The 229,997-nt window shown below is 39.8% G+C and overlaps 2 protein-coding genes across 2 annotated transcripts; one reads left to right on the top strand and one right to left on the bottom strand.

The window, feature by feature from the left end:
* Nucleotides 1-2,105: 2,105 nt before the first annotated feature.
* NDE1 (nudE neurodevelopment protein 1) lies at nt 2,106-40,252 on the bottom strand. Its single transcript, XM_053695080.1, has 9 exons — nt 40,115-40,252; nt 34,399-34,520; nt 33,129-33,282; nt 26,313-26,461; nt 25,437-25,573; nt 18,085-18,264; nt 9,187-9,278; nt 5,796-5,947; nt 2,106-4,533 (listed from the first exon to the last, which is right to left on the bottom strand). Exons 2-9 carry the CDS (start codon nt 34,482-34,484, stop codon nt 4,440-4,442), a joined length of 1,044 nt encoding a protein of 347 aa, XP_053551055.1. The 5' UTR covers nt 34,485-34,520; nt 40,115-40,252; the 3' UTR covers nt 2,106-4,439.
* Nucleotides 40,253-40,629: 377 nt separating this feature from the next.
* On the top strand, nt 40,630-213,902 carry MARF1 (meiosis regulator and mRNA stability factor 1). The gene is made up of 26 exons (XM_053694533.1): nt 40,630-40,747; nt 44,029-44,236; nt 46,076-46,729; nt 47,801-47,963; nt 81,995-82,221; nt 85,408-85,525; nt 86,768-86,940; nt 94,089-94,544; nt 101,507-101,694; nt 103,736-103,897; nt 103,991-104,177; nt 108,409-108,587; nt 114,138-114,218; nt 115,843-116,079; nt 135,666-135,785; nt 155,093-155,268; nt 155,445-155,665; nt 161,207-161,349; nt 175,218-175,351; nt 180,382-180,584; nt 181,516-181,743; nt 195,013-195,243; nt 196,525-196,737; nt 197,119-197,179; nt 200,932-201,093; nt 211,558-213,902. Exons 2-26 carry the CDS (start codon nt 44,090-44,092, stop codon nt 211,776-211,778), a joined length of 5,085 nt encoding a protein of 1,694 aa, XP_053550508.1. The 5' UTR covers nt 40,630-40,747; nt 44,029-44,089; the 3' UTR covers nt 211,779-213,902.
* The last annotated feature ends 16,095 nt before the right edge of the window (nt 213,903-229,997 follow it).

Raw genomic sequence — 229,997 nt, forward strand, 5'->3', positions numbered from 1 at the left:
TAATGGTTGTGACACTTGGGGAGAATTAGATGGTATAAACCGATTCCCTTCTGACTGAGAATCATCCTGCGACATAATTTTAGTAGCTAAAATATGTTCTTTGCAATTTATTGACCTTTCAGTGTATGAGGGACGCATTCTAAGTGGGGGTTCCACAATGGCTTCTAAACATATTGAGCGTTGACTTTCCTCAATGTCAGACATGTTGAACAGGCTAGTAATGACCACAAACAAGCATGAAAACACTTTATTTAGTGAAAAAATAATCTTAAAAAACGGTACTGCATCTTTAAGAGAAAAAAAGCATACACGTTCTGCAAAACTGCTTTAAAATACACCAAATTTTTGAAAGCAGACTCAATATGTGTAGTTAAGTTTGCCCCCACAAGAAAATTTAACATTTAACCCTTTATTGTGCAAACCGGATTGAAAATAAGGCCTAAATCCGGAAAAAAACACCCCCAGCACCTTGCCACAGCCCTGCTGTGGCGCCTACCTGCCCTTAGAGATTGTAAATACTTTACTCTTCTGCTTGGTGTCATCTGTTCTTACCTCAGCTTCCAGTTTTGTCACATGACCCTGCTCACTGCATCCTCCTTTTGATTAATCTATATATCCTTCACTTGCTAGGAGGCATATTAGCATCTGCTGCTAATATATTGACAGAACACAGGTGGCGCTGCAGCACAGCTTTTCCTTTGACCTATGTACTGCAATGGAGAGAAGCGTTCCTGTACCTGCCTCTCCATAGCATTACATGGGGGGGGGGAAATATTTTTTTTTGGGACTTTTTTTGTTTTAATTAAAATTTAATTAAGCTTTGGCCACATATGGCAGGGTAGGCACTGCCTCCTATGAGTGCACGCCCCTGATATATAAATATATATACACACACACATACTGTGTGTGTGTGTATATATATATACATACACATATACATACATATATATATATATATATATATATATATATACACACATACATACATATACACAAACACATACATACTTAGGTAAAGCAATCATTTATAAAAGACTAATCTTTCCTGCCAGTGAGAGAGGGGCTGATTTCTATTTCTCAAGATGTTCACAGAAGTCATTAACCCCCACATCTATACTGTATTTGATTTAAACCAATACCCATGATTATTTGATATTGTTATTCCTAGATAGGTTATGCAGTCCTTGACCTCTCTAAATGCTCCGGATATTGATTTTTTTATTTTTATAAACCCATAAAATATCGGATTTAGTAGTATTAATTTCATACCCCGAAAAAGTACTGAACATGTCAATATTATTGATTTTATGGAGATTAACTAGGTGCTGTCGCATAAAAATGAATATGTCATCAGTATATTATGCTGTTGTGATTTCTTTATCTGCAATTGGTATACCCTGAATCTCTTTCCCTGTCATAAATGCCAGAGGCTCTAGCGCAATATTAAAAATTAGTGTAGATAGTGGGCATCCTTGTCTTGTCCCTCTTAACAGTTTAAATGATGACGTTCTGTTATTATTAATCTTCATATATGCAGATGACTCTGTCTCATCTTCTTCTATTGGTTCTGCAGCATCAAAATTCTTAACTTTGCACAAATTGTCTTATGTTCCCTCCTCCTCTAGGTAGTTTCACCTAAAATCAAAATGGTGGTTCCTTTGTACTATATCAAAAGCAAGAATTGCAATGCAGGTAACGGACTACTGTAATAAGTAGCTTATTAGTGAGAAAGAGAAAAACAGGCAACAGCAGCACCACACCAGGCACAACTGTAATCGGATGCGTTTCCTGCCGCCTTTTATAATCGTCATGTATTTTTTACCCCAATACAATACTGCTACATAGATGCTGCAGTCACCACTGATTTGCAGTTCTTTGTATTCAAAATATAAGAACTGCAATAATGCCTCTGAGTACATTCTAGTCGGCCATTGTGAATACTTTTTTCAGTCCAAACTCAAGTAAGGATCAAGAACTTATACTCCATAAGCTGGATTTTGTCAGAACCATTGATTAGTTATTGGAAGCCACTTGGCAAATTTGAATAATAGTGAAAAGGAACATTGGTACACAAGAAAAAAAAAAAAAGACAAAAGCCACATACGTTTGTTTTAGTTGAAATTTTATTTAAAAATCTCAGACGAAACATCTAATAAATGTATTAAGTTAACTAAAAAAAAATATAGATAAAACATGGGTCTTGTGAAGGCACATAAAGGTGTAATCGATCCACTTCAGATGTTTTTATATTAGTACATGTAAAAGCTTGTGGTCTACATATTTACATTAAAGACAAATGAAAAATACAGTAACACAAGGCAAAAAAACTAAAATGAGAGGTAGAGGTATGGATGACATACTTGTGTTCTGTATAGTTTTATCAGTGTCTATAGTGTACCAATTTTAATATTGTCCCAATTTTCTTTTTAAACTTAGTTAAAAAAAAAAAAACACACCACCCCCCTAAAAAACAAAACAAAAACGTGAAACGCAAAACATTTAAAAAAAATACAATGTATTTATTTAGCTTGGGATACAGAAGTGCTTCAAAAAGTGTTTTTGTAAACTAGAAAACTAGGTTATTTTTTTAGTCTCCTATAAAAACTTAATGGGAAGAAAAATAATTAATTATTAATTTGTGAGCAGACAGTGAACAAAATGTTTGCTAGAATATTACATGTAGCTTAGACACAGAACTTCGAGACATTTGAGCCTTCGTTAGAATGTTGGGTATCGGAGTAAAAAACTCACAAAATATTTTGTGTACAAAAAAAGACTGCCATCTAAAATATAGACACAGAAATGCCATTATTAGACCACACAGTGTCATTAATATCATGAAGCTTGTATTCCCTGAAATTAGCTTCTTGTGCTTATAAAATTGTTAAAATAACAAAATAAAAAATATTGTGCTTTTCTAATCTCCAGTTTGATAACACAAACTGTTCTTAAAGGGATATGAAACCCACATTTTTTATTCCATGATTCGGATAGAGCAGGCAATTTTAATCAACTTTCTAATTTACTCCTATTATCAATTTTCTTTGTTCTCTTGATATCTTTATTTGAAAAAGCAGTAATGTAGGCTTAGGAGGCAGCTACATTTAACCACCAATCAGCAATCGCTACCCAGGTGCTGAAACAAAAATGGTCCGGCTTCTACGCTTACATTCCTGCTTTTACAAATAAAGATACCAAGAGAATGAAGACAAATTAATAATATAAGTAAATTAGAAAGGTGCTTAAAATTACTGCTCTATCAGAATCATGAAAGAAAAAATTGGGGTTTTAAATCCCTTTAAGTAGAAGACCTATGTTAGATTTATTTTAGATTAAAAACATTAAAACCAGTACCACTTGGTTCAGAGAGATATTATATAAGTCTATGTGACTCATGCCAGTGCATATAACCTTTTATAAACAGATTTGCGCCGGGGACAAATGCTGCAATCTCGCAGACAAGAAAGCACGGTTATATCAACATATTTTAGTTATATGGTTTTACTAGGTCATAAAATCATCTCTCTTCAGTAAAAACGTTACTCTTGGTTCCGTTTCATATTCTCTAAAATACATGTGTGGCAGATAGAATGCGTTTTATTTTTTTTTTATTTTGCAAAGATTCCAAAAGTTTTTGAAATACAATGGAATTCATACAGCAGTTTATGATGCACAATTAATTACTGACAAGAAATTGTACAGTATACAACTGCCGCGGTTAAAGGGCAGCTCTAAATGAACATGTGTAAAATACGTATACACAGAATTTTCAGCTACAGACCACCACGTCATTCACAGATGTCATTCAGTATTGTTTTCACAGATCGCTAGCAGAACTGCCGTGCGAGAAGAAATGTAAGTTTGTAAAAAAAAAAAAATGGTACCAAGAAATCCTTAATAGGATATAAAACCTCAAAAATGATTTTGTAAATCAGACAGAGGATACAATTTTTAAAAAAGGTTTCCAGTTTACTTCTATTATCAAATTTGCTTTGTTCCGATGGTATTCTTTGTTGAAGAGATACCTAGGTAGCCATCTGAAGCACTACATGGCAGGAAATAGTGCTGCCATCTAGGGCTTTATCAAATGGATAACAGGTTTGCTAAACTGCTACCATATAGTTCTTGTGACATGTGCACGCTCCTGAGCTTACGGCCATGCTTTTCAACAAAGGATACCAAGAGAACGAAGACAATTTGAAAATAAAAGTAAATTAGAAAGATCTTTAAAATCACATGCTCTATCTGAATAATAAAATAAAAAAATTGAGTTTCATGTCCCTTTAAGAAAACCCCCCAAAAGCCATAGCTAAACATTTAGTACAATGTGGTCCGTTTACAGTATGTCCAGTGTTTGTCTTTTGTAATATTTATTAGAAATATTAAAATGTAGAGAAAAAAAACTCTCAATAAGTTAGAGATTTGAAAGTCCATTTTTACTAAAGAATCATTTTGACTACACCTTGAGGCGACGGCATTCCCTGAACAGGTATATTAGGAGGTATCGCTCCAAACTCCAGACGTTTATTAAACCTGAAATAGAAAATAAATCAGTCAGCTGCAGGGAACCTTTTCAACAAGTAAAGAATTAATTATCTTTTTTACCATTTTTATTGTAACATTTTGAATCATCATGCTCTGTCAATGACAATTCAATAAGCTATTGCAGCAGCAATGTCTGCCCCTGGATGATAATTCGAGCCCTGTTAATTGTGACATCAACAATATAAACAATTCTTTAGAAAAAATATTTTTTTTTAGCTTAAAGGATTACTTTCCTTTTTTTTTTTAAGTCTAAAACGGAACATAGATTTTGCATATAAAATATGATATAAATGTAAAGTACCTTCTTATTGTTTGTAACGAAGCTCCCTTTTGCCGTAAAAGTATATTTTATTTTATGGTCATGACATCACGTCATCCAGCCCACAAATGTGGGCCGTCTAAGGGCTAACAAACTCGCCAATCATATCTCTTGATTTTGCATATAAGTTACATATATTATTGGCATTCAACGCATGCGCAATAACATTTCCTTTCTCTCGCATGCGCGCATTGGGGCACTCAAGCCAAGATGATAGCTGACAGGACGATGACATTGACTGCGCAGGGAAGTCTATGATGTTGCGCTAACTCGCGCATGCGCAATGCGTCTCAGAGTCGCCATGTTCCAACTGCAGTTGTCAGCCCGGATTGGGAATCCGTAACGGCAGACAACTAAGTGGGTTTGGAAAAATTAATTATTTCAAAATGATATATTGTTTAAACGGTGCATATTTAATATAGCATCCCAATTACAAAAATGTTTATTTACATGTATACTTGTGTGACATACCCATTACAAATCTGACTACAGTGTCCCTTTAAACAAATCAGAAGTTGTGCTATGTTTTGCCAAAGTCAGCTGCTGCTTGTGGTTTCCATATGATAGTGCAAACTGTCACAGCTCTTAGTGCATCCCGTATATGATTTTATATATATTAGTGTTTAGTTTGGAAAAAATAATAATAACAACACTTTTTATTAGTACTCTGGGACTGGTCTCAACAACAAATAAGGTAAATGAGTTTTCCAACATATTAATGTATAAATATTATATCATAATCCTGTTCTCCAATGCCCACACTTCGCAGGATCCAGAATAAACGTCACTCTATAAACCATACTGATATAGAAGAATTGCTGTTGGTGTGTCAGGTATTAGACACTTACGGTCTTGTGTGTGTATCAGTGTTGACACTAGCGTTATCTGCATAATTGCTGCAGTAAAAAAAAAAAAAATTAGATTAGCTTACCCCTTTTCAGCTGAAGATCCATTTGCCCTAATCAGTCTGTTCTCATTGCCGTCTCTTAATTGGTTTACGCGAGAAGAAAAGGCCTTTAGTGGTCTGTTGGGTGACGGCTCATACATAAAATTTCTGCAAGATGCTAGTTGGGATTCCAAAGCCTATAAAGAAAAATGGTGAATGATCAGGAGAATAAATTAATGTTCAGATTAATAATAATAATAATAATAGAAAATGTAACTATTGGTGTGAAAATCCTGTGAGTGCCAGTGGGTTTATTAAGAACACATTTTGTCTGAGCTCCCAGATGGATGAAAAAGGGCAAATTCAGATAAAATTAGACAAAAACTGTCAAAGCATAATCAGAATCTGTAAAATCACAATCCAAAAAGTATACATTATCTAAATGCATCGAAGTACAAAACAGAAAGTGCAAAGCTTAAATGTAATAAAACTTAATGGGATAGAATAGTTGAATTCCTGAGAGGAAACTTTAGCTCATCAAACATGAATGAGTTGTTAGAATATGAGACATAAAGAGACATCACAAACCCAAATTCAAGGCAGTTTTATTAGCAATTGATATTGCACAAATAAAATCTTACTTACTAGAAATAAGTTCTTTAAAACCTGTCCAAAGCAAATTAATCCCTATGTATATCAATCCGCTCTCTGCAATACAGCTGATCTGTTGTGTCCGCCGCAAACGTCTGATCATTCACCTGTTGCAGCAGTCATCTACACATACTCATGCTGGTCAAAAAAAACCCAAAACAGCTCAACACGTTTCTCCCGGAGTACGCTCGTGCTTTTTCAAGAGCTGTTTTTTGTCCAGCACGAGTACCCGTAGATGACTGCTGCAACAGGTGAATGATTAGATGTTTGCGGTGGACGCGACCGATCAGCTGTATTGCGGAGAGCGGATTGATCTGAATCGGGATTAATTTGCTTGGGACAGGTTTTAAAGAACTTATTTCTAGTAAGATTTTATTTGTGCAATATCAATTGTTAATAAAACTGCCTTGAATTTGGGTTTGCAATGTCTCATTCTATCCGATCTGCATTTCTACTTGTGGAGGAGGAACTTTCAGGAGTAGAGATGGCAGCAACCGTTTGGAGGACTGGTGTATGTAAAACATTTTTATGTCAATTTGGATAAAAAGCTTCCAAGATTCTGGTCTGAACATACATTATTTACTTCTAGCACCAGTAAGACTACTTTATGTAGGAGATTTGATCTACTTGTGTTCTTTTTTTATGAGAGCACTGCTAAACTTCTTAAGTTGTTTCTTAAAGTTTGCTACACGAATGAGTTGTGCAACCAGATCTGCTTATTGGATCAGCAGCGGCTTCCGCTCAGTACTGGCAGTGCTCTGCCGATACCGAGAGGTAGGAGTCGACCGATAATCGTTGCAGACAATATTTTTGTCCGATATCCCTAATTTCTAACATTATCAGTATCGGCCCCAAACTCCCCGATATGTCCCTGCGTAGCACGCTCACTGAATTTACTCCTGTGGATAGCATTTGAGGAGCTGCAAAGCTGCACCACGTCACCCCTACGAACCCCGCAGGTGGAGCTCACAGCGCAGTAGTAGAGGACTAGAGGAAAGACGTGTACAGTAATATCTCTGCATGCCCGGCCACGCAGTATATGATAGGGGAAAAGCTTTTTTTATGCTCATGTCTAAGAAAATGAGTGAGTTAATCTCTGCTAGCAGAGCAGTTCAGCGGATGTGTTGTACAAGCCGGGTTAGTTATTTTCTAAGCCTGTGCCAGTCAAGAGCTGATGTAGCCAAGGCTTATACATTTATTCAATGTTCTCTGCAGTAGTGCATTAACACATTTAGACAAATAATGACATCACTAACTCCCTGTGGACCGGAGTGTATTACTGCCCACACCACTAAGTGCCACTGAAGGAAGTCTCTGGGGTTATCTAGATAAGATATATTTCATTTTTCTTCACAATTCACAGGGTTAGAAATGTATCACAAAATAGCCTTTAGGGTGCCAACATGAAAATGATGTATAAAATAGGATTCACAATAGGATATATTCCTCTATAAAAAGTCCTCTTGTAAGACCAAATTGTTAGTCATCTTGCTTCATACATTGCACAAAATGGAGGGCTATAACACATTTAAAAAAAAAAAGAAAACATAAAAAAAAGGGACACCACGTAGCATAATCTTGCATAAGGGAGTTGAAATAAAAACAACAATAGTAACTCTCGCTTTCAGATGGCGCTGTATTATGCTAAGTTTGCAGACTTGCAGGACGGTCTTCACAGCAAGCAGCTGCGTTCCAGCTAAACAGCACCTCTATAACTGCAGTGAGCGCGCACCAAAGGAACGAGGGCGGTCACCGAACTTGTTTAAAAATTTTGAAAATTAGAAAATATCTGTTCATTTAGTAAATGCTATGGTGTTGTCTTTTTGTGATGCACTTTTTAGTCATGCAATCATTCTACTGTATGATGTAATGGTCTTTTAATGTTGCCACTAAATAGAACTGTTGAACCACTTAACCAACTGTTAAATCTACAATATAAATAGGAAAAAAACATACATTAGGGTATCTGTATCTCTTTAGACTATCACCTTCTGGCTGTGTGGCTAGTGGTATATATGATATATAATAAATAAAATATACCACTAGCCACACAGCCAGAAGGTGATAGTCTAACGAGATACAGATACCCTAATGTATCATTTTAAATGTACAGAATATCGGCCCCTGTTATTGGTTATTGGCTTGAAAGGTGGACGATAATCGTATTGGTCTATCCCTACCGAGAGGCATTTCTACTGTGTGTTTAACTCGTTTGCACATAGTAGCGTAGGGTCAATAGTTGTAAAATATATTCTCTGACAAATTAGAGCATGTCATTTTAAAACTATTATGGTCCTTTAAAAGGACATAATCTGAAGTGAACAGCAATATAAAGTACAAAGTATAAATGTAACAGAACTGTCATATCATGCAGTGCTATATTGCACTGGGCTTGTCTCTACTTCACATACAGAAATGCAGTAACATCCCTTAGAGAAATAAAGCAAAATCTGTCTCTCTCGCAGGGCTGGAGGATCATTTTAGTGGAGAGCTTTGGATCATCAGACCCTTTAACAGCTATTTGCCGTCCCACCCTACCCTGGTGAGAATTCTAGATACTAATTGAGTCTGTTGTGTTTTAAGTTTGTGTCATGTGCATTACAGTGCATTTAATAAGCTTTTACAATTTCTAATAACCTTCTCCATCATTTAAAAAGTGAATTTAAACGTACTGTGCATTTAAAGGGTATCAGCTACTCCTAACTGGTTATTCGTGAAAAGGGGCTAAAGTTAATTTGTCCCTTCATGGACTGGGTGAAAGTTATTTGAATACATTAACTCTTACCCCAACTTTCCGTAGAAGATCCCCTACGATATTAAGAGCTGATACCCTTGCAGATGGGGATAGAGGAGTGCCGCTGTAACCATCATCCAAACCTAAAACATAAAAAATAGAAGATATAATATTTAAAAAGAACCTTTTCAATTAAGATTTTTTAGAAAAACAACTATATGATGGAAAGTAAAATTATGGACAGTGACATGCTGATAAGTAGACATACATAGAACAAAAATGTTATTGTTTAAAAAGATAGATAATTCCTTTATTACCCATTCCCAAGTTTTGCATAACCAACACAGTTATATGAATACACTTTTTACCTCTGTGATTACCTTGTAGCTAAGCCTCTTCTGACAGCCCCTTGATCACATGAATTTTTATTTATTATCTACTGACTTGCATTTTAGCCAAATTAGTGCTGTGTTGTGCACAACTCCGGGAGTGAGCATAATGTTATCTATATGGCTCAGATGAACTAACAGCCTCCTGATGTGAAAAGCTAATAAAAAAAAGAATGTGATAAGAGGCTGTATGTAGTGGCTTAGAAACAGGCAGAAATGTAGAGGTTTAAATGTCAAAGTATATAAATATAACAATGTTAAAATACTAAGAAAGCAGTTGTGGTACGAGATACCCTGCAGTACTCTTTCGGGAGGACTTCCGTTCTTGAGAAAGCTGGTAACGTACCAATCTACACTGTGTTGGCAGATATGACAAATCACTCAGGACTGCGACATCCTCCTGAAGGGACGACGAGTCCTATGTTGCTGAGAGTGTGCCTGCTGGTGGGAAATGACTGATATTGCTTAAACAAAAGGGACAGTAGAGTGTTAAAGGGACCACGGACTGATGGATGTCTGGCACTAATGACTGCCCCTTTATGAAGCACTGTGGTTTGGCTCTTGTTCCATAATTGATTTATTTGTGCTCTCAGTGCATTATCCTGAATCTATCATACACTGCTACGCTTTAAACTTACACTGCAGTGCTTTGGATTACAATCATTGCTATGCTACCTACTGCTTCACTAACATGCCCGATTTATGCTGCTGCATTATTCTAACCAATTACGGAGACTTCCGGTGTTGACCTTTACATTCTTGTATGCAGTGTACATAGATCCCAAATATAACCTGCCCACACGGGTCCTGTACTACAGGGTCTGGTGCAGCAGGGTGTTGTACATTGCCTGTTGGACTAAACACTATCAGGGTATTGCCTGCCTTTGTTCTTTAAAGTGTCTTTTATTTGTGCGTTTCTTATTAACACTTATATGTACTGTACTTTGTCTTGCACTAATAACACTAATGTTTTCTAGGACTATAGGGGTTCACGTGTCTGATCTGTGGGGGGTAACCCAATAACTACCCAGCATATTATATCCTATTTGTTTGATATGTAATAAATTGATATTTATAAAGAGTGCAGCGTTCCCTTTCTTTATTTGACTGAGCTTATTATAGCAGAGTCTGTTAAGTTAAATAAATATAACAATGTTAGTTGTGCAAAGCTGGGGAATGGGTTATAAAGATGATAACCATCTTTTTAAACAATCATTTGGGTGTTGACTGTCCCTTTAATAGAGTTTAAAGGCACATGAAACAAAACATTTCTTTTGTGATTCAGACAGAGCGTACTATTAAAAATAAAAAAGTTATCCATCTTACTTCTATTATCAAATTTGTTTTGTTCCCTTTGTACGATTTGTATAAGAGCACTACACAGCAGGACAAATTGCTCTTGAATATGTAAAATAACATCCTTGCAAAACTGCTGCCATATAGTTCTCCAGACACGTGCACGCTCCTAAGCTTACATCCCTGCTTTTCAACAAGAGATACAGAGAAAAAAAAATCGCATCCTCTGGGGCCAATTTATCATGGCCCGAATGAGGCCAAATACCCGTTTCCGCGCGAGCCTTTAGGCTTGCCGGAAACGGGAGTTAAGAAGCAACGTCTTAAGACTGATGCCTCTGAGGCTGCGGATATCAATCTGCCGTTGATTGATATCCCCTGCTAGCGGCCGATTGGCCGCGAATCTGCAGGGGGGCGGCTTTGCACAAGCAGTTCACCAGAACTGCTTGTGCAATGTTAAATGCCAACAGCGTATGCTGTCAGCATTCAGCGATGCCCGTCAGACATTGATAAATTGGCCCCTCTGAATCATTAAAGAAAAAAAATAAATTGTTTTTATGTCCTGTCCCCAAAGTTCACTTGGGGTGGATGCCAGAGGATAGGTGGGGCGCCTTCCTTGCACCCCCCCAGGCGTAGGCAAAATAAATAGTGTAGATGGGGAAATTACAGGACATCGGGCTTTACCCACAACTTGGGTAATGTCCGTTTTACCCGGATTTCTTACTTTCCCAGTCACATTATATGGGAAGTTGTTGGGTGGGGCAGTATAATACTTTGTAATATAAGAAAATTGTATTATCTGACACCTCAACCTGGTGCAGAACTACAGCTTAGGCCACAGGTTTCCAACCCTGTCCTTGTGCCTCCCTAACAGGCCAGATTTTCAGGATTACCTGGGTGAGAGCAGGTAAAAACATAATTTATGCTTACCTGATAAATTCCTTTCTTCTGTAGTGTGATCAGTCCACGGGTCATCATTACTTCTGGGATATTACTCCTCCCCAACAGGAAGTGCAAGAGGATTCACCCAGCAGAGCTGCATATAGCTCCTCCCCTCTACGTCACTCCCAGTCATTCGACCAAGGACCAACGAGAAAGGAAAAGCCAAGGGTGAAGTGGTGACTGGAGTATAAATTAAAAAATATTTACCTGCCTTAAAAACAGGGCGGGCCGTGGACTGATCACACTACAGAAGAAAGGAATTTATCAGGTAAGCATAAATTATGTTTTCTTCTGTTAAGTGTGATCAGTCCACGGGTCATCATTACTTCTGGGATACCAATACCAAAGCAAAAGTACACGGATGACGGGAGGGATAGGCAGGCTCTTTATACAGAAGGAACCACTGCCTGAAGAACCTTTCTCCCAAAAATAGCCTCCGATGAAGCAAAAGTGTCAAATTTGTAAAATTTGGAAAAAGTATGAAGCGAAGACCAAGTTGCAGCCTTGCAAATCTGTTCAACAGAGGCCTCATTCTTGAAGGCCCAAGTGGAAGCCACAGCTCTAGTAGAATGAGCTGTAATTCTTTCAGGAGGCTGCTGTCCAGCAGTCTCATAAGCTAAACGAATTATGCTACGAAGCCAAAAAGAAAGAGAGGTAGCGGAAGCTTTTTGACCTCTCCTCTGCCCAGAGTAAATGACAAACAGAGAAGACGTTTGTCGAAATTCCTTAGTTGCCTGTAAGTAAAATTTTAGAGCACGGACTACATCCAGGTTGTGCAGTAGACGTTCCTTCTTTGAAGAAGGATTTGGGCATAAAGAAGGAACAACAATCTCTTGATTGATATTCCTGTTAGTAACTACCTTAGGTAAGAACCCAGGTTTAGTACGCAGGACTACCTTATCCGAATGAAAAATCAAATAAGGAGAATCACAATGTAAGGCTGATAATTCAGAGACTCTTCGAGCCGAGGAAATAGCCATTAAAAATAGAACTTTCCAAGATAACAACTTTATATCAATGGAATGAAGGGGTTCAAACGGAACGCCCTGTAAAACATTAAGAACAAGGTTTAAACTCCATGGTGGAGCAACAGTTTTAAACACAGGCTTAATCCTGGCCAAAGCCTGACAAAAAGCCTGGACGTCAGGAACTTCTGACAAACGTTTGTGTAACAGAATGGACAGAGCTGAGATCTGTCCCTTTAATGAACTAGCAGATAAACCCTTTTCTAAACCTTCTTGTAGAAAAGACAATATCCTAGGAATCCTAACCTTACTCCAAGAGTAACCTTTGGATTCACACCAATATAGGTATTTACGCCATATCTTATGGTAAATCTTTCTGGTAACAGGTTTCCTAGCCTGTATTAAGGTATCAATAACTGACTCAGAAAACCCACGTCTTGATAAAATCAAGCGTTCAATTTCCAAGCAGTCAGCTTCAGAGAAGTTAGATTTTGATGTTTGAAGGGACCCTGTATCAGAAGGTCCTGTTTCAGAGGTAGAGACCAAGGTGGACAGGATGACAAGTCCACCAGGTCTGCATACCAAGTCCTGCGTGGCCACGCAGGTGCTATTAGAATCACTGATGCTCTCTCTTGTTTGATTCTGGCAATCAATCGAGGAAGTAACGGGAAGGGTGGAAACACGTAAGCCATCCTGAAGTCCCAAGGTGCTGTCAGAGCATCTATCAGGACTGCTCCTGGATCCCTGGATCTGGACCCGTAACGAGGAAGCTTGGCGTTCTGTCGAGACGCCATGAGATCTATCTCTGGTTTGCCCCAACGTCGAAGTATTTGGGCAAAGACCTCCGGATGAAGTTCCCACTCCCCCGGATGAAAAGTCTGACGACTTAAGAAATCCGCCTCCCAGTTCTCCACTCCCGGGATGTGGATTGCTGACAGGTGGCAAGAGTGAGACTCTGCCCAGCGAATTATCTTTGATACTTCCATCATAGCTAGGGAGCTTCTTGTCCCTCCCTGATGGTTGATGTAAGCTACAGTCGTGATGTTGTCCGACTGAAACCTGATGAACCCCCGAGTTGTCAACTGGGGCCAAGCCAGGAGGGCATTGAGAACTGCTCTCAATTCCAGAATGTTATTGGCAGGAGACTCTCCTCCTGACTCCATTGTCCCTGAGCCTTCAGAGAATTCCAGACGGCACCCCAACCTAGAAGGCTGGCGTCTGTTGTTACAATTGTCCAGTCTGGTCTGCTGAATGGCATCCCCCTGGACAGATGTGGCCGAGAAAGCCACCATAGAAGAGAATTTCTGGTCTCTTGATCCAGATTCAGAGAAGGGGATAAGTCTGAGTAATCCCCATTCCACTGACTTAGCATGCACAGTTGCAGTGGTCTGAGGTGTAAGCGTGCAAAGGGTACTATGTCCATTGCCGCTACCATTAAGCCGATTACCTCCATGCATTGAGCCACTGACGGGTGTTGAATGGAATGAAGGGTGCGGCAAGCACTTTGAAGTCTTGTTAGCCTGTCCTCTGTCAGGTAAATCTTCATTTCTACAGAATCTATAAGAGTCCCCAGGAAGGGAACTCTTGTGAGTGGAACGAGTGAACTTTTCTTTTCGTTCACCTTCCATCCATGTGACCTTAGAAATGCCAGCACTAACTCTGTATGAAACTTGGCAGTTTGAAAGCTTGAAGCTTGTATCAGAATGTCGTCTAGGTATGGAGCTACCGAGATTCCCCGCGGTCTTAGTACCGCCAGAAGAGCACCCAGAACCTTTGTGAAGATTCTTGGAGCTGTAGCCAATCCGAATGGAAGAGCCACAAACTGGTAATGCCTGTCTAGGAAGGCAAACCTTAGGTACCGATAATGATCTTTGTGAATCGGTATGTGAAGGTAAGCATCTTTTAAATCTACAGTGGTCATGTACTGACCCTCTTGGATCATAGGTAAAATTGTCCGAATAGTCTCCATCTTGAACGATGGAACTCTTAGGAATTTGTTTAGGATCTTTAAGTCCAGGATTGGTCTGAAAGTTCCCTCTTTTTTGGGAACCACAAACAGGATTTGAGTAAAACCCCTGTCCCTGTTCCGATCGTGGAACTGGATGGATTACTCCCATTAACAAGAGCTCTTGTATGCAGCGTAGAAACGCCTCTTTCTTTGTCTGGATTGTTGACAATCTTGACAGATGAAATCTCTCTCTTGGAGGAGAGTATTTGAAGTCCAGAAGGTATCCCTGAGATATTATCTCTAGCGCCCAGGGATCCTGAACATCTCTTGCCCAAGCCTGGGCGAAGAGAGAAAGTCTGCCCCCCACTAGATCCGATCCCGGATCGGGGGCCCTCAATTCATGCTGTTTTAGGGGCAGCAGCAGGTTTCCTAGTCTGCTTGCCCTTGTTCCAGGACTGGTTAGGTTTCCAGCCTTGTCTGTAGCGAGCAACAGCTCCTTCCTGTTTTGGTGCAGAGGAAGTTGATGCTGCTCCTGCTTTGAAATTACGAAAGGAACGAAAATTAGACTGTCTAGTCTTGGCTTTGGCTTTGTCCTGAGGCAGGGCATGGCCTTTACCTCCTGTAATGTCAGCGATAATCTCTTTCAACCCGGGCCCGAATAAGGTCTGCCCTTTGAAAGGTATATTAAGCAATTTAGACTTAGAAGTAACATCAGCTGACCAGGATTTTAGCCACAGCGCCCTGCGTGCCTGAATGGCGAATCCTGAATTCTTCGCCGTAAGTTTAGTAAGATGTACTACGGCCTCCGAAATGAATGAATTAGCTAGTTTAAGGACTCTAAGCCTGTCCGTAATGTCGTCCAGAGTAGCTGAACCAATGTTCTCTTCCAGAGACTCAATCCAGAATGCCGCTGCAGCCGTGATCGGCGCAATGCATGCAAGGGGTTGCAATATAAAACCTTGTTGAACAAACATTTTCTTAAGGTAACCCTCTAATTTTTTATCCATTGGATCTGAAAAAGCACAGCTATCCTCCACCGGGATAGTGGTACGCTTAGCTAAGGTAGAAACTGCTCCCTCCACCTTAGGGACCGTTTGCCATAAGTCCCTTGTGGTGGCGTCTATTGGAAACATTTTTCTAAATATCGGAGGGGGTGAGAACGGCACACCGGGTCTATCCCACTCCTTAGTAACAATTTCAGTAAGTCTCTTAGGTATAGGAAAAACCTCAGTACTCGTCGGTACCGCAAAATATTTATCCAACCTACACATTTTCTCTGGTATTGCAACTGTGTTACAATCATTCAGAGCCGCTAACACCTCCCCTAGTAATACACGGAGGTTTTCCAGTTTAAATTTAAAATTTGAAATATCTGAATCCAGTCTGTTTGGATCAGAATCGTCACCCACAGAATGAAGCTCTCCGTCCTCATGTTCTGCCACCTGTGACGCAGTGTCTGACATGGCCCTAATATTATCAGCGCACTCTGTTCTCACCCCAGAGTGATCACGCTTACCTCTTAGCTCTGGTAATTTAGCCAAAACCTCAGTCATAACAGTAGCCATATCCTGTAATGTGATTTGTAATGGCCGCCCAGATGTACTCGGCGCTACAATATCACGCACCTCCCTCTGAGCGGGAGATGTAGGTACTGACACGTGAGGCGAGTTAGTCGGCATAACTCTCCCCTCGTTGTTTGGTGAAATTTGTTCAATTTGTACAGATTGACTTTTATTTAAAGTAGCATCAATACAGTTAGTACATAAATTTCTATTGGGCTCCACTTTGGCATTGCAACAAATGACACAGGTATCATCCTCTGAATCAGACATGTTTAACACACTAGCAAATAAACTTGTAACTTGGAAATACAATTCAATTAGAATAATATTAAAACGTACTGTGCCTTTAAGAAGCACAGAAGATCTATGACAGTTGAAAATTAATAAATTGAAACAGTTATAGCCTCAATCCTTGTAAATAACACAACTTTAGCAAAGGTTTAATCCCATTAGCAAAGATAACAAATTCTGAAAGCAGGAAACAAATTACAGAATAAACGTTTTTTATCTCAGTCAAACTATAATTCTCACAGCTCTGCTGAGAGAAATTACCTCCCTCAAAATAAGTTTTGAAGACCCCTGAGCTCTGTAGAGATGAACCGGATCATGCAGGGAATACAATGAGTTGCTGACTGAAATATTTGATGTGTAGTAAAAGCGCCAAAAAACGGCCCCTCCCCCTCACACACAGCAGTGAGGGAGAACAGAAACTGTCAGAAAACAGATTAAGCAACTGCCAAGTGGAAAAATAGTGCCCAAACATTTATTCACTCAGTACCTCAGTAAATGAAAACGATTTTACATTCCAGCAAAAACGTTAAACATAATCTCTAGTTATTAAACAGCTTTATGTATTTCTTACAGTGTAATTCTAGTGAAGTACCATTCCCCAGAATACTGAAGTGTAAAGTATACATACATGACATTATATCGGTATGGCAGGATTTTCTCATCAATTCCATTGTCAGAAAATAAAAACTGCTACATACCTCTATGCAGATTCATCTGCCCGCTGTCCCCTGATCTGAAGTTTACCTCTCCTCAGATGGCTGAGAAACAGCAATATGATCTTAACTACTCCGGCTAAAATCATAACAAAAACTCTGGTAGATTCTTCTTCAAACTCTGCCAGAGAGATAACACACTCCGGTGCTATTTTAAAATAACAAACTTTTGATTGAAGATATAAAACTAAGTATAATCACCATAGTCCTCTCACACATCCTATCTAGTCGTTGGGTGCAAGAGAATGACTGGGAGTGACGTAGAGGGGAGGAGCTATATGCAGCTCTGCTGGGTGAATCCTCTTGCACTTCCTGTTGGGGAGGAGTAATATCCCAGAAGTAATGATGACCCGTGGACTGATCACACTTAACAGAAGAAATAACCATGTTTACTAATTAGCTTATTATTTCACCTGTGCTCTAGGTCAGATATCCTCAAAACCTGGCCTGTTAGGGAGGTCTGAAAACCTGTGGCTTAGTCCAACATACCCAAAAGATGTGAAACTACACTACCTCAAGCAGGAAAAAAAGAAGACTTATATGGGTTAGGGGAAAGAATTCCTTTAGGGGTTCCTACCTACTCCAGCAACCACGCAATTATATACCCAGTAATCCTGATAAATAATTCTACAAGAGTAACTCATACAAATAACTAAATATTTTATCAGTATTTTCAGTTTGAAGGCCTTTAAATCTTTATATTTTAACTGCTCTATCACAATGTCAGAAACCAATGAACACAATAATTTATAGTACCGACTAGAGCAGAATACTTAAATTTATCGTTTTTTTTTTTTTTTAAGTCTCTTTAAAAGGCGGAGACTATTAATGTTTTGTTTTCCTTACTTTTTCTCAACGATCGTGGTGTGCTCAACCCAGAGACACGGCCTCTATGAGCCAAGGGTGTTGATGGGACAGTTACGGACGCTTGTACAGCGGTGTCCATTCTCTCATCTTCTGATATGTCAGGAACATTGGATTTTGGCTTCTCTTGTTTATGCTGCACAGCCAGTTCCTGTCTTAAATCTACAGAGGAGGAAAATGCAATTTATGTTAAAAAGTATACAAATTCTGTTTTAAATACAAAATATTACAACTGACCAATCAGAAGAAAGAACAAATCAAGTAGTCCAGTGGCAGAAAAGCTTTGAGGGTCTTGTGTATAAAATATTAAGGTTACAACTCATCTTAGTAAATCCACTTGCTCCCTTTTCTATATATATTTCTCTTGCTCCTTTTCCATTTTGATACTTCGTTATAATGGTCTTGTGAGTTAATTGTTAAAGGGATACTAACCCCACATTTTTTCCTTTCATGGTTCAGATAGAGCATGCAATTTTAAGCAACTTTCTAATTTACTCCTATTATAAATGTTTCTTTGTTCTCATGTTATCTTGATTTGATGAAAAAGCAGTAATAAAAGGTTAGGAGCCGGCCCATTTTTAGTTCAGCACCTTGGTAGAGCTTGCTGATTGGTTTGCTACATTTAGCCACAAATCAGCAAGTGCTACCCAGGTGCTGAACAAAAAATGGTCCGGCTCTAAAGCTTACAGTACTGCTTTTTCAAATCAAGATAACATGAGAACAAAGAAAAATTGATAATAGGAGTAAATTAGAAAATCTCATGCTCTATCTGAATCATGAAAGAAAAAAATTGGGTTTAGTGTCCCTTTAAGGCACAAAATGTTTATAACAAACAGAAGCAAGCACACACCATGAGATAATACTTGTGCTGATTACCAAGAAAAGTTAGACAGAGATTTAATAATTTCTAACAATATACCTTTTTTTTTTTCTCCATGGCTCAAGTGGAACTTAAAGGGACAGGAAACCCCAACATTTTCTTTCATGATTCAGATTGAACATACAATTTTAAACAACTTTCCAATTTACTTCTATTATCAAATTTGCTTCATTCTCTTGTTATCCTTTGCTGAAGGAGCAGCCTTGCACTAATGGCAGCTATTTGAACACATCTAGTTAGCCAATCACAAGTGACAAGTGTGTGCAGGCACCAATTAGCAGCAGCTCCCACTAGTGTTGGATAGGTGCATATTGATTTTTCAACAAGGTTGACCCCTTGTGACATACATACTACTGCAAAACAGTTTAAAATCTTTACTTATCACAGGAAACCATCAAAGGTGAACATTACAAAAATATTAGAAGATACAGTATGAAACATTACGCAGGTAAATACATATATCTTTAACAGTTATTACGGTATATGGAAAATAAATGCTCAATGCAGTGTAAAAAAAAAGTATAAGTGAGGTGGAACAAGTAAATATGTTGCAATTAAATAATAAGGTTAGATAATATCTATCAATAAAATAACTACTATACCACTTCAAACAGTGATTTTTTTTAACTTTGCAAGTTACATTGTACATTCAATACAACTTTGGCTGCACAAAAAAAAAATAAAAAAAAATGTCTGAGTACTTAAAGGGCCATGATACCCAAATGTTGAAACACTTGAAAGTGCTGCAGCATAGCTGTAAAAAGCCGACTACAAAATATCACCTGAACATCTCTATGTAAAAAAGATATTTTACCTCAAAATGTCCTAAGTATTCAAACCCCATTGGAAAGGAATTCTAAGCAGCAAATCAGTATGTCTGTCCCGAGACAGGCAAGGGAGTGAGCTTCGTGCACACTCATTTTATTTCCCTATTCAGTGTAAGGAAGGTTACTATGAAATCTCACGAGAGTTTAGTCAAATCTCATGAGATCACAGTAAGAGTTCATGACCTCAGCAATGCTGATGCTGATTGGCTGCTGTTCATTTCTTCATTTATTTATTTTACATGCAGCTGAAGTATATATTTTTTTTACACAGCACTTACTCTGCTGAGCTGAGGAGATTGTGAGGTAAAATATCTTCCTTTTTTACATAGAGATGCTCAGGTGATATTTTCCTATCAGCTTTTTACAGTTATACTGCATCAGTTTCAAGTGATTTAGCATATGAGTATTATGCCCCTTTATATGCAGAATTTACATTAAATAATTTGAATGCTTACAAATGTGTTTCTTTCATGATTCAGATACAGCAGCAATTTAAGCAACATTCTAATTTACTCCTATTATCATTTTTCTTCATTCTCTTGGTATCTTTATTTGAAAAAGCAGGCCAAGTTTTGGTTCAGCACCCGGGGGAGCAATTGCCGAATTGGTGTCCAAATGTAGCTACCAATCAGCAAGCGCTACCCAAGTGATAAACCAAATATGGTCCAGATACTAAGTTTACATTCCTGCTTTTTCAAATAAAGATACCAAGAGAACGGAGAAAAATTATGATAAGAGTAAATTAGTAAATTAGAAAGTTGCTTAAAATTGCTGATCTATCGGAATCATGAAATAAAAAAAAATGTGGGCTTCATATGCCTTTAATATGATTTTGAATGCCTACTTTAATTACAATTTTTAAACTGCTTATTGTATTAAACCACTATACTGTATAATGTATACAGGAGTGTAGTAGGGTGCTATACAAACTGTCTTTATAGAACCTTATGGTAGACCTTATAGAAACGGTGTATCTTTTTAGGTAATCTCACATGAAAATACAGGGTTAGAGAATTGAGCCCTGAATGCGGATCGTTTGAGAGTAACATGAAAGTGTAAATATTTTATTACTAATGTAGAAAATGGGAAAGGCTAGAACGCCAAGCTGCAGCAATATCTGAACAATGATCTCCAGATTCTGTCATGTTACTTCAGAAATAAAAGAGTATACAGTACAGCCACACAGATAAAAAGTATCTTTATCTGCTCAAACCCGAGACAACTATGAAACCTTTTAGTCATGTCTGGACAGTTACAAACATGATCTGTGTTTAAATACCCGTATGGTGCCAAAACATAAGCATTATAAAATAGCACCACCTAATGGATGTTACTTACATTACATGTAAACTTAAAAAATAAATATCCAGATGACTTTTGGCGACATCTGTGCAAAACAGAGCGAAAATTAAAAAAAAACTCTGCACATAAGAAAAAGGGGATTCAAATGCAGCCAGATTAAAGTGCAGGCTGCATTTTATAACCCTTAAAGGGACAGTCTAGTCAAACTTTCATGGTTCAGATAGGGCATGTAGTTTTAAAGAACTTTCCAATTTATTTTTATCATCAAATCTGCTTTGTCCTCTTGGCATTCTTTGTTGAAAGCTAAACCTAGGAAGGCTCATGCTAATTTCTAAGCCCTTGAAGGCCGCCTCATATCAATGCATTTTGACGGTTTTTCACAGCTAGACAGCTCTAGTTCATGTGTGCCACGTAGATAACATTGTGCTCATGCCTGTGGAGTTACCTATGAGTCAACACTGATTGGCTAAAATACAAGTCTGTCAAAAGAAAAGAAATAAGGGGGCAGTCTGCAGAGGCTTAGATACAAGGTAATCACAGAGGTAAAAAGTGTATTAATATAACAGTGTTGGTTATGCAAAACTGGGGAATGAGTAATAAAGGGATTATCTATATTGTTAAACAATAAAAATTCTGGAGTAGACTGTTTTTAATTGTTATGAACCTGAATGGCAAGACTGTGGCGTTTAGCGATCCAGATATGGAAAGTTACCCCATATTTACCTCCGGTCCCAATAATGCAGGAGAGTTGTTCACTCTCTATTTAGTACTGAAAAAATTAGAAGACGGTGCACTCTGTAGGAAGGGCAGAGCTTAATATGCATGAGAAGAGTATGTGCAAAAGTGCTACGTATGGCAGGACCCTTGCAGCTCACATGAATGAAAAATATTCCAGCTGTGTATCTGAGCTTAAAAAGGGACATGAAACTCACATTTTCCTTTTATGATTTACAAACATTCAATTTCAAACAACTTTCCAATTTACTTCTATTATCTAATTGTCTTCATTTTCTGTATATCCTTTGTTGAAAAGCATATAAATAGGCTCAGTGGCTGCTGATTGGTGGCTGCACATAAGGTGCCTCGTGTGATTGGTGCACCCATATGCTTTGCTATTTCTTCAACAAAGGATATCTAAAGAATGAAGCAAAATTAGATAATAGAAGTGAATTGGAATGTTGTTTAAAAGGGTATTCTCTCTCTCTGAATCATGAAAGAAAAATTTTGGGTTTCATGTCAATTAAGGGAAAATGTCCAGAATTCAGGAACATAAGAGATGAAAAACTCTAATGAAAGGATAAACCTTCTAAAAAACAAAATTATGCTTACCTGATAATTTCCTTTTCTTCTGAAGGGAAGAGTCCACAGCTGCATTCATTACTTTTGGGAATTTAGAACTTAGCCACCAGGAGGAGGCAAAGACACCCAAGGCTTAAAATACCTCCCCCACTTCCCTCATCCCCCAGTTATTCTGCCAAGGGAACAAGGAACAGTAGGAGAAATATCAGGGTGAAAAAAGGTGCCAGAAAAACAAAAAATTATAGCCGCCTCATAGATAAAAACACGGGCGGGAGCTGTGGACTCTTCCCTTCAGAAGAAAATTAAATTATCAGGTAAGCATAATTTATGTTTTTCTTCTTAAGAGGGAAGAGTCCACAGCTGAATTCATTACTTTTGGGAAAACAATACCCAAGCTAGAAGACACTGAATGCAAATAACGGGTGGGTACAAAAGGCGGCCCCTTCGAACGGCACCACAGCCTGAATTACTCAACACCCAAAATAATTTAAGTACAAACGACACAGGAGAAGAACCCGAGCCCAGGTAACTGCACATCAGTTACACCACCGGCAAAGCCGAACTAGAGACCACTCAGACCTAGAGTCCGTCAGTTCCAAACAACCTCCGAGGCGTCTGCCCTACGGGTCATGACTCCCAAGAAGGTACCCGTCCAAAGATAAGGACAGAATGTGTCCCCCCAAAAGGGAACCAGAGACCAGGAAAATCCGAAGGAACGTTTTCAACCCCTAGAAAACAACCATGGTTGTCTTTACAAAGGCAACGCCCAGGGAGACAAACTCCCTAGAACACAAGGACCCAAAAAAGAAGGATCCATACACAGGGAACATGTCCCCAAAAGAACTTGAGGAAGCCCTAATGTCCCTAATCCAATACCATACCCTAAAGGTACTACAGGAAATACATGAGTCCCCCGATGCCCCATAACATATATGGATCTGGAGGCAGCAGAAACAGGATAAATATCCCAGCAGCTAGAACGGAGCTCTCCCAGAGAAACTCAAACTGCCTAAACAGGAACTCTCAAAGACCAGCCTCCAAAAGGAAGGCTGACCCTAATGCTAACACAAACCTCCTAAAGGCGCGTCAAAGCTAGTTAGCATCCAGACAAAAGCAATAAGCTGTAACTGGATACACCATCACTGAGCAAATCGCTTTAGATGGTTCCAACTGCAAACCTCCAAGGGCTTACAGCCCACCGAATAGCGGCTCTAAGGAGCGCCCCCTCCCGGCACCAGTAGAAAGGAGGACATCCAAAGTCCTTCCTCAAAGGAGAGGACCAACGGCAGAAAACGGCCAACACTGCATAGAGTAACCGATCCCCGACCTTCCCTCCAGGATACGGTCCCAGCCCAATGCTAATCAAAAGACCGAAGACAAGAGTCCCAGACTACAGGAAAAGAAAGAGGATCAACAAGGAACAAAGTCCCCTGTTAGACCGCTGCTACCGTGAGTCAGGAGAAATAATGTGCTAGGGTAACAAGACCCCCTACACACAGTCAGCGCCTCGAGACCCACACGGGTGATTAGCCGCACTTTATAAAAACTGAATAGATTGTCATGGGCAAAGAGGGCACACTTCCCAAGAGAAGAAGTCCCCCCAAAACCTCAGCATCCATATATTGGATACACGTAATAGAAAGCCCTCATGGGAGCAAAACCTCAGCATCTTGCTGCAGAACTGAGGAACCAGACAACATCACAGCTCCCCTACCAGGAACCTGAAACGCAGGAAGGGAAAAAAAAACAAAACCCTGCAAGGCAGGACCAAGGACCCCCAGGACTCCACAAATACTAAGGTAATTCCGAATCCGGAGAACCCAAACCCTACTCTGGAAGAGAAGGTAATGAAAACAACAGAAAAAAAACCCTACCATAGAGGCAAGACCCCTCAGCCACATTGCCGCCAACCCAGTTGAAAAACAGCTGGAGTCATCAGGTACAGGACCGTCATAAATGCACCAGAAGACCGGTAGGGGCCCCGTCAGAAAGACCTAAAGCCTAAGCCACAGTCAGATAGGCATCTCTCACAGAGCCCCAGCCCCTACGAAAGGGGCCTGCGGGACCACAAACATCAAGCGTGAACCGAACCGCCCACACCCATCCATGGACCAAGGCCAGGGTCCTCGACAATGGTCGATCAAAAGATCCTATCTCCGAAAGAACCTTAAACTGCCTCCTTCAAGGAGGAGCGCACGTCTAAAGTCCGTAGACTTGGCGATCTAGAAATAGCCTCAAACCCAAGAGGCACGAAGGACTCCTGAACAGTCTGAGAATCAGCACCCAGTGCAAATGGATCTCAACAAATCTCGTAGGCAAGCAGCAACACGTGATACACACACAGGCAGGGTAACACCAATACCCAAATGCAAATGATAACACAGGGCCCTGCTCACCATCTCAGAGAATTAACGTAAGGCACCGCCCACGAAACCCCAAATGGAGTATCGAGGAAAAAAAGGACAACTGCCTGACCCTCGCAGGGGGGCCCTCCGTAGCCAACCTCGACACTTCTACTGACAAGCCCCAAGGCTAGCGTAACACCGATGATGCAATACACCCGAACGTCAAAGACCGTAGTCCGACCAAGGGTATTAGGGAGCTTGAAGAAGCTATTATTCAAGGAAACTACCTTGAGCAGGCAAACACTGGAGTCGTAGCTCCCACAGAAGGCAGGGAACCCTCTCAGAGTAATATAACTCGGAACAGAGAAAGACAAACATGCCTGCGCATCAGACGATCCCCTGAGTACATCGCTAAGCCAATGACAAGAGGCATATATGTGCCGCCACCAATCAGCAGCTAGCTCCCACTTTTTGAGCCTACCTAGATATGCTTGTCAACAAAGGATACCAAAAAGAACAAAGCAAAAAAACAAAGGGTTTAAAATTGTTTTCTCTATCTGAATCATGAAGGAAAATGTTTGCGTTTCATGTCCCTTTAAACTAGTGGTACTCTGCCTATTACACATATTAGTAATGTATATTTTAATAAATCGGTAGTTAAAAGCAGAAGTGACACCTTACCTCGAGCCTCATCTTTTAGTCTCTGAACAGATTCTTGCAGATTTTCTTTTTCATCAAGTTCACTTTCCAGAAACGCATTTCTCTCAATGGCCTGATTAAGGCTCTGCTCGAATTCCTCAAGTGACATTATGGTTGCTCTGTGTAAAAAGGAGGCTAAGGATTAAAAATATTCAGCTAAAAACATGATTTTACCTCAGACCACCAGGCAAAGCAAAATGTGCTTCCTTTTCAGCAGTTAACAATTTACAATAAAAACCATCATAAAATAACAACAGAGCATTCCAGTATCCTATCATTTTAATCAGGTGGTTAGGTTTTTCAGGGACATTCTTTTATGGCACATAAAAGTGCAAAAAAACCCCTAAAAACACTTAAGTATTAGACCATTTTATTATTGTACTATTGCTTGCATATAGCCACAAATGTTATATATACATATGTATACACACACACACACACACACAGAGAAGCACACTCACGGGAACGAACAACTGGCTCAATACCATCTTGAGGCGGTTGTTCGTTCCTATGAGTGTGCTTGTGTGTGTGTGTGTGTGTGTGTATATATATACACACACATATACATACATACACAAACACTGTTTGTGGATATATCAGTTGCTCATGTATAAGGAAAACCAAAACACTGTTTTTACTAAGATAATATTCATTAAAATAAGAGGAGTTTTCAAAGCTAACTTTTCCCTTGGTGCATTTTCAGAAGCTCAGTACCATCAGTTTAATAAGCTTAATGCTTGAGTATCCGCAGCATAGTATTAGTTAAGATTAAAAAAACGTCCACTCACAAACAACAAAACAGTCATGTATGGAATAATAATCTGATATAAAACAAAAATCCTTTAATCGGCCACCGACCTCTTTGCCCTTTCTAGATCATCATTCGCCTGTTCAAGCTCTCGAATGTACTTCTGCAGCTGATCACGGACAGCCTTGGTTTGGGAAAGTTCTCCTTCCAACGCACAAATTTGTGTGATGCTATCAGAATGCTGCTGTTCATACTTCTCCTGTAGAAGAAATCAATACAACATGTTCATTGTGTTAATGTAATAACTCAGAAGGATTGGAACACAGCTGTAGATCTAAAGATGGTTTGTATCACTATGCCCACTGAATTCCCTTAGAATGTTGGAAGTTCAGATAAGAGCAGAGAGTGAAATTATTGAGGATGATTGATTAGCAATACTTCAGTATTACTGACACTTAATGAAGGATGAGGTGGTTGTAAGGTACTGGCCCTTTAAGGAATAGCTTGAGAGCGTATGTTAAAGGACCAGTCAACACAGTAGATTTACATTATCAACAAATGCAAGATAACAAGACAATGCAATAGCACTTAGTCTGAACTTCAAATGAGTAGCAGGTTTTTTTTCTGACAATTTTAAAAGTTATGTCTTTTTCCACTCCCCCTGTACCATGTGACAGCCATCAGCCAATCACAAAAGCATACATGTACCATGTGACAGCCTTCAGCCATTCACAAATGCATACACACTTATTCTTGCACATGCTCAGTAGGAACTGGTAACTCAAAAAGTTTAAATATAAAAAGGACTGAACATTTTGATAACGGAAGTAAATTGGAAAGTTGTTTAAAATAGCATGTTCTATCTGAATAATGAAAGTTAAATTTTGATTGAGTGTCCCTTTAAGGTGACTACCAAAATATGGTAAGTGTGCTAAAATGTTATTTGTGAGTGTTCTCCTGAGACGTTAGAGCTGAGTGAACTAATCTGTAGGTTTCCAGCCTGTCGCTTGTGAGACTAAGTACAATCTCAGGATATGCTCCGTTACAGCCGGGGTCTACTCAGCTGGTAAGTGCAGAGTACTGTGTCAAGCTCACGCTGCAAACAATACAGTGCGCAGTCCGTCCGTGCAGGGAACAGCTGATCCGCTCAGTACCTGCTGAGAGTGGCGGTCATGTGACCCGTGTGTCTCCGTTTGCAGATCTCCGGTTAAGACAAACTGAGAGGATCAGGAGGAAGTTCCACAGAAATGTACGTTAGGTATGAGCAAGTCTGTGCTTAGGAGGGATAAAGGAGTTTGAGCTTGATGAAATCTAAACCGGCAAAATGAAAGTGGGATTCTCAAGGAACACTTGCTGAAACTTTGCACTCAACAGAAAAACAGAATTTATGCTTACCTGATGAATTACTTTCTCCAACGGTGTGTCCGGTCCACGGCGTCATCCATTACTTGTGGGAAATGTTCTCCCCCACAGGGAAAGGCAAGGAGAGCACACAGCAAGAGCTGTCCATATAGCTCCCCCTCTGGCTCCGCCCCCCAGTCATTTGACCGACGGTTAGGAGAAAAAGGAGAAACTATAGGGTGCCGTGGTGACTGTAGTGTATAAAGAAAATTTTTTTCAACCTGATTAAAAAAACCAGGGCGGGCCGTGGACCGGACACACCGTTGGAGAAAGTAATTTATCAGGTAAGCATAAATTCTGTTTTCTCCAACATTGGTGTGTCCGGTCCACGGCGTCATCCATAACTTGTGGGAACCAATACCAAAGCTTTAGGACACGGATGAAGGGAGGGAGCAAATCAGGTTACCTAAACAGAAGGCACCACGGCTTGCAAAACCTTTCTCCCAAAAACAGCCTCCGAAGAAGCAAAAATATCAAATTTGTAGAATTTGGCAAAAGTGTGCAGAGAAGACCAAGTCGCTGCCTTACATATCTGGTCAACAGAAGCCTCGTTCTTATAGGCCCATGTGGAAGCCACAGCCCTAGTATTGTTCAGAGCGGCAAGGAGAATGACTGGGGGGCGGAGCCAGAGGGGGAGCTATATGGACAGCTCTTGCTGTGTGCTCTCCTTGCCTTTTCCTGTGGGGGAGAACATTTCCCACAAGTAATGGATGACGCCGTGGACCAGACACACCAATGTTGGAGAAAGAGATTTACAGCCCCAAGTGTATAAGATCCTTGTTTCTGACTTTGAGTGAATTGTAAATCCAGATAGTGACAACACGCTTCTTGGTAGTTATATGCAGTTGAGATCCAAGTGCTAGAAAGCATCAAGATTCTAACCTGCTCTGGCTCAGCTCACAGTTAAGTCTGTCTAACAAATTACTAAGCACTTGTTTGCAGCTGAGTAAAAGCTTTTAAAGGAGAAGGGGGAAGGGCCAAAGGAATCCAAACAGTTAAGCACTGGGAGCTAGCTGAAAGCCAATGACAAGAGGCTTATATGTGCAGCCACCAATCAGCAGCTTCTAAGCCTACCTAGGTATACTTTTAAACAAAGGATACAAAAAGAGAAAAAAAATAAATTAGATAATAGAAATAAATAGGAAAGTTATTTAACTGGTTGCTTCGAGTCACAAAAGAAAGAAATTTTGTTAAAGCATTTTATTTTTAATAAATTTCAGTTTCGTACTACTGGGTCTATTCCAGTCTGTTAGAAGAGATTATTTTCTGCACATGTTTAAACCCCTAAAAGACCAATGTTTTTCCCCAGTTTCTGTGCTTAAATGACACAAGCAATTTTGTTCACTATTGGTTTCACCTTAATCGTCAGCTCTCTTGTTAAAGGGAATAGTCAAATGAAACGCTCATGATTCAGATAGAGCATGCAATTTTAATCAACTTTCTAATTTACTAGTCCTATTATCAATTTTTTCTTCGTTCTCTTGCTATCTTTATTTGAAAAGGATGGAATGTAAGCTTAGGAGCCGGACCATTTTTGTTTCAGAACCCTGGGTAGCGCTTGCTGATTGGAGGCTACAAAATATTAAAAGGGATACTCAAGTTAAAATAAAAAAAATAAAAACTCATGATTCAGATAGAGCAGCAATTTTAAAACAACTTTCCAATTTACTTCCATTAAAGGGACAGTCTACACCAGCATTGTTATTATTTTAAAAGATAGATAATCCCTTTATTTACCATTCCCCAGTTTTGCATAACCAACACAGTTATATTTATATATTTTTTACCTCTGTGATTATCTTGTATCTAAGCCTCTGTAGACTGCCCCTTTATTTCAGTTCTTTTGACAGACTTGCAGTTTAGCCAATCAGTGATGGCTCCCAGGTAACTTCACGTGCATGAGCACAGTGTTATCTATATGAAAAACATGAACTAACACCATCTAGTGGTGAAAAACCTGTTAAAATGCATTCTTAAGAGGCGGCCTTCAAGGTCTAAGAAATTAGCATATGAACCTCCCAGGTTAAGCTTTCAACTAAAAATACCAAGAGAACAAAGAAAAATTGGTGATAAAAGTAAATTGGAAAATTGTTTAAAATTACATGCCCTATCTGAATCATGAAAGTTTTTTTTGGACTAGACTGTCCCTTTAACAAATCGTGCACAGTCTTTTTATATTTACACTTTTTGAGTCACCGGCTCCTACTGAGTCTTTTTAACATGCATTTGTTAATCATGCAAATCTACTGTATTTATTGGTCCTTTTCAGAAGCAGCGTCTTGTTCAATGAAACACTGGGTAACAATGTGCAATGTGGGAAAGTGCTAAAAAATTAAATGGTAATTAGTCAATCAGTCCCTTACAAGGTTCTGAAATCCGCAACAGTAATCATTAACAATTAAAGGGACAGTATACTGTAAAATAGTTTTTCCCTTAATGTGTTTACAATTGCTTTTTTTACCAACTGCAGAGTAAAAAATGTATGAAAATGAGCTTTTTAAGGTTTATTTCTGTATATTAAAGCTCTGATTTTGTGTTTTGAAGCCACAGCCTAATAAAATGGGTTGAGCTTGTAGGTATAATCAGATATCATTACTGTATCACATTGTGTACATATACCTGCTTCTTTATCTTATATCTGTAGGTATAATCAGATCTCATTACTGTATCACATTGTGTACATATACATGTGTCTGTATCTTATATCTGTAGGTATAATCAGATCTCATTACTGTATCACATTGTGTACATATACATGTGCCTGTATCTTATATCTGTAGGTATAATCAGATCTCATTACTTTATCACATTGTGTACATATACATGTGTCTTTATCTTATATCTGTAGGTATAATCAGATCTCATTACTGTATCACATTGTGTACATATACATGTGCCTGTATCTTATATCTGTAGGTATAATCAGATCTCATTACTTTATCACATTGTGTACATATACATGTGTCTTTATCTTATATCTGTAGGTATAATCAGATCTCATTACTGTATCACATTGTGCACATATACATGTGTCTGTATCTTATATCTGTAGGTATAATCAGATCTCATTACTTTATCACACTGTGTACATATACATGTGTCTTTATCTTATATCTGTAGGTATAATCAGATCTCATTACTTTATCACACTGTGTACATATACATGTGTCTTTATCTTATATCTGTAGGTATAATCAGATCTCATTACATTATCACATTGTGTGCATATACATGTGCCTATCTTATATCTGTAGGTATAATCAGATCTCATTACATTATCACATTGTGTGCATATACATGTGCCTATCTTATATCTGTAGGTATAATCAGATCTCATTACTTTATCACACTGTGTACATATACATGTGTCTTTATCTTATATCTGTAGGTATAATCAGATCTCATTACTGTATCACATTGTGTACATATGCATGTGTCTTTATCTTATATCTGTAGGTATAATCAGATCTCATTACTGTATCACATTGTGTACATATACATGTGTCTTTATCTTATATCTGTAGGTATAATCAGATCTCACTACTTTATCACATTGTGTACATATACATGTGTCTTTATCTTATATCTGTAGGTATAATCAGATCTCATTACTGTATCACATTGTGTACATATACATGTGTCTGTATCTTATATCTGTAGGTATAATCAGATCTCATTACTTTATCACATTGTGTACATATACATGTCTGTATCTTATATCTGTAGGTATAATCAGATCTCATTACTGTATCACATTGTGCACATATACCTGCTTCTTTATCTTATATCTGTCCTTAAAACAATCACCAATACTTTGAGAGAACAATGGAAAATCAACATTTTATTACCTTATCTCTGCTTTATCACACTGGGAGTGTAATTTCTTCTGCTGGCTGTGTTTACAAAGCTTATCTATAGCTGGTACGCGCGGCCACAAACTTTCAGAATAGGTGGGGATACCACATGCTAAATTAACAATTTCAAATGCCAATATAAGGGTAAAGGAGCTACTTGTAAACAATTTAATACACTCCAGCAGGTAAAGTGGATCATTGGGAACAAATTAAAGGGGAGAAAATTTTTGAGTAAACTGTCCCTTTAACAGGGCTTTATGTAAGAACAGTTAACAGGCTCATTGTTTTAAGCTGCCTTCTCAAATAAGGATTATCAATAAGGCAGAAACTGTGCAGTACATCCACGGCACACTAGCACCAAGCTGGTACGGGATCAATGGCCTCACTGTTTAGATTCTCACACTCTATTTACCAAGCTTCTATTATTTTTTTTATTAAAAGTCACTGCAGCACATTGCATATTACCCATTCCTACATGTTCTACAAAAGATTAGTGCTATTTTTAGAATACAAAAGTATATATATATATTTACATTCAAGACCATAATAAAAACAGAAGTGATAAAGAAAAAAAAGGAGTTATAATCTAGTGTGTATATTTAATAACTTCCTTAAAACAAAAGTATAATAATAAAAAAAAAATTTGCAACCAAACTTTTGTTCAAATATTACAGATAATATGAGAAAATCCCTCCACGTTCAATCTTTTGAGGACAGGAAACAGAGTGCACGGCTGGAGATGACATTTTGGAGTTGTTAAAAATTGTATACTCTGAATCATGAACATTTCATTTTGACTTTAGTGCCCCTTTGAACTTCTAGCACCACAGACAGATCCCAAGAACAGACTTAATTCCTACATCTCATTGACTATAAACGCCAAGTAAAAAAAAAAAATGAAATAAGAGGCTTCCATGATTGATCCTTGTTATAGCATAAAGTCAAAACATTATCTTTCAGGGCACTAGCATTATGACCCTTAAAAGTTGTTTAAAAGAAAAAAAAAAAAAAGCCTGTCACATGAAAACTCCAGGAAATGTTGCATAATTATGGCCTCTGAACATTAGTGTAAAAAAAAACCTATGCATTATTTAATTTAAAATATATAAAAAATGCCCTATCGGGAGTACAAAACATGAGGGCAATGATATTCCGCTCAGTCTATAGTTTCTTAAAAGGAACATCAAACACTAGATACAGTAGTATAGTACTGAGATTATTCCCCGCCTCCCTCTAGTCATGGGTGTACATCCCATTGCCGACTTGTGTGCACACGTGTAGCAACTCTCCTTCAGATACCTGCAGTGTAAGCTAGGGTTCCAAAACTGTGGCACCCATCATTATAGGGGGTGCATGAATGGTGTCTAAAGTGATTATAAATTTTAATGAATTACGGCTTCCTCCAATCATTTTGTGCTCAACAAGCTGGATGCCAGATGGGGCAGGCAATGATTGGAGGAAGCCGGATTGGTCATCTATCTGCTAAAGAAAGTAGGAGAGACGGGTGGAGGATCGGTGCTATGTTTACCAGCACTCAATGGTAAATATTTTAAAAATGAAGCGTCTTTCAAAATTGTAATGAATTAAAAGTGCCCCTGTTTAAGATTACTTTTAGATACTGTGCGGTAATGCATTAAAGTTTACAATCTCCTTAAATGTCCTTTCAATTACCTTCAGAGACTCCAGTTCCATTCTTAAGCGATTGTTTTCAGAGAGGACGTCCCTGTTTTGGTTTTCTATTTGCTGCAGCTGTAGTTCTAGTTCCGCTTCATACTCTCGGCTGCCTTCTTGAAATTCCTGCAGTTCCTCCTGAGCATTCTGCACCCTACATGTGAAAAAAGCAAGAACAACATGCAGCGGCATACCGCTTCAGCGTGAACAAACAAAACAGCGAATAACCAGAACAAAACAGCGAATGTTTACAAAAATAACCAGAACGATGTAACTAACAAACACTGCGCACCAAATAGTAAGGACATAACGAACTGATGGGAAAAGTTCACTTCATAAACCTTTTGACATAAATTCCAAAGTTGGTGACCTCGGGTGAAAGGAATAAAAATACCAGTCGTGAAGTTCTGCCAGAAATATAAACTGCGTATAATCAAAATGATATCACATTGTTGAGATCTATAATTCATCTCTCAGTATATTTGCATATATAATCCAGCTCTATTACTTGTTTACTACACAGGGTACAGAAACCGAAGGATCCAGTATAAAATATTTATTAAAACAGTAATAAAGACAAGGACAATAACAATCACTGGGGAATCAGGAGACATTGGGGCCAATTTAAGAAGTAGTCAATGCTGCTTATTCTGCCAAGCCATGAGGCTCGCTGGAAATATAAATTAAGAAGCAGCGGTCTTAAGACCACTGCTCCTTATATTATCGGCCACCTCTGAGGCGGTGGATAGCAATCATCCCGATCAGATATGATCGGGATGATTCACGACCGATCGGCCGCTAGCAGGGGGTGTCAATCTGCAGGGGCGGCATTGCACAAGCATTTCACTAGAAATGCTTGTGCAATGTTAAATGCTGACAGTTACTAAATTGGCCCCTTAGAGTACAAATAGCATTGGTTAAATAGCTAAAGGAACCACCAACATAATACTGGGTGTTCTATCCCTTCCTCATCAAGCGTTCCAGTAACACAAAAGTCCTACCCACTCCTAATATCAGAGGTCTATAAATTATCAGACGTACGATTCACCAAAACTTTAATTTATTTTTAAGGATTGGGTTATTAAAAATAAATGGAAAGGGCCCTGCATTCATTCAGAAAAATACAACTAACATCTCACAGGTTTATAGCGATTATACAAAGGTAAAGTAATTGCCTGTGAATATGCGAGGCTGAGTGTACAGCGCTGTAAATTAATACTGTCAATACACAAATGAAAAATAAAAATAAACACAGTCTAAGCTTACATACAATTTTTTATACTGCATTGCCAGATCTTTCCAATATAATCGTTCTTCTTCCACTGAACTAAAACTGGTTCTTCCTACATCATCCATAGCGACAATTCCATTAGACTTCCCAAATTAAAGGATCTGCAAGAGATACAAATCAGGATTTAGAAACCAGCAACACTGCTGTAATGTTTAACCTTTTGGGGCATCTCATCTGCCAGCCAGGGGATTAAAGGACAAAAATAATACTCTTATGAGTAACCAGAGATGCCAATAAATGTCTCAATTACATCACCTGCAAACCAAACACACTGTATTGTATGTTTGTACTTCTACTCCAGTGCAAATAAATATCTTTAGCTTAAACCATTGGTTATCACTTACACACCAATAGGGATACTAGTATTGCTGTGCGGCTATAGTTGAAGCTTGCTCAACCATTCTGTGTCACTGACTTCCACCATAAGCAGAGCTTTACATTCCTGCTTTTTTTTTTTTTTTACATAAAAATAGCAAGAACGAAGAAAAAAAAATAATAGGAATAAATAAGAAAGTTGCTTAAAATGGTATATTCTAAAAATCTGGGTTTAGAATCCCTTTAAGAACAGGAGAAGTGGACCGAGCGCTACACCCAGGGCCTTAAGCTTACTAACTATATAGCCTCCTAGTAGGCTAACAATACAAAAGTTAAAATGGGGAGAGAGTAAGCGCTAAAAAGCTTAAAAGGCTAGTAAAAGGTACATTTTAATACATATAAAAATTTACAAATGGCAATCAGACGCATGGATCCATGTCTGACTTAACAAAAAAAAATATATATATAATAAACAAATCTAAAAATATCTAAAAATATCCAATGGAGTATAGCATGTGACGCTGACTTAGTGAGCCAGTGATGAGGAGTTAGAAGGACATGTACATTCAATAATATAAACAACCTAAGTGAGTGATTGAGTGCACACAATAGCTTTCAACAAAGAAAAATATCATTCACAAAAAATTGTGTTCACAAAAATTGGCGTACATAAAAAATGTTCAAATGTTCAACCGGTTATATGTAAGTGAATCCAGTAGTGTTTCCTCCAAAGTGACGTGTAGAAATATAACGTGAAGTCAATAATAGTAGAATGTAAACGTTGAGTGGGTCAAATTATTGTGGTTCAGCTCCTAAATTAAAAAATTGTAAATCCGTGAGGTGTATAAAAATAAAAATAACTTGTGAAAAAATCCACGTGGAAAACTTGAATTCAAATGATAAACAAAGGTCAAAAATCAAAAGACAAAAATATCAAAAGACAAAAATATGGGTGAAACAGGAAAGGGAGGTGCCTCTAAAAATGGCGCCAAAACAGCACCAATCATTTCAACACTGACCCTACTTAAAGCTCCCAGATTTTCTGATACAGTATAGTCTTGAGAAAGGCCTAGTCTAGGCCGAAACGCGTTGGCATACTGGTGAGCTTGGTTTTAATTACCTATATTATATATTATATACAGTGTTGCACTATTTGTTTCTCTTTTGTTCCCTTTTAGGTATTTTATCGATGTATTTGTTATGGATCTTACCAAGGATTTTTAACGTCTGAATTAAGGATTTGTTTTCAGTAGATCTTTAGTGCTTTTTAATATTATCACTGATTTTCTATTTCTATTTTTGTCTTTTGATTTTTGACCTTTGTTTATCATTTGAATTCAAGTTTTCCACATGGATTTTTTCACAAGTTATTTTTATTTTTTATTTTTATACACCTCACGGATTTACAATTTTTTAATTTAGCAGCTGAACCACAATAATTTGACCCACTCAACGTTTACATTCTACTATTATTGACTTCACGTTATATTTCTACACGTCACTTTGGAGGAAACACTACTGGATTCACTTACATATAACCGGTTGAACATTTGAACATTTTTTATGTACGCCAATTTTTGTGAACACTATTTTTTGTGAATGATATTTTTCTTTGTTGAAAGCTATTGTGTGCACTCAATCACTCACTTAGGTTGTTTATATTATTGAATGTACATGTCCTTCTAACTCCTCATCACTGGCTCACTAAGTCAGCGTCACATGCTATACTCCATTGGATATTTTTAGATTTGTTTATTATATATATATTTTTTTTTGTTAAGTCAGACATGGATCCATGCGTCTGATTGCCATTTGTAAATTTTTATATGTATTAAAATGTACCTTTTACTAGCCTTTTAAGCTTTTTAGCGCTTACTCTCTCCCCATTTTAGAATCCCTTTAAGCCAGGGCCCGACAAACCGAGGAGCCAGGGAGCCACTGGCTACTAGAATTTTACTTCTGGCTCCTAAATTTGTGGGCTTTTCTCCACATATCTTCATACAAATACCACTCTCTGGCTCCTAAATTTTAAACAGATTTGTCGCCTTAACCCAGCAAGCTCCCTGCCTCGGCTGGCTGTGTGTGGATTCATAGTGGTTTGTGATACCTCCAATCTGGAACCATGCAAGCTCTATGTTATACGCCATAAATAGGAGGGGCTTGTCTGATTGTCTCATCTGACTGGTTAGTATAAAATCTCTCTTATTGACTGGCTGTTACTGTCCTCTGGTTCTTTGTGTCCTGGCTCCTGACTAGTCCACTCTAGGAAAGAGGAGATTTTTTTTTTTTTATTTGGTTTAGCAGTCCGTGTTGGAAATATAGGGTACAAATTGCACTTATTTTACATTAAAGGGACACTGAACACAAATTTTTTCTTTCACGATTCAGATACAGCAGCAATTTTAATCAACTTTCTAATTTACTCCTATTAACACATTTTCTTCATTCTCTTGGTATCTTTATTTGAAAAGCAAGAATGTAAGTTTACATGCCGGCCCATTTTTTGTGAACAACCTGTGTTGTTCTTGCCGATTGGTGGATTAATTTAACCGACCAATAAAAACAAGTGCTGTCCAGTGTCTGAACCAAAAAATAGCTTAGATGCCTTTTTCAATAAAGATAGCAAGAGAACAAAGAAAAATTGATAATAGGAGTAAATTAGAAAGTTGCATGCTCTTTCTGAATCACGAAAGAAAAAATTTGGGTTCAGTGTCCCTTTAATAAAACACCCACCCCCCTCCCAAGATACAGCTTTCCGTTGTGCAACTAATCTGAATGAGCTATTTTCTCAGTATATCAGAACCATATTCACTGAAGGTTGCTAGTACACCAATCAGACTGTGACCCAGAGTCCAATGGACTGGTGTGAAAGAACTGCCAAGAGTTTCCCTGTTGGATCCATTGTCATTTTGAGGACCACAATTTTATTTAGGAATATATATAGAAGAATTTAAAATGTTTGGAGTAAGAACAAGACTGTTTTGGCTAACATAATTCTTTTATAATGTTTGAAAAAATTGCCCTCATCTTATATCTCTATACAAATGAATCCTTCTCCCTCTATACACGCAGACCAATAATTAGAGAGGGAAGGGAAAATGAACATTTTAGTACCACCCTCTCACTTGCATTACATACAGTAAAACAACTTTGCAATATACTTTGAGTTTTTATTTTATTCTCTTTTCCTGTAATTTGATTCTGAATAGTGTAGGCTTTCCAATTCACATGGAAGTGCAGACACAGCTATATTCCATACAGTCATTGGTTGAACACTCTAGTAAGCCATTTATAACCATTCCTAATTGGCCTCAGCAGAAAATGTAACCTAAGTTACAATATGGTGTCGCCCACCACTTTATAAACATTTTTTCAATATTTAAAAAACAAATTTAATTTTTTTAAATAGATGTACTAATTATTATCTGTCTAGTCTTTGCTCTGAATACATCAACCAAGCAATGATTTATTTAGTGTTTAATGTCCTTTTAAGTACTGAGATTTCCAGTATAGGTTTGGATATAAACAATCAAAAGCGGTTATTTCAAATGACAAAATAAATGTAAATTACCTATTTATAAACAATATAATATATTCCAGCAGCAATGGATCATTAGGATTGGAACACATTAAAAAATAAAAACATGAATTTTCATTAATACATGCATGATCCGATGGGTTTTTCAATATCAGATCTTTGCATCATATCAGTTCAACTTCTTGTAGATAACAGTCAAGCAGCAGCGCTAGCAGCCAAGTGTGCTATATTCAGGAAGCACTAAGTACTGTATATAATAAATATGAAATAAATGGCTGAGCATCTCAGAATGATTATGTATTCATGTAGAGAGTAACCTAGGGAACTGCAATATTGTATAGATACACACACAACAGTGTCCTCCACAGGACCTGTTTAATGGGCACACCACCAGGGCTGATTTTACTGAACACCCAGTATAAACGTATGGCAATATTAAAATAAAATTAGATAATATTAAATTTGTTCAATCCTTTAACACAAATCATGAAATCAATTTATTTTAAATTGTGCAACCATTTTCTATTTCCGATAATTTATAGGGACACTAAAAACAAAAAAAATTTTATTTCATGATTCAGATAGAGCATGCAATTTTTTTTTATTTTTTTTTTGGAGATGAAACCCGGGAACGAAGAGCATGCAATTTTAAGCAACTTTCTAATTTACTCCTATTATTAATGTTTCTTCCTTTTCTTGCTATCTTTATTTAAAAAGCAGGAATGTGATGCATAGGAGCCGGACCATTTTTGGTTTAGAACCTGGGTTGTGCTTGTTTATTGGTGGCTAAACGTAAGCCTCCAATAAGCAAGCGCTATCCATGGTGCTGAACCTAAAATGGGCTGGCTGCTAAGATTTACATTCCTGCTTTTAAAATAAAGATAGCCAAGAGAACGAAGAAAAATTGATAATAGGCGTAAATTAGAATGTTGCTTAAAATTTCATGCTCTATCTGAATCATGAACAAAATGTTTTTAGGTTCAGTGTCCCTTTAAAAGCGATGGTAAACCCAAGCGTATAAAACACTAGGATTTACCATCACTAAAAATAAACATTAGTTTCTGTCATTGTTTCCTAAAAAAAATGCGTTGTGGGGCAAGTATATAGCTAACTCAGCGCCTACGGCCACCCACGGCGCTCTGCTCCAATGAGGTGACGTTTTCACCTCTAGTTGTGCTAGGATGTCAGTTGACAAGCACAGCTATTGGTTTAGAGATGGAAACGTCACCTCATTGAAGAAGAGCGCTGTGCTGTGGGCGGCCGGAGGCGCTGAGTTAGTGATATACGTGCCGCACAGATAGGGTGAGTTTAACGATAACAGAAACTAATGTTTATTTTTAGTGATGGTAAATCCTAGTGTTTGTTATACGCTTGGGTTTACCATCACTTTAAAGGGACATGAAACCCACTTTTTATTTTGTGGTTTAGATATAAATTATAAACAACTTTCCAAATTACTTCTATTATCAAATTTGTTTCAATGCTTCATGTTGACTCTGTGGGGGGTCAGTGACAAGTTTTACAAATACAGTTGCTGGTTAGGATGGGGCAATCTTGTCCCGAGTCTAGTGATAATGACAGCTGTGTTATATAGGGACAAAGAACATCCAGCCCCTGGCACATGATAATGGGGTAACACTGGGTATAATATGATACGACATATGTAGGTAGCTATATTGTGTCACCCTGTACCGCCGTATCACAAAAAGTGTTGTACAGACAAAAGTAAATCACTTAGGCAAGAGCTGTGCTCGTGCCCGTACATGAGATGCGCATACGTTCACATAATTAATAACGAGAGGCCATAAACCACCATCCCGCGGTACTTCTCAAGGAACTCACCTCGCGGATAAGCTGTATCTTCCGGTAGAGCCGTGACCACTAAACACCGAGTAGTTTACAGGGTAACTAACCGCCGCTATTGCTAGCAAGAGTCAAACTCAAACTTCACTGTATTTCCATTGGCTAATCTGAATGTGACATCAGACGCCAGTACCAATCCTGTGTCTGCGGAGGTGGGATTATGGAAATAGACTGGTAAACATAGAAAAAAAAAATCACGCTTTCAACTAGCTTTATTAGTAACGAAAACAGATGACAATATCACGTACAGTAACATTTTTACAGCGCCTTATGAAATGCTTATTTTAAAGGGCATTATTGTCATGTGACCCTGTTCAATTAAAATGCAATTACAATCGTATATAAATATTATAATGTTCATAAGTAAAGACAGGTTGGCCAATAATAAATATGGCCGACAAACGCGTCGGGGTGATCATTAATTGGCTGTTGTTAGCCACACCCCATTACGTTACCCAAACGCTAACGGAGGAGAGAGAAGTCACGACGTGCTACGTAAAGCAAAACAGATAGCGTTCGACGGCTACTTACAAAAACCGGAAGTGCGCTGAGAGTGGAGCCTGGACACAAAGGAGGAGGATGTGAGAGAAGGCAGCGAGAGCGGGGGGCCAGGTGAGGGACACGGGGGAATTGGGGGCCCGGTATGGATACCACAGAGTAAAAGCCCATTAGTTCAATGCAGGTGTATCCGGAAATCACGTATGTGACAGTCGGTGAACACCTGAGCTGAATGTAAAGGGCGCCTTGGTGTTGAATATATGTCCCAGCTACTATGTATCTGGCAAGTGCAAAACATAGGTAGCCGACCTAATGACAATAAAAGCTTGTTGAAAATACGTAAATATTAAAACAATGCATTTTTTCTTATTTCAAGGTTATTAATTAATAATGCAATGTGTATAATTTTGAAGTAAAAGGGTTCTATAAACGCCAGTGTTAGATTTGGGGGTCTTTACTATCCATTTAAACTGATCTGAAACCCCCACATTTTTCTTTCATGTTTCAGAGAGAACATACAATTTTTAACAGCTTTCCAATTTACATATATCTTATTTGTTTCATTCCCATGGTATCATTTGTTGATGAAGCAGCTATTCACTAGTGGGTGAGCCAATAGTATGAGGCATATATGTGCAGCCACCAATCAGCAGCTCCTAAATCTACCTAGGTATTTTCAATTAAGGATATCAAGAAAACAAAACAAATTGGATACTGGAAGTAAATGGCAAAGTTGTTTAAAATCACTGCTCTATATGAATTGTGAAATAAAAAAATTGTCCCATCGGTCTATAAACAGGAATCTGCAAGTCTTTCTAATGCAAGTCTTTTTATTCAAATACAATAAAAGAAAATAAATACAAACTTTATGCAATTCCTCTGTGGGTAACAGAGTGAGCTATGGTGTATTGTATAGGGTTATGTTGGTATCTTCTTTGACATTTCAAAATGGCTCAGTTGTTGTAGTCTGATGAAATCGCACTCCCTGATTGCCAACGTGGGTAGTAGTGTAGCCGTACGACTTGGTATTTCCAATGTAAATTGTTACACGCGTTCATATTGGTAGTTTCATGTAGCGCATCTGGTAAAACGCGTGTGTGGGACTGATCTACACGTAGTAAGTGACATGTGGAGCTGCTGAACACAGCCGTTGTGGGGGTGGAGGGAATGGTCATGATTGACAAATAATTAAATATAAAATATTTTTTAAAAAGTAGGTACTGTACATTTTTTTATTTTTTTTTCAAATGTGGTTTAGGTTATGACATTATTTAAAGCAATGGTAAATCTAAGTGTTTAACCTTTTCCCGTCGTTATGACTTTCCATGCCGTCCTAACTGCGCTGGGCTTTAGCACCGTTAGGACGGCATCGATTTTTCTAGCCTTTTGGCTGTACTGAAGCCAACGGCACTTGCAGATTGGGATCGCGGCATGGAGGACATGCCTAGCATCATAGGGACCCTTAGCACCCTTGACCCGATCCCACCATTGAAATCTCGCGGTCGTATGCATAATTGCATGATTTAAATTTTTGTACATTGGAGCGTTGTTCTGATGTAGACAATTTGGACTAGACACAAAAGTGGTTAATCTCTAGGATTTACCATCGCAAAAATTTTTTAGTTTCTGTTATCAATTATTAAAAAAAACAGGTGCTAAACTCACCCTTTCTGTGCTGAAGCATTACTAAAATCAGTGCCTTCGGTTGCCCACGGCACATCACTCTTTATCAATAAGGTGACGTTTCCACCTCTAGCCTTGCTAGGAATTCAATTGACACGCGCAGCTATAGGTTTAGAGGTGGAAACATCACCTCATTGAAGAAGAGCACTGTGCCATGGGTGGCCTACAGCGTTGATTTTAGCAATATACTTCAGCACAGAACGGGTGAGGTTAGACGTTTTTTAATAATTGATGACAAACTAGTTTTTTAGTGATGGTAAATCTTAGCGTTAGTTAAACTCTTGGATTTACTATCCCTTTTTAACGTTGGCCATTTTGAAGTATTTATAGAGTTAACTATCACTTTAAAGGGATGTAAAACCCAAAACTTTTCTTTTGTGATTCAGATAGAGCTTTGTATTTTAAAGGAATATTCTAGTCAAAATTAAACTTTCGTGGTTCAGGCAGAGCATGCAATTTTAAGCAGCTTTCTAATATACTCCTATTAATTTTTTCTTATTTCTCTTGCTATCTTTTATTTGAAAACAGGAATGTAAGCTTAGGAGCCAGCCCATTTTTTGGTTCAGTGCCTGGACAGCACTTTCTGATTGGTGTCTAAATGTAGCCAGCAAGCGCTACCCAGGTGCTAAACAAAATGGGCTGGCTCCTAAGCTTACATTCAAATAAAGATGCCAAGAGAACGCTTAACAGTTCATCAAGTTAGCCAATCACATCACTTCCAGTGACGTAAAATTAACTGTCTGACCACAAATTCACTCACTGCTCATGTTCTCCACCGCAGGTAGCAAATCTCGACAACGGAACTTAGTTGCTGCTTCCATTTTATTCAGTGTTAACCAGATAAATAAACACTGCACTGCACTTCCCCTATCTTCACTATTTATTTTTGCCTCTGCCTTAGGGGCACTGCCCCCCTTGAACTCCCAGGCGGAGGAAAAAAGATAGCGAAGAGGGGGGAGTTAAAGTGCAGCATATGTCTTAGCAACGCAGTGACGTGGTGGAGCTCATGCGTAGTGAGTGAATTTGTGGTCAGACAGCTGATTCCATGTCACCGGAAGTGACGTAATTGGCTGATCTGACAGAAAACCAGATTTCTTAATGAGAAATTGCACATGTATACAGCTCAGTAGCTTGTTCTCTGGTGGGTCACCACAATTGGGCTAAAAGAGACCACTCCTAGATGGTGACCAGCCAGAGAACACGCTATTGTTCCTGGTTGAGTGCTTCTCTTTCTGTGTATTATGACCATGGGGTTAAGTTTCCCGAAGGGTGATGGAGGAAACCATATGTGGACTTCCTGCTCAATCTGTCTAGGGTTATGGCTACACCTCACTAGTGGAGCCCACAGAAGGCAGAAATTATAATCTGCGGTTGCCATTCTGCGCATTCAGGGAAGTATTGCCTGGTATCTTTTGGGCTGGACTGTTTTTTAATGTGGCATCAGACCGAAAGTTATTCTCTGAAAAGGACAATTGGGCTAAAAGAGGCTTCGTCCAGGTGGTGACCCGCTAGAGAACAAGCTACTGGGCCGTTGTTTCCTGGTTAAGCGCTTCTTCTTGTGTAAATATTTGAAACGTTAACAGAACCTTTCTAACCTGTTACCTGCATAAAGTGATCACCATGCTCTTGAAGGTGCCAAAGCATCATAGAAAGAGGATTATATTTATGTTGATGGATAAGAAAAACCGTTAACAACATTTTTCTTTCAATAGGAAGGAATAATGAAAGAAGGAAGGCCCTGTAGGATGTTGAACAGCTGTTTGTGGCTATACGATGGAAGGAAACGAAGCAACAAACGTGTGCAGTAAATCAATTGGATGGTTTCAGCAGCAAGACAAAAATGCTAAGCCTTGGCTGTGGAAACTCTCAGACTGCTTCTCAACTGTTGGCCAGGCTGAACCTGCTACTGGAGGGAAACCGGTAAAACCGTATTATGTCTAGCTTCTTTTTTTTTTTAAATATATGCACTACATACAGTAGTTATTATGGAGAGATGTGTACATATGACCTATGGCTTGTAAACAAATACAGCTGTGCTTCCATCTGGGCATTAACTGAAATAACTTTTTACACAGCACTTACTCTGGTGAGCTGAGGAAATTGTGAAGTAAAATTTCTTCCTTTTTTACATAGAGATGTTAAGTTGATATTTTCCTGTCAACATTTTAGTTATGCTGCATCCTAATCAAGTTATTTAGCATAATATGAGTATTATGTCTCTAAGTGCCAGTTACAAAAAAATTTTGTTAATGAAAGTGTAAAATCTTTAAAGGCCAAGGGTATAAAAGTAGATGTCATGGCTGCTGATGTTTGCGTTTTTCTACATAGTCATATGTAAAAGCACTCACTAGAAAGTGTAAGTGTGTAACTGACTTCTCAGTGTTCTGGGCAGCTCCTACCTTTCAAACCAATCTGTCAACCCCGGTATGAAGCATTTTTATTTTTGTTAAGACATCTGTGCTTCTAACAATGTTACATGTTAGTTATTGATGACAATATTAATGTATGCTACAACACTTTGAAGTGTGAAACTTGCTTGCAGTAAGAGACAGTGTGCCGAACCCAGCTCTCTAAATTGGCGCTATAAGCTTGTTTATGTTTTGCAACACAAACTTTTACTAATACGTCTTAAAGATATCTCATCAGAAGTGAATGAAGTTCGGACATATAATTATAATGGCTCAATAATATTCTTTCCCTTGGTGGTATGAGGTTCTTTTAACCTTTGAATATATATTTCCAATTGGTTAACGGTATATGTTATCTATTTAGCTGGCTATACTTACAAGGTTAATCCACTTGTCCAAAATGGTTCATTTGTAAGAGTTTTACTTATATGCAATGCAATTGTTTTTATACATAAACTATTCTCTGCTATATGATCACATCAATTTAGAATTCATTTTCGCTTTATCATTTTATTGTAATTTTAGACTATTTTAATATATTTTTAGGAGTGGTCTTATATGTATGGGAGAAGTCCCAAATTTTACTACTGTAAATGCGTATTAATTATTGAAGTACCTTTTGTGAATACATTTTATATATCTATATCTATCCTATTTAGTTTGGGGTCAATTTCATATTGCACCAATATATCCAGCTAATTTGAATCTATACTTACACAACTATAAAGTAATCATTAAAGATACTCGTAAATATCAATTTTGGGGTCCATGTGTGTACATATAGACATATACAGTCCCAATTAGGCTAATTTTCTTTAACACCAATTTTAGGTAATATATTAAGATATCTTTAGCACCCTCTAAATTTTCATATATTCTGTTCTTAAATCCTATCACACACTTTGGAGGAAGGCGTGTTTTTAGAAGGGTCTGATATCTTATTTTTTTGACTAGCGCAGTACTAACTTATTCAGTTATGACAGAAGACTTGTAAGAATTTTAAGGATTCTTCTTTTTAATTACAATGATCTTGAATCAAATGTACTTATATTTTTTTTTATTGTACACTCCATCTAAACAATTAATATAATTTTAATTGCTCATTAGTTAATAAGCAGAAAACCATGCACAAGCAAATTTATTGTGGTAGCATGGATTTAATGGTTTGCTTTAGTCTAAATATACATTTCCTAGTCTTTGTTTCCCAATACATCACACTATTTATTTTAATGTTCTATGAATAGTATTTAATCTTCCAACGTCTGCCGATAGTATAGCAGGTATGTTTTACACAAAGTTGTACGATTTATTGTGGTAGCATGGATCTAATTGTTTGCTTGATCTTTTTCAGAAAGAATACATGGAGAATCCAAAACCTACAGTCGAACTAAAGGATGTTCCTCCTCCTCCTCCTCCCCCACCCCAACTCAAATCTTGTACAAATATCTTCCCAACAGTACCACTTCCCCAAATTCAACCACCCTCTCTTCGAAAAGGCCACAAAGTAAGCTGCTGTGCTCTCTGCTCCAACGGCACACCTTGCACATCTGACATTCGGCACGGTGGTGGTGGTTTTATTCACCCTAAAACTATATTGGATGATAAAGTTAGTCGTACCATTACATGTCAGATCTCCTCTGGTCTTGCAATGCCACCTGGAAGTCCCTTCAAGAAAGTCCATACTGCAGGCAATTTTGGCAGCTTATGTATGGAATGCAGGCTAGCTCCCCACCAGCTTCATTCATCTCAGCCAGTTAGTTGCTGTGCTAATGCCCATCTAAGTCCCTTTCACAGTGATCTTCACAAGCTCCACATCTCTGCACTTGGCACTTCTCCCAACTATTTCCCTTTTTCTGACTTCACAAGTGGGTCGTCTCAGCATTTTAAAGAGCACCTTACTCAGTCTGAACTCCTGTCACACATTTGCACAAATTCGCTGTTTCTAAACACTGCACCTCCTGTTTTTCTTAAAGGGTCTCACTTCTGTGATGTCTGCTTGGATAAGGTTTGTTACAATTCATATTTTTATTTTTTCCTTTTCCATAGCTTTTAAGGTTTGGAGAAAGAACACTGATTAGTTTTCTAAAACAAATCTTTAAACAATTTGACTTAAAAAAATATGCAGAACTAACTTTCTTTAATTAAACATTTTGACGCTGATTTTTTTTTTGTTTTTTTTTTTGTTTTTTTATGTAACATTGCGACGGTTTTACCCGCTATATTCCAGCATACACCATTTTTGTGGTGCAAATATAAGGCATGTGCATTCGACTGTTTCTTTAGCTGCTAAAGGCACGGCCACTCACGGCATTTGGCTCTTTTCGGAGATAAATTTCTGCTAGTGAAAGCAAAACGCTTGAAGATCTGGATTTGCACAGATATTGGAGTGTTGCACTTTCACAAGCAGAAATCGGACTCTGAAAAGCGGTTTCCGCTTTCGGCAGCTAAAGAAACGGTAGGTTGCACGTGCCTAGCGAAGTAAACATTTCAATTTCTATGTTTAAAATCTTATTTAAAGCTGTTTCAGTTGTATTGAAAAGAGCACATGTAAGTTTGTGCATCACTCCAGCTGCAGTATACATTTTCATTGGATGTTGGGGAGGAGCAATTGGTAGTTGGCATGCACATACGAAAGTGTACTTTCATGAGTGTCAATTTTTATTTCTTGATTAAAAATACAATCTGCTATAAAATTTCTTTTAGATGCTACAAAGAAAACTTTTTTTTTTATATCCATTTAAAGGACCACTAAATAAAGTAGAATTAAATGGTTGAAAAATATACAATAAAAAGACAATGCAATAGCGCTTTGATTTTAAATGTGCAGCATAATATTTTCTGGCTAATTTCAAGTTAATCCATTGCTCCCTCCCCCCCTCTATGCATTTTGTGATTGGCTGATGGCTTTCACATGATATAATTTGCACATGCTCAGTAGGAGCCTTAAAAAGTGTGCACATTTTGAAACTTTAATTTTAACTTCAGTGGCCCTTTAATACTATGAGTCTCCTAAAATTTTATGAAATAATCAATAATATATCATCTTATTTACAATTTTTATCCCCCCCCCCTCTAGCCATCTAGCAATAGTGATGCAAGTAAACTCTGGCCAAATATACCTCCTCCGAATGCTCAGACAGCACCCATCCCTATTTGCAATGGTTGTGGGACTCAAGATACTGTGAAGGAGGCTGCTTTATTACTGGCGAAGAATCTCTGTAAAGCATCACAGAAATATGGTAATATATTTATTTTTATTTTTTTTTTAAATTTAAAACAAACTAATATGAACGCAAGGTTTAATGAAAAATGTAGACTTAAAGGACCATAATACCCAAATGTTTAAACACTTGAAAGTAATGCAGCATAGCTGTAAAAAGCTGATTAGAAAATATCACCTGAACATCTCTATGTAAAAAAGAAAGATATTTTACCTCAAAAGGTCCTCAGTAGCCACCTCCCATTGTAAAGGATTTCTAAGCAGCATTTTAGTGTGTTTGTCCTGGGACATCTGAAGGGACTAGCATCGTGCACTCTCATATTATTTCACCAATCAGGTAAAGGAAGTTTACAATGAAATCTCATGAGAGTCAAGTCAAATCTCATGAGATCACAGTAAAAGTTCATGACCTCAGCACTGCTGATTGGCTGTTGTTCATTTCTACATTTTTTTTTTTATTTTTTTTACCTGCAGCTGGGCAGCAGCTGAGTATAACTTTTTACACAGAACTTACTCTGCTGAGCTGAGGAAATTGTGAGGTAAAATATCTTCCTTTTTTACATAGAGATGCTCAGGTGATATTTTCCTGTCAGCTTTTTACAGTTATACTGCATCAGTTTCAAGTGATTTAGCATATGAGTATTATGTCCCTTTAACATTGGAGGGACAGTGCACATTTATGTTGCTGTAGAATAACATATCAGACAATTTTTAAACAAAATTACATGCACACTCCAGTCGTTTTTCAGTAAACTAACTCCTTATTTGGTTGAGCCTGCAGATTACAATTGTTTTGCAGTTATCTGTTAAAGCCAATTAGGGAAAAGTATGTAACAGCGTTAGCCTTGAAGACTCAACAGGGTACATTTCCAGCTCTGAAAATTAGAAAATCCACAATTTTCAGAGGTAAACTGTATGACAGGGGGGAAATTAAAGTATATAGCATTTTGATTTAAATGTCTAAACATTTTATATTAGAATCTCAATGTGTTTTCTTTTCCCTTTTAATAAGTGCAACCTTGAGTCTGTGTTCAGTTTTTTAAATGTTACTCAACCCTTTAATGCCGTTAGGACGTTTTTCGTCCAAATTTTCTGGGCTTTGGCGCCAAAGGACGAAATAAGACATCCTAACCGCTTGGCTTTCCTGAAGCCACTGACGCTTCCCTGATGGGATCGCGGTCTGGTGGGCGTGCCTAGCATCATAGGGACGCCCCCTGGGGCGATCCCATCATTGAAATCTCGTGATCACTATCGCGAGATTTCATTTTTTTTTTTTTATTTATTTTTTTTTTTTTTTTTTTTAAATTGGAACAGTTCCGATATAGACACGTTAACCCCGGCACGAAAGGGTTAAAGGGACAGTCTACTTAAAAAAAATAGCTATTGTTTAAAAAGATAGTTAATTCCTTTTTATTACCCATTACCTAGTTTTGCATAACCAACACTGTTATATTAATATACTTATTTGCCTCAGTGATTACTTGTATCTAAGCTTCTTCAGACTGCCCCCTTATTTCAGTTCCTTTGACTGACTTGCATTTCAGCCAATTAGTGCAGACTTATAAATTGCTCCATGGGAGTGAGCACAATGTTTTGTATGTATTCATGGACTAGCACTGTCTAGCTGTTGTGCAAGATTTATATTATGTATAAATAACAATGTAAAGGCAATATCTATAGTGTTCTCTCCACAACCTTTCTAGCAGGTGCACCACCCGGCTAAAAATTAACTAATAAAAATTTTCATTTTTTTTTTTTTTTATTGCACAAATTATCATTAAAGGGATACTGAACATAAATGTTTACTTAAATGGCTCAAAGCATTCAAGCAACTTAATAATTTACTCCTATTCATTTTTATTCGTTTTCTTGCTATCTTTATTTAAAAGCTTGAGAGCCAGCCCATTTTTTATTCAGAACCTGGGTTATGCTTGCTTATTGGTTTGCTAAATGTAGTCGCCAACAAGCAAGTGCTATCCAGGGTGCTGAACCTAAAATGGGCTGGCTCCTAGCCTTTTAAATAAAGATAGCAAGAGAATGAAGAAAATTAATAATAGGCGTAAATTAGAACGTTACTTAAAACTGCTGCTCTATCTGAATCATGAAAGAGAAATTTTTTGGTTTAGTGTTCATTTAAATATATTAAATTATGCAATTTATTTGTGCTTTTGTATAGCAGAAAATTATATTAGAAAATATATTACTCTGCCCACACCCGGCTACTTCATAATGCCACCATCGTTCTTTTTAAACAATGAATTAAAAATAGAGACTGTCCCAAATGATTGATTAAATAGGTAATATTTCCTCCAAGATTTATTATAATAAAAATCCCCTGTTCCTGACTTAATGCTGTGTAATATTTAAAGGTACAGTCTACTCCAGAAGTTTTATGGTTTAAAAAAATAGATAATCACTTTATTATCCATTCCTCATTTTTGCATAACCAACACTGTTCTATTATACTCTTTACCTCTGTGATTACCTTGTATCTAAGCCTCTGCTGACTGCCCCTTTATTTCAGTTCTTTTGATATAAATAACTCCACAGCCGCGGGCACTTATCTATATGGCACACATGAACTAGCACCCTTTAGTTGTGAAAAAATGTCAAACATTCAGATAAGAGGCAGCCTTCAAAGGCTTAGAAATTAGAAAATGAACCTACCTAGGTTTAGCTTTCAACAAAAAATACCAAAACAAAGTAAATTGTAATTTTGTTTAAAATAGCATGCCCTATCTGAACCTTGAAAGTTTAATTCTGTCTAAACTGTCCCTTTTTAATCAGTAAAAATGTGTCTTCCTAAAGTTAACCAACTGGTAGTTACACCTTTTTTATTCCTAGCAACTAATTATTTTTGTTTGTCAGCATATAAAATTACTTGCTTGGCTGCTAAGTATGCAATTGTGTACTTTCTCTAACGTCTGTTTGTATTTTGGAATGATAACTGTTTAATAACATAACATACTTATTTTTTAATGCTGGCTTAAATTACGTAAAGAAATTCTCTGATTTTGTTATACTGCATACAAAAGAGCATGTGGCGGGTGTGAGTATGTTTGTTTAATAAAGTTTCTACTGAGATGATACATCCAAACTTATTGTATATAAAGACTTTGTAATAACACTTCAGTTAGTAACTCTGAACGCATTTTGTGAAGTCTTCCTCACTTCATCAGTTTAAAAACTCTGAGAGAGAGGCACGCGCGCACACATGTTTGAGACACCATGACCGAATTGTATTTATTAAAAAGCAGGGTGGATAAAAATCAATGGTTTAAAAAAAAAAAAAAAAGTTTAATTTGAAACCCAACTTTTTTTTTTCATGATTCAGATTGTATTTTTTTTTTTTAATTATATGCTCTTATTTGCTTCATTCGCTTGGTATCCTTTGTTGATGAGCATATTTAGATAGCCTCAGGAGCTGGAAGCTAGCTGCTGATTGGTGGCTGCACATTTATATCTCTTATCATTGGTTTACCACTGTGCTCCCTGTAGTGCATTGTTTCACATTCAACAAAATATACTAAGAGAATGAAGCAAAATTAATAAAGTAAATTTGAAAGTTGTTTAAAATTGTATGTTCTCTTTAAATTAAATTTTGGGTTTCATGTCCCTTTTTAAAGGTGTGTTTTTTTTTTTTGTTTTTTTTTTTTTTTTAATGCTTTTTGGGGGGAAATATTTCTAAAGAGTTTCTAATAAATATACATTGTAATCTAAAGGTTATTCAGTTTAATTTATATAGCAAGCTGGTGTATATTCATGGCTGTAATGGTTAATTTGTTTTGGTAAACAAATTCCATTGGTCCATTTACAATGTCATGATATCACAATATTAGTTTGTAGTTCTCAAAACTGGGAATTTGTGCCTGCAGAGAGTTGAAAATAGACATCCTATATATATTTTTTTTTTTTTTTTTTTTTTTTTTTTTTAGGGACATAATCATGAAATAAAACTTTTGGTTTCAGATAGCGCATACCGTTTTTAAACATTTCAGATTTATTAAAAAAATGCTTTATCCTTTTGTGGACGTTGATCCGTGCTCTATTGGGGCCTAGCTGAACATATTGGGGGGTAGTTATCAACGTGTCTACTTTTCCTGCCTTCGCCGGCCCAATACGCCCGCCTAAGCTTGCCTCACATTGCCGCCGCGGACCTGCAAAAATTCGCCAAAGCTGTCAAAAAGCCGCGCACCAAGTACGGGGCGATGAGCAGCGGACTGTGAGAGTTATCACTCATCCGATCTCGCTGCTCTTCGGCTTTTCTACAGCTTTATTGCTAGCCTGTCACTAAGCACCCACACTATACTATACTGTTCTACCCCTTATACCGGAGCCTCCCGCAACTAAATAAAGTTACTAACCCCTAAACCGCCACTCCCGGACACCACTGCCACCTACATTATACCTAGTAACCCCTATCCTGCCCCCCCCATACCGTCGCCCTCAATAATAAATTTATTAACCCCTATCCTGCTGATCCCGCACCTCGCCGCAACTAAATAGTTTAACCCCTAAACCGCCGCTCCCTGACCCTGCCGCAACCTATATTAAATTTATTAACCCCTATTCTGCCCCCCCTACACAGTCTCCACCTATAATAAATTTATTAACCCCTATCTTGCCCCCCACTACACCGTTGCCACTGTAATAAAATTATTAACCCCTAAACCTAAGTCTAACACTAACCCTAACACCCCCTTAACTTAATTAATTAAATAAATCTAAATAATATTTCTATTATGAACTAAATTAATCCTATTTAAAACTACATACCTTTAAAATAAACCCTAATATAGCTACAATATAATTAATAATTATATTGTAGCTATCTTAGGATTTATTTTTATTTAACTATGTACAATAGCTATTAAAGGGACAGTCTAGTCAAAATTAAACTTTCATTATTCAGATAGGACATGTAATTTTACTCAACTTTCCAATTTACTTTTATCATCAAATTAGCTTTTTTCTCTTAGTATTCTTAGTTTAAACTAAAGCTAGGCAGACTCATATGCTAATTTCTAAACCCTTGAGGGCTGCCTCTTATCGCAGGCTTTTTAAATTCCTTTTCAACACAGAGACAAAATACACATGGGCCATATAGATAACACTGTGTACAGGCACAGGGGGTTATTTAAAGGACCAGTCAACACAGTAGATTTGCATAATCAACAAATGCAAGATAACAAGACAATGCAATAGCACTTAGTCTGAACTTCAAATAAATAGTAGATTTTTTTTCTGACAATTTTAAAGGTTATGTCTTATTTCCACTCCCCCTGTACCATGTGACAGCCATCAACCAATCACAAATGCATACACGTACCATGTGACAGCCATCAGCCATTCACAAATGCATACACACTTATTCTTGCACATGCTCAGTAGGAGCTGGTGACTCAAAAAGTTTAAATATAAAAAGACTGTGCACATTTTGTTAATGGGAGTGAATTGGAAAGTTGTTTAAAATGGCATGCTCTATCTGGATAATGAAAGTTTAATTTTGATTGAGTGTCCCTTTAAGATTTAGCCCAACACAATGCTAACTACAAGACAATAGATAATAAACAGTCAGTCATGTGATCAGGGGGCTGGAAGAAGGTTCTTAGATACAAGGTAATCAGAGGTAAAAAGTATATTAATATAACAGTGTTGGTTATGCAAAACTGGGGAATGGGTAATAAAGGGATTATCTATCTTTTAAACAATAACAATTCTATGGTAGACTGTCCCTTTAAATAGTTAACTATTTAATAGCTTACCTAGCTAAAATAAAGAGAAATTTACCTGTAAAATAAATCCTAACCTAACACTACACTATCATTAAATGAATTAAATAAATTAACTACAATTACATAAATTAACTAAAGTTAAAAAAAAAAAGCTAGATTACAAAAAATAAAAAAATAGGTTACAAACATTTTAAAAATATTACAGCAATTTTAAGCTAATTACACCTAATCTAAGCCCCCTAATAAAATAACAAAGCCCCCCAAAATAAAAAAAAATGCCCTACCCTATTCTAAATTAAAGTTCAAAGCTCTTTTACCTTACCAGCCCTTAAAAGGGCCTTTTGTGGGGGCATGCCCCAAAGTATTCAGCTCTTTTTTTTTTTTTTTTTTTTTTTTTAAAGATTTTGAGGTTGTGCGAAAACAATACAACTTATGTAAGACATGTCAATAAAACAAACATAAATGGTACATTTCAATATGACAGTTGATATATAGACAGAAGACAAACGTCTCAATAGGAATAAATTTATGGAACCTCTTTTTCTATTTTGCATGAACTAAGGTTAACATATTGAGTGGTCATTTTTAGATCTTACGGGATTAGAATAGTTCAACGAATAGTACAATAAATGGTAGCGAAAAATGAATTAGGTAGGGTTAAAGGAAAGTATGTAGGTATTTGTATCTAATGGGGTATGTGGTATCGATAGTAATTGTAATTGAGAATGTGGGTATGTTGTGTTTAAAGGAAACTAAGCAAAATTATGTGAGAAAGTAGATTAACAAGATATATTTCAAGCAAAGTCGGCAAATGCCGTTTCTGGTTAACCCATACAGGATGGTATAGAAGTGCTGTAGAATAGGTGGTTCTATAGGTGCAGTAAATTAACAGGATATATTTCAAGCCATATCGACAAGTGCCGTTACTGGTTAAATAGTGTGTTTTAATATGTAAGTATAATGAATTACTTAGTGTGGTAAAACTGGCAAAATTAGTATGGCAAAATAGGTATCTAGGATAAACAGGATACGACATAAGCAAGATAAGTCGTGTAGGCAGATCTCCCAAGTTAGGAGGTATATTTTTATGATGTGGGGGGGAGGTGGGTAATTAAGTATGGGAGAGATGATATGAGAAACCCTACATTTTTTTTTTTTTTTTAAGTAATAGATAAGGACAAGTAAAAATAAGGATGAATCACTCCAATCATAACAAAAACCTAGGGACACTAACTATGGGCTGGGACAAACTGTGTTTCAAGGATAAGTAACCTAGTAAGATAAGGGAGACAATTCGTAATATAGATATAGCACGCCCTAATCGGGGCGATGAATGGAAAACGTCAGTATTTGTTGGGATTTCCAGTATGGAAAGGATAGGTGAGTCAGTCATATGTAGCAGCTCAGGTTATGTAACGATTATCAAGTATTAATGGTAAAATGTATTTAGCACTAAAATTCCTCCATAAAGCCCCACACCTGCAATAAACAGGCTCCCACTGCTTCGGCCGCTAGCAGAGGAGTGACTATATTGAAGGCTGCACATAGCGCTAGGAGTGTATCTGTTGCAGTAGAGATCTCCCTAACATTGAAGGATACATGTAGAGCAAAGGACCAGCCTTAGCCAAAGGAGCATGGGAGTGAAGTAAACTTATCGCCATGTGGCAGTGCTATTTTTTTTTTTTTTTTTGAAATATCTTTTTATTGTTGTCCGAAAAAAAAGTAATACACACATTCTTATTGTTTACAATTTGTGCGGGTGTAGTCGCATATGATACAGTTTACAACATCCATTACAAATTATACGCTGAACCTTACAGTATACACATAATGATTCACATTAGTATCAGTTGGGTGAGAACATGATATTTTCCTTTCTCATCCGCACTTTGAAATCTAAAGCAAGTAATATTTTTCAAGCCAGTGTGATTACATTTCTCAGACGTACTCTTTTTCCAATACCTTTATCATAATTAAAACTCAATCTAAATCATATCTAACCTAACTATAAACATAACATAACTAAACCTATTCCAAAGTTGTTGCTGCTGCTTCTGGGGCCTAGCGGTGGGAAAAAAGAGAAAAAAAAAAAAAAAAAAGGGGGGGGTGATGGGAATGAAAGAGGGATGGAGAAAGGAGGGGGAAGGGAGAAGGAAGAATCATCCTACATAAGTGCTTATTGTGACTTAGAATAAATGTGTCCACTCCCCCCTCAACTCTGCCTCTGTGAAGAGAACTGAGTCTTTAAATGGCGTCAGGATTAGCCTTTGGATCTCTAGTTCAAAGGTAAGTATGAGTCTACGCCATTTACGTAAAAATAGGCCCAGCCTGTTCTGAACATCCATCCTAACATCCATTTGTTCCGTAAATATCTGTGATCTGAGTAGATTCCTAAAGCTCGCAAAAGAAGGGCTTTTCCTTACTGTCCAATTTTTTAAGATACATTTTCTAGCTAACAATATTACTAGACTCAGTACAGCATCTTGTTGTCTGTGGCGTGGGTCCCAGTGTAAGAACAGAATAGTTTCTGGGCGGAGTATGAGGTGTATCTGTAAGGACTGGTGAATCCAATATTGTATTTTACCCCAGTATTGTCTGACTGCTGGACATTCCCACATATAGTGTAAGAGAGTAGGTGCCTCTATCGCGCATCTCACGCATTTATTAGGGCGTGTGGTCACCCATTTGGCAAGTATTCTCGGAGTGAGATAGGCCTTATGAAGGAAGCGTATCTGGGATTCCCTGAACATGGCGGACAATGTGGCTGATTTAGTTTTTTCGAGACCTTCTCTCATGTCCTCCCACGTAATGTCACCAATTCCCTCTCGAGCCCATCCCACAAGCATTGAGTCCCTTGTGCTCTGCGCTCGTTGTTGTAGAAGAGTCTGATATATTTCAGATAGGGAAAACTTACCCATTTTATACAATGCTTGTGTGATGCGGAAGGGAGAGCCCTCCCAAAATTCCGGTGCGTTTCGAAGCAGTGTATTGATATAATGGCACACTTGTAGGAAGGCAAAGAAGTGTGTTCTTGGTAACCCAAACTCTCTCTGTAGGGTACCAAATTTTTTTACCTCCTTTGTGAGGGGGACTAATAATTGTTGAAGTGATCTCAGTCCCTTCCGTTCCCAGACCAAGAAAGGTTGGGTTTCCGAACCTGCCGGGAAGTCTGGGTTTTTGACTTCAGAAATTTATGAGCCTGGTGCCAGGCCTTTAATGGTTCGCTGAACAGCATATTAAGGCCCAGAGCCTTCACAGATTTCATGTTCGAAACATGAGGTAGGTACGCTAAGGAGATGTCTCCCAGAACCGCCTGCTCCAGGGAGGGCCGACAAAAGTGGTGTGTTCCCACCTGCCAGTCCAACACCAGTCGTATTAAAGCCGCCCAATTATACAGTCTGAAGTCTGGCAAAGCCAGTCCCCCATTGAGAAAACCCATGCTCAGTTTTTCCCTCGAGATTCGTGGCTTTCCTCCCTTCCAGATGAAGCGAGTCGCTGCCGAATTAAGCATTTTGACATCCGATTTGCTTAGGAGCAGGGGGAGCATAAGAAGAGGATAGAGCAGGCGAGGGAGTATCACCATTTTGAGGAGGTTGATCCTACCTGAGAGTGACAGGGGTAGCGATCTCCAGCTGTTCATCTGCGCCTGTAGTTTTGCACACATAGGTGCCAGATTATTGGCGTACAATTTATTGGTTAGCGGAGATTTTAATGCCAAGATAGGTGATATCATGTTTAGCCACTGAGAATGGGAAGTCCCCATCAGTACTAGCTTTCCTGAGAAGCCATAGGATCTCCGATTTATGCATATTAATTTTATAGCCGGATAGCAGTCCGAAATCAGTGAGAGTCTCCAGAATACGCGGTATATGTGTGCGCGGATTTTGGACAAACAGGAGCATATCATCTGCGTATAATGCCAGATGTTGTGGGTGTCCTGCCAAATCTATGCCAGGGAAAATCTGTTTTAGCTTAATAGCCAATGGTTCGAGGGCAACATTAAAGAGGAGGGGTGATAAGGGGCAGCCCTGCCGGGTTCCCCTGTGTAAGTAAATGTTCTCTGAGAATATATTATTGACTAGTATATTAGCAAAGGGGGCTCGGTACAAATTTTGAATAAAAGTCAAAAATGGGCCAGAGAAGTGAGCCTTGGCCATGGTGTAGAAGAGGTGGTCCCACTCCACTCGGTCAAAGGCCTTCTCTGCGTCGAGTGACAGCAGGAAGGCCTCCGTGTCACTTTTCCCCTCACCATCTCCCCTCGCGGTCCAAAAGTGCTGGATGACCTGCAGGACCCTGCGAACGTTGACCACTGACGATCTCGCGTACATGAATCCCGTTTGGTCCATGTGTATAATGTCAGGCAATATAAATTTTAGTCTTTCTGCCAATAATTTAGTTAATATCTTGTAGTCCGAGTTCAGTAATGAGATCGGACGGTAGGATTCTGGTAATACGGTGTCTTTCCCTGGCTTAGGTATTAGGGTGATATATGCCGCTGAGAATTCTGATACCGGGGCGCTCTCCCCCTCAAAGTAAGTGGCATACAAGTTTGCCAATGTCGTGGAAACCTTTTCCTTCAGGAGCCGATAGAATTCTATCGGTAATCCGTCCGGGCCCGAGGCTTTACCCAGTGACATGGACATTATCGTCCTCTGAATCTCCTCCTCTCCTATGTGGGCATTTAGCTTCTCAAGTTGAGGTTCTGAAATTTGTGGGATGGTGATGTTGTCCCAAAATTTGTCTCTTAGCTCAGAGCCTGGGGAACCCTCACTGGTATATAGAGAGGAGTAGTAAGAGGCAAATGCCTCTGCTATTGATTCAGCATCTTTCACAAGTTTGCCTCTACTTTTCAGGGCTGCAACATGTTTAGAAGATGTGTTCATATTCACTAAGGCAGCCATGAGCTTCCCCGACTTATCCCCAAATCTATAGTATTTACCCCTGCTTCGCAGAAGAGCTTGTGAGGCCTGGTTGGCCAGTAGGGCATCATATTCTTTTTTGTATCAGTGTAATTGTGATAATTGAGACGGGAGGGGGTCGCACAGTAGGTGCGATATGTCTCCGCCAAGCGTTCCCTCAGCTTCCCAATTTTTTCCGTGTATTGTTTTTTCCTACGCGCCAGGTAGGCAACAATGTTGCCCGACAAGACCGCCTTAGCTGTCACCCAGAATAATTCCGGTGAATCTATATGCTGAGCATTATTCACCCGGTAGTCATCCCAACAGTGAATTAGGTAGTTCTGGAATTCTTGGGAGTACAGTAGGTGTTTTGGGAATCTAAGGGTACGTCTGTTGCTGACTGATTGGTTCTTATCTATGAAGAGTGCTATGGGTGCATGATCGGAAACCGCCACTTCCCCAATTTTTGTGTCTATGATACGTGTAATGAGAGAGTTGGATATTAGAAACAGATCAATGCGGGACATAGAGGGAGACGAGCGCGCTGCACAGGTATAATCTTTCCCATCCGGGTTCAATTGCCTCCATATGTCCACCACATCCAGGGAACTTCCCAGCTGTGAAAAAATGTCTTTCAAATTTTTCTGAGGGTCTGATTGTCTTTCTGGTTTTCCCACTAAGTGTCCCCCTTAACCTATCACAGTGAGAGTTAGGAGTGAGGTTAAAGTCACCTCCCAGTATGATATGTGTACCGATGTAGGGAGAGAGGATCGCCACAATGGCATTCCAGAATCCTCTATCTTTTAAGTTCGGGGCGTAGATGTTGCACAATGTGTAAATTTGTTCTGCAACACTTATTTGCACTATTATGTATCTGCCTTCCGGATCTTTAAGTACCTCCCTGACCTCATACTCCAGTCGTTTACCTAGGAGTATTGCAACCCCTCTACTGGCTGAACTATACGAGGCGTATTCAACTCTCCCCACCCAGTCTGCCCTTAACTTCTCATGTTCTGAATCCAAGAGGTGGGTCTCTTGAAGGAATGCAATCTCTGCCTTCTTTTTCCTAAGTTGCGTGAGTATTGTTTTTCTTTTTATTGGGGAATGTATGCCCCCAATGTTCCAGGAGTAGAGATTAAATCTTATCTACTAGTTGGATCTTGTGGTGTATTTTGACAATTGAGGTGAAGGTGTGTATGTAGTGCTCCAAGAGGAAGGGTAAGGAGGGAGGAGGGCAGACGGGGTGGGAGAAGAGGAGAGAGAGAAAAAAAAAAAAATATCTCACCACAGTAGTTAGACTCCCGGTTCAGTCCTCTACCATAGTGAACCACCGCCAGGTCCCCATTAGCCGCTTGGATTAGAAGTAGCTCTAATGTGGGGAAACAAAGAGGGTGTGTTACCCCAACATACTGCAGGAGCTGCGTAACGTGCAACTGTGGAGGCATAAGTAAAACATTATTAGCAACTTGAATTAAAGGTGATTCTACAGTGGGGAGACAAAGAGGATCTATTACCTTAACATATGTCATGAGCTGGTTGATACACAAGTGTAGAAACATACAAAAAACAAGAAGAATTTTCAGATAGGATGACATAGATTCCACAGACTTGGCTGTGTCTAAGTATATTGCAACCTGCAATTGAGGCATATGGGTAAAAGTGTTATAGAACAATAAGGCTTCAAATTGACAGTTTACTACATTCCAGCAACCAAGTGAGCATATCAAATCCTTCATCCGCACAGCATACTTTGAGAAATCTAGCGTTTGGGGTACTTCAAAGAGAAGTGGTTTAGGAGAGCCTATATCCCATCTGCGCTCAGACACAAACGCTCTACATCTTCCACTCATGTATTCCAAATGCCCTGGAGCGTGGAGGCAACCCATAATAACATATAAACACACAAAACTCAAACTTAACTTTAACTCTAGAACTCTGTGTCTGCGTGTAGACGCAGACCCTTTGTCAATTGTTTCTGTAGCCATCAGGGTAGATTTTTAACTTAAAATCTAATGTTGATCCCTATTTAAGGGGGTGTCTCTCAATCAACAATTGCTTTCAACCCTCTTCCCCTCTTGGGTGATTCTGTCTTGGACTGCGTGGAGAGGCCCCCCCGCCCTCTAGGAAGTGTTGGGCCGCTGTCGGGGTATCAAAAAATTTTGGGCCTCTTAGGGTCATGATTTTAAGCCTGGCTGGGTAAAGCAAGAAGGCTTGTCTGCCCTCTCTATGAAGTTTTGAACAAATTGGTGAGAATTCCCTTCGGCGTTTCATAAGATCCACCGAGAAATCCTGAAATAGGAGCAAGCGTGCATTTTCATACATCACATTGTCCATTTTTCTGTAAGCTCTTAACACTGCTGTCTTAGTCTGGAAGTGGAGAAATTTGATCATGATTGACCGGGGCTGGGGCGAATCATCTAAGTTAACCCTCTCGGGGCCTACTCTATGAGCTCGTTCTACTCCACCTTTAAGATCCTGAATGGGAATCCCTAACAATGAGGGGATGTATTTTCAACAAAGTTGATGATATCTGCTTGTTTTACTGATTCAGGTAGACCCAAGAGGCGCACATTATTGCGTCTTGACCTATTTTCTAGGTCATCTATTTTTAACTGCAGGGCCGTAGCTTGTCTTTCTAAGGATTCAATTTTGTTGGAGTTTGACACATTAGAATCCTCCAGGTCAGAGATTCTATTCTCCGCCTCTGCTACATGTGTGGAGAACTGTTTAACATCGTCTGTGAGGGTATCAACCCCTCTTTGCAGGTTGTCAATTTTGGGCATAAACAGTAAAGATATCTGCTTAACAATAGGGTGTGTGTCAAGTGACCCATTCTCTGAGCAGGCTTCAGTGCTAGTCCCTAGGCCGGAGGGGTCAGCTCCAGATTTGTTTCTGCCAGAGCCCGTTTTGCTACGACTTGCCATGGGGGAGTTGGTTAAGAATTTATCCATATACCTCTGAAAATGACAAGACTGTTTACATATGTAGTTGGTATTCTAACAGCAGACTATTAAACCCGTGCTAACCAGTAAATGGAGCAGTGTGTGCGAATAATTTCAAAAGTGACTGTGAGGTCTTGTCAGTGAAGAAAACCATATGTTGGGGTAAACAGGCAGTGCAATGTGAATTGTACAGTTTTTCTCCTTCCAAGAAAGAAGGGTACCAAGACAGGCCTGTCAGCGCAGCGGTTTGCTAGTGCCCCTTCAAAAGGGTAGGGGGCCACAAAGGGTCTCCTAAGGGTTAACTTAGGGTGACCGTGTTAACTAATTGCACCGTCCTGGTGTAAAAATAGGAGAGAGCAAATCCGCTGACCTGAGTGGCGTGTGGGGTACTGACTACGTGTCACTCCATACGCCACAGGGAATGACAAGAATAATTGTAAATGCCAATAGTATTCTATCAGCCAACCATTAAACCCCCTACAATCAATATGTAACACAGTAACTGTGGGTTATCTAGTGAAAGATAACAGTTTCCTAACATGGGAGAAAAACATGGGTTAATGCATGTATTTAGCACAACAATGATTATAAGTAAAACAGTTCCTCTTCCCTCTAGTGCAGACGGGAGGCAGCACAAGTTCATCAGCGTAGCAACCTTTATGCATCCCCTCAAGGGGGTATAGGCCTAGTGTTCACTTATCTATATGTTGGAGATATCAGCGTCGATTGATACAGTTTTACTGCTAGATATGCAATGAGAGGGGCAAATTGGCAGGTCTGAGTGATGTACCCAAAGGTTAAAGTGTAACTTGCCCACAAACTCAGACTGTGGAAGGTCCTGCAGAGTCCAAGGTTCCTGCCCCTAGTGGTGTCCCCTGGGGGCTATTGCGTGTTTAGTACTGTTACTTTTCTCTCTTTACTTTTTTCCCCCTTTTTCAAGACAAGGATTCTTCTTCCCGCACAAGGGCAGGCCCAATGCCTGTAATTGGCAATGTAGTAAAATGGCAGGGGTTGTATAACTTCACTACAGGATATGAAAAGGGCCCACTGGCTGGGCTAAGTAATGAACCCAAAAGTTAAGCACTGTCTATAGAAGGCTTTCTAAGAACCAGATTTCTTGGCCTCAGTAGTGACCTTAGAGGTATGTTGTGCAGGCAGCCCTGTCAGACACGTTAGGTAAAGATACTTGTCTCCTTCACAGAAGTATGCCCAGTGTTCGTGGCAAGAGATGTGTTAAATGTTGTGACAAGAGTTACAATAGGGCCCGTGTCTCCATACCCTCAGATAACTTAGGGGGATATTAATATGTTCATGCGCCCCAATAAACAAGGGTGTTATTGCTGGTAAAAGTTTCTCTAGCAGTATTTGGGTGTGATACTTTACCCCCTCTGTACTCCGGAGCCTGCACTCGCCATGAGGGTTGGAGGCCTCGCTTTCAAGATGGCGCCTGTTTTCGCGCCAGCCGAGACTCCCTCTGTGTCCTCCACTCCGGTGTATTTAGCCCAAACGGGCCTGCTGATGTCGGGGTCAGTGATCGGCAAGTCTGCTTCTCAGTCTGGCAGACGCCGAACCTCCGGGGCAGTGCGGTGAACAGTCCTTGCAGCGGTGTGGCGGCAGAGGCAGGCTGTGATCCACGTGAGAACTCGATGGCGCTTTCCTCCCAGTAAGTGTCTCCTTAACGAGACCGGTCACCCTCCGGGTTCTGCCAGCTGTCTGTGTTATTAAGCGGGTCTTTTTACAGCCTCCTGTGCTGCATGTATGCGGCGCGCCACTTCAGCGTTTCTTGTTGTTGGCCCTCTGTGGGGGAGCGATGTACAGCTCCTGTAATAAGTGTGAAGGGAGTCTCTCACACTTCACCTCCACTCCGGACAGCAAACTCTGTCAAGGAATTATTAGTGGCCACAGGGGTTGTGACAGCAAGGTAAAGGGCAGCCTAGAATTGGTTTTAAAGTTAGTTTTCTATGCTGTTTTATGCAGAGCTCCCTTCACCTGCTGCTTCTCCCTTGGCCCGCCCACCGGAAGTCGTGGCAGTGCTATTTTACCCACAAAGTGTGTGACCAAAATGAAAGGAACCGGAGTGCAAATTAATAGACATATGGTGTGTGAACAATAAGACCCGACTTATCCTAACAAATAATTCTTTACACTGAGGGGAACATCCTCTACATATATAACAAGCTACAACTAGAGTTTAATGCGATCAAACATAGTAGCTGGGGCCTCTACAAATGAAAGGCACAGTAGGCAGTTGGTTAACACAGTGGAATAAGTGAAATCCTAGGTCATTATTATTTGAAGCAGAGATTTCATCCCTAGCTAGATACAACTGTGGGAGCAAAAACATAGGGAACCGCATACAGCTTGATAGAGAGGAAAGCATTGTATAAGCATCAAATAAACGCACACATAGTGACAGCCCCCAACTGCAGAGGTGAATACAACTATCATAAGCAACAATACTATTGGCAAGAAATATAATTATAGGTAACTTCTTAAAGTTAATTGAATGTTAACGAGTGTCCCTTTATAGAGAGCAAAATAGAATTGTGGTAATAGGAGATCAGCTTATACCAGTTGTTTCAATATGGAATAGGGCTGCCAGTCTGCAATTTGAGGGAGAGTTCTATCAACCGTGCTTAGCCTTTTTCATAGTGGTCTAAGGTCTCTGAGATGCGCTGTTGTGGGTCTCCGGGCAGGCCCTCCTGCGGAAACTTGCTGGGACCCTGATCTTTAATGTGCGGGTAGTGCTGCAAGGGGCTACCCGGGCGAGGGACCAATTCCGGACAAGTAGAAAGCAAGATCCTCCAGACTGCGACATCGTTGAGCGGAATTGCTTGGGACTGATCTCCAGGATCGCAACCAAGCGCAGCAGAAGGTGATTTTTGAGTTTCAGGCAATATGCGGACTACTGCATCAGATGGTGTGTATGTTAGACCGACACCGGGTGGGAGCTGTGAGCGGTCAGCTGCATAAGTTTTGTCCCCTTCTTTCTCTTCTTTCATGTGGGAAGCTGCAGCCCCCTGATTTCTTCTGTCAGAGAATGGTACCTGATGCCAGGTAAACGGTGAGCTCAACGAGCTTGTGATATCGCTATTCTGCAAGATATCAGGGGTGAATGGGTGAGTAGCGTGAAGTGTGGGCCTTGCCGCTGCCTGCTTAGACTCCGATGGCATATGAGGACCGAGCACAGCCCCACAACTGTCTAGGAAGAAATATATTTGTCCCATAACATAGTCTGCATCCTCCGTGTTTAGGTAGTGGTGCCCTAGGTCGATGATTACAGAGAACCAAACTTTAGTCAAATTTAGTGCACAGCTAGAGGTGTTGATCAGGCCGCAAGATGGCTGCTGCAGGCCCTGTATGCGATGCTAAACACATCGAGGTTTTAGGAGTCTGTTGCCGTAATGCTGTTCCCTTCTAAAAGAAAAAGGTTGGTAGGAACAACTGAGATCTCAGGTTCCCAATGATGATTAAGTAGTTGAGTATTAGGGCACAGACAGCCGCAAATGTAGTTTTTAGTGCACAGTATGGGTAGAGCTGTTAAGAAATGCGACCGTCTGGCTCCAAGGTTGGCTCCGCCCCCCAAATTCAGCTCTTTTGCCTGTAAAAGAAAAATACAACCCCCCCACATTAAAACCCACCACCCACATACCCCTAATTTAACCCAAACCCCCCTTAAAATAACCTAACACTAATCCCCTGAAGATCATCTTACCTTTAGTCATCTTCACTCAGCCGAGCATCGATGGAACATAAGAGAAGATCCAGAGCGGCAGAAGTGATCATCAAAGTGGCGCTGAAGAAATCTTCCATCCGATGAAGTGATCCTCCAGTCGGCGCTGAAGAAGTCTTCCATCCGGGCGATGTCATCTTCCAAGCGGGGTCTTCAATCTTCATCCCGCCGACGCGGAACATCCTTCTTTACCGACGAATGAAGGCTCCTTTAAGGGATATCATCCAAGATGGCGTCCCTTCAATTCCGATTGGCTGATAGGATTCTATCAGCCAATCAGAATTAAGGTAGGAAAAATCTGATTGGCTGATTGAATCAGTTAATCAGATTCAAGTTCAATTCGATTGGCTGATCCAATCAGATTGAGCTTGCATTCTATTGGCTGTTCCGATCAGCCAATAGATGACGTCCCTTAAAGGAGCCTTCATTCGTCGGTAGTCCGTCGGTAAAGAAGGATGTTCCGCGTCGGCGGGATGAAGATTGAAGACCCCGCTTGGAAGATGACATCGCCCGGATGGAAGACTTCTTCAGCGCCGACTGGAGGATCACTTCATCGGATGGAAGATTTCTTCAGCGCCCCTTAGATGATCACTTCTGCCGTTCCGGATCTCCTCTTCGGTTCCATCGCTGCTCGGCTGAGTGAAGACAACTCAAGGTAGGATGATCTTCAGGGGATTAGTGTTAGGTTATTTTAAGGGGGGGTTTGGGTTAGATTAGGGGTATGTGGGTGGTGGGTTTTAATGTTGGGGGGGGGGGGGGGTTGTATTTTTCTTTTACAGGCAAAAGAGCTGAATTCTTTGGGGCATGCCCCCACAAAAGGCCCTTTTAAGGGCTGGTAAAGTACAAGAGCTTTGAACTTTTTAAATTTAGAATAGGGTAGGGCATTTTTTTTATTTTGGGGGGCTTTGTTATTTTATTAGGGGGCTTAGATTAGGTGTAATTAGCTTAAAATTGTTGTAATATTTTTAAAATGTTTGTAACCTATTTTTTTTATTTTTTGTAACTTAGCTTTTTTTTGTACTTTAGTTAGTTTATGTAATTGTTTTTAATTGTAGTTATTTGTAGTTAATTTAATTAATTTAATGATAGTGTAGTGTTAGGTTTAATTGTAACTTAGGTTAGGATTTATTTTACAGGTAATTTTGTATTTCTTTTAGCTAGGTAGTTAGTAAATAGTTAATAACTATTTAATAACTATTCTAACTATTCTAACTAGCTAAAATAAATACAAAGTTGCCTGTAAAATAAATATAAATCCTAAGTTAGCTACAATGTAATTATTATTTATATTGTAGCTATCTTAGGGTTTATTTTACAGGTAAGTATTTAGTTTTAAATAGGAATAATTTATTAAAGTGTAGTGTTAGGTGTAATTGTAACTTAGGTTAGTTTTTATTTTACAGGTAAATTTCTCTTTATTTTAGCTAGGTAAGCTATTAAATAGTTAATAACTATTTAATAGCTATTGTACCTAGTTAAAATAAATTGAAAGTTACCTGTAAAATAAAAATAAACCCTAAGATAGCTACAATATAATTATTATTTATATTGTATCTATATTAGGGTTTATTTTAAAGGTAAGTATTTAGTTTTAAATAAGATTAATTTCGTTCATAATAGAAATTATTTAGATGTATTATAGATTGCGACGGTGTAGGGGGGGGGGCAGATTAGGGGTTAATAAATTTAATATACGTTGCGGCAGGGTCCGGGAGCGGCGGTTTAGGGGTTAAACTATTTAGTTGCGGCGAGGTGCGGGATCGGCATGATAGGGGTTAATAACTTTATTATAGAGGGCGGCGGTATAGGGGGGGCAGGATAGGGGTTACTAGGTATAATGTAGGTGGCGGTGGGCTCCGGGAGCGGCGGCTTAGGGTTTAATCAGTTTATTTAGTTGCGGCGGTGTAGGGGGGGACAGATTAGGGGTGTTTAGACTCGGGGTACATATTAGGGTGTTAGGTGTAGACAGCTCCCATAGGAATCAATGGGATATCTGGCAGCGCGAACTTGTACTTTCGCTATGGTCAGACTCCCATTGATTCCTATGGGATCCGCCGCCTCCAGGGTGGCGGTTTGAAAACCAGGTACGCTGGGCCGGAAAAGTGCCGAGCGTACCTGCTAGTTTTTTGATAACTAGCAAAAGTAGTCAGATTGTGCCGCACTTGTGTGCGGAACATCTGGAGTGACGTAAGAATCGATCTGTGTCGGACTGAGTCCGGCGGATCGAAGTTTACGTCACAAAATTCTACTTTTGCCGGTCTCTAGCCTTTGATAACTAAGGCGAATCAGCCTCGCCACAAATACGCTGCGGAATTCCAGCGTATTTGAGGTTGACGGCTTGATAACTAGGCCCCATTGGGTGAGACAGTGATTAGCAGCTAGCTCACGGTAGTGCATTGTTTCTGAGCCTACCTATTTATGCTTTTTCAACAATGGATACCAAGGGAATGAAGCAAATTAGATAAGGGAAGTCAAGGGATTCTTTTTGAATCATGAATGTTTCATTTTAACTTTACTGTCCCCTTTAATGCCATTGCTTCACAGCAAATCTATGTACACAGAATAAACCCATAGTAAGTTTCAAGAGGTTCACTGAATAGAAGATTGTTTGGAGTGGAATAGATCTGCACAAGGCCCTTAGTGTCAGGAGGGAAGGGCAAGCATTAAAAATGAAACGTTATTTGTTAAAACCATTTTAAATTGTTAAGGTAATGGTTTTTTTTTAACTAAAAATATTTTTTTTTATTAATTTTTCCTCCTTCCAATAAAGTACAGCTAAAATATGAATGCGCAACCTATTAAACTGGCGATAGTTCAACTCCCCAATAATTTCTTTAATTTCTATATATCTTATATCTAATAGACATATGATATATAAGCAAATCTGTAATGGTCTGATATAACTGGAAAAATCTTAAATTGTAATTTATAAAAATGAAAACCATTTTAAATCGGTCTTATGGATTGAAATCAAATCCATGCTGTTAAACATAAATATAAAGTTAATATTTACTAAAACAAAATTATCAGTTAATACTACTTATTGAGGAATACAATTTTTAACACCTAATCATTTTTAAGTAATATATATAATATCCTATTCACATATGCAAAACTGTTGGGACCATATTTCATTCAAAGGGTTACATAATACTTGAACGTGAGTTGTAATTGTTTTTAATAAATAGCAGCTGTTCTGTCAGTATGCTCTTTCCTGTTAGAGCCCTTGAAGGACATTGGATGAAATACCTTTTTATAAACGTGTGAAAGGAGGTGACTGAAGCAATCTGAGGACAACTTGTTCTCTAGACGAGTGCTGATAAACTTTCCCAGTTCCAAATTGCAGCTAAGCTGAATGTTTCTAAGGAAAGCATTACAATGCACAGTGAATAGATTTTTCTAAAACTAAATCACTTTAACCTAATTCAAGACTGGGCAGACCTAAAGGGACTAGTATATTAAAGTATAGAATTCTGCTACCACAATTCAACCTGTTTAATCGTGAATCCTAAACCTCTGTACTGGCAACATGTTGTCTTTAAGAAATTAATGGTTCAGAGACCACTACTTTCATTGTCAAAAAAAGTTTAGGATAGGCCAAACAATACCGGAAGTTTGCAAAAGATTGGAAGGACATCCAGCTAACTGATGAATCAAAATAAATCTCTTGTTGCTGCAGTTGTAGGGTTCATGTAAGGATATGATAGAATGAGAGGTTAACCCCACAATGCGTAAAACCTACAATTAGATATGCGGCAGTTGCTCAGATGTGAGAATGCTTTGCCTGTTCTGGAGGGGACTTGCACAAGACCAAAGAAATACCACACTTATTCTATGGAAGCCTGCTATTCCTTTTGTCTTAAAGTTGTGTGGAAGAAGATTTATTTTTCTAGAAGCACAACGATCCTAAACACACATTGAAGCTGTCCCAGGCTTATCTGAAGACAAACGTAGATCAATGTGGCTCTTCCTCCTAAATCACTGGCTGTAAACTCCACTAAACATAATTGGAAAGCTTTTTTTTTTAAAAAAAACAGACAAAACCAAAACACTGAGCTACCTAGGCACTCACTCTGCTTTAAATTTGATTAGGCATAGATTCTGGAAATCTGTCATTAGATAGATATTGAGAATTTTTGCTTTTCAGTTGTGTTGTGAAAATTTTTTTTTTTTTGAGAATTAATGTTTAATTTATCAAATCGTGGGTTCCCCCCCCCCCCCCCTGAAATGATTAAATAAAAGCAGATTGTTATAGTGGACTGACTTTTGGACCCGTGTGTGTATATACTGTTCTTCACAAAAAATAAAATAGTCAGCTGGGTGGGGGCCTTATAATACGTTAAAATATAACTTTTTTTCTGTTATTTATAAAATGTTGCTTAAACTGTCCAGATCGCAACATACAAAAAGACAACTCAACTCACACCCCAGCTCAGTGTGATAGCTTTATTTTTAATTTCTTTCATGTAATTAGCAATAGTCCATGAGCTAGTGACGTATGGGATATACATTCCTACCAGGAGGGGCAAAGTTTCCCAAACCTCAAAATGCCTACAAATACACCCCTCACCACACCCACAAATCAGTTTTACAAACTTTGCCTCCTATGGAGGTGGTGAAGTAAGTTTGTGCTAGATTCTACGTTGATATGCACTCTGCAGCAGGTTGGAGCCCGGTTTTCCTCTCAGCGTGCAGTGAATGTCAGAGGGATGTGAGGAGAGTATTGCTTATTTGAATTCAATGATCTCCTTCTACGGGGTCTATTTCATAGGTTCTCTGTTATCGGTCGTAGAGATTCATCTCTTACCTCCCTTTTCAGATTGACTATATATATATATATATATATACCCCATTACCTCTGCTGATTTTCGTTTCAGTACTGGTTTGGCTTTCTACAACATGTAGATGAGTGTCCTGGGGTAAGTAAGTCTTATTTTCTGTCTTATGGTTGGGCACTTTTTTATAAAGTTCTAAATATATGTATTCAAACATTTATTTGCCTTGACTCAGGATGTTCAACATTCCTTATTTTCAGACAGTCAGTTTCATATTTGGGATAATGCATTTGAATAAATCAATTTTTCTCCAACATAGGTGTGTCCGGTCCACGGCGTCATCCTTACTTGTGGGATATTCTCTTCCCCAACAGGAAATGGCAAAGAGCCCAGCAAAGCTGGTCACATGATCCCTCCTAGGCTCCGCCTACCCCAGTCATTCTCTTTGCCGTTGTACAGGCAACATCTCCACGGAGATGGCTTAGAGTTTTTTAGTGTTTAACTGTAGTTTTTATTATTCAATCAAGAGTTTGTTATTTTAAAATAGTGCTGGTATGTACTATTTACTCAGAAACAGAAAAGAGATGAAGATTTCTGTTTGTATGAGGAAAATGATTTTAGCAACCGTTACTAAAATCCATGGCTGTTCCACACAGGACTGTTGAGAGGAATTAACTTCAGTTGGGGGAACAGTGAGCAGTCTCTTGCTGCTTGAGGTATGACACATTCTAACAAGACGATGTAATGCTGGAAGCTGTCATTTTCCCTATGGGATCCGGTAAGCCATGTTTATTAAGATAGTAAATAAGGGCTTCACAAGGGCTTATTAAGACTGTAGACTTTTTCTGGGCTAAATCGATTCATTATTAACACATATTTAGCCTTGAGGAATCATTTAATCTGGGTATTTTGATAAGATTATATCGGCAGGCACTTTTTTAGACATCTTATTCTTTAGGGGCTTTCCCAAATCATAGGCAGAGCCTCATTTTCACGCCGGTGTTGCGCACTTGTTTTTGAGAGGCATGACATGCAGTCGCATATGTGAGGAGCTCTGATACATAGAAAAGACTTTCTGAAGGCGTCATTTGGTATCGTATTCCCCTTTGGGCTTGGTTGGGTCTCAGCAAAGCAGATACCAGGGACTGTAAAGGGGTTAAAGTTAAAAACGGCTCCGGTTCCGTTATTTTAAGGGTTAAAGCTTCCAAATTTGGTGTGCAATACTTTTAAGGCTTTAAGACACTGTGGTGAAATTTTGGTGAATTTTGAACAATTCCTTCATATTTTTTCGCAATTGCAGTAATAAAGTGTGTTCAGTTTAAAATTTAAAGTGACAGTAACGGTTTTATTTTAAAACGTTTTTTGTACTTTGTTATCAAGTTTATGCCTGTTTAACATGTCTGAACTACCAGATAGACTGTGTTCTGAATGTGGGGAAGCCAGAGTTCCTTCTCATTTAAATAAATGTGATTTTTGTGACAATGACAATGATGCCCAAGATGATTCCTCAAGTGAGGGGAGTAAGCATGGTACTGCATCATTCCCTCCTTCGTCTACACGAGTCTTGCCCACTCAGGAGGCCCCTAGTACATCTAGCGCGCCAATACTCCTTACTATGCAACAATTAACGGCTGTAATGGATAATTCTGTCAAAAACATTTTAGCCAAAATGCACACTTATCAGCGTAAGCGCGACTGCTCTGTTTTAGATACTGAAGAGCATGACGACGCTGATAATAATGGTTCTGAAGGGCCCCTAAACCAGTCTGATGGGGCCAGGGAGGTTTTGTCTGAGGGAGAAATTACAGATTCAGGGAACATTTCTCAACAAGCTGAACCTGATGTGATTACGTTTAAATTTAAGTTGGAACATCTCCGCGCTCTGCTTAAGGAGGTATTATCCACTCTGGATGATTGTGACAATTTGGTCATCCCAGAGAAGCTATGTAAAATGGACAAGTTCCTAGAGGTCCCGGGGCTCCCAGAAGCTTTTCCTATACCCAAGCGGGTGGCGGACATTGTAAATAAAGAATGGGAAAGGCCCGGTATTCCTTTCGTCCCTCCCCCCATATTTAAAAAATTGTTTCCTATGGTCGACCCCAGAAAGGACTTATGGCAGACAGTCCCCAAGGTCGAGGGAGCGGTTTCCACTTTAAACAAACGCACCACTATACCCATAGAAGATAGTTGTGCTTTCAAAGATCCTATGGATAAAAAATTAGAAGGTTTACTTAAAAAGATGTTTGTTCAGCAGGGTTACCTTCTACAACCAATTTCATGCATTGTCCCTGTCGCTACAGCCGCATGTTTCTGGTTCGATGAGCTGGTAAAGGCGGTCGATAGTGATTCTCCTCCTTATGAGGAGATTATGGACAAAATCAATGCTCTCAAATTGGCTAATTCTTTCACCCTAGACGCCACTTTGCAATTGGCTAGGTTAGCGGCTAAGAATTCTGGGTTTGCTATTGTGGCGCGCAGAGCGCTTTGGTTGAAATCTTGGTCAGCTGATGCGTCTTCCAAGAACAAGTTACTTAACATTCCTTTCAAGGGGAAAACGCTGTTTGGCCCTGACTTGAAAGAGATTATCTCTGATATCACTGGGGGTAAGGGCCATGCCCTTCCTCAGGATCGGCCTTTCAAGGCCAAAAATAAACCTAATTTTCGTCCCTTTCGTAGAAACGGACCAGCCCAAAGTGCTACGTCCTCTAAGCAAGAGGGTAATACTTCTCAAGCCAAGCAAGCTTGGAGACCAATGCAAGGCTGGAACAAGGGAAAGCAGGCCAAGAAACCTGCCACTGCTACCAAGACAGCATGAAATGTTGGCCCCCGATCCGGGACCGGATCTGGTGGGGGGTAGACTCTCTCTCTTCGCTCAGGCTTGGGCAAGAGATGTTCTGGATCCTTGGACACTAGAAATAGTCTCCCAAGGTTATCTTCTGGAATTCAAGGGGCTTCCCCCAAGGGGGAGGTTCCACAGGTCTCAGTTGTCTTCAGACCACATAAAAAGACAGGCATTCTTACATTGTGTAGAAGACCTGTTAACAATGGGAGTGATTCATCCTGTTCCATTAGGAGAACAAGGGATGGGGTTCTACTCCAATCTGTTCATAGTTCCCAAAAAAGAGGGAACGTTCAGACCAATCTTAGATCTCAAGATCTTAAACAAGTTTCTCAAGGTTCCATCGTTCAAGATGGAAACCATTCGAACAATTCTTCCTTCCATCCAGGAAGGTCAATTCATGACCACGGTGGATTTAAAGGATGCGTATCTACATATTCCTATCCACAAGGAACATCATCGGTTCCTAAGGTTCGCATTCCTGGACAAGCATTACCAGTTCGTGGCGCTTCCTTTCGGATTAGCCACTGCTCCAAGGATTTTCACAAAGGTACTAGGGTCCCTTCTAGCTGTGCTAAGACCAAGGGGCATTGCTGTAGTACCTTACTTGGACGACATTCTGATTCAAGCGTCGTCCCTTCCTTAAGCAAAGGCTCACACGGACATCGTCCTGGCCTTTCTCAGATCTCACGGATGGAAAGTGAACGTGGAAAAGAGTTCTCTATCTCCGTCGACAAGGGTTCCCTTCTTGGGAACAATAATAGACTCCTTAGAAATGAGGATTTTTCTGACAGAGGCCAGAAAAACAAGACTTCTAGACTCTTGTCGGATACTTCATTCCGTTCCTCTTCCTTCCATAGCGCAGTGCATGGAAGTGATAGGTTTGATGGTAGCGGCAATGGACATAGTTCCTTTTGCGCGCATTCATCTAAGACCATTACAACTGTGCATGCTCAGTCAGTGGAATGGGGACTATACAGACTTGTCTCCGAGGATACAAGTAAATCAGAGGACCAGAGACTCACTCCGTTGGTGGCTGTCCCTGGACAACCTGTCACAAGGGATGACCTTCCGCAGACCAGAGTGGGTCATTGTCACGACCGACGCCAGTCTGATGGGCTGGGGCGCGGTCTGGGGATCCCTGAAAGCTCAGGGTCTTTGGTCTCGGGAAGAATCTCTTCTACCGATAAATATTCTGGAACTGAGAGCGATATTCAATGCTCTCAAGGCTTGGCCTCAGCTAGCGAGGGCCAAGTTCATACGGTTTCAATCAGACAACATGACAACTGTTGCGTACATCAACCATCAGGGGGGAACAAGGAGTTCCCTGGCGATGGAAGAAGTGACCAAAATCATTCAATGGGCGGAGTCTCACTCCTGCCACCTGTCTGCAATCCACATCCCAGGAGTGGAAAATTGGGAAGCGGATTTTCTGAGTCGTCAGACATTGCATCCGGGGGAGTGGGAACTCCATCCGGAAATCTTTGCCCAAATCACTCAACTGTGGGGCATTCCAGACATGGATCTGATGGCCTCTCGTCAGAACTTCAAAGTTCCTTGCTACGGGTCCAGATCCAGGGATCCCAAGGCGGCTCTAGTGGATGCACTAGTAGCACCTTGGACCTTCAAACTAGCTTATGTATTCCCGCCGTTTCCTCTCATCCCCAGGCTGGTAGCCAGGATCAATCAGGAGAGGGCGTCGGTGATCTTGATAGCTCCTGCGTGGCCACGCAGGACTTGGTATGCAGATCTGGTGAATATGTCATCGGCTCCACCATGGAAGCTACCTTTGAGACGAGACCTTCTTGTTCAAGGTCCGTTCGAACATCCGAATCTGGTCTCACTCCAGCTGACTGCTTGGAGATTGAACACTTGATCTTATCGAAGCGAGGGTTCTCAGATTCTGTTATCGATACTCTTGTTCAGGCCAGAAAGCCTGTAACTAGAAAGATTTACCACAAAATTTGGAAAAAATATATCTGTTGGTGTGAATCTAAAGGATTCCCTTGGGACAAGGTTAAGATTCCTAAGATTCTATCCTTCCTTCAAGAAGGATTGGAAAAAGGATTATCTGCAAGTTCCCTGAAGGGACAGATTTCTGCCTTGTCTGTTACTTCACAAAAAGCTGGCAGCTGTGCCAGATGTTCAAGCCTTTGTTCAGGCTCTGGTTAGAATCAAGCCTGTTTACAAACCTTTGACTCCTCCTTGGAGTCTCAACTTAGTTCTTTCAGTTCTTCAGGGGGTTCCGTTTGAACCCTTACATTCCGTTGATATTAAGTTATTATCTTGGAAAGTTTTGTTTTTGGTTGCAATTTCTTCTGCTAGAAGAGTTTCAGAATTATCTGCTCTGCAGTGTTCTCCTCCTTATCTGGTGTTCCATGCAGATAAGGTGGTTTTACGTACTAAACCTGGTTTTCTTCCAAAAGTTGTTTCTAACAAAAACATTAACCAGGAGATTATCGTACCTTCTCTGTGCCCGAAACCAGTTTCAAAGAAGGAACGTTTGTTGCACAATCTGGATGTTGTTCGCGCTCTAAAATTCTATTTAGACGCTACAAAGGATTTTAGACAAACATCTTCCTTGTTTGTTGTTTATTCCGGTAAAAGGAGAGGTCAAAAAAGCAACTTCTACCTCTCTCTCTTTTTGGATTAAAAGCATCATCAGATTGGTTTACGAGACTGCCGGACGGCAGCCTCCCGAAAGAATCACAGCTCATTCCACTAGGGCTGTGGCTTCCACATGGGCCTTCAAGAACGAGGCTTCTGTTGATCAGATATGTAGGGCAGCGACTTGGTCTTCACTGCACACTTTTACCAAATTTTACAAGTTTGATACTTTTGCTTCTTCTGAGGCTATTTTTGGGAGAAAGGTTTTGCAAGCCGTGGTGCCTTCCATCTAGGTGACCTGATTTGCTCCCTCCCATCATCCGTGTCCTAAAGCTTTGGTATTGGTTCCCACAAGTAAGGATGACGCCGTGGACCGGACACACCTATGTTGGAGAAAACAGAATTTATGTTTACCTGATAAATTACTTTCTCCAACGGTGTGTCCGGTCCACGGCCCGCCCTGGTTTTTTAATCAGGTCTGATAATTTATTTTCTTTAACTACAGTCACCACGGTATCATATGGTTTCTCCTATGCAAATATTCCTCCTTAATGTCGGTCGAATGACTGGGGTAGGCGGAGCCTAGGAGGGATCATGTGACCAGCTTTGCTGGGCTCTTTGCCATTTCCTGTTGGGGAAGAGAATATCCCACAAGTAAGGATGACGCCGTGGACCGGACACACCGTTGGAGAAAGTAATTTATCAGGTAAACATAAATTCTGTTTTTTCTTACCTTTAAAATTTGACATTCCCTGTGGGCTGTTAGGCTCGTGGGGGCTGAAAATGCTTCATTTTATTGCGTCATTCTTGGCGCAGAGTTATTTGGCGCAAATTTTTTTTTTTCTGTTTCCGGCGTCATACGTATCGCCGGAAGTTGCGTAATTTTTGACGTTCTTTTGCGCCAAAAATGTCGGCGTTCCGGATGTGGCGTCATTTTTGGCGCCAAAAGCATTTATTTGGCGCTAAAAAAAAAAATTGGCGTCACTTTTGTCTCAACATTATTTAAGTCTCATTTTTTATTGCTTCTGGTTGCTAGAAGCTTGTTCACTGGCATTTTTTCCCATTCCTGAAACTGTCTTTTAAGGAATTTGATCAATTTTGCTTTATATGTTGTTTTTTCTATTACATATTGCAAGATGTCCCATGTTGAAGCTGAGTCAGAAGATACTTCTGAAAAATCGCTGCCTGGTGCTGGAGCTACCAAAGCTAAGTGTATCTGCTGTAAATTTTTGGTAGCTGTTCCTCCAGCTGTTTGTATTGAATGTCATGACAAACTTGTTAATGCAGATAATATTTCCTTTAGTAAAGTTACATTACCTGTTGCTGTTCCACTAACATCTAATACTCAGAGTGTTCCTGATAACATAAGAGATTTTGTTTCTAAATCCATTAAGAAGGCTATGTCTGTTATTCCTCCTTCTAGTAAACGTAAAAAGTCTTTTAAAACTTCTCATTTTTCAGATGAATTTTTAAATGAACATCATCATTCTGATTCTGATAATGGCTCTTCTGGTTCAGAGGATTCTGTCTCAGAGGTTGATGCTGATAAATCTTCATATTTATTTAAAATGGAATTTATTCGTTCTTTACTTAAAGAAGTCCTAATTGCATTAGAAATTGAGGATTCTGGTCCTCTTGATACTAAATCTAAACGTTTAGATAAGGTTTTTAAATCTCCTGTAGTTATTCCAGAAGTTTTTCCTGTTCCTGGTGCTATTTCTGAAGTAATTTCCAGGGAATGGAATAATTTGGGTAATTCATTTACTCCTTCTAAACGTTTTAAGCAATTATATCCTGTGCCATCTGACAGATTAGAATTTTGGGACAAAATCCCTAAGGTTGATGGGGCTGTCTCTACTCTTGCTAAGCGTACTACCATTCCTACGGCAGATGGTACTTCCTTTAAGGATCCTTTAGATAGGAAAATTGAATCCTTTCTAAGAAAAGCTTACTTGTGTTCAGGTAATCTTCTTAGACCTGCTATATCTTTGGCGGATATTGCTGCAGCTTAAACTTTTTGGTTGGAAGCTTTAGCGCAACAAGTAACAGATAATAATTCTCATAGCATTATTATTCTTCTTCAACATGCTAATAATTTGTGATGCCATCTTTGATATCATTAGAATTGATGTCAGGTATATGTCTCTAGCTATTTTAGCTAGAAGAGCTTTATGGCTTAAAACTTGGAATGCTGATATGTCTTCTAAGTCTACTCTGCTTTCCCTTTCTTTCCAGGGTAATAAATTATTTGGTTCTCAGTTGGATTCTATTACCTCAACTGTTACTGGAGGGAAAGGAACTTTTTTACCACAGGATAAAAAATCTAAAGGTAAATTTAGGTCTAATAATCGTTTTCGTTCATTTCGTCACAACAAGGAACAAAAGCCTGATCCTTCATCCTCAGGAGCGGTATCGGTTTGGAAACCATCTCCAGTCTGGAATAAATCCAAGCCTTTTAGAAAATCAAAGCCAGCTCCTAAGTCCACATGAAGGTGCGGCCCTCATTCCAGCTCAGCTGGTAGGGGGCAGATTACGTTTTTTTCAAAGGAATTTGTATCAATTCCGTTCACAATCTTTGGATTCAGAATATTGTTTCAGAAGGGTACAGAATTGGCTTCAAGATAAGGCCTCCTGCAAAGAGATTTTTTTCTTTCCCGTGTCCCAGTAAATCCAGCGAAGGCTCAAGCATTTCTGAATTGTGTTTCAGATCTAGAGTTGGCTGGAGTAATTATGCCAGTTCCAGTTCTGGAACAGGGGATGGGGTTTTATTCAAATCTCTTCATTGTACCAAAGAAGGAGAATTCCTTCAGACCAGTTCTGGATCTAAAAATATTGAATCCTTATGTAAGGATACCAACATTCAAAATGGTAACTGTAAGGACTATCCTGCCTTTTGTTCAGCAAGGGCATTATATGTCTACAATAGATTTACAGGATGCATATCTGCATATTCCGATTCATCCAGATCACTATCAGTTTCTGAGATTCTCGTTCCTAGACAAGCATTACCAGTTTGTGGCTCTGCCGTTTGGCCTAGCTACAGCTCCAAGAATTTTTACAAAGGTTCTCGGTGCCCTTCTGTCTGTAATCAGAGAACAGGGTTTTGTGGTATTTCCTTATTTGGACGATATCTTGGTACTTGCTCAGTCTTCACATTTAGCAGAATCTCATACGAATCGACTTGTGTTGTTTCTTCAAGATCATGGTTGGAGGATCAATTTACTAAAAAGTTCATTGATTCCTCAGACAAGGGTAACCTTTTTGGGTTTCCAGATAGATTCAGTGTCCATGACGCTATCTTTGACAGACAAGAGACGTCTAAAATTGATATCAGCTTGTCGAAACCTTCAGTCACAATCATTCCCTTCGGTAGCCTTATGCATGGAAATTCTAGGTCTTATGACTGCTGCATCGGACGCGATCCCCTTTGCTCGTTTTCACATGCGACCTCTTCAGCTCTGTATGCTGAACCAGTGGTGCAGGGATTACACAAAGATATCTCAATTAATATCTTTAAAGCCGAATGTACGACACTCTCTGACGTGGTGGACAGATCTCCATCGTTTAGTTCAGGGGGCTTCTTTTGTTCTTCCGACCTGGACTATAATCTCAACAGATGCAAGTCTTACAGGTTGGGGAGCTGTGTGGGGGTCTCTGACGGCACAAGGGGTTTGGGAATCTCAGGAGGTGAGATTACCGATCAATATTTTGGAACTCCGTGCAATTTTCAGAGCTCTTCTGAAGAGAAAATCGTTCATTTGTTTTCAGACAGACAATGTCACATCTGTGGCATACATCAATCATCAAGGAGGGACTCACAGCCCTCTGGCTATGAAAGAAGTATCTCGAATTCTGGTTTGGGCGGAATCCAGCTCCTGTCTAATTTCTGCGGTTCATATCCCAGGTATAGACAATTGGGAAGCGGATTATCTCAGTCGCCAAACGTTGCATCCGGGCGAATGGTCTCTTCACCCAGAGGTATTTCTTCAGATTGTCCAAATGTGGGGACTTCCAGAAATAGATCTGATGGCTTCTCATCTAAACAAGAAACTTCCCATGTATCTGTCCAGATCCAGGGATCCTCAAGCGGAAGCAGTGGATGCATTGTCACTTCCTTGGAAGTATCATCCTGCTTATATCTTTCCGCCTCTAGTTCTTCTTCCAAGAGTGATCTCCAAGATTCTGAAGGAATGCTCATTTGTTCTGCTGGTAGCTCCAGCATGGCCTCACAGGTTTTGGTATGCGGATCTTGTCCGGATGGCCTCTTGCCAACCGTGGACTCTTCCGTTAAGACCAGACCTTCTGTCGCAAGGTCATTTTTTCCCATCAGGATCTCAAATCCTTAAATTTAAAGGTATGGAGATTGAATGCTTGATTCTTGGTCAAAGAGGTTTCTATGACTCTGTGATTAATACTATGTTACAGGCTCGTAAATCTGTATCTAGGGAGATATATTATAGAGTCTGGAAGACTTATATTTCTTGGTGTCTTTCTCATCATTTTTCTTGGCATTCTTTTAGAATTCCGAGAATTTTACAGTTTCTTCAGGATGGTTTGGATAAAGGTTTGTCTGCAAGTTCCTTGAAAGGACAAATCTCTGCTCTTTCTGTTTTTCACAGAAAGATTGCTAATCTTCCTGATATTCATGGTTTTGTACAAGCTTTGGTTCGTATAAAACCTGTCATTAAGTCAATTTCTCCTCCTTGGAGTTTGAATTTGGATCTGGGGGCTCTTCAAGCTCCTCCGTTTGAACCTATGCATTCATTGGACATTAAATTACTTTCTTGGAAAGTTTTGTTCCTTTTGGCCATCTCTTCTGCCAGAAGAGTTTCTGAATTATCTGCTCTTTCTTGTGAGTCTCCTTTTCTGATTTTTCACCAGGATAAGGCGGTTTTGCGAACTTCTTTTGCATTTTTACCTAAGGTTGTGAATTCCAACAACATTAGTAGAGAAATTGTGGTTCCTTCATTATGTCCTAATCCTAAGAATTCTAAGGAGAAATCATTGCATTCTTTGGATGTAGTTAGAGCTTTGAAATATTATGTTGAAGCCACTAAGAATTTCCGAAAGACTTCTAGTCTATTTGTTATCTTTTCCGGTTCTAGGAAAGGTCAGAAGGCCTCTGCCATTTCTTTGGCGTCTTGGTTAAGGTCTTTGATTCATCATGCTTATGTCGAGTCGGGTAAAACTCAGCCTCAAAGGATTACAGCTCTTTCTACTAAGTCAGTTTCTACTTCCTGGGCGTTTAGGAATGAAGCTTCGGTTGATCAGATTTGCAAAGCAGCAACTTGGTCTTCTTTGCATACTTTTACTAAATTCTACCATTTTGATGTGTTTTCTTCTTCTGAAGCTGTTTTTGGTAGAAAAGTACTTCAGGCAGCTGTTTCAGTTTGAATCTTCTGCTTATGTTTTCAGTTTTTTTCATTATAAAATGTAAACTTTATTTTGGGTGTGGATTATTTTTTCAGCGGAATTGGCTGTCTTTATTTTATCTCTCCCTCTCTAGTGACTCTTGCATGGAAAGATCCACATCTTGGGTAGTCATTATCCCATACGTCACTAGCTCATGGACTCTTGCTAATTACATGAAAGAAAACATAATTTATGTAAGAACTTACCTGATAAATTCATTTCTTTCATATTAGCAAGAGTCCATGAGGCCCACCCTTTTGTGGTGGTTATGATTTTTTTGTATAAAGCACAATTATTCCAATTCCTTATTTTTTATGCTTTCGCACTTTTTTCTTATCACCCCACTTCTTGGCTATTCGTTAAACTGATTTGTGGGTGTGGTGAGGGGTGTATTTGTAGGCATTTTGAGGTTTGGGAAACTTTGCCCCTCCTGGTAGGAATGTATATCCCATACGTCACTAGCTCATGGACTCTTGCTAATATGAAAGAAATGAATTTATCAGGTAAGTTCTTACATAAATTGTTTTTTCAAATTTCATAATTTTATTTCGGTTTACTGGTCCTTTGTCATGTCATGTAACGGTCATCAGTCAATTTTACACATGCCCAGTAGTAGCTGGTGCTTCAGTGTGCATATAACTGCACATTTTGATAATGTAGCTAAATTGGAAATTCTATTTAAACTACATGCTCTATCTAAAATTTCTGAATCATGAGGTTTTTTTTTTTTTTTCCCTATGCAGAATTAATACTGCCACGCACTACAGCCTATATTCCTCATGTTTGTCTGAAAATTATAAAAGGCTTGAATCGGTTGCTTTATAGGACATGGTACTTTTTGGAATTTTGACTGTTGTATCAAACAGTAGAAGCCCAAACGTTTATATCCCTACAATAGTTTTTATATTTTGCTCCTTGGGAACTTTTTAATATTTGTGAATATGCTTCTCAAGATTTGCTTTTAGTTGCAGTACTTGTGTGCTTTGTTTAAAGCCGTGCGGTGAGGGATGTTTTATTTTGTTAATACCTCTTTGCATGGGTTGAAAAACTATCCGGTCTATAGATTTTACAATTAAATAAAAATATTTTCTTTTTAAAATTGCTTTTAGGATCTCCAGACTTGGCAACTGGTGGGCAAATACAGGAAAACCTACCCCCTATTGGTGTATTTTGGGACATTGAAAACTGTTCTGTACCCAGCGGTCGGTCTGCTGTAACCGTGGTGAAACGGATCCGGGAGCGGTTTTTCAGAGGTCATAGGGAGGCAGAATTCATCTGCGTCTGCGACATCAGTAAAGAAAACAAAGAAGTAATTGAGGAACTCAATAACTGTCAGGTATAAGCTCCCATATTAACGTTGTTGTACTAGCAGTAAGACACTTTACATTAACAGTTGTGTCTTTTTGTATGTAGAGGGGTTGGTGGCTCAATGGCTTTGCAACTAGCCCTGCTGATTGGATAAAGTGTGGGTAGTGCAGTGTAGTCTCAGGTCCTGAGCGTCACTTCTACTATGTGTTTAACCTCTTTGCAGGGGTTAAACGCACAGTACAGCGGTGTTGATAGTCTTAAAGTTACAAACTCTTAACAGATTAGCTCATGTCATTTTTTTTTTCCCATACTATAATGACCCTTTAAAGAGAAATGCACTCTGTAAGAGAGAAAATGTGATAATTCCCTTAGTCTTTTTTTCTAATGTGTATAACACTTAAAGGGACATGAAACCCACATTTTTTTCTTTCATGATTTAGAGTATGCAATTTTAAAAAACCTTTTTTTTTCAATTTACTCCTAAATATCTAATTTTCTTCTCTTGATATTCTTTGATGAAAAGCATATCTAGATAGGCTCAGTAGCTGCTGATTGGTGTCTGCACATAGATGTCTTGTGATTGGCTCACCCATGTGCATTGCTATTTCTTTAACAAAGGATATGAAAAAAAAATAAAGCAAATTAGATAATAGAAGTAAATTAGAATGTTTTAAAATTGTATCCACTATCTGAATTATGAGAGAATTTTTTTGGGTTTAGTGTCCCTTTAAGTGTATTTGGCAGTTTAGTTTGTCATTCTTTGTTTCAGATTTCGAAACCGTGCAGTAAATTAGTTCAGCATTAAAGGGACAGTATACGCCAATTTTCATATAACTGCATGTAATAGACACTAATATAAAGAAGAATATGCACAGATACTGATCTAATCCAGTGTAAAACCTTTTTAAAAACTTACTTAGAAGCTCCCAGTTTAGCTCTGTTTATGAGGTTAGGCGGAAAAAACGGGAACACTCAACACCTCCCGCATATGAAAAGACAGATTATACTAACAGGAGCTGAGTCTGTAGACATTATACATTAAAAACTTTGGGGCTTGGTTAGGAGTCTGGTTAAAAAACAAAAAACAGAACTAAACATTGTTACAAAAACTCTCCCAGATGGGCTAAATAAATGAATCATCTACAAAAAAAATTATGCAACGAAAAACATAGTGTACATTGTCCCTTTAAGTTGTCGTTTGTAAAACTTAAACGCATAGTAACATAGTCAATAGAGCAAAAATGACTTGCTCTAAAAAACAAGTGTTTTTTGCTTTGGAATACCATTAATTGTTTGGATTCGTCTGCTATACTTAAACAATTTGAATTAACCCCTGCACGCTGTTGGGGGCATTCCATGCTGTCCTAACAGTGCTGAGCTTTAAAGGGACATTAAACCCAAACATTTTCTTTAATGATTCACATGGAGAATACAATTTTTAAAAACTTTCCAATTTATTTCTATTATCAAATTTATTTCATTCTCATGTTATTCTTTGAAGAGATACCTAGGTAGGTAGCGTGCACGTGCCTGAACCACTACATGACAGGAAATAGTGCTCCTGCTAATGTATAACATTATACAACTGCTGCTAAAAAGTGCTGTAGGCACGTGCACACTCTTGAGCTTACATTTCTGCTTTTCAACAAAGTATAAGAAGAAAACTAAGAAAATACAATAGATGTAAATTAGAAAGTTTTTTTTAAAATGTTATGTTCTATCTGAATCATGAAAGAAAAAAATAGATTTTATGTCCCTTTTAATGCCGAAAACCGTCTCGGCATGGAACGTCTTAACTTATAAAGTGTCCTCCCCTTTTTGACTAACTCAAAACTGGGGGCGTACCTAGCAACATAGGCAGTCCCCATGATCAGATCCTCGCCTTGAAATCATGTGATCGCATAGATGACTGCATGATTTCATTTTTACAGCAAGTGTTGCGATACACTTGGGCCGTACATGAATGAGTTAAATAACACTAGCTGTTATAATAGTAAATTAAATCACATTAAGAGGAACAAACACATTAGAGTATTCAATTGTATGAGAATGCAGCATGTCTGCAGAAAGAATGGGTCACGTGAAGGGACTGTTTTGCTTTGCCGCCCTGCGCCGCATCAAGCTGTAATTTTCAAACAGCGCTGCACTCTAAGTTTCATTAACACAGTGCAACCATAGTGAAGCGCTGTAGAAGAGAGCAGGCAAATATTGAGCAGGACTGGTTCTCATGGATTTTTTTTTTTTCAACCCCGCCACCTAGCCTTTCCTAGTCTGCAAAGCTGTGACTCCTGAATATGACATTCTTGTGAGCAATGCACCTTTTACTGCATTTTTACCTTATAATTATGTTTAGGCCTAGAGTAAAGGAAAAATGCTTATTCAAGAGATATTTAAAAAAATGAACTCCCCCCCCCCCCCTGCTAATTTGCAATGAGATTTTCAGTTGGTGCAATATAAAACTTGACAAATTACTTTTTTCTCCAGTTAATCAACACATTGCAATTGAGATGATGCTTCATTGTAACTGCCTAATATAAATTACATTTCATTTCAAAATGACCTGCAGAAAAATTTTCACTATAAAAAATGTAATCTAAAAGTTGCTTATTTTTTTTTATTTACGTATTTGAAATAGCTGGTTTCACTCACTGAAAGCACCACCCATTGTTTAGAACAGCATGATCATTCAAATAAGCTGAGCCTGTAGAAAGAGCAGATGCTTTGTTTGCAATGACCCATTTTACTTGCTCAAGTGTATTCCTTTTACAAATTGCTACTTAACTTTTTTTGGCATTTTAAATAGCTAATTTTGCCTGTTTCTATACGTAAGTACAGGTTAAAGAAAAGTTGTGTAAACATAGCCAGCAGAAAAAATTGCACTTCCAGTAGGAGGTAGACAAGATAAGCAATACAATGTTAATGTTTCAATTGGTCTTTGTTTTACAGATTGATTTAATATAAAAAAGCAAGTGTGTGTACAGAAAGTGATAAAATAAGGAGATTGCTTTCCCTTGAAGCTCAACCCATTTTGATTGGTGGTGGTTTCAAAGTATAAAAAAGCTATTTTAAGCAGAAAAATAAACCCTAAATGAGCAATTTCTCCTACATTTTATGCTCTGCAGCTGGGAATAACAAGTCATTGGAAACACTAAGGTAAAAGCAAATTTTACATTACTGTTCCTATAAATCTTATCGATTCCCTTTTCCTCTTCAGGTGACTGTTGCTCACATAAATGCTACAGCAAAGAATGCTGCAGATGACAAACTAAGGCAGAGTTTACGAAGATTTGCTGACACGCACACTTCTCCAGCTACCGTGGTTCTGGTTTCCAGTGAGTAAACTTTATTTTAATTTTTTTTTTTTTTTTTTCTGGTGGGATTTGTTACTAAAACTCTTAATTTAACCCATAAAGAATGTATGCTTAGTGAGAGGTTTAAAGTAATTTTATGAGTGTATTTGTATGGCTGGATGTATATAAAAAAACAAAACCTTACGTTTAATGCCTAGAGTTTAAAAGGACACTGAACCCAAATTTTTTTTTTCGTGATTCAGAGCATGACCTTTTTTAAGCAACTTTCTAATTTACTTCTATTAATTTTTCTTCATTCTCTTGGTATCTTTATTTGAAATGTAAGTTTAGATGCCGGACCATTTTTGGTGAACAACCTGGGTTGTTCTTGCTGATTTGGTGGATAAATTCATCCACCAATAAAAAAGTGCTGTCCAGAGGTCTGAACCAAAAAAGCTTAGATGCCTTTCAAATAAAGATAGCAAGAGTACAAAGAAATTGATAATAGGAGTAAATTAGAAAGTTGCTTAAAATTGCATGCTCTATCTGAATCACGAGAGACAAAAATTGGGTTCAGTGTCTCTTTAAAAAAAGAAATTCCCAACTAAGACTGCCCCCTCCCTGGGTGCTTTACATGACTTTGTCAATGGAATCAGTAGTGACGGGATGTGTATTCTGATCCTTTGTGAGGATGCGGAAGTAAGCGGGTGTTCTTTCCCTTTGGATAATTTCATGGGCGGATTGATTCCTGTTAAAGATCCACACTCTAAGATCTGTATTTGCACAGATCTGTGTTTTCACAAGAGGGGGCTGTAAAATATGACACTTGTCCCTTTTTGCTTTTCTCAGTTACTGAGCACTATATATCATTCAATAATCATCAGTGAGTTCTGGCACCTTTTTTCTTCTTTTACAATAAAAGCAGTGTGTGTAATTTATTTACTTTTTTTTTCTGGATATATTTTCATTATTTTGCCTGCTTTTGCTGTAAGTGTGCTTGTTCAACTTTCTTGAGAGAAAGTATGGTGCACTTTATCTGAGCCTTCCGCATTCTACACAGTGATTGGTTAGCTCACAGCACTAAAGCTTATTTACATTTTTCTGTAACTTGGCACAGCAAAGGTTGCCAGGACTGTGGGTTCCACCAGATTTCTCTATGGATGCCTTTCTGTTTTCTAGGCTGCATTTTGTACAAACTTTTAATTTAATTATGTGTTTTCGCGCCTATATGAATAAGTCTTGTGGCTTTAGCTGTATAACTTACTGAATTTCATTTTTGCTTAGCTGATGTTAATTTTGCTCTGGAGCTTAGCGATTTGAGACATCGACATGGTTTCCAGATTATCCTGGTCCACAAGAACCAAGCTTCAGAGGCACTCCTGCAACACGCTCATGAGTTAATCCGATTTGATGAGTTTATTACTGATCTGCCTCCAAGATTACCCCTTAAAATGCAGGTAAGAGGAAAGTTAGAGTAATAGAGGGTTTCAGACTTAACTTTTTTTCTTTCATGTAATTAGCAAGAGTCCATGAGCTAGTGACGTATGGGATATACATTCCTACCAGGAGGGGCAAAGTTTCCCAAACCTCAAAATGCCTATAAATACACCCCTCACCACACCCACAATTCACTTTGCTTTCCATTTCTTTCCAGGGTAACAAATTATTTGGTTCTCAGTTGGATTCCATTATTTCAACTGTTACTGGTGGGAAAGGAACTTTTTTACCACAGGATAAAAAATCTAAAGGTAAAAACAGGGCTAATAATCGTTTTCGTTCCTTTCGTTTCAACAAAGAACAAAAACCTGATCCTTCATCCTCAGGAGCAGTTTAGGTTTGGAAACCATCTCCAGTCTGGAATAAATCCAAGCCAGCTAGAAAGGCAAAGCCTGCTTCTAAGTCCACATGAAGGTGCGGCCCTCGTTCCAGCTCAGCTGGTAGGGGGCAGGTTACGTTTTTTCAAGGAAATTTGGATCAATTCTGTTCACAATCTTTGGATTCAGAGCATTGTTTTAGAAGGGTACAGAATTGGTTTCAAGATGAGACCTCCTGCAAAGAGATTTTTTCTTTCCCGTGTCCCAGTAAATCCAGTAAAAGCTCAAGCATTTCTGAAATGTGTTTCAGATCTAGAGTTGTCTGGAGTAATTATGCCAGTTCCAGTTCCGGAACAGGGGATGGGGTTTTATTCAAATCTCTTCATTGTACCAAAGAAGGAGAATTCCTTCAGACCAGTTCTGGATCTAAAAATATTGAATCGTTATGTAAGGATACCAACGTTCAAGATGGTAACTGTAAGGACTATATTGCCTTTTGTTCAGCAGGGGAATTATATGTCCACAATAGATTTACAGGATGCATATCTGCATATTCCGATTCATCCAGATCATTATCAGTTCCTGAGATTCTCTTTTCTGGACAAGCATTACCAGTTTGTGGCTCTGCCGTTTGGCCTAGCTACAGCTCCAAGAATTTTTACAAAGGTTCTCGGTGCCCTTCTGTCTGTAATCAGAGAACAGGGTATTGTGGTATTTCCTTATTTGGACGATATCTTGGTACTTGCTCAGTCTTTACATTTAGCAGAATCTCATACGAATCGACTTGTGTTGTTTCTTCAAGATCATGGTTGGAGGATCAATTTACCAAAAAGTTCTTTGATTCCTCAGACAAGAGTAACCTTTCTGGGTTTCCAGATGGATTCAGTGTCCATGACTCTGTCTTTAACAGACAAGAGACGTCTAAAATTGATTGCAGCTTGTCGAAACCTTCAGTCACAATCATTCTCTTCGGTAGCCTTATGCATGGAAATTCTAGGTCTTATGACTGCTGCATCGGACGCGATCCCCTTTGCTCGTTTTCACATGCGACCTCTTCAGCTCTGTATGCTGAAGCAATGGTGCAAGGATTACACGAAGATTTCTCAAATAATATCTTTAAAACCGATTGTTCGACACTCTCTAACATGGTGGACAGACCACCATCGTTTAATTCAGGGGGCTTCTTTTGTGCTTCCGACCTGGACTGTAATTTCAACAGATGCAAGTCTTTCAGGTTGGGGAGCTGTGTGGGGATCTCTGACAGCACAAGGAGTTTGGGAATCTCAGGAGGTGAGATTACCGATCAATATTTTGGAACTCCGTGCAATTTTCAGAGCTCTTCAGTTTTGGCCTCTTCTGAAGAGAATCGTTCATTTGTTTTCAGACGGACAATGTCACAACTGTGGCATACATCAATCATCAAGGAGGGACTCACAGTCCTCTGGCTATGAGAGAAGTATCTCGAATTTTGGTTTGGGCGGAATCCAGCTCCTGTCTAATCTCTGCGGTTCATATCCCAGGTATAGACAATTGGGAAGCGGATTATCTCAGTCGCCAAACGTTACATCCGGGCGAATGGTCTCTTCACCCAGAGGTATTTCTTCAGATTGTTCAAATGTGGGAACTTCCAGAAATAGATCTGATGGCGTCCCATCTAAACAAGAAACTTCCCAGGTATCTGTCCAGATCCCGGGATCCTCAGGCGGAGGCAGTGGATGCATTATCACTTCCTTGGAAGTATCATCCTGCCTATATCTTTCCGCCTCTAGTTCTTCTTCCAAGAGTAATATCCAAGATTCTGAAGGAATGCTCGTTTGTTCTGCTGGTAGCTCCGGCATGGCCTCACAGATTTTGGTATGCGGATCTTGTCCGGATGGCCTCTTGCCAACCGTGGACTCTTCCGTTAAGACCAGACCTTCTGTCACAAGGTCCTTTTTTCCATCAGGATCTGAAATCCTTAAATTTAAAGGTATTGAGATTGAACGCTTGATTCTTGGTCAAAGAGGTTTCTCTGACTCTGTGATTAATACTATGTTACAGGCTCGTAAATCTGTATCTCGAGAGATATATTATAGAGTCTGGAAGACTTATATTTCTTGGTGTCTTTCTCATCATTTTTCTTGGCATTCTTTTAGAATACCGAGAATTTTACAGTTTCTTCAGGATGGTTTAGATAAGGGTTTGTCCGCAAGTTCTTTGAAAGGACAAATCTCTGCTCTTTCTGTTCTTTTTCACAGAAAGATTGCTATTCTTCCTGATATTCATTGTTTTGTACAAGCTTTGGTTCGTATAAAACCTGTCATTAAGTCAATCTCTCCTCCTTGGAGTTTGAATCTGGTTCTGGGAGCTCTTCAAGCTCCTCCGTTTGAACCTATGCATTCATTGGACATTAAATTGCTTTCTTGGAAAGTTTTGTTCCTTTTGGCCATCTCTTCTGCTAGAAGAGTTTCTGAATTATCTGCTCTTTCTTGTGAGTCTCCTTTTCTGATTTTTCACCAGGATAAGGCGGTGTTGCGAACTTCTTTTGAATTTTTACCTAAAGTTGTGAATTCCAACAACATTAGTAGAGAAATTGTGGTTCCTTCATTATGTCCTAATCCTAAGAATTCTAAGGAGAAATCGTTGATGGAGTGATTGTGTAAAACTGTGAAGTGGAGCGCTGGACTCAACCCACGTTGCCGACCTCTTATACTACCTCCTTCCTAGGTAGTTCTGGATTCAAAATGGAATTTAATATGTGGAGTGTAGGTGGCGCTAGAAGTACACTAGGTATACCAAGCAATGGGTTAATAAACTGATTTTCTAAGTCTGTATTTTACTAATGTCCTTAAATGCATTGGGTGGTGATAAAAAAGATTCTAAAACTGAGTGGATAATTAACTCAAATTTATTCAATAATGTGAACATAGAAATCAACAAGATCAATCATGCATGTGGCCCACACTAATCAATCACAACACCTTTCAAATCACAATTAAAATATCAACATTAAAAAATCACACTTTGTCATTAAAATGTAAAAATATAGCAGCAATAATCTTTAAATAAATAAATCCCAGTGAAGCAGTAGTAAGGCAATACAAATGCAATAAGAATGCAATAAAAATGCAATAAAAAAGAATGCAATAAAAAATGCCGTAAAAATTGTTGAGGCAATTATATTTTTGTTCTATATGCCTTATAAAGGTTCCTATTCGTTTTGGTCTTATGAGACGGTTTTGTCCATAGATATGTTCCTTATCATAGTCAGAGTTGGGATAAACTTTCTCTTAAGTGTATAGGGCAAAACTCTGGTAATTCAAGTCTCTTCAATAGGGCATAGTACGAAAGAGACTTGAATTACCAGAGTTTTGCCCTATACACTTAAGAGAAAGTTTATCCCAACTCTGACTATGATAAGGAACATATCTATGGACAAAACCGTCTCATAAGACCAAAACGAATAGGAACCTTTATAAGGCATATAGAACAAAAATATAATTGCCTCAACAATTTTTACGGCATTTTTTATTGCATTCTTTTTTATTGCATTTTTATTGCATTCTTATTGCATTTGTATTGCCTTACTACTGCTTCACTGGGATTTATTTATTTAAAGATTATTGCTGCTATATTTTTACATTTTAATGACAAAGTGTGATTTTTTAATGTTGATATTTTAATTGTGATTTGAAAGGTGTTGTGATTGATTAGTGTGGGCCACATGCATGATTGATCTTGTTGATTTCTATGTTCACATTATTGAATAAATTTGAGTTAATTATCCACTCAGTTTTAGAATCTTTTTTATCACCACCCAATGCATTTAAGGACATTAGTAAAATACAGACTTAGAAAATCAGTTTATTAACCCATTGCTTGGTATACCTAGTGTACTTCTAGCGCCACCTACACTCCACATATTAAATTCCATAAGGAGAAATCGTTGCATTCTTTGGATGTTGTTAGAGCTTTGAAATATTATGTTGAAGCTACGAAATCTTTCCGTAAGACTTCTAGTCTATTTGTTATCTTTTCCGGTTCTAGAAAAGGCCAGAAAGCTTCTGCCATTTCTTTGGCATCTTGGTTGAAATCTTTAATTCATCTTGCTTATGTTGAGTCGGGTAAAACTCCGCCTCAGAGAATTACAGCTCATTCTACTAGGTCAGTTTCTACTTCCTGGGCGTTTAGGAATGAAGCTTCGGTTGACCAGATTTGCAAAGCAGCAACTTGGTCCTCTTTGCATACTTTTACTAAATTCTACCATTTTGATGTATTTTCTTCTTCTGAAGCAGTTTTTGGTAGAAAAGTACTTCAGGCAGCGGTTTCAGTTTGAATCTTCTGCTTATGTTTTTCGTTAAACTTTTATTTTGGGTGTGGATTATTTTCAGCAGGAATTGGCTGTCTTTATTTTATCCCTCCCTCTCTAGTGACTCTTGCGTGGAAAGATCCACATCTTGGGTAGTCATTATCCCATACGTCACTAGCTCATGGACTCTTGCTAATTACATGAAAGAAAACATAATTTATGTAAGAACTTACCTGATAAATTCATTTCTTTCATATTAGCAAGAGTCCATGAGGCCCACCCTTTTTTGTGGTGGTTATGATTTTGTATAAAGCACAATTATTCCAATTCCTTATTTTATATGCTTTCGCACTTTTTTTCTTATCACCCCACTTCTTGGCTATTCGTTAAACTGAATTGTGGGTGTGGTGAGGGGTGTATTTATAGGCATTTTGAGGTTTGGGAAACTTTGCCCCTCCTGGTAGGAATGTATATCCCATACGTCACTAGCTCATGGACTCTTGCTAATATGAAAGAAATGAATTTATCAGGTAAGTTCTTACATAAATTATGTTTTTTTTTTTTTTTAAATAAAATCGGATTTTGACAATTAAGAGTAACAAAGAAGTTCAGAATTAAAGTGATATGAACCCCCCCATTTTTGCTTTCATGATTCTGATAGTGCATTTGATTTTTAACACCTTTTCAATTTACTTTTCTAGTTTTTTGTTGTCTTGGTATTCTCATAAGCTGCTGATTGGTGGCTGCACATATATGCCTAAAGTTATTGGCTCACTCAATGCGTTAACTAGCTCCCAGTAAAGCATTGCTGCTTTTTCAACATAGGGTACCAAGAAAATGACGACAATTAGATGATAGAAATGAATTGGAAAGTTGTTTAAAATTGTATGTTCTACCTGAATCAAGAAAAAAGATTCTGGGTTTCATGTCCCTTTTTAACTGCGCAACTTCAAAAGAATAGGAACTACTCACTATGTTTTATTTCATCCTGTTCCTGCAGCTCTTTAAGCTATTAAAACAGGAGAACTGATTTGTAAAGGTGTCGGATACTGAAGCTCCGCCTTTTTGTGCTGGGGGCTGCCATCTTGGAGCTTGGTTATACTCACAGCCTGTGACAGCAGTGCACACTCACAGATCAGTGATATTGTCCATAATGGGCTACAGTTGAGTGTGCATCATGTGAGCTGTATATTTTTGCATTTTTTTTTCCCAGTTACACAATATATTTAAAATAAAAAAATACAGCTCCAGCTTTGTATCATGCACCCTAACGTGAAGCACGTTATACATTTGTAATAACAAATATTACTGAGTGTGCACAGCTTATGTCATAGGTTGTGAGAATACCTAAAATCCAAGATGGTGGCCCCCAGCACAAAGAGGCGGAGCTTCAGTATCTGGCACCTTTAAGCTATTATAACAGGAGAACAAGTAAAGAGATATGCAGGAAGAGGATGAAATACAATAACCTAGTGAGTAGTATCATTCTAGGATAGTTGTGCGCAGCTATTTAATGTCCCTTTTAATTTTCTAATGAAGGTGTCAACAAATCTGTTTTAAATTTAGGTGCCAATAAGAATATCGAAGAGCCAGTCATATATGGAGAATAACTGTTAGGAGCCAGGGGTAAAATCCTAGGAACCAGTGGCTCCTGTGTTTGTTGAGCCCTGCTCTAATGCACTGGGCATTTTACTATTGTTTTGTATTTTAAAAAGGTGTAGCCCATCTAGGTAACAACTGCTCTAGAGTGACTGGCTCACCCGCCACATCCAGCTGGAAAATTGGGAACAGCGTGTGGGCATTAAAGCAAAGTCCCGCCTTCCTTCCCTTTTCTGTAATGCCCCTACATTAGTATTAGTAGTAGTATTAGTAGTAGTATTAGTAGTAGTATTAGTAGTAGTATTAGTATTAGTAGTATTAGTATTAGTAGTAGTAGTATTAGTAGTAGTAGTATTAGTAGTAGTAGTATTAGTAGTAGTAGTATTAGTAGTAGTAGTATTAGTAGTAGTAGTATTAGTAGTAGTAGTAGTAGTAGTAGTATTAGTAGTAGTATTAGTAGTAGTATTAGTAGTATTAGTAGTAGTAGTAGTAGTAGTATTAGTAGTAGTATTTGTAGTAGTATTTGTAGTAGTAGTATTGTATAATTTGTTTTTTAAATGATTTTTCAATAAATGCTTTTGCTATTTATCTGCACACCTTGTGATGCCTGCTTCCTTTTGTGCCCATTAAGCACAAGTCTCTGGCCTATGACCAACTCTCTGGAGCAGAAGTACCCTCCCTTCCAATGTGGACTTCCAAAGAGTTTAAAAACAGGCATGCTGTAGTGCAATAGTAAAATGTTGTTGAATATTGAAGCATTTTTAATATTGCTCCTATGTTCATTGAATGTGTTAAGAATTGCAGGATACCTGAAAATGGTTCTTTAATATACAATTATGAAAGTGTGCATTTATAGTCTATTTGAACGTTACACCACATTGATCTAATATCCTTTCCCTTGCAGCAGTGCCATACTCTTTTATATGTATATAATTTGCCAACGAACAGAGACACGAAAAGTATCAGTAACCGCCTTCGACGTTTGTCTGATAATTGTGGGGGAAAGGTAATGACCATCTCTGGCAGCAGTGCCATCCTTCGTTTTATAAACCAGGAGAGTGCGGAGCGGGCTCAAAAGCGCATGGAAAACGAAGATGTGTTTGGCAACAGGATCGCTGTGTCTTTTACCCCTAAAAACAAGGATTTAATAGAAACAAAAAACTCTAACTGCACTGGAACAAAAAACATGAACTGCACTGGAACTGAGAAAACCAAGTCTCCCAAGAAACTGAGCAAAAACACCAAACTGTGCCTCACATCTAAAGATCAAAATGAAGCGTCCCCAAACGCTAAAGCTGCTGCTAGCAAAGTGACAACACAAAGCTCTGCCGCCAAAAATGCTAACGTAAAAAGTCTGCAGGTAAAATACTAGCAAAACCTCTTTACAATTTAAAATAAAATAGTTTTGTGCTATTTTTTTTGTCATGCTCCTGTAAATCCACATTGGTCTTAGTGGGTAGATATCCTCCAGACCTCATGGTAGTGGATAGAAACAATTGCCTCACGAAAGTCTGAGGCAATCTCTATCTCTTCACTGTGTATGTCCTTTTGTGAAGATGAATGCGAAAGTTAGCAACTGCTTGTTCCCTTCGGATATTTTCGTAGCTGGATTGATTCCTGTAAAAGATCCCCCAACACTAAGATCTGAGCAAATTCAAATCTTAGATTTGGGGATCTTTTACAGGAATCAATCAGGCTACGAAAATATCCAAAGGGAACGCACTTTTGCATTTGGAACATCACATAGGAGATTCGAATGCACATCCCTAATGTGCAGGGTTGATTAAAAATCCAAAGGTTATTCATCCTGCATTTGCATAATCGCCTAATGCATAACAAGACAATGTAATTGCACTTTTGTTGAACTTCCAATGTGTAGCATTGTTGATTATGCAACATTTTTTTTCCTTTGGATTCTTTCACTAAATTCTACCAATTATGTTTCCTTCAGTGCACAAAACATTTGGCAGGGAGGTCTTCATCTTCAGGTGTAGGCAGATATTATTCCCTAGGTTAACGAACACATCCGTTGCTATGGATCCAAATGGGAGAGATCCCAATCCTAAGCTTCACTGCAGTGGGGGTACTAGCTGCAATACGTTCAAGGCACACACACAGCAGCTTTACTCCAAAAGCTCCTTAAAAATCGCAAACTTTATTCCGGCAGGTTAAAATAAAGAGGATAACAATCTTACGCATTTTGCGCCCATAGTCTGGCAACCATGGGCGTGAAAAGCATAAAATGGTTTTATATTCTTGTAACATTTTTATCCTGTTGGAATAATAAAGGAGCTTTTGGAGTGCGATTGTTGTGTGCATTAGATGTTCTTCCCTCCCTAGCCTTCATGTGACCCTGCTTTGGCACTGATCTACTATCAGAAAAGCTAATTCATGCTTAAAGGGACATTTAAACACTAAAATAAATGTCATGCACCTTCCTCTAATTATGAGTGCCACAATTTTGAACCTAGGTTACACTGCAGGTATCTGAATATTTGCTGCACATGTGCAAATGCGTCCACACTAGAATTAATCATGGCTGCACCCGTAAGTAGGTGGAGGCAAGGAATTAACCTCCATTCTATAAAAAGTAACATTAAAGCACGTTTATTTGCAAAGTGACATTACAGCCAATGTTTTTACTGTCTAATTTTCCTGTCCTGAATAATTTATTTTCTCATCATACTTCAAGGGTTGTGTCCTGATGAGCTAGCTGTCCTTATCAGTCAGTGAGAATTTGTAAGCAATAACAAAACAATACTGCAATATTTAGTTTAATCTTGCATGCTAAACTGCTTTTGTTTAATACATTTCCAGGCATAATATTGACATATTAAAATTATATAAAAATGACTAGCATTTATATATGTTGGGGTGATAAATTAATTACTTGTATGTATAAATCTGCGGTCTGTATAAAATAGTTATATAATTATTTATTAAAGGGACAGTAAATGTAGGTTTTTCAAAATGCCTCATGCAAATATGACGATTGATCTATGTATCAATCGCGCAGTTCCTTGAGTGTCAGGGATGCGTGATCATTGATTAACAGGGATTTGCTGGAGACATACTGGGCATGCGCATAATGAAGTTACACAGGAACTGTAAAAAATTAAATTTCTCCAACATAGGTGTGTCCGGTCCACGGCGTCATCCTTACTTGTGGGATATTCTCTTCCCCAACAGGAAATGGCAAAGAGCCCAGCAAAGCTGGTCACATGATCCCTCCTAGGCTCCGCCTACCCCAGTCATTCTCTTTGCCGTTGTACAGGCAACATCTCCACGGAGATGGCTTAGAGTTTTTTAGTGTTTAACTGTAGTTTTTATTATTCAATCAAGAGTTTGTCATTTTGAAATAGTGCTGGTATGTACTATTTACTCAGAAACAGAAAAGAGATGAAGATTTCTGTTTGTATGAGGAAAATGATTTTAGCAACCGTCACTAAAATCCATGGCTGTTCCACACAGGACTGTTGAGAGCAATTAACTTCAGTTGGGGGAACAGTGAGCAGTCTCTTGCTGCTTGAGGTATGACACATTCTAACAAGACGATGTAATGCTGGAAGCTGTCATTTTCCCTCTGGGATCCGGTAAGCCATGTTTATTACGATTGTAAATAAGGGCTTCAAAAAGGGCTTATTAAGACTGTAGACTTTTTTTGGGCTAAATCGCTTGATTATTAACACATATTTAGCCTTGAGGAATCATTTTATCTGGGTATTTTGATATAATAATATCGGCAGGCACTGTTTTAGACACCTTATTCTTTAGGGGCTTTCCCAAAGCATAGGCAGAGCCTCATTTTCGCGCCGGTGTTGCGCACTTGTTTTTGAGAGGCATGGCATGCAGTCGCATGTGAGAGGAGCTCTGATAGGATAGTTGTGCTTTCAAAGATCCTATGGATAAAAAATTAGAAGGTTTGCTTAAAAAGATGTTTGTTCAGCAGGGTTACCTTCTACAACCAATTTCATGCATTGTCCCTGTCGCTACAGCCGCATGTTTCTGGTTCGATGAGCTGATAAAGGCGGTCGACAGTGATTCTCCTCCTTATGAGGAGATTATGGACAGAATCAATGCTCTCAAATTGGCTAATTCTTTCACCCTAGACGCCACTTTGCAATTGGCTAGGTTAGCGGCTAAGAATTCTGGGTTTGCTATTGTGGCACGCAGAGCGCTTTGGTTGAAATCTTGGTCGGCTGATGCGTCTTCCAAGAACAAGTTACTTAACATTCCTTTCAAGGGGAAAACGCTGTTTGGCCCGGACTTGAAAGAGATTATCTCGGATATCACTGGGGGTAAGGGCCACGCCCTTCCTCAGGATCGGCCTTTCAAGGCAAAAAATAAACCTAATTTTCGTCCCTTTCGTAGAAACGGACCAGCCCAAAGTGCTACGTCCTCTAAGCAAGAGGGTAATACTTCTCAAGCCAAGCCAGCTTGGAGACCAATGCAAGGCTGGAACAAGGGAAAGCAGGCCAAGAAACCTGCCACTGCTACCAAGACAGCATGAAATGTTGGCCCCCGATCCGGGACCGGATCTGGTGGGGGGCAGACTCTCTCTCTTCGCTCAGGCTTGGGCAAGAGATGTTCTGGATCCTTGGGCGCTAGAAATAGTCTCCCAAGGTTATCTTCTGGAATTCAAGGGACTTCCCCCAAGGGGGAGGTTCCACAGGTCTCAGTTGTCTTCAGACCACATAAAAAGACAGGCATTCTTACATTGTGTAGAAGACCTGTTAAAAATGGGAGTGATTCATCCCGTTCCATTAAGAGAACAAGGGATGGGGTTCTACTCCAATCTGTTTATAGTTCCCAAAAAAGAGGGAACGTTCAGACCAATCTTAGATCTCAAGATCTTAAACAAGTTTCTCAAGGTTCCATCGTTCAAGATGGAAACCATTCGAACTATTCTTCCTTCCATCCAGGAAGGTCAATTCATGACCACGGTGGATTTAAAGGATGCGTATCTACATATTCCTATCCACAAGGAACATCATCGGTTCCTGAGGTTCGCATTCCTGGACAAACATTACCAGTTCGTGGCGCTTCCTTTCGGATTGGCCACTGCTCCAAGGATTTTCACAAAGGTACTAGGGTCCCTTCTAGCTGTGCTAAGACCAAGGGGCATTGCTGTAGTACCTTACTTGGACGACATTCTGATTCAAGCGTCGTCCCTTCCTCAAGCAAAGGCTCACACGGACATTGTCCTGGCCTTTCTCAGATCTCACGGATGGAAAGTGAACGTGGAAAAGAGTTCTCTATCTCCGTCAACAAGGGTTCCCTTCTTGGGAACAATAATAGACTCCTTAGAAATGAGGATTTTTCTGACAGAGGCCAGAAAAACAAAACTTCTAGACTCTTGTCGGATACTTCATTCCGTTCCTCTTCCTTCCATAGCTCAGTGCATGGAAGTGATCGGGTTGATGGTAGCGGCAATGGACATAGTTCCTTTTGCACGCATTCATCTAAGACCATTACAACTGTGCATGCTCAGTCAGTGGAATGGGGACTATACAGACTTGTCTCCGAAGATACAAGTAAATCAGAGGACCAGAGACTCACTCCGTTGGTGGCTGTCCCTGGACAACCTGTCACGAGGGATGACATTCCGCAGACCAGAGTGGGTCATTGTCACGACCGACGCCAGTCTGATGGGCTGGGGCGCGGTCTGGGGATCCCTGAAAGCTCAGGGTCTTTGGTCTCGGGAAGAATCTCTTCTACCGATAAATATTCTGGAACTGAGAGCGATATTCAATGCTCTCAAGGCTTGGCCTCAGCTAGCGAGGGCCAAGTTCATACGGTTTCAATCAGACAACATGACAACTGTTGCGTACATCAACCATCAGGGGGGAACAAGGAGTTCCCTGGCGATGGAAGAAGTGACCAAAATCATTCTATGGGCGGAGTCTCACTCCTGCCACCTGTCTGCTATCCACATCCCAGGAGTGGAAAATTGGGAAGCGGATTTTCTGAGTCGTCAGACATTGCATCCGGGGGAGTGGGAACTCCATCCGGAAATCTTTGCCCAAGTCACTCAGCTGTGGGGCATTCCAGACATGGATCTGATGGCCTCTCGTCAGAACTTCAAAGTTCCTTGCTACGGGTCCAGATCCAGGGATCCCAAGGCGGCTCTAGTGGATGCACTAGTAGCACCTTGGACCTTCAAACTAGCTTATGTGTTCCCGCCGTTTCCTCTCATCCCCAGGCTGGTAGCCAGGATCAATCAGGAGAGGGCGTCGGTGATCTTGATAGCTCCTGCGTGGCCACGCAGGACTTGGTTCGCAGATCTGGTGAATATGTCATCGGCTCCTCCTTGGAAGCTACCTTTGAGACGAGACCTTCTTGTTCAGGGTCCGTTCGAACATCCGAATCTGGTTTCACTCCAGCTGACTGCTTGGAGATTGAACGCTTGATCTTATCGAAGCGAGGATTCTCAGATTCTGTTATCGATACTCTTGTTCAGGCCAGAAAGCCTGTAACTAGAAAGATTTACCACAAAATTTGGAAAAAATATATCTGTTGGTGTGAATCTAAAGGATTCCCTTGGGACAAGGTTAAGATTCCTAGGATTCTATCCTTCCTTCAAGAAGGATTGGAAAAAGGATTATCTGCAAGTTCCCTGAAGGGACAGATTTCTGCCTTGTCTGTGTTACTTCACAAAAAGCTGGCCGCTGTGCCAGATGTTCAAGCCTTTGTTCAGGCTCTGGTTAGAATTAAGCCTGTTTACAAACCTTTGACTCCTCCTTGGAGTCTCAATTTAGTTCTTTCAGTTCTTCAGGGGGTTCCGTTTGAACCCTTGCATTCCGTTGATATTAAGTTATTATCTTGGAAAGTTTTGTTTTTAGTTGCAATTTCTTCTGCTAGAAGAGTTTCAGAATTATCTGCTCTGCAGTGTTCTCCTCCTTATCTGGTGTTCCATGCAGATAAGGTGGTTTTACGTACTAAACCTGGTTTTCTTCCAAAAGTTGTTTCTAACAAAAACATTAACCAGGAGATTATCGTACCTTCTCTGTGTCCGAAACCAGTTTCAAAGAAGGAACGTTTGTTGCACAATTTGGATGTTGTTCGCGCTCTAAAATTCTATTTAGATGCTACAAAGGATTTTAGACAAACATCTTCCTTGTTTGTTGTTTATTCCGGTAAAAGGAGAGGTCAAAAAGCAACTTCTACCTCTCTCTCTTTTTGGATTAAAAGCATCATCAGATTGGCTTACGAGACTGCCGGACGGCAGCCTCCCGAAAGAATCACAGCTCATTCCACTAGGGCTGTGGCTTCCACATGGGCCTTCAAGAACGAGGCTTCTGTTGATCAGATATGTAGGGCAGCGACTTGGTCTTCACTGCACACTTTTACCAAATTTTACAAGTTTGATACTTTTGCTTCTTCTGAGGCTATTTTTGGGAGAAAGGTTTTGCAAGCCGTGGTGCCTTCCATTTAGGTGACCTGATTTGCTCCCTCCCTTCATCCGTGTCCTAAAGCTTTGGTATTGGTTCCCACAAGTAAGGATGACGCCGTGGACCGGACACACCTATGTTGGAGAAAACAGAATTTATGTTTACCTGATAAATTACTTTCTCCAACGGTGTGTCCGGTCCACGGCCCGCCCTGGTTTTTTTTTTTTTTTTAATCAGGTCTGATAATTTATTTTCTTTAACTACAGTCACCACGGTACCATATGGTTTCTCCTATGCAAATATTCCTCCTTAACGTCGGTCGAATGACTGGGGTAGGCGGAGCCTAGGAGGGATCATGTGACCAGCTTTGCTGGGCTCTTTGCCATTTCCTGTTGGGGAAGAGAATATCCCACAAGTAAGGATGACGCCGTGGACCGGACACACCGTTGGAGAAAGTAATTTATCAGGTAAACATAAATTCTGTTATTTTTTCCTTTTTATTTTATGCATCCAAGGTAAACGATAAGTCCTTTCTTGCATTTTCACATACGATGCTAAACAATGAATCGCTATACCAAAATAACAGCGATCCAGTGTTTACCATTGCGCTGTGCATGCGCAGTTTGAGTAGCTGGCCAGAAGCGCTTAACAAAAAAAGCGTGTGAACGAGCAGTAATGGGAGTTACTAGGGGTGTTAGCTCTTCCCTGGGGGTGAACTGTAAGCAGAGAGAGCACTCCCACAGTAGGATCGCCTTTATGGGTGGAGAGTTAGGACTTCCATAACGTTCATTTTTGGTAATTTCTATATGCTATTACTTCGTTTTAAAATGCTGTTTTAAAAAATATAATAGCTAAGTGCTCAGAATATTAGTCTGACAATATGTGATACGTAAAGTACCAACATTTACTGACACTTTAATATATATTTTAGGAGTTGTGCCAAATGCAGTCCAAATCGAGTTCTGGAAATAATCAGAGACACCCAGACCAAGAGAAGAAAAAGAATGGCGACAGACATGACGCTGCCGGGGTTAAATCTAGCTGCCATTCTTTAGGCGAAGTGCCTGTTACAGTGAAAAGTGTTGGGACAGAGGACCACTTTTTAAAACCTTTTCAAAAGTAGGTCATATAGTACATTTGCCAATGTTTTATGCATTTTTATTTTTTTTAAATGGATTACTGTAATCCTTTTTTTTTTCTTTCTTTTTTTCTTGCATACAATTTTTCTCTGCTGCTTGTGTCAGCTGGTAATGTCAGACAATGAGTGATTGATGAAAAGTCCATAGGTTACTGATTTTTACATATACATTTTAAATCTCTTTTGTTAAAAGGGGTGTTGTCTGTAGTAAATACACTCAGCAGTTTGTGAATATGCACACATAATACTGGTAGACTTTCAAGAATATGAATGTTGCAGTTTTTTTCTTTTTTCTAATGGCAGAGCGAATCCACAAAATCCATTCATAACCTATAAGAATTACTTCACCTGGCCACCAGGTGCAGGCAAAAAAATGGCAAATCCCTCTCACTTCCCCTACCCTCTCAATAGTTATTTGCTTCGTTCTTAGAGGTAGGCAGAGAGAAGTGCTCTGCTGAAGATTCTGATTTTATTGTCCTCAATGTATTGTTTCCTGCAAGAAAGGACAGTGGAGTTGTTGAAAGCCATGTAATTCTCTTAGTAGATTTGTGGTGTATGTTAGCTACTGGATGTCTCGGAAGTTCCTATGCCTCTTCCAGTTTTCTGCTATCCTCTTTTAGGCAAACAGTGTTGGTTACACTGATTTTCCTTTGAGCTACAGGACTCCTTCAGGATGCAAGAAGCTGGGGAAGTCCTGTTAATTTCCCCTTTCTTATGGCTTGTTGCTTAAGAAGATAGTGTGAGCATTCAGACTGCATGAATACAAGGATAAAATATGACCATAGATTCCAATGACCCTCCCAGAACGGGGGAATATCTTTAATCTGAAGTACAATAAAACTACATGGGCAATCTTGAAGAGAAGGGGTACTTCTGGTTAGATGTCATAGCTTTTTTGTGGGGTCTCATTATGCTCCGAAAAGCGGCACTGTGCTCCAACTGGACTTGCCATTCGGACCTAGTGTTTTTTGCAGTAGGGTCTACGCTGGGCCTCTGTCCTACAAAAGCATGCACTACAAGTTTTAAGCTCCCGGAAGTGTTACTACACCACTTTTTTTTTTTTTTTTTTTTTTTTATTTTTTAAATTTGCGGTTTGTGGTGTCTTTGGCTCCTCCTGGTGGCCAGGTGAAGTATTTTCTATAGGTAATGAATGGATTTCGTAGACTCGCTGCCAAGAAAGCGAAAATAATTTATCAGGTATATTTCTGTTTTGTGTTTTAAAATCCTTACATTCTATCGGTATTTCATGCTATTTGCTCATTCTACCACAATGAACATTTATTTTGGTCACTGTTCCTGTGTCCCCTGCCCCCCCTCCCAAACATTCTTCTTGCATGTCACTAGAGAGCTTGTGTACACTGCATGCCCTATTCTACAGATATCTATCCCTGCTATAGGTTACTCAGTGCTTGCTTAGACCAGTGCAGGAGCTTATTTTCATCTACTAAATGCTCCCAGGTTATACACTGGTCTTTTGCAACACAAGGCTAAATTGATGACGCACAATACGTACATGAAAACATTTTAGCTAGCTAGATATTCAGTAGAATCAGCCAGGTGGTGTTGCCCATTAAATATAGTTCAGTTTGTAGTATGAGCAAGAAATTAGGTTCTGACTAAACTTTTGGACTTCCTTCAAGCTAATCTTTAGGTCGTTTTTTAGTAGAATGTAAATCATTAGTAGTGATATGTGATTGAGTTCAGGAAGTCTTGTAGTATTAAGTGCTTTTAGAGTCTCTTTGGTCTCTTGTTGCAAAATTTGTTGTAGAAAAGAAATTCAGAACAAATTCCCATCTCTGGAGGTTACTACAGGTTGATATTTCTAGTCCACCGTAACAGTTGGATCTGACCTCCCCTGTGCTAGACCACTTTTTAAAAAAATAATTTGAAAGCTTAGTAATACAGTTCTAAATATTTTCTTTTAGATGGAACAGAAAAAAATATCTGGATAGTACAAAACACTTGAATTGTATAGGCGGCTGTATCTGCTATCATTTGAGGGTTTTTTTTTGTTTTTTAAAGGAACAATGACCATATTAGCAGAAGTGTTTCAAATTCTCCTCTTGAGAAGAAAGAAGATGATGAAATTGCATTTCAAATCAGTAACCCGTCTGCTTTTAGCAAACTCAGGGGATCACGGCATCGGAGTCCTTTACGTTCATCTCCAAGTTGTTGGTCTTCAAGGTAAGACCTACTCTTGACCTACTTGGATGACTGGTCTTAATCTTGTCTTGATCTGTGTTTTTTTATTTTTTATTATTTTTTTTTCCTTCGCAGAAGTTTGTCACCGAGTCTTTCAAACCGTTCTTCTTCCCCACTTGCTGTTAACCAGACAATTGCTGGAGAGTGCACAGGAGATCCATTTGCATACGGCACTGATATTCACATTGCCAATCTGGACTACAGAATGTCTAGAAAAGAACTTCAGAAAACCCTCTTTGACCTATTTTCCAGGCATGGAAAGGTAACTTCCTCAGTCTCTTGCTTCATTAACTAAAATGATCCTATCCATTGTTCTTGGTGTAATAAGTTATCAAGGCTTGCCATTAAAGTGACATAACACATGTTCAAGCACATGAAAGTGATGCTGTAAAAAGCTGACTAGACACTATCACCTAAACATCTGTGTAAAAAGGAAGAAATCTACCTCAAAGGTCTTAAAGGGACAGTCTAGTCAAAATTAAACTGATTCAAATAGGGAATGCAATTGTAAACAACTTTCCAATTCACTTTTATCAAATTTGCTATGTTCTTTTGGTATTCTTGATTCAAATCTAAACCTAGGTAGGCTCATGCTAATTTCTAAAACCTTTAAAGGCTGCCCCTTATTTCATTGCATTTGGCAGTTTTTCACAGCTAGAGGGCGTAAGTTCATGTGCCATACAGATAACGTGACCATGCCTGTGGATTTAAAAGTGAGAGGGCACTGATTAGCTAAATGCAAGTCTGTCAAAAGAACTGAAGTAAGGGGGCATTCTGCAAAGGCTTATAGATAAATATAATCAGAGGTAAAAAGTATTTTAATATAACAGTGTTGGTTATGCAAAACGGGGTAATAAAGGTATTTATCTTTATAAACCATAACGATTCTGGAGTAGACTGTCCTTTTAAGTATTCTCTGTAAGGAGACTTTAAGCAGCTAGTCAGGATGCTTGTCCCAGGACTTGCAAGGCAGGGTGCATCTGTTGTGTGCAGGCAGTAATTTTATTTTCCTTTTCATTCTGTTCTGTGAAATATGCCATTTCAGTGAAATCTCATGAAATCTCAGCACTGCTGATTGGCTATTGTGTTTTTTAATGGTGTACACAGCACTTACTCTGGTGAGCTGGGGAAATGGAGAGTCCACAAAGTCATCAATTACTAGTGGGAATATCACTCCTGGCCAGCAGGAGGAGGCAAAGCGCACCACAGCAAAGCTGTTAAGTGTCACTCCCCTTCCGATAAATCCCCAGTCATTCTCTTTGCCTCTGTCAATGTCTGCCGGGGCCGTGACATAGCATCTGGTACCGTGTTATAGAATCCTATTTTGTATGGGGCTAACTGTTTTCCACCATTACAGATCGTGGCGGGAAGGACAGTACAATATTGCAGGCTGTGAGAAACATGCACTTGTATGAAGCGCAGTTTCTCGTTGGCGGGTCATGTGACCTGCGTCTCTGCTTAGTCTCAGATTGATCAGCTAGCGGTGTGTGCTTTCTCTGAGGCCATTATTTCAGATCACCCAGGTACACTGAAGAGGGTCAGTTCATGATGACCATAGACTTGAAGGATGCGTATATTCATGTTCCATCCACAGGGATCATCACAAGTTCCTGAGATTCTCATTTCTAGTCAAACTTTTTCAGTTTGACTTTTCCATTTGACCTTGCCACAGCTCCCAGAACTTTCTCAAAGGTTCTGGGGGCTCTCTTGATAGTGATCAGGTCTCGAGGAATTCCAGTGACGTCCTACCTAAACGATATTTTTTTTTTTTCCAACAAGCAAACTCTCATTTAGAGATCTTGTTGTGTGTGTTTTTTTTTTTTTCTGTTTTTTTTTTTTCTACGTTCCCATGGATAGAAAGTGAATCTGGAAAGAGTTCCCTTGTTCCAGCTACAAGGGTAATTTCCTTAGGGGCCATAATAGATTCCCTATCTATGAAAATATTTCTGCCAGAGGTCAGAAAATAAAGATTCTTGCCTCTCTGCAGTCTGCTGTTCAGCCATCAGTGGCTCAATGTATGGAGGTAATTGGTCTGATGGTCGCTTCCCTTTGCTCGATTTCATTTGAGAGCAGTTATGCATGCTCAGACATTGGAACAGGGATCATGCAGATCTGTCTCAGAGGATAGATTTAGATCAGTTGACAAGAGGCTCTCTCTCCTGTGGTGGCTTTCTTAGGAGCATGTGTCACAGTTCACATGCTTCCGGAGACCTTCCTGGGTGATTTTGGCCATGGGCGCCAGTCGGCGGGGCTGGGGAGCAGTCTGGGACTTGTTAAAGGTGCTGGTAGTATGGACTCGGTAGAAATCTGCTTTCCCCATGAATATATCTTTGAGTTTAGAGCAATTTACAATGCTCTGATGACTTGGCCTCAGTTGTCCTTAGCCTGGTTTATCAGGTTTCAATCTGATTGTCATCTCGTGGCTTACATCAACCACCAGGGAGGAACCCGGAGTTCCTTAGCCACGAAGGAGGTGGCTCGAATTGTTCTGTGGGCAGAAGCTCACATTTGCTTATCTGCCATCCACATTCCTGGAGTGGACAACTGGGAAGTGGACTTGCTGAGCAGACAGACTTTTTATCCCAAGGAGTGGGCTCTCTGGAGGTATTTTCCAGGTTAACCCTCAAATGGGGGATGCCGGAGTTGGATCTGATGGCTGCTTGGCAGAATGTTCCTTGATATTTCAGTATGGCATACTTGTTTCCTCTGTTTTGCTCTCCTTCCACAAGTCATTGCTCGTATCAAATGAGAGAGCATCAGTAATTCTATTAGCTTCTGCGTGGCCTTGCAGGATCTGGTATGCAGACCTAGTGAAGATGTCATCTCTTCCACCTTGGAGGTTGCCTCTGAGGAAGGACCTTCTATCTCAGGGTCCTTTCTTTCATTTAAATCTCGTTTCTCTGAAGCTGACTGCTTGGAGATTGATCGCTTAGTTCTGTCTAAGTGTGGTTTTTCTGAGTCGGTCTTTGAGACCATGATTCAGGCTCACACGCCTGTTACTAGAAAGTTTTATAAGGTATGGTAAATACCTTTATTGGTGTAAATCCAAAGGTTAGGATTTTGTATTTTCTCCAGAAATTTCTGGAGAAGGGATTGTCGGCCAGTTCTCTGAAGGGTCAGATTTCTGCATTCTCTATTTTGTTTCTCAAGCGTCTGGCAGATGTTCCAGATGTTCAATCTTTTTTTTCAGGCCCTGGTCAGAATCAGTCCTGTGTTAGTCTGTTTCTTCTCCTTGGAGCCTTAACCTTGTTAAAGTGTTTGCAGCAGGCTCCGTTTGAGCCTATGCATTCCATAGCTATTGAGTTGTTATCTTGGAAGATTTCATTTCTTATTGCTTTCGCTTCTGCTCAGAGTTTCGGAACTCTCGGCTTTGCATTGTGATTTGACTTATCTCATCTTTCATGCTAAGTAGGTTCTTCGTACTAAGTTAGGTTTTCTTCCAAAAGTGGTTTCAGATAGAAATATTAATCAGGAAATTGTTGTTCCTTCTCTGTTCTAATCAGTCTAATAAGGAACGTTTGTTGCACAGCTTGGATGTTGTGCATGCTTTAATTTTTTTTTTTTATATACAGGCGACTAAAAATTTTTGCCAGTCTTCTGTCCTGTTTGTTTCTCTGGAAAGCTTAAGGGTCAGAAAGCTACAGCTCCTTCTCTTTAGCTATGGTTGAGTAGTATTATTTGTCTTATGAGACTGCTGGTCAGCAACCTCCTGAGAGAATTACGGCTCATTCCACGAGGGTTGTCTCCTGTTCTTGGGCTTTCATAAATGAAGCTTCTGTGGAACAGATTTGTAAGGCTGCAACTTGGTCCTCTTTGCATACTTTTTCCAAATTCTACAAATTTGATACTTTTGCCTCAGCTGAGGCTTCTTTTGGAAGAAAGGTTCTTCAAGCAGTGGTGCCTTCTGTTTAGGTTCCTGTCCTGCACTCCCTCCCTAGTCATCTGTGTCCTCTAGCTTGGGTATTGGTTCCCACTAGTAATTGAATGACGACGTGGACTCTCCATATCTTAGGACGGAAAACAAGATTTATGCTTACCTGATCTTTCTTTCTGGATATGGAGAGTCCACGACCCCACCCTTACATTTTAACACAGTTATTTTTTGGCTAAACCTCAGGCACCTCTACACCTTTGTGTTATTTCTTTTTTCCATTTCCCTTCAGTCGAATGACTGGGGTTTATTGGTAGGGGAGGGACACTTAACAGCTTTGCTGTGGTGCTCTTTGCTGCCTCCTGCTGGCCAGTAGTGATATTCCCACTAGTAATTGATGACATTGTAAACTCTCCATATCAGTAAAGAAATAGATTTATCAGGTAAGCATAAATCCTTGTTTTTTACATAGAGATGTTCAGGTGATATTTTCCTATCCGCTTTTTAGTTATGCTGCATCACTTTCAAGGGGTTTAGCATATGCGTGTTATGTCCCGTTAATCGTAGTATTTTGGTGTTTGTTTTTCTATGTCTTACTGAAGTCTCAAACTTTTTTTTTCAGCTAAAACATGTTGAACTCAGCCCTCATACGGACTATCAGTTGAAAGCTACGGTGCAGATGGAAAACCTCCAGGAAGCAATTTGTGCTGTAAACAGTTTGCATCGATATAAAATTGGTAGCAAGAGGATCCAGGTTTCGCTTGCCACAGGGGCAACAAATAAATCGCTTTCTATGTTAAGGTTTGTGCTTAATGTGTTACTTGCTGGGTTTCGGGTTAAGCTTTTTGTTTAAATAAACTCTTATATAGAACCAGAAGGAACTTTTTTATTGCAATTTTATTTAAAGAGCTGTGTGGTTTGTGTGGCGCTCCCCCCCCCTTAATCTTAGTAGGTATGTTAAAGGGCCAGTATACACCAATTTCCATATAACTGCATGTAATAGACACGACTATAAAGAAGACTATAAATACAGATGCTGATATTAAAATCCAGTATAAAACCTTTTTATAAACTTATTTAGAAGCTCCCAATTTAGCACACTTGATAAGTTTAGGCTAGGACACCCATTGCAACGGGCTGATGAGAAAACAAAAAGACAGACCCTCTTTCTTCCCCCCCCCCCCCATCTTGATACTTTGGGGCTTGGTTAGAAATCTGAAAATCAGCACAATGCTCATTGGCTCATAACTTGTACATAACTTGACTTTTAAGACATAGGCTCCTGTTTATCTTTTTAAGCGCCATTGTTATGGGTATGCATAGTGTGCTCCGTGATTAATATACATTAGAGGAGCTGGACAAGGGTGCATTTTTTTTTTAGCAGTTTAGGTCTACTTATTTCCTCATATAGAGGGATTTAGTCAACGGAATAGAGCTTTTCCGTGCCTACTTTTGGCCACGCCTCTGTCTTCATGTCGGAGCGGTGCCATTTTAGAAGTTTGAGAGCTGTATTCTCTCCGTTCTGTCTTCCGACCTGAGATCGGAATGGAGTTGAAGTCTGCCTACTTAAGTGTTTGTTTCTATACAAGGGGTAGTACACTCACTCTGAGAAATATTGGGGGGGGTGTGGGAGATAGCCCTTACGATCATCCCTTTTCTTTTTTTTTTTTTTTTTTTTTTTTTTTTTTTTTTTTTTTTATACAGACTCTACTAGATGTTGCATAGTTTTTGTAATAAACAGTGAAAGGGAATGGATCAGAAGGAAATTAGGAATCTTTTCTTCCCCCTACCTTGGAAGCAACTATTTGTGTAAAAACAATGTTGACCTGTTTGTATTTGATGTGTTACATAGGTCCCACATCTTATCCAATCAATATTTTATTTGACTAAGAGTATTGAACAGAGGTCTGTTCTTAAATACATTTAGAATTTTAGGTAATCACTATAATCGTTGAGTGTCATTTTAAATTTTATATAATTTAATTTCCAAGGTTATTATTGGCCTCATGTCTCCCTAGAAGATGCTGTTTAGACTGTCACAGCTTCCTCTCCTGATGTCCCAAGCCTTTGTATGGTATCACATGCAGTGCCCTGCGGTTCCTCTATCTCCAGGAGGAGTTAATTGCTTGCATAAGGGTCTGCCCAGGTATTTTCGAATATCTGTGGCATTTTCTGTTTTTCCTATCTTAAAGGGAAGTAGCAAGAGGAAGTTTAACGAATCAGTAAGGTTTCTGCTCTGCTTGCTGCTACACATATTGCTTCTCTTTTATAATCCGATAAGGAGGATAGTCGGTAGCATCTGAGGAATAAAACTTTAAATTGGACAGTATAATTCCTTCTTCTGGTGCTGAAGTAGTTATCTTCAGAATCAAGCCTGAACTCCTTTGTGTATTATTTAAGAAGGTTGGGCTACTGGATAGACCTCGGCTCCCCTGTTGTCAATCTTCAATCTAGTAAATTTAATATACACTATATAAGATTCTTTGTGAAAAATTTTCCTGTTCCCGTGCTAGGAGAATTTTCTCAGGTATTGGAGAGGTCAAGGATTCCTTTTCCCCATCTCCTGTCAGTAATAAGCTGTCTCCTTTAAAATGTCATGGCACAGGGTGCTTGAAGCACTAGGGGCCATTGATATTCTAGTTAAGAGATCGTTAAAAAAAAAAAAAAAAGAGCATCTATCCTCTAAATGGAATAAGGATGGAAGTCTTTATGGACAAGGTCGGCATCCTTTTGGTGCGATGCCTGGTCTGCTTCGATTTGGAGTAATCCTTGAGAAGATCCAGGACAGAAGGGCTGTTTGGTCAATCTTTTATGTTGCTTCCTCCATAAAATCAGGAAGTCTTCTCCTTTGCCTTCCAAGCTGGGGCAGTTAAAGTCCTCTTGGATACCCAATCGGTCTTGGATCAGGGAATTAAGGAAACCCGCAGCTATCTTTCATTCAGCATGTAGAGTTTGCCCCGAGCCAGGTTTGGGTCCTGTAGGTGGCAGTCTATCTCATCCCTTGATACAAGATGCCCTAAATCTATAAAGGATTGTGGATATAGTATTACTGGGTTATGAATTGGAATTAAACTCTTTCCTCCCATGAGCAGGTTCCTCCTCTTAGGTTTATGGGTAGACCAGATAAGAAAAGAGACATTCTTGAAATGTGTTCAGGATCTTCATTCCTGGGAGTAATTGTTCCAGTTACATTTTTGGAACAGAGTTTGGTTTCTTTTTCATTCTATCGGAAAAAAGAGGGAACTTTTAGTCTTAATGTAGGCAGTAAATGTGTAACCCAAGGTTCTCAGAGTACCCTTTTCTTCAAGATGGAGACTATTCATTCCATTCTTCCTTGGTGCAAGATGGTCAATTTATAACGACTTTAAACTTTAAGGATACGTTCCCTTGGGTTCCCATTCAATTATCTCAGATATTCTGAGTTTTGTTCTTTCACCCAAACTCTTTCAGTTTGTGGTTTAACAATGGCTTTGCCTCAGCTCCCAGTGTTTTTCTCTTTCTGGTTTGCAACTCGGTCCCGGGATTGCAGGGGCGTCCCTCCTGGACGTCCTATTGGTTCAGGCACCATCCTTCTACAAGCAAGATCTTATTTGGAGGTCTTTGTTGGCCTTTTAGTTCCACGAATGAAAGTGGAACTGGAAATGAGCTTCCTTGTCTCTGCTACAAGGGTAGTGTGCTTAGGGACTATATTTTATTCCTCCTCGATATGTTTGATGGAGGTCAGAAGAGCCAAAATCCTTCCTCTTGCCTCTTTAGTCTACTGTTTGACAGTAACTCTGGTCCTGGGAATCAGTGGCTCTGTGTATGTAGGTGATTGGTCTGATGGTGATTTCTATGGACATCATTCCCTTGCTCGTTATCGTTTGAGAACTCTGCAGTTCTGAATGCTCAGACAGTGGAGGGTATTGTCCGGCTTGTCTCGTGAATCTAGTTCAGTCTACGGGTCTCTTCCCGTGCTGGTTTTATTTGGAGATCATCTCCCTGGAACCGCAGCCACCAGCCTTCTGGGTTGGGAAGGAGTCTTGAACTTGTTGAAGGCGCAGGGACTCTGGTCCTGGGAGATGTCTGCTCTCCCCTTTATTTGGCGTTGAGCGATTTTATAATGCTCTGTTTTTGGCCTCATTTGCCTTTAGCCCAGTTTATCGGGTTCCAGTCAGACAACTTAGCCTCTGTGGCTTACATCATCCTCCAGGGAGGAACTCTGGGTTCCTTGATCACGAAGGATGTTTCAGATTTTCTGTGGGCAGGTCCTCACATTTCTGGAGTGGACATCTGGGATGCGGATTATGAGCAGAAAGACTTTCCATTCCGGGGAGTGGTAACTCCATCCAGAAGTGTTCTCCAAGTTATCTACCAAATGGGTGTTTCCAGAATGGGTTCTGGTGGGGTCTCGTCAAAACTTAAGTTTCCAAGTTCGGTCTGAGGTTAAGAGATCCTCAAGCCTTTCTAATACATGCTTGGGCAGTTCCGTGGAACTTCAGGTTGGGGTATCCTCCTGTTTGTTACCCTTACGTGAGTCATCGTTTGGATCAAGCAGGAGAGAGCGTTGTTGTTGTTCTAGCTCCTGCGTGGCCTCGCAGGATCTGGTAGGTGGATCTGGTAGAGATGCCGTCTCTACTTCCGTGAAAGCTTATGCTGAGGAAGGATCCTCTGCTTCAGCGGTCCGTCTTTCATCCAACTGCCGTTTCTCGGAGGCTGACTGCTTGGAGATTGTACACTTTTTTTTTTTTTTTTTTTTTTTTTTTTTCTTTTTTTTTAAGCTAAACATGGGTTTTTCTAATCGGTTTTTGAGACCACGATTCAGGATTGTAAGCCTATCACTAGAAAGGTTTCTATAAGATATGGCAGGATCCCAAGGATCTTTTTCCTTTCTCCAGGTGGGCCTTGAGAAGGGGTTATCTGTTAGTACCCTTAAGAGTCTGATTTCGTCTTTTTCTGATGCATAATCATCTGGTGAACGTGCCAGAGGTACAAACCTTTTATCAAGTCCTGGTCTGAATCAGGACTGTGTTTGAGGCAGTTGCTCCCTTGGAGTCTTAACCTTTTATTTTTAAAGTGTTGTGTTTTGTTTTTTTTGTTTGTGGGTTTTTTTTTTTTTTGGTTTTTTTTTTTCAGGCTCAGTTTGAGCCTAGGCTTCCATAAATATTAAATTATCTTGGAAAGTTTTGCTTCTTCTGTTATTTCTTCTGCTCAGAGGGTTTCCGAACTCTCAGCTTGCAGTGTGGTTTTCCTTATCTCGAAATAAGGCAGTTCTTCGTCCCAAGTTTGGTGTTATTCCTAAGATTATGTCGGACAGAGATTTTAGTCAGGAACTTGTTGTTCCTTTTTGTTTTAATCTTCTCATAAAGATTGTCTGTTGTACATCTTAGATGTTGTGCGGGCCCTTAGATTTTTTTTCTACAGGCTACTAGGGACTTTGTCAGTCCTCTGTATTGTGCGTTTCTGGACAGAGAATTACAGCTCACTCCACTAGGGCGGTGTTTGTTTTTTTTTTGTTAGGGGGGGGGGGTTCAAGAAATAGGCGTCTGTAGTACAGATTTGTAAGGCGGCGACTTGGCCTTCTTTGCTCACTTATGCTAAAGTCTAAGTTTGATTCTTTTGATTTGTCTGAGTGTTTTCTTTGGGTGAAAGGGTCTTCAAGCAGCGGTGCCTTATGTTTAGGTTACCGGTCTTGTCCCTCCCGTATCATGTGTCCTCTAGCTTGGGTATTGATTCCCAACAGTAATTGATGATGATCCGTGGACTCACCGTGTCATTAGAAAGAAAAAAATTAAGCTTACCTGATTTCTTTCTTGACACGGTGAGTCTACGGCCCTCCTTGCTTTTCAGACAGGTTTTTTTTTTATATAAACCTCTGCACCTTATTTCTTTTCTCTCCTTTTCCTTCGGTCGAATGACTGGGGTTTGTGGGAAGAAAAGTGATACTCTGTGATGCTCTGCTGTGGTGCTCTTTGCCGCCTCCTGCTGGCCAGGAGTGATATTCCCAACAGTATTTGGTGATGATCCAAGGACTCACCATTTCAAGAGAGAAATAAATTTATCAGCTAAGCATAACATTTTTTTTTTTTTTCAGCTAGTAATTTATTTCTGTAAGATACCAATAAGAAAGGGCGCTTTTTTTTTTTTTTTTTTTCTCTTTCCTCCCTCTTTTCACCCCCCCCCCCCCCCTGTGAATTCTTGCACATTCAGTAGGAGCTGGTTACTCAGTGTAAATATTAAAGGACTGAGCACATTTTTTAATGTAAGTTGATTGGAAAGTTGTTTTTTAAATTGCTGCTCGATCTGAGTCACAAAAGTTTAATTTTGACTTGAGTGTCCCTTTCAACTTTTTTTTTTTTTTTTTTTTTACAGCTATGAAACCATTTCCATTCTTCAAGATGCTCCAGCCTGCTGTCTGCCTTTATTTAAGTTTACAGAAATCTATGAAAAAAAGTAGGTTTTCTTTTATTAATTGTCACGATTGTCATATATTTAACCAGTGAATTTTTATAAAAACTATAAAACATGAAGTCTTGTATGAAAGACTTGAGATTTTACATAAAGTCTCAAATCCATTGCAAATCCTGATTACAATTCAAATACTAAGCATATACTGAGAAGCAATTCTCAAATAAGAGAAATATGAATTTCTGTATCTACGGCCATTTAAAGGGATAAAGGTTTCAGTTTATTTTGCTTGTAGACTTCTTGTTGGTATAGTTGCGTTGTTTCAGTCCTCTGTTTGTCCTCAATTGAAATGTAACCATATTTTAACTGCATTAGTTTCTTTATAACCTTTATCTAAATCGGTGATTGCTAACCTTGGCGCCTCCATGTTTTGGAAATACTTTTCCCATGATGCTCAACTAGACTGCAGTGCCTAGGCATCATGGGAAATGTAGTTTGAATACATCTAGGTTGCAAAGATTCGCAATCACTGATCTAAATGGCGACTTATTTCCTGCTAATGTTCTGCTTCCCCATCACAGCATAGTGTGTACCTATAATATGGCCACTAATTGTGGAAACCTTTCCACAACATAATTTTTGTACTGAAGGAAAAAAAGGGGAAATTTGCAAATACAGGTGTACCACGCTCATACAGTGGGTTTTAGCTTTCTTTTCACTTGCCAGTGTGTTTAAAAATTTGAAAACATGTGTGAACTAACTTATATTAGGGGTGCAACAGTGCTATGTTTAGTTTAACACTAGCACAGTATTCAATAATTACTGTAGTACAATTTGCCAGACTATAGCACTGAGAAACAGATTGTACTGTAATGCTGTAAACAGAGTGAACTGCGCAATAACAAAATGGTGCCAGTTACTTTTCTCGCTATCTTACGAAGATTGGAGCACTGTTTCAAAATCCTTGGAGGTTGAACTTCAGCTCCACAAAGCTCTGGTTTAGCGAAGCACTGTAAAGTGAAGTATACCTGTACTGTAAAAAAAAAAAAAAAATTTCTTCCATATACTACCAGAATGACAAAAACACATCCCTGCATGCCGGAGGTGGGCTAAAGACATAAATACTTAATGTGTGTTAGATGAGGAGGGCCATAGCAATAGGTATGTGTATTAGACTATTTCGTTATGTCGATTGAAGAAAAAGGCTGCTTTTGGTATTTGTCTCTTTTCGGAGAATAATATCCTCTAGTGCAAGTGAAACTCACTAAGATATGTGCAAATCCAGAATTGTTTCACTTGCACAAGAGGAGGATATTTGTTTCCGAAAAGAGACAAATACTGAAAGTAGCCTCTGACTTCCGCATTCGACAGTGAATGAAATTGCTGCATGCGCATCGCTACATAACAATGATAGTCGCAAGTAGGATTTCCCTCCAATATTCATTCATTCTCTCTCCTTCCCTCTCCTCTTGTTGTATTGGACTCTGCAGGGTTTTTTTCCCAGCCAATTATATTCATGGGAAAGTCTCTTTAATAGCTTAATCCAAAATGTTTGTCACATCTTTAACAGTTTACTTAAAAGGGCATGACACTTTTTTGTTTTGTTTTTTTTTGTTTATGAATTAGATTTTAACTCTTGTCTAAACTGCAAAACCTTTCTGCTTTTCAGATTTGGACACAAGCTGATTGTGTCAGATTTGTACAAATTGACAGACACGGTTACTATCCGTGATCAGGGAAACGGGCGACTTGTTTGTCTCCTACCAAGCAGTCAAGCCAGACAGAGCCCATTAGGGTCTTCTCAGTCGCACGAAAGCTCATCAACCAACTGCAGTCCGGTGGTGTTTGAAGAGCTAGAATATCACGAGCCTGTGTGCAGACAGCACTGTAAGAATAAGAAATTCAGGTACGCCAAGCCAAATAGAACATATTGCATTTGATTTAGTAGAATGTGACCATAAACACCTTGTAATTAGAAGACATTTCTGTTGTGTTGCATAATAAAGTTTCTCTAAAGTAAGTTGCTTGAGATCAGTTTTGTTGTGAAAAGCAGTAACAACCTCTTCAAAACAATTTGTTTGGGAATTAAATAGGGGCGCTCAGTAGGTGCAACAAAAGATAACCACTGGGGAAAAAATAAAATCGTAACTTATTTTCTCTTGTTAAGTGTAGTCAGTCCACGGGTCATCCATTACTTATGGAATATATCTCTTCCTAACAGGAAGCTGCAAGAGGATCACCCAAAGCAGAGCTGCTATATAGCTCCTCCCCTCACATGTCATATCCAGTCATTCTCTTGCAGCCTAACTAAAGATAGGTCGCTGTGAGAGGTCTGTGGTGTTTTTTAACTTAGTTTATTTCTACAATCAAAAGTTTATTTTAAATGGCACCGGAGTGTGCTGTTTGTTCTCAGGCAGCATTAGAAGAAGAATCTGCCTGCGTTTTCTATGATCTTAGCAGACGTAACTAAGATCCACTGGCTGTTCTCATCTGAGGAGTGAGGTAACTTCAGAAAAGGGGAATAGCATGCAGGGCCCCCCTGCAAATGAGGTATGTGCAGTAAATTATTTTTCTGAGGAATGGAATTGACTGAGAAAATACTGCTGATACCAATGTAAAGTAAGTTCAGCCTTAAATGCAGTGATAGCGACTGGTATTAGGCTGATGAGTGTGTGTACACTGAATGTATTTTTCTAAGGAATGGTATTGACTCTGAAAATACTGTTAATACTGAAATAATGTATGAGCCTTAACTGCAGTAAAAGCGACTGGTAGCAGGCTTATTAATAACAATTCATAACTTTTCAAATGTATGTTTAAAACGTTTACTGGCATGTTAATTGTTTTTTGTGAGGTACTTGGTGATAAAACTTATTGGGGCATGATTTTTACCACATGGCCATCTTTGTTTTCTGCATAGAAACAGTTATCTGAGCTTCCCCACTGTTGGAATAAGAGTGGGAGGGGCCTATTTTAGCGCTTTTTTGCGCAGTAAAAATTCAGTCACAATCTGTCTACTTCATCCTCCATGATCCAGATCGTCTCTAGAGAGCTCAGGGGTCTTCAAAATTCATTTTGAGGGAGGTAATCAGTCACAGCAGACCTGTGACAGTGTTTTGACTGTGATAAAAACGTTAATTATTAAATTGTTATCCGTTTTTGGGTATTAAGGGGTTAATCATCCATTTGCTGGTGGGTGCAATCCTTTGCTAACTTAATACATTTACTGTGAAAAATTGGTTGCTATAACTATTTTGGTTCATTGTTATTTCAACTGTGACAGCTTTTTGTGCTTCTTAAAGGCACAGTAGCGTTTTTTATATTGCTTGTAAATTTATTTAGAAAAGTATTTCCAAGCTTGCTAGTCTCATTGCTAGTCTGTTTAAACATGTCTAACACAGATGAATCTCTTTGTTCACTATGTTTAAAGGCCAATGTGGAGCCCAATAGAAATTTGTGTACTAATTGCATTGATGCTACTTTAAATAAAAGTCAATCTTTACATGTAAAGAAATTATCACCAGACAACGAGGGGGAAGTTATGCCGACTAACTTCGCCTCCCGCTCAGGAGGTGCGTGATTTTGTGGCGCCAAGTACATCAGGGAGGCCCTTACAAATCACTTTGCAAGACATGGCTACTGTTATGACAGAAGTATTATCTAAATTGCCAGAATTAAGAGACAAGCGCGATAGCTCTGGGTTAAGGACAGAGCGCGCGGATGAGGTGAGAGCCATGTCAGATACTGCGTCACAATTTGCAGAACATGAGGACGGAGAGCTTCATTCTGTGGGAGACGGATCTGATCCAGGGAGACTGGATTCAGAGATTTCTAATTTTAAATTTAAGCTTGAGAACCTCCGCATATTGCTAGGGGAGGTATTAGCGGCTCTGAATGATTGTAACACGGTTGCAATTCCAGAAAAATTATGTAGGTTGGATAGATATTATGCGGTACCGGTGTGTACTGATGTGTTTCCTATACCTAAAAGGCTTACAGAGATTATTAGCAAGGAGTGGGATAGACCTGGTGTGCCTTTTTCCCCTCCTCCCATATTTAGGAAAATGTTTCCTATAGACGCCACCGCACAAGACTTATGGCAGACGGTCCCTAAGGTGGAGGGAGCAGTTTCTACTTTAGCTAAGCGTACCACTATCCCGGTGGAGGATAGTTGTGCCTTTTCAGATCCAATGGATAAGAAATTAGAGGGTTACCTTAAAAAAATGTTTGTTCAACAAGGTTTTATCTTACAGCCCCTTGCATGCATTGCGCCTGTCACTGCTGCGGTGGCGGCATTCTGGTTTGAGTCTCTGGAAGAGGCCATTCGCACAGCTCCATTGGATGAAATTATGAACAAGCTTAAAGCACTTAAGCTAGCTAACGCATTTGTTTCTGATGCCGTCGTACATTTAACCAAACTTACGGCTAAGAACTCCGGATTCGCCATCCAAGCGCGCAGAGCGCTATGGCTTAAATCCTGGTCAGCTGACGTGACTTCTAAATCTAAATTGCTTAATATTCTTTCAAAGGGCAGACCTTATTCGGGCCCGGCTTGAAAGAAATTATAGCTGCCATTACGGGAGGTAAGGGCCATGCTCTACCTCAGGACAGGGCCAAATCAAAGGCCAAACAGTCTAATTTTCGTGCCTTTCGTAACTTCAAGGCAGGAGCAGCATCAACTTCCTCCGCTCCAAAACAGGAAGGAGCTGTTGCTCGTTACAGGCAGGGCTGGAAAGTTAACCAGTCCTGGAACAAGGGCAAGCAGGCCAAGAAACCTGCTGCTGCCCCTAAGACAGCATGAAGAGAGGGCCCCCTATCCGGAAACGGATCTAGTGGGGGGCAGACTTTCTCTCTTCGCCCAGGCTTGGGCAAGAGATGTCCAGGATTCCTGGGCGTTGGAGATCATATCTCAGGGATATCTCCTGGACTTCAAAACTTCTCCTCCACGAGGGAGATTTCATCTTTCAAGGTTATCAGCAAACCAAATAAAGAGGCGTTTCTACGCTGTGTACAAGACCTCTTACTAATGGGGTGATCCACCCAGTTCCGCGGACGGAACACGGGCAAGGATTCTATTCAAATCTATTTGTGGTTCCCAAGAAAGAGGGAACCTTCAGACCAATCTTGGACTTAAAAATCCTAAACAAATTTCTAAGAGTTCCATCATTCAAAATGGAAACTATTCGAACCATCCTTCCCATGATCCAAGAGGGTCAGTACATGACCACAGTGGACTTAAAGGATGCCTACCTTCACATACCGATTCACAAGGATCATTATCGGTACCTAAGATTTGCTTTCCTAGACAGGCATTACCAGTTTGTAGCTCTTCCCTTCGGATTAGCTACGGCTCCAAGAATCTTTACAAAAGTTCTGGGCTCACTTCTGGCGGTACTAAGACTGCGAGGCATAGCGGTGACTCCGTACCTAGACGACATTCTGATACAAGCGTCAAGTTTTCAAACTGCCAAGTCTCATACAGAGATAGTTCTGGCATTTCTGAGGTCGCATGGGTGGAAGGTGAACGTGGAAAAGAGTTCTCTATTACCACTTACAAGGGTTCCCTTTCTAGGGACTCTTATAGATTCTGTAGAGATGAAAATTTACCTGACAGAGGCCAGGTTATTAAAACTTCTAAATGCTTGCCGTGTCCTTCATTCCATTCCACACCCGTCAGTAGCTCAGTGCATGGAAGTTATCGGCTTAATGGTAGCGGCAATGGACATAGTACCATTTGCGCGCCTGCATCTCAGACCGCTGCAATTGTGCATGCTAAGTCAGTGGAACGGGGATTACTCAGATTTGTCCCCCCTACTAAATCTGGATCAAGAGACCAGAGATTCTCTTCTATGGTGGCTTTCTCGGCCACATCTGTCCAAGGGGATGACCTTTCGCAGGCCAGATTCGACTATTGTAACAACAGACGCCAGCCTTCTAGGCTGGGGCGCAGCCTGGAACTCCCTGAAGGCTCAGGGATTATGGACTCCCAATAAATATTCTGGAATTAAGAGCAATATTCAATGCTCTCCTAGCTTGGCCTCAGTTAGCAACTCTGAGGTTCATCAGATTTCAGTCGGACAACATCACGACTGTGGCTTACATCAACCATCAAGGGGGAACCAGAAGTTCCCTAGCGATGTTGGAAGTCTCCAAGATAATTCGCTGGGCAGAGTCTCACTCTTGCCACCTGTCAGCGATTTACATCCCAGGCGTGGAGAACTGGGAGGCGGATTTTCTAAGTCGCCAGACTTTTCATCCGGGGGAGTGGGAACTTCATCCGGAGGTCTTTGCTCAACTGATTCATCGTCGGGGCAAACCAGATCTGGATCTCATGGCGTCTCGCCAGAACGCCAAGCTTCCTTGTTACGGATCCAGGTCCAGGGACCCGGGAGCGGTGCTGATAGATGCTCTGACAGCCCCTTGGGTCTTCAACATGGCTTATGTGTTTCCACCATTCCCGATGCTTCCTCGTTTGATTGCCAAGATCAAACAGGAGAGAGCTTCGGTGATTCTGATAGCGCCTGCGTGGCCACGCAGGACCTGGTATGCAGACCTAGTGGACATGTCGTCCTGTCCACCGTGGTCTCTGCCTCTGAGACAGGACCTTCTAATTCAGGGTCCTTTCAACCATCCAAATCTAATTTCTCTGAGGCTGACTGAATGGAGATTGAACGCTTCATTCTATCAAAGCGTGGCTTCTCGGAGTCGGTTATTGATACCTTAATACAGGCTAGGAAGCCTGTTACCAGAAAAATTTACCATAAGATATGGCGTAAATATTTATATTGGTGCGAATCCAAGAGTTACTCATGGAGTAAGGTTAGGATTCCTAGGATATTGTCCTTTCTACAAGAGGGTTTAGAAAAGGGCTTATCTGCTAGTTCGTTAAAGGGACAGATTTCTGCTCTGTCTATTCTTTTACACAAACGTCTGGCTGAAGTTCCAGACGTTCAGGCTTTTTGTCAGGCTTTAGCTAGGATTAAGCCTGTGTTAAAGACTGTTGCTCCGCCGTGGAGCTTAAACTTAGTTCTTAACGTTCTTCAAGGCGTTCCATTTGAACCCCTTCATTCCATTGATATCAAGCTGTTATCCTGGAAGGTTCTGTTTTTGATGGCTATTTCCTCAGCTCGAAGAGTCTCTGAGTTATCTGCCTTACATTGTGATTCTCCTTATCTGATTTTTCATTCAGACAAGGTAGTTCTGCGTACTAAACCTGGGTTCTTACCTAAGGTAGTTGCTAACAGGAATATCAATCAAGAGATTGTTGTTCCATCACTGTGTCCTAACCCTTCTTCAAAGAAGGAACGACTTTTGCATAATCTGGACGTAGTCCGTGCCCGGAAGTTCTATTTGCAGGCAACTAAAGATTTTCGTCAAACTTCTTCCCTGTTTGTCGTTTACTCTGGACAGAGAAGAGGTCAAAAGGCTTCGGCTACCTCTCTCTCTTTTTGGCTTCGTAGCATAATACGTTTAGCCTATGAGACTGCTGGACAGCAGCCTCCTGAAAGGATTACAGCTCATTCTACTAGAGCTGTGGCTTCCACCTGGGCCTTTAAAAATGAGGCCTCTGTTGAACAGATTTGCAAGGCTGCAACTTGGTCTTCACTTCACACTTTTTCAAAATTTTACAAATTTGACACTTTTGCTTCTTCGGAGGCTATTTTTGGGAGAAAGGTACTTCAGGCAGTGGTTCCTTCTGTTTAATGTTCCTGCCTTGTCCCTCCCTTCATCCGTATACTTTAGCTTTGGTATTGGTATTCCATAAGTAATGGATGACCCGTGGACTGACTATACTTAACAAGAGAAAACATAATTTATGCTTACCTGATAAATTTATTTCTCCTGTAGTGTAGTCAGTCCACGGCCCGCCCTGTCTTTAAGGCAGATCTAAATTTTAATTAAACTCCAGTCACCACTGCACGCTATGGTTTCTCCTTTCTCGTCTGCTTTGGTCGAATGACTGAATATGACATGTGAGGGGAGGAGCTATATAGCAGCTCTGCTTTGGGTGATCCTCTTGCAGCTTCCTGTTAGGAAGAGATATATTCCATAAGTAATGGATGACCCGTGGACTGACTACACTACAAGAGAAATAAATTTATCAGGTAAGCATAAATTATGTTTTCTTTCCTATGACATGGAGTCCACAACGTCATTCCAATTACTAGTGAGTTATTAAACTCCTGGCAAGCAGAAGGAGGCATAGAGCACCCCACTGTTTAGTGTAACTTCCCTTACCCAAAATCCCCAGTCATTCTCTTTGCCTTTGTCAATGGAGGATGTGCAATGTCGGTGTCTGAAGATATTTAATCCCTTTAATGGGTACTTTTTGCTTGCAAGCAAGGATTTGGGGATATGCTGTGTTCATGTCAATCTCTTTAGTAAGAGTAATGGTGGCTTTTAGCCGTTATAAAGTGGCGAGGTTGTCTATGATTTGTTTCTAACATTATTGCTACCACTGATAGAAAGCCAGGGTTAGTTACTCTGCTCTTTCTCTGTCTACAGGTCCCTGTTGGCGGTCAAGTGAGGCTATCAGACCCGCAGCTGCTGTGCCTGCTCCGCAGCAGAATTTTCCTAAGGGTAAGTCCTTTAATTTATATTTAAGAGAAGGAGGAACATTCAGGGAGGACCTGATAAGTACTACCCTCAGAAGATAATTAATCTTATTTCTATATCCACTGTGGGATATTTGTGGCTGAGCAGCTATTGGCTTTATGCCTGTAAGAAGGGAATTTGCTGCTTCCTTTGCCGGGCAGATCTAGCTAAGACCAGGCTTTATGGGTGTGGGATTAGGGTTTGTGGATAAGCTAAAATTCCCCTTCTCTTTCCCTTTTACGGGCCATTTTTCACGGATGTTTAATGTGTCTAGGGGGCACAGTATGTGCTTCCTAATTCCCTCTTGGTTAGAGGGTTTGAGTAGTTTTATGGCGCAGTAGTTAGCTCCTTTGTTTGTTGTATAGGCTATGGCCGTTGGTGCCAGTTACATGTCATCAGGCTGTTATGACTTTCAGACTTTTCTCATTATTGTGACATATTTTATTCACTTCCCATTCCGGAGGTGACCGCCATTGTGGGATGCTTCCTGCAGCTTGTCAATTGTGCTGTGGGACGCTCAGTAGCTTTTGAGCAGTTTGAGTTTTTATGTATATAACTTTTCTGCTCCTCTCAGGATCCGCTGACGGCGTATAGGATGCCATTTTGGATCTGATCGCAACGTCTAGTGCGGTCTGAGCGCGCATTTCAGCTGAGTCCTTTTCTCATTTCAGTGCTCTTCAGCAGTAATGGCATCTCCTGCTGCTAGGTGTTCTGCAGCTTACGCATCAAGTATTTCCTTGGGGGTAATCTTTAGGAGTTCAAGACGGTCCCCTTGTAATTTTTACTTGTGGGCTATGGGAGGGTTAATGTCCCTTCCGTGGCGCTTCTAACTCTTTTTTTATATTTAAATTCTTAGCGCCTATGATTTGGCCTTAATGGGCTTCAGGGAGGTGGGAATTCTGCAGCGTGAATCTGTTATTAATTTCACCATTTTGCCTATCTCTTCTCTAAATAGGAGTCCCTCCCCCTTTTAGTATTTAAGAGTATGTACTTGTATTTTCCATATTTCAAATGAATGTTGGGAGAACGATGTACTCATACTCTTTTTTTCATTGCCTGTAGTTTCTTTCTGAGGGACTTTATGTGAATAGGAATACTCTTAGTTGTTTTAGCAGCTATCCTATATATTTTTATGTTCCGTCTACTTGGAGAGTGTTCTATGTGACCATTCCTACTGGCTGTAGGGCTAATCATAATTTTATGTCTACAAATTAGTTCTTAAGTCACTTAGGTGAGCTGGTTTTGACGGCTCGGTGGACTTCAGGGTCCTCTATTTTCTCCTAGTCTTGCTTAAAAATGTAAAGCAAGGGAGTTAAAAGACCTTTTTTAAATGCGTCTTTGATGGTCAATTAATTGGACAGACGTTATTTGGAAAATGTTACATGCCACCTTGTGGTGTCTAAAAAAAAATAAAAAAAAAATTCTGCATTTTTTTTTTTTTTTTTTTAAATTTTACTGCTTCTATATTGCAGTAAGAAGGGCTCATACAAGTCTCTTCCGAGGGCTAAATGTGATATATATATATATATATATATATATATATATATATATATATATATATATATATATATATATATATATATATATATATATATATATATATATATATATATATATATATATAATTTTTTTTTCTCTTCTCTGGGAAGAATTTCTCAAATCATGTCAACAAATTATTTGGTGTTTTTTGAACACACATAAATATTTTTTTCCCTTCACAGGGAAGGAATGGTTTAATATTTGTGACCTGTATTGTTCATTTTACATTCCAGATACTTTAGTATTTTTGAACAATAATATTTTTTTCTTAGGGAAGAAATTTCTGGATTTTTGACGGGTATTTATGTACCATTCCGAATTCCTTAATGTGATTCAACACTAACTGGGAAGGAAATTTGATTTGTGACAGGTATTCATGTAACTTTCTAATTTGTTAGTGTTTTTGAACTCCTTAATATATATATTTTTTCTTTCCTTCTTAGAAAAGGAATTTCTAAATTTTGTGACATGTTGTTCATGTAACATTCCACATTCTTTAGTGTTCTTTGATCAATCTTTATTAGGGATTTCTACTTTTTGTGACAAGTATTGTTCATGAACCTTGTCATATTCTTTCTTTGAACACAAATTCCTTTTTCCTTTCTCAGATTGAAGGATATATATAAAAATTCTCCCCCCCTCTCCCCGGGATGTTCTTATGGCTCGGCCATTAAAACTGATGTGGCCTATTGGCTGCCTTTGTGGCTTTGCTATTGGATTGGATTAGTGTGCGCTACAGGAAAGGATACTACACAATGCTCTAAAAATACAATCCCTGTAATGTATCAAATGCCAGTTAAAACAAGTGAAGCACTAGGCTTCTGGATAGAGCAAATGCGCCGTTAGGCTAAAAGTATTCAAACACCAATATGAAATATAGTAGTAAATTTAATACAGACAAATAAGTACAATTTTAATATAATGGACGTCTCCCTGCAATTGCGAGCAAACTAGTAATACAATGTATAAAACAAAAGGCCCTTCTAATTCACAAGGATAACAGGTACTGCGTCCTTATATATAAACAGTAGGTTGGGGGTATCTTATAAAGGCTGACATAAAAAAATATATAAAATATATAATATAACCGCATGTGACAAAAAAATATATTGTAAAGATTCAGACTTGTAGTCAGAGGAGATCAGCCAGCCGTAGCAAGTTCAAACAGTTATGAATGATAGAAAATTCTGTTCGGCTTATTCTGATTAATTCTCACACTGCACCAGCGATATTACTTTACCGTAAGTCCGGTGATATTACCAGGGTGTGTGCCACTCGGTCAAAACTTGGACCGCAAATGCGACCGCAGTCGCTCCTGGGGATAGTGTTCACAGACCTTCGCACGTGTGAGTCGGCGTCTGACGTCACGCCCTCTCCGTGTGTCTTTCAAAATTGGATGTTCTGACAGCGTAGAGGCAGACAGCTGTTCACTATTACTATGTGTTAGCTGTATTGGTTTGTGAGTCCTGCCAGCTGCAAATGTAATTCAAGCTCAGGTGGAGAAGTGGGGTATAGATTCCTCCTCTCTCTCAAATAAAACGTTGAAATTAACCCGAGTTAAGAGTTAGCTGAGTGAAAGTTGTTCTTTATTCAACAATACAGTGTCACAAATGCAAGAGACGCGTTTCGCCCTCCCTTGGGCTTTATCAAGATGGCCATCTGACCAGACAGACCTTTCTTCCCGGGGAGTGTGGTCTTCATCCGGAAGGGTTCTCTATGATGGCCCTCAGGTGGGGGGTTCCGAAGTTGGATCTGATGGCGTCCCGCCAATACGCCAAGGTTAAAGTACGGTTCAAGGTCAAGAGATCCTCAAGATTTCTTGCTAGCATACCTGTTTCCTCAGTTTGCTCTCCTTCCACGAGTCTTTGCTCGTATCATCTGGAGAGAGCATCGGTAATTCTAATAGCTCCTGCATGACCTCGCAGGATCGGTTCGTGGATCTAGTAAGGATATCTTCTCTACCTCCTTGGATATTACCTCTGAGGAAGAACCTTCTAATCAGGGTCCTTTCCTCCATCCAAACCTGGATTCTCTGAAGTTGACTGCTTGGAGATTGAACACCTAGTTCTGTCTAGACATGGTTTTTCTGAAGCGATCATTGATACTATGCTTCAGGCTTGCAAGCCTGTTACTCGCAAGATTTACCATAAAGTATGGCGTAAATATCTTTATTGGTGCAAATCTAAGTGTTTCTCCTGGAGCCAGTTGAGGATTCCCCGTATTTTATCTTTTTTCAGGATGGTCTAGAGAAAGGTTGGTCAGTCAGTACTCTGAAGTGTCCGATTTCTGTTTTAGCTTTCCTTTTGCTCAAACATCTGGCAGATTTACCAGATGTTCAAGCTCTTGTACAGGCCCTGGTCAGAATCAGGCCTGTGTTTAAACCTGTTGCTCCTCCTTGGAGCCTAATCTAGTTCTTAAAGTTTTGCACCAGACTCTGTTTGAGCCGATGCATGTTCTTGATATCAAATTGTTATCTTGGGAAGTTTTTGTTTTTTCCTAGCTATTTCTTCCTCTCGCAGAGTTTCTGAGCTTTCAGCTCTGCAATGTGATTTCCCTGTAACTTATCTTTCATGCAGATAAGGCAGTCCTTCGTACTAAATTGTTATCTCCCTAATGTAGTGTCGATCGAAACATTTATCAGGAAATTGTAGTTCCTCCTTTTTTGTCCTAATCCTTCTCATAAGGAACGTCTTATGCTTAACATGGATGTTGTGCGTGATCTAAAGATTTTAGGCAGTCTTCTACCCTGTTTTTCTCTGGAAAGCGTAAAGGTCAGAAGGCCACTTCTACTCTTTCCCTCTGGTTAAGTATGATTCGTTTGTCCTATGAGACTTCTGGACAACAACCTCCTGAGGGACTTATGGCTCATTCCACTAGGGCTGTCTACTCTTCTTGGGCTTTCAAAAATGAAGCTTCTGTGGATCAGATTTGCAAGGCCGTTACATGGTCCTTTTTTTGCATACTTTTTCCAAATTCTACAAATTTGATACTTTTTGCCTCGGCCAAGGCTTCTTTTGGTGGAAACATTCACGCAGTGGTGCCTTCTTTTTAGGTCCTCCTGCCTTTTTTTTTTTTTTTTTCTCCCTCCCTGTTCATGCCGTGTCCTCTAGCTTGGGTATTGGTTCCCACTATTAATTGAAATGACGTTGTGGACTCTACATGTCATAGGAAAGAAAACATTCATGCTTAACTGATAAATGTCTTTCTTTCTGGACATGGAGAGTCCACGACCCCGCCCTCTTAATTTTATACCGGCAGTTTTGTTTGTTTTTTCTTAGTAAATCTCAGGCACCTTTTTCACCCTTGTGTTTCTTCTCTTTCCTTCGGCTGAATGACTGGGGATTATGGGTAAGGGAAGTTGCACTTAACAGCTTTTCTGGGGTGCTTTTTCCCTCCTCCTACTGCCCAGTATTTGAATACCCCCCTAGTAATTGGAATGGCGTTGTGGACTCTCAATGTCCGGAAAGAGAAATTTACCAGGTAAGCATAATTTTTAGTTTAAAAAAAAAAAAAAAAAAATCCTGCTCCGGCGTGTTGGCTGTGTAGTCCTGGGGAACCTTCAGAAAAGGGCTTAGCAAAGATCTAGTCCGCCTAGGAAGAATAAAAAACAGAATAGATTCAGTTTATATAATCTCTTTTTAAAGAAGGTATTTGGTTTCTAAAAATGCATAATAAACCTTTAAAGGGACACAACTTTATTTAATTTTTTTTATATTTATTTTGGAAAGCAGGGACAATTAGGTCAGCAGTTTCACAAGAATGTTACCCATTTACAAGAGCTCTAGAAGGCAGCATTATTTCCTGCCATGTAGTGCTCCAGGCGCCTATTTAGGTATCTCAACAAAGGAATTGCAATGGGAACAAAGCAAATTTGAAAATAGAAGTAAATTTGAATTTAAAAAAAAACTAAAATAAATTAAATTGTGTTCTCTGGCTGAATTGCAAAAGAAAATATTTGGGTTTTTATCTCTTAACTTGGTGCTTACGCCCCTAGTACTGATCTCAGAAACGAGACCAGTGCTGATTGACAAACCTTGTTTATGAACCAATCAAGGTTATGCAGAAGAGATTAAAGGGGCAGTAAACCTCAAAAATGTTTTATAATTCTGCACATAGTGCAGAATTATATAACATATTAGTGCAAACATTATAAAACGTAATATACCCTTTTAATTTAAAAAAAACAAAATGGCTGTTTTACAGATCCGCTCTCTGTGCTCTTCTGAGCGGGTCTGTTTATTTCACACAGCGCATCGGGCCAGCTGTATAGTCACAGCCCGGCCCGACCGCGCCATTATAAACAGTGCAGCTCACTCCTGCTCTGTCTGACAGCAGGAGCGAGCTGCACTTAGTGTTATGGCGCGTTCGGGCCGCGCTGTGACTATACAGCTGGCCCGATGCGCTGTGTGAAATAAACAGACCCGCTCAGAAGAGCACAGAGAGCGGATCTGTAAAACAGCCATTTTGTTTTTTTTAAATTAAAAGGGTATATTACGTTTTATAATGTTTGCGCTAATATAATGTTATATAATTCTGCACTATGTGCAGAATTATATAACATTATTTTTAAGGTTTACTGACACTTTAAATACCAACCCGTAGCTAATTATGCTTTAACATCAAGTTGTATAAAAGGCGTCAATACTTATCGTAAATCAACAAGCAACATAAATTAAGTCCCATGTTAATCAGAGATTTATCGCATTTTACATATATTAAAGTGAAGGTAAAATTTGGTGAATGAGAGCCCGTTTTTTTTTTAAAAAAAAAAAATACTATTAAAAACACGGGCACTTTCATTCATCAAAGTTTACAAAGCAGCCGTTTTGTTTTTAAAAATTTTTTTTTTTTTTTTTTTTTTTTTCACCAGCTAGAGCAGCTTCCCCCCCACCTAGAGCAGCTTCCCCCCACCTAGAGATCCTCTCTTCACACGTCAGCAATGACTAATCCGGCTTCCTCCAATCACAGCTTTCCCCCCAGGGTAGTCATTGCCTGAGGCCATGCTGTGATTGGAGGAAGCCGGATTAGTCATTGCTGACGTGTGAAGAGAGGATCTCTAGGTGGGGGAAGTTGCTCTAGCTGTGAAAAGAAAAAAAAAAGGTAATTTTTTTTTAACAAAACGGCTGCTTTGTAAACTTTGAAAGTGCCCCTGTTTTTAATAATATTTTTACACAGGCTTTCATTCACCAAAGTTTACCTTCACTTTAAGGTGTGCAGTGGATTCTAGAAGTGACTATTTTCTCCAACATTGGTGTGTCCGGTCCACGGCGTCATCCTTACTTGTGGGATATTCTCTTCCCCAACAGGAAATGGCAAAGAGTCCCAGCAAAGCTGGTCACATGATCCCTCCTAGGCTCCGCCCACCCCAGTCATTCTCTTTGCCGTTGCACAGGCAATATCTCCACGGAGATGGTTAAGAGTTTTTTGGTGTTTAAATGTAGTTTTATTCTTCTATCAAGTGTTTATTTTAAAATAGTGCTGGTATGTACTATTTACTCTGAAACAGAAAAGGATGAAGATTTCTGTTTGTAAGAGGATGATTTTAGCAGACAGTAACTAAAATCGATTGCTTTTTCCACACAGGACTGTTGAGATGAAGTAACTTCAGTTGGGGGAAACAGTTAGCAGTCTTTTCTGCTTAAGGTATGACTAGCCATATTTCTAACAAGACCATGTAATGCTGGAAGGCTGTCATTTCCCCTCATGGGGACCGGTAAGCCATTTTCTTAGATAAACATAAAAGAATAAAGGGCTTAAAAACTGGTAGACATTTTTCTGGGCTAAAACAATTGCTTTACTAGGCATATTATGCAGATTCTAACTAATTATTGGTATTATAATCTTGGGGAACGTTTAGAAAAACGTCAGGCACTGTGTTGGACACCTTTTTCAGATGGGGGCCTTTCTAGTTATAGACAGAGCCTCATTCTGGGACTGTATAGGGGTTAAATGTAAAAACGGCTCCGGTTCCGTTAATTTAAGGGTTAAAGCTATGAAAATTGGTGTGCAATACTTTTAATGCTTTAAGACACTGTGGTGAAATTGTGGTCAATTTTGAACAATTCCTTCATACTTTTTCACATATTCAGTAATAAAGTGTTTTCAGTTTGAAATTTAAAGTGACAGTAACGGTTTTATTTTAAAACGTTTTTTTGTGCTTTGTTGACAAGTTTAAGCCTGTTTAACATGTCTGTACCATCAGATAAGCTATGTTCTATATGTATGAAAGCCAATGTGTCTCCCTATTTAAATTTATGTGATAATTGTGCCATAGTGTCCAAACAAAGTAAGGACAGTAATGCAACAGATAATGATATTGCCCAAGATGATTCCTCAAATGAGGGGAGTAAACATGATACTACATCATCCCCTACTGTGTCTACACCAGTTATGCCCACACAGGAGGCCCCTAGTACATCTAGTGCGCCAATACTTATTACCATGCAACAATTAACGGCTGTAATGGATAACTCCATAGCAAATCTTTTATCCAAAATGCCTACTTATCAGAGAAAGCGCGATTGCTCTGTTTTAAACACTGAAGAGCAAGAGGACGCTGATGATAACTGTTCTGACATACCCTCACACCAATCTCAAGGGGCCATGAGGGAGGTTTTGTCTGATGGAGAAATTTCAGATTCAGGAAAAATTTCTCATCAAGCTGAACCTGATGTTGTGACATTTAAATTTAAATTAGAACATCTCCGCGCACTGCTTAAGGAGGTGTTATCTACTCTGGATGATTGTGACAATTTGGTCATTCCAGAGAAATTATGTAAGATGGACAAGTTCCTAGAGGTTCCGGTGCCCCCCGACGCTTTTCCTATACCCAAGCGGGTGGCGGACATAGTAAATAAAGAGTGGGAAAGGCCCGGCATACCTTTTGTCCCCCCCCCTATATTTAAGAAATTATTTCCTATAGTTGACCCCAGAAAGGACTTATGGCAGACAGTCCCCAAGGTCGAGGGGGCGGTTTCTACTCTAAACAAACGCACTACTATTCCTATCGAAGATAGTTGTGCTTTCAAAGATCCTATGGATAAGAAATTAGAGGGTTTGCTTAAAAAGATTTTTGTACAGCAAGGTTACCTTCTACAACCAATTTCATGCATTGTTCCTGTCACTACGGCAGCGTGTTTCTGGTTCGAGGAACTAGAAAAATCGCTCAGTAAAGAATCTTCGTATGAGGAGGTTATGGACAGAGTTCAAGCACTTAAATTGGCTAACTCTTTTGTTTTAGATGCCGCTTTGCAATTAGCTAGATTAGCGGCGAAAAATTCAGGGTTTGCTGTCGAGGCGCGCAGAGTGCTTTGGCTAAAGTCTTGGTCAGCGGATGTGTCTTCCAAGACAAAATTGCTTAACGTTCCAGAGATTCACTCCGTTGGTGGCTGACCCTGGACAATCTGTCACAGGGAATGAGCTTCCGCAGACCAGAGTGGGTCATTGTCACGACCGACGCCAGCCTAGTGGGCTGGGGCGCGGTCTGGGAATCCCTGAAAGCTCAGGGTCTATGGTCTCGGGAAGAGTCTCTTCTCCCGATAAACATTCTGGAACTGAGAGCGATATTCAATGCTCTCAGAGCTTGGCCTCAACTAGCAAAGGCCAAATTCATAAGGTTTCAGTCGGACAACATGACGACCGTTGCATATATCAATCATCAGGGGGGAACAAGGACTTCCCTGGCGATGAAAGAAGTGACCAAGATAATTCAATGGGCGGAGGATCACTCCTGCCACTTGTCTGCGATCCACATCCCAGGAGTGGAAAATTGGGAAGCGGATTTTCTGAGTCGTCAGACATTCCATCCGGGGGAGTGGGAACTCCATCCGGAAATCTTTGCCCAAATAACTCAATTATGGGGCATTCCAGACATGGATCTGATGGCGTCTCGTCAGAACTTCAAGGTTCCTTGCTACGGGTCCAGATCCAGGGATCCCAAGGCAACCCTAGTAGATGCACTAGTAGCACCTTGGACCTTCAACCTAGCTTATGTATTCCCACCGTTTCCTCTCATCCCCAGGCTGGTAGCCAGGATCAATCAGGAGAGGGCCTCGGTGATCTTGATAGCTCCTGCGTGGCCACGCAGGACTTGGTATGCAGACCTGGTGAATATGTCATCGGCTCCACCATGGAAGCTACCTTTGAGTCAGGACCTTCTTGTTCAGGGTCCATTCGAACATCCGAATCTGGTTTCCCTCCAACTGACGGCTTGGAGATTGAACGCTTGATTTTATCCAAGCGTGGGTTTTCAGATTCTGTAATAGATACTCTGATTCAGGCTAGAAAGCCTGTAACTAGAAAAATTTACCATAAAATATGGAAAAAATATATCTGTTGGTGTGAATCTAAAGGATTCCCATGGAACAAGATAAAAATTCCTAAGATTCTATCCTTTCTACAAGAAGGTTTGGAGAAAGGATTATCTGCAAGTTCTCTGAAGGGACAGATCTCTGCTTTATCTGTTTTACTTCACAAAAGACTGGCAGCTGTGCCAGATGTTCAAGCATTTGTTCAGGCTCTGGTTAGGATCAAGCCTGTTTACAGACCTTTGACTCCTCCCTGGAGTCTAAATCTAGTTCTTTCAGTTCTTCAAGGGGTTCAGTTTGAACCCTTACATTCCGTAGATATTAAGTTATTATCTTGGAAAGTTTTGTTTTTGGTTGCAATTTCTTCTGCTAGAAGAGTTTCAGAGTTATCTGCTCTGCAGTGTTCTCCGCCCTATCTGGTGTTCCATGCAGATAAGGTGGTTTTGCGTACTAAGCCTGGTTTTCTTCCGAAGGTTGTTTCCAACAAAAATATTAACCAGGAGATAGTTGTACCTTCTTTGTGTCCGAATCCAGTTTCAAAGAAGGAACGTTTGTTACACAATTTGGACGTAGTCCGTGCTCTAAAATTCTATTTAGAGGCTACCAAAGATTTCAGACAAACATCTTCCTTGTTTGTTGTTTATTCTGGTAAAAGGAGAGGTCAAAAAGCGACTTCTACCTCTCTTTCCTTTTGGCTTAAAAGCATTATCCGATTGGCTTATGAGACTGCCGGACGGCAGCCTCCTGAAAGAATCACAGCTCACTCCACTAGGGCTGTGGCTTCCACATGGGCCTTCAAGAACGAGGCTTCTGTTGACCAGATATGTAAGGCAGCGACTTGGTCTTCACTGCACACTTTTGCCAAATTTTAAATTTGATACTTTTGCTTCTTCGGAGGCTATTTTTGGGAGAAAGGTTTTGCAAGCTGTGGTGCCTTCCATTTAGGTGACCTGATTTGCTCCCTCCCTTCATCCGTGTCCTAAAGCTTTGGTATTGGTTCCCACAAGTAAGGATGACGCCGTGGACCGGACACACCAATGTTGGAGAAAACAGAATTTATGCTTACCTGATAAATTACTTTCTCAAACGGTGTGTCCGGTCCACGGCCCGCCCTGGTTTTTTAATCAGGTCTGATGAATTATTTTCTCTGACTACAGTCACCACGGTATCATATGGTTTCTCCTATATATATTTCCTCCTGTCCGTCGGTCGAATGACTGGGGTGGGCGGAGCCTAGGAGGGATCATGTGACCAGCTTTGCTGGGACTCTTTGCCATTTCCTGTTGGGGAAGAGAATATCCCACAAGTAAGGATGACGCCGTGGACCGGACACACCGTTGGAGGAAGTAATTTATCAGGTAAGCATAAATTCTGTTTTATGAATCAAAACTATTTAACCCCTTAAGGACCGGACATTTTGGACAAAAATGTCCCCAAAAGACCAGAGCATTTTTAGCATTTGTGCCATTTAAATAGAAATAGAGCCTTTTTTATATTTACCTATCAAAACAATATATTAAAGCGTTGGCTTTTTCACTGAAATTATTTACAAACTGCTTGTGCAATCATGGCACAAATGGTTGTAAATGCTTCTCTGGAATCCCCTTTGTTCAGAAATGGCAGATATTTCTCTCCTCATTGCTTTTTGGTAATTAGGAGGCCGCTAAATGCCGCTGCACACCACACTTGTATAATACCCAGCAGTGATGGGGTTAGTTAGGTAGCTTGTAGAGGTTAATTTTAGCTTTAGTGTATAGGTTACCCTCCCACTTGACACATCCCTCCCTCACATCACAATTGTCACTGCTATCTTAAGTACTGGCAGAAAGTCTGCCAGTATTAAAATAAGGTTGTGTTTTTTTGTTTTTAATAAATTTTCTGCAATGTTGGATTTCCCCCCCCCCCAACCTCCCTGATCCCCTCCCCCCCTACCTATTTGCAGCGATCTTAGGTGCTGGCAGCTGTCTGCCAGTACCCAGTTTGCTGCAAATTTTTTACACAAAAATTAAAAAATTGTTTTTTGTTTTTTTTTTTCCTGTAGGGTAGCTGCCCCCTCCCAGATCCCTTTATGGCAGCGGATCCCACATAGGATCCCCCACATTGCCCCTCCCTCCCTCCTTCCCCCTCAATGACGCAGGTGTTTTTTTTTTTTTTATTATTTTGGGCTTCCCTGTAGCGTGACGTAGCAGATGCTCCCGCATCCTACAGCGATGGGCTGCCCACCAACTATCAGCACCACCGCTGTCCGATGCAGAGAGGTTCTGCATCAGTAACTCTGCACATCTTTTTCTACAGTGCCCCACTCGTGGGGCATGCAGAAATAGCACAATCTCACAATTTTGAGCGAGATCACGGAAGAGAGAAGCCCAGGGGACTGCAGCGACGTCCAGGGTAAGTCGCTGGTCCTTAAGGGCATAACGACCAGCGTCGTACAGGGTATGGCGCTGGTCGTTAATGGGTTAATAATTTGCAGGGTGTAACATAACTTCTAGCAAAGTGTTTATTTGTTACTTGTTTTTGGATGTTGGAAAAATTGTTTGCTTTACCTGATGTAGCTGAAAGTGACATAGTGGAACAATTTACATGTTGGAAGATGCGATTTTAACACTAGCATCCTGTATATGGCTTAAGCACATTATTAAAGTACTGTTCAGAAATGCAAACAGAGGTCACACATCTGGGTCATGCGACTGCTGCTGATTGGGTCTGCCATGCCTGCACATGACCAAGAGTTCTCTGCAGCCCCTGAACACGCGCTAGTGTTACAGTTGCATTGTGTAACAAATTTACAGACGGTTGCTAGTATCATAGATTTTATGTATTATGAGGATGCTGTGTTTTTTTTTTTTTTTTTTCTCTACATAATTTGAAAATTGCCAACTTATTTGTTTGGTGTGAAGTTACATTTGGAGTATAATAGATTAAAGGGCCATTGTTGTGGAAGAACTACCTATAGTAGTATTTATTTTTGCAATCAATACATAGTGACCATTTAAATTCAGGTATCTACATATAGTTAAAGTATTTTTTATTTATTTTAAATCTGTTTTAGTGAGCACGATTTTGACCCAGACTCCTACATAATCCCATATGTGTTCCTGTCTTTGAAAAACTTTGCTCCTCAAGTTCATAGTCTTTTACAGACCCACGAGGGCACAGTCCCCCTAATAAGGTAAGTGCTCTAACTACATTGGATTGTGTTCAATTTCATATATAGCTTTAAATTCCCGAAAATCGCACTCTCATCTCAAGATCATGTTGCAACTGCTATGGTGCATAATACAATAAGTAAATATAAGTGATCATATCGGTACTTGCTAGTCCTTTTAAAACAAGTCTGTTCTCAAATCCTAACTTGGTCTCAAAACCACACATTAATACACTGACTTTTTTGCATTATAAAGAGCAGTGAGTGCTGTTTTTTGTCACTTTTTATTAGAATGTATTTATTAAATATACAGGTAGCCCTCAGTTTACGCCAGGGTTAGGTTCCAGGAGGAATGGTTGTAAATTGAAACCCAGTTTATAATGTAAGTCAATGGGAAGTGAGGGAGTTAGGTTCCAGGCCCCTCTCAAAACTGACATAAGTAACACCTAATACATTATTTTTAAAGCTTTGAAATGAAGACTTTAAATGCTAAACAGCATTATAAATCTAATAATATAGATTGTATCATCACCAAACTAAGTTTAATGAACAAAAACAATTGCTAACAGCACCTAATAAAATAATCACACAACAGACTGCATCATCAAACTAAGTTTAATGAACAAAAACAATTGCTAACAGCACCTAATAAAATAATCACACAACAGACTGCATCATCAAACTAAGTTTAATGAACAAAAACAATTGCTAACAGCACCTAATAAAATAATCACACAACAGACTGCATCATCAAACTAAGTTTAATGAACAAAAACAATTGCTAACAGCACCTAATAAAATAATCACACAACAGACTGCATCATCAAACTAAGTTTAATGAACAAAAACGTTTTTTTTTCTTGCATTTTTCTGCAATCAGTTCTCTGCATTGTTAGCATGTTAGATAATATTGGGTCTGCACCTATTCTATGTATTTCAATCTGCAGTGATTAATAGGCAGTTAAGCACCTTCACCTCAAGCTGCTGGACAGGAAGATAATAGGGAAGTGGCTGCTCGATAGCTAATGTCTGGCTGTGTACACAGATCCATTTCAGACCTGTTAAGTTGCATAACTTTGCTGCAAAATAAGCGGACAGCTCCGCCTACTGGCTATTTTAATTTCTGCACATGACTGAAAAAAAGTTGTTGTTCTGAAACGCGCAAATTGAACCGGCATAAACAGAGGGCCACCTGTATTGCCTTAAGGTGAAATGTGGTTTATTACTACTTTAATTTTACTGGAAAGAAAAATGTTTTAGTTTATGGATAGAAATTAATGGAAAAAAAGTAGGAATTTCAATTTCCATCATAAAATGGCTTTTTTTTTTTTTAAATGTTTTTGAACGTTTCGGATTGTTAAATTAAACTTATTACTTTCCTTGCTCTTTGAGGCAAATGAGAAATAGTTCAATTTTATATGTTCCACTCCAATATTATTGAAAAAACACTAACCTGATTGTACACTTAAAGTGATGGTCAATGTTCCACTTTGTATAAACAGATCTGGAATGTTAGCAATGTTTTAGATGGAGTTTAATTAATCAGTTGTAATAAACATGCACTTTGTTACTTTATGCAGCACTGAAATTCAAATACCTGTGCGATCCGGCTGACCACTTCTAGTCGTGTGTTTTTTGTTTTCTTTCATGTAATTGGCAAGAGTCCATGAGCTAGTGACGTATGGGATATACAATCCTACCAGGAGGGGCAAAGTTTCCCAAACCTCAAAATGCCTATAAATACACCTCCCACCACACCCACAATACAATTTTACAAACTTTGCCTCCCTGTGGAGGTGGTGAAGTAAGTTTGTGCTTAACTTTCTTCTGTGATATGCGCTTCTCAGCATTTTGAAGCCTGATTCCTCAGAGTACATTGAATGTCAGAGGGATGTGAAGGGACTATCACCTATTGAATTCTATGGATTTCCTCTCGGGAAATCTTTTTCATAGGTTCTGTTATTGGTCATTGAGATTCATCTCCTACCTCCCTTTTTCAGATTGACGATATACTCTCATATTCCATTACCTCTACTGATAACCGGTTTCAGTATTGGTTTGGCTATCTGCTATATGTGGATGGGTGTCTTTCGGCAAGTATGTTTTCATTACTTAAGACACTCTCAGCTATGGTTTGGCACTTTGTATTAATGTAATGATATATATTGCGTCATTCTTGGCACGAAGGTACGTTCGATGACGCAAATTCGTCATTTCCGGCGTTTTAGTTGAAGCCAGGTTTCCTTGCACAAGGTTGCGTCTGCCATGACGCCAGTTGCGTCATTTCCGGATGTTGGCGCCAAAAAAAATCATTTTGCGTTGTGCGTCACACTTGGCGCCAAATAATTTATTCTTTTAAGCCTCACTTCCTATATGCCCCTTGCCTTTTTCTATGCTCAGAGGACTATGCTGTTTACATTTTTTTTTTTTTCCCTTTCCTGAAACTGCCATATAAGGAAATTGATCATTTTGCTTAATATGTTTTTTTTTTTCTCTTACATTTGCAAGATGTCTCAATCTGATCCTGTCTTAGAAACCACTGTTAGATCCCTGCTGCCTGATAACAGTTCTACCAAATTCAAGTGTATCTGTTGTAAATTAGCGGAGATTATATCTCCAGCTGTGGTATATAATAGTTGTCATGATAAGCTTTTACATGCAGAGAATGTATCCATCAGTACTAGTACAATGCCTGATCTTTCAACATTTAATGTACATGGTATCCCTGTGAATATAAAAGATTTTATTGCTGATGCGATTCAGAAGGCTTTGTCTGCTATTCTGCCTTCTAATAAACGTAAAAGGTCTTTCTCTTACATGGTGTATCCAGTCCACGGATTCATCCTTACTTGTGGGATATTCTCAATCCCTACAGGAAGTGGCAGAGAGCACACAGCAAAGCTGTCCATATAGCTCCCCTCAGGCTCCGCCCCCCCCAGTCATTCTCTTTGCCGCTCTAACAAGTAGCATCTCCACGGGAGGGTAAAGAGTATGTGGTGTTGGATTTGTAGTTTTTTATTTCTTCAATCAAGAGTTTATTTTAAAATAATGCCGGTTTGTACTATTTACTCTGAGGCAGAAAGTGATGATTTCTGCTGAGAGGAAAAAGCATGTTGTAACTAAAATCCATTGCTGTTCCCACGCAGGACTGTTGAGTACCGGAGAACTTCAGTTGGGGGGAACAGTTTGCAGGCTTGAACTGCTTAAGGTATGCTCAGTAATTTTTTTTCTAACAAGACCTGGTAATGCTAGAAGACTGATAGAAATCCCCATGTGGGAAGGTAAGCCATTTTCTGAGACGCAGTATAGAAGGATGGCTTCTGTGAAGGGCTTAAATACTGGTAGACACTGTGATGGGCTAAATCGATTACTTTATTAGTGTAATCTTACATTTATCAAGTGTTTTTCGACGTTGGAACACTTTTGGTTTTTTTTTTTATTACGCCTGGCATATTGTAGGACACCTAATCTGACTCAGGAAGGCCCCATAACTCTGGAATGAAGAGGGAGGGGGCCTCATTTTCGCGCCTCAGTTGCGCAGTTGTTTTGCAAGGCAGCTTCATGCAGCTTCACGTGTAGAGTCCTGAGAGTACAGGAGGACTTCAGGGAGGCTTATTTTCTTCTGCAAATAACCCAAAAGGAAGGTAGGGCCACAGCAAAGACTGTGGCACAGTGCTGTAATGTGTTAAACCAGTAGTTTACTTAAATTTGCTCTGGCTTGGGCAATAAGGGGTTAATTGAGTTGAAAATTTGTGTGCAATCAAATGTAGCCCAAGATGATTCTTTAACAGAAGGTAATGAGGATAGTCCTTCCTCTCCCCATGTGTCGACACCAGTTACGCCCGCGCAAGCGATGCCTAGTACCTCTAGAGCATTGGCCCCTATTACTTTACAACAATTAGCAGCAGTAATGGATAATTCCCTTGCAGCATTCTTATCCAAACTGCCAGTCTTTCCAAGAAAGCGCGATAGCTCAGTTTTAAATACAGAGGATGAGCAATCAGAAGCTTTGGATGATTTATCTGTAGTACCCTCACAACACTCAGATGTAGCAGTGAGGGAGAAATTTCTGACACAGGAAAAGTTTCTCAGCGGGCAGAGTCAGATTCATTAGCGTTTAAATTTAAGCTGGAACACCTCCGCGTCCTGCTTAAGGAGGTTTTAGCTACGCTGGATGATTGTGACCCCATGGTGGTCCCAGAAAAACGGTGTAAAATGGACAGGTTTTTAGAGGTCCCTGTATACACTGAGGCATTTCCGATCCCAAAGAGGGTGGTGGATATTGTGACTAGGGAGTGGGAGAGACCAGGTGTACCCTTTGTTTCCCCCCCTGTCTTTAAGAAAATGTTCCCCATAAACGACCCCAGGCGGGACGCGTGGCAGACGGTCCCTAAGGTAGAGGGAGCTGTTTCAACACTTGCTAAGCGTACAACTATACCAATAGAGGACAGTTGTGCTTTCAAAGATCCTATGGATAAAAAATTTGAAGGATTGCTGAAGAAAATATTTGTTCAGCAAGGTTTTCTTCTCCAACCAATTGCCTGCATTATTCCGGTAACTACTGCAGCGGCATTTTGGTTTGAGGCTCTGGAGGAGTCGCTCCAGAGGGAGACTTCATACGACTAGGTCATGGATAGAATTCATGCTCTAAAGCTGGCTAATTCTTTTATCACTGATGCCGCTTTGCAATTAGCTAAGTTAGCGGCGAAAAACTCAGGATTTGCCATCATGGCGCGAAGAGCTCCTTGACTCAAATCGTGGTCGGCGGATGTGTCGTCCAAAACGAAACTGTTAAATATTCCCTTCAAGGGGAAAACCCTGTTTGGCCCAGAGCTGAAAGAAATTATTTCGGATATCACTGGGGGATAGGGCCATGCCCTTCCACAAGATAGGCCGTTTAAGGCCAAAAACAAGGCTAATTTTCGCTCCTTTCGCAACTTCAGGAGCGGACCTGCTGCAACCTCTGCTGCCGCAAAGCAGGATAGCGCTTCACAGCCCAAAGCAACCTGGAAACCCTTGCAGGGTTGGAATAAGGCTAAACAGGCCAAGAAGCCTGCTCCTGCTACCAAGACAGCATGAAGGGGTAGCCCCCGATCCGGGACCGGATCTAGTAAGGGGCAGACTTTCTCTCTTTGCTCAGGCAAGAGATGTTCCAGATCCCTGGGCATTAGAAATAGTTGCTCAGGGGTACCTGCTAGAATTCAAGGATTCTCCCCCAAGGGGAAGGTTCCACATTTCTCGTTTGTCTTCAGACCAAACAAAGAAACAGGCGTTCTTACGCTGTGTAGAAGATCTACTAAAAATGGTAGTGATACACCCAGTTCCAATTGCAGAACAAGGACTGGGCTTTTACTCAAACCTGTTCGTAGTTCCCAAAAAGGAAGGAACTTTCAGGCCAATCCTGGATCTAAAAATTCTAAACAAATTCCTCAGAGTTCCGTCTTTCATGATGGAAACCATTCGGACAATCTTGCCGATGATCCAGGATGGTCAATATATGACTACCGTGGATCTAAAGGATGCGTATCTACATATCCCTATCCACAAAGATCACCATCAGTTCCTAAGATTCGCCTTTCTGGACAAACATTACCAGTTCGTGGCTCTTCCTTTCGGGTTGGCCACCGCTCCCAGAATTCTCACAAAGGTGCTAGGGTCCCTTCTAGCGGTACTAAGACCGCGGGGCATTGCAGTGGCACCTTACCTAGACGACATCTTAATACAGGCGTCTTTTCACAGAGCCAAGGCTCATACAGACATTGTTCTGGCCTTTCTAAGGTCTCACGGGTGGAAGGTGAACGTAGAAAAAAGTTCTGTCCCCGCTCACAAGGGTTCCCTTCCTGGGAACACTAATAGACTCGGTAGAAATGAAAATCTTTCTGACAGAGGTCAGGAAGTCAAAACTTTTGAATACTTGCCGAGTTCTTCATTCCATTCTTCGGCCTTCTTGTGGCTCAGTGCATGGAGGTAACGGTCTAATGGTTGCGGCAATGGACGTAGTCCCTTTTGCCTGAATTCATCTCAGACCACTGCAACTGTGCATGCTCAAGCAGTGGAATGGGGATTATGCAGATTTGTCTCAAATACAAATGGACCAGAAAACCAGAGACCTCTCTGGTGGTTGTCTCAGGATCACCTGTCTCAGGGAATGAGTTTCCGCAGGCCGGAGTGGATCATTGTTACGACCGATGCCAGTCTGTTAGGCTGGGGTGCGGTCTGGGACTCCCTGAAAGCTCAGGGTCTATGGTCTTGGGAAGAATCTCTTCTCCCGATAAACATTTTGGAGCTGAGAGCGATATTCAATACGCTCCAGGCGTGGCCTCAACTAGCGGAGGCCAAATTCATCAGATTTCAGTCAGACAACATCACGACTGAAGCGTACATCAATCATCAGGGAGGAACAAAGAGTTCCCTAGCGATGAAGGAAGTATCCAAGATCATCGAATGGGCGGAGGATCACTCAGCCATCTATCTGCAATCCACATCCCAGGGGTAAACAACTGGGAGGCGGATTTTCTAAGTCGCCAGACTTTCCATGCGGGGGAGTGGGAACTCCACCCAGAGGTTTTTTCTCAGCTGACCCAGCTATGGGGCCCTCCAGAATTGGATTTGATGGCGTCCCGTCAGAACGCCAAACTTCCCCTTTACGGATCCAGGGATCCCAAGGCGGCATTGATAGATGCATTAATAGCGCCTTGGTCATTCAGTCTAGCTTATGTCTTTCCACCGTTTCCTCTTCTTCCTCGGCTAGTAGCCAGAATCAAACAGGAGAAGGCTTCGGTAATTTTGATAGCACCTGCGTGGCCACGCAGGACTTGGTATGCAGACCTAGTGGGCATGTCATCGGTCCCACCTTGGAAACTGCCATCGAGGCAGGATCTTCTAATTCAAGGTCTTTTCAAGCATCCAAATCTAGTTTCTTTCATGTAATTAGCAAGAGTCCATGAGCTAGTGACGTATGGGATATACATTCCTACCAGGAGGGGCAAAGTTTCCCAAACCTCAAAATGCCTATAAATACACCCCTCACCACACCCACAATTCAGTTTTACAAACTTTGCCTCCTATGGAGGTGGTGAAGTAAGTTTGTGCTAGATTCTACGTTGATATGCGCTCCGCAGCAAGTTGGAGCCCGGTTTTCCTCTCAGCGTGCAGTGAATGTCAGAGGGATGTGAGGAGAGTATTGCCTATTTGAATGCAGTGATCTCCTTCTACGGGGTCTATTTCATAGGTTCTCTGTTATCGGTCGTAGAGATTCATCTCTTACCTCCCTTTTCAGATCGACGATATACTCATATATATATATATACCATTACCTCTGCTGATTTTCGTTTCAGTACTGGTTTGGCTTTCTACAAACATGTAGATGGGTGTCCTGGGGTAAGTAAATCTTATTTTCTGTGACACTCTAAGCTATGGTTGGGCACTTTATTTATAAACATTTATTTGCCTTGACTCAGAATGTTCAACATTCCTTATTTTCAGACAGTCAGTTTCATATTTGGGATTATGCGTTTGAATCAATCATTTTTTCTTACCTTAAAAATTTGACTTTTTTTCCCTGTGGGCTGTTAGGCTCGCGGGGGCTGAAAATGCTTCATTTTATTGCGTCATTCTTGGCGCGGACTTTTTTGGCGCAAAAAATCTTTTTCTTTTTCCGGCGTCATACGTGTCGCCGGAAGTTGCGTCATTTTTTTACGTCCTTTTGCGCCAAAAATGTCGGCGTTCCGGATGTGGCGTCATTTTTGGCGCCAAAAAGCATTTAGGCGCCAAACAATGTGGGCGTATTATTTGGCGCCAAAAAATATGGGCGTCGCTTTTGTCTCCACATTATTTCTCATTTTTTCTTTGCTTCTGGTTACTAGAAGCTTGTTTATTGGCATTTTTTCCCATTCCTGAAACTGTCATTTAAGGAATTTGATCAATTTTGCTTTATATGTTGTTTTTTCTCTTACATATTGCAAGATGTCTCACGTTGCATCTGAGTCAGAAGATACTTCAGGAAAATCGCTGTCTAGTGCTGGAACTACCAAAGCTAAGTGTATCTGCTGTAAACTTTTGGTAGCTATTCCTCCGGCTGTTTGTATTAATTGTCATGACAAACTTGTTAAAGCAGATAATATTTCCTTTAGTAATGTACCATTGCCTGTTGCAGTTCCCGCAACATCTAAGGTGCAGAATGTTCCTGATAACATAAGAGATTTTGTTTCTGAATCCATCAAGAAGGCTATGTCTGTTATTTCTCCTTCTAGGAAACATAAAAAATCTTTTAAAACTTCTCTCTACAGATGAATTTTTAAATGAACATCATTCTGATTCTGATGACTCTTCTGGTTCAGAGGATTCTGTCTCAGAGATTGATGCTGATAAATCTTCATATTTATTTAAAATGGAATTTATTCGTTCTTTACTTAAAGAAGTACTAATTGCTTTAGAAATAGAGGATTCTGGTCCTCTTGATACGAATTCTAAACGTTTAGATAAGGTGTTTAAATCTCCTGTGGTTATTCCAGAAGTTTTTCCTGTTCCTAATGCTATTTCTGAAGTAATTTCCAGAGAATGGGATAAATTGGGTAATTCATTTACTCCTTCTAAACGTTTTAAGCAATTATATCCTGTGCCGTCTGACAGATTAGAATTTTGGGACAAAATCCCTAAAGTTGATGGGGCTATTTCTACCCTTGCTAAACGTACTACTATTCCTACGTCAGATGGTACTTCGTTTAAAGATCCTTTAGATAGGAAAATTGAATCCTTTCTAAGAAAAGCTTATCTGTGTTCAGGTAATCTTCTTAGACCTGCTATATCTTTGGCTGATGTTGCTGCAGCTTCAACTTTTTGGTTGGAGACTTTAGCGCAACAAGTAACAGATCATGATTCTCATAATATTATTATTCTTCTTCAGCATGCTAATAATTTTATCTGTGATGCCATTTTTGATATTATCAGAGTTTATGTCAGGTTTATGTCTCTAGCTATTTTAGCTAGAAGAGCTTTATGGCTTAAAACTTGGAATGCTGATATGGCTTCTAAATCAACTCTACTTTCCATTTCTTTCCAGGGTAACAAATTATTTGGTTCTCAGTTGGATTCCATTATCTCAACTGTTACTGGTGGGAAAGGAACTTTTTTACCACAGGATAAAAAATCTAAGGGTAAAAACAGGGCTAATAATCGTTTTCGTTCCTTTCGTTTCAACAAAGAACAAAAGCCTGATCCTTCATCCTCAGGAGCAGTTTCAGTTTGGAAACCATCTCCAGTCTGGAATAAATCCAAGCCTTCTAGAAAGGCAAAGCCTGCTTCTAAGTCCACATGAAGGTGCGGCCCTCATTCCAGCTCAGCTGGTAGGGGGCAGGTTACGTTTTTTCAAAGAAATTTGGATTAATTCTGTTCACAATCTTTGGATTCAGAACATTGTTTCAGAAGGGTACAGAATTGGTTTCAAGATGAGACCTCCTGCAAAGAGATTTTTTCTTTCCCGTGTCCCAGTAAATCCAGTGAAAGCTCAAGCATTTCTGAATTGTGTTTCAGATCTAGAGTTGGCTGGAGTAATTATGCCAGTTCCAGTTCTGGAACAGGGGATGGGGTTTTATTCAAATCTCTTCATTGTACCAAAGAAGGAGAATTCCTTCAGACCAGTTCTGGATCTAAAAATATTGAATAGTTATGTAAGGATACCAACGTTCAAAATGGTAACTGTAAGGACTATCTTGCCTTTTGTTCAGCAAGGGCATTATATGTCCACAATAGATTTACAGGATGCTTATCTGCATATTCCGATTCATCCAGATCATTATCAGTTCCTGAGATTCTCTTTTCTGGACAAGCATTACCAGTTTGTGGCTCTGCCGTTTGGCCTAGCTACAGCTCCAAGAATTTTTACAAAGGTTCTTGGTGCCCTTCTGTCTGTAATCAGAGAACAGGGTATTGTGGTATTTCCTTATTTGGACGATATCTTGGTACTTGCTCAGTCTTTACATTTAGCAGAATCTCATACGAATCGACTTGTGTTGTTTCTTCAAGATCATGGTTGGAGGATCAATTTACCAAAAAGTTCATTGATTCCTCAGACAAGGGTAACTTTTCTGGGTTTCCAGATAGATTCAGTGTCCATGACTCTGTCTTTGACAGACAAGACGTCTAAAATTGATTTCAGCTTGTCGAAACCTTCAGTCACAATCATTCCCTTCGGTAGCCTTATGCATGGAAATTCTAGGTCTTATGACTGCTGCATCGGACGCGATCCCCTTTGCTCGTTTTCACATGCGACCTCTTCAGCTCTGTATGCTGAATCAATGGTGCAGGGATTACACAAAGATATCTCAATTAATATCTTTAAAACCGATTGTACGACACTCTCTAACGTGGTGGACAGATCACCATCGTTTAATTCAGGGGGCTTCTTTTGTGCTTCCGACCTGGACTGTAATTTCAACAGATGCAAGTCTCACAGGTTGGGGAGCTGTGTGGGGATCTCTGACGGCACAAGGAGTTTGGGAATCTCAGGAGGTGAGATTACCGATCAATATTTTGGAACTCCGTGCAATTTTCAGAGCTCTTCAGTCTTGGCCTCTTCTGAAGAGAGAATCGTTCATTTGTTTTCAGACAGACAATGTCACAACTGTGGCATACATCAATCATCAAGGAGGGACTCACAGTCCTCTGGCTATGAAAGAAGTATCTCGAATTCTGGTTTGGGCGGAATCCAGCTCCTGTCTAATCTCTGCGGTTCATATCCCAGGTATAGACAATTGGGAAGCGGATTATCTCAGTCGCCAAACGTTGCATCCGGGCGAATGGTCTCTTCACCCAGAGGTATTTCTTCAGATTGTTCAAATATGGGAGCTTCCAGAAATAGATCTGATGGCGTCTCATCTAAACAAGAAACTTCCCAGGTATCTGTCCAGATCCCGGGATCCTCAGGCGGAAGCAGTGGATGCATTTTCACTTCCTTGGAAGTATCATCCTGCTTATATCTTTCCGCCTCTAGTTCTTCTTCCAAGAGTAATCTCCAAGATTCTGAAGGAATGCTCGTTTGTTCTGCTGGTAGCTCCGGCATGGCCTCACAGGTTTTGGTATGCGGATCTTGTCCAGATGGCCTCTTGCCATCCGTGGACTCTTCCGCTACGACCAGACCTTCTGTCGCAAGGTCCTTTTTTCCATCAGGATCTCAAATCCTTAAATTTAAAGGTATGGAGATTGAACGCTTGATTCTTAGTCAAAGAGGTTTCTCTGACTCTGTGATTAATACTATGTTACAGGCTCGTAAATCTGTATCCAGAGGGATATATTATAGAGTCTGGAAGACTTATATTTCTTGGTGTCTTTCTCATCATTTTTCTTGGCATTCTTTTAGAATTCCAAGAATTTTAGTTTTTTCAGGATGGTTTAGATAAAGGTTTGTCCGCAAGTTCCTTGAAAGGACAAATCTCTGCTCTTTCTGTTCTTTTTCACAGAAAGATTGCTAATCTTCCTGATATTCATTGTTTTGTACAAGCTTTGGTTCGTATAAAACCTGTCATTAAGTCAATTTCTCCTCCTTGGAGTTTGAATTTGGTTCTAGGGGCTCTTCAAGCTCCTCCGTTTGAACCTATGCATTCATTGGACATTTAAATTACTTTCTTGGAAAGTTTTGTTCCTTTTGGCAATCTCTTCTGCCAGAAGAGTTTCTGAATTATCTGCTCTTTCTTGTGAGTCTCCTTTTCTGATTTTTCATCAGGATAAGGCAGTGTTGCGAACTTCTTTTGAATTTTTACCTAAAGTTGTGAATTCCAACAACATTAGTAGAGAAATTGTGGTTCCTTCATTATGTCCTAATCCTAAGAATTCTAAGGAGAAATCGTTACATTCTTTGGATGTTTTTAGAGCTTTGTAATATTATGTTGAAGCTACTAAGTCTTTCCGAAAGACTTCTAGTTTATTTGTTATCTTTTCCGGTTCTAGAAAAGGCCAGAAAGCTTCTGCCATTTCTTTGGCATCTTGGTTGAAATCTTTAATTCATCTTGCCTATGTTGAGTCGGGTAAAACTCCGCCTCAAAGGATTACAGCTCATTCTACTAGGTCAGTTTCTACTTCCTGGGCAGCAACTTGGTCCTCTTTGCATACTTTTACTAAATTCTACCATTTTGATGTATTTTCTTCTTCTGAAGCAGTTTTTGGTAGAAAAGTACTTCAGGCAGCGGTTTCAGTTTGAATCTTCTGCTTATGTTTTTCATTAAACTTTATTTTGGGTGTGGATTATTTTCAGCAGGAATTGGCTGTCTTTATTTTATCCCTCCCTCTCTAGTGACTCTTGCGTGGAAAGATCCACATCTTGGGTAATCATTATCCCATACGTCACTAGCTCATGGACTCTTGCTAATTACATGAAAGAAAACATAATTTATGTAAGAACTTACCTGATAAATTCATTTCTTTCATATTAGCAAGAGTCCATGAGGCCCACCCTTTTTTTGTGGTGGTTATGATTTTTGTATAAAGCACAATTATTCCAATTCCTTATTTTATATGCTTTCGCACTTTTTTATCACCCCACTTCTTGGCTATTCGTTAAACTGAATTGTGGGTGTGGTGAGGGGTGTATTTATAGGCATTTTGAGGTTTGGGAAACTTTGCCCCTCCTGGTAGGAATGTATATCCCATACGTCACTAGCTCATGGACTCTTGCTAATATGAAAGAAATGAATTTATCAGGTAAGTTCTTACATAAATTATGTTTTCTCTGCAACTGACTGCTTGGAGATTGAACGCTTAATCCTAGCTAAGCGGGGTTTCTCTGAATCAGTTATAGATACTCTGATACAGGCCAGAAAGCCTGTCACCAGGAAAATTTACCATAAGATATGGCGGAAATATCTTTGTTGGTGTGAATCCAAGGGTTATTCGTGGAGTAAGGTTAGGATTCCAAGGATATTGTCTTTTCTCCAAGAAGGTTTGGAGAAAGGTCTGTCAGCTAGTTCCTTAAAGGGACAGATATCTGCTCTGTCTATCCTGTTACACAAGCGTCTGGCAGCTGTACCAGACGTTCAGGCGTTTGCACAGGCCCTAGTTGGAATCAAGCCTGTCTACAGACCTGTGGCTCCTCCATGGAGTCTAAATTTAGTTCTTTCAGTTCTTCAAGGGGTGCCGTTTGAACCTTTGCATTCCATAGATATTAAGTTATTATCTTGGAAAGTTTTGTTTTTGGTAGCTATTTCTTCTGCTCGAAGAGTTTCTGAATTGTCTGCTTTGCAGTGTAATTCACCCTATCTGGTGTTCCATGCAGATAAGGTTGTTTTGCGTACCAAACCTGGTTTCCTTCCAAAGGTGGTTTCTAATAAGAATATTAACCAGGAAATCATTGTTCCTTCTCTGTGCCCTAATCCAGTTTCTAAGACGGAACGAATGTTGCACAATCTTGATGTGGTTCATGCTTTAAAATCCTATTTAAAAGCAACTAAAGATTTCAGACAAACATCATCCTTGTTTGTTGTGTATTCTGGTAAGAGGAGAGGTCAGAAAGCGACTGCTACCTCTCTTTCCTTCTGGCTGAAAAGCATCATCCGGTTGGCTTATGAGACTGCTGGAAAGCAGCCTCCTGAACGAATTACAGCTCATTCCACCAGAGCTGTGGCTTCCACATGGGCTTTCAAGAATGAGGCTTCTGTTGAACAGATCTGTAAGGCAGCGACTTGGTCTTCACTGCATACATTTGCCAAATTTTACAAATTCGATACTTTGGCTTCTTCGGAGGCTATTTTTGGGAGAGAGTTTTTGCAAGCAGTGGTGCCTTCCGTTTAGGTTACCTGTCTTGTTCCCTCCCTTCATCCGTGTCCTAAAGCTTTGGTATTAGTATCCCAGAAGTAAGGATGAATCCGTGGACTGGATACACCATGTAAGAGAAAACAGAATTTATGCTTACCTGATAAATTACTTTCTCTTACGGTGTATCCAGTCCACGGCCCGCCCTGACAATTAAGTCAGGTTCAAATTTATTTTAGTAAACTACAGTCACCACTGCACCCTATAGATTCTCCTTTTTCTCCTAACCGTCGGTCGAAAGACTGGGGGGGGCGGAGCCTGAGGGGAGCTATATGGACAGCTTTGCTGTGTGCTCTTTGCCACTTCCTGTAGGGATTGAGAATATCCGACAAGTAAGGATGAATCCGTGGACTGGATACACCGTAAGAGAAAGTAATTTATCAGGTAAGCATAAATTCTGTTTTTTAAAACTTCTCAAAGTTGATGAAATTTCAAATGACTGACAACATACTGATTTATCCTCCTCTGAGGATCAATTCAGAATATCCTACCTCAGATATTGACACTGACAAACCTTATCTCTCTAAGATGGAGTATATTTGTTCTTTGTTAAAAGTGGTGTTGATTACTTTGGATATTGAGGAAACTAGTCCTCTTGATACTAAAACTAGTAAACGTTTAAATTCTGTTTTATAAACCTCCTGTGGTTACTCCAGAGGTTTTTCCAGTTCCTGATGCTATTTCTTATATGATTTCAAAGGAATGGAATAGGCCTGGTACTTCCTCTATCCCTTCTTCTAGGTTTAAAAATTTGTATCCTTTGCCAGCAGCTAGATTGGAGTTTTGGGAAAAGATCCCCAAAGTTGATGGGGCTATTTCTACTCTTACCAAATGTACTACTATTCCTATGGAAGATGGTACTTCCTTTAAGGACCCTTTAGATGGGAAACTTGAAGCTTATTTCTATGGCTGATATTGCAGCTGCATCAACTTTTTGGTTGGAAAGCTTAGCGCAACAGGAAACGGACCCTGATTTGTCTAGCATTGTTTGCTTACTTCAACATGCTAATCATTTTATCTGTGATGCCATTTTTAATATCAAAATTTATGATAGATCTATGTCTTTAGCTAGGAGAGCTTTGTGGCTCAAATATTGGAATGCTGATGTGGTGGGTGTCTAGATTACCTCCCCCCCCCCCCCCCAAGGTAACAATTTGGTTCTCAGTTGGATTCGATTATTTCAACTGTCACTGGGGGAAGGGAGTTTTTTTTTACCTCAGGATAAGAGATCTAAGGGTAAATCTAAAGCTTCTAATCGTTTATGTTCTTTTCGACAGAATAAGGAACAGAAAGCCAATCCTTCCCCCAAAGAATCTGGTTCCAATTGGAAACCTTCAAGTTGGAATAAATCCAAGCCTTTTAAGAAACAAAAGCCAGCCTCCAAGTCTGCATGAAGGTGCAGCCCTTATTCCAGCTCAGCTGGTGGGGGGCAGATTAAAAAATTTCCAAGCCTTTTGGGCAGATTCTGTCCAAAATCAATTGATACAGAATTTCAGAGTATTGTTTCTCAAGGGTATCAAATAGGATTCAGAGTAAGACCACCTGTGATTTTTTTTTTTTTTTTTTTTTTTTTTTTTTTTCCCTCACACGTCCCAGTTTAGGCTCAGGCTTTTCTGAAGTGTTTCAGATCTAGAGCTTTTAGGGGTAATCATACCAGTTCCGTTTCAGGAACATGGTCTGGGTTTTTATGTAAATCTGTTCATTGTCCCAAAGAGCGAATTTATTCAGGCCAGTTCTGGATCTGAAAATTTTGAATCGTTTTATAAGAGTGCCAACTTTCAAAATGGTGACTATAAGGACTATTCTGCCTTTTGTTCAGCAAGGTCATTTATATGTCCACGATAGACTTACAGGATGCATATCTTCATATTCCGATTCATCCAGACCACTATCGGTTTCTGAGATTCTCTTTTCTAGACAAGTATTACCAATTTGTTGCTTTTCCATTTGGCCTAGCGACAGCTCCAAGGATTTTTTGAAAAGTTCTCGGTGCCCTGCTCTCTGTAATTAGAGAACGGGGTATTGAGGTATTTCCTTATTTGGACAATATCTTGGTACTAGCTCAGTTTTTACATTCTGCTGAATCTCACATGAATAAACGTGTTTCTTCAAAGACATGGTTGGAGGATCAATTTACCAAAGAGTTCCTTGATTCCTCAGACAAGGGTCACCTTTTTATGTTTCCAGATAGAGATAGTCATGGACACTAAAGCTAACAGACAAGAGACAAATAAAATTGGTTGCAGCTTGTCTGAACCTTCAATCTCAATAATTCCCTTCAGTAGCTATGAGCATGGAAGTTTTAGGTCTCATGACTGCAGCATCGGACGCAATCCCCTTTGCTTGTTTTCATATGAGACCTCTCCAGCTTTGTATGCGGAATCAATGGTGCAGGGATTATACAAAGATATCACAATTAATATCCTTAAATCAGGATCTCAAATCATTAAATTTGAAGGTATGGAAATTGAACGCTAGGGGCTAGATTTATCAAGCCCTTGCGGCAGCAAGTTCTCACAAGAACTTGCTCGCCGCAATTTATCAAGCAGCGGTCACCAGACCGCTGCTTCCCTAAGATCTTCGCCACCTCTATTGTGGCGAAATGAAATCTCCTCGGTCGACTCCGACCGAGGAGATTGACAGCTCCTGCCCGCGCGTGATTGGCTGTGTGCGGGCAGGGGGCGGGATTGCACGCAAGCGCAAAATTGCGCTCGTGTGCAATGTTAATTACCTGCGGGTAATTTCGCCCCGCCACAGGCGAGTTGAGGCGTACAGGGGTGCGTATACGCGCCCCTGTACGCCTCGGCATTGATAAATCTAGCCCTTAGTCATAGAGGTTTCTCTGACTCAGTGATTGATACTATGTTACAGGCTTGTAAATCTGTTTCTAGGAAGATTTATTATAGAGTTTGGAAGGCTTATATTTCATGGTGTTCTCATAAATTCTCTTGGCATAGAATTTTACAGGTTTTTTTTTTTTTTTTTTTTTTACGGATGGTTTGGATAAAGGTTTGTCTGCAAGTTCCCTGAAGGGACACATCTCTGCTCTTTCTGTTTTATTTCACAGAAAGATTGCTAAACTTCCTGATATTCACTGTTTTGTACAGGCTTTGATCCGTATCAAGCCTGTCATTAAATCAATCTCTCCTCCTTGTAGTCTTAATTTAGTTTTGAAGACTTTACAGGCTCCTCCTTTTGATCCTATGCATTATTTGAATATTAAACTACTTTCTTGGAAAGTGTTCCTTTTCGCATCTCTTCTGCTAGAAGAGTTTCAGAATTACCTGCTCGTTTTGTGAGTCTCCTTTTCTGATTTTCCATCTGGATAAGGCAGTTTTTCGGACTTCATTTAATTTTCTACATAAGGTTGTGAATTCTAACAACATTAATAGGGAAATTGATCCCTCCGTGTCCTAATCCTAATAATTCTTTGGAGAGATCCTTAAATTCTCTGGATATTGTAAGAGCTTTGAAATACTATGTTGAAGCTACTAAAACTTTCAGGAAGACTTCTAGTCTATTTGTCTTTTCTGGTTCTAGGAAAGGTCAGAAAGCTTCTATTTCCTTTGCATCTTGGTTAAAGCTTTTGATTTGTCAGGCCCCACCTCAGAGAATCACAGCTCATTCTACTAGATCAGTCTCCACTTCGTGGGATTTTAAGAATAAAGCTTCAGTTGATCAGATTTGCAGAGCAGCAACTTGGTCGTCTTTGCATACATTTTACTAAATTCTACCGTTTTGATGTATTTTCCTCTTCGGATGCAGTTTTTGGTAGAAAAGTTCTTCAGGCAGCTGTTTGCTTCCTCTGCTTTTTAAGTTTTTTTTGTTTTGTTTTTTTCCCTTTTTTTTTTTCAATTATGAGAAACTTGTTTTTTGGGTTGTGGATTTATTTTTTTTTTAGTGGAAAATGGCTTATTTTTTATTTTTTTGTATCCCTCCTTCTCTAGTGACTCTTCTGTGGAGTTTCACATCTTGGGTATTACTATCCTATACGTCACTAGCTCATGGACTCTTGCCAATGACCTGAAAGAAAACATAATTTATGTAAGAACTTACCTGATAAATTAATTTCTTTCATATTGGTAAGAGGCCATGATTTTTTTTTTGTATAAAGCACAATTATTTCCAAATTACTTTGATGCTATTTACTCCTTTCTTTATCACCCCACTACTTGGCTATTTGTTAAACTGAATTGTGGGTGTGGTGAGGGGTGTATTTATTGGCATTTTGAGGTTTGGGAAACTTTGCCCCTCCTGGTAGGATTGTATATCCCATACGTCACTAGCTCATGGACTCTTGCCAATTACATGAAAGAAATTAATTTATCAGGTAAGTTCTTAATTTTTTTTAATTTTTTTTTTGTTCGCTAACGGTTTGAACTGTTCTCACAACGGCACTTTAGCCATACAGCGCTCACATTTTTATTTTATTTTTTTTTGTATCTAGAGTGCTGATTGGATAACAGTTCAAAGAGTTAGCTCACAAAAACAAGACTTGAAGTTGGGGGTCCCGAGCGCGGGGTATTTGAATTTCAGTGCTACATTAAAAAGTAAGTAATTCATCAGTTGTAAAGATGCTTTAAAACTCCATCTAAAATATCATTAACATTCCGGATCTGTTTATACAAAGGGGACGTTAACCATCTCCACGTCCTTTTTTTTTTTTTTTTTTTAACTATTGTATAAATTACTATTGTGATGGTCTCACTGATGGTACGGCAACATTTTGTTTTATTTCATTGTTAGATACTCCAGACCATACCTAGGTAGGGTTACCCTTAGCACCCATACGTGCTTCTGCAAAAGCAATCCTTCCTCCACCTCATGCCTTTTCACTCTGCTAGAAATTGAAATTCCAGCCAAAATTAGAAAATACTCCGTAATAATGATATGAACGCCACTGAAGCTCCAAGAATAATTATTTCTACTGCAGTTCTCCACAGTATTTAAAGAAAACTTATGTGCATGCATAAGAGAGGAGAATTTTATGTGCGTCTTGGGCAAAAAAAATGGATTGCCTTCTAGGTAATTATACAAGCCGCACAATAATTTAAACCTTTTTTGGTTCACCGAAGCAAATGAGCACAGTGCGCGTGGTAGCATTTTACAGACTAGTTTTGATAAAGATACAAAACACGGAAGGGGGCTGCACTCTGACTGCGTACACATCCTATGACCCTGCAACATGCTCAGCCCTGGGTACTCAATAGCACTCACGGGTAGCTGTAGTTTAAATATATATATAAATATATATATATATATATATATATATATATATATATATATATATATATATATATATATATATATATATATATATATATATATATATATATATATATATATATATATATATATATATATATATATATATATATATATCCCCACACACACACCCAGTTTGGCACCCAGGTGGGAAATGGGTTAGTAGCCAAAGGGTTAAAGAAAATGCCTTTACTAACCTGTTTTACAATAATCCTCTACAATAACACAGGCACATTATGACTTTTCCGCATTTATTTTTCCTTCAGTTTTTCAGATTGCTATGCTGCAGAATTTAGTCCATTAGAAGAAGTACAGGAAGGAGAGGGTGGCGTTCCTCTGGAGCATTTGATCACCTGTATTCCTGGGGTTAATATTGCAACTGCACAAAATGGCATCAAGGTTGTGAAGTGGATACACAACAAGCCACCTCCCCCAAATACAGGTTAGTTATTTTTAAAAAAAGAAATCTAATTAAGATAATATATTTTTTATTTATATTTTTTTTTTTGCTTATCCCCCCCCCCCCCCCCATATACTCCTATCAAGTATTATTGGAATGTGGTTTCCTTTGTAGAACACTTTTGTGACATTTAACAAATGTGATATTCTCTTCTGTAGATCCCTGGCTGTTACGGTCAAAGAGCCCAGTAGGTAACCCACAGCTGATTCAGTTTAGCCGAGAAGTAATCGATCTATTGAAGAATCAGCCTTTCTGCATAATGCCAGTCGGTAAATTTATCCCAACGTACCACCACCATTTTGCAAAACAATGCCGCGTCTCAGATTATGGTTACTCCAAATTGATGGAGCTGCTAGAGGCAGTACCTCACGTTCTGCAGGTATGGGGCAGTTGTTAGGCCTGGTGGATCACCACAGAGTGTATGTTGCTGCCTTTAGTTGGGGAGAAGGATATCAAAGAAGGGACTGTGAAAAGAATATTAAATGCAAACAATCATGTGAAAATGCACCTGCCAAACTTTTTATTCTCCAACATTGGTGTGTCCGGTCCACGGCGTCATCCATAACTTGTGGGAAAAAAAATATTCTCTTCCCCAACAGGAAATGGCAAATAGCACAGCAAAAGCTGTCCATATAGCCCCTCCCAGGCTCCGCCCCCCAGTCATTCTCTTTGCCGCTCTGAACAAGTAGCATCTCCACGGAGATGGTGAAGAGTATGTGGTGTTTAGTTGTAGTTTTTTATTCTTCTATCAAGTTTGTTATTTTAAAATAGTGCTGGTATGTACTATTTACTCTGAAACAGAAAGAGATGAAGAGTTCTGTTTAAAAGAGTGATTTTAGCAGCAGTAACTAAAATCAATTGCTGTTCCCACGCAGGACTGTTGAGCTGAGAGAACTTCAGTTGGGGGGAACAGTTTGCAGACTTTTCTGCTCAAGGTATGACTAGCCATTTTTCTAACGAGACTGTGTAATGCTGGAAGGCTGTCATTTTTCCCCTCATGGGGATCGGTAAGCCATTTTCTTAGACTTAGAAAGAATAAAGGGCTTTTTCTTTCATGTAATTAACAAGAGTCCATGAGCTAGTGACGTATGGGATATACATTCCTACCAGGAGGGGCAAAGTTTCCCAAACCTTAAAATGCCTATAAATACACCCCTCACCACACCCACAAATCAGTTTTACAAACTTTGCCTCCAAGGGAGGTGGTGAAGTAAGTTTGTGCTAGATTCTACGTTGATATGCGCTCCGCAGCAAGTTGGAGCCCGGTTTTCCTCTCAGCGTGCAGTGAATGTCAGAGGGATGTGAAGAGAGTATTGCCTATTGAATGCAGTGATTTCCTTCTACGGGGTCTATTTCATAAGGTTCTCTGTTATCGGTCGTAGAGATTCATCTCTTACCTCCCTTTTCAGATCGACGATATACTCTTATATTTACCATTTCCTCTACTGATTCTCGTTTCAGTACTGGTTTGGCTTTCTACAAACATGTAGATGAGTGTCCTGGGGTAAGTAAATCTTATTTTCTGTGACACTCTAAGCTATGGTTGGGCACTTTATTTATAAAGTTCTAAATATATGTATTCAAACATTTATTTGCCTTGACTCAGAATGTTCAACTTTCCTTATTTCCAGACAGTCGGTTTCATATTTGGGATTATGCATTGAATTATCATATTTTTTCTTACCTCAAAAATTTGACTTTTTTCCCTGTGGGCTGTTAGGCTCGCGGGGGCTGAAAATGCTTCATTTTATTGCGTCATTCTTGGCGCGGACTTTTTTGGCGCAAAAATTCTTTTCCGTTTCCGGCGTCATACGTGTCGCCGGAAGTTGCGTCATTTTTTGACGTTATTTTGCGTCAAAGATGTCGGCGTTCCGGATGTGGCGTCATTTTTGGCGCCAAAAGCATTTAGGCGCCAAATAATGTGGGCGTCTTTTTTGGCGCTAAAAAATATGGGCGTTATTTTTGTCTCCACATTATTTAAGTCTCATTATTTATTGCTTCTGGTTGCTAGAAGCTTGTTCACTGGCATTTTTTTTCCCATTCCTGAAACTGTCATTTAAGGAATTTGATCAATTTTGCTTTATATGTTGTTTTTTTTTTTTTTTCTTTTACATATTGCAAGATGTTCCACGTTGCAACTGAGTCAGAAGATACTACAGGAAAATCACTGCACAGTGCTGGAGCTACCAAGCTAAGTCTGCTATAAACTTTTGGTATCTGTTTTCTCCAGCTGTTATTTGTATTGCATGTCATGTCAAACTTATTAATGCAGATAAAATTTCCTTTAGTACTGTTACATTACCTGTTGCTGTCCGTCAACATCTAATTTTCAGAGTGTTCCTGATAACATAAGAGATTTTATTTTTTAAATCCATTAAGAAGGCTATGTCTGTTATTTCTCCTTCTAGTATACATAAAAGTCTTTTAAAACTTCTCTTTTTTTCAGATGAATTTTTAAATGAACATCATCATTCTGATACTGATAATGGTTCTTCTGGTTCAGAGGTTTCTGTATCAGAGGTTGATGCTGATAAATCTTTGTATTTGTTCAAGATGGAATTTATTCGTTCTTTACTTAAAGAAGTGTTATTTGCATTAGAAATAGAGGATTCTGGTCCTCTTGATACTAAATGTAAACGTTTAAATAAGGTTTTTAAATCTCCTGTAGTTATTCCAGAAGTGTTTTATCTCCCTGATGCTATTTCTGAAGTAATTTCCAGGGAATGGAATAATTTGGGTAATTTATTTACTCCTTCTAGACCCCAAGGCAGAACATAGAGTGATCTGAGATGTCATCGCAGAAAATGCAGCATGTCTGCAGAAAGAACAGGAGCTGTTAGCACTTTAACTTTTCAGTGCTGCACCACATTAGGTTGTTCTTTTTAAACAGAGCTGTTCTCTGGCTGCATTGTATAAGTTTTTCTTAACACAGTGCATCCAAAGCAAAGTGCTGTTTGAAGACAACAGTCAGTCAAATATGCAGTAGTGCTGCAAAGCAGCAGTGCATTGATTGTTGTCTGGTTCTGAGATTTTTGCAAGCTCGTTCCCTAGCTTTTCAGTCTGCAAAGCTGTTTTTCTCTGAATGTAAGATGTTTATATGAGCAATGCACCGTTTTTATTACTACATTTCTATGTTAGACTAAGATAAAAGGAAACAGATTTATTCAAGAGACATTTTACAATTGCTTTTTTGTCTGCAGCTAATTTGCAATGCAATTTTCAACTACTGCACTAGATTATACAACTTTAAATATTGCTTTATTCTCCAGTTAACCAACACATTGCAATTGATCTGGTTCTTTAGTGTAACTGACAAATTTACAATTTTATTTTATTTAAAAATGACCTGCAGAAAAATTTTCACTAAAAAAATCTCATCGCAGAAAGTGAAAAAAAGTTCTGTGTCTGGGCTTCTAGACGTTTAAGCAAATTATATCCTGTGCCATCTGACAGATTAGAGTTTTTTGGGACAAAAATCCCTAAGGTTATGGGGCTGTCTCTACTCCTGCTAATGTACTACTATTCCTATGGCAGATAGTACTTCATTTAAGGATCCTTTAGATAGGAAAATTGAATCTTTTCTAAGAAAAGCTTACTTATGTTCAGGTAATCTTCTTAGACCTGCTATATTTTTAGCGGATGTTGCTGCAGCTTCAACTTTTTGGTTAGAAGCTTTAGCGCAACAAGTAACAGATCATAATTTTATAGCATTATTATTATTCTATAACATGCTAATAATTTTATTGGTGATACCATCTTTTGATATCATTAGAGTTGATGTCAGGTATATGTCTCTAGCTATTTTAGCTAGAAAAGCTTTATGGATTAAACTTGGAATACTGACATGTCTTCTAAGTCAACTTTGCTTTCCCTTTCTTTCCAGGGTAAATAATCATTTCGTTCCTTTCCTCACAACAAGGAACAAAAGCCTGATCCTTCATCCTCAGGAGCGGTATCAGTTTGGAAACTATTTCCAGTTTGGAATATATCCAAGCCTTATAGAAACCTATAGCCAGCTCCTAAGTACCTATGAAGGTGCGGCCCTTATTCCAGCTCAGCTGGTATGGGGCAGATTACGTTTTCTTCAAAGAAATTTGGATCAATTCCGTTCTTAATCTCTGGTTTCAGAAACATTGTTTCAGAAAGGTACAGAATTGGCTTCAAGTTAAGGCCTCCTGCTAAGAGATTCTTTTCTTTCCCGTGTCCCAGTTGACACAGCAAGGCTCAGCATTTCTGAAATGTGTTTCAGATCTAGAGTCGGCTGGAGTATTTATGCCAGTTCCAGTTCTGGAACAGGGGCTGGGGTTTTATTTTATCTCTTCATTGTACCAAAGAAGGTCAATTCCTTCAGACCAGTTCTGGATCTATCATTATTGAATCGTTATGTTAGGATACCAACATTCAAGATGGTTACTGTAGGACTATCCTGCCTTTTGTTTAGCAAGGGCATTATATGTCTACAATAGATTTACAGGATGTGTATCTGCATATTCCGATTCATCCAGATCACTTTTAGTGTCTGAGATTCTCTTTTTAGACAAGCATTACCAGTTTTGTGGCTCTACTGTTTGGCCTAGCCTCAGTTCCAAGAATTTTTTTCAAAGGTTCTCGGTGCCCTTCTTTCTGTAATCAGAGAATAGGGTTTTGGTATTTCCTTATTTGGACGATATCTTGGTACTTGCTCAGTCTTCTCATTTTCGAAGAATCTCATACGAATCGACTTGTGTTGTTTCTTCAAGTTCATGGTTGGAGGATCAATTTACCAATCAGTTCATTGATTCCTCAGACAAGGGTAACCTTTTTAGGTTTCTAGATAGATGGGCTATTAACTGGTGGACACTCTTAAGGGCTAAATCGATTGTTTAATTTATTGTTGAAAGTTTGAAGTAATTTTCACACTTTTATTGTTTGGGGAACGTTTTTATCACCAGGCACTAATTTAGACACCTTCCCAGTCAGGAAGGGCCTTTCACTATAGTTGGCAGAGCCTCATTTTCGCGCCATTATTGCGCAGTTACTTTTGAGTACAGTGCATGCAGCTGCATGTGTGAGGGTCTGGTATCCACTGAAAACGTTCCTAGAAGGTTGGTTAAGTCGCAACAAAGGCTGGGACTGTAGTGGGGTTAAAATTACAAACGGCTCCGGTTTCCACATTTTAAGGGTTAACAGCTTGAAAATTCTACAAATTTGATACTTATGCTTCTTCCGAGGCTATTTTTGGGAGAGAGGTTTTGCAAGCCGTGGTGCCTTCTGTTTAGGTAACCTGATTTGCGCCCTCCCTTCATCCGTGTCCTAAAGCTTTGGTATTGGTTCCCACAAGTTATGGATGACGCCGTGGACCGGACACACCAATGTTGGAGAAAACAGAATTTATGCTTACCTGATAAATTACTTTCTCCAACGGTGTGTCCGGTCCACGGCCCGCCCTGGTTTTTAATCAGGTTGAAAAATTTCTTTCTCTATACACTACATTCACCACGGCACCCTATAGTTTCTCCTTTTTTTTTTCTCCTAACCGTCGGTCGAATGACTGGGGGGCGGAGCCTGGGAGGGGCTATATGGACAGCTTTTGCTGTGCTCTTTGCCATTTCCTGTTGGGGAAGAGAATATTTTTTTTTTTCCCCCCACAAGTTATGGATGACGCCGTCGACCGGACACACCGTTGGAGAAAGTAATTTATCAGGTAAGCATAAATTCTGTTTTTTTTTTTTTATGGAAGTTAGGATATTAAACGGTATGAGATTCGAATAAGATTACTTAAATTTGGTAAAGTTTGCAATATAATTTGTCCCAATTTGTAGAATTTAACTCTGAAAAATTTAAAGTTTTCCAACTCCACTGAGTTTCCCTAAATACACACTCCTCAAAGTATAAATGCAAATTTGTAGGTTGTAATAGTTTTTTTTTTTTTTTCTTGTAGATTCTCGGAATGGGCTCCAAGCGCTTGCTAACGCTAACTCACAGGGCACAAGTGAAGCGGTTCACTCAGGACCTACTCAAGCTTCTTAAGTCCCAGGCCAGCAAGCAGGTCATTGTAAGAGAGTTCTTACAAGCCTATCATTGGTAAGTCCTTACAAATACATTACCGAAATATTATTTTTATTTCTCGTTCCCTCTTATTTAAAGGGATATTAAAAAGTATGTTTCATGGTTGTAATAAGCACTGAACAATGGCTAATACATAAAGGGACATAATACTTATATGCTAAAGCACTTCAGTGATGCAGCATAACTATAAAAAGCCAACAAGATATCACCTTAACATCTCTTGTCAGATGAAGAAATGTTGAGGTAAAATATCTTCCCTTTTCAATATGTATGTGCTCTGGTAAGTTATTCTTCAGCTACTGTCCAGCTGTAAGCTTAAAGAAAAGAAAAAAAATAGCCCATTCGGAGTGCTGAGGTCATGCTTTGATGTGATTTCCTAGTAAACTCCCTTAAACTGAATAGGGAAAAAAACATGACTGTCTACATATGCCAGATGCATGCTGCTTAAAGTCCCTTTACAATTGGGTGTGAATACTTAGAGGTATCTAACTTATTTAAATAGAGATGTTCTGGTGATATTTTCTAGTCTGCTTTTTACAGTGCTTCAACATTTGGGTATCATGAACCTTTAATAGAAATAATTGCAATAAGTGTTATCTATTTAAATGGATTCTACTTTTTTTTTTTTTTTTTTTCATGTAATTGAGTCCATGAGCTAGTGACGTATGGGATATACAATCCTACAAGGAGGGTCAAAGTTTCCCAAACCTCAAAATGCCTATAAATACACTCCTCACCACACCCACAATTCAGTTTTACAAACTTTGCCTCCTATGGAGGTGGTGAAGTAAGTTTGTGCTAAGATTTCTATGTTGATATGCGCTTCTCAGCATTTTGAAGCCCGATTCCTCTGAGTACAGTAAATGTCAGAGGGATGTGAAGGGAGTATCACCTATTGAATGCAATGGTTTTCCTCACGGGGGAACTATTTCATATGTTCTGTTATTGGTCGTAGAGATTCATCTCCTACCTCCCTTTTCAGATCGACGATATACTCTCATATTCCATTACCTCTTCTGATAACAGTTTCAGTACTGGTTTGGCTATCTGCTATATGTAGATGGGTGTCTCTTGGTAAGTATGTTTTCATTACTTAAGACACTCTCAGCTATGGTTTGGCACTTTATGCATTTATATAAAGTTCTAAATGTATGTATTGTACTTATATTTGCCATGATTCAAGTTTTCACTATATTTCCTTTTTGCAGACTGTCAGTTTCATATCTGGGAAATGTTTTTTTTATAAAAAATGTATTTCTTACCTGGGTATAGTCTCTTTTTCAAATTGACTGTCTTTTAAATTCACGGGCAGAATTAGGCTCGCGAGGGCGCAAAATGCCAACGTTTATTGGCGCAAAGTTACGTTCGTGGATGCAAATTCGTCATTTCCAGCGTCTTGGTTGACACAGTCCTTCACAAGGTTGCGTCATCTGACACGAGTGTCGTTTCCGGACGTTTTTGGCGCCAAATATTTTTCTGTTTGTGCGTTTATACTTGTCGCCAAATATTTTCAGCATTTAAGACCCCATTCCTGTTTGCCTCTTGCCTTTTTTCTCTATCAGAGGGCTATGCTGTTTGCATTTTTTCCCATTCCTGAAAATGCCATATAAGGAAATTGATAATTTTGCTTTGTATGTTGTTTTTTTCTCTTACATTTGCAAGATGTCTCAATCTGATCCTGTTTTAGAAGCCTCTGTTGGAACCCTGCTGCCTGATAACACTTCTACCAAAGCTAAGTGCATTTGTTGTAAACTTGTGGAGGTTATACCTCCAGCTGTGGTTTGTAATAGTTGTCATGATAAACTTTTACATGCAGAAAATGTATCCATCAGTAGTAGTTCATTACCTGTTGCTTTTCCCTCAACATCTAATGCACAAGATATACCTGTAAATTTAAAATAATTTATTTCTGATTCTATTCAGATGGCTTTCTCTGCCATTCCGCCTTCTAATAAACGTAAAAGGTCTTTTAAAACTTCTCAAAGTTGATGAAATTTCAAATGACCGGCAACATACTGATTTATCCTTCTCTGATGAGGATCCATCTGATTCAGAAGATCCTGCCTCCGATATTGACACTGACAAATCCTCTTATTTAAAATGGAGTATATTTGTTCTTTGTTAAAAGTGTTGATTACATTAAATATGGAGGAAACTAGTCCTCTTGACATTAAAACTAGTAAACGTTTAAATTCTTTTTATAAACCTACTGTGCTTAGGCCTGCTGCTACTTTTATTCCTTCAAGGTTTAAAAAATTGTATCCTTTGCCAGCAGTTAGATTGGCGTTTTGGGAAAAGATCCCCAAAGTTGATGGGGCTATCTCTACTCTTGCTAAACGTACTACTATTCCTACGGAATATAGTACTCCTTTTTAAAGGTCCTTTAGATAGGAAACTTGAATCTTATCTAAGGAAAGCTTATTTATATTCAGGTCGTCTTAGGCCTGCAATTTCTTTGGCTGATGTTGCAGCTGCTTCAACGTTTTGGTTGGAAACTTTAGCGCAACAAGTATCGGATCATGATTTGTCTAGCATTAAGTTGATTCAACATGCTAATAATTTCATTTGTGATGCCATTTTTGATATCATCAACATTGATGTTAAATCTATGTCTTTAGCTATTTTAGCTAGAAGAGCTTTGTGGCTCAAATCTTGGAATATGACTTCTAAGTCCAGAGTGCTATCTCTTTCTTTCCAAGGTAATAAATTATTTGGTTCTCAGTTGGATTCAATAATTTCAACTGTCACTGGGGGGAAGGGAGTTTTTTTTGCCTCAGGATTAAAGACCTAAGGGTAAATCTAAAGCTTCTAACCGTTTTCGTTCCTTTCGACAAAATAAGGAACAGAAACCTAATCCTTCCCTCAAGGAATCTGTTTCCAATTGGAATAAATCCAAGCCATTTAAGAGATCAAAGCCAGCCCCCAAGTCCGCATGAAGGTGCGGCCCTCATTCCAGCTCAGCTGGTAGGGGGCAGATTAAAAATTTTCAAAGATGTTTGGATCAATTCGGTCCAAAATCATTGGATTCAGAGTATTGTCTCTCAGGGGTACAGAATAGGATTCAGAGTAAGACCGCCTGTGAGAAGATTTTTTTTTTTTTCTCTCACTCATTCCAGCAAGCACAGTAAAGGCTCAGGCTTTCCTGAAGTGTGTTTCAGAGCTGGAGTTATCAGGGGTAATCATGCCAGTTCAGTTTCAGGGTCTGTTTTTTTTTTAAATCTATTAATTGTCCCAAAGAGAGAAAATTCATTCAGACCAGCTCTGGATCTAAAGATTTTTAATTGATATGTAAGAGTACCAACTTTCAAAATGGTGACTATAAGGACTATTCTGCCTTTTGTTCAGCAAGGGCATTATATGTCCACAATAGACTTACAGGATGCATATCTTCATATTCTGATTCATCCAGATCACTAATAGAAAAATGGAGTAACCAGGCGCCAACTAACGGAGGCTAGGTGTAAAGGTAAACAGCTGATATTTAATATTACACAATAAATGAATAAAAGCACAATAAATAATAAAACTCCTAGTTCATGGATCCATGAATATACAATAAAATACAATAAAATATGTGTGGTTAACACTGTCAATACAATGGATAATAAAAGTGAGTCTAATTAGACAAATGACTTGATAAATAAAGTAAATGCCGCAGACGATGAAAATCCTAAAGAGGCAAATGCAAACAAATAATATATAAGAATATTATATAAAAAAGTGATCAAAAAATATCCAGGAATAAGTGTCCAAAAATATATCACTGCAAATAACTCCTGGTGAACATAAACACAAATCCTCAATGTGTCAGAGTGGTAACAAAGTGTCCTAATTGTAGCAAGGTGTCCTAAAAGTAGCAGTCCAATACAATGAAAAAACGAGTGCAATACCAAAAATAGAAAAAAGGCTTGAAACTAGTTCAAAGGTGGATCGATAAAAATATAGTTCAAATGTGATGCAAAAAAAAAAAAAAGACTCCAATTGTGTTGAAAACTTTTCCTCCTGTTTTCTTCCCCTATGGGATGGTGGATTCACAGGACAGAAGAGGAACCCATGTGAAAAAATCTAAATTATGTATTGTAATACAATTAAAAAATCCCTGTGGAAAAAAAGAAATACAAACAATGTGTCGCAAGTTTACAAATATTTTGCTCTAATGAAATCAGGCATACCAGTCTACGCGTTTACTTGTTGTTCCTTCCTTGTGTCCTAATCCTAATTATTCTTTGGAGAGATCTTTACATTCTTTGGATGTGGTGAGAGCTCTTAAATATTATGTTAAGCTACTAAAGATTTCACGAAGACTTCCAGTCTATTTGTTATCTTTTCTGGTTCCAGGAAAGGTCAGAAGGCTTCTGCTGTTTCCTTGGCCTCGTGGTTTAAAACTTTTGATTCATCAAGCCTATTTGGAGTCGGGTCAAGCCCGCCTCAGAAATACAGCTCATTCTACTTGATCAGTTTCCACTTCCTGGGCTTTTAAGAATGAAGCTTCAGTTGATCAGATTTTCAAAGCTTCTTCTTGGTCTTCTTATAGGTGTAACAGCTCACCCGTTCTGGGATACTTCCAATATTGTAATGCTGCAGCAAATATAATAAAGCAGACAGAGAGCACTATATGTGCAGACCATTAAAAATAAAACACAGGTGTGTATTTAGTGGTATAGAGTGGGTACTCACATACTCCCATAGCACACCAATGTGCTAGGAGATGCAGGCTGCAGATTCAAACAGGTGTGGCAGCTCACCCAAACAGATAATCCTTCTGGTGTTGAAAATGAGAGGAAATGCAGGTTTGGTACTCCAGTGGCTGTGTCCTTTTCAGTAGAAATGAGCAGATGGTAGGAAATGAAATCCACTCCCAAGATAGAAGTTAAAATTTCTTTATTAAAAAAAAGTAAAAAAATAAAATTAAACACCAAGGCTGTTGTAAAGAGTGGATTAAAGGGATAACCAATTGGCCCCAATAATTGCAACACGTTTCTCAGTCAGCAGACCGTTTCATCAGGCATGTGGATTTAATTTCCTACCATCTGCTCATTTCTACTGAAAAGGATACAGCCACTGTGGAGTACCAAACCTGCATTTCCTCATTTTCAACACCAGAAGGATTATCTGTTTGGGTGAGCTGCTGCATCTACTAGCACATTGGTGTGCTATGGGAGTATGTGAGTACCCACTCTACCACTAAATACACACCTATGTTTTAATTTTAATGGTCTGCACATATAGTGCTCTCTGTCTGCTTTATTATATTTGCTGCAGCATTACAATATTGGAAGTATCCCAGAACGGGTGAGCTGTTACACCTATATAAATCTACAGCCTGTCCCTACCAGCACATAGGTGTGCTTTTGAAGTGTGTGAGTACCCATTTGGCTATTCTATTATATTTCTGTTACCACCGAGATAATTCTACACATGAGGCGCCCCTCCGTTGTCTTCTGTTTTATAGTTCTTCTCTGGATCATCTGGTGAAGAGGAGGCTGCCTACATCGACCATCAGTTCATTTCTCCAACATTGGTGTGTCCGGTCCACGGCGTCATCCATAACTTGTGGGAATATCTCTTCCCCAACAGGAAATGGCAAAGAGTACAGCAAAAGCTGTCCATATAGTCCCTCCTAGGCTCCGCCCACCCCAGTCATTCTCTTTGCCGTTGCACAGGCAACATCTCCACGGAGATGGTTAAGAGTATGTAGTTTTTTGTTCTACTATCAAGAGTTTGTTATTTTAAAATAGTGCTGGTATGTACTATTTACTCTGAAACAGAAAAAGATGAAGAGTTCTGTTTGTGAGAGGAATATGATTTTAGCAGCAGTAACTAAAATCGTTTGCTGTTTCCACATAGGACTGTTGAGATGAAATAACTTCAGTTGGGGGAAACAGTTAGCAGACTTTTCTGCTTAAGGTATGACTAGCCATATTTCTAACAAGACTGTGTAATGCTGGAAGGCTGTCATTTCCCCTCATGGGGACCGGTAAGCCATTTTCTTAGTCTCAAACAGAATAAAGGGCTTAATATGGGCTATAAAACTGGTAGACACTTTTATGGGCAAGATCGATTGCTTTATTTGGGCATTTTATACAGATTGAGGTTGAATTTCACACTTATAAACTTTGGGGAACGTTTTAACGTCAGGCACTGGTTTAGACACCTTTTCAGTCAGGAAGGGCCTTCACTGTAGTAGGCTGAGCCTCATTTTCGCGCCATTACTGCGCAGTTACTTTTGAGAGCAGGACATGCAGCTGCATGTGTGTGTGAATCTGAAAGTAGTTGAAAAGGTTCCTAGAAGGCTTCATTTGGTATCGTATTCCCCCCTGGGTTTGGTAAAGTCGCAGCAAAGGCTGTAGCTGGGACTGTAGAGGGGTTAAATCTGTAACCGGCTCCAGGTTAAAGCTCTGAAAATTTGGGTGCAATACTTTGAATGCTTTAAGACAATGTGGTGAAAATTTGGTAAAATTTGAATAATTCCTTCATTGTTTTTCACATATTCAGTAATAAAGTGTGCCCTGTTTAAAATTTAAAGAGACAGTAACGGTTTTAATTAAAACGTTTTTTTGTACTTTATTGACGAGTTTAAGCCTGTTTAATATGTCTGTACCTTCAGATAAGCTATGTTCTGTATGTATGGAAGCCAATGTGTCTCCCCCTTCCAAATAGTGTGATAATTGTGCCATAGCGTCCAAACAAAGTAAGGACAGTACTGCCACAGATAGTAAGGTTGCCCAAGATGGTTCATCAGATGAAGAGAGTAAAGATAGTTCTGCTTCATCTCACTCTGTGTCTACACCAGTTTTGCCCACGCAGGAGACGCCTAGTACTTCTAGTGCGCCAATGCTTGTTACTATGCAACAATTGGCAACAGTAATGGATAACTCCATAACTAATTTTTTATCCAAAATGCCTGCATTTCAGAGAGAGCGCGATTGCTCTGTTTTAAACACTGTAGAGCAGGAGGGCGCTGATGATAATTGTTCTGTCATACCCTCACACCAATCTTAAGGGGCCATGAGGGAGGTTTTGTCAGATGGGGAAATTTCAGATTCAGGTAGAATTTCTCAACAGGCAGAACCTGATGTTGTGACATTTAAATTTAAATTAGAGCACCTCTGCGCACTGCTTAAGGAGGTGTTATCTACTCTGGATGATTGTGACAACCTGGTCATTCCAGAAAAATTGTGTAAGATGGACAAGTTCCTAGAGGTTCCGGTGCACCCCGACGCTTTTCCTATACCCAAGCGGGTGGCGGACATAGTGAACAAGGAGTGGGAGAAGCCCGGCATACCTTTTTGTTCCCCCTCCTATATTTAAGAAATTATTTCCTATGGTGGACCCCAGAAAGGACTTATGGCAGACAGTCCCTAAGGTCGAGGGGGCAGTTTCTACACTAAACAAGCGCACTACTATTCCTATCGAGGATAATTGTGCTTTCAAAGATCCTATGGATAAAAAATTGGAGGGTTTGCTTAAAAAGATTTTTGTTCAGCAAGGTTACCTCCTACAACCTATTTCGTGCATTGTTCCTGTCACTACAGCAGCGTGGTTCTGGTTCGAGGAACTAGAAAAGTCGCTCAATAGAGAGACTCCGTATGAGGAGGTTATGGATAGGATACACGCACTTAAGTTAGCTAATTCCTTTATTTTAGATGCCGCTTTGCAGTTAGCTAGATTAGCGGCGAAAAATTCTGGGTTTGCAATTGTGGCGCACAGAGCGCTCTGGCTAAAGTCTTGGTCAGCGGATGTATCTTCCAAGACAAAATTGCTTAATATCCCCTTCAAGGGTAAAACCCTTTTTGGACCAGAGTTGAAAGAGATTATCTCAGACATCACTGGGGGTAAGGGCCTTTCAAGGCCAAGAATAAGTCTAATTTTCGTTCCTTTCGCAATTTCTGTAACGGACCGGCCTCCAACTCTGCAGCCTCTAGACAAGAGGGTAATGCTTCGCAGACCAAACCAGCTTGGAAACCGATGCAAGGCTGGAACAAGGGTAAACAGGCCAAGAAGCCTGCTGCTGCTACCAAAACAGCATGAAGTAGCAGCCCCCGATTCGGGACCGGATCTAGTAGGGGGCAGACTCTCTCTCTTCGCTCAGGCTTGGGCAAGAGATGTTCAGGATCCCTGGGCACTAGAAATGGTTTCTCAGGGTTATCTTCTGGAATTCAAGGAACTACCCCCAAGGGGAAGGTTCCACATGTCTCACTTATCTTTAAACCAAATAAAGAGACAGGCATTCTTACATTGTGTAGAAGACCTGTTAAAAATGGGAGTGATACACCCAGTTCCAATTGTGGAACAAGGACTGGGTTTTTTACTCAAATCTGTTTGTAGTTCCCAAAAAAGAGGGAACCTTCAGACCAATTCTAGATTTAAAGATTCTAAACAAATTTCTCAAAGTACCATTGTTCAAAATGGAAACTATCCGAACGATTTTACCCTCAATCCAGGAGGGTCAATTTATGACTACCGTGGATTTAAAGGATGTGTATCTACATATTCCTATCCACAAAGATCATCACCAGTTCCTAAGGTTCGCCTTTCTGAACAAACATTACCAGTTTGTGGCTCTCCCATTCGGGCTAGCCACGGCTCCAAGGATTTTCACAAAGGTGCTCGGGTCCCTTCTAGCGGTTCTAAGACCAAGGGGCATTGCAGTGGCACCTTACTTGGACGACATTCTGATACAAGCGTCGTCTCTTTCAAGGACAAAGGCTCACACAGACATCGTTCTGGCCTTTCTCCGATCTCACGGCTGGAAGGTGAACATAGAAAAAAGTTCCCTGTCTCCGTCGACAAGAGTTCTTTTCTTGGGGACAATAATAGATTCTTTAGAAATGAAGATTTTCCTGACAGATGTCAGAAAGTCAAAGCTTCTAAACGCTTATCAAGTTCTTCACTCTGTTCTTCGACCTTCCATAGCTCAGTGCATGGAAGTAGTAGGATTGATGGTTGCAGCAATGGACATAGTTCCTTTTGCGCAAATTCATCTAAGACCATTACAAGTGTGCATGCTCAAACAGTGGAATGGGGACTATACAGACTTGTCTCCAGTGATCCAAGTAGATCAGGAGACCAGAGACTCACTACGTTGGTGGCTAACCCAGGACCATCTGTCCCAGGGAATGAGCTTCCGCAGACCAGAGTGGGTCATCGTCACGACCAACGCCAGTCTAGTGGGCTGGGGCGCGGTCTGGGACTCCCTGAAGGCTCAGGGTCTATGGTCTCGGGAAGAATCTCTTCTCCCGATAAACATTCTGGAACTGAGAGCGATATTAAATACTCTCAGGGCTTGGCCTCAGCTAGCAAAGGCCAGATTCATAAGATTCCAATCAGACAACATGACGACAGTTGCTTACATCAACCATCAGGGGGGAACAAGGAGTTCCCTGGCGATGAGAGAAGTGACCAAAATCATAAAATGGGCGGAGGATCACTCCTGCCACCTATCTGCGATCCATATCCCAGGAGTGGAAAACTGGGAGGCGGATTATCTGAGTCGTCAGACATTCCATCCGGGGGAGTGGGAACTCCACCCGGAGATTTTTGCCCAGTTGACGCAATTATGGGGCATTCCAGACATGGATCTGATGGTGTCTCGTCAGAACTTCAAGGTTCCTTGCTACGGGTCCATATCCAGGGATCCCAGGGCGACTCTAGTGGATGCATTAGCAGCGCCTTGGATCTTCAACCTAGCTTACGTTTTTCCACCGTTTCCTCTCATTCCCAGGCTGGTAGCCAGGATCAAACAGGAGAGGGCCTCTGTGATTTTGATAGCTCCTGCGTGGCCACGCAGGACTTGGTATGCAGACCTGGTGAATGTCATCGGCTCCACCATGGAAGCTACCTTTGAGACAAGATCTTCTGGTACAGGGTCCATTCGAACATCCAAATCTAGTCTCTCTCCAGCGGACGGCTTGGAAATTGAACGCTTGATTTTATCTAAGCGTGGGTTTTCGGATTCTGTGATAGATACAGGGAGTGCAGAATTATTAGGCAAGTTGTATTTTTGAGGATTAATTTTATTATTGAACAACAACCATGTTCTCAATGAACCCAAAAACTCATTAATATCAAAGCTGAATAGTTTTGGAAGTAGTTTTTAGTTTGTTTTTAGTTATAGCTATTTTAGGGGGATATCTGTGTGTGCAGGTGACTATTACTGTGCATAATTATTAGGCAACTTAACAAAAAACAAATATATACCCATTTCAATTATTTTTAACAGTGAAACCAATATAACATCTCAACATTCACAAATATACATTTCTGACATTCAAAAACAAAACAAAAACAAAACAAAAACAAATCGGTGACCAATATAGCCACCTTTCTTTGCAAGGACACTCAAAAGCCTGCCATCCATGGATTCTGTCAGTGTTTTGATCTGTTCACCATCAACATTGCGTGCAGCAGCAACCACAGCCTCCCAGACACTGTTCAGAGAGGTGTACTGTTTTCCCTCCTTGTAAATCTCACATTTGATGATGGACCACAGGTTCTCAATGGGGTTCAGATCAGGTGAACAAGGAGGCCATGTCATTAGATTTTCTGCTTTTATACCCTTTCTTGCCAGCCACGCTGTGGATTACTTGGACGCGTGTGATGGAGCATTGTCCTGGATGAAAATCATGTTGTTCTTGAAGGATGCAGACTTCTTCCTGTACCACTGCTTGAAGAAGGTGTCTTCCAGAAACTGGCAGTAGGACTGGGAGTTGAGCTTGACTCTATCCTCAACCCGAAAAGGCCCCACAAGCTCATCTTTGATGATACCAGCCCAAACCAGTACTCCACCTCCACCTTGCTGGCGTCTGAGTCGGACTGGAGCTCTCTGCCCTTTACCAATCCAGCTACGGGCCCATCCATCTGGCCCATCAAGACTCACTCTCATTTCATCAGTCCATAAAACCTTAGAAAAATCAGTCTTGAGATATTTCTTGGCCCAGTCTTGACGTTTCAGCTTGTGTGTCTTGTTCAGTGGTGGTCATCTTTCAGCCTTTCTTACCTTGGCCATGTCTCTGAGTATTGCACACCTTGTGCTTTTGGGCACTCCAGTGATGTTGCAGCTCTGAAATATGGCCAAACTGGTGGCAAGTGGCATCTTGGCAGCTGCACGCTTGACTTTTCTCAGTTCATGGGCAGTTATTTTGCGCCTTGGTTTTTCCACACGCTTCTTGCGACCCTGTTGAATATTTTGAATGAAACGCTTGATTGTTCGATGATCACGCTTCAGAAGCTTTGCAATTTTAAGAGTGCTGCATCCCTCTGCAAGATATCTCACTATTTTTGACTTTTCTGAGCATGTCAAGTCCTTCTTTTGACCCATTTTACCAAAGGAAAGGAAGTTGCCTAATAATTATGCACACCTGATATAGGGTGTTGATGTCATTAGACCACACCCCTTCTCATTACAGAGATGCACATCACCTAATATGCTTAATTGGTAGTAGGCTTTCGAGCCTATACAGCTTGGAGTAAGACAACATGCATAAAGAGGATGATGTGGTCAAAATACTAATTTGCCTAATAATTCTGCACTCCCTGTACTCTGGTACAAGCCAGAAAACCTGTAACTAGAAAGATTTACCATAAAATATGGAAAAGATATATCCGTTGGTGTGAATCCAAGGGATTCTCATGGAGTAAGATTAAAATTCCTAGGATCCTTTCCTTCCTACAAGAGGGTTTGGATAAGGGATTATCAGCGAGTTCTCTAAAGGGACAGATTTCTGCTTTATCTGTCTTGTTACACAAACGACTGGCAGCTGCCAGATGTTCAAGCCTTTGTTCAGGCTTTGGTCAGGATCAAGCCTGTTTACAGGCCGTTGACTCCTCCCTGGAGTTTAAATTTAGTTCTTTCAGTTCTCCAAGGGGTTCCGTTTGAACCTTTACATTCCATAGATATTAAGTTATCTTGGAAAGTTTTGTTTTTAGTTGCTATTTCTTCTGCTAGAAGAGTTTCTGAGTTATCTGCTCTGCAGTGTACTCCGCCCTATCTGGTGTTCCATTCAGATAAGGTCGTTTTGCGTACAAAACCTGGTTTTCTTCCAAAGGTTGTTTCCAACAAGAATATTAACCAGGAAATAGTTGTACCTTCTTTGTGTCCGAATCCAGTTTCAAAGATGGAACGTTTGTTACACAATTTAGATGTAGTCCGTGCTTTAAAGTTTTTTATCTAGAAGCAACAAAGGATTTCCGTCAAACATCTTCTCTGTCGTCTATTCTGGTAAAAGGAGAGGTCAAAATGCTACTGCTACCTCTCTTTCCTTTTGGCTGAAAAGCATCATCCGATTGGCTTATGAGACTGCCGGACGGCAGCCTCCTGAAAGAGTCACAGCTCACTCTACTAGGGCTGTGGCTTCCACATGGGCCTTCAAGAACGAGGCTTCTGTTGATCAGATATGTAAGGCAGCGACTTGGTCTTCCCTGCACACTTTTGCCAAATTCTACAAATTTGATACTTTTGCTTCTTCGGAGGCTATTTTTGGGAGAAAGGTTTTGCAAGCCGTGGTGCCTTCCGTTTAGGTAACCTGATTTGCGCCCTCCCTTCATCCGTGTCCTAAAGCTTTGGTATTGGTTCCCACAAGTTATGGATGACGCCGTGGACCGGACACACCAATGTTGGAGAAAACAGAATTTATGCTTACCTGATAAATTACTTTCTCCAACGGTGTGTCCGGTCCACGGCCCGCCCTGGTTTTTTTATCAGGTTTGATAAATTTATTTATTTAACTACAGTCACCACGGCACCCTATAGTTTCTCCTGTTTTTTTTTCTCCTGTCCGTCGGTCGAATGACTGGGGTGGGCGTAGCCTAGGAGGGACTATATGGACAGCTTTTGCTGTACTCTTTGCCATTTCCTGTTGGGGAAGAGAGATTCCCACAAGTTATGGATGACGCCGTGGACCGGACACACCGTTGGAGAAAGTAATTTATCAGGTAAGCATAAATTCTGTTTTTGCAAAAAGTTAACCCTCTTATATCTAACAAGATTTTTATTGGTCTGTATTATAATCTGTCTGTATTATCTGTTGTAATTGCAATTGCCCCTAGGGGCCAGTGTTGATCACTACTCTATATTATATATAACCTTGTGCGCCCCCTCCACTGTGATTGCATCACACATTAGGATACTTGGTCTTCTTTGCATACATTTACTAAATTCTACCATTTTGATCTATTTGCTTCCTCAGAAGCAGTTTTTGGTAGAAAAGTTCTTCAGGCAGCTGTTTCAGTTTGATTTTTCTGCTTTTGATTTGTTTTTTTCCTCACATTTATGAGAATTTAACTTTATATTTTGGGTTGTAAATTATATTTTTTTTCAGCAGAAAATGGCTGTTTTTTATTTTTATCCCTCCCTCTCTAGTGACTCTTGTGTGGAGTTCCACATCTTGGGTATTGCTATTCCATACGTCACTAGCTCATGGACTCTTGCCAATTACATGCAAGAAAACATAATTTATGTAAGAACTTATCTGATAAATTCATTTATTTCATATTGGCAAGAGTCCATTAGGCCCACCCCATTTTTATGGTTATGATTTTTTTTTGTATAAAGCACAATTATTTCCAAATTCCTTTATTAATGCTTTTTACTCTCTTTTTACCCCACTTCTTGGCTATATGTTAAACTGAATTGTGGGTGTGGTGAGGGGTGTATTTATAAGCATTTTGAGGTTTGGGAAACTTTGCCCCTCCTTGTAGGATTGCATATTCCATACGTCACTAGCTCATGGACTCTTGCCAATATGAAAGAAATGAATTTATCAGGTAAGTTCTTACATAAATTGTGTTTTTTTTACTTCATTTCTGCAGTGCCCATTACTTATATATATCGATCCCTGTCTTCTATATATTTGTAAGTACTTGCTTGTGATCCTTTTTAACAGGTGCTTCTCAAGAGACTGGGATGTCACAGAATATGGTGTTTGTGAATTGGCTGATATTGTATCAGAGATACCTGATACCACAATATGTCTATCACAGCAAGACAATGAGATTGTGATCTCTATTCCCAAGCGAGGTAAGTTTTATTACAAATTCCATACTAACTATATACAGATTGTTATAATAATTTTGCTTTCTAATATAGGTAGAGTCTACAGCTTCATTCCTTAATGTTGGGAAAGACAACACCTGACCACCAGGAGGAGGCATAGACACCCCAGCCAAATGCTTAAATATCCCTTCCACCTCCTCATTACTCCAGTCATTCTTTGCCTTTCGTCAAGATAGGAGGTGGCAGAGAAGTGTCAGAAGATTTGAAGAGTCCTGATAAAGGGTATCTGCCCTTCGAGATAAGACTGGAGTGTTGCTCCTTTATACCTTGTTAGGATCCAGGGGTTATAACCTCTGAGGGTGGGTTTATTGAACAGTTGGGGTTTATTAATTATTTACATCATGCTTTGTGTGATTTTATTTTCTGGGCTCATAGACTGTTTTTTTTTTTGGCTGGAACAAACAGGTTTCACTTTAGATTTTTGAAAGTGTTGCACAGCTCCAATTAACTTTCTGTACTTTTCATAGCATAGTCTATGTTAATTTCCTCCATTCCGGCTGAGACTTCAACCTGAGGAGAGCATTTCCTCTTATCTCCTGACCTGGAGTCGTCTAAATATTTATCGGATTTAGCTATTATGTCCCAGTTATCCGATGAGTTAACCTCTGTAGCTTCACAGGGTGAACTTTCTGGGTTGGAGTCCTTAGCATCTAAGCCGCCTGCTGCAGAGGAAACTTCCTTTAGATTTAAAATTGAGCACTTGCATTTTTTTATTAAAGGAGGTTCTGTCTATGTTAGAGGTTCCAGAGGCCGCGCTGCCTGAAGAACCTATGATACCTAAATTAGACAGTTTACGAAGACAGGAAAGTTCCTTCAACTTTTCCTGTGCCGGTTAAAATGGCGAACATTAACAACGAAAGGGAAAGAATTGGTTCTTTCTTTTCCCCCTTGTTTACTTTTAAAAAGTTGGTCCTGGACTCAACTGAATTCGTGGAGCTCCATTCCTAAGGTGGATGGTGCTATCTCTACTCTTGCTAAACATACTACTATACCTCTTGAGGATAGTTCTTCGTTCAGAGAGCCGATGGATAAGAAAATTGAAACATTTCTGAGAGATGTTTCAACATATGGGATTTTTGTTTCAACCGGAGGCTGCGGTTGCCAGAGCAACTGCCTACTGGTGCAACTCTTTGTCGGAACTCATTAAGGTGGAGTCTCCCCTCGAGGATATTAAAGACAAAAGAATTAGCAATTCTCAGAGCTTTAATTCTATCTGTGGTGCAAACATGCAAATTATTCGCCTAAATGCAAAGGCCTCTGGCTTTGCAGTCCTAGCTCGCTGGGCGATCTGGTTGATGGCTTGGTCTGCGGATATGACTTAAGTCCAGACTCCTTTCTCTTACTCTTTCCTTCAAGGGAAAGATTTTTAGTCCATTATTTCTACGTTTACCGGAGGCAAGGATGCCTTCCTACCGCAAGATAAGAACAAGTCTAAGGGACAACAATCTTCTAATTTTTGTTCTGACAAATCCCAAAGACAACAATCTTCCAAGTCCTAGCAACCCAAGAGTACTTTGAAGCCGGCTCAGTCCTGGAATAAGTCCGAGCAGAATAAGAAGCCTGCTGAAAACAAATTGGCATGAAGGGGCGGCTCCCGATCCGGGATCGGATTGTGTAGGGGGCAGACTGTGTCTCTCTTTTCAGACGCTTGGTTCAGGATCCGTGGGTTCTGGAGGTCGTACTCGGATACAAGATAGGCTTCAAATCTCATCCACCCAGGGGCAGTTTCCTACTCTCGAACCTGTCTAACAGACCACAAAAGAGGGATTACTTTTCTAGGGTGCGTTCGGGACCTATCCTCAAGAGTTGTTGTCCTGGTGCATATCGAAGAAAGTGGTTTGGGGTTTTATTTAAACCTTTTCGTGGTCCTAAAGAAGGGGGGGGGGACTTTCCACCCAATTCTGGACCTAAAGGGACACTGAATACAAATTTTTTTTTCTTCCGAGGTTCAGATAGAGCATGCAATTTTAAGCAACTTTCTAATTTACTCCTTTTATCAAATTTTCTTCATTCTCTTGGTATGTTTATGTAAAAAGCAAAAATGTAAGTTTAGATGCCGGCCTGTTTTTGGTGAACAACCTGGGTTGTCCTTGCTGATTGTACAGCAACAATAAACAAGTGCTGTCCATGGTCCTAAACCAAAAATTTGCTGGCTCCTTAGCTTAGATGCCTTTTTCAAATAAAGATAGCAAGAGAACGAAGAAAAATTGATAAAAGGAGTAAATTAGAAAGTTGCTTAAAATTGCATGCTCTATCTGAATCGCGGAAGAAAACAATTTGGGTTCAGTATCCCTTTAAACTAATTTCTCAGTGTCCCTTCAAGATGGAGACTCTAAGGTCCATCCTTTCATTCAGGAAGGCCAGTTTATGACCACTATAGATCTGAAGGACGCTTACCTTAATATTCCAATCCACAGGGAATAGTTTCAGTTCCTGAGGTTTGTATTCCTGGACCAGCACTTCCAGTTAAATGCCCTTCCGTTTGGCCTAGCTACTGCTCCAAGAATCCATACAAAGGTTCTGGGGGCTCTTCTAGCCGTTGCCAGAACTCAGGGTATTACAGTAGCCCCATACTTTGATGTTATTCTGGTGCAAGCACCATTGTTTCTTTTTGTGTAAGAATTCTCGGAGTCCCTTCTCAGTCTTCGATCCCATGGATAGAAGATACAATTTAAAAAAGATTTCTCTTATCCCAAGTACCAGGGTGGAATTCCTTTGTACTGTAATATACTCCACATGAGGATATTTCTAACAGACCAGAGACGTTGCAAGCTAACTTTGGCATGTCTTGCCCTCCAGACCTCCTTGAGTCCCTCTGTGGCTCAATATATGGAGGTGATTGGTCTCATGGTATCCTGCATGGACATCATTCCTTTTGCAAGGTTCTGTCTCAGACCTTTTACAACTGTGCATGCTGAGACAGTGGCACGGCGATCATTCTGATCTGTCTCTACAGATTGTATTAGCCGGTCAAGAGAATCGCTTTCCTGGTGGCTCTGTCCAGATCATCTGTCTCGAGGAACGTGCTTCCTAACAACATCCTGGGATATTGTGACTATGGACACAAGCCTATCCACATAAGGATCTGTTTTTGGTGCCAGGAAGGACTCGGGAGTCCTCCCTCCCGGTCAATTTTGAATCTACGGCAGTCTTCAATGCCTTGAAGACTTGGCCACTTCCGGGTTCGTCCCAGTTTATCAGATGCCAATCAGACAATATATCCTCGGTGGCTTACATAAACCATCAGGGGGTAACAAGACGTTTCTTGGCAATGAAAGAAGTATCTCAAATTCTGAAGTGGGCGGAAGCCCACAGCTGTTCACTGTCAGCTGGGAGGCAGATTTTCTCAACAGGCAATCCTTCCCAAGGTGTTTGCAGAGATATGCAGCAAGTGGGTGAATCCTGATTGCACCATCGTGGCTGCGAAGGACGTGGTTCGCGGATCTAGTGAGGATGTCCTCATCTCCATGGAATTTACCTTGTTGCAGAGACCTGCTGATACACGGACCATTTGTTCATCAAAATCTAGATTCTCTGAGGCTGACTGCGTGGAGATTGAACGCTTAGTCTTAGCCAAGATAGGTTTCTCTGAGAGTGTCATTGATACTTATTCAAGCTTGTAAACCAGTTACTCTTCGTATCTACCACAAAGGGTGGAGGGCCTACTTATTCTGGTGTGAAGAGCGTGGTTTTTCCTGACACAGAGTTAAGGTTGTCAGGATCTTATCTTTTGTCCAGGATGGAATGGAGAAGGGCCTTTCTGCTAGTTTCCTAAGGGAACAGATTTCGTCCCTGTCTGTTTTATTTCACAAGAGACTGGCTGAGCTTCCAGACGTGCAGTCCTTTGTTAAGGCTCTAATTAGGATCAGACCTGTGTTTAGATCTGGTGCTCTTCATTGGAGCCTACATCTTGTTCTTTGTGTTTTGCAACAGGCTCCGTTTTGAGCCTCTGCATTCTGTTGACATTAAATTATCTTGGAAGGTTTTCTTTTTTGGCTATTGCCTGTGCGCACAGAGTTTGAGATCTCTGCTTTGCAATGTGAGTTCTCTCATCTGATTTTTCATGCAGATAAGGCAGTCTTATGTACTAAATTAGGTTTTCTTCCTAAGGTTGTGTCAGATCGCAACGTCAATCTAGAGATTGTGGTTCCTTCCTTGTGTTCTAAACCTTCATTGAAGGAACGTTTACTTCACCATTCTTCCTCTTTGTTTGTTGTCTATTCGTGGGACGCGCAAGGGGTAGACGGCTACTTCAACTTCCCTATCTTTTTGGTTAAGGAGTGTCATCTGCTTAGCTTACAAGATAGCGGAAGATCGTCCTGATAGGATAACGGCTCATTCCACTAGAGCAGTGTCTTCCTCTTGGGCCTTTAAAAACGAGGCCTCTATAGATCAGATTTGTAAGGCGGCTACCTGGCCCTCCTTACATACTTTTTCTAGTTTTTACAAGTTTTGATGTTTTTTTTTCTGTGGTGCCCTCAGGATAGGGTCCGCCTCTTCCTTTTTGTTCCCTCATGTTATTCATTCAGTGTCCTCTAGAGCTTGGGTATAGTTTTCTCAACAGTAAGGAATGAAGCCATGGACTCTCCCTATCTTAGGAAGGAAAACATAATTTATGCTTACCAGATAAATTCAATTCCTTTCCGGGTTGGAAAAGGGTGGCCCTTCGGCACCATTTATACCCTGATATTTCTCCTTGTTCCCTCAGCAGAATCACTGGGGTAATAAGGAAGTGGGATGGATATTTAAGCCTTTTTTGGCTGGGGTGTCTTTGCCTTCTCCTGGTGGCCAGGTGTATTTCCCAACAGGAATGAAGCCATGGACTCTCCCTATCCGGAAGGAAGGGAATTTATATGGTAAGCATACATTTCAGTTTTTCCCTTGTGCTTTCTGTACAGTGCAAAAATAAATACCATTTATTTATAGAAATTTTTTTGGTAATGCCTACTTATCGGATTTTTTTTTTCTTTTTTTTTTTTTTTTTTTCCTTCAAGAACGTACTCCTGATGAAATTGAGAGGACCAAGCACTTTTCTAAGGAAGTTGTTGACTTATTACGACATCAGCCTCACTTCCGAATGCCATTTAATAAGTTTATTCCATCCTACCACCACCACTTTGGTCGCCAGTGCAAATTGTCGTACTACGGGTTCACCAAATTGTTAGATCTTTTTGAGGCCATACCAGATGTCTTGCAAGTAATTTTGTGGTTTTAAAAGAAATTTTAAAAGAATTTTTGTTTTTTAAATTGTCGCTTTTTCAAAGTCTTAGTTTAATTTTTTTGCATTTTTATCATTCTTATGGAATAGCAGCAATTACTATCAGAACTGTAAAAAAGCTCAGCGCAGTTAGGACTGCATGGAACTGCGGGAAAGGGTAAATTTGTTGAATTTAAACTGAAAATGAAACTCATGGAAAATAAGTGTATTTCATTTGATTTCCAGTTTTCTAATAACGACGCCACTGCTGCTTTGAAGGACAGTGCCGTGTCTCTACACTTAAAAAGTAGCCATGTTCAGGAAAGCCCTAATGCTTGCAGCTTCCATGCAGTACTTTAACTGAAGTGCTCTGATTAATGTCCCTTTTTAAATTGACAGTCTTGTCCGAAACAAACGTTCATTAGTCAGATAAGGCATGTAATTATAAACCATTTTCAAATTTTACATCTATCGCCAATTTTGCTTTGTTTTCTTGGTGGTATTATTTGAAAGCGAAACCTAGGAGGTTCATATGCTAAATTCTAAGCCCTTGAAGGCTGCCTCTCATCTCAGGGCATTTTGACAGTTTTTCACCACTAGAGGGTGTTAGTTCATGTGTTTCATATAGAGAACACTGTGCTCACGCATTTGGAGTTCATAGGAGCCAGCACTGATTGGCTAAAATGCAAGTCTGTAAAAAGAACTGAAATAAGGGGGTAGTTTGCAGAGGCTTAGATAGAAGATAATCAGAAGTTAAGTGTATTATAACTGTTGGTTATGCAAAACTAGGGAATGGGTAATAAAGGGATTATCAGTCTTTTAAAACAAATATTCGGATGTAGACTGTCCCTTTAAGTGTGTGAATGGAAATCTATCTTATGTATCGGGTGGAATCAATAGAGCTGACATTTCTGTTTTCCTTATTTTGTAGGTTTTAGAATGTGGGGAAGAGAAGATTCTGACCCTGACAGAAATGGAGCGCGTTAAAGCTTTAGCCTCGCAACTTGTTAAACTCCTTCGCCCTCAAAAAGACACCTCCCTTATGATGTTGGACTTACTGACTGAATATAACAAGACGTTTGGTTATAGTCTGAGGCTTCATGACTATGATGTCAGCTCTGTTCCAGCACTGATGCAAAAGCTTTGCCATGTTGTTAAGGTAACTTGAGCATATGTTACGTTAATCATAATTAAAGGGACAGGAAACCCCAAAAATTTCTTACATGATTTGGGAAGAACATATCATTTTAAACCACCAAGTGCTTAAATACCTGAAAGGGACATGAAACCCAACATTTTTATATTGTGATACAAATAGAACATGCAGTTTTAAAACATTCTAATTTTCAGTTTTCTTAGTTCTCTTTGTATCTTTTGTTGTAAAGCAGGAACGTAAGCTCGGGAGCATGCATGTCTGCAGCACCTTATGGCAACTGTTTTGTCGTCCATTTGCAAGAACACTATATGGCCATGTAGTGCTCCAGAGACCTACCTAGGTATTTCCTCAGCACAAAATATCATGAGAACAAAGCAAATTTGATAATAGAAGTAAATTGTAAACTTTTTTTTAAATTTTTTTTTTATTGTATGCTCTGAATCACACTATCAATTTGGGGTTTCAGATCCCTTTACAAGGGACATTAAACGTTGCAGTGCCCTTTCATTATTTTGTAATTTATCTTACACATTTTGTTTTTCTTAGCCCTTAGAAAGGCTTTAGTGCATTCCATTTAATTTAGAACCATGACTCCTACATGCTGCACAGTGCAGGAGCTAATTTAGATTGGTCCTTAATTAGAAACTGCAAAGGACATTACTGTCCTTTTTACGTGGGGTTAAGATTTTTAAATAAAATGTTTAGTTAAGTATAATAAAACAGCTTTTGTAATATTTCATTATTTATTTTGCCCCATTTTCATAACCCTCAAACATGAAATGCACCCTACTCACTTCTTAAGGCTAACCTTGTTTACTTATCCTTCCCTAGTTGGTTTTAACTGAAACTGCATAACAGAGTACTTTCTACCAACTATGATTGGGACTACCATTGTCTCCCCAAATAAGGCAAATGGTGGGTGGAGTTTGGCTATTGAAAAATAATTGCAGTGAAACGGACGTTTTGTTTAAATTTTAAGACTTGGAGGATATGGTTTCTTTTGCAACAGAACAGAAATGTCCTTGTAATTTACAAGTTGTTTTATGGTCTCAAGGATTTTCATTGGCCTTTTAATGGGCTGCAAATCCATGCCAAAATTGATGACAAAGACTGTTAAATACGTACAAAATATCTTTCATACAGGTGGTGAGAGTCCATGATCAATTATTCATAGGAATCACACTTCCCTACCACTAGTAGGAGGCAAAGATTCCCAAACTCCAAGAGCTTTATAAAACCTTTTCCACCTACTGGTACTGCAGTCTTGTCTTTGCCTCAGCTGGAGGTGGTTGAAGAATGAAGATGTGCATTTAATTCTTCATTGAGAGAGACTTTCAGTCTATGTTGAGGCCTTTTTCCCTCTGAGTACAGTCTTTGTCAGATGGTTGTATATGGGGTATGGCTTGTGGCTCGCTTTTTCACCTCATGGGGAAAAATTAAATTCAGACCTTTCATAGAGGTGGCATAGACTTGTCTTTTGACTCCTGTTATGGATCTACAATATACTCCATAACTACAATATACTCCATACTATTCCATAACCTCTGCTGATTCTTTCAGTACTGGTTTGGCTATCTACTTTACTAGTAGATGAGTGTCTGTTGGTGAGTATCATATTTTTATTTGTTCTGTAGCCTAGATTGGGTTTTTATAAATTTGATATATAAATTATGGCCCTCACACATGCAGGTTACCTTCAAGTAGGATGTATTATACTTCAGTTTTGCCTTACACTGGGAAACAAGTAGGGCTGCAACTAACTATTATTTTCATAATCGATTTATCGGCCGATTATTTTTTCGATTAATCGACTAATCGGATAAAAAGAGAATCAATAATAGTTTTCTATGTTTTAAATTAAAATCCACATAATGAGTGTTACAAATATAAACTTCAGACTAAAACTTTACATTAACACAATTGTTTCTTCAATTTTTATGCAGCAGAGCAGTTTTATAATTAAACAAAACAAAACCACAAACTGATTGAAAAGAGGTAGAACTAGAAAGAGTTAGACTATCACTGTTAATAACATTCTGTTATTCACTCTTTCAGAAACTTTGCATTGAAATGCAAAAATCTCAACATGTCCACATGCTTCTGGCTAAGGCTGGTTCTCTGTTTGCAGCTATATTTCCTGCAGCAGAGAAAAGGCTGTTGAGGTGTATAATTAGGGTTTTGCCAATTTCACCAAAGTGGGATATTTATCTTTGTTAGCTCTTCACCAATGCTAAGTGTCTTCTACCTTGGCAAGGGGCTTCTCAATAAAGTAACCCTTGACTTCATTCTAACAAAAATATCTTGAATATCTATATGCAATGGTAAATAACCAGCTATAAGGTTAGGGGAAATATCTAGTCCGCTCTAAAAATAACGAAAATATACTTATAAAGGTTAAAACTGGTACATATTATCACAATTTATTAATAATATAAAAACACAATAAAAAACAAAAGCGCTAAGGACTGTATATCAATAACAGGACAAAGCCTTACACATTTATTTATACAGTACATATAATCAGCAATACGCTAATAATTGTGCAAACAGATAATAGTGTATATCAATCTAAATAACTCCCATCAATCTAGGGGCAAGGTGTAAACAACAAGCTTGGCACTATATCATGAAAAGTATAGTTCCAAATCACCAAATTTAATATAAACAATCCAAATGATGACTATTATATCTGGGTTGCACATAAGCCAGGGGTAGTTGTAAACGTATATTGTCCTGAAAAAGTGAAAAGTAAACGTCTATAGACGTCCTTTAGGCTAAGGACATAACCATAAAACACAATACCATATGCAGGAGTTCATTGGAGTGAAGCAGCTGGTGTTGTGCACAGACCAACTAATTGCAAACCAACTAATCGATTAATCGATTATGAGATTCGTTGACAACTATTTTCATAATCTATTATTATCGATTATGACGATTAGTTGTTGCAGCTCTAGAAACAAGTGAGGCAGTCTACCGTTTATTGGGCTCTAGTGGAGTCCCTTAGCCCTCAATAAGCCTTTTCGCCGATGTATCAAAGTATTACCGGGTCTGACAGCACTTCAGTGGCTTAGTCGCTAACAGAGAAACACGGACCTATAATCTATGGTCCTGCGGTGGATAGAGTTATGTCTGTGTAGACATTGTAATCAGTACTCGTGTTACAGCTTCTCAGAATGAGTCAAATCCTTTCCCCCTAGATTTTTCTACAGAGTATGCAGTATCTGCAGCATTAAATGCTGTTATGCCGTCGTCAGGCAAGCCTAAAAGAGAGGCTAAACACTGCTCTCCTGAATCTAGGACCAGCAGCTTAATTGGTGCTTACGCTACCAGACACATACAGGTATTGGAGGAGGATAAATACTTGTCCTGCGTGGACTGTGAACGTTATTCCTCTGTTTCCTTGTTCGAGACCTTAGATGAGTCAAAGGATCTCACATATAGATTTAAAATGAAGGTTAAGTTACCTGTATCACAAACTCAAATTCAATTCTATTTGCCAAATAAATATTAGTCTCATCTTCACATTGAACGTTTTTATAAGTTATCGCCGTATGAAATCGCAATTTTAATGGGTGGGACCGCTCTATACGTAACATCAGAGATAACACGGAAGTAGAGGTGGGGAGGAGTTTGGACGGAAACAGTAGGAATATTACTATATATTATAAATATCGAAATTCATAAATTGGATAAAAATAAACTTTGCAACAAACTTAATGTGCTATTAATGAATGCATTTAGCTATTCAAAGCATGAAAAATTTACCTTCACTTTAAAATAGAACACCTTGGATATTTACTAAAAATACTACTATTTACTTTGGGTGGTACGGAAACCAAAACGCTATAGGATAAACAGGTTCAAACATTGGTCATTTATATTTAAAACTCTTGGTCTTCCCGGTTCCTTCCTCAATCACTGACATATCTATGGAATGGGAGAAACCTGGGGTTCCCTTTTTCTCCTTCTCCAAATTTTAAGAAGTTATTCCCTGTTCCTGAAAATTATTTGGTATTACTGAACACTGTACCTAAGCTGTACAGTGCCATCTCTAGCTAAGCATAGCACCATCCCATTGGAAGACAATACATCTTAAGAATCCTATGGATAGAAAACTTGAAGGATACCTCATGAAGATCTCCCTGAAAGGTTTACTTTCTCAACTGAGAAAGAATAGCTGATTATCCCATCCGATTTCAGTGGAATCTCTGCAAGGAGAGATCCAGGACTATATTCAAGTGATCAAAAAAGCCAATTCTTTTTATTTTTATTTTTTTGCGATGTAGTTGATATTCACATCAATGCCAAAAATACTACTTTAGCAGTTTTAGCCAGACGGCCTTCTGGTTAAAGTCATGGTCAGCCGATATGGTTTCCAAGTCAAGATTTATTATCTTTGGCTTTTTAGGGTAAGACTCTATTTGGTCTGGGTTTGGATTCTATTATCTCAATGATCACAGGAGGAAAGGGAGCTTTCCTTTCTCAGGGCAAGAAATCCAGATTCAAGGGTAGGCCGGTAGTTTGCTTTTGTCAACGTCAGACAAAGAAATTCATCCACCAAAAAATAACAAATATACCAGAAGTACCTTGGAACCAAACCTTGTTTGGAACAAGAACAGCCAGCCCAAGAAGTCAGTCTCCAAGTCATAGACTGCATAAACAGGGGGCACCCCCGTCCTGGAATCAAACCTGATAGGGAACAGATTAAATTTGTGTTTGGGCTTGGTCCATTCAGGATCCTTGGGTTCTGGACATAGTGTCCCAAGGGTAAAGAATAGGTTCTCGTTTTTGTCCTCAGAGGCAGATTTCTTTGATGTCTGGAAGGCCAGAGAAAAGATTAGCCTTCCTTAAATGCATACAAGATCTAAACTAAATAGGAGTAATTGTTCTTGTCCCTCAAAGTGTTTTTTATTCAAACCTTTTCATTGTCCCAAAAGTTCTGAAGCGTCAACGAATTTGTAAGTTTTTTTTCTTCTTAAAAAGGAAGAGTCCACAGCTGCATTCATAACTTTTGGGAATTCAGAACCTGGCCACCAGGAGGAGGCAAAGACACCCCAGCCAAAGGCTTAAATACCTCGCTTACTTCCCTCATCCCCCAGTCATTCTTTGCCTTTCGGCACAGGAGGTTGGCAGAGAAGTGTCAGAAGGAGGGTAGTCTTCTTCGCAATGGGACTGGAGTTTTAAGTAATCCTGTCATTCTCTGTGAGAGCATGCCCATCCCGACTCAGATTAACTGCTCCTTGGTAATCAGCGTTGACAAGTTTTGCTGCCTACCTTTCTTCACTCAAGTCCATGTCAGAAGCGAGGCTACTCTGTCACACTTGAAGGGTCGTGTTCCTGTTCCACGCATAGATTCAGGTAAGATCGTTTCATTTTATTTCAATATGAGCTGTATTGAGAAACAAGGTAGGGTCCCAGTGGGACTCTTATCTTAAATGAGGAATCATGGGTTAATATCTCCTGAAGGGGGGGGGTTATTGAACAGGGCGGACTTTATTGAACAGGGCGGACTTTAATCATGTTTCGTTATATGGTTCTATCTGCAATGTGTAGCTATACTTGGGCTCACGGCCTTTATGGAACATAACAGCCTTTTTATGACGCAATCTCAAGATTGCGCACCCTTTTTGTGACTGGCACAGTGCACCTTGTGACCGGTGCAGTTACGTTGTTTCACTTCCGTATGCTGACAGTGTGCGACCGAGAGAGTCTAGCTTGTGGGTTGTCTGGTTCACAGGAGGTGGTGAGTGCCCCAGCCATTGGGGGTGTCAGTTTTTGTCTCTTTGTAATCCCAATATTATGGAGGATTCTGGTATATGTGACACGGATGCCTCTGTCCGATACAGAGGATGTGTCTTGTTATGAATATGAAATGGCCCGGGTAATCAATGCCCATCAGTTATGTTTCGGTTGCTGTTCTAGACTACTCTTCTCCTGAATCTGGGAGTTTAGAGTGCAGACCCGTGAGGCATGTGCCCAAGACCCTTTCTCCGCTACGTGCGCAGGTGTCCCTATGGCCTTTACTCCTTCACCAGAGAGTGAGTTCTGCATGGCGATTACTATTAAACCGAATCATTTGTATCTCCCAAGTAAAGTATTTCTATGATACTGTCCGTGTTCCGTTAACCAAGGCCCATCGAGCGTGGGATTGCCCAATTCAGCCTTCTGGGGAAGCGTTGGCCCCTGAGTCTTCAGGGACCCCAATATGAGGGGCAGGGTCTTCTGTGGATCCGGTGAGGGATGATTTTGCCTTCAGTTTATAGGCTGGCTCGCCTTCGGGTTCTCCTAGTGGTCCAAGGGATCCAAGGCCTCAAAAGATGGATGGCAAAATGGATATGACGTTTGGGGATGAAGCCAATCTCCTTAATGTCTTTTTTTTTATTTTTTATTTTATTAGTTTGTTTTTTTTTCGGTTCCAGTTCTGAGCTTGGGTGAACGGGGCTAATAATCGTCTGGTCCTGTTGTCATTTTCGTTCACCTTGGGCGTTCACCCAATGGGTACTTCCTTCTTTTTAATTTGGGATTCGGATCGATTTGTTTTTTTCTTAAGCTCATGTCTGTCAGACTTTCGTTTTTATGAATGTTCTTCTCTGGAGCCAATACTTGCGACTAGTGGTCGCGTGGGCACTCCCTTGGGAGTTGCGCACTTGCTGAATATTAGAATGATGATGTTTTCTAGTTCATTTTTTCGATCCTTTGGGACTAATTTTTTTGGTCCTTGAACAGTTCCAGAGGGTCCTTACAAACATGCTGCTACTGGTTGGGAGCTTTTTCAGCTGTCTCCAGGGTTCATGTCACCGTGGTGCTGAGAATGTCTCTTGGCCTATTCTATGGTCTCCGAGCTTGGATCCTACTGATGTATTAAGCCTGTGGTTTATATACAACTTCTTCGGACAGAGGGTTGTGAGTGCCAATCTGAGGTTGGTTGATTCGGGATACTCGCCTGAGTTACGGATCTGCTCTTGCAGACAGTATCATGGTTCTAGGTCCCCGGGGATTCAGAACAGTTATTTCCATTCTTTGGAAGTTGGGAGAGGTTTGTGACCTTTTTGTAGTTTGGTGGGCTGTGTGATTAACGTTTGTGTTTTCACTCGAAGTCCTTCCGGACGCTGCCTCTTCACCTATTGCATTTTTTTGGGGGTTTTTTGCTGCGGGGAGGAGTATCATCTTTCCCGCTTTGGGGGGATCGTCTGGTCTGGATGCGCGGGCATGTTTGTCTTCCTCTGTTCCGTGTTTTATTACTCAGAGGTGGCGTGCATGGGTTCCCTGCCTTCTGTGGGGGGCTTCGGCTCCCGCGTTTGCCTGCTCTAGGTAGTTTTTCTTTGGAAAATAGTTCCTTCGGGTTCTCTGTCTATCCATTGTCATACCCTTGGTCGACTACGGTCTTCAACGACGTTCGGGTATATTACGTCCTCGTATCTCTAGCCTCAGGGCTTGTCAAAGAGTCGTTCGGGTACGGATGGCCGCCCTTTGAGGGCTAGGCAATTGTCCAATTTTCCTTGATGCTCCGTTTGGGGTTTCGTGGGTGGTGCCTTATGTTAACCCTGGGCCTTGCTCGCCATCTTAGATTTATCATTTGCCTTCGGGTATGGATGTTTCCCTGCCTGTGTGTGTATCACGTGTTGCCACTTGCCTACGAGTTTTCTTGCGATCCATTTGCACTGGGTGCTGATTCTCAGATTGTTCAGGGGCCCTTCGTGACTCTTGGGTTTGAGGCTATTTCTAGATCGTTAAGTCTACAGACTTTAGAAGTGCGCTCCTCCTTGGAGGGGGCAGTTTGTTTTTTTCCGGAAAATGGTTCTTTTCATCAACCATTGTCGAGAACCCTAGCCTTGGCCCATGTCTTTTCATGGATGGGTGTGGAGGGTTCGGTTTCACACTTGATATTTGTGGTCCTGCGGGCCCTTTTCATAGAGGCTGGGGCTCTGTGAGAGCTGTCTATCTGTGGCTTAGACTTTAGGTCTTTCTAACGGGTCCCTATGGTCTTCTGGTGCATTTACGATGTTCCTGTAGACTCCATGTGTTTTTATACTGGTTTGGCGATGTGGCCGAGGAGTCTCGCCTCTCTGGTAGGGTGTTTTGGTTTTCATCCCCTTTTACAGAGTAGGGTTTGGGTTCTCCAGGTTTGGAGCTTTTTTAATATTTGTGGAGTCCTGGGGGGTCTTTGGTCTTGCCTAGCAGGGGCTTTTCCCTTGAGTTTCAGGATCTTGGAAGGGGTACTGTGATGTAGTGCCTGTTTCCTGCTTTCCTGCTGAGGGTTTCCTGAGGGCTTCTGCTAAGTGTATCCGGTATATGGATGCTGAGGTTTTGGGGGGGCACTTCTTCCCTTTGGAAGTGTGCCCTTTTTGTCCACGACTGTGTGTAGGGGGTCTCGTACCAGAGCACAGTGTTTCTCTGACTCACGGTAGCTTGCCGTTTGTAGCAGCAGTCTTTTAGGGGACTTGGTTCCTTGTTGATCGATTCTTTCTTTTCCAGTAATCTAGGACTCTTGTCTTCGGTCTTTTGACTCTAGCCTTTGGGCTGGGACTGTTATCCTGGAGGGCAGATTGGGGATCTGTTTCTCTATGCAGTGTTGACAGTTGTTGGTTTTCTCCTTTTGAGGGAGGATTTTGGAGGTCCTCCTTTCTACTGGTGTGGTGCTGGGAGGGGGTGCTTTTTAGAGCCGCTATTCGGGGGGCTGTTAGCCCTTGGAGTTGAACCATCTACAGCTCTTGGCTCAGTGATGGTGTATCCAGTTACAGCTAATTACTTTATCTGGATGCTAACAGGCTTGAAGTGCTTTTAGGAGTTTTGAGTTAGCAATAGGGTCAGCCTTCCTTTGGTGGCTGGTCTTTTAAGAGTTCCTGTTCAGGCGGTTTGAGTTTCTCATTGAGAGCTCTTTTCTAACTGCTGGGATAGTTATCCTGTTTTCTGCTGTCTCTGCCTATCTAGCTACCAGATCTAGCTATGTTGTGGGACGTCAAGGGACTCATGATTTTCATGGAGTGCCTTAGGGCATGGTATGGGATTAGGCACTTGAGGGGTTCCTCGAGTCCTTTTGGGACATGTTCCCTGTGTATGGATACTTTCTTTGGTCCTTGTGTTCTAGGGAGTTTTTGTCTTTGAGTTTGCCTTGTAAGATAACCATGGGTTGCCTTCTAGGTGTCGAGTGGGAAAGTTCCTTTGGATGTTTCTGGTTCCTTTTTTGGGGGGCAGATGTGGTCCTTATCTTTGGCTGGGTAACTTCTTGGGAGTCGTGGCCCGTGGGTTGGACGCCTCAGAGGTTGTTTGGGCTTGTCGGACTCTAGGTCTGAGTGGTCTCTAGTTCGGTTTGCCGGTGGTTTAACTGATGTGCAGTTACCCGGGCTCGGGTTTATCCCATGTCGTTTGTACCTAAATTTTTGGGTGTTGAGTAATTCAGGCTGTGGTGCCTTTTTTTAGGGGCCACAGTTTGTACCCACCCATTGTTTGCATTCAGTCTCCTCTAGCTTGGGTATTGTTTACCCAAAGGTAATGAATGCAGCTGTGGTCTCTTCCCTTTGAAGAAGAGAAACATAAATTATGCTTACCTAATAATTTAATTTTTTCTTTTGAAGGGAAGAGTCCACAGCTCCCGCTCGTGTTTTTATCTTTGAGGTGGCTGTCATATTTTTTTTTTTCTTCTTCTGGCACCTTGTTTCACCCTGATATTTCTCCTACTATTCCTTGTTCCCTTGGCAGAATGACTGGGGGATGAGAGAAGTGGGAGGAGTATTTAAGCCTTTGGCTGGGGTGTCTTTGCCTCCTCCTGGTGGCCAGGTTCTGAATTCCCAAAGGAAATTAATGCATCTGTGGACTTTTCCCTTCAGAAGAAAATGAAATTATCAGGTAAGCATTATTTGTTTTCATTCAAAATGGAGACAATCAGATCTATTCTTCCTCTTGTTGTCCGGGTCAATTCATGACAACAATAGATTTGAAGGATGCGTACATTCTTATATATAAAATCTCCAGATTTGCATTCCTGGATAGACATTACCAGTTCACAGCCCTTACTTTTTAGTTTGGCCACGGTCTTCAGAAGTTGCTGGGGCACTCCTGGCTATAGTCCAGCTACAGGGCATTGCAGTAGTTCTGCAGCGTACTCCTTTCGAGCCTTTGCATGCTCTTGATATTAAAGATATCTTGGAAGATGGTGTTCTTGGCAATATTTGTCCAAATCGGAGTTCTTCTAAGGAGAAGTTGTTAAATCTAAATGTAGTTTGGGCAAGGAATTTAGTCTATCTCAATACCTGTTTTTCTGGTAAGCACAAGGGTCAGAGGGCCTATGCGATTTTTTTTTTTTTTTTTTTTTTTCTTTTTTTTTTCTTTTTTTTTTCTTCTTTCTTTCTGGTTGAGATATCTAATTCGTATGGCCTACTTGGAAGCGGGGACAGCAGCTTCTGGCTCGTATTACAGCTCACTCAACTCGTTCGGTGGCTAAGTCTTCTGTTTAACAGAGGTTTCATTCTTAAAGGCCTATATGTAAGGCTGCGACCTGGTCCTCTTTACATACCTTTTACTAAATTATATGGGTCTGATGTGTTTGCCTCGGCTGAGGCTTTGTTTGGGAGAAAAGGCCTTCAATCAGTAGTAGTAGTCCAGTAATTAGTGACTGCATCACTTTTTTTATCCTACCCTACTTTTTGTGGAGTCTACAGCTTGGTTATAGTTTCCCATATGTAAGAATATGAATTTGTGGACTCTCACTACTATTAGCAAGAACATATAATTGTTTTTCTTTTCTTGGTAGTGAGTCCACAAACACGCCCTGACTAATATAGCGGCGGCAGTCTCGTTGACACTTCTGAACCCTTTTTATCTTTTACTTTCCCTGGCCTTGGTTTGAACCACTTGGAGGGAAGGGGAAGTAAGAGGGATATTTGAATACTCTGGGGTGTCTTTGCCGCTTCCTGGTGGCCAGATGTTTCCAATTAGTAAGAATAGGAATTTGTGGACTTTTTCTACCAAAAAAGTTAGCACACGTGTGCCTCTAGTATGTGCATATCAGGTTTTTAGTGTGCTAATCTCCTTTTTGACAGCTGGGTTTTGATTGTCTTCCTATTCTGCTGAGCAATATCCAGACTTCGGATGTGGAGTCTACTTATCTCCTGCTTATTTATTTTTTGTTTCAGCTTGGCACACCTGTAATTTCTGTTAAGCTTCTTTTGTAGGGGGTAATTTTTCCATGCCTCAAGTAAATTTTTAAGGATATATAGTTATGCTATAATGGAGCCTTTTGATTCTAGGTCCGCTGAACACTTTCCTACCAATGTAAGGTGTGTGTGTATTGTAAAAAAGCTGAAGTATCTCCTCCTGCTTATTTATGTGACTCATGTTTAAAAATGTTAATGCTGCTTCTATGGGTATTACTGTGCCTTCTGAAGGTTCAGATTTTGTCCTCAATGGATTGTTTCCTGTAGGAGAGGACAGGGGAGTTGTTATAAGCCATATAATTCTCTAGAGTCTTGGGGGCATGTCTATCAAGCTCCGTATGGAGCTTGAAGCCCCGTGTTTATGGTGAGCCTTCAGGCTTGCCAGAAACTTTAGACTGCTGCTACATAACTGAAGACCGCTGCTCTATAACCTGTCCACCTGCTCTGAGGATGCGGACAGACATCGCCGCAATTCAACCCGATTTGAATGAGATTGGGTTGATTGACACCCCTGCTAGCGGCCAAATCTGCTAATCTGCAGGGGCGGCGTTGCACCAGCAGTTCACAAGAGCTGCTGGTGCAATGCTGAATGCAGAGAGTATTGCATTCAGCGAGGTCTGTCGGACATAATCCTCAATGTTGGATCATGTCCGACAGGCCTTTCCTTAATAGGCCCCTCGGTGTGTACTAGCTGTTGGATGTCGCAGGAAAGTTCCCATGTCTCCTTCCAGATTGTCTGCTATCCTTCCTTTGTAGGCAGTGTTAGTTACACTGATTTTCCTTTCTGCTTTCAGGACCCAGTCTAGATGTGGAGAATCTGAATTTCCTTAGAACTGAAGCTGGGTTAGTGCTGAATTTTTTACTCTTATCCTCCCTAATGGCTAGTTGCCTAAAAGGGTAGCATATACGGTCATATTGCCTACAGTCTATGCAGGGGTTAATATTAAGTTGCTCCTGATTGCAGCACTAATTTTCAGTACTGAGCATAACATAGGACCTCAGGACAGAGGTAATTCCTGTAAAGGGCTGGCAAGAAAGGGTATAAAAGAAGAAAATCTAATGACATGGCCTCCTTGTTCACCTGATCTGAACCCCATTGAGAACCCTGGTCCATCATCAAATGTGAGATTTACAAGGAGGGAAAACAGTACACCTCTCTGAACAGTGTCTGGGAGGCTGTGGTTGCTGCTGCACGCAATGTTGATGGTGAACAGATCAAAACACTGACAGAATCCATGGATGGCAGGCTTTTGAGTGTCCTTGCAAAGAAAGGTGGCTATATTGGTCACTGATTTGTTTTTGTTTTGTTTTTGAATGTCAGAAATGTATATTTTTGAATGTTGAGATGTTATATTGGTTTCACTGGTAAAAATAAATAATTGAAATGGGTATATATTTGTTTTTTGTTAAGTTGCCTAATAATTATGCACAGTAATAGTCACCTGCACACACAGATATCCCCCTAAAATAGCTATAACTAAAAACTACTTCCAAAACTATTCAGCTTTGATATTAATGAGTTTTTTTGGGCTCATTGAGAACATGGTTGTTCAATAATAAAATGAATCCTCAAAAATACAACTTGCTTAATAATTCTGCACTCCCTGTACATGTTTACTTGGCTAAATGTTAGACTGAGGTACCTGTGAGGTGGAATTGGTTTTAGAGAGCTCTTGTGTTTTTGTTTGTTTGGTTTTTTTTTTTTTGGTTTTTTTTTTTTTCTTTGCTGCCTCTTAGTGGTAGGGAAGAGTATTTCCCAGGAATAATTAATTGTGGATTCACTACCTTGAAAGAGAGGAATTTATCAGCTAAGCATAAATGTTTGTATGCAGATCTTTTTCATCGCAATGACCTATTACCAATGCAGATATAAAAATTTAAAAAAAGGCTTTTATGTACCTTTTTAAGAAACGCTATATGCATGGTTTTTGCACTTCTATTACTGCTGTATGCCAAATAATGTAGTTTGGGCCTTGCATTCTTTATGGTTTAGAGGAGCTGTCACATCTGCTTTAGATAATCATTACGGAATATAGGTCTACTTTTTTTTATTTTTATAATACATATATCTGTGATAATAGAATACATAGGGTGTATATAACTCGTTTTCCTTCAGGTTACAGATACAGATTCTGGCAAGCAGATCCAACTAATTAACAGGAAGTCCTTGCGGTCATTAACGGCACAGCTACTGATACTGCTTATGTCTTGGGATGAGTCGTCTTTCCTTACAGTAGATCAACTCCGTGAAATTTATGAATCTGTCCATGGTGCTGTTCTTAATCCATGTGAATATGGATTTGTATCCTTGACTGAACTCCTGAAAAGTTTGCCTTACTTGGTTGAGGTATGTAGGGAGTATTTTTATTTGGGAGGGTTTAAATGTATTTGTCTCAGTAGACCTTTCAGGTTTGGATGTTCTAGTATAAATCTTATACAGTGCTTTGCAAGCTTGTTCAAAATCTATCGTATCAAAACTTTAAAGTGATTGTAAAGTTGTATTATTTAAAGCCCAGTATTTAAAAATACTCTTAAAAACATGGGCATTTTAAGTCAATAAACTTTACAATTAGTCTTCCTTTTTTAATATGCTTACCTTTTTTGTTACTGTAAACTTACGCCGATCCTCAGCCCACATCTCCAGTATTCAGCGTATCGATGACTAATCAGTCTTCCTCCAATCGTTGTGTGCCTCCCTTGCTGGATGCCAAAGGGGGCACACAACGATTGGATAAAGCCAGATTAGTCATCGATCTGCTCAATACCAAAGGAAATGCCGGCGGAGGATTGGCTATAAGTTTACAGTAACAAAAAGGTAATTGTGTTTTTAAAAATAAGCATAATTGAAAAGTTTAATTACTTAAAGTGGCCATGTTAAGAGTATTTTTTAAATTCTGGGCTTCAACTTTACAATCAATCTTAAGAGCCAGATGTTTTTGGGCATCCAAATAGAATGACATTATTTTGTCCCCTTGTCGTCTAATTTTAGATTAGAAAATTTGATTTTTTAATTCAGTAGTAGAAATACACACAGCAGGCTTCTTGAGGTTAATCCAGCTACATATCTTTTTCCTAATTGGCTTCAGCAGACACCAATTGCAAAAGGGTACATTTTATCCTGAAGACATGACCATGGCTAGCCTTGTATGCAGACTCAAGCCAGCATTGTCTTGTCTAAGGCAAATGGTTGTAATTTGGTTATTGACAACAATTGCAGTAAACCAGATAATTGCTTTTATACAGGTTAAGACTTGGTTGACAATAGAAATATCTTGTAATTACAAGGTGTTTAGTGTAGAGTTGCCACCTCAGTCATGTTTTCCTGGACACTTATGAGTTACACATGCTGTAGGTTGTGTAAAGGGGAACATGCATTGTGCTGTGGGACAGCACAGAAATAGTGACCCTGGACAGCACTATTCATGTTCCTCCCTGCAGCATTTGTAACTCATAAGTGTCCAGGAATACATGGCTGCGGTGGCAACCCTAGTTTAGTGTCCCTTTTTAACAATGTTTTACTATGTTTGTTTTTTTTATTTTCCTTGTCGGGTGTAGTAAAATGTTTATGCTTACAGCATACCTGTTAAACAAAATAGGGGTTAAACATTCACTTTTCTCCATCCTACAGGTAAATTCAAATAATTCATGTGAAGACTCTGTGCAGCTGACGTCACTTTATGTATTTGCAAAGAATGTCCGTTCTTTGCTGCATACTTATCACTATCAGCAGATTTTCTTGCATGAATTCCTAAACGCCTTTAGCAAGTTCACCGGTGAAATGCTACAGCCCAAACTGTATGGATACTGTAGTTTAGAAGAGATCCTGGGAGCAATTCCGCAGGTAAATCATTTTACTGCCTGTTGCTTAGTATTGGAAACTTAAAGGGATACTCATCAAAATAAACTTTTATGATTCAAAAAGAGCAGCAGTTTTAAGCCACTTTCCAATTTACTTCCATTTTGTAATCACACTTTCTGGAGAACAAGATCCTACTGAGCATGTGCACAAGCTCACAGGGTATATGTATACTAGTCCGATTGGCTGATGTCTGTCACATGATACAGGGGGCTGGAAAATGGGAGAAAAAATTAATTTGAAATTCAGAGTAGGTGTTAAATCATTGTCTTTTTATAATGCACTTGTAAAACATGCAATTTTACTGAATTGAGTGCTCCTTTAATACGCAGTATTGACATTGTGAATAAAATGCTTTCTTCCTAGGTGGTTTGGATTAAAGGCCATGGTCACAAGAGGATTGTGGTTCTGAAAAATGACATGAAAAGTGAGTACTGTAAAAATAGGAATGGGCCAGCATTATAAAGAAATTGCTTTTTTTATTTTATATAATGGTTTTCTATGTCAGATGTCAACAACCGGGAAAAAAAAAAAAAAAAAATATATATATATATATATATATATATATATATATATATATATATATATATATATATATATATATATATATATATATATATATATATATATATATATATACACATATATATATATATATATATATATATATATATATATATATATATATATATATATATATATATATATATATATATATATACACACACACACTCTTCTGCAAAGAAATGCCTGCAAACAACTATTCTTTTTAAATAAAATTGGGATCTTAGTCACACAATATGGCCATATTTTGGTTAGCCAGTCACCACTTACAAGGTGTCCCAATATAGACTGGTCCTAACACTACAGTCCTTTAGCCGCAGAGGGCTGAATCATTCCTGCTTTTACGCATTATAATAAAATGAGACTCCCTGGCTTAATATACACAACTCTGTTACTGTTAAAACATATTGTATTTGTATTTAATTAGGGAGACTGACCATCTCCCATTTGTTTAAGCACCCCACCCAAGTACAGGTGTGCTCATGACAGTGTAACAGAGTTGTGTATATTAAGCCAGGGAGTCTCATTCTTTTATGAGGAGTAAAAGCAGGAGTGATTCAGCCCTCTGTGGCTAAAGGACTGTAGTGTTAGGGCCAGTCTATATTGGGACACCTTGTAAGTGGTGACTGGCTAAGCAAAATATGGCCATATTCAGCTCTGCAGAATCTGTTGGCGCTCTACAAATACCTGATAATAGTATTGTGTGACTAAGATCCCAATATTATTTAAAAAGAATAGTTGTTTGCAGGCATTTCTTTGCAGCAGTTAAAAAAATGTTGTGCTTTTGAAAATGGAGCTGCGCCAATACCTTTTTGTTTGTATAATTACTGGGTCATATTGGCAGCACTCCCAAAAGATGTGTGTAAACTTTTTTGTGCTAAAAAAACATTTTGTATTTAACCTTTTAAATGCCGTTATATCTATATATCTATCTCCGGTTGTTTGACATCCGACATAGAAAACCATTCTAATATATTCTGCTGTGTGTGTAATAGTCATTGTGACCTTGTTAATTTGTGTCATAGAATCTGTAGTCTAAAGTTGTTTTTCTTTTTCAAGAGTCAACGGATTTCATCCTTGTGGGATATCGCCTCCTGGTCAGCAGGAGGAGGCAAAGAGCACCACAGCAGAGCTGTATAAATAGCTCCTCCCTTCCCTCCCAACCCAGTCATTCTCTTTGCCTGTGTTAGTTAGATAGGAGATGGCAAAGTGAGGTGTTAGAAAAGATTCTTCAATCAAGAGTTTATTAATTTATTTTGCTGTATATGTTGATACTGCTTTGTCCTGGGGTATAGCTGTGTTCCATTTCAGTCTCTGAGTCGGTTGAAAGAGCTTTGGTGGCTTTAAAGCAATGGGAACTTGTGAGACATACTTAAACTCACTGCGCCTCCCATACAGTTTTGCTGCCCTAACCCTGAAAATCCTGAGGGGCTTGTATCAGGAATTTCATTCATTTCAGAGGTCCATGTGGAGTGATGGAACTCCTCAAACCGTTGTTTTCAGGCAGCAACATGAGGTAAGTGCTTATTTTTTTCCTAATCTGTTAGGGGAAAATGGAGCACTTTATTACACTTCATAAAGAATTTACACAGTAACCTTATAGCATTATATTATAAGCACTTGGGACATTATTCTCTCAGAGGATATGAGACAGCATGTTACAGGCACTGGGCTGGGAGATGGGCTTTAATGGTGGTTCCCACATGGCTAATCGTTAACTTTTTTTCCTATGTGAGATCGAGACTAGTTATTGGCATTTTTTGCTTTGGCCTAGCCTAGAGGTACAAGATTTCAACTAAGTTCCTCTCAGGATCCCTGCTTCACTAAAATATACAGGCAGGTTTCTAGGACAGTGATCCGTTTTTCTGCTGCATCGTTTTTAACCCTTATCGATCCAGAGTGACTGTGCATAACAACGGTCAGAGGGTCAGGTAGGTGCCTTAGCAAGACTGCTGAGGTGTAGGGCTGCATTATTTTTCATTTTGGAGTATAAAAAAACATTGTTTTGAACGTTTTTTTCTTATTGCAGTAAAAAAGTTACATTTTAAAATTTAAAGTGACAGTAACGTTTTTTTGATTAAAATATTTTTTTGTTTTCATATTATTGCATTGTGTTTATTGTGCTTCAATATGGACCCAGGAGACTTGCAGGGCTCTATTTGCTCCTTATGTCTTGATGCTAATGTGGTACCACCAATCCCTTTTTGTCACTCATGCATTAAGAGGGCTGAAAATGGCAGAGAATTGCCTTTTACTGTGCAAAGCCTTTCTACTATAGATACTTCTCAAAAGAGCTTTCTCCCCATACGTCTCAATCTATTACGCCTGCTCAATCAGTGTCCAGTACTCCTGCTTTAGAGCCCACAATCACTCTAAAAGACATAGCTTACCTTATGTCATCTACTACTAAATCTCTAGCTTCTCTGAAGCAGTCTGCGTGGAGATTGAAAGCTTAATTTTATCCAAACGTGTGTTCTCTGATCCGGTCATAGAGACCTTGATTCAGGCTCGTAAGCCTGTAACTGGAAAAATCTACAATAAAATTTGACATAGATACTTTTATTGGTGTGAATCCAAGGGCTACTCTTGGAGTAGAGTTAGGATTCCTAGAGTTTTGTCTTTTCTCCAGGAAGGTCTGGAGAAGGATTTATCTGCTAGTTCCCTAAAGGGTCAAATTTCGGCACTTCGGTTCACAAACGTTTAGCAGGTGTACCAGATGTTCAATCTTTTTGTCAGGCCTTGGTACGAATCAGGCCTGTGTTCAAACCAGTTACACCTCCATGGAGTCTTATTCTAGTTCTCATTTCTTCAAGGGGTTCCGTTTGAGCCTAAGCAATCCTTAGATATCAAGTTGCTATCTTGGAAAGTAATTTTTCTGGTTGCTATTTCTTCTGTGCGAGAAGTCTCATAACTCTCGGCGCTACAATGCGAATATCCATACCTTATTTTCCACTCAGATAAGGTAGTGTTTAGAACAAAATCAGGTTTTCTTCCTAAAGTCGTTTCGGATAGGAACATTAACCAAGAAATTGTTGTTCCTTCCTTGTGTTCTAATCCTTCTTCCCAGAAGGAGAGACTTCTTCACAATTTTAGATGTGGTTCGGGTTCTCAAGTTTTATCTTCAGGCGACTAAGGACTTTCGTCAGTCCTCTTCTTTGTTTGTAGTTTTATTTCTGGCAGACGTAAGTGTCAGAAAGCTACGGCTTCTTTATTTGTGGATGAAGAGTATCATACGTCTTGCAAATGAGACTGCTGGGCAGCACCCTCCTGAGAGGGTTACCGCTCATTCCACTAGGGCTGTGGCTTTCTCATGGGCATTCAAAAATGATGCTTCTGTTGAACAGATTTGCAAGGCTGCAACTTGGTCCTCTCTTCACACTTTTTCCAAATTTTGCTATTTATACAGCTCTGCTGTGGTGCTCTTTGCATCCTCCTGCTGACCAGGAGGCGATATCCCACAAGTAAGGATGAAATCCGTGGACTCATCGTATCAAAAAAGAAATAAATTTATCAGGTAAGCATAAATTTCCTTTTTTGTCTTGTGTAATCTATAAACAACCGCCAATTTTTTTTAAAAAATATTTTTTTTAAATATTGGTTACATTTATTTTTCAGTTTGTCACCAAATGGATAAGGAGCTGCTGTGCCTCACATCTCCTGTTGACCTCCTGTGTGCACCAGTTCCTTCCTGCCTCCCGTCCCCGCAGCTGCACCCTGATCCTGTGGTCCAGGAGTCTGCTGACCTCATTCAGTTTGAAGAACAATCTTATGCTTCGGGTGTGTTCCTGTCATTTTTATACAGCAATATTACAGATACAGATTTTACTTATTTGTGTTATTGGTTAATAGGCAGCTATCTTTGCTAGCCCAAGAGGTAAACCACATTTTGAAGCTGAGCTGTGCTTCTGTAGCACTGATTCTCTACTTGGGTGTCAAAATCCGGGCAAAGGGGTAAAAAACTCATGGCAATTTTTCATCTTTTTCATATAGGTGATGAGTCCACAATCCATTACTCCTGGGAATTGCCTTTCCCGCAACTGGTAGGAGGCAAAAATTCCCAAACCTCAGAGCTCTATATAAACCCTCCCACTTCTAAAGAAATCAGCTTGTCTTTGCCTCCGCTGGAGGCAGGTGAAGAATGAAGATGTGCAAGTTTATTTATTTTAGGTCCCTGGATTTCCCCTCTTCAGTACTGACTTGGCTTAAATCCTAATACTCAGTCTAAATATGACTTATTTTTATCTTTTTTTATTTCAAAGGATAAAGATATTCTTCTGACATTTAGTACAGGAAACTTCTTTTGCACTTATTTGTCTTTTATTCTTCCTCCAGGACATACTTAAACCTACAACTGATAACATTCTCAGTACTAGATTACGTTTTTGATGTAAGTTTGTTTTAAGTGGGCGGCTGTTGATAAATGGAATCAATCAGGAATGCCCTTGGCCAGGTTGGTAGTGCTAGCGCCTGCAGCGCATATACTTCTATTTGGAGTTGAAGGGAAAGTGCATCATTCTTTATTCTATTCGGCGTTTCTTTTTTGCACCAATTTTGTAGCATTTTGACCATGTATGTACGCGTGTTGTGGTAAGCGTGTCTACATCACAGGTTGATGTAGGTGTGCTTTTTATTTTTGATTCTTTTATATTTTATGTGTATTAGATAAGGAAGCATGAGTCCTCTAAGAAAATCTTATCTCCATTATTGTTATATCTTTAAACCTGCTGTTGCTGATTTATCAGCTGTTATCTCTAAATGGTTAGAAAATCTCTATTCAGGTTCTGAATGAGTCTGATGGAGATTTAAGAGATTCTTAAATGTGCTAATGCTTTTGTAGATACTCTTAAGAGCTAATTCTAATATCAAGAATAGCGTGTCTTTCCGTTGTTGCCAGACATGTTTTACAGCTTAAATCATGGTCTGCTGACGAGTTTCTAATAAATTGCTTTCCATTCCCTTTTAAGGTAATTAGACCTCTTTGGAGCTTAACTGGACAATATCATTTCAGCAGCTACTTGTGGTAAGAGTTTCTTCCACAAGATAAGTTTAAGGGTACATTTTAAAACTTATTTTGGTTAATTTCGTTCCTTTGGTCAGAACAAGGAGAAACAATCAGCTGCCTCTTTTCCAAATCAAAGTGGCTCTGGTAAGCCTGGTGCCAATTGGCACATGTCCAAGCAGTCCAAAAGTTCCACCTCTGCTTCTAAGTGAGCATGAAGTTAGCCCCCCCAGTCAAGTATCTCTGGTAGGGAGCAGATTTCAATGTTGACATGCGCTTCTCAGCATTTTGAAGCCCGATTTCCTCTCGGAGTGCAGTGAATGTCAGAGGGATGTGAAGGGAGTATCACCTATTGAATGCAATGGTTTTCCTCACGGGGATCTATTTCATAGGTTCTCGGTTATCGGTCGTAGAGATTCATCTCTTACCTCCCTTTTCAGATCGACGATATACTCTCATATTCCATTTCCTCTACTGATAACCGTTTCAGTACTGGTTTGGCTATCTACTATATGTAGATGGGTGTCTTTTTTGGTAAGTATGTTTTTTATTACTTAAGACACCCCAGCTATGGTTTGGCACTTTATGCATTTATATAAAGTTCTAAATATTTGTATTGTACTTATATTTGCCATGAGTCAGGTTTTCAGTATATTTCCTTTTTGTAGACTTTCAGTTTCATATCTGTGAAATGCATTTTTTTAGGACAACATTTTTCTTACCTGGGGTATAGTCTTTTTTTCAATTGACTGTCATTTTAAATTCGCGGGCAGAATTAGGCTCTCAAGGGCGCAAAATGCCAAAGTATAGCGTCATTCTTGGCGCGGGATTCTTTTGGTGCAAAGTTACGTTGGATGATTCAAATTCGTCATTTCACAAGGTTGCGTCTTCAATGACGCGAGTGTCATTTCCGGATGTTAGCGCCAACAATTTTTCTGTTTGTGCGTCATACTTGGCGCCAAATATTTTCAGTATTTTAAACCCCATTCTTATATGCCTCTTGCCTTTTTCTCTATCAGAGGGCTATGCTGTTTGCATTTTTTTCCCATTCCTATAACTGCCATATAAGGAAATTGATAATTTTGCTTTGTTTTTTTTTTCTTTCATTTGCAAGATGTCTCAATCTGATCCTGTCTCAGAAACCACTGTTGGAACCCTGCTGCCTGATAACAGTTCGACCAAAGCTAAGTACATTTGTTGTAATCTTGTGGAGATTATATCTCCAGCTGTGGTTTGTAATAAGTTGTCATGATAAGCTTTTACATGCAGAGAATGTGTCCATCAGTAATAGTACATTGCCTGTTGCTGTTCCTTTAACTTCTAATGTACAAGATATATCTGTGAATTTATAAGAATTTATTGCTGATTCTATTCAGAAGGCTTTGTCTGCCATCCCGCCTTCTAATAAATGTAAAGGTCTTTTAACCCCTTAATGACCACAATGTACCCTGTATGTCACTGGTCGTTAAGGGTTTTTTCAGGACATAATAGCACAAGTCTAGCAAGAACACACTATTAATGCACTCCCTCCAGCAGGCTTTGTGGAATAGAGCAGTCTCAACTCTGGTGGCAAGATCGTGCTATAAAACAATCAAGTCCCAAAAAATAGGCCAGCGACATACAGGGTACGTCGCTGGTCCTTAAGGGGTTAAAACTTCTCATAAAGTTGAAATTTCAAATGACCGACAACATACTGAATTAGCCTTCTCTGAGGATCTATCTGATTCAGAAGATCCTTCCTCAGATATTGACACTGATAAATCTACTTATTTGTTTAAAATAGAGTATATTCGTTCAAAGTGTTGATTATATTGGATATTGAGGAGACTAGTCCTCTATATTAAAACTAGTAAACGTTTAAATTCTCTTTATAAACCTCCTGTGGTTATTCCAGATGTTTTTCCAGTTCCTGATGTTATTTCAGTTATGATTTCTAAGGAATGGAATAGGCCTGGTACTTTTATTCCTTCTTTAAAGGTTTTTTAAAAAAGAATTGTATCCTTTGCCAGAAGTTACATTGGAGTTTTGGGAAAAGATCCCCAAAGTTGATGGGGCTATCTCTACTCTTGCTTAGCGTACTACTATTCCTATGGAAGATAGTACTTCTTTTTTAAGATCCTTTAGATAGGAAACTTGAATCTAATCTAAAGAAAGCCTTTTTATATTAGGGTCATCTTCTCAGGCCTTCATTATCTTTGGCTGATGTTGCAGCTGCATCAACGTTTTGTTTGGAAAATTAGCGCAACAAGAATTGTATGATTTGTCTAGCATTGTTCACTTGCTTCAACATGCTAATCTGTTTATTTGTGATGCCATTTTTTTCATCAAATGATGATTATTGATGTTTAATCTATGTCTTTAGCTATTTTAGCTAGAAGAGCTCTGTGGCTTAAATCTTGGAATTCTGACATGACTTCTAAGTCCAGATTGCTATCTCTTTCTTTCCAAGGTAATAAGTTATTTGGTTCTCAGTTGAATTTGATTATCTCAACTGTCACTGGGGGAAGGGAGTTTTTTGCCTTAGGATCAGACTTAAGGGTAAATCTAAAGCTTCTAACTGTTTTCGTTCCTTTCGACTAAATAAGGAACCGAAACCTATTCCTTCCCCCAAGGAATCTGTTTCCAATTGGAAATTTTCTTCAAATTGGATTAAATCCAAGCCTTTTAAGGAACCAAAGCCAGGGCCTAAGTCTGCATGTAGGTGCGGCCCTCATTCCAGCTCAGCTGGTAGGGGGCAGATTTAGATTTCTCAGGGATACCGAATAGGATTCAGAGTAAGACCTCCTGTGAATATATTTTCTCACGCATTCCAGCAAATCCAATAAATGCTCAGGCTTTCCTGAAGTGTGTTTCAGACCTGGAGTTTCAGGGGTAATCATGCCAGTTCCGTTTCAGGAACAGGGTTTGGGGTTTTATTCAAATCTATTCATTGTCCCAAAGAAAGAAAATTCATTCAGGCCAGTTCTGGATCTGAAAATGTTTTGAATCATTATGTAAGAGTACCAAATTTAAAAATGGTGATTATAAGGACTATTCTGTCTTTTTGTTCAGTAAGGGCATTCATTATATGTCCACCATAGACTTACAGGGTGCATATCTTCATATTCTGATTCATCCAGTTCATTTTCAGTTTCTGAGATTCTCTTTTCTAGACAAGCTTTACCAATTTGTCGCTCTTTTGGCCTAGCGACAGCTCTAAGAATCTTTTTCTAAGTTTCTTAGTGCCCTACTCTCTGTAATCAGTGAGCGGGATATTGCTGTGTTTCCTTTTTTGGACAATTTCTTGGTATTAGCTCAGTCTTTATATTCTGCAGAATCTTACACAAATCAACTAGTGTTGTTTCTTCGAAAACATGGTTGGAGGATCAATTTACTAAAAAGTTCTTTGATTCCTCAGACAATGGTCACTTTTTTAGGTTTCCAGATAGATTCAGTGTCCATGACTCTGTCTCTAACAGACAAAAGACGTTTTGAATTGGTTGCAGCCTGTCGGAACCTTCAGTCTCAGTCATTCCCTTCAGTAGCTATGTGCATGTAAGTTTTAGGTCTCATGACTGCAGCATTGGACGCAATCCCCTTTTGCTTGTTTTCATATGAGACTTCTCCAGCTTTGTGTGCTGAACCAATGGTGCAGGGTTTTTTCAAGGATATCACAATTTATATCCTTAAATCCCAATGTTCGACTATATCTGACTTGGTGGTTAAATCACCATTGTATAGTTATAGGGGCCTCTTTGGTTCATCCAACCTGAACTGTGATCTCAACAGATGCAAGTCTTTCAGGTTGGGGAGCTGTTTATGGATCTCTCACAGCACAAGGGGTTTGGAAATCTCAAGAGGCGAGATTACCAATCAATATTTTGGAACTCAGTTGTGATTTTCAGGGCTCTTCAGATTCGGCCTCTGTTGGAGAGAACCATTCATTTGTTTTCAGACAGACAATATCACAACTGTGGCATTTGTCAATCATCAGGATGGGACTCATAGTCCTTAAGCTATGATAGAAGTATCCCGGATACTTGCTTGGGTGAATTCCAGCTCCTGTCTAATTTCTGTGGTTCATATCCCAGGTATAGACATTTGGGAAGCGGATTATTTCAACCATCAGATTTTACATCCAACTGAGTAGTCCCTCCATCCAGATGTGTTTTCTCAGGTTGTTCAGATGTGGGGTCTTTCAGAAATAGTTCTGATGGCTTCTCATCTAAACAAGGAACTTCCCAGGTACCGGTTCAGGTCTAGGGATCCTCAGGCAGAAGCAGTGGATGCGTTGACACTTCCTTGGTGTTATCAACCTGCTTATATTTCTTTCATGTAATTGGCAAGAGTACGTGAGCTAGTGACATATGGAATATACAATCCTACCAGGAGGGGCAAAGTTTCCCAAACCTCAAAATGCCTATAAATACACCCCTCACCACACCCACAATTCAGTTTTACAAACTTTGCCTCCTATGGAGGTGGTGAATTAAGTTTGTGCTAAGATTTCTACGTTGATATGCGCTTCTCAGCATTGTTGAAGCCAGATTTCTCTCAGAGTACAGCGAATGTCAGAGGGACGTGAAGGGAGTATCACTAATTTGAATACGATGATTTCCCTAACGGGGGTCTATTTCATAGGTTCTCTTATCGGTCGTAGAGATTCATCTCCTACCTCCCTTTTCAGATCGACGATGTACTCTCAATTTACCATTACCTCTACTAATAACCGTTTTAGTACTGGTTTGGCTATCTGCTATATATGGATGGGTGTCTTTTGGTAAGTATGTTTTCATTACTTAAGACACTGTCAGCTATGGTTTGGCACTTTATGCATTTATATAAAGTTCTAAATATATGTATTGTACTTATATTTGCCATGAGTCAGGTTCATGTATTTCCTTCTGCAGGCTGTCAGTTTCATATTTGGGAATGCAAACATTTTTAAGAAATGTATTTCTTACCTGGGGTTTAGTCTTTTTTTTTTTTTCACTACTTCTTGCAATTGTGGGTATTAGGCCTGCGGGTGCGTCAAATGCTAAACTTTATTGCGTCATTATTTTGGTGCGAAAAAGTATGTTTATGACGCAACTTCGTCATTTCCGGTGTTATACGTGACGCTGAGATCTTTCACACGGCTGCGTCAGTGACGCAAGTGTCATTTCCGGTAATTTTTGGCGCCAAAAAAGAGTTTACGTTACGTTGTGCGTCATACTTGGCGCCAAACTTTTCATTATTTCAATACCCCTTGTTTGTTTGCCTCTTGCTTTTTGCTTTGAGGCCTATGCTATTACTTTTTTCCCATTCCTGAAACTGTCATATAAGGAAATAGATAATTTTGCTTTATATGTTGTTTTTTCTCTTACATTGTGCAAGATGTCCCAATCTGATCCTGCCTCAGAAGTTTCTGCTGGAACATTGCTGCCTGACATCGGTTCTATCAATGCTAAGTGCATTTGTTGTAAAGTTGTAAAATTGTAGAAATTATTCCACCGATTGTCATTTGTAATAGTTGTCATGATAAACATTTACATGCAGATAGTGTTTCTATCAGTAATAGTACATTGCCAGTTGCAGTTCCTTCAACTTCTAATGTTCATGATATACCTGTAAATTTTAAAGAATTTGTTTCTGATTCAAGGCTTTGTCTGCATTTCCACCTTCTAATAAACGTAAAAGGTCTTTTTTAAAACTTCTCATTTAGCTGATGAAATTTCAAATGACCAACAACATAATTCATCCTCTTCTGATGAGGATCTATCTGAAACAGAAGATCCTTCCTCAGACATTGACACTGACAAATCTACTTATTTATTTAAAATAGATTATATGCGTTCTTTATTAAAAGAAGTGTTAATTACTTTGGATATTGAGGTAACCAGTCATATTGACGTTCAGTCTAATAAACGTTTAAATGCTGTTTTTAAACCTCCTGTGGTTTCCTCAGGGGTTTTTCCCATTCCTGAGGCTATTTCTGATATGATTTCTAGGGAATGGAATACGCCAGGTACTTCCTTTATTCCTTCTTCAAGGTTTAAGAGATTGTATCCTTTACCAGCAAAATCTATAGAGTTTTGGGAAAAGATCCCCAAAGTTGATGGGGCTATTTCTACTCTTGCTAAACGTACCACTATTCCTATGGAAGATAGCACTTCCTTTAAGGATCCTTTAGATAGGAAGCTTCAATCTTATCTAAGGAAGGCCTATTTATTTTCAGGTCATCTTCTCAGACCTGCAATTTCTTTGGCTGATGTTGCGGCTGCATCAACTTTCTGGTTGGAAAATTTAGCGCAGCACGAATTGGATTCTGACATATCTAGCGTTGTTCGCTTACTGCAACATGCTAATCATTTTATTTGTGATGCCATTTTTTATATTATCAAAATTGATGTTAGATCCATGTCTTTAGCTGTTTTAGCTAGAAGGGCTTTGTGGCTTAAATCTTGGAATGCTGATATGACATCTAAATCTAGATTACTATCTCTTTCTTTCCAAGGTAATAATTTATTTGGTTCTCAGTTGGATTCTATTATTTCAACTATCACTGGGGGAAAAGGACTTTTTTTGCCTCAGGATAAAAAAACCTAAGGGTAAATCTAAGGCTTCTAACCGTTTTCGTTCCTTTCATCAGAATAAGGAACAAAAACTCAATCCTCCCCCCAAGGAATCTGCTTCCAATTGGAAGCCTTCCTCAAATTGGAATAAATCCAAGCCATTTAGGAAACCAAAGTCAGCCCCTAAATCCGCATGAAGGTGCGGCCCTCATGCCAGCTCAGCTGGTAGGGGGCAGATTAAGGTTTTTCAAGGATTTTTGGATAAATTCTGTCCAAAATCGTTGGATTCAGAGCATTGTCTCTCAAGGGTATCGAATAGGATTCAGAGTAAGACCTCCCGTGAGATTTTTTTTCTCTCACGCATCCCTGTAAATCCAGTAAAAGCTCAGGCTTTTCTGAAGTGTGTTTCAGACCTGGAGTCTTCAGGGGTAATCATGCCAGTTCCTCCTCAGGAACAAGGTTTGGGGTTTTATTCAAACCTATTCATTGTACCAAAGAGAGAAAATTTATTCAGACCTGTTCTGGATCTAAACATTTTGAATCGTTATGTAAGAGTACCAACTTTCAAGATGGTGACTATAAAGGACTATTCTGCCTTTTGTTCAGCGAGGACATTATATGTCCACAATAGACTTGCAGGATGCATACCTTCATATTCCGATTCATCCAGAACACTTTGTTTCTGAGATTCTCTTTTCTAGACAAGCATTACCAATTTGTTGCTCTTCTATTTGGCCTAGCAACAGCTCCAAGAATCTTTTCAAAGATTCTTGGTGCCCTACTATCTGTAATTGGAGAACAGGGTATTGCTGTGTTTCCTTATTTGGACGATATCTTGGTACTTGCTCAGTCTTTACATATTGCAGAATCTCACACAAATCAACTAGTGTTGTTTCTTCGGAAACATGGTTGGAGGATCAATTGACCAAAAAGTTTCTTAATTCCTCAGACAAGGGTCACCTTTTTAGGCTTCCAGATAGATTCAGTGTCCATGACTCTGTCTCTAACAGACAAGAGACGTTTAAAATTGGTTGCAGCCTGCCGGCACCTTCAGTCTCAGTCATTCCCTTCAGTGGCTATGTGCATGGAAGTTTTAGGTCTCATGACTGCAGCATCGGATGCAATCCCCTTTGCTCGTTTTCACATGAGACCCCTACAGCTTTGTATGCTGAATCAATGGTGCAGGGATTATACAAAGATATCACAATTAATATCCTTGAATCCCAATGTACGACACTCTCTGACATGGTGGATAGATCACCATCTTTTGGTTCAAGGGGCTTCTTTTGTTCGCCCAACCTGGACTGTGATCTCAACAGATGCGAGTCTTTCACTTTGGGGAACTGTTTGGGGATCTCTGACAGCACAAGGGGTTTGGAAATCTCAAGAGGCGAGATTACCAATAAATATTTTTGAACTCCGTGCAATTTTCAGGGCTCTTCAGTTCTGGCCTCTGCTAAAGAGAGAACCGTTCATTTGTTTTCAGACAGACATCACAACTGTGGCTTATGTCAATCATCAGGGTGGGACTCACAGTCCCCAAGCTATGAAAGAAGTATCTCAGATACTTGCCTTGGCGGAATCCAGCTCCTGTCTAATTTCTGTGGTGCATATCCCAGGTGTAGACAATTGGGAGGCGGATTATCTCAGCCGCCAGACTTTACATCCAGGGGAGTGGTCTCTCCATCCAGATGTTTTCTCAGATTGTTCAGATGTGGGGGCTTCCAGAGATAGATCTCATGGCCTCTCATATAAACAAGAAACTAACCAGATACCTGTCCAGGGATGTTCAGGCGGAAGCAGTGGATGCGCTGACACTTCCTTGGTGTTATCATCCTGCTTACATCTTCCCGCCTCTAGTTCTCCTTCCAAGAATGATCTCCAAAATCCTCATGGAACAGTCTTTTGTGTTGCTGGTGGCTCCAGCAGGGCCACATAGGTTTTGGTATGCGGATCTGGTTCGTATGTCCAGTTGCCCGCCTTGGCCACTTCCGTTACGACTGACTTGGGCTGATGTCACACGTGTCATTCTGCACATGCACTTTCTTAATGCACCTGCAACAATCCAGCCTCTGACTGGTAAATGGGTAGCACTGGATGGAAAGAGTTGACAGAAGTGTGGTCAGTTGCTTTTGCCTCAAAGTTAAAACTTCACAGAACATTTCTTTAAGGGATAAGGAACCCAGAAATGTTCCTAACAATTTTTAAAAAGTTACCACTTTACTATTATCAAATTTACTTCATTTCCATAGTATTCTTTGTGGAAGAGATAGGTAGGCTTCTGGAACACTACATGGCAGGAAATGGTGCTCTTGCAAAGCTGCTACCGTATAGTGCTCCAGACATGTGCACACTCCTGAGCTTACATCCCTAATTTTTGACAAGATACGAAGTGAACATAGAACATTTTACAATAGAAGTAAATTAGAATGTTTGAATTCATTTCCTCGGTCTTTTTTTAGTCAACATAATTAGTTTTATTTAAGAGCCGGGTATGCAACATGCCACATTTCTTTTTCTGTCACAAGATTACTAATTGCTGTTAGAATCATTGAGAATTTCTACGATCCTATGATGCGATATTTCATTAGAATGGTGTTTATAATTTGCTTCCTTCATGGTTAGGGCATTGGTCGTCTTCTGTTTGTATTTTGACTGATCCATTGTAATATGTTTTTTTTTTTTTTTTTTTCCCCGCACTTTTTATAGGCCTGGTGCATTTAGCAGAAGACATCAAGAACTTTTCTTTCTCCAATGGGGCACCCACTTGTGACTTTACGTGTGGCTTAGACCAGGCTATTGAACCCCTTGAAGAGCCACTAGAAACCAAGCCCACAAAGGATTTAATGGAAAGCCCAGTTAGGAAACAAAACCGAAACCGTGTTAAACTGGCAGCAAACTTCTCATTTGCACCCATAACAAAGCTTTAAATATGATTTCCATCAGTAAAGTTAAAAAATATCTAAACAAGTGCAAATGACAGATATCGGCAAAAGCCTAGCTTCTATGAAGCAATTCCCTTTCTATTTGAAATATTATTGTTATTAATGGTCCCAACATTTTACGGCTTTTGGCAACTTAGTTCTAACAAGTTCGGTTTTATTTCCTCGAAGCCTCATCAGTGTTGTAATCCCCTATTAGTAGAGTGTGTTTATGATCAATTACATAGACCTCATTTCGAGCAGTGTTACACCAAAAGCATGACCTTTATTCAAGGCATGTCCGTTTTTTAACCCCTAATTCCCTTGGGTAATGAACTTGTGTTTGTGAGGACAATCCTGTTTTATCGAAGTGACACTTCTGTTTTTATTTTGGCACTGCTGGAAATTTAATATCTCGCTGTGATTGTACCATTCTAAGGGAAAAAAGGTTATTACGTATATGCATTTATAATATTTTGCTTGTACAGGTTTATTTTTTATGCTAGTACTATTTCAGGTGACTTGTAAGAACTGTGGATCATTTTCCTGTATAGATTAATGAATGATTGTGGGTTTTATTGCCCAGTTTTAAGTACTTTTTTTTTTCGTTTCAACTGAAGGGCTGTATAATTAAGTTCAGGGGTATGACACCACATCCCTTTTTAGGTTTTGTTCCTGCTCAATAGTTGGGTTTGAAAAGTAAAATGCATTGTTTAGACAACAAAGACTGTTTTGGGAGAATACGTTTTCACTCAGTGAAAGTTTCCTGACTTTATATACAGTAATATGCATTGAAATGCATAAATTATGGATTGTGCAGCCATAGTGTTGTAGTGCAGTGAGCTTCAGTAGATGTTTCCATGTCCAGTGAAAAAAAGGGCTCATCTACAAATGGAAATGCCAAGGTTGACCTACTTAACCTTTTTAAGAGTTTACTAAACAGGGGAAAGCTTTTGGTGGGCTGGCATACTTTGTCTTTTAATCTATCTGTAAAATGTTTTTATTCAGAACTATGTTCCTTGAGTTTTGGAAGCTGATGTGTTTGAGGTGTCAAGATGGCTTTTTGGGTGGAAAAAGACCACAGTTGACTCTTGGGTAAAAACCAGTGAACTTACCTTTTTATGTTTGGTTTACTGACTTGAAATTGTGACGGAAGGTCAGCTGCTCCTTCTGGGTTACCCTGGCTTTTACAATGGATTGTATTTGCCAGGCAGGTGGTTTCATGTAGAACCTCCTTAGGTTCTACGTTGATTTGTTGGGTTCTTTTGCAATATGCTTGAAAGATAAGAGGACTTTGATTGTATAGCCATAAAAATAATGTTTTTACGTAATGGCTATAAGTAGTTATTTTACCACTTGGATTTTGCACAAGAATCTTTTAATGTGGCCGATTTATATTGAAAGTTGTAGCTACTGTGTAGACAAGAGAAATATTCTGCACAACTGAATGCTCTAGTCTGTACCGAAGGCATTTCCTCTACAAACATGGTGGCATTTCATAAAATAAAGTTCAGGTAAATTTGTTTTAGAATGATTTTAAGAGAAAAAAAAACATACAATTTTTTTGTGTGTGTGAACACATTGTTAACCCTATGCATGGATTTATTTTTGTAAGGTGAACACAAAATCACGAGTACTGTGCAAGAAAAGTAAACATTTTTTTGTTTTCATGGCATGCAACAAACTACAAGTCACCTGAAATACTTTTATATTCTTTAGTTGTACAATGTTATCAAAGTCTGCACTTTGAAGCATAGAGGTTATACTTGTGATAGGATACAGATATTTTTTACTTTTTGTCCTCCAAATAATTTATTTGTAACTTGCTCATATGAGCATAAGCTGACATTTACTTGTCAGGTGTGGATGATGGCTTACATAATGCAAAAAGACAATTTTTTTTAACTTGTGGATACAATAATTAATTTTGGGGCAGATTTAAAAACTTATTTTGAAAATTAAAGCTTTAATTTTGTAGAATAAATAAATGTTAATGTACCACCACTTTGTGGAAGCCTTGGATGTATCAAGGCTAGAACTAATGCACTGTTTCTTCATTTAACGTCTCAAATGCTGTTATCTGTGTTTTGGGACCAAACCCTTGTGTGTCAATAAAATTTACTTGCAAGCATATTTAGTTTTGTCATTGTAGTGCTGTCATTTTTTGTTTTTTTTAATGTTTCAAGAACCTTATTAAAGGCCTAAAACACAGTCTAATTAAATGTTTAATCAAGTTGCAGAGGTGGTTTTATGTAAGTGTGTATGTATGAGATATATATTGCCCCCACAGTGTGTTCGTAACATGGAAAGTAATATGAAGAACATGTTCCTGTTGTAATGAAGAATCTGAGGTGCAGTGACTTATTTAAATGGACACTCAAGTGAAAAATTAACTTCATGAGTCAGAGCATGCAACTTTAAACCACTTTCCAATTTACTTCCATTAAAACGAGAGTCAACACCAGATTGTTTTTAGTTGTTGTTTAAAAAGATAGATAATCCCTTTATTACCCATTCCCCAGTTTTGCATAACCAACAGTTATAATACACTTTTCTCTTGTTAAGTGTATTCAGTCCACGGGTCATCCATTACTTATGGGATTATATCTCCTTCCCAACAGGAAGTTGCAAGAGGATCACCCAAGCAGAGCTGCTATATAGCTCCTCCCCTCACATGTCATATCCAGTCATTCTCTTGCAACTCAACTAGATAGGACGTTGTGAGAGGTCTGTGGTGTTTTTTATACTTAGTTTATTTCTTCAATCAAAAGTTTATTTTAAATGGCACCGGAGTGTGCTGTTTGTTCTCAGGCAGTATTTGGGAGAAGAATCTGCCTGCGTTTTTCTATGATCTTAGCAGAAGTAACTAAGATCCACTGGCTGTTCTCGCACATTGAGTGGGGTAACTTTCAGAAAGGGAATAGCGTGTGGGGAATCCTGCAAACAAGGTATGTGCAGTAAATTATTTTTCTAAGGAATGGAATTGACTAAGAAAATACTGCTGATACCGATGTAATGTAAGTACAGCCTTAAATGCAGCAGCGACTGGTATCAGGCTGATGAATGTATGTACAATAAGTAATTTTCTAAGGAATGGAATTTGACTAAGAAAATACTATTAATACTGAAGTATTGTATAAGCCTTAACTGCAGTAGAAGTGACTGGTAGCAGGCTTATTAATAACACTACCTAACTTTTAAAGTGTATGTTTAAAACGTTTACTGGCATGTTATTCGTTTTTTGTGAGGTACTTTGGTGATAAATCTTTTGGGGCATGATTTTCCACATGGCTGTTGTTTTTTTCTAATAGAAACGGTTAACTGAGGTTTCCCACTGTTGTAATAGGAGTGGGAGGGGCCTATTTTAGCGCTTTTTTGCGCAGTAAAAATGCAGTTTCAGTCTTCCTGCTTCTTCCTCCTTGATCCAGGACGTCTCTAGAGAGCTCAGGGGTCTTCAAAAGTCATTTTGAGGGAGGTAATCAGTCACAGCAGACCTGTGACAGTGTGTTTGACTGTGATAAAAACGTTAATTGTTAAATTGATTATCCGTTTTTGGGTATTAAGAGGTTAATCATCCATTTGCTAGTGGGTGCAATGCTTTGCTAACTTAATACATTTACTGTGAAAATTTGGTTGCTATAACTGATTTGGTTCATTGTTATTTCAACTGTGACGATTTTGTTGTGCTTCTTAAAGGCACAGTAGCGTTTTTTATATTGCTTGTAAATTTATTTGAAAGGATTTTCCAAGCTTGCTAGTCTCATTGCGAGTCTGTTTAAACATGTCTGACACAGATGAATCTGTTTGTTCACTATGTTTGAAGGCCAATGTGGAGCCCCACAGAAATATGTGTACTAGATGTATTGATGTCACTTTGAATAAAAGTCAATCTATATCTAAAGAAATTATCACCAGACAACGAGGGGGAAGTTATGCCGACTAACTCTCCTCACGTGTCAGTACCTTCGCCTCCCGCTTAGGAGGCGCGTGATATTGTGGCGCCAAGTACATCAGAGAGGCCCATACAAATCACTTTGCAAGACATGGCTGCTGTTATGACAGAGGTATTATCTAAATTGCCTGAATTAAGAGGCAAGCGCGATAGCTCTGGTACTGCGTCACAATTTGCAGAACATGAGGACGGAGAGCTTCATTCTGTGGGTGACGGATCTGATCCAGGGAGACCGGATTCAGAGATTTCTAATTTTAAATTTAAGCTTGAGAACCTCCGCATATTGCTAGGGGAGGTATTAGCGGCTCTGAATGATTGTAACACGGTTGCAATTCCAGAGAAAGTATGTAGGTTGGATAGATACTTTGCGGTACCGGTGTGTACTGACTTTTTTCCTATACCTAAAAGGCTTACAGAAATTATTAGCAAGGAGTGGGATAGACCCGGTGTGCCCTTTTCCCCTCCTCCGATATTTAGAAAAATGTTCCCAATAGACGCCACCACACGAGACTTATGGCAGACAGTCCCTAAGGTGGAGGGAGCAGTTTCTATTTTAGCTTAACGTACCACTATCCCGGTGGAGGATAGTTGTGCTTTTTCGGATCCAATGGATAAAAAATTAGGTTACCTTAAGAAAATGTTTGTTCAACAAGGTTTTATCTTACAGCCCCTTGCATGCATTGCGCCTGTCACTGCTGCTGCGGCATTCTGGTTTGAGTCTCTGGAAGAGGCCATTCGCACAGCTCCATTGGATGAGATTATGGCCAAGCTTAAAGCACTTAAGCTAGCTAATGCATTTGTTTCTGATGCCGTTGTACATTTAACCAAACTAACGGCTAAGAACTCTGGATTCGCCATCCAGGCGCGTAGAGCGCTATGGCTAAAATCCTGGTCAGCTGACGTGACTTCTAAATCTAAATTGCTTAATATTCCTTTCAAAGGACAGACCTTATTCGGGCCCGGCTTGAAAGAAATTATTGCTGACATTACTGGAGGTAAGGGTCATACTCTTCCTCAGGACAGGGCCAAATCAAAGGCCAAACAGTCTAATTTTCGTGCCTTTCGTAACTTCAAGGCAGGAGCAGCATCAACTTCCTCCTCTCCAAAACAGGAAGGACCTGTTGCTCGTTACAGACAGGGCTGGAAAGCTAACCAGCCCTGGAACAAGGGCAAGCAGGCCAGAAGCCTACTTCTGCCCCTAAGACAGCATGAAGAGAGGGCCCCCTATCCGGAAACGGATCTAGTGGGGGCAGACTATCTCTCTTCGCCCAGGCTTGGGCAAGAGATGTCCAGGATCCCTGGGCGTTGGAGATCATATCTCAGGGATATCTTCTGGACTTCAAAGCATCTCCTCCACAAGGGAGATTTCATCTTTCAAGGTTATCAGCAAACCAAATAAAGAAAGAGGCATTTCTACGCTGTGTGCAAGACCTCTTAGTAATGGGGGTGATCCACCTAGTTCCGCGGACGGAACAAGGGCAAGGTTTTTACTCAAATCTGTTTGTGGTTCCCAAGAAAGAGGGAACCTTCAGACCAATCTTGGACCTAAAAATCTTAAACAAATTCCTAAGAGTTCCATCATTCAAAATGGAAACTATTCGAACCATCCTACCCATGATCCAAGAGGGTCAATACATGACCACGGTAGACTTAAAGGATGCCTACCTTCACATACCGATTCACAAAGATCATTATCGGTACCTAAGATTTGCCTTTCTAGACAGGCATTACCAGTTTGTAGCTCTTCCCTTCGGGTTGGCTACGGCCCCGAGAATCTTTGCAAAGGTTCTGGGCTCACTTCTGGCGGTTCTAAGACCACAAGGCATAGCGGTGGCTCCGTATCTAGACGACATCCTGATACAGGCGTCAAGCTTTCAAATGGCCAAGTCTCATACAGAGATAGTTCTGGCATTTCTGAGGTCGCATGGGTGGAAAGTGAACGTGGAAAAGAGTTCTCTATCACCACTCACAAGAGTCTCCTTTCTAGGGACTCTTATAGATTCTGTAGAGATGAAAATTTACCTGACGGCGTCCAGGTTATCAAAGCTTCTAAATGCTTGCCGTGTCCTTCATTCCATTCCATGCCCGTCAGTGGCTCAGTGCATGGAAGTAATCGGCTTAATGGTAGCGGCAATGGACATAGTGCCATTTGCGCGCCTGCATCTCAGACCGCTGCAATTATGCATGCTAAGTCAGTGGAATGGGGATTACTCAGATTTGTCCCCTCAGCTAAATCTGGACTAAGAGACCAGAGATTCTCTTCTTTGGTGGCTTTCTCGTCTCCATCTGTCCAAGGGTATGACCTTTCGCAGGCCAGATTGGACAATTGTAACAACAGATGCCAGCCTTCTAGGTTGGGGCGCAGTCTGGAACTCCCTGAAGGCTCAGGGATTATGGACTCAGGAGGAGAAACTCCTCCCAATAAATATTCTGGAGTTGAGAGCAATACTCAATGCTCTTCTAGCTTGGCCTCAGTTAGCAACACTGAGGTTCATCAGATTTCAGTCGGACAACATCACGACTGTGGCTTACATCAACCATCAAGGGGGAACCAGGAGTTCCCTAGCGATGTTGGAAGTCTCAAAGATAATTCGCTGGGCAGAGTCTCACTCTTGCCACCTGTCAGCGATCTACATCCCAGGCGTGGAGAACTGGGAGGCGGATTTTCTAAGTCGCCAGACCTTTCATCCGGGGGAGTGGGAACTTCATCCGGAGGTCTTTGCTCAACTGATTCATCGTTGGGGCAAACCAGATCTTGATCTCATGGCGTCTCGCCAGAACGCCAAGCTTCCTTGTTACGGATCCAGGTCCAGGGACCCGGGAGCGGCGCTGATAGATGCTCTGACAGCCCCTTGGGTCTTCAACATGGCTTATGTGTTTCCACCATTTCCGATGCTTCCTCGACTGATTGCCAAGATCAAACAGGAGAGAGCATCAGTGATTCTGATAGCGCCTGCGTGGCCACGCAGGACCTGGTATGCAGACCTAGTGGACATGTCGTCCTGTCCACCGTGGTTTCTACCTCTGAGGCAGGACCTTCTAATACAAGGTCCTTTCAAACATCCAAATCTAATTTCTCTGAGGCTGACTGCATGGAGATTGAACGCTTGATTCTATCAAAGCGTGGCTTCTCTGAGTCAGTTATTGATACCTTAATACAGGCACGGAAGCCTGTTACCAGGAAAATTTACCATAAGATATGGCGTAAATATTTATATTGGTGCGAATCCAAGGGTTACTCATGGACTAAGGTTAGGATTCCTAGGATATTGTCTTTTCTACAAGAAGGTTTAGAAAAGGGTTTATCTGCTAGTTCGTTAAAAGGACAGATTTCTGCTCTGTCTATTCTCTTACACAAACGTCTGGCAGAAGTTCCAGACGTCCAGGCTTTTTGTCAGGCTTTGGCTAGGATTAAGCCGGTGTTTAAGACTGTTGCTCCTCCGTGGAGCTTAAACTTGGTTCTTAAAGTTCTTCAAGGGGTCCCGTTTGAACCCCTTCATTCCATTGATATTAAGCTTTTATCTTGGCAAGTTCTGTTTTTGATGGCTATTTCCTTGGCTCGAAGAGTCTCTGAGTTATCGGCCTTACATTGTGATTCTCCTTATCTGATTTTCCATTCAGACAAGGTAGTTCTGCGTACTAAACCTGGGTTTTTACCTAAGGTAGTTTCTAACAGGAATATCAATCAGGAGATTGTTGTTCCATCATTATGTCCTAATCCTTCTTCAAAGAAGGAACGACTTTTGCATAATCTGGACGTAGTCCGTGCCCGGAAGTTCTATTTACAGGCAACTAAAGATTTTCGTCAAACTTCTTCCCTGTTTGTCGTTTACTCTGGTCAGAGGAGAGGTCAAAAAGCTTCGGCAACCTCTCTCTCCTTTTGGCTTCGTAGCATAATACGTTTAGCCTATGAGACTGCTGGACAGCAGCCCCCTGAAAGAATTGCAGCTCATTCCACTAGAGCTGTGGCTTCCACCTGGGCCTTTAAGAATGAGGCCTCTGTTGAACAGATTTGCAAGGCTGCAACTTGGTCTTCACTTCACACTTTTTCAAAATTTTACAAATTTGACACACTTGCTTCTTCAGAGGCTGTTTTTGGGAGAAAGGTTCTACAGGCAGTGGTTCCTTCCGTTTAAAGTTCCTGCCTTGTCCCTCCCATCATCCGTGTACTTTAGCTTTGGTATTGGTATCCCATAAGTAATGGATGACCCGTGGACTGAATACACTTAACAAGAGAAAACATAATTTATGCTTACCTGATAAATTTATTTCTCTTGTAGTGTATTCAGTCCACGGCCCGCCCTGTCTTTTAAGGCAGATGTAAATTTTAATTAAAACTCCAGTCACCACTGCACCTTATGGTTTCTCCTTTCTTGTCTTGTTTCGGTCGAATGACTGGATATGACATGTGAGGGGAGGAGCTATATAGCAGCTCTGCTTGGGTGATCCTCTTACAACTTCCTGTTGGGAAGGAGATATAATCCCATAAGTAATGGATGACCCGTGGACTGAATACACTACAAGAGAAATAAATTTATCAGGTAAGCATAAATTATGTTTTTACCTCTGTGATTACCTTGTATCTAAGCATCTGCAAACCGCACCCTTATTTCAGTTCTTTTGATAGACTTGCATTTTATCCAATCAGTTCTCACTCCTAGGTAACTTCACGTGCCTAAGCTCATTGTTATCTATATTAAACACATGAACTAACTCCATCTAGTGGTGAAAAACTGTCAAAATGCTTTCAGATTAGGGGCGGCCTTCAAGGTTTAAGAAATTAGCATGTAAACATATGTTTAGCTTTCAACTAAGAATACCAAGAGAACAAAGCAAAATTGCTGATACAAGTAAATTGGAAAGTTGTTTAAAATTGCATGCCCTATTTGAATCATGAGTTGTTGTTTTTTTGGGACTTGCCCTTTAACAAAATGTGCCCAGTCTTGTATGTACACTTTTTGGTTAAGCAGCTCCTACTGAGCATGTGCAAGAATTCACAGAATATGCATTTGTGATTTGCTGATGGCTGTCACATGATACATTGGGAGTGGAAGTAGACATAACTTTGAAATTTGTCATAAAAAAAATATACTACTCATTTCAAGTTCAGGCTAAGTGCTATTGTTTTGAATTTTCTTTCTGATGGCATGGAGAGACCACAAATTCATTAATTACTGTTGGGAATACAACACCTAGCCACTAGGAGGCAAAAACACCCCAGCCAAAGCTTCAAGTATCCCTCCCACTTTCCTTTAGTCCCCCAGTAATTCTTTGCCTTGTCTACTGAAAGGAGGGGTGCTTAAGGCCCAAGTCAGATTCTGCCCTCTCGCATATTAACCCCTTCAGACCCTTCCACCTTTCAGGATTCTGTGGTTCAAGAAATGCCACGTCTCTTTCCTCAGTTCCAGTCTCCTGGAACTACACATGCAGTGCCCTGTGGCTCAGCAAAGTTGTTATCTGGTTTTGTTTGCTTGCCAGTAGATTTTGCAGCACAGCTACAATCACCTGTTTCTGGGGTGCTGAGTGCCTTTCCTGATTGAGGTAAAAAAATATTTAGCATATTTCCTCTGACTGAGGAATAGATAATTTGGAGACTGCACTGCTAAGTCTATCCCAGCTTTTTGAAGGATGATCATTCCTCAGCCTCTGAAGGTGAACTCCAGACTCCGCTGAGGAAAAGTTAGTGGATCCTGAGGAGATTAATTTCAGATTTAAACTTGAACATCTTCGCTTCCTGCTCAAGGAGGTCTTATCGACTTTGGAGGTTCTTGAGCCTAAGTCAACAGAGGAACCAAAGATTCCTAAGTTGGATATGGTCTATTAGACCAGACCTAAAGCTCCTGAGGTTTTCCCAGTTCCGGCTCACATGGCGGGCATCATTTCCAAGGAATGGGAAAAGCCTAGGATTCCTTTTTCTCAGTCTCCTAATTTTATGAGACTGTTCCCAGTACCTGATTCTCATCTAGAGCTGTGGAGTTCCATCACCAATTTGGATGGCGCTATCTTTATCCTAGCTAAGGGGATTACTATTCCTCTTGAGGATAATACCTCCAGAGACCCCATGGATAGAAAGATGGAGGGGTGTGTAAGGATGTTTAATCACAGGATTTATTTCTTTCATGTAATTAGCAAGAGTCCATGAGCTAGTGACGTATGGGATATACATTCCTACCAGGAGGGGCAAAGTTTCCCAAACCTTAAAATGCCTATAAATACACCCCTCACCACACCCACAATTCAGTTTTTACAAACTTTGCCTCCGATGGAGGTGGTGAAGTAAGTTTGTGCTAGATTCTACGTTGATATGCGCTCCGCAGCAAGTTGGAGCCCGGTTTTCCTCTCAGCGTGCAGTGAATGTCAGAGGGATGTGAGGAGAGTATTGCCTATTTGAATGCAGTGATCTCCTTCTACGGGGTCTATTTCATAGGTTCTCTGTTATCGGTCGTAGAGATTCATCTCTTACCTCCCTTTTCAGATCGACGATATACTCTTATATATACCATTACCTCTGCTGATTCTCGTTTCAGTACTGGGTTGGCTTTCTACAAACATGTAGATGAGTGTCCTGGGGTAAGTAAATCTTATTTTCTGTGACACTCTAAGCTATGGTTGGGCACTTTATTTATAAAGTTCTAAATATATGTATTCAAACATTTATTTGCCTTGACTCAGAATGTTCAACATTCCTTATTTTTCCGACAGTCAGTTTCATATTTGGGATAAATGCATTTGTTTCAATCATTTTTTCAATTTGACTTTTTCCCTGTGGGCTGTTAGGCTCGCGGGGGCAGAAAATGCTTCATTTTATTGCGTCATTCTTGGCGCAGACTTTTTTGGCGTAAAATTTTTTTTCTGTTTCCGGCGTCATACGTGTCGCCGGAAGTTGCGTCATTTTTTGACGTTTTTTTTGCGTCAAAAATGTCGGCGTTCCGGATGTGGCGTCATTTTTGGCACCAAAAGCATTTAGGCGCCAAATAATGTGGGCGTCTTTTTTGGCGCTAAAAAATATGGGCGTCATTTTTGTCTCCACATTATTTAAGTCATTATTTATTGCTTCTGGTTGCTAGAAGCTTGTTCACTGGCATTTTTTTCCCATTCCTGAAACTGTCATTTAAGGAATTTGATCAATTTTGCTTTATATGTTGTTTTTTTCTTTTACATATTGCAAGATGTTCCACGTTGCAACTGAGTCAGAAGATACTTCAGGAAATTCACTGCACAGGGCTGGAGCTACCAAGCTAAGTGTATCTGCTATAAACTTTTGGTATCTGTTTCTCCAGCTGTTATTTGTATTGCATGTCATGTCAAACTTATTAATGCAGATAAAATTTCCTTTAGTACTGTTACATTACCTGTTGCTGTTCCGTCAACATCTAATTTTCAGAGTGTTCCTGATAACATAAGAGATTTTATTTTTTAAATCCATTAATAAGGCTATGTCTGTTATTTCTCCTTCTAGTTTACATAAAAGTCTTTTTAAAACTTCTCTTTTTTCAGATGAATTTTTAAATGAACATCATCATTCTGATACTGATAATGGTTCTTCTGGTTCAGAGGTTTCTGTCTCAGAGGTTGATGCTGATAAATCTTTGTATTTGTTCAAGATGGAATTTATTCGTTCTTTACTTAAAGAAGTGTTATTTGCATTAGAAATAGAGGATTCTGGTCCTCTTGATACTAAATGTAAACGTTTAAATAAGGTTTTTAAATCTCCTGTAGTTATTCCAGAAGTGTTTTATCTCCCTGATGCTATTTCTGAAGTAATTTCCAGGGAATGGAATAATTTGGGTAATTTATTTACTCCTTCTAGACGTTTAAGCAAATTATATCCTGTGCCATCTGACAGATTAGAGTTTTTTGGGACAAAAATCCCTAAGGTTATGGGGCTGTCTCTACTCCTGCTTATGTACTACTATTTCTACGGCAGATAGTACTTCTTTTAAGGATCCTTTAGATAAGAAAATTGAAATCCTTTCTAAGAAAAGCTTACTTATGTTCAGGTAATCTTCTTAGACCTGCTATATTTTTAGCGGATGTTGCTGCAGCTTCAACTTTTTGGTTAGAAGCTTTAGCGCAACAAGTAACAGATCATAATTTTATAGCATTATTATTATTCTATAACATGCTAATAATTTTATTGGTGATACCATCTTTTGATATCATTAGAGTTGATGTCAGGTATATGTCTCTAGCTATTTTAGCTAGAAAAGCTTTATGGATTAAACTTGGAATGCTGACATGTCTTCTAAGTCAACTTTGCTTTCCCTTTCTTTCCAGGGTAAATAATCATTTTCGTTCCTTTCCTCACAACAAGGAACAAAAGCCTGATCCTTCATCCTCAGGAGCGGTATCAGTTTGGAAACTATTTCCAGTTTGGAATATATCCAAGCCTTATAGAAACCTATAGCCAGCTCCTAAGTACCTATGAAGGTGCGGCCCTTATTCCAGCTCAGCTGGTATGGGGCAGATTACGTTTTCTTCAAAGAAATTTGGATCAATTCCGTTCTTAATCTCTGGTTTCAGAAACATTGTTTCAGAAAGGTACAGAATTGGCTTCAAGTTAAGGCCTCCTGCTAAGAGATTCTTTTCTTTCCCGTGTCCCAGTTAACACAGCAAAGGCTCAGCATTTCTGAAATGTGTTTCAGATCTAGAGTTGGCTGGAGTATTTATGCCAGTTCCAGTTCTGGAACAGGGGCTGGGGTTTTATTTTATCTCTTCATTGTACCAAAGAAGGTCAATTCCTTCAGACCAGTTCCGGATCTATCATTATTGAATCGTTATGTTAGGATACCAACATTCAAGATGGTTATTGTAGGACTATCCTGCCTTTTGTTTAGCAAGGGCATTATATGTCTACAATAGATTTACAGGATGTGTATCTGCATATTCCGATTCATCCAGATCACTTTTAGTGTCTGAGATTCTCTTTTTAGACTAGCATTACCAGTTTTGTGGCTCTACCGTTTGGCCTAGCCTCAGTTCCAAGAATTTTTTTCAAAGGTTCTCGGTGCCCTTCTTTCTGTAATCAGAGAATAGGGTTTTGGTATTTCCTTATTTGGACGATATCTTGGTACTTGCTCAGTCTTCTCATTTTCGAAGAATCTCATACGAATCGACTTGTGTTGTTTCTTCAAGTTCATGGTTGGAGGATCAATTTACCAATCAGTTCATTGATGCCTCAGACAAGGGTAACCTTTTTAGGTTTCTAGATAAATTCAGTGTCTATGACTCTGTCCTTGTCAGACAAGAGAAGTTTAACATTGATATCAGCTTGTCAAAACCTTCAGTCACAATCATTCCCTTTGGTAGCCTTATGCATGGAAATGTTGGGTCTTAGGACTGCCGCATCAGATGCGATCTCCTTTGCTCGTTTTCACATGCGACCTCTTCAGCTCTGTATGCTGAACCAATGGTGCAGGGTTTACTCAAAGATTTCTCAATTAATATCTTTAAACCGATTTTACGACACTCTCTGACATGGTGGACAGATCACCATCGTTTAGTTCAGGGGGCTTCTTTGTTCTTCCGACCTGGACTATAATCTCAACAGATGCAAGTCTTACAGGTTGGGGAGCTGTGTGGGGGTATATGACGGCACAAGGGGTTTGGGAATCTCAGGAGGTGAGATTTCCGATCAATATTTTGGAACTCCGTGCAATTTTCAGAGCTCTTCAGTCTTGGCCTCTTCTGAAGAGAGAGTTGTTCATTTGTTTTCAGATAGACAAATGTCACAACTGTGGCATGCATCAATCATCAAGGAGGGACTCACAGTCCTCTGGCTATGAAAGAAGTATCTCGAATTTTGGTTTGGGCGGAATCCAGCTCCTGTCTAATCTCTGCGGTTCATATCCCAGGTATGGACAATTGGAAAGCGGATTATCTCAGTCGCCAAACGTTGCATCCGGGCGAATGGTCTCTTCACCCAGAGGTATTTCTTCAGATTGTTCAAATGTGGGAACTTCCAGAAATAGATCTGATGGCTTCTCATCTAAACAAGAAACTTCCCAGGTATCTGTCCAGATCCCGGGATCCTCAGGCGGAGGCAGTGGATGCATTATCACTTCCTTGGAAGTATCATCCTGCCTATATCTTTCCGCCTCTAGTTCTTCTTCCAAGAGTAATCTCCAAGATTCTGAAGGAATGCTCGTTTGTTCTGCTGGTAGCTCCGGCATGGCCTCACAGGTTTTGGTATGCGGATCTTGTCCGGATGGCCTCTTGCCAACCGTGGACTCTTCCGTTAAGACCAGACCTTTTGTCTCAAGGTCCTTTTTTCCATCAGGATCTGAAATCCTTAAATTTAAAGGTATGGAGATTGAACGCTTGATTCTTGGTCAAAGAGGTTTCTCTGACTCTGTGATTAATACTATGTTACAGGCTCGTAAATCTGTATCCAGAGGGATATATTATAGAGTCTGGAAGACTTATATTTCTTGGTGTCTTTCTCATCATTTTTCTTGGCATTTTTTTTTTAGAATACCGAGAATATTACAGTTTCTTCAGGATGGTTTAGATAAGGGTTTGTCCGCAAGTTCCTTGAAAGGTCAAATCTCTGCTCTTTCTGTTCTTTTTCACAGAAAGATTGCTATTCTTCCTGATATTCATTGTTTTGTACAAGCTTTGGTTCGTATAAAGCCTGTCATTAAGTCAATTTCTCCTCCTTGGAGTTTGAATTTGGTTCTGGGGGCTCTTCAAGCTCCTCCATTTGAACCTATGCATTCATTGGATATTAAATTACTTTCTTGGAAAGTTTTGTTCCTTTTGGCCATCTCTTCTGCCAGAAGAGTTTCTGAATTATCTGCTCTTTCTTGTGAGTCTCCTTTTCTGATTTTTCATCAGGATAAGGCGGTGTTGCGAACATCTTTTGAATTTTTACCTAAGTTGTGAATTCCAACAACATTAGTAGAGACATTGTGGTTCCTTCATTATGTCCTAATCCTAAGAATTCTAAGGAGAAATCGTTGCATTCTTTGGATGTTATTAGAGCTTTGAAATATTATGTTGAAGCTACTAAGTCTTTCCGAAAGACTTCTAGTTTATTTGTTATCTTTTCCGGTTTTAGAAAGGCCAGAAAACTTCTGCCATTTCTTTGGCATCTTGGTTGAAATCTTTAATTCATCTTGCCTATGTTGAGTGGGATAAGACTCCGCCTCATAGGATTACAGCTCATTCTACTAGGTCAGTTTCTACTTCCTGGGCGTTTAGGAATGAAGCTTCGGTTGATCAGATTTGCAAAGCGGCAACTTGGTCCTCTTTGCATACTTTTACCAAATTCTACCATTTTGTTGTATTTTCTTCTTCTGAAGCAGTTTTTGGTAGAAAAGTACTTCAGGCAGCGGTTTCAGTTTGAATCTTCTGCTTATGTTTTTCATTAAACTTTATTTTGGGTGTGGATTATTTTCAGCAGGAATTGGCTGTCTTTATTTTATCCCTCCCTCTCTAGTGACTCTTGTGTGGAAAGATCCACATCTTGGGTAGTCATTATCCCATACGTCACTAGCTCATGGACTCTTGCTAATTACATGAAAGAAAACATAATTTATGTAAGAACTTACCTGATAAATTCATTTCTTTCATATTAGCAAGAGTCCATGAGGCCCGCCCTTTTTTGTGGTGGTTATGATTTTTTTTGTATAAAGCACAATTATTCCAATTCCTTATTTTATATGCTTTCGCACTTTTTTATCACCCCACTTCTTGGCTATTCGTTAAACTGAATTGTGGGTGTGGTGAGGGGTGTATTTATAGGCATTTTAAGGTTTGGGAAACTTTGCCCCTCCTGGTAGGAATGTATATCCCATACGTCACAAGCTCATGGACTCTTGCTAATATGAAAGAAATGAATTTATCAGGTAAGTTCTTACATAAATTATGTTTTTTCAGCCACCTGCGGGTATAGCTGTGGTGGCTGGTGCCGCCACTTTCTGGTGCAATGCCTTCTCGGAAATGGTTCTCATTCATGATTGGATTAATGCCCTCAAGATGGCCAATTCCTTTATATGTGAGGCATTAAGGTAAATGATCTGCATAATAGCATAAGCCTTCTGGTTTTGCGGTTCTATCACAAATAGCCCTCTGGTTAAAATCGTCAGCAGATATGGTATCTAAATCCATACTTCTTTCCTTAGCATTTAAGGGAAAGACGTTGTTTGGGCCAGGCTTGGACTCTATTATTCCCAGTGTGACCAAGGGGAAGTGTGCTTTCCTCACTTAGGAAAAGGCAGCTAGATCTAAGGGCCGGAAGTTGAGTAGTTTTTTTTTTTTCTCTCCCTTTCATACCAACAATGGACTGATCCCCAGCCTCTTCCAAATCGGACCTACCTAAGAGTACCTGGAAACCTGATTAGTCCTTGAACAAGGGTAAGCAGTCAGTCTGCTTCCGACAACAAATCTGCTTGAAGGCGCGGTCCTCGACCCAGGATCAGATCGCTTAGGGGACAAACTATTTTCAGGACCGGACCCCTGGGTCTTGGATGTAGTTTCCCAGGGGTACAGGATAGGTTTTCGATCTCAAACTACAAGGGGAAGGTTCATTCTGTCAAGGATTTCTTAAAGGTCAGAAAAGAATGTAAATTGTGTACAGTACCTTGTCTCTAGGAGAGATTGTTCAGTGCCACTCTCAGAAGGTCAGGGGTTTTATTCAAACCTTTGTCATTTCCAAAAAGGAGTGAACCTTTCGTCCAATTCTGGACTTAGTGTCTCCACATTTCTGAAGGCTCCTTCCTTCAAGATGGAGACTATCTGATCCTTCCTTTGGTCCAGTAAGGCCAATTCATGTCGACTATAGATCTGAAGGATGCATATTTTCATGTCCTGATCCTCAAGGATAATTTCCAATTCCTGGGATTTTTGCTTTTCTGTTTCACCATTACCAGTTTATAGCTGTTCTAGCTACTGCCCCAAGGATCTTTATGAAGTTGTTGGGAGCTCTTCTGGCAGTAGGGTGCATCATATTACTGTTGCTCCTTACCTAGACAATATTTTGGTTCATGATCTTTTCATTTAGTAAGATCTCACACAGACTTCTGTGTCTCCTTCGGTCTCACGAGTGGAAGATAAATCTGGGAAAGAGCTTGCTGGTTCCCAATAACAGGGTGTTCTTCCTGGGGACAATAATAATTTCCATGCAGATCTTCCTGACGGTTGAACATCGTTCCAAGCTCATGTCTTCCTGCCATTCATTACAGTCCACTGCTCTAACTTCTGTGGCTCAGTGTATTGAAGTGGTGGGTCTCATGGTGGCCACCATGGATGTTATTCCTTTTGCTCTCTTCCATCTGCAATCTCTACAACTATGTATGCTCACAGTGGATCACGCCGATCTGTTTCAGCTGACTTCACTGGACCAGCCAAGAAAAGATTCTCTCTCCTGGTAGCTCTCTCAGAACCACCTGTCTTAGGGCACATGCTTTTTGAAACCATCATGGGAGATTGTCACTCGGGTTGGGGGGGGGGGGGGTTGGGTTTCTTGAAAGCTCAGGGAACCTGGTCACTGGAGGAATATTTTTACCCTTTAACATTCTGGAACTTAGGGCCATCTACAATGCTCTGGTAGTGTGGCCTCTACTTCGTTCTATCCTCTATATAAGATTTCAGTCGGACAACATTACTTCCATAGCCTACATCAATCTTCAGGAGGGGGGAACAATGAGTTCCCTAGCTATGAGAGAGGTATTGCGCATCCTACAGTGGGCGGAGTCTTACAAATGTCTCATTTTGGCCATTCATGTTCCTGGATTGGGAGACTGACTTCCTAAGCAGACCTTCCATCCCTGGTTTCTCAATCAGGTTTTCTCAGAGAACTCTCAGGTGGGGAGTTCTGGAGATAGATCTCATGGCTTCTTGTCTCAATGCGAAACTACCCAGATATGGGTCGAGATCGAGGGATCCTCTAGCTGTCTTGATGGACATGTTAGCGGTTCTTTGGAACTTCAAGCTTATCAGTTTCCTCCACTTGTTCTCCTTCCTCGAGTGATAGCCATTATCAACCAGGAGAGGGCCTCAGTGATCCTCATTGCTCTAGCGTGGCCATGCAGGACTTGTGTTTGCGGCCTTTGTGAAGATGTCCATCTCCTCCCTGGAGGTTGCCTCAGAGTGGACGTCCTCCAACAAACAGTCCATTTCTCCACCAAAATCTTTATATATTTTTTTTTATTTTTTGAGGCTGACTGCATGGAGATTGAAAGCCTAGTACTATCCAAGAGAGACTTTTCTCTTGTTAAGTGTATCCAGTCCACGGATCATCCATTACTTGTGGGATATTCTCCTTCCCAACAGGA

This window comes from Bombina bombina, chromosome 11, assembly GCF_027579735.1.
Source record: "Bombina bombina isolate aBomBom1 chromosome 11, aBomBom1.pri, whole genome shotgun sequence".
Lineage (NCBI taxonomy): Eukaryota > Metazoa > Chordata > Amphibia > Anura > Bombinatoridae > Bombina > Bombina bombina.

What these genes read in the sequence shown, in the direction of transcription:
- NDE1 (XM_053695080.1), bottom strand. Translation starts at nt 34,484, where the DNA reads ATGGATGATGTAGGAAGAACCAGTTTTAGTTCAGTGGAAGAAGAACGA. An exon ending in ACTAAAAGATGAGGCTCGAG is followed by an intron (nt 18,265 to 25,436) that starts GTAAGGTGTCAC and finishes CCTCCTCTGTAG; the next exon opens with ATTTAAGACAGGAACTGGCT. An exon ending in ATCTTCTACGGAAAGTTGGG is followed by an intron (nt 5,948 to 9,186) that starts GTAAGAGTTAAT and finishes TTTTCTTTATAG; the next exon opens with GCTTTGGAATCCCAACTAGC.
- MARF1 (XM_053694533.1), top strand. Translation starts at nt 44,090, where the DNA reads ATGGAAGGAAACGAAGCAACAAACGTGTGCAGTAAATCAATTGGATGG. An exon ending in GATTACCCCTTAAAATGCAG is followed by an intron (nt 86,941 to 94,088) that starts GTAAGAGGAAAG and finishes TTTCCCTTGCAG; the next exon opens with CAGTGCCATACTCTTTTATA. An exon ending in CTAACGTAAAAAGTCTGCAG is followed by an intron (nt 94,545 to 101,506) that starts GTAAAATACTAG and finishes TATATATTTTAG; the next exon opens with GAGTTGTGCCAAATGCAGTC.